The 233,304-nt window shown below is 36.9% G+C and overlaps 4 protein-coding genes and 1 non-coding gene across 9 annotated transcripts; 1 reads left to right on the plus strand and 4 right to left on the minus strand.

Moving 5' to 3' along the window:
• Positions 1–4,557: 4,557 nt before the first annotated feature.
• On the minus strand, positions 4,558–7,845 carry LOC128994666 (uncharacterized). The gene is made up of 2 exons (XM_054419363.1): positions 7,583–7,845; positions 4,558–5,530 (listed from the first exon to the last, which is right to left on the minus strand). Exons 1-2 carry the CDS (start codon positions 7,773–7,775, stop codon positions 4,596–4,598), a joined length of 1,128 nt encoding a protein of 375 aa, XP_054275338.1. The 5' UTR covers positions 7,776–7,845; the 3' UTR covers positions 4,558–4,595.
• Positions 7,846–11,018: 3,173 nt separating this feature from the next.
• LOC128994667 (protein phosphatase inhibitor 2-like) lies at positions 11,019–31,770 on the minus strand. Of its 2 annotated transcripts, XM_054419365.1 has the most exons (5): positions 31,305–31,770; positions 26,099–26,278; positions 24,739–24,830; positions 22,808–22,976; positions 11,019–12,389 (listed from the first exon to the last, which is right to left on the minus strand). In XM_054419365.1, exons 1-4 carry the CDS (start codon positions 31,409–31,411, stop codon positions 22,813–22,815), a joined length of 543 nt encoding a protein of 180 aa, XP_054275340.1. In that variant the 5' UTR covers positions 31,412–31,770; the 3' UTR covers positions 11,019–12,389; positions 22,808–22,812. The 2 variants fall into 2 exon arrangements, with proteins under 2 accessions (XP_054275340.1, XP_054275339.1); XM_054419364.1 differs by lacking the exon at positions 11,019–12,389 and having other exon boundaries at positions 21,532–22,976; positions 31,305–31,769.
• A 2,545-nt stretch (positions 31,771–34,315) lies between these two features.
• On the plus strand, positions 34,316–49,950 carry LOC128994861 (uncharacterized). Its single transcript, XM_054419681.1, has 8 exons — positions 34,316–34,664; positions 41,008–41,189; positions 42,284–42,335; positions 43,834–43,973; positions 44,898–45,062; positions 46,056–46,188; positions 47,147–47,265; positions 49,490–49,950. Exons 1-8 carry the CDS (start codon positions 34,586–34,588, stop codon positions 49,700–49,702), a joined length of 1,083 nt encoding a protein of 360 aa, XP_054275656.1. The 5' UTR covers positions 34,316–34,585; the 3' UTR covers positions 49,703–49,950.
• A 3,605-nt stretch (positions 49,951–53,555) lies between these two features.
• On the minus strand, positions 53,556–224,494 carry LOC128993893 (nuclear hormone receptor FTZ-F1). 4 transcript variants are annotated; one of them, XM_054417966.1, is made up of 9 exons: positions 224,131–224,494; positions 202,603–202,635; positions 158,842–158,871; positions 130,156–130,473; positions 69,267–69,967; positions 58,929–59,187; positions 58,014–58,114; positions 56,073–56,226; positions 53,556–55,546 (listed from the first exon to the last, which is right to left on the minus strand). In XM_054417966.1, exons 1-8 carry the CDS (start codon positions 224,264–224,266, stop codon positions 56,080–56,082), a joined length of 1,725 nt encoding a protein of 574 aa, XP_054273941.1. In that variant the 5' UTR covers positions 224,267–224,494; the 3' UTR covers positions 53,556–55,546; positions 56,073–56,079. The 4 variants fall into 4 exon arrangements, with proteins under 4 accessions (XP_054273941.1, XP_054273942.1, XP_054273943.1 ...); XM_054417967.1 differs by lacking the exons at positions 202,603–202,635; positions 224,131–224,494 and adding an exon at positions 177,028–177,230; XM_054417968.1 differs by lacking the exons at positions 158,842–158,871; positions 202,603–202,635; positions 224,131–224,494 and adding an exon at positions 177,033–177,230.
• Positions 224,495–232,566: 8,072 nt separating this feature from the next.
• LOC128996063 (U4 spliceosomal RNA) lies at positions 232,567–232,708 on the minus strand. Its single transcript, XR_008491014.1, has one exon. It is a non-coding gene; the product is annotated as a U4 spliceosomal RNA (small nuclear RNA).
• Between the last annotated feature and the right edge of the window lie 596 nt (positions 232,709–233,304).

The raw sequence follows: 233,304 nt of genomic DNA on the forward strand, positions 1-233,304 counted from the left end.
CCGCTCAGAGGATGATAAATTGAAAGTCATTAACAACTTTTCTGCAAACACGGCAAGTGTCACGTATCCTCTCTTAAAAGATATTAAACTTTCATGGGACCGTACAACACTTGAAATTAAAACCCTTGATAATTTGAGAAAAGAACTTGAGGATAGAACTGCATCGGGTGAGCCGAACCTGACAATTAAATACAGAAATGGTGTTCCTACAATTACTACTTTGAAAGCTCATCCAAAAAACTAGTTAACCACGGCAATGCTAAGCTATATTATCAGAATATTAATGGGATTAGATCTAAGCTACCAGACTTTATGCATAATGTAAACGCCAGTAATTATGATATTGTAATTTTAACTGAAACCAAGTTAGACCCTACGGTACACACGTCTGAGTTGGGTTTCTCTAATTTTAAAGTATTCCGTTGTGACAGATCAGCTTCTACAAGTAGTAAGGCTTCTGGAGGAGGAGTACTGGTTGCTGTCCGTGCCGATATTAAATCATGCATAGTACCTTCACCTTGTGAAAATATTGAAACGGTCTTTGTCATGGTTACTCTGAGCAAGGCTTTCTGTTTTCTGATCTGTGGGGTATATTTACCACCTAATGAACAATTGTCTAGCTACAGTACATTCTGTGATGCCCTTGAACGGGTAACCTTGGACCCGAAAACTAAGTTTGATAATATACTGATAGCTGGGGACTTTAACCTCATCAGTGCTACCAACCCAGATGCTTCCAAAAATATTATATATGATACTGCTAATACTTTTGATCTCAAACAGTCCAACGTTGTATTTAATGATAAAGGGGCTATGTTGGATCTTGTCTTCTCCAACTTGCCTTGTATGGTTGAAAAGGCTACTGACCTCCTTGCTTACGAAGATAGATTTCATCCTGCTTTGGATGTTGATATATTAACTCCTGCAGGGGCATTGAACAAATACACCTGTACATACGTTTATAATTTCAACAAATGTAACTTTGATGGTATTAAAGCAGAAATAAATCATCTTGAAAATGAACTGTGTCTGCAGGCTGACATTGGCATTAATGAGAAATTTAATTTATTCATGTACAAGCTGAGGTGTGCTGTCAGGAAACACACTCCTCTCAAAAGAGTTGGATGTTCGCCTTTTCCTCGCTGGTTTAGTGGAGACCTAAAAGCTCTTGTTGTTCATAAGAAGACTCTTCATAAGGTTTACAAGTGTACACGTCTGCACAGTGATTACATGGCTTTTTCTAGGGTGCGGTCTGCATGTAAATCCATGTCAGTGGAATGTTATAGATCGTATATTGCACATGTAGATAGTGTTATTCCTACCAATCCCAAGATATTTTGGAGTTATGTGAACGGACTGAAGAAGTCAACATCCATCCCAACTAGAATCAAACTGGGTGCTGAGGAATCATCAGATCCTAGAACTATGGCCAACATTTTCGCCCGCCACTTCGCTAGTGTCTATAACAATGTTCCATCTGTCGTTCCTGATTATCCTGATAAACCCTCTAGCATTTCTATTGCTTGTGTCCAGACATCACCGGAAGAGGTGAGGAAGAAGTTGGAAGAACTTGATGTCGCTAAGGGCTGTGGTCCAGATGGCATACCTGCTATTGTTCTTCGTGAATGCAGTGAACCTCTTTGTGGGATTATCTCTGAGCTATTCAATCACAGCCTGAGCCAGGGCATTTTTCCTTCATCCTTGAAAACATCCTACATTGTTCCAATCTTTAAAGCTGGAGATATGTCTGAGGCCAGTAACTATAGACCAATTACCATCCAGTCACCCATTGCTAAGACTTTTGAATCTTTGGTCCTAGATAGACTCAGACCTCTACTTGGAAGTCTCATAGTTAAAGAACAACACGGGTTTACTATGGGAAGGTCAACAGTAACAAATTTAATTACCTTTGAGCAATACATATATTCATCCTTTGATAATAGAGCCCAAGTTGATGCCTTGTTTCTCGACTTTAGTAAGGCTTTCGATAAAGTGAGCCACGATCATCTTATTGCTAAACTGAAGGCCTATGGCATTATTGGCAAACTTCTTTTGTGGATTGACAACTACCTGAGGAATAGACACTCGATAGTCAGATTTGCAAATGCTGAGTCTCTACCCATGAAAGTTTTATCAGGGGTTCCCCAGGGATCTCTCTTGGGGCCTTGTCTGTTTAACATCTTTGTAAATGATATAGGGGAAGTAATTGAGTCCGAATACCTGTTATTTGCCGATGATATAAAACTATTTAAAGCGATCAGAAATGTTAGTGATGGTGAATCTTTGCAGAGAACTCTCGCTGGCATCGAGTCTTGGTGCAAGCAGAATTTGATGTACCTGAATGTATCTAAGTGCAATGTAATATCCTTTACAAGACGTGAAACTATTGTACATATAGATTATCGGTTGGATGGTACTCCCCTGAGCCGGTGCCACGTAATTAAAGACCTCGGAGTCTATTGGAATTCTTCCCTTACGCCTGAGCACCACGTAGATGAAATCTGCAGGAGAGCTTGTGGAATCCTCGGTCTGATCTTCAGAGTGTCAAGAAATGGATTTTCAATAACAACTCTAACTACCCTTTACAAGACACTCCTACGCCCGATTTTGGAATATGCTTCGGTGGTTTGGAAACCTTACCATGACATCTACGTTTCTCGGTTACAGCGAATTCAGAGAAGATTTGCAAGAATGATGGGAGTTAGATGTGGCTACAACTACAGAGACGTCCCAGTTGAAGAACTTGAGTCCCTGCTGAACCTCCATACTCTGGCCAAGAGAAGAGATGTTGCGGACCTGGCTTTCTTGTTAAAACTGATCAATGGTAAAATTGACTCTCCTCAGCTGTTGGAAAAGCTGTTATTTCGAGTTCCAGGCGGTACCAGGTCTACAGATGTTTTCTTCAGGGCGCAGTACAGAACAAACTACCTGGGTAATAGTCCGATGATCCGACTCCAACGGCTAGGAAACGAATTCTCAACTCATGTGGACCTCTACAGCGACAGTCTAGCCTCCCTTAAACATAAAATCCTACACGTTTAATTATTTCACACCACATTACACTTCACATCCAAATACAGATTTACACCAGACTTCACACTACTTATACTACAGCACTACACCACTTACATTAGAACACAACAGATCTAACTCAGACATCCTACCATACCACATTTCATTATCATTGTTATTGTTATTATCATTCTTTTTGCCTTGTTTTTGTTATGTCATAGTTTATTATTGTTGATTGATTGTATTGTTGTTATTGCTGATGAAATGTTGTTTTGTTATAATTAATATTTTGTATTCATATAATCTATTATAATCTTAACTGATTGTATTTTGTAAATGGCATTGCCGTGGAAAATAAAAATGAAAAATGAAAAATGAAAAATGACGGACGGCGGATGACGATGCGAAGGCGTTGGGAAGAGGGTGAGAGAACGGAACTAGTAGCCTAAGAGTGAGGGTACAGACTATAGATTATGTGTATGACTGTATAAGGCTGGGGACACACACGGCGGTTTTGTCCGTCACGGATTATTTGCCGTCGCCGCCCATGGACAACCCGTAGTGTACACACAGAACGGTAAAATCTCCGTCGCCGTCTAAACGCAACAGCCTGTTCATTTTCACGCAACAGAGTGTTGATCGTTGAGTGTGTGATTGATGTTGAAGAGTTGTTGTTTATTTGTAAAATGAACAGAGTGCATTTACTTGCGTTATTGTTATTCCGTCGTCGAGCGAAGAGAAGGCGAAAAAACAGGCTAATTTGGGTTCATCCTATTAATCAAAGAAGAGAGGATGTTGGAGCGTTCTACACTTTATTTCCAGACTTAAGAAATGATGAGGCCAAATTTTTTAATTATTTCCGTATGTCGATTTCGTCATTTGATGAATTGCACGAACGGCTTAAGGACAAAATCCAACGACAGAATACAAAGATGAGAAATTGTATTCAACCTGTGGAAATGCTGGCTATTACTTTGAGGTAAGTCAAAATTATTATAATTAGTATTTTTTGGACTTGATGAGTTATATATACTTTTAAGAAAAAAAAAAACAAACAGCATCAAATGCAAAAAAGAATGAAATAATCACTGTACTTGAAATAAAAATATTTAAAGATTATTTTTTCCCTAAAAAGAAACAAATAAACACCTTCTTTCACAATAAAAGCTGAAAAGATACAAATACAATAATAATAGAAATATAATTTACTGAAGTGATAAATTTGTACGTGTAGGCCTATATAATAAAAAAACTATCAACCAATTTATTTAGGCTATTGAATTAGATTAATTATCAAATCATTTATTCGCCAATAAGGTATCAATGTCTTGGCCTGATAAATATATGGATTTAGTCAATATTTTACTCTAAATAACAAGCACCTGATTTTCATGAATTTGCATGCTACGGTACTGGCCAATTTCAAGAATTGTCCAGTACCGTAGCAGTTAACCTGGACCAGAATCAGATTTCCACATGGGAAAGTTAACTTTTAAAGAAAAAAGGTATTGTAACAATAAAACCACGTTGTAATTACAACACCGTATATTTAACTGGAACTGAATACAAAATGTTGTTAAAGTTCAGGGTAATTCAGTAAAATCAATCGTAGAACTTGAAGCACGAGACAGTTCACCATCATCATCGTCGAAAAATTGCGAAAAACTTTCGTAATGCAGAGTTACAGGACTTTTCGGCTTTGATACTTGTGGGAGAGACCTTTGGCTTGTGACTGCAGTACTTTTGGGCTGTGCTCCTTTAGGCACTTGTGGCACTTGAACAGGCTGGACAAGCTGAGCTCCAGGAGTAGGACTCACTTGTGAATGCATATTACTTGAGTATGCTTGATGATGCATCTGCCCATAGTAAGGTTGTTGTGGAAAGTTAAAATTTTGTGGTTGGGCAATTACTTGAAATTGTGACGCCGGTGGGTTGTGTAACTCATGATGTCGAGGAGCTGGAGGAGCTGGTGGAGGCGGAGGAGCTTGAAGGTATCTATTGTTCATTTTTGATATTACTTGTAAAATTTCCACTTGGCATTGCAGCCACTCATTATCATTAAACTTGTTTAAGTGAGGCAACAAACTTTCGAAAAATGACAATTTACTGTCTTTTTTTTCTTCTTGTTCACTTTTCTCTATGGCTTTAATAATTTTTAAATCCACTTCATCCATTTTCTTGTGTTGTCTTCGAGGAGTTTTTACTTGCATTGTTTCCTTGATTCCAGTTGCAGAAGTTGAGACAACTGGTGTCACTTTTGAAGTTACTGATTGGACACTGTCTTCTTGCTCTTCTAGGCTGATGTCATCGTCATCTTTATTTTCTCCATCTTCATTGTTGTAACTTTCATCAGTATTTCTATCTTGGTATATTTTCCTTAAAAACTGAAGTTCGTCATTGAAAATATATTTTCGTTTTTTCGAAGCTTGCGAACCACTCTTTTTTGATTCTTTATCTTTCTTTTCAGATTTTGCAAAGGCATCGCGTAGATGTTTCCACCTTTTCATGATCTCCTTACCTGCAAAAAAACAACAACAACAAAATAAACAACATGAGCTATTAAACTCATTAAAGGAGGTGAATAATAAGGGAGTCAATGGTCGACCCCCACTATTATTAACATCAACATGTTTCAGTAGCATGTTGTTAATACTGAACAACATATATTTTCTTCACACTATTATCCTGATATAATACATTGATTCTTTTTTTCAGGTACTTGGCCAGTGGATGTACATTTCATGACCTACATTATTCCTATAGAATTGGGATTTCAACAGCAAGACAAATCGTTAAACAAGTTTGTAAAGCCCTGTGGTTAGTTTTGCAAAATGAGTGCATACCACCGCCCAGCAAAGAAACATGGGAGTCGGCAGCAGCACGATTTGAATCAACAGCAAATTTTCCCCATTGTATAGGTGCGGTAGATGGTAAACATATCCGTATTGTATGTCCAGAAGACAGTGGCTCTATGTTCTATAATTACAAAGATTATTATTCTATTGTGCTAATGGCTATCGCTGATAGCTCATACCGATTTCAGTTCGTGAGCATTGGAAGTTATGGGAAAGACTGTGACTCATCTATTTTCAGAGAAACTAAGCTATGGAAATCGATTCAAAATGGTTCCCAACATCTACCCGAGGAAAGGTGCCTGCCAGGTACAGAGAGCCCAAAAGTACCTTATTTTTTTGTAGCCGATGCTGCATTTGGTTTGCATAAACATTTGATGAGACCTTATGCTGGAACTCATCTGACAGTTGACAAGAGAATATTTAATTACAGACTGTGTAGAGCAAGAAGGTACGTAGAATGCACTTTCGGAATCCTCAGCAATAAATGGCGAATATTCCACCGACCTTTGAATGTTCAAACTGATTTTGCTGTTGACATTGTTAAAGCATGCGTTGTTCTCCACAATTTTGTTAGAGACCGGGATGGTTATGTGGCAGAAGACACTATGTCTATAACAGGCCTTGAAGATATCCAAGTCCCGACTAATACAAGAGGAGGTCTTCAAGCCAACAATGTGAGGAACATTTTTTGCAAGTACTTTGTCTCAAGTGTTGGAAGCGTTCCTTGGCAAATGTCAAAGATATGAGGAGTCCAACGTCTTTTTGACATCAGAAAAACGTGAAAGTATGGACAACGATCAAAATATGTACTGTAATCCACCAAGTGTAACATAAGTTCTGTCATAGCATACAATTGTAAAATTATTTTATATAGCCTATTTATTTTTGTATAAATGTCAGGTAACAAGTTTTTGTTTACTTTATTACAAATACATTGCTTAATTAATTGTCAGCCCGTGTAACATTTACTTATCCCACCTAAGAACAGAAGAAGGTTCTTTTTGCTGTAAAACCCAAAAATTACCTTTAATGTACAATATATTAATCTTTGAGATATAATTTAAAAACGATAATTCCATAATATTTATTTTTGAAAAAACTCAGCTTTTCTATTTCTCGTAATGATAATATATAACAAAATATACAATGCTGTTAAGGATAATTATAATAGGTTTAGTAATTTGAGCAAACTGATTAAATCTAGTTACAAATGTGGATGATAATAATGAGATATAGAGCTGGACACCAATCAGAAAACTTGGAAAGAGACTAGAACTTAAAAGCTTAAAAATCAAAATAAATAAAAAGTAATTTTGATATAAAACTGTTCTATAATGAATTTATTATTAATTCTCACTAAACCATAGCCCCTGGTAAATTAAAAGAGAAATTAAATGTTTCCATTTAATTTCTCGCCCCGAAAATTAGAGTATACCGGCATGCAGTCAGACAATACAACTGGAACATAGTGACCCCCCCAAATCCCTATACGTGTGGTTTAAGGGGGGTTTTAGCCCCTTAACCCTTTCTTTCACTGTATCCTATATATAGGACGATACATGCTGTATGTATCATGGACCACACAATACAGTTTTAAATTTCTCGCCTCGAAAAAAGGGGGTATAAACAAAAGATTATCATAAAAATCCCGCCGACACATTCCCACCCTCCAGAACCTTTAGCCTATCTTAATTAATTTGTATATAGGTACTTACAAACTGCATTCTTTTTGTTGTCCTCTAATTCGTCAAAATCGTTTCTGAATTGAAGACACACTTCTCGCCATGCACTCCTTGTCGCATTCCTGTCTTTAAATGTATCTATTGTCTTATCCCACAGAACCGGCCTTTCTTGAACCAAATGAATTAACAGTTCATTGTCTATCACAAGTACTTCAGCTTCAGCCATGACAATTCAATGTTGAAACTATAATCTCGAAACTAAATGAATTACTGCAATACGCACTGCACTCTCTAAACGTTGTGCAAGTCAAGCGAATCCAAGCGGACAGCGGCAGATGAACCGATGCGTGTACACGCGTGCATTAGGTCACGTACGCCACTGTTTCGGCGGAGGCGGAAACAAAAACGTCGGTGTAGTGGCAGTGGGCGGCTGCACAGCTACCGTCAGCGGTAAAAAAAACGATCGTTTCTTTTTCCGTCCAATGTGTACGTTTCTATATATTCCTTCACGCCACTGTTGGTGCGACGGCGACGGCAAATAATCCGTGGCGGACAAAACCGCCGTGTGTGTCCCCGGCCTAAGGTTTTCTCTACCCTATAGCATAGATTAAACAGTATGTTTAATCTATGCCTATAGTCTGTGGTGGTGAGGGACGAGACGGTCGAGTGTGAGGTGGAGTTTGATAGGAGGAAGAAAAGACTAGCGTGCAAGCGAAGCGAGTCAGCCAATGAACAATCGTGACGCACTCATAGTGAAGTAAAGAAATTAAATGTGTGTGAGTGGCTAGGAAGTAAGCATTAAACCATGAAGTACTTCATGTTACCATTTAATCGACTTGAAATTGATTTTGCGATTTTGCTGTTGCATGGTCGAAAGCATGATTCCCCCTTCTACGTTTTTAGGTGTGCTATTCCCGTCATATTCTGACGTCACTCAGATTGCTAACCAAAGATGATCTGATATTGTATCAGTCAAATTAGTCTTTGTTTTGAATTGGTCGTTATTGTTTTTATAATGAACTCATTCAGCTATTTTGAAAACATTATAATAACAATCAAATCAAAACAAATCTTTATAAATAAAATTAGAGTTTTGTCTGTACATTGCTCAGAATCATAAACTTTTAGGTTATTAAACTTAGGTTTTATCATAGACTAACCAACGTATGTTTTATCTATGGTTTTATACAGAAACCAAAACAAGTCTCATCTAAATTTAAAATTTTTGTCTGTCTGTCACGGCCCAAGAACCATTTTACGCGGCCTTCTCTTCTCCTGAAAAACGAGAGTACCTATCAAGTTCCAAATCATTTTAATGTATTCACTGGATTGGCGAGTTTGTCTTTAGCCATTAAAATATGGCGTCACTACTTTATGGTAAGTTATTAGCATTGACTATTGGATTAATAGTCAAAGGTATTAGGTAAACAATTTTGATCCTAAGCATTTACTTTTTGATCATATGAAGCAAACCCTGCTATTTTGTAATAGGTCCAACAGAACAGGTAATATACAAGACTAACAAACCACTAACCAGCTGGTCTTGGCCAGTAACTAAGCTATCATTGTTATAATCTACACTCATCCTTAACTCCAAACTGAGCACTATTTGTGCCCTTGCCAAAAAATCACACAAAACACAAATTGGTCAATTAAAGAAACCCCCCGCTGCAGCAAACCTGCCGACTAAGCGAATTTCCATTTGCCTGGATTGATTTTCAATTAATCTATTAAATTAACATTTATGTTTAACGAGTGCCTAGGTTAGCTGATACAGGGAAACTAATAAAGTGTGTTTTTTTTTATTAAAATATCAATAGCTTGGTATGAAATAAATAAATCCGCCAAGTTGGATCAAAAATATATCCATAAACAAGCCAACTTCAACATTTTACAATATTCTCCTTAAGAATAACATGGGAATTTTAAATTAGCATTTTTTTTTTTAATTTTCCGTAGCCATTCACCGTACAAAAACACTTTAATATACTAAATTATTTGTTTTTTTAAGCTCTTTAAAAAGGTCTGGAGAAAAATTAGTAAATTTTGTGTTTTAAGGGTAAATATTAGAAAAACCCATTTTTACCCCATAAAACTTCCCGTTAAACCCCGTTCCCATGGTCCGATCATGCTGGTTCGCGAACTCATGCAAGTTTATCCCGCCTTACACCTTCAAACCAAATTTTATCAAAATCGGACAAAAATTACTCAAGTTATCGTCCGGACAGACATATATATAGATATACAGGCTGATTGATATAAGTGTGCCAGCCGTTTTATTCGAAAACCATAAGAGATATCAAAAAAAGTTAAATGGTAAGAGCCTTGGATTTTTTATTTAAAAAATTATAGTCAAGTCAAAAAAATTATTTTAGCCGCCATTTTTCCAATATGGCCGCCAACTTTGATTTTTCTTATGGGAACACCCTGTATTTAATGATGTATTCTGGTAGAAAATGTAATTTTAAGACGATTTTATTCTTGTAATTTTTTCATAAACCTAACCGTTTCCAAGATAATGATGGTTTAAGTTGTGAAATTTTGAATGGTTTTCGAATAAAACAGCTGGCATGCTTGCTTAGGCCTTTGTGGAAACTTTCTCATGCAGAAATTTCAAAACTTTGACCATTATTATCTTTGAAACGGTTAGGTTTATGAAAAAAATTACAAGAATAAAATCGTGTTAAAATTACATTTTCTACCAGAATACATCATAAAATGCAGGGTGTTCCATAAGAAAAATCAAAGTTGGCGGCCATATTGGAAAAATGGCGGCTAAAATATTTTTTTTTACTTGACTACAACTTTTAAATAAAAAATCCAAGGCACTTACCATTTAACTTTTTTTGATATCTCTTATAGTTTTTGAATAAAACGGCTGGCACACTTATATCAATCACCTGTATATACCTACATATATATAAATTTGAGGGAATGGTGTTTTTGGCCTCTGGGGACATCAAAATGAAAAAGTAAATCGGTCCCAGGCCTAGATCTTACCATGAGAACTACGGTAATCGGTAATAGCTGCTTCCCTATAGGGAAATTCGCTAAAACTAGTTCATAGGTATGTATTTAAAATTATTACAAAGGTATCAGTCTATAAGGGACACACAAATGTTATCCTGTATTTGTTTTTAATTCTTTATCCATGTACCTACATTTAAACAAATGTTTTGAGCTACATAAGTTATTCAGGGTGATTTGATAGTGAAGCAATAAGAAATAACAACCATTTTCATGCTTCATATTTTCCTATGTGATAACTATGTTTCCTGAATTCTTTATATTTCTCAAAAGAAATTTGTTTAATTTATTTTACAAATTATAATAATGCTTAAATTATATCATTATAAACTATTATGAAATAGAAAAATTAATTTAATTAACTAAATTATAAATAAACTTACAAATTATAAATTATACTTAGATTACCAGGTGTTGAATAACAATTTAAATATTTGTGGATTTGAATAGGATTTATTAGATAAAACATACAGACCTTAGTACACATTTTTTTCATACTGACTATTCTTTCTCAATTTGAGAAAGTTTTTATATCAGGGTCAGCGGTCAGGATTTGATCTCTTTCAGTTTTGATGGCATCCATTTAAATGAAAAGTAAAGTAACTAATGTAAGTAAAGTATTTAATTATTACCTGTATTTTTTTGTAACTTTGACCTTTGTAACCAGCTACGTAAGAAAGTTTCGTGTTTAGGTTTTTGAGATTCAAGGTTAGATTTTTTAAAGTTTCGGTTTTGAGATTCAAAATTTCTGGTTTCGACCATCACTAGTTTGCTCATTTTCGAAGGAAATTGTTTTCAGTAGTTTCCTTTCCTTATACCATGAAATGTAGCTCTAGAACCAGGATTGGTCCGGTTTGTTTCCTTTCCGTGTCCCGTCCATTTCCTTTACTACGTAGAGTAGCAGAACCTTAAGCAATATTTTTTTTAACAGTATTAGTACAATGTCATAACCAGTTATGTACTGGATGCAGAGTTGCGGGAAAGTATTTAAAACAATGTTTGCAGTACTAAGGCCTTTGATACAAGTGAATGAGGCATACTTTTAAAGTACCTAATTTGTTTAAAGATGTTTTAACATACAAAAACTCAATATTTTAAATTGAAAATAAAATAAATATCATAAAATTAAAGTATTCCTATAACGGTCCTGTACTTGAATCTTGCTGTAGAGTAGAGGACATGTAAAATGCCCGAATGTCCAATAAAGATTGTCAGAAAAAAAATAAACAAACAAAACAATCAACTAACAAACTTAACTGTTAAGATTTGCAGGATCAGCTGTTAAAGCAACTGAGTTGTTGGTTAAAAACATCCAAACCTCTTTAACAACTTCTACACATTCTCATTTAATCATTCTTCTACTCACGAAGTGTAAAGAGTGTTTGATAAATTTTACTTTGCATACTTTTACTACATTACTTTGCATACTTTATTAAATACATTTTATAATCACTGTTTAGTTTTACAATCATTCAGATTTAATATTTTTATACAGTTAAATAATTTCAGACACATAAAGAGACGTACACATTCATAAAATAATTGCCCTAAAACAGCCAAGTTTTCATCCTTAAATGCATTATGTACAAATAGACAAATATTAATATGAAAATCTATCACAGGAATTATTTAAAATATAATAAACTGCCGTAACAACAGAGACATGAGAATGGCTTGGTATTGCTGAGATCTTGCATTGACATGTCTCAAAATAGACTAAGGTAAATGGAAGTCTCATCGTCTTCGGCATTTGTTGCAACAACAGCAAAATATGTGGACAAAGTGTTTGGGAGCAAACAGGCACTTCCAAATGCTGAAACAAAATGTTTGTGTTAGTAATACTGTCATACACACATATAACACAAAAGATTTTGCAGATAAATCTGTTCAAAGTTTGGCTCATGTTTTTCCTAGTAGTAAAATATAGGCTAAAATATTTAAAGAATGTGACTAATTTTTCCCAGAACTGGCCAGTATCAGAGGGAACCCCCATGAAATAAAAATATCCACATACTGTAATAAGAGATTAAACTAGAAACGTTGAAAAATGTAAGTGTATGAAACTAAAACATGAGCTTTAAATTTTAATCTTGAAATTGAAACAAGTAAAATAATTTCAGTCATACATATTTGATAAATCTGGATCCAGATGACATTTGACTACAATTGATGATGGACTAGATGTTTCATCTTCATGCTTTACCTTCCCAGAATCACCTTGGAATTGGGAAAGAAAACATTCGCGTATTGGGTCTGATGATGATTGGAGTGTCCAATCGAAATCGATCACCACTTACCATCTTTATATTTACCGTCTTGTGAGTAACAGTATAAGCGTAAATATATGTTTTAAGTGTTATAAGACGTTTCTTTTATTTACTTTCCGTAAGAAAAGTTTCTCTTATTTTGGATCCACATTGGATAAACCACCTATCCAGCAAATGGGGTTTAAAAGAGATTAGTGTTTGGTTGTAGATAGTACTAGTTTAACTGACAATTCTTGTTCTGTAAAACTGACAGGTATCAGAGAAACGCTGGCCAATAGACATGTTTTAGCAAAACCATCGTTTGGACCATTTCTTTAATATATAAAAATACCCCCGCCGCAGCTAACCTGCCGACTAAGCGATTCTCCATTTGCCTGAATTGATTTTCAATTAAATGTATTTAATTAACATTATGTTTTATGAGTACCTAGGCTTGCTGCAACAGGGAGGGTAAAAAAATTGTGTTTTTTAGTAAAATATTAATAAGTTAGTATAAAATAAATAAATTTACCAAGTTTGATCAAAATATATCCATAAACAAGCAAACTACAACATTTTACAATATTTTCCATAAGAATAACATGGGAGTTAAAAAAATTTTTTTTTTGAATTTTCTCCGTAACCAATAATTGTACAAAAACATTTTGATATATTACATTATTTGTTTTTTTTAAGCTCTTTAAAAAGGTCTGGTGAGAAGAAGGTAAAAAATTGGAAAAACTAATTTTTACCCCATAAAACCCCATTCCCATGGTCCGATCATGCTGGTTCGCGAACTCATTCAGATTTAACCCGCCTTACACCTTCAAACCAAATTTCATCAAAATCGGACAAAAATTACTCAAGTTATCGTGTTCACGGACATATATATAGGCCTATCTAAATCTCTCTCTATATATATACATATATAAAATTTGAACGGATGGTGTTTTTGGCCTCTGGGGACATCAAAATGAAAAAGTAAATCGGTCCCGGGCCTGGGTCTTACCATGCCACCTACGGTAATAGCTACTCCCCTAAAGGGAAATTCGCTAAAACAAAAACAAGAGAAACATACAATTGCTAGAAGTAAACTTTAGGTAGGCCTCTCCCACCAAGATCTGCCGCAACTGGTGAATCACTCATGTCACAAAACCAGACATTGAGACGTAACCAAGACGGGAATCAAATCCTCAGTCTACAAAGGTGTCTCCCAGCCGAGGGAACCATCTTTTTGACAGTTCAACCATTGATCAAACCTACTATCCCAAACCTAATAATCAACAACAGCCCAAGCGGTTTTTTTTTTAATTTTTTTTTTTTAGGGAGAGGAGGGAAAATGCTTTTACGCACACAGGTAGCCAGCCTGTAGTGCGAGACTCCTGAAAATTATCAGACTACTCACTAAAAAAACCCCCTCTACTCTGTTGGACACAGACCTGGAATTGTTTGTCACATTACTTCAAGTCAGGCCAACATGTGACCTAAGCCCTCAGGGCTCGCACCGTTTCTGGCATTTAGATTCTTAATGACCTACACCGCATCCCGGTCAAGGTCGATCTTCTTGGCGCGGAGAATACCCTGGATATAATGTGACACACAGGTCCAATTGTCCTCACCCTCCGTCATAATCGGTATGACCGTGTCCACCGACAGCAGTCCTATTAATTGTTGAGCCTCCAGGCGGGGCCTTTCCCAGCGCTGGCAGTTGAAAAATGTATGTTCCACGTCATCGAGAATGCCTGTGCAGTATATGCAGTCGGGTGACACGGCTTTGCCCATCCTGAACAGGTAAGCCCAAGCGTAGTAAGTTGGTACCAGTTTAAATTAGATTACTAGACTAGCTTTCAGCCCATTTTGTGTCTGATATCACTCTTTGAGCTTGGATTTTGATTTCGCTACTACAGCTGAGTATATTTAATTTAATATCTTTGACCAAGTAATTTTGATCGTTTTCCACACTGCTCTACTTCTTTAACCCCTTTTTATAGAATTCTGCAACTAACAAGCTGTACAAAGATCAAGTTTAAGAATGTTTAAAGCCAAGCACTTTTTATCTAAGACAAGTAGACATCTCATTCCCTTAGTAATTCCCTTAACTCATTTTTAAAATCACTGGTAGTCGAATTAAGCTACTAACACAGTGGGCTGATGAACACTAAATGTCTGGTCATACGGCTGTATAACTATTTAGACGACTTCTTCATCAGCCTCGTATGTGTTAACTACATGAAAGTACTTTCGGCAATTAGATTGTATAATTAAATATTTAGAAAGCTTAATTCTCTTCTAGGAAGTGCAGTTGAACCTTTCAGACCATACTGTGTTTAAACTGGAATGTATTTTTTATACTGTAAATAATGACATGCATTAATATAAACTAAACTTTACATACCTCGTCTTGCAATTCAAGTATAATGTTTGAAGTCCACTACATGTTATATATGTTTCACCATATATGGCATTCTCAAGTGGTTACAGAAACATTTTATCCTATTTGGACTCGTCAACATGTTACTTCAAATACGATAAAATTGGATAAAATGTTTCTGTAACCACTTGAGAATGATAACACAACTTACTGAAATATATGGCGAAACATATGTAGTGGACTTCAAACACTATATTTGAACTGCAAGGCGAGGTTGGTATGTTAAGTTTAGTCTATACTACGCAGTTCAGGGGCTACAAAATGGAATTTAATTAGTGTAAAGTATAACGAACATTTTAGAGAAACTGCTAGACAAAAAGCAAAACATGCATTATGTGTAGAATTTTTTTTTTCAAAAAATAAAAAAAACAAAGTCTATTCAGAAGCTATGGTACGTTTAAAATATTAACGATAGTATTCCCGACAGTATTAAATGATTCCCAAGTTAAAAAAAATAGCAATAAGAATAATTTTGAAATTAGAACACAACGAAACAACCAAAAACAAATTCAAAGAACTGAAAATTTTAACGGTATTGGCCAATTTATTTACGACACAATTATTCTAGCAAAAAACTGCTTGAGCACCTCTGAGACAAGTTATCACCCATACATCACTCGGCATAAAATAGCTATTTACCTTGCAAGTGTAGTAAGAGCGTTTTTACATCACGCAGGTGAATGTTGTGCAACGAGCGGAAGCGAGTTGCATAATTTACCGAAGTGATGTAAACACGCTCTTGCGTAACGTGTAACGTACAAGATTTTACCTGACCCGACAATATACAGGAGGTTACGAACAATATTTTTCATTATCCATTTCACTCATCTTCTAACAGTAACGTTCATTTACAAACAAAAGCTAGGTTAGGAAAATTCTTCAAAACATAACAATAAAATTCAAGCGCACAGCTGATTTCTAGCGTTGAACGTCATTGGCTCCATAGAGGTATATTTTTTAAAGTTAAGCACTCAATGTTATTTAAATGGGTTTCATTACATCACCGAGTGAGTTTTTTTCAACTTTACATCACTCGAGAAGTAACGAAGTTATATACATCACACTTGGGATAGGGAAGTTTAACATGGCGGGTTAGGTAAAATTCCTTATTTCAAGTAAACATAAATTAAAATTCTATGAAAAAAAACATCCTATTATAGGATTAAAATTGTTTAAGCATCTTCCTAATGAAATCAGAAATGAACAAAGCAGGAAAAATTTCATGAGAAAACTAAAACTTTATTTAGTAGAGAAAGCGTTCTATTCCCTGGAAGTGTATTTTTCCACCTCCCCTCTTAGCGTTAGTAATTAATTCAGTTTTGATTATTTTCATTTCCTGGTTCTTGGTTTTTAATGTAGATAATGATCCAAGATATGCAAATTTTTAAATTATTAATTTAAGATAGATTTAGCTGACGCCATTCAATGTACAAAGCTGTACTTTATGAATAAAGCATATTTGATTTGATTTGTTTCCATTTGACACAATCAAGCGCGATTGTCAAGTGCTAATACACACGTTTCAGTGTTTTCTCATCAGTAACTGTCCAGCCATCACAGTGAAAATGTCATTGAGCAGTTCATGCATGTTATTCAAGTAAAAATGTGATCTACACTTTTACACGATAGTCAAACATATTTATTTGTAATTTTTTTAAGAAATACATTTGCGTCAAAATACATAGAAAAGAAAGTTGTATTGGGTTTCTTTGGTTTTCCAATATCTTCTTCAGTAAATCACTGGCATGATGTACGTACGAGTTCCGAAGCTAATTTTTTAATGATCAATTTATGCAATGGAGACGCCACCTAGGGGCGTATTGTAACCCAAGTAGAGTGTAGAATGAAGTTAGGTGATCTGTGTAGCATTGTTACTGACTAAGACCAGCTGTTTCACTAGTCAGGACCCTTTATTAAAAGCTCATGATCAAGGACAGCTGGGTCCAGTATCGAACCATCAACAAGTCACACATTTTATTCCAGATAGTTTTATCATGTGCAATGGGAGGGAATTTAGAATTTTTTTTTAATAGTGTTGTTTGATACTGTCACACAAAAGTTACGATACCACAAATTTTGTGAGTAATGCGAGCTGAAAATGCTCACTAACAAAAAATTAGACCAGTAACTTTAACATTTTAGGACATATGCTATCAAGAATGCGATTTGTTATTGGGTCAGATCATAAATAATGACAAATCGTGGGTGAAACTAGTCAACTGTGAGGCAACAATCTCTTTCAGTCTCTGTAGAGGGGGCACACAAAATGTCCCAAGAAATTGCTTGTGCACCCTTATCCAACAAGAAGTTTAAGGCTTTATTTTTGAGTCATCGTGTGGTTCTGATTGACATGTGCCATCTAAAATGTGGTGCAAAAATACTCTGAGCAAAACTGTCACAACTTGACTTTAAACTTTGCACAACCTTAGGAGAAGTATTCAAAACAAACCAATAGGAAGTTGACATCCTAATGTTTTTTGCATGGAAGTGCCCCACATCACATGGACAATCTCCTTCATGCTCAAAATGAAAGATATTCCCTCATTCTCCCAACAGTCCAGCCCTTCCTCCTAGCGACATTCACTTGTTTACGAAAATGAAGACATGGTTTGTAGCACAGTGCTTTGATAACAACTACAAGCTGCAGTTCGGTGAGAGATCAAGGTGGTAGAAATCTACGATGAAGGAAATTCAAAGCTTATCCAATGTTTTTTTTTCAATTTGATTGGCGACCATGTAGGAAAGTAGTAGGCTATTTTATTTGCGCTTTTAAAATAATAGTACAATTTTGTTATTTATTGTACAGCACTTCTTATTTTCTAAACAGCTCTATATTTTTTGGAATAAAAATTGCATTCAACATTTACAAAAAGTTACATGTTTGTTGACTGGCTGAAATCAATTTTGACAAAGATAGGCCTATAATTGTAAAATGTATAATATCAGTTATCAGTTAACTTATTGGGCATATCTATCTTTCTAAAGTACATCTAAACCACTCTGTTCTGTTCCCATGTTCTCATCCCCATTTCCCACCAAGACTTCAAATTCTTCTGGTTCATCACATTTCAATATTTTCAATGCCAAGTATGAAATCCCCCTCAGACACTTTTTTAGCATCTCAATAACATCCTCTTCAAATTTCAGATCGTTTGGATTGGTAATTTTAAATTGATAACATAAAAATAACACAAAACACAAAATGTAATCACTCACTAACAACCACGAGAATACTAGAAAACACCCGGTATAGATCTTTAACATTAACAAATTACGTTTTCCTACAGTCACCCGACAAAGTTGGCTTCCTTGTACTGTTTATAGTACAGAAAGCTGTTAATTGCTGCATATTTATACTTTGCCGTACGGTTTATACTTTGTCGTACGGTTTATACTTTGCCGCACATCAGGATTCCAACGAAACAACACAAAACAGCGTGGTTCTATTATGCATGTAATCCGTGTACGCTTGGAAATAGGTTGGCAACACTTAAAGATAATAATACTATGAGCAGCTGATTGACTATTATAACTACGATTTAACCTGTCATTTCGTGTTTATAGTTTCGGTATTTCTGAACTTTCTTGACTTTTAAACGTTTTTAAAACATTCCTACAATCTTAATAAACAAGAAAATACCTTTAAAGCATTTTTTTTTAGGCGCGGAAACCACTTCAAATTACAAAAACATACGGAACTATATTCCCAAAACGCGGAGCACATTTCTTGCCGAGGAAAAATAGCGGAGTGATACGGACCGGGTACTACTTTCTCTAGGGCACCTATTTGTGTTGCCAGCTGAACCTAAAAACGTGTTGTATAGTGTTTGAAAGACTAATTATTTATATGCTTTATAGTGACTGTAGGAAAAATATAATGTGTAACACGAGTGCAAAAGGCCTTTGCTGCACTCGAGATCATTCCACACTCGCCTGTGGCTCGTGCGTAAACTTTGCTCTTGTGTGCAGCAAAGTGCCACTTTACCCACTAGTTACACAAATAACTATTTCGGCCCGAAAGTAAACAAGACCATATGTTAATTAATGTTATTAATATAGGGGTTTTGTTTACTTTCGGGCCAAAAATGTCATTTGTTTATGTTTATGATCCATACCGTTATTTTTCTAGTATTCTTGCTAACAACCTTGTGCAAACTGACAGTTTCACAATATTCACACACTCTATGGTGCAAAATAATAGCTGAAACAGCAGTGGAAATTATTATTGCCAACCCCAAATACAAAATAACCCATTTATAATGCTGTATAATGTAATGTTTATTTTCATATTAGCCCTATAAACAATGTAGCCTACATCAATTTGTTCTTTGGACGGATACATCCGTCTTAAGCCCAGAAAAGAAATTTCTCGAGACGAATATATTCATTTCCCGCCCGCAAGGTAAACGGGGGTTGACTCCATAGCCCAGGAAGAGTTAATATTTTGATGGATAAAAGTAAGACAAGGGAAGGAATAAGGTTGATGGAATAAGCTGTCCAAAAGAATACTCTATATTGGCAGTGTTCATATTTTGTGATTACCGCTATGGGCGGCAGACGGAAATATCCGTCGTAGACCTTACGTTTTTCTTGGGCCTAAGACGGATATGTTCATCAAATCAAAATTTACTTTTTTCATAACTTTTGTATAAAAATCAGTTCAGCGCTACGGAAAATATTGTTAAGATCCATAAATGATTTCAAGCAACATAAATACAAAACATAACCACTTTAGTTTTTTTTTAATTTTGGCAAAAAATTAAGCTCCAGCTTGCCACTTAATTTAGTTATGTAAGGATTAAATGTTTTGATCAAGAATGAACGATGTAATGTGATGTTTTTTACTAGAGGTAAACTTTTGTCATAAGGGTGACGTAGATTTTGCAGAATGATGTGACATTGGCAGCTAAGTGTGAAAAACAAGGCAGGTGCTCATCAAGAATTAGCAGTGATTGGCAGAACAGTGATACATCTGAATATACTGAACAAAGTTGATGCAAAAACTGAAATCTTAAATTCAAATTTAAGGTTTTGATTGCCAACCATAGATTACTATTATAGTACATTAAGCCACTAAAATAGCATAATAGCCATTATTATTATTATAGACATTAAAATAAACAAGTGTCCATTTATCTGTGCAACGGATGTAAACAGAAAAGAAATGTATCGCTTTTTAACTAGTATTTTTTTCTAGTTAAAGTACTTTCTTCATGGTTTCATTCGAAACTCTATCAAGCCTTTGTTGTTTCATTAAAAAAATTACGATTAAGAAAATCATTGTCCACTAAGTCATAGAAAACTCATACGTTCTGGCTTCATCGCATGGCGAAGTCCAGTTTGGTCATAAGCCAATTTTATTTGTAGTTCTCAAAATTTCAATAGCTCAATATTTCTCAAGGAATCCAGATTGAGTGCCCCTCTTAGCATGAGCATTACAAAGATGGGTGTTCCGTAGCTATGCAAGATATTAATAGTAAAAATAATATATATGTTTGTTGGTACATATATTTTGTTTAAAAGTGTCAGGTAGTCTTAATCTGTTTTCTTTCACACAATACCAGTTGAGCTTAATAAGACAGAAAATAGTTATTTGTGTAAATAGTGGGCGAAATGAAAAGTTTCTCGAGTGCAGCAAAGGCAGTTTGCACTTGTGTTACACATTATATTTTTCCTACAGTTACTATAAATCATATAAATAATCAGTCTTTCAAACACGTTTTTACGTTAGGTTAAATCCAAACATTGAACGAAATGGGAAACGCTGCATCAGCTGATCGTAGTTGTAATATCTTTAAGTGTTGCCAACTTATTTTCAATCGTACACAGATTACGTGCATAATAAAAGCACGCTGTTTCGTGTTGTTTGGTTGGAATACTGGTGTGCGCCAAAGTAAGGTTTGCTGTACTATAATCTGTGCAAGGAAGCCCACTTTGTCGGGTGACTGTAGGAAAAAGAAGTTCTATCATACTTCATAACCTCTCAAAAAGTAAAAAGGAAGTAAGAAAAAGCCCACCAAGTGCATGGAATAGGTCAAATGCTCAATCTCAATCTCATACCATGATTCTATTTTGAACCAAACAGAGTGATTTCAAGCAAAATTTCACTTCATAAATAAAATAAGTTAATGTAATTTCTTTTTAAATAACAAGCACGTTTAAATCTAACTTTTTTCAAAGTTGGAGTAGGTAAGCCTTTTTATTCAGAATACCATTTAAAAAATATATAAAGGACCAGTATATGATGTTACAGTAAGTGAAATAAAAATAACAAATCATAATGTTTATTGTTTATTTTATATATTTACACCCTATTATTAGTTACAAAAACTTAGATTGCATTACAGTGCTAATGCAGAAAATGACATGGGGTGAAGAAAAGCAAAATAAATAAAAGGAAATTGAAGTTGTGCTGTTGCATAACTAGTGCATTGTGAAATCATAAAATTTAAAACTCTATGATACAGCTATGTACAACCTTTGACTATTGACAAACCTAGACATTCCATCCCCATGTAAAAGTTGTTGCCAGTTTTAAAATCAAGTGGACATAGTTGCAGTGAGACAGATTGGGCTGATGTTAACTACTGATTTCAGTCAAATTTGATATTTAATATGCAATATTTATAACCAAGTCTAACTGATAAGACGACTTTTCGTAAGCTATAGCATCTTTCTTGTCACATCAACTATTTCTGTACAAAAAATACCCCCGCTGCAGCAAACCTGCAGACAAAGCGAATTTTAACTTGTCTGATTGGACTTTTGCTCAAATATTTCTATAAAACAAGACATATTCATTCCCTATTTAAATAACATAAAAATTAAAGAACGCTTAGGTTTGCTGCCACAGGGTGAGTAAAAAATGTGTTTTTTGACAAAATGTTAAATGGTATCGGATTAAATAAATAAATTTGCCAAATTTGATTAACATAATATCAATAAACCAGTATATACAACAGGTTTTTTTCTCTACATAAGAATATCATGGAAATTAGAAAATAATATTTTTTTTTAATTCTACACGTTTAGTAAAAATTTGAAATTTTAATTTTTTATGAGAAGTTTGGAAAAACTAATTTTCAAAATTTAAAAACTTCCTGGTTTGCGAACTCATTCGAGTTTTTCCTGCCCTACACCTTCAAGCCCAATTTCATCAAAATCGGACCAAAATTACTCAAGTTATCGTTTCACGATCGTATATAAATAAAAATCGAAAACAAATTATTTTTCTAGCCTCTGAATGACATCAAAATGAAAAAGGTTGTTGGTCCCTGGACTAGGTCTTACTGTGCCACCAATGGTAATAGCTACATCCCTATAGGAAAATTCGCTAAAATAAGGTAGGAAATAGTAGCACAATCTACGACTGGCTCACAGAACTATGTTCTTTTTTAATATAAAATTGACAACACTGATCCATATAGATGGGATGTCTACTTCAGTCTCAAACAGTCAATGATACAACACCAATAAATAGATTCTTTTTTACAGCATAAATCAGAAGCTGTAAAATACACAGAGACAAATATTTTGACAAGGCCTTCTCCCAACCTCTCCTACTTGGTTGTTCTCGAATCGATGTTTGTGTTTTCGCTTTCCTTTCCTTTGTCATCATCTTCTTCCTCCTCCTCCTCATCATTGATGTACTTTCGGGCCATTTTAGCTGCCAAGAATTCGTTGTAATGTGCTTTTCGTTTGGTTTCAAAGGCTTTCCGGAGTGCTACAACACAAAAATAGTTTCATGGCTACAAGTTGTTACTCAAGTAAAAATTATACTGTGGTAGAGGTTAAAATATCAAATTGAAAGAGTGTAGCATTATAACAACAACTGAGGTAGGTAGTTGATATTTCTATTTACAGAGTGGTCCAAAAAGAGTGGTCGGATTTGACTTGCGTAAGGTATAGTGTGAGGGTGGGGTGGTGGCCATCAATACATCGGCTATTGCACCCAGTTTGTTGGCTATCACACAAACGTAGCGAATGTCTTAAAAGGGTTGTATTAAACAAATTTCAAATATTGAATATGCATTTGATTTATTTGTAATTATTTATTTTTCCTAATATAAATTTATTCCCATATTTGGTTTTTCTGTATTTACATTACGAGAAAGTTATTGGTTTTGCCATTACTATTCTACCGGCCATACAGTTTATATCAAAAGCATAAAAATAAGCAATATTTAAGTACGATAGAACATTGCCTCTTTGATCTATGGTAATGGTAAGTGAGCAACTTTTTTACAGTAGGTTTAGAGACCCACATTATTATCTTCTCATTATTATTCTCACCCAATTGCAAAGCACGGACATAGCAACTAGTAATTTAAATATCCAAAGAACTTGTCTCGAACATTGTAATTCCGATCAGCCATGAAAAATAAAGCACTATCACTTAAGTAGCCTATACTAGATTTGTCTCTCCTGATTTAGGGTAAATTTTAAAATGAGCCCTTTATACTTTGGTTATATTACCAGAGAATGAACAGTTAAGCCCGGGCTGCTTGATAAAATATTATTAAATATATAATTCTGTATATTGTTTGCACAAATGTGTCTGCACACTAGCCAAGAGATGTGCCCAACCCGAGACTACACACACACACTACTTGTAAATCACACATCTATCAATTCTCAGTTTGTCTAACCCATTGTGAAGGAAATTTTGCTTTGGTAGGCCTAAATGTTTTTTCACCATCCTGAATTAAAAAGGGAATGAAAATATTTCCTTTAAACCGTGCCTCTCAAAGCCACTTCATAAACTTTTTGTACTTGTTTAAAAACACCTCATAAGCCAAAATTGTCTCATCCCAGCCATTACGTTATTTATATTTCACCTGCCACATACACAGAAAACTTCTATGTAGTTTAATTCTGTGAAAATTTCTCATTGTAGAATATCCAGCTCCATTAGCCAAAACACGGTCTGAAGTAACCCCAGTAAGACTTCCGAGTCTAATAGCCTAAAATGTGTACATAGCTGTGCACACAGGTCGAAAGAGTCTCCACATGCTCAAATTATGCACGGTCGCAGACATTTGACGTCTTTTGCTTTTGTTTAAATCTGCGGTCCATACGCTCACATGTAATATGCACAAACAAATTATAAGAGATGGACTGGGATTTAATTTATCATTAGTTTTTTTATAAAGATGATAAATTTATTAAGGAGTTTATACATGGAGTTATTCAATTGCAACTAACAATATTAAATCAGGACAGCATTGTTCATGACAAAATTTAAAATAATCCTGGCCAGTGATCTGTAAATCATCCAATCAATAGGGCCAATTTTATAGTTCATTTAAATGTATTACTTGGTTTCTTTCCAATTCAACTTGTCTAGTCATAACAAAAATGGACAGCCTACAATTGTAGGAAGGTCCTCCAAGTTTTTAGTACGTTAATTGTTTTTTAACCATAATTATTGCAAAACCAACTCATTTGAAACTACATAGTAATGAAAGAGAGAAATTTGTGTTTACCTCTCTGTTCTTCTGTTTCCTCTTCCTCCCCTTCACTCTCTGATTCTACAGGAATGGAGCATTTCCTCGGCTGCGCACTACCCAATCGGATCCTGGTTGAGCATAAAAGAGCATTACAAAAATGTAATTTTACTCTAGACATACTGATTTTATTTGTAGATCATTTTAAAACTCAAACAGTTAATATTGAATTTGAATAAAATAATAGTACATTGAATCCCCAACTAATCGAAATAAAAGAGGCAATGTTGTTTAGCTCAACAAAATCCACAACTGTAAGCGTAAGCACAAAATCTGAATCTTGGGTTTGTGTCTTGGTTTAACAGGGTGTGGTTAAAGGGGGGGGGGGGTTTAATGTAGCAGTCTTTTTTAGAAATACAGTAGAACCCCTCATATCCGACCATGACAGGACCGGGCCATGGTCAGAACGGCCAAAAGGTTGGATATCGGGAGGAGCATAACCTGCAGTCTCCGCAACATGGGTAATCGTCTCCCTTGGACCTCGGCAACACCCGTGAGGTGAGCTAACTTGCAGCGTCTGCGACCTCGGTGGCAACACCCGTGAGCATAAATTGCATTCTCAGCTACTTCAGTAATCTGCTACGGCAACACCCAGGAGCTTAACTTGGAGTCTCCGCGACTTTAGTAATCTGCTCCCGCGACCGCAGCAACACCCGTTATTGGCGACAGTGGTGATTGTCTGTCACGATTATGGCAATTTCTGCGATCGGTTTACCGATCCAATAGGCGTTATCGCCTTAGACAAGAAAAAAAGTTTCTCAATAGACAAGTTTATATTTTTACCAAATTGATTAGTGGAGTGTAACAGTTTTAAAAGATATGTTGTTTTTGTTAAAATTTCATTACTGGGGAACAAGTAGTTTAACAGTAACAAAGAGTGTTTCACACTTAACAGTTAATTATTGAGAAACAGCAGTACTTTGCAATTTCGTATTTCCATATCAATGTTTGATGGTACCATTTGTTTTTTTTTTGTTTTTTTGACAAACAAGCTACAGGGAACGACTAGATGTAAAAAACATTTAAGCTTTGCAGATTTTCTAGTGAAGAAGTGCTTGTTCAGTCTGCCCTCAACTACTCTGCTTCAAAGTTGAAATACCAAAATGAATCATACATTCAGAATGAATTGAAAATCTTTGGCTTACAAAAAGGCATTCCAGTAGATTGAGTTTTTTGAATTATTGAAAGTGTTGAAGTACTAAAAGGTTTTTCCCCAAGAGAAGATTGTAGGGGGGCCTACCTCAGTAATTTTTATCTCCAAGGTAAATTGTACAATTTGGTTGAATTACTACCTATCAGACAATTAACAACCAAAAGAACCAACAAGATAAGGACGTACTTGTCAGCTAACAGCTGGGCATCAAGTTCATCAACATCATCATCCTCTGGCATTCTTTCAAAAGGAGTTTTTGGCTCATCCACCTTCATGTGGCCGTAGTCTTTATCTGCCGGATGAAGTGTAGCAATAATGTTCATTTCGTCCCACTTTGTAGCTTTGTTTTTGCACATTTTCCCCTTCCTGAAACACAGGATACAAATTTTTTTATAGACAAATACAATGATTATCAAGGTCCAAACAGTTGACCAGAAAAGTACTGAAAACAACGCACACAAAGGGTTAGGTAGTAACCACAGAAAAGTATGGCCCATCATGTAAACTATCTTATGTAATATATTGTTTCATATTTACTCAGCAGACTTATATCCCAAACAATTCATTGATGGAATTCCTAAGTCCAGGAAACTTCTGTCTTCAACTAATCTGTTTTGTCTATGAATGAAGTTGCCTTCAGGCTGTAGGACAATCAATGTAACGGGTTGTTTTTATTTCTACTTCATTTATGGTATCTACTTAATTTAAATGGCCAAATAAAACTTTTATTTTGCTGATTGATGTCTTCCCAACCTGAATAAATAAATATAAAACATCTACTGTACTTAGCCCTCTGCTTGTTTACGTACACAGTTGTACCGTCGATAAAATGAACAACACAACTTGCTACAAGTTAGTAGCGCAACTCCGGGTGGTAGCAAGACTCCCTGCCTGGCGCAGCCCTACTATAAAGTGTGAAAAATGTGATGTTAGCTTTTGATGAGAAGTTTTCACACCAGCAGAACTTTGTATTTACCATTGATCCTATACAATAGAAATCCTCATAACCTGCCACAGCTGGACCATAGACTAACCAACACAAGTAGACTTCTCATCCCATTGTAAATTTTGAAGCACGTTTTTCGTGTCTAGTTTATGTACGTGACACATGGGCACTAGTGTCGACGAAACTTTGTTTCTATTATTTTGGGGTTAATTTCTTGATTTGTGCTTTACTGTTGGGTTATATAACTAGGGTACTAGTTATTGTTTATGATAAGATCGTATTATTTGGTTAAACAAGGTTTTAAATGGCTGTAATAACGGGAAACAAATTGTAAACAAAACACGAACTCTACATAAACCCTACAGAACTAACAATAAAATTGTCTTCAGCTGTTCCATAAGGATGAGAAATCTACTAAGGGAGTATGTTTTATCTATGGCGGGACTAAGCCTCTGGCCAAAAAACCCGACCTCAGCGATAGTTTGTAGGCCTAAGTTATCCCAAATAAAAATGTGTAAGTTAATTATAAATTTAGTCAGAAGAAAAGTTTGGTCTCTTATAGAAATATATATTTAAAACCAATAGAAAATGTAACTTAACTAATAAGTTAAACTGTTTCAAGTTGCCTTAAGCTTTATATATTTTAGGCCAGTCAACATCTCTTTAAATACGCAAAATCATCTACTACTCTTAAGTTATGTTGAATGTCTCCTTGCATGTGGAATTTGGTACTTTGGTATTATCCGGAGGCCACCCTTCAGCGCACTGCGGCGGTTATGTTAGGTTGGGTTATTATGTTTGCAGGAATTTCCTCCTTTCGTTGTGAATCGAACGATACCAGATGAGTCATACTTTCGCACTCCAAATCTCCTCCAAGTAGACCAAGGTCAGGTTGGTGACCGGAGCGGGTGCATCACCTGTCACCGCCTGTATCTGGGGGTAGCCTATTAGGCGGGCGAAAGTATGACTCATCAAAAGTATCGGTTAATTCATAACGATATGAGGAATGTCCTACAAACATATTTATGATAACCCAACCTAACATTAACCGCCGCATCGCACTGTATACCTACTTGGCGGAGTGTAGTGCGGCGACGCATTCAACTCAATCCTCACCAACATCGCTGCCTTCTGGGAGGCAGAACTCAAACACCGCTAATCGTAATCATGTCAAATTTGGACAGTAATTCAATTAATGTATGTTCTTTCCAATTATGTTAATTTTAGTCTCAGGTAAAAAATCCACGATTTTGGGACACAAATTTAAAACAAAAACCGAATAAATTTTTTCGGAAAGGAAATGTAGTAAAGGTACGGTACACATTTTTGTAAAGGCAACAACATTATAGGCCTAAATTAAATGAATTATTAATTGTTCATGGAAAATGATTATTAGCCTACTATAAATCTTTAGCCTATATTTTTTAGAAAAAAATATTTTGTTATTCAAAGCAGTATTTTATAGCCTATTATTTTTCAAACACATAAAACCCAGATACTAACTATAGAAAATGAAAGTAAATTTATTCTCATAGGCCTACATGAATATAAATAAATATGAAGGCAAATATAAATAAATAAATATTTTTTGTGTTTTATATAAAATGCTGCTGCGCCTTTTTCATGTGGCGATCAAATTGTTTCTTCCCTATGGTGCAAAATGTTTCAAAAACGGGCTAAATGTAAACCTCAAATTCAGTGGAAGTCTATACTCAGGAGGGGTAGCAGATTTTTATTACCCTGGAATTTTACCCCCTGGGCGTACGTGACTTCACAAACCAGGGGGTAAAATTCCGACCGCAAACTTTTGAGTTTGAATTTCGATATCAGTTCAATGGATTAAACGCGGAATCAAACGTAACTTTTCATGGTTGTGAATTTAATCAGAACACATCAAATTATAAATCCTAGAGTGTACGGGCCGGATTTTTACCCCCGGGATTTTTAGCCCCCTGGATTTTTACCCCCTGGCCAGATATGTAAATTAGTGAGAAGGCTATCTTCATTCAGTTTTAATTTAATAGTACCCTAAACATTTTATTATTAAGTAGCCTAGTCCTACCTTAATTTATTTATAATAGGTATCAACTAATCAAACAGGTTTTTAATTTTAATTTTGAGATTCGAGTATCAGGATTCGATCTTTGAAGCTAACTGTTGTAAATATGACGTATAAACAAACATCAGAATGGTAATTGATTCAAAGAGTTCTTTAACGATTTATTATACAACCGTAGTAAATAATGTTTCTCGTTTGTATTGTAACAATAATAAAATATGCCTTATTGTTTCCTTGCGTAGAAATTTTCACCCAATAATCATTTAAATAAGCAACTCAGTTTATTTTACATAACTTATTAACCAACAGGGGGTGAAATTCCAGAGGGATAAAATTCCGGCGACCCGCTCAGGAAACAGTTTACTAACTGAATATGTACAAATTTACAACTAGGGTAATAATAATATCATTCAATCAAAGTGATAAAGTCACACGTCACACCCGCGATATTCGTTGTTGGTAAACAGTCAATAAAGTTCTCAAAAACCGGCTAAAAATAATGTCTCAAGTTTTTAAAAGTAATGTCACATTTCAGTCAAGGCACAAATAATAATTAATATCCAGTTGACTAAACATTTACAAATTTACAACTCATAATCACGATATAAACTAATTCACGAAAAGTAACAGTTGATAACTTGAGAGTGGTTAGTTTATAAACAAAAACATAACCTCTCTTAGAGGTTATGACGATTGTTGTCATTTAGTCATGGTAATATTAATATTTATTTAGGCCTATTAATTTTATTTATTAATTTATTTTATTTATTTATTTATTCACACAATATTTTATATAAGGATTTGTACGGATTGAGTAGAATGGCGGTAAAATATTGTACCTCACTCGTCCAAAATGTGTTTAACGGACTCGTATGGTAATCCTATTTTCAGGACTAGGCCTAGTAACGTAACATACTAGTGTAGTGCACCATAAAATAATATAAGTTAGGAGATTTCTTCCTTGATGCAGTGGTACCACCTGTTTCTTTGAAGACTAAAATAGGCCTATCCCTTGCTATAATTTTTTGAAACATACCGTTTTTGGCGTGGTTTTTTTTAATTTGTCATTAACTTAAATAATTTATTGTTTTTGGAAATAGGCCTAGGCCAATACTTATCATTGTGGGTAGACTTCCGTATCTGTTGGCACAAACAACCGAATGAAAATATCAATCAATAAGTTGTAGGCTAACAATTATTCCATTATCGTTTGGTTAGTTAGGTAGGGTTAACCTAACCTAACTAATTAAATCATAACTTATATCGAATGAAACAATCAAATAAACAATATTTTTCAATTCGGTTGTCTGTGCCAACAGATAGGCTACGGAAGTCAACCCATTAAGTTATTGTTTTCGCAGAGGATACGCGACCGGTAACCGGACGTGGATTAGGCGTCCGGCAGTTACTGTCATAACCTAACCTAACCAACCAAACTTGCTGATAGTGAAAAAAAACAAATGAAGGTTAAATTCTCTTCATAACATAAAATTATAAATGCCAAAAATTCTAACAAAAGATGTAAGTTACAGTTAAGAAGAAATTACATTCAAAGCAAAATCTGTGACAAAAAGTTAAAGTTACCGATGGGTTTCGAACCGGGGACCTCTCGCACATCAGTCAAGCACTCTATCCACTACACCACGAACACTGATGGCTGAAGTGGCTGAACATCGTATCATTGTGGTAATGGCGTTCCGGGACCCCCTACCGGACGCCTAATCCACGTCTGGTTACCGAACGCGTATCCTCTGTGTATTGTTTTTATTGATTTAACATCAAACAAATCTTAAACAAATCATAGGCCTAGGGTACAGTCTCTTAACTGGCCTACGCTAATAAGTTATTGATTGAAACTATCAAATTGAAAACATTGATTAATATTCGATAGCCTATTTTAAAATATACTTAGGCTATCTATTATAAAATTAAACTATCATAACCTAACCAACCAAATTTGCTGATGGTGAAAAAATCGCATGAAGGTTTAAGTTACAAATCGAATCGATAGGTAGTTTCAATCAATATTAACATAGCACAGTTAAGAAACTGTAGGCCTGCCCAGCCTTGGCCTAACTTAACTCAATTTGATGTTTATAGGCCTTTAATAGTGAAAAATATTAATATAACCTACAGGCCTAGCCTGTAATCGTAACCGTACCCTGTAAATCAAGCACTGGGTGGGCCTATCACTAATGAAATGAGTAGGCCTAGCTAGGCCTAAGGTATGTTACCGTATGTAAGTTAGAGGCAACTGCCTTCCTTGAGAGTTTGTGCAGCCCTGTGGCCCAAATATTAAAAATAAAAGCCTAAAGAATCATTGAAGAACTTGGAATGGTTGGGACAATTTTAAATTCGTCTAAGTTAATAGAAAAGTTTGAACTTACTTTTGAGGAGCATCTGGAGCTTCAAAACTTGAAGAAGTTTTTAATATTCCTTTGGAAGGTCTCTTTTGCAAATTTTCCATTGGATCAACACTGCTTTTTCCAGCCATAGGAAGTACTTCAGTACTTAGGCCTATCACTATTCAATGTTGCCTAACTTAGGCCTAGGCTAACTTGTAGAACAACGTAGACTTAACTTAAGCTACTAGGTACTGCAAACCCATAACTTGACAATATTTTTAATTGGCCTGAAACCCAAAGCAAGAATAGTAACTTATGTTTATTGCTCACTGTGAAACCTAGAAGTCACTAATTTGCAGTTCTCAAAATTTAGTAATGGCATTATTTTGAAGAAAAAAAACTTAAAATGTTCAGTGTTTACTGAAGTTCCCTCATGTTAAAATCCTTTGACGCCTGACGGACAGTGTCAGTAACTTACTTCTTGCTTCTCACTCAAGATTCAAGCAAGAAAGTAAGGGTATCGGTATCAATCAACATCAATCAAAGCGAAAGGCAAGTAAGTTGAAACTGGTCGCTGTCGCTGTCGTCAAGGCGCCACCGCCACCACGTCAAACCACCTTCTAGGTGTTTGGTGTTTTGGCCAGAGGCGTCAACCTTCAACCGGCAACCACAAAAAAACCGTGGTGGCACTGGTGGCAGGTTGACGACGTTGACGGGTACATACACGTCTACTCGCCACCACGGCAACGTGCCATCACGAGAACTCGCCACCGCACATTTATCTGAGCCACTCACGTCAGTGAGCCACCACGACAACGTGTCGACACGGCAACCCACCATGGTGGCGGGTTGACGTATTTTAAACCTCCATGTTGTCTTGGAGTGCACGTATGCGACAACGTGCAACCCCGTCAACCCGCCACTTCTCTTTTACGAGGTGGTGGGTTGACGTGTGCGTGTACACTCAATATTTTGGTGCCGTCAATCCACCACCTCGTTATTATATACGTTATTAAATTATTAAATTACATTATTAAATATATAGATTGTTTTACCACTAGATAATAACTGAACAGCACTGCTATTCCTACATCTATGAATGCATACATAATTTAGGCATAGGTCACTTGAAGTCACTTGAGGTATGGCATCATATAGCCTGGGGCTCAGCAGCAGACTACCTTCTACAAAAGCTACTAATACTTCAAAAAAGAGCTGTGAGATCAATTGAACAACTGCAATATAGGGAACACTGCAAACCTTTTTTCACAACCAACCAAATCCTAACTTTACCCTCCTTGTACATCCTAGAAATAATGAAATTCCTAAAAAATGACCCCCCCCAAACCAGAAACAACTGCCATAACTACAACCTCAGAAATTTACAGACAAAAACTACAATCTACAACCACACAGACTCACTAAAACTAGCAGAAATCCAAAAATAATAGGAACTAAAATATTTAACACACTGCCAAACAACCTGAAATCAATAGATTAAAACACCCTTTTCTTAAAAAAACTGAAACAATACTTAATCAACAAACCCTACTATAGTCTAAATGAATATTTCGAAGACCACACACCCTACAACAATACATAACAATATCCAAAGAAGAAAGAAAAAGAAAAAACAAGAATTTTTGACGGTAGGTCTCAACGACTATGGAGAAGAGGACCTAGGTAAAAGGTAAAAGGTAAAAGGTAAAAGGTTCCCGAAGTTTATTTAAAATGCCCAGAATGTCACCATAAACGATTTCATATTTTGTTTAAGAGGTTGGTGGCCTCTTTAACCTTGCATTTGCCCGTCCACATAGACTAAAGATCTGTGCGTGGAACGTATCCAGCAAAGAAAAGGGTGAGCTAATACAGTACAAAGGTGAACTGTACAGATAAAAGTTTGTGGCAGTGACCAGGATCCGAACCCACGACACTGCTACCTTGGGCCCGAAGTCCGCGACGCTACCAACTGAGCACTGACTCACCTAATATAATGTTTAATGGTTTAAAAGCATGTGAAAAATAACAAGTATGAAAACAATAACTAATTTTTTCACATCCACCAGTACTTTGTAAGCTAGATAACAAATTGTCATGTCAATTGCAAAGGTTATGCATTTTATAATGCACGGGCAACGGCCGTTTTTGCCAACGAAGGCATGTGGGTTGTCGTCTACGCCCCATGTTTGTTGCCGTCAACCCACCACTCCGCACGTAAGCGACAATGTGCCACCACGTCAACCCGCCACCACTCTTTTACGAGGTGGTGGGTTGTCGTTTACGCTCAATGTTCGGTGCCGTCAACCCACCTCCTCGCACGCAGACGTCAACCAGCCACCACGTCAACCCGCCACCACACTAAAGAGGTGGCTGGTTGACGTGGATGAACACGTCTATGCACCACCATGACAACTTGCCACCACTACAACCCACCATCGCACATTTATCCGAGCCTCGGATTCCGAGGTGGCTGGTTGTCGTGTACGCACGCATAAGTCAACGAGCCACTACGTCAACCCGCCACCTCAAACTACCCCTAGAAGCAGGAGAGTAGGAGGACCCAGAAACACTTGGAAAAGGACGTTGGTCGAGGAGTTGAGGGAGAAAGGAAAACCCTGGGAAGGGATCAAGAGGGAAGCAACCAACAGGGTCCGGCGGTCCGGGGTCCAGTGGAGAGGAACATTCGAGGCCCTATGCTCTAGGAGGGGAGGAGTCAACGGGATCAAGTAAGTCATTTGTCAACAATTTCCAGTAATTAAGTATGAGGATTATTAATTCACATATATTCACTCAAACACTACCCGGGCATGAACATAAAAAGAACATATGATTTAAACATTGCATTATAATATTACATATAGTGTGATCTAATAAGACCCACTGTGATGTATAATCAATACCAACTTTCTTCGAGCAAACTTTGGGCTTTGCGCAATGTGAAAAATAAACAATAGGCGGGAATATCAAAATGTTCAGAAAAAATGGAATATTTTTATTTTGATTTGTTTAAACCTTGGAAGTGGTAAGGTTAACATCTACTCTAAACAAAACAAACCTGTTTGTTTCTGTTGCTAGTTGATTGATATCGCTGTTCTTGTTCTTGATGGTTATAAAGTTTAATCCTCAAAGTAAAAGTGCTAGTTTCAACATTTTTTAGGTGTATTTCTGACCAGTTTAACTTATAGCCTAGGCTACTTTGTAACTTATACTGTAAGCAGTCAGTTTAAATAGCCTACGGACCTAGGCCTACAAGGTGTTTTCTTTCCTATGCCTGTAGGGCCTATCGATATCTTCTTAGATTCTGTACTAAGGCTGCTGTCAAGATGAGTTCAACTCCACTAAGACCAATCGATGACGGCAATAACTCCACTCCTGTTCAAACAAATTATGCACGGCTGCAAAGTAAGTTTACGTAGGCTATACATAAGTTAGTTAACTTATTAAACAAAATATTTATAATTAAGTTAGGTATGTTGTTTCTATATAAAATCCGATTTAATATTGTACAGTAGAACCCCGGTTAACAAAATTAAAGCATTTCCAGATTATTGGTGTGAATCTGCCAATAACTCACCAATAACTTAAGTACAGTATAGCCTAGTGTGCGTGCTTGTTACAATCTATTGATGGCACTATTACAGGAAAATAGAGCCGTACAGCATAATATCTTTATCTTTATATGATAAAGGACATGTTCACACACAGTACAGTATCAACCACAATACAAACTAAGTTAGGCCTACCTGATTTCCTGGTTTTTTGTTGATCATATCCCAGGAACAAATTTAGGTCATAGGCTACAATATTAGGCCTATAGGTAAAATGACAATGAACCGCTTAAGCTATTAAAATCTATTGTTGGCCGTATTGCAGGAAAAATAGGCCCGTGCAGTAGGTACCATGGTCACGTGATAAAGGACATGTTCAGGCACAGACAGTATGAATATCATATCCCAGGAAAAAATCTAAATGTATAGTATTTTTTTAATTCAATTTATTTACCTAATAATAAGTTGTCTACTTGATTACGTAAAAAAAAAACGGTACTTTCGTTTTATACGGAGGCCACCCTTATACATCCCGCTGCAGCAGTTATCTTAGGTTGGGTTATCATAAATATGTTTGTAGGACTTTCCTCGTTTTGTTATGAATCGAACGATGAGTCATACTTTTGCCCACCAAATCCCCTCCAAGTAGGCTAGGGTCAGGTCGTTGACCGGAGCGCGCACATCACCTGTCACCGTCCTGAGTGATGACTCATCTGGTATCGTTTATACGAAACGAGAAAATTCCTACAAACATATTTATGATAACCCAACCTAAAGCCTCGGTCACACTAGGCAGTTAAGCAGCTGCTGGTAATATTGCCAGCAAGCAGCCTTGTCTGACCCAGCACTAGCGGCTGGTAAATGCCAGCGGGCTGGTGTTTACTAGCCGAAATCAAAAGTCGAACATGTTTAACTTTTTAAAACTGCCTATCCTCCGCTGGCAGTCGTCACGTTCGACCTCTTTGCTGGTGACAGCCTGCCACTGTGAACTCCTAGTAGCTCATACTCGACTAGTGAATTAACATGAGTCTAGATTTTTGGTTTGTTTATGCAATGTTAGTTTTGTTGTAGGCCTACTGTATTTTATACTTATTTTGTAAATATTGAACGTGGTTGACACCAACAAGTGGTTGGGAAAACATATCGTAACAATTATAGATTTATTTCAAAATTATGCTTGCCTGAGGGATGCTTCGTCTGCCAACTTCATTGACAGGAATACCAAAGACGCAGCTTATAATGAGTCATCAAAGTCAAAGATTTGAAGAACGAAGACTAAAATCAGCCTTGGTCTTATGAAAGAGAAAAAAGTCTATGTGATTCATCTAGAAATGAAGTTTACAATACAAAGAAGAGTGGTGGGAGCAGGTGACATTTACAAACTACCGGCTATTTACTGGTGGCTAGTGGTTATAATGTGAACCTTACATATCCGCTGGCTGCTGTCGATATTTTAGCAGTGGCTGGTTAGTAGCGGAAACAGCCTAGTGTGACCGAGGCTTAACATAACCGCCACAGCGCTCTGTATTCCTACTTGGCGGAGTGCATGTGGCAGCTAGTGGCGGCGACAACTCAATCCCCGCCGACATCCCTGCCTTCTGGGAGGCAGAACTCAAAGGCCGCTAATCGTAATCTCAAATTTGGACAGAAAGTCGAAAGTATTTTCTTTTCAATTATGTAGTTATTTTTTGTCTCCGATAAAAAAATCCTTAGAAAATAAGTGGCCTCCACATGATAAGAAAGTACAAAAAAAACTAATGATTTGTTTGGAGATTCAAAGCTTAAATTTATTATTAAGCCTACAAAACTCTCTCTATAAAACTTAGGCCTACCTAAGCAATAAGTTCCAAGTCAATCGTAAGAAGAAAATGGGAAAATCCTTTAGCATTTTAACGCATAATTTTTGTTCATTCAATTGTTCTAGCGTTAGAATAAGTGACTAATGTCGTGTGCGATCAAGACTCGGTGGCCCAAGATACGCTTCTTATTCCTAATACTAGAGTTAGCTGTTATTATTAGTTTAATTGAGCGGAGCGAGCGAAGCTCTTTGGGATCAACTTCAATGCAAACAATATAACACCATCACTCAATAACGGCTGAACACATTTCAGCCAAACTTAACAAGACTACTTAGACTAATAATGAGATGGTTTGTAAACAAACAAATTTCAATTAGATAATGCTAATGCAATTTAAAACGAACTTAAATTTTTAAATTTTTAACATTAGGCTTATGGGACTAAAGTAGCTATGACAGTTTTTTTGTTTACAAGAAAAATGTAAACAAGAGAATCATAAGGTATTTCTGAACTTTCTATACTTTTCTTTTAAACGTTTTTAAACCATTCCTATGATTTTAATAAACAAGAAAATGCCATTACAACATTTTTTTAAGGCGCGGAATTCACTGAAAATCGAGAAAATATACGGAGCTACTTTCTCAATGCGCGGAGCATAAACAAGGAGCGGAGGGATACGGACCAGTGACTACTTTCTTGGGAACCTATTTGTGTTGCCAGCTGATTAGAAACAGCCAATGTTAGAAATCAGGATTTAATAAGCGATATATCGAACCACATCGAAATCGATATTTAATCCGATAATACATCACAGATTAGTATATTATGTTGAATTACATCGACGGTGCAGTAAGTTATTACACTTATTAATAAAACGCAGATTGAACACTGATCTAATTTAGGCATGTGGGGAAGGTAGGTCGGGGTTTATGAGTACTCGTGACTACATTAAATGTTTTGAAGTAAGGTTAGATTAGGAAGGTAAAGTGTAGGTTATAGGTAGGTGATCGAGTTGTTTATTTGTGATGCACCATATAATTTTTATCTTTTGGAATAGTTGGTTAAATGGGGAAACGATTCCAAAAATGTTTGCATATGGTCTTAACAAACCATCTACTGTATTCTAGCATTGACTTTATATAAAGTCAATGATTGTAGCAAATTACTACATAAAAACCAAAAGAAAAGAACATTTGGATTTGGACCTTTGCCCATAGCAAAACTAACATATAATTTATGAAATGTGAAAAGTTGTACATCATGAAATACTATTCTGTAATATTAATAATTGTTCGGCAAATCCTCATTTTAATGGCTCGGCTGAAATGGAATCTGCATTTTGTGAAACAGTAATTTGGTAACAATTCAGTAATTTCAAATGTTGATAACAGTAGCCTATCCTATATGAACACTGTTATTTGATTGCCAAGCCACGGACTATACATACGTCCAGTTATAACCGTAATAAGTAAATAATTAATTACCTGGACTTATAGAAGTACACTTTTAACCACGGTTATCTTTGACTATCAATACAACTAGACATTTCATCCCCATGTTAAATTTATAGCCAGCTTTTTCATCAAAATCTTCTGTATCCAATGGTCAATGGTTTTATTAAGGCCAGTATTAAAATGCCGTCTCTAAATCGTCCCAATAATGGTGGAAGACCTACATTCCAGTTACATTACAATCATTTCAAGAATACTTGGTATTAACAATCATAAATTATTTTCAGCAAAGAAAGCTGATTTTAACCGATTGCAAGGGTTGAAATGAAGACCAATGTTTATGTTGCACAGTTGAATTTAAATGTAAAATTTTCCCTCCTGATGTTATACTTTAATACTCATGTGTTTTTAAATAGTTACTGTTTTTTATACTTAAATACTTTAAACCGATTGTAAGGGTGAAAAATGAACACCAATGTTTTTGTTGTAGGCTAAAGTTGAATTTGAATGTTAAATTTCCTTTCTCTTTTTTATACTTTAATGCCCTTTTTGGATGTTAATATCAGATTCCAACTACTGTAATATTTTCCTGGTCAAAACTACCAATGCACTTCTGGAAGAGGTGTCTGAATAACAAGATGTAGTAAAAACAAATTTGAATTATTACAATTATAATCAATAAAACAAGCATTAATACATCTATTGACTTTTTTACATTTAGTTACTTATACAAATATCAAATCACGTTTGTTCCGCTCAACTGGCTTTCACCTCTCTGAAAGCAACCCTAGTTTTTATAAAAGGCCTAATTCAATTTTATTGTAGCTTTCCAGCAAGCATATTAAATGTCTTATGGCACTGATTCAATGAATATTATTGTACGAGAGAGCACGGGAAATTTGCATGCGGAAACAAACTTTAAATAGGACAAATTAAAGCTCACTTTTGTGTGACAGTGGCTCAGTTAATTTTGCAACAATATTATTTTTTTGTTCTCTAAGTATTGTGGAGGGAAGCAGTTGCCCCAGTTGAGCCCCCTTGGATCCGCTATTGAAACTTATAGGCTAGGCTATTGTGTTCATTAGCACATGAGTAAAAATCAACAGATTTTTATTAAATTCAGTAAGTAGCCTACAAATTTATTGGAACAAGTTTGTGAACCAGCATGACCGGGCTATGAGAAAGGGTTTTATGATGCAAAAATTAGGTAAATTTTAAATTCTAGTTTAATGTCATTTAAAAATAGAAAGTTAAAATGACAACAGTTTTAAGGAAATACCTATTTTTGGGGGTTCAGAATCAATGAATGAGACCAACGCAAGTCAAGAGAGGTGGGATATGTAGAGTAACTTGAATAAATAGAAGTACCTTAGGTAGTCAGTTTAAGCTAAAATTAGTTGAATCTGTTGATGTTTTATTGCTGTGTGACACAATGTCCTGAGTCAAATAAATTGATGAATAAATACTATACCTAAATCGGTTGCTGATAGAGAGAATCCAAAAATGTGCAACACTGAAGTATTGAGCTGGTTCAATGAAAACACTTAGCCATCAAAATGATATTAAATTGTTGAATGACTACAACACACCAAAGGAACGACCTTTTACTTACTTCAACAAAGGTGCTTTAACACATTAGCTACCAACTATACTCATCCCTCAGTTACAGAGGAGTGTGACGGTCGGTAGGGAACGTGTTAACACATGAGCTACCAACTATACTCATCCCTCAGTTACAGAGGAGTGTGACGGTCGGTAGGGAACGTGTTAACACATGAGCTACCAACTATACTCATCCCTCAGTTACAGAGGAGTGTGACGGTCGGTAGGGAACGTGTTAACACATGAGCTACCAACTATACTCATCCCTCAGTTACAGAGGAGTGTGACGGTCGGTAGGGAACGTGTTAACACATGAGCTACCAACTATACTCATCCCTCAGTTACAGAGGAGTGTGACGGTCGGTAGGGAACGTGTTAACACATGAGCTACCAACTATACTCATCCCTCAGTTACAGAGGAGTGTGATGGTCGGTAGGGAACGTGTTAACACATTAGCTACCAACTATACTCATCCCTCAGTTACAGAGGAGTGTGATGGTCGGTAGGGAACGTGTTAACACATTAGCTACCAACTATACTCATCCCTCAGTTACAGAGGAGTGTGATGGTCGGTAGGGAACGTGTTAACACATTAGCTACCAACTATACTCATCCCTCAGTTACAGAGGAGTGTGATGGTCGGTAGGGAACGTGTTAACACATTAGCTACCAACTATACTCATCCCTCAGTTACAGAGGAGTGTGATGGTCGGTAGGGAACGTGTTAACACATTAGCTACCAACTATACTCATCCCTCAGTTACAGAGGAGTGTGATGGTCGGTAGGGAACGTGTTAACACATTAGCTACCAACTATACTCATCCCTCAGTTACAGAGGAGTGTGATGGTCGGTAGGGAACGTGTTAACACATTAGCTACCAACTATACTCATCCCTCAGTTACAGAGGAGTGTGACGGTCGGTAGGGAACGTGTTAACACATTAGCTACCAACTATACTCATCCCTCAGTTACAGAGGAGTGTGATGGTCGGTAGGGAACGTGTTAACACATTAGCTACCAACTATACTCATCCCTCAGTTACAGAGGAGTGTGACGGTCGGTAGGGAACGTGTTAACACATTAGCTACCAACTATACTCATCCCTCAGTTACAGAGGAGTGTGACGGTCGGTAGGGAATGTATTAACACATTAGCTACCAACTATATTCATCCTTCAGTTACAGAGGAGTGTGATGGTCGGTAGGGAACGTGTTAAAATAAGAAATTAGTAGACCTACAACCTACAAACTGTTTGGTTAGTTACTGCTGACTAAAATAGGTGGTAACTGTGTAAACCGTGGTAATGATTTTCAGTTTTACGTTGGTTTATATTTTGTTCCAGAAAAGAATTTAAGGTCGAACATCAAGGATCTACTTCAACGTTTTAAATTCAAAGAGTTAATAAGTGATGTAGTCCTTGGAATTTTCGATCTTGAACCTGAAGAAGTGAAAGAAAAAATGAGTGAACTCAGATTACCTTCTGATAAGGATTCTGTGGCGACATTGCTGTCCAGCAGAACACAGGTAGGTTTTGATTTATCTTTTTTGCCATCAAATAGAGATTTGACAACAAATAGTACAGAAACCACTCCTTATTCAGAGGAATAAGGAGTGGTTTCTGTCTGCATGTTTGCTATGGGCGAACTCACAGCCCACTGAACCAACTGTGCTGAAACGTTTTTCAAAAATACATTATGAACCCACCCATCATAATAAGCCTGTGCATGTCCTTACAGTAACCCCTTTCAGACCAAACCCCAAAAACATCTAAAGTTTTTGGAAGTAAATAGTTAAAAAGTCTCCATATCAACAAAAAAAAAAAGTACCTATTAAGCTACGTGACACAGTTAGCCTAAGGTTTATCTGCAATCAACGGCGAGTGTGTAACTGTTTTTTACTAGGAACAAACTGTGTTGCTGTTTAACTATTCTGGGCTTAAAGGTGTTGGAAGATACTAACAATTATTTTTAACAAAGGTTACTTGTACAATTATGCATTGTGTTTCATAACTATGTTTAATTGTGCAGAGTCTGGACGCCATATTCACCCGGTCGTGATTCATCATCCTTTAAAAAGTTACCATCAATTTGTCTTATTCTCTTTGTAAATGTAACTATGTCCGTGTTTGTGTGTGAATGTACCATATGTGCATCGACGACCTTCTGATGAAGTGATTATTTAGACATCTTCATGAAGTCGAAACTAGTTGCGTGACATTAATTGCAACTATTGGATTACATTGAAGCAGGTATTTAAACCAATTTATATAGTTCCATATCGTTTACCAATCTGGAACAGTGCTATGTCGACCAAGGATGGAATATTTCATGTAGTTCAAACAATCTCTGGGTGTTTGCACAAGAATCGCCATTTTAAACGTAGGTTTCCACCGCAAAATTACAGTGTTAACCCCACAGTACAATGTTTACTAAAACTACAGGTAGTTTGAGTGATGTTATATGCACAGCTATTCATTCATTGTTGCATTACTTACCGTGACAGTGAACGAAACTCGGAGTGCTCTCGTTGTCCCACTCAGTAGTTTGCCAGATTTTCAAATAAATATAAATCTATGCAATATTGATATTTTGTTTTAATTTTAGATTATTTTGTTACAGGCATTCAGTGTTCAAGATTTGGAAGAAATGTATCACTTATTATTGCTCTACAGTATGTATTTTACTTTATAATAATTTTTTATGGTGTAGATAGAATGCTACTAGCGTACCGTATTTGTTTAGTTCATAATTTAATTTGTTAATGTCCAACAAAACATCAAAATTAAGTAACAATACCAGGGTTTGGGTCGTACCCCCCTACAAAAGAAAAAAAGACGCTGAACATAAGCCACAGCTATTCAGATATAAATCAAAATGTCAATCACAGTATTGTATGACTAGAAACACATTAGAAGAGTTTAAAATATACAAAGCAGTTATTAATACAGTAGACTCCCTCTTATCCATACACCTTTTAACTGGACATCGGTTTAACCGGACTACACTCGGCGGAAATGACATCTCTTTTACCGGACAATTTTTATCAGCACATTGTTTGAACCGGACTAGATCGGCAGGAAATGGGCGATACTGAAACAACTGTTCTCGTGGGAAAGATTTGAGACCAGTGATCACGTGTCTAAATACAATGCTCTCTTAAATTTAAGTCGAATACCACAGTAAACGGTCTGTTTCAACAAGTTTTTGGGGACGTCGTTTTAACCAGAAAAACCGTTATCCGGACTAGCCTCGGTCCCGAGGAGTACGGATAGGAGAGAGTCTACTGTAGCTATAAAACTGTATGAAAAATATGTTTTATGAACTATTGCTTGAATTGTATATCAAATAGAAAATGTTATAATAAAAAATAATAAAATACGTAAGTGTTGTGGATAAAAAACATTTACTTTTTGTACTAATGCAGTACTATCGTATATTAGAACACAATTTGAATATTGTATGACACAAACACACGTACATGGTCTAATAAAATAATAATTTTGTACAAGGACAACTCATTCAATCAAAGCTCTTAGACAAAAATTGCATCAGTGTATGTCATAAAAACACCTATGTTATAATGAAAAAAGATAATTATTTCATAAGGACAACTTACTTTGTCAAGGCTCTTTAGAAAAAAAATGCAATGGTGTTTGAAATAAAACACCCATTGTATTATGCAAAAAATCATTTGTTAGAAGGACTACACATTTTGTCAAAGCTCTTTTTCTTGAAAAAAAAAAGGTTTCCGAACTCATGCACCATTAGTTCTTTTGTACTAAATGTTTTTCCTTGTCTTCCCTTTCAACACTTGCCAACAATCTCGCAATTAGTTCTTCTTCATCCATTTTATAATATCGCTAAATAAGGTCAAACACAAGGGCACACACGGAACTAGGCTCCGGGAAACCCGTCGCATCACAGGGCGCTCACGGAAATTATTTCCAGTGCAAACCACTCCCCAAGGTCGGCTGACAACTGGGAAAGGGGTAAGAGTATACAAAACCGATTCCGCAAAAGAGGTTCGTGAGGTAAATCAGACCACAGCCCTGCCAGACACATACTATGGGTTTTATAACGAAGAAAGTAGTGACCCGGAGGTAACCTCCGTGATGCGCCCGTTGGAAGGATAACATATTTAACTATGACAATATTTAATCTTTTCCAAGGGACAGCTTTTGACAGTAAAAAGAAAAAGTGGACACCTGTCAACCTTCTAGAGCCAGCTGATGACTTGTCTTTTGCGACAGATGAAAATTTGATCAGGCTCAATATACTACAAGGTCTCCGCATCAAGGGCCTTAATGCAGTAAGTGATCCAAGTATTCTTATTTATTACAGCTTGTAACATGTAAGCTGGCACTTGACCGATCGCTACTAGCCTAGGTAACTACGAAGCCTACTAACTCTACTCATGAAGGTGCTTAAGTACACGAAACAAGGCACACACCCCATGAGTCTGCGGAATGTTTGCAGTCTGGTCTTTTCCTTACCTTTACCCTCCCCACGTCTGCACTGCCCGGGCCAGGCCCAAGTGCCAGCTTTCGTGTCACGAACCCCACAAACATGTTCAAAGTATTTTAACTTAAGTAAAAGGCACTCATTCATAAGTGTTGATCATGTTGCCACAGGTATATTGAAGAGCAACAGATTAATATTTAGGCTACCTAACCATTGAATTAAACATTTTCTGTCAAAATTTCATCCTTCACCACTTTTACTATTTTTTTTATATTTTTTTGTGATAGAGAGCTCAAGTTCAAGAAACCATTGTGGTCATTTTCCATTGCCATTACTTATAAACTTGTATTGTACTCATAGTTATGGCAAATGTGTAAGATAGTTGTTGATTCACAAATTCAAGTAACAAGATACAATAATTATTGCAAGTATGTAATATTGACATTTGCTGTTTGGAAAATACATGGTTCAGAGGCCTCACATATTTTACTTCCTTCCAGTTTTGTAAGACTGGTCTTTCTAACCAACATTATCTTCTTTAGATTCCAATATCGTCAATCATTTAATGTTCAGCCTAGAATAAGGCTTGAACTTATCTTAATATCTTGATTAATGAAAATGGCAACAAGTAGAATAATTTTGAAAAAGTATAATAATGACTGATCTTTTACAATTCGATAAAATTTTAATAGTTGAACACATTAACTAAAACGATATTTAAATTAAAGGATTTCAAAGATTGGATTTTATTTCTGCAATTTCATTTCTCTAGGTTGTCAAAGTTATTACCCACGAAGATTTAATATGGGTGATGATAATTGAGAAGAAGCTGACAAGAAGAAGAGGAATAAAACTGATGACTCCTTTATTTATTTGCTATGAAATTGGGACTCCATACATTTTCACTGCTTCAAAAATAAATGAAACCACAATGGAGGTGTGTATTCATTTTTAGAATAAACATAGTCAACATAAGTACTAAGTAGTAACGTAAAAAAGCTTGTACCACTATTGTCTCAATGACTCCCAAACTGCACCTTATTCTGAAAAACTGCTATTTTCTATATTTGTATTTTATTTGTTTTTTAATTCTGCATTTTATTTAGCCAAAATAATATCAAAACACAAAATGAGTTTGACATTACGGTAGACTTTCAGTAATCCGGCAGATATAGGACCGTGATACTGGGATACCATAAATAAAACACTTAAAAATCACAAAATACATCTGCAAAGATCGCGTGATCGGAAACCGCTATTGCCGCTATCGCGCATGGCGATGATGGTGTTTCTGTGACCTCAGGAGGTGATGATGATGTCTCGGCTGCGGGAGATGATCAGAATTTCGCCGCGATTGTGGAAGACAACGATAATGTTTACACGGCCGCGGGAGATGTTCATGATTTTGCCGCGATCACACAAGACGACGATCACGTTTCCGTGACCACGGGAGTGATGATGACGACTACACGGCCGCAAGAGATAATCAGAACTTTGCCACAATTGCGGGACCACACTTGTCAAAAGACGCTGGAATACTAGAGTGCCGGAGTGGCGCAGTGCTGAATTATAGAGGGTCTACTGTACTGACTTTCATAGACTTAAAAAAGTCTAATAAGCTACTAGACTTTTTAATATCATCTTCATCTACTTTTCTTTATCACACATGTATTATTAATTAGGAAAATAAGATACCCACAAACTATGTAATTGTTCCCTACTGTGTCTTCATTCCAGTTCAAAGCATGGGTTAAACTATCTCAAATACGATGCAGAAATACTCTTAACAAGGGTGATGGAAGTTCATTGAAATTTTTGTTCAATTGTTGTCCAAATAGCTCTCACCCGAAAATGGTTTATGAGATACGGTGTATCATCGCCTCAAGATAGGACTGTCCACTCTAACCTTCAACATACTCAATTTTTTCAGTGCTTGCTGCGGGCAATGAAGTACAAAAAACACAAATTGCAGCACCTCGAAGGCCGTGATGTCAAATCACTTTTGTCACTACTCAAACACAAAACCAGTAACAGGAGCAACCAAATTGTTCCGTGCACTCAAGGTGAGACAAGTTGTGTTTGGATTTACTGCTATTTGTTATTCTTCTAACTTCAACTCGGTCAACATTGAATATTTAGTGTTAAAGAAGTAAAAGTAAGATTCTAGCCTAAAAGTAAAATAGAATCTTGACTATCCAATCTTGAGTTATTTGACCAGTTTTATTTTACCCTCTCTTTCAGACGACCCCTTTTGCCACCCTCGCCTTCTCTGAAGATGTGATGAAAGCGTCAGGTGCCTGTACATACTCTTTGAGTTTTACACTCAAGCATGTGTAAAACACCCCTCTTGTCTTAGACTCGATACAAACAAATAACTCTTTATGCATCTAAATGAATACAGATTTGGCAGGCAGAAAACCCCAAACAGCTAGAATCCATAAGGCAATGGCAAAATATAGTGTTTGAATATAATGTAATTTTACTAATTAAGTACACTTAATATTTTTTAAGAGGCCGGCAGCCTCATCTATCCTTCTATCTGCTCGTCGACAATAGGCCACAAGCCATAAAAAGCAAAGCAAGGGGTGAGCCGTGAAGTACAAGAGTTGACCGGCACTGATAACGTGTAGTGCCATGTACCAAGATTTGAACCAATGACATTGCTGCCATAAATACAAAGTCTATGGTGCCACTATCTCACCAACAAGTTTAACTATCAAACCTGTATGTAAAAAATTGCAATATCTAAACAACATTTACAATGTTAGTTATTACTCTCTGTGTCATTAGACATTTCTGCTTATTCAGCCTTTGCCGCGGATTGTTAAGCTGGAATAACCAAGACCCTACTGAAGTGTTTGAATTTGTTTGCTACTAAACCACTATTACCACTTTCCGTTATATTACCAGTACCTCAGATTAGAAGATATTTTCAACGCTCTTGAGTAGAGTATACTCATAAAGCCTATTATTACAGGAAAACTATTTTACTATGACTTAAAATCAATTAATTTTTTGTAGGAGCTGTCAGAGTTGGACACAGATACTTTGATGTTTCTAAAAAGCAATCACGTGAGACTTATGTCAACAGAGTTTTTGACACAAAAGATCCGATAATTTTGGAAACTTTCAATGTTAGGGTAAGTAACATTAAAAATGTTAAATCTATATTGTATTTAGAACTGTGTGCATGAGTCAACTGTCCAGTCCTGATTCAAGTTTTTTTATTATTTTTTTATTAGATTTATCTAACTAAGTGGCCACTTGGCCATAGATATTCAGGGTAGTGGAATTTTACCCCCTGAGAAAAACTGACGTCACAAACTAGGGGGTAAAATTTTGGCTGCGAACTTTTGAGTTGTACAACATCAGTTCAATAAATTAATTATTGTTGAATTAAACAAATATTTTCATCGATAAAATAGAATAATTACCTTATCCAACCACAGTTGCTGGTATGACAACTAGTTTAGTTCCTTAGAACATCGTCAGGTCATTGTATGCAACCACATCATCAATGTATTAATACATTGTGGTATGTCAAAAGATTCTTTAAAACACTGTCAGAATCACAATAGTAAAAACTAGTCATGTTGATCAAATTATTAAAATTGAATAAAAGGTGATAAAACTGTAAAGGCTGGCCAGCTATGTCTTATCACTGTCACTGACTAAATAAAACTGACTGAATCATGAGGTGTCTTTATCTTTATCTCTTCAGTGCCACCTGTATTTCAGTTTGTTTTCTTCTTATTTGATACTTCTTTGATTTGTAGCTTGTCAATATATGTATCAAATATAATATTTGACTGGAAGGAAGTCTGATCATTTAAAATGTTGAATGGGTCGAGTTTTTTAGCTTTGTAGATGGTGAATTCTTCTTTAACATCAAGCTTAAAACTTTTTGGTAATACTTCAACTATTTCCATGTTCTTATCAATAGATGTGTAGTTGTGTGATTCTGATATTAATAGAACATTTTCACGCTTATGAATTTAATCAGACCACATAAAATTATAAAACCTGGAGTGTACTGGAATTTTACCCTCTTCAAGAGGTCGGCTCAAAATGTCCGGCCCAGATTTTTACCCCCAGAATTTTACCCCCTCGGGCCAGATATAGAAATTAGTGAGAATAATTAATTTTCTTCTTTCAGTTTTAATTTAATAGTAAAAATTTTATTATTAAGTAGCCTATCTTAATTTATTTGTAACCTCAACTAATTAAACATGTTTTGCGTTTTAATTTTGAGATTCGAGTTTCGAAATTAGGTTTTTTGGGCCAACTGTTGGTTAATATGTATGTTAACAAACTGAGTAGCCCATAATAATAATAATTCATTGTTTATTAGTTCATTGTTCATTGTTCTGATAATTCATTGTTTGTTATATTACTTAACGATTTATCATACTCAAAATTAAAAAGCGAAACCTGTTTACTTAGTTGATGTTACAAATTCATTGAGATAGACTAATGAAAAAAAATTATTCCCACTAATTTCTATATCTGCACAGGGGGTAAAAATCCGGCCCGTACATCTACAGTTGACTAAATGCTAGTTATATGAACAGGGGGTAAAATTCCGGTTTTCATTGCTAATCTAATTTATCACGCTCTGTCTATTTTCATTAGACTCCCAAATCCGCAGGAATAAAATTCCGCCCGCGAACAAACCTGAGAGCACTCAGGTTACTACGTCATAGTGAAGTCAGCTTTGCCCAGGGGGTAAAATTCCATAGGGATAAAATTTGCGGCGACCCAGATATTCAAAATTACACATGATAACTACTACCACACTAAGTAAATGGCAAAATCAACAAAGAAAAATAACAGTTGATGCCCAAATTGGACCTCTCCCTCTCGCAAAGACTGAGGCACTAACCATTAGACTAGCAACACTCCTAATCTTTGGCTTGTCCTTGGTTAAAACCTGACTTGTAAACTGAAAAAAATGAAAGGGCAATGTGTTAACGGACTCGACTCTATGTAGAACAAGATTCAATGATTTTAGCAAATGTGCAATAGGCAAATCCTAGGACAAAATGAGCCCAACTTTTACTAAATCCTGGCATTAAAACTCTTGATTTTCTCCAAGTGGAGGTGTTAAGGAAAAATCTTACGATGAAAAATAAATTTAAACTATAAACCAACCGACTGAATATCCGATCAATATTTACAAGACATGGAACAAAAATTGGACTAACAAAACAGACACCTGATAATAAACATTTCTTATCATCTTTAGTATGACTATTAAAAATTACAAAAGGCAGGCATTTTCAACAAAAACAGCTCATGATCAGTAACAAAGCTTATGTAGCTCATCCCACTCCATTCCACACTTGAATCATGGTTTGTCAACAGGCAAACACTGTATGGAGAGGAGATGTGATACCTGGGATGCAAGGTGAACCTTTCACAATGGCTCTAAGTCTCCAGTCCAAGAACCTGGTGGGAATGATCAAGCACATGTCTAGCATCGACATGATCAACACCCCACTGCCTGACTATCTACAGGAGATCACACGGTCAGGCAAGAACCAAGTCTGCATGAAGTCAAGGGGAACCTCCAAATGACTTGGTCTGTACTGTATTGTGTGTAAAGACCACAGAAAGTGTGTGTTAAAAGATTTGTTAATCTGTGAATGTATTTTTTTATATCACTAGTGTATGTACAGTTATATTTAGTTTTTACTTTATTATTTCTATGGAAAATGTAAATTATTTCCTTAAAGTGGTGAAATCTGTGTTTATTCCATGTGAACCCTGTTCAAATAAGGGAATAAATTAATTTAAAAAATAAAGATTTAATTCTTAATTTTCAATTTGCTGTTTAAACATTTATTTGTGACTAGCTGTTTGGCTCACTCGTTCTTCGCTTGGTTTTGTAAAATAAATTAATTACATTTGATATTATAGCTTTAAAAATTTAGATTCATCATAGGACGGTGGAAATTATTTATTAACGAATTACATGGTATGCTTGACCTAGCATTTTGAAAGATGTAATAAAATCATATGCAGAGTAACGGGAAGAAAATTAGTTCTTCCCGATCCAGAAAATAACTGTTTACGCTAGCTTAATCAAATGGGGTTTCATTACTTACTACTTTACTGTAATGAGTTTTTACCGGATGCCAACCTGCTGATTCTACTGTATTTGACACTAGGGGTGACGAGCACCAAACAGGAGAAAGTCAAACTAATATAGTATATAACTAAAGTAGTAGGAAAATAGTGACTTCATTTGCTACATACACTATTTTAGTATTCTAACTTCAGGAGTGTTTTACGCCAGGAGTATTGTAGATTACTCTTCAGAGAAAATTTAAGGTTGGTGTGCACCAGTGTATAGTTGTGTACTAAACTAGTAAGTTAATGATAAATTTGTGCTAAAATAAACTCCTACCCCCTAGTAGGTGTAAGTTATGGAGTATTTCGTTTTAAATAGGGTTAACCATGTATATTGTTTTCAGTAGATTATGTTTTTATGTTAACCATGGATTATGCTGAATAGGCCTACATAGACTATTTATTGAATGCACCAAATGCAGTACGGTTCGTGATAAGAGAGACCCTATTGAAATATTAATTACCTATTACTGTAATTTTTAATTAGTAAAACAAAAATAAACAAAAAAGTAGAAACTAATTTATACATGAAATACTTTTTTAAAATACCACGTTTTTAAACGCCCTAAAAAGTAGAAAATAATTTTAAATATATGGAGAGAATAAATAATACTTGTAAGATTTAAAACAAAAAACGTGGGGCGCATGTAATAGATAATACATGTAGCACATAATAGATAATACATGGGGTAGCTGTCGATTTGAAACAAATAAATTAACACAGTACATCGTGTATGTATGATTTACATCTATATTTCCTAATTGAGGTTAAAAATAGCTAATAATAATTCAATCTGTGAAGATAATCGTAAATTAGATATTGCATGTGCCCTACGTTTATCGTTTTAGACCTTACAAGGATTTATTCTCTCCGCATATTTATAAATTAATATTTAAATATTAATTTTATAATCAAATTTATAAAAATAAATATAAAAAAGATAAAATTAAATGAAAATGAAATAATTAAACAAATTAACTATTTGAACACGGAGGTTTTAACAATAAAAACCAATTTTCAACACAAAACTCTTGAAGCTTAATACTAATTTGCACTAAACACAAATAAATATTGCAGTATTTCTATATTTTGAGGTAATGTACTGCGTGGGACTGCACAACTAACAGAGTATTCACAGAAACTACAGAAGTTTTAACTAAAGAAGCATCCTGTACTTGAGCTCTCCAAACAAATCTCCAGTAGTAAAATACTTCTGTAGTTGAATACTTCTTGTGTTTTAACTACAGAAGTTTCACTTACTAATGTAGTATATTTTACTGATTTGGTGCTCGTCACCCTAAGTGGTTATAAACAAAAACATAACCTCTCTTCAAAGTTTTGAGTAGCGATTGTTAGTCCTTTAATCATTGTTATAAGGATTTATACAATTTTTTATTGTCAAGTTAGCTTAGAGTAGTATGGCGTAAAATATTGTATGTAACTCGTCCAAAATGTGTTTACCGGACTTGTATGGTAATCCCCCATTCGACTTTGTCTCGCACGGAAACGACCACACTCAAGTAAACACCAATTTTCAGGAATAGTAACGTAATATACCCAATAAAAAAAAATATTTTTTAATAATCCCAAATAAAAATCTGTGAGGGAATATTAAGGTTAGTTTAATTGTATTTATAAAGTGTTTAAGTGTTGAAAATACATTAAATTTTGTATTCTGGTTAAGAGAGTAGAATGACTTGTAATATAGGAGTAGTAAAGGACTTGTAACTTTGCGTCCTTGAAATCCCAGTCGTTGTAGGAAGCGTCAGGCCGATCTTAATGCACATTATGCTTGCTACAGTACGAAGTTTTCCGACCGCCTGTCCCATCACTGTGTCTCTTACTTTGTCTGTCTTCATTGCTTCATTGCCTGTCATGTGTTTTATATTGGAGCATAGACTAAGGATACTCTGTTCGTTTAATCAATATTGGTTTTCTTGGTGCTGTGAATGAAATGGATATTTGTAAATTGCATTTTCCTACAGTTACCTAACAATGTACATGTTCTCTCACTGATTTGAGAAAGCAAAGTGGCCAATTCGCTCATCAGTGAGACAATGTTAACATTGTCTCACTCCAGATTTGCAACGTGAAGGCATGAAATACTGAGCGCGTAACATGCAGGCAACGTCGTATGCGCGCGAAATACGTTGGCAGCACTGGCTGTAAATCAGCTGGTCAGCTGTTGTACTGTTGTATTTGTCACTTCACGTTAAATGTTATATTAAAAGTTCACTTCTGTGTAAACATAGGTTATGTTTCTTCACCAATTTATTTGTTTTATGGTAACCGTAGGAAAAGTATAATGTGCAACTCGAGTTCAAAGTACAATTGCCTCACTCGAGAAACCATTCCTCACTCGCCTACGGCTCGTGAGTAAGGATTTCTCTCGAGTGAGTCAATTGCTCACTTTTCTCACTAGTTGCACAAATAACTATTTCCCACTACCGCAACACAACCCCTTGGCTTTACCTTTCTATTTTTAAGCATTGACTTGACTACAGTAATTGACTATGGTGCCATCATGGTCACTTTGATCCAACAGCCAAATAGTTCAGACACGTGTAATGATCGGCTTAAGAAACTCTTGCTTGTAATGATTAGTAACGGCATTGTTTTATCCTGAGTCACTGTGAGTCCATGATCCCAGTCTTTAAAAGTTATTCAATACATGGTCTACACCTTTTTGACTGACTTACTTGATACTATCGTTGAGATCCTTCCAAAGATCAAATTTCCGATTACATAAGTAGGCACAAACTTCTTCCAATATGAGGAGGCGTCCTAGTGCCATCATAATCAATAGCAACTTGACTTAGAACCAACTGATATTGGACTGAACCAGCTACTTGATACAGTATGTAAAATACAGGGTTGTAACTGTAAAATAACAAAAGCGATCGTTTTGATGAATGCCACTTCAGTTTATGCCATCTGTTCGATCCTGAGAAAATTGCGTAGCTTTTTGATGGTTTGAAACTAGACCCAGCTGTCTTTGATTGAGCTTACAATAATGATCCTGATTCCTGACTAATGAATCATCTGGTCTTGTCAGTGACAAAGCTACACAAGGCATCACACTCCATTCTACACTCATGTTATGGGTTAACATAGGTACTCACAGAGGTGGGGGCGTCTCTATCTCAAATGAATATGAATACAATATAATTGGATGATTGATAGCCATGCCATGAAATAATTAGGGAAAGTGTGACAAAACAAAACCTCAATAAAAAGGGAAATTAACACATGTTCTGCAGTAGTATTATTCAAGGTAAAATAAAAGGTACAACTATAAACAATTTAAAATATGTGTTTTGGTTTTTATTCATTTCTACAATTCATTCACAAATACTTTTGTCTGCTGGAACTGGACAGTATCACCTGATTTTTAACTAAAAAAATTAATAAATATTTTTGAAAATACAAACTATTTTTACAACATTTGATCATGCTGAAAACACGAAATTGTTGAGAGTTGTTGTGAAACTACCAGAATCCAGGAACAAAATGAACTCGCTTATCCTTACAACGGATACGCGCACTAGGCTATATACAGTGTAAAACTTGGTAATGCGACTTGTAAATGGTAAATACAAGTACAACAAACTGAGGTAACAAAATTTGTTTCTTAATATAACACAGTGGTCTAAATAAAAACAATAAGAAGCAGCAGATAAATAAAACAAGTGCCACAATATGGAACTTTCAACAGCTGAGCCTGTAAATACTATAAAACATTCTCTAATTATCATCCGATACTTTCAACAAACTTGATACAGTTTTATATGAAAATTTACAAAATTCGTGTTGATCTATTATAGTATAAAGTCAAAACAATAATTATATAATAAAAATGTAAAACTGTGATGTTATCTAATACAAAATTTACAATTTACAGAAAAAAACACTATAAAACTACAAATTTTATCTTTAACAACAATAAACATCTAAAAACCGGATTACAAGTCAACTGTAGATATTTTTAAAAATAAATTCTCTTTGCATCACAATGTTTAAATCACGGCCAGCATCATTTTAAAATCTCAACCATAAAAATATACTCTACATACCAAAATAGCACATTTCATTAGACGATTTATAAAAACAAATGTACAAACGGATAAGTTGCCAGATCGTGGATTTGTGGCAGTGAACAGTGGAGGAAGCCTCTACGCACACAGACCTACCTCTCACATACACAGGCATACATATAATATATACACGATACGTACAAATTCACACTAGTTACGACAATCGGTCAAGTATTAATAAAATAAAAAAGATAGAGAAATCGGAGGCACAAGTCCTGGAGGAGCTGTGTGCGGTGAGGCGATTAAGGTAACTGTGACAACACTTCGCGATTAACAATATACAATACAAATTTAAATACATTATTCATTCACTCGTTAAACCTATTCAAGTACAATAACATTTCTTTACATTAAACTTAATGAACATGAACACGCCGCCCTAGAGGCTGTATTCCTATAACTTAAACGAACTAAAGGAAACTTTTTTTGTCCCATCACCGAGACCCCAGAGTTAGAGAAGAGCAGTGCCAAGTTTAGAAATGACCGTAACCGAATTCAAATTTAGCGGAGAAGAAATGAGCTGTCGGAAGAAGAGAGGAAGAAAGCTTGGAATGTTAACGTGAAGAGCCGAAAATGTTTTTTTGAAATGCGAGAGACCTTAAAACATTAGGAAGCAAAAAAACAAACGAAAAGACGAGAGTTAAACAGATTTGATGCCCAAACAATCCCTTCCAGAGCGACAAACTGGAATGTAACGTAAATAATTGTACAATTACAATTTAAAATAAAATGAGCAACAACAGTTTGCTGCAGGGAGGCCCAGAACCAATGTTACGGTCACTTACACTCGCCAAAGTGTAAGTTCATCACATTTAGTTATCTGCTTTTATGAAAAGCATTACAAAACACCCTCCGTCATATTGTACGTTATATACAATAATCCGATAAAAACATATAAATTACATTAATTTTCAAATGTATCTTACAAACACGAATCGGTTCTGAACCTCCATAGCCTGTACACAATACTACACGAATAATGCCTTTAGTTTCTTGCGGTATTTCCTTAACAGTGTTTATGACTTTTGTACTTTTTTAGAAGGCATGTTTGTGCACGGTGGCCTTTGGAATGTCCGTCACCGCACTATCACGACACGTGTTGGTAATGTTGGTAATACTGTAGCACTGTTATTGCACTGGTCCGAGCAGCCTGCGTCGCCTGCTTGGCTTGCGACACAATCATCTTCATACCCGCTGCAACAAAAGTTTAAACTAAGTAAAAGGTAAACAATGCTGAGAATCTAAAACACTATAACTAAGGAAATAACCCAAGAAGAAGGCACAGAATATTTTGTACTTTTTAGAATTTAACCCCATTGGAAAAAGTTGTAGTCCCATGTTTTAGTTTATAAGGTTTGAATGATGAGTAAGTTAAGGGGGTAACTGTGCAACAAAGATATTATGAAACTATGCTATTTCCTGCCAATCCCTTGACAGTGACCTAAACTAGTTCCAGACCAACGTAGAGAGTTAGGCTGATCAAGCACTTTTAAATATATACTATAAAAAATTGACAACCACATTAGAGAGGCTACTTAAATACTTTTTACTGAAATGGCGACCATACGAAGGTAGGAATTTAAAGCCAAGTATGAATGGAGATGAGTTTAGGATGCTTTAACAGTCCTTAAATCCCTGGTCATGGAAATCTCCATGTCATTTAAACACCCAATATTGAAAATTTTCTTCCAGTTTACAATTATATGAACTGAACACTTACGTGACGGTTATTTCCGCTTGGCATGCAGCATTTCCATGAGGAGAGTTTGTGTGGGTGCGCTGCCGTTGCAATGTTTGTGGTATAGAAACTCTTCTCCTCGGCTAGCCAATGAATGTATCTCAGGCAACAACGCAAGTAGTTTATGAAACTTGTCCTAAACAAAATAATAAATAAGGTTAATGTATTAAATATAATGTAACAGTGTACATTAAGAGAGTGAACAATAATAACCTTTTAACAGAGAGTGTGGTTTTTAAAGATTCACAAAATATCATTGCTATCCATAATTCACACATTCAATGACTCATAGGGCTATTAAATAAACAAGTGTAACACTTAATAAATGACAAAACAATTCTATTCCAAGTGTTATTAAGCGGAAAGTAAAAGTTTTGATAGGCTACATTAAAACAATTGAAAAGGTTTGACATTGACAAAACTAATCTGAAAATTCTACTATGCAGTATATTATTTTCTTGTAAAAGCCAGGAATCAAAAATGGTGTACATAATTGTAATTACTGCTATTGTTATTGTAGGTAGTGTCTAAATTAGAGAAACTATAAAGCCAATTGAGCTTAAATAATCATACATCCTTGGCAAGTGGAGCTACCACAAAGTTTATTGAATGAAGTGAGATTATCGGTTAATTCCACTTTTTTTATATAAAAAATTATATGTAAAAGTGGCAGGCCTAAATTAAATTAAAATGAAGCATATTGTCTAACAAAAAAAGCGTCAGGTAAAGACAGTTGAAGACTGGTGACCAACAAACAAAACCTTACAGACGACGAAAACCTGAAAACAATGCCAAACAAGTTTAATTTCCTTGTTTTGTCTAAACAAATTATGTATTCAGCCATTCACAGAAGAGTCTTGGTTATTAAATTATTAATATTGTCAAAGCCAAATAAAGGGGATAACAATTTGTTTCATAGTCAAGAATGGAAATCCAAGATCACGTCTTCTAAACTAAAGGCAATGAGCTCAATTTTGTTTTCAAAATGTTTTAGGATTTTAATAGCTTCGGATGGCTACTGAAGATCTGAAAGCGTTCTAATTAAAAAAATTCTAAAGTCAAAATTGTTCCCATGGACTTATTCTTGTACTGATAAACAGTTTTCAAAAGAAGTCATTATTAGAACCAATTTGTGAAATAACCAATACTCTCCTGCCAGAACAATGTGCTTACATGTAAATTAGTTAAAGTAGGACTAATGTCTATGAAGCTATCAATAGAAAAAGTATCCTATAGTCAAGTAAAACAGCTATAAATTGTAAATCCAAAACACTTAATTTTGAGCTTATCAAACAGAATTATCAAAACTTGCATGAATTATGGATCACAAAGATCAGAATGATACACTATATCAAGTTTTCAATTGGAACCCCTAAAAATTTGGTTCCACGGATCTTCCACTTGTGTCTTAGCATTTTAAACTATGGATGATTGAGCTGCTGTTTGTAAAACAATGTATACAATAGAAACCAAATAAAACATGAAGTAAGGTTAACCTTTATTACATACAACTAGAAAATCTAGGTCTTCATGTGATGACCTATGTTGAATTAGAAATACTAGACGCTGACGTTTCGGATACCTAGAAGCAATCCATCTGCAGGGCAAACTACTATTCAACTGAAATGGTCGGCCATGTTGTCTTAGGTTATATCAATTATAAAACCTACAAACCTCTTCAGTTTAATATTAGTTTGCTTCGAAGATGGATAGCTGCCACGCATCCCAAACGTCGGCCTCTAGTCTTACAACAACTCGGTCATCACACGAAGACCTAGATTTGTACAAAATAGTTGTCTTCAGCAATAAGGCTGAAACCTCATGTAATCAGCAATATGACAGAGTTTTACCCCAGAGTAAGATTTTGAAATTAAGATAAAGCTTTACAAAATCAAAATTGCAACAGGAAGAGAGTATAGTTACCGAGATCTGAGGATAGCACTGGACGCAGTACTCCAGCAACGCTTGTTGTACTTGCTCGTGTCCCTCTTGTACATGTTTGCGGTTCATCAGCCCTCTCACATCTGTGAAATACAATCAAGTTAAGTGATGAAAACTTACCCTCAATATAAAACATATTAAGATAAATTTGACATTCTTAGTGGAGTACTTTGGGGCTCAAGACTGTAGTATTTACACACACACCCTACAATTTAAATCACTTTATCTAGCCCCTTGTTTATTATAAGAACCTGTTTTATTCAAACTACTTGATAGTACGGTAATTAGTGTAGATTCTTTAGATTTGAGGAAACAAACATCAATTATGGAGATTTAGATTTGAGTATTTTTTTAGCCGGAGTTATGGACAAAGACGTATCTTGTGCACTTTAATGCTATTGGCATTATTTTTAAGTTTTTATAAGGAGACATCAAATCAGCAAAACCGTTTGTTACTACAGTGTACATATTGTTGCCTTACAGACATTGGGATTTTAAAAAGGGTTAAGATATGAAAACGGGACCAAAAGAATCTAGTCATACATACACTAGAGGCTTGCACCCTCTTAGTAAATGCCCTAAGAAACGGTTTCTTGACAAATGTGCGACAAATATCTGAGTGTTAGGAGGATCACACTGAGTAATCCCAGCAACCTTGAGGTACAAAGTTGTTTGCGAAGAAAGAATTTTAGTTGGGGACTTTTATCAAAGAAAACCTTAGACAACCTACCATGGTTTAGAAGCAGAAGGAAATTGGCACAAATGTATCTAGACAGGTTGAGCTTGAGGGGGAACCTTATGATGAGCACTTTAGGAAACTTCCAGGATTAGGAGAGAAAATAACTTAACACAAATATTGTCAGAGAATTTGAACTAGAGAGAAATTAGAAGGCTTACCTGGGTTTAGAAGGAGAAGGAACTTGACGCAAATGTAGTCGGAGAGGTCGAACTTGAGTTCCTGAAGGTGGCGAGTGATCTCCTCGAAGTGGTTTGCTAGCGAGGGAACTCCCAGTAGGCCGAGGGAGAGGAGGTCAAACTTCTGTCCGTTGGGCAGCGTCGTCTCGTCCGGTAGACTGTTGTGCATCCTCTGGTGCATGTGATCCAGCACCAACATGTCTGACCACGAATGCTGCAGCAGCTTCATCTGGTCGTCCACCTGCATCCAAACAGACAAATACTGGTAGAACTCTTTCATCACATACAGGACAAATACTGGCAGAACTACTTGAATGGTAATTTGCAGGCAAATACTTAAAACAACTCAACAGTCTGTCAACAAATATAATTGGTATGTACATTGGAGTATCATCCCAGATGAGCAAACCTGTGGTAATAGTTCTCAAACCAACAATAAATGGCTTCTCAGCCCAGGAACACTTTTAGAGCCAGAGGTAACTTGCAGACAAATACAGGAAAACATTGTCAAAGGTGCCATTGTCTACATAGTCAAGGTGCAAAGAAGTACATTGTCATAGCCGACGGTACTGAATAAGAGTTCTTTTAGGCATAAAGAACAAGAGGCCTACAATTCTCTTAAAATTGAATCATGTGGAACTGGGAACTATTGAACATAATTATTTCATGTTTTCATGAGCAAGCCATCTCTCCTCCCCAGTTTAAATAAACAATCTGACCAAACAATATTACTTTTAATCCTTTTCTCGCCCACTTTTCATTAATATATTTTCTAGTAAACGAAACATTTCAGAGTCTAGTAAAATCAATAAAGTGATGCTATTAGGTTAGGTAATGAAGTGTACAAGTGGGAGGATTTTATAAGTTTGCAACCTCTAGTTAGGCAATGCACTATAATGCAGGTTAAGTGTTAGAAAGGGCCATGTAGCGCTAACTTAGCCTGTTGAAATCAAGGATTTTCATTTCCATTTTTATAATTTTTTTGTGGTATGTTTGCACCAAAATATACTTGTCATACCTATTCAAATAAAATAATTTCCAATTAATGAATACAGTATATAAACAATTTTCATTGCTAGCCTATTGGATCTGGATATGGTCTCTGCGGAGGGACAAGTTTGATCCTTATGTCAACAAATTTGAGAAGTTTGAAACACATTTCTTAAAAATTACCGTATTCGATTATGTTCCGGCTGATGTCACTGACATTCAAACAAACAATCAAACCGAAACAGAATTCAACCTTGCATGTGTGGCAATAACTATCAAAAACTCCAAGTAAACACTCAACAATAGTCTGAAGGAAGCTATTTGTTACGACTTTGTTTGTATTGGCTGATATTCAGAGTGCGAGCGGTCCAAGAGCCGAGGTCGCGGTCGAGGAAGAGCCTTGGAGGTGCCGAGGTCACTTCCTACCCCTACCGTAGCGGCATGAGGAAGGCAAGAGCAATGGTGCGAAATGCGACGCAATACACCTCCCGGGGTACTGGCTAGGCGGTGGAAAGTTTCAAGTGATTCATCGCAAAAAGTTATCTAGGGCTTTAGAGAACCTAAAATAAGTCGATTTCAGAGAACTTTGTTCACGTCACAGAAAACTCCTGCCTTAGTGTGGAGTAGGTATATTTCTTTAATCTATGGTACAAACTTAAAATATAAACTTTTCTTTAGATCTATGTTTAGAAATCAACATCGATGCCCGTCCAGAGAAAATTATATCCAAAGCCAATTTAATAGTCTGTGGTCTATAATGGAACCATAAAAATAAAAAAAGAATTTAAATTGGAAATTGATTCACCACTGATCCTTCCATTGCTTGTTGTTTTTTTATGGTAGCTACAACACTGATGAATTTGAAAGAAAATCACCAAATTTGCACATCCGTTCAAAGTTAGGAGTGTAGAAAATTAACACCGTCGCTTGGAACTTGGAAAGGACAAACAACGACATCTAGTTGTAATCCATCTGACGTGTTTTGGCTTTGGCCAATGGAACGTCAAATGGTATCTCACTTATAAATCACCTTTGCACAAAGAATAAAAAATCTCTTAGCAAAAGCAACAGAAGGAATGTTTAGGTAAACGTGTAGGTTAAAATTAACCTAAACGGTTTCCACAATGTTTAGGGTTTGTGATCGTGATGTTGCAAGGAATGATGAGCCCTCTGGGGCTGGATTGGTCCTCAGTCTGGTTACACGGTCAAAACCAAAACTGTTCTTTACTCCCCTAGCCATAGAACGGTACCCCGTCCAGGACCAGGACGTAGGCTGTAGAGACGCGACGGACACATTCCTGATTGCCCCCTCCACCTCCCACGCCACACAGGTATTGGACCATTATTTGAATCCTGGCCGAGTCTGGAGTGTGGGGTTCCGGTTGGTCGGTGGAGCGGCACGTCGGAGTGTTTCGACACGGCGTTGCCCGCACGCACACTCACCGCCATCGGTACAGGTGCCGCGGTACCGGCTCACTGACTGGCTACATAGTATGGCTTCTAGCTAGCGTACAAACATAAATATCCACTTCAGAAAGCTAAATCCAAGACGCTAGATTCGATTTCACTTATAACGATGGATAGAACTGGGTATCCCATTTACATTGTAAAGTTGTCACAAATTGTACAATAAAATCTGCCAAAAGCTGGGTTTCTTTCGAATACACCGATTTTTTAACCAAGCAAAACTATAGAATTTTTGTACCAAATCAATTTTAGAAGTATGTAAATCTTAAGGATGAATTAGGTGTTTGACAGTGGCTTAACACTGTTGTTGAGTCAAAACCTAAAAAATTTGACATTTTTAGTTTATTCTATACAATTGATTATTGAGTGCTTGTTGAGTTTGTTTGAAAACGTTTTCTCTTTTTGGGCTCGGCATGTAAATTTAAGTCACGACCTCGAACATGTACTGGGCAGTTATTTAGGTCTGGCAAATCAAAAAGATTCAGAGAACAATATAATAAATTTTGCTTGAAAAGTAATACAGTTTCCTAACCTAACGCGAAATTACGCACCCACGTTTCAGAAAGTGAAAAATACAGGTGACAATGTTTTGCTTAGCCCATTGACCTATATTGCAAATAAGCCCGAAAATCTCGGAAATTTGTACAAAAATATGCAAAAACTGCAAAATTTCTGCCTTACAACCACACTATACTATGTTATTACATACTAAAAACCAATAATATCCTCGCAGTGCCATTCTCGGACATTTCCCAAAGGAGGCCACCTCCCACCTGTTAGCTACCGTGACTGATCCAAGATCCAATTTCCAGCCCTGTTGTGAGTTTTCCTCCATTATCGACCCTGCTGACCTACTGACACGCTGCCCCGGACTCTCAATATACTTACAATCAATTCACCCCCACCCCAACCACCCAGTAAACTAAACACTGGTGTACACTATCGCCCTATTGCACTGACTTTAAAGCGTTATAGCAAACTTAATTTAACTTAAATTTCTGTTGCATTAGCGTTAGTTAGTAAATTTTATATTTTTAGACCGAACTAGGGGACTCAAGTCTGAGAGAGTTCTCCTTTCAGTGGTGTAGTGCATTGGGATAGCTGTGCTTATGTGGTAGTTTTCCGGAACACCTTATGCTCTGGTGTGCAGCCAGAAAATAATTGGGCTTTTATCATCTATAATAATTGTGCTTAAGCCCCGTCTACACGCTACGAAACATCGCAGCGATCTGATTGCACCAAAAAATCGTTGCGATGTTCTGTCCATACGCGACGGTTTTTGCCCCAACTTCCTTCGCAATTTGTTGGTCTTTTCTCAGTTATGATCAACATGTAAGAGATACTGTTGTGGTCCCTCTATGTAATTTGTTTGACAAGAATAGGGAGAAAGAGACGACACAAACCAATAAGTAAGTGGCGTCTTTCTTGGCTTCTCAAGAGATCCAAGTTTTCTCATGTGAGACTACTGATAGAGTTGAGAGATGAACCGAACGACTCGCGCAACTAGTTGAGAATAGAGGTGAGTCGGGACTGCAGTATCTGATACTTTGTATCCGATACTCGCCAGTCCCGTGTGTAACTGTTACTCAAAACCAAAAGTATCTGATACTGGAGTACTCGTTTCTACTATTGAGTACTGGTACTGTTAAGCCTTCAATCCAGTACCAGGACTCGTCTCGGGTATCAGTTTAGTAGTAGTAGTAGCCTACTCGTTAAAACTTAACTGAGTATTATAGCTGAAAATACCATAATCATTTGTTAGTAATAGCAAATTCCACAAATATGAAAACTGCTTTCACTGATCACTATAAATGAATAAACTGCTTAAGAAAACATAGTTATCATTTTGTAAAGGAACCGAGTACTACCAGTGGTATCCACTAATATACTGGTATTTGGTATTATACTGATACAGGAACACTCTACGGGTACAAAATCCCGTCGGCCATGATGAGTACTCATGAGTACAAAGTAATCATCAAAAGTAACTGATACTCGAGAGTACCAGTACCGGTAGTAATCAGTATTTCGATGTACTCATTTAGCCCATCTCTAGTTGAGAATGACAGAAGACTGTCATATGTCACGAGCTAAGTTCGCCTACTGACCGAGAAACCTACGAAGAGGAAGAGGGCACAATTGAACTGGGTTTCGAGCAGACACGTTCCAACCACGATATCGTTGCCAATCATCGCCAGAAAAATCCAAAATTTCATTGACCGCCCAAACCCGATACATCGCAGCGATCTTCCGTCCACACGCTCAGATTATCGTAACGATATGGTTGGTATCGATTAGATCGCTGCGATATACCGTAGCTTGATAGCTGTGGCGTGTGTGGTAGCTTTGGTGTATAGCTGTGCTGTTTAGTTGTGTAGTATTAGTAGTTTGTAGTGCCAGAGCTGCGGCGTGGCGGCGGCTCCGTGAAAGGGTGACGGTGTCGCAACTGTGAAGTAACCGACGTAAACAGGTCAAGGTCAACGCTGCGCTCGCAATATCGGCTCAGCCCCGACCCCTTCCCCGCTCCATGCCGCACAACAGCAACAGCGTACAACCGGGGGATCTCTAGTGGTATATTGGTATATCGCAAGTGTACAGAAACATTCGTTCTGCTAGAGACTCGCGCTTCAACTCCTTGATAGGCCCTATGACCGCTGGTGACTAGAGACTTTGTGTCAAAGGTAATCTAACCACTACACCGAACCCCCTTCCCATACCTCCCGTGATTACTAGTGCTGTTTGTGAACCAGTTTGTGAGTGAGTGAACCTGCTCAACCTCAGTATCGAAAACAGAAGCCTACATTTACGTAAACAGGACAATTAGTAAATAAGTGTATGTTTAGAGTGAATTTTTCGGAGAGGGTATTTACTACTTCAACACCAGGCACGTATAATCCGCAGTTCGCACAATTACTGCGTGTAGAGGGACGTGTAATAGAAATTGTCTCAAATACGGGTATACCAATAATAATTTTTTATATTGTATTGACAAATAAACCAGTATAACGCGGTGAATAAATCACAATCAACGATTTACCACACTCAACTACGACGTGTGGGAAACAATAATCAACAACTTCAGAGAATCCAACAAAACCGACGCTAAAGTTATTCAGTGAAACCTTGTTTGAAAACAAGAGTGGAGAAAGTAAAGGTTCTCACAGATTGAAAGGGAATCGCTAAAAGTGAAATTAGTTGCGGCCCGTGACGACGTCTTCGGCGAACATTGGAACAGTGAAACACTGACCCAGTGTCGGACCGGGGGGTGGTTTTGTTTGACAACATGACTACCCCAGACATCTTGTTTGGCAGACCTTGGCCACGGTGTTTGATCGTATCGAATTGTGTCCTGACAACGTTTTAGGCACGGTGGCCACAAAGGAGGTGGGAATTGGTGTTGTGATGCCAAAGACGTTTGGTCTGATTTCTTGGTTGTCTTTGAAAATGTAACGCGGCAGTTACACCTGCATTGATAAAGGAAGACAATTTGTTGAGTTTGAGAGACGCGTTAATAGGACTTTGTAAGAGGAAAGGAACAATCGTAGTACATAACTCTTGACTTGATCATACATTAACAGGGTGTCCACAAAAGATTTTTCATTAATTTCCTTTACTATCGATGACCATTTACCATTAATTTCCATGATTTTCGAACTTTACTAGAAAATTATAATACAACATACAAACACGAATAATACTGCCTAAACATGTTATTTTGTAGACAATACTGAAATATGTATTAACAGATAATAATGGAGTACAATAGGCGCAACAATGAACTAAAGCAAACTCAAAACTCATAAAATAGAAGAACTGTAATAAATTGAATTGTCGAACATTTGTGAAAAATCCTGAAAAATGCTACAACAGTCGGGGTTACGGCTGACTAGAACATTGAATGGTCCCCTCAAATCCATCCATCATTGGGGATTTCCATGACTTTCCACGACTTCTTGCCTATTTCCATGACTTTCTCCCTTTTACTCCCTCTCAATTTTTGACACTGGAGAAAATTTTGCACTTTAATGTTTTGTGGGATTTTGCTTTTCGACTCAGGTTGACTCGGTGTCAGCTATCGAAAAAAGGAGAATACATTGTTTATAGTTTATTACGATTGCGATTGAGTGAACACTTATTGCTCAAGATATAGAGACGTGGAGAGTAAAATGAAAGATGTCCACGTTGAATCAATAGGATGTTCAACTCCTGGTCCTATCTGTGGATTTGTTCCGTGCATTCGGACATCCTAAATTTTACGTGGGTCGAAAATGTCAACATTACAATAATTAGTGCACCGTGTATATGACGTTATCATATTTCAAAATACCATTTCAAAAGACTTTTTTTAGATACTTCAAGTGTTCAAGTACAATATCCACAGTAAATGCGAAACATTAAAGACTGTTGACAATTTTTAATTGAAAGTTCTGCTTCCAGATGTAAGCAGCGACAGCAGCCATCATATACCTCCACTACACACAGTAACTGGTGGCTGTGGTGGCTGATGGCTGATGGCCACTTGACAAGACAATACACATCCTGCGCTGACTGACGTAACGCGAACTTGGCCCCGATACAGCTGACACCGTTTTCACTTTTCGCGCCACAAGGACACACGCATGCGCAGCTACCCGCGCAAACCAGCGCGCTCTACAGCTGTGGCTGTGGGAGCCGAGTTTGACATTTGGAATTTTTTGTGTCAATACGAATAACGAATTCTCGGTAAGCATTGATGTGTCAGAGTCTGGTGGTTAACTATGTGTGTTTTTTGCATTCTGCGTGAAAATCCAAAAGAATTTGGCGAATAAATTAACGAAAATGATTTTTCGTGTGGTTACAGTGTACGAGCAATTAAAATATTTATTTGTACCGGTATCTACTTCACATTAGTATGCCCTTAGTGCCCTACTGTGTATGACTAAACTAAATTATAAACCACCATATTCTTTAACATCGATCTTGAGTAGTTTTCGTCATAAAACATACATACATCAAACTAAATGACGGGAAAATTCAATTATTGAGCACACGGGACGCAGCATTGATTTAAATCGTAATATTTTCTTCTAAAATAGTTTATAATGTTTAAAAAATATAAAATGTACTACAGGTTACGCAGGACTACAATTTAATTTTTTTTGTCCTTGGACGCTAGGCACGAGTTCGAGATTGTTTTTCACATTACTTCAGGCTAGACCTATATCACAGCCACCTCTGGTGGCTATGCCTATATTTATAGGGGTTGTGGCATTATCACTTAGATAAAATCCATTGGTGATTTGGCGGGATTTGAGCCCGAGACCTCGGGCAACGAAGTCCGAGACCCCAACCACTAAGCCAGTAAGTATATTGATATTTCTGCCAATGATAAATGTTTAAATTTATAAAAGATTCAGAACAAAATACCCCTCAAATAAACATTGTGACGGAAAGTTAAACGAAAACGCTAAAGCATTTAGCCAACTTATCTTCCTAGCTCAAACTAATTGGAAAGATACCTTCAATTCATTCGCGATGAGTAATTCAAGCGAGGCGCAAGACTCATATCGTCCATAAAAAAGTCGAAACGACGTCTTAAAATCCCCTAAAATCAAGGCGTATAAAAGACCAGACCCTTGCCCCAAAATAACCGCAGAGTACACAAGAACATTACGTAAACCTTTAATTAAACACCATGTAACACATCGTACACTTTCATACATATTGTAAGGGAGGTATAAAAGAGAATTGGCAACACTGGCGCTTGAGCCGGGCGCGGGCTAAGTTGCGTAACTAGCTAAGTGTTGCGGCAGGCGTACCACGTGTACAGTGTTGCCAAACTGTGCACCATTCATCATGGCACAGCCACCGCCACATCGATAACATTGTTTACACCACCCCCGCTACTGTCACTACCACTGCCACTATGATACCAGTACCAGCACGTGGTGGTCTGGACGTGCCTATAGACTCTAGACTGGGCAATAAGTTAACTCCTGAACTGGTAGAAGGAACAAAGAGTAGGCCTAGTCGAGTCCACACTCCACAGTAGACGACTGTCGACTGTTAACGTTAGGCTACTCTATAGTCTGTGGCCGAACTGTACAGGGAAATTATTTTTATTCTGAGATTGTCACGTCAAGACGCTTCTAGAATTAGTACACCCTTTTCGTGGCACATTTTTTTTTTTTTTTTTAACTATCTAGATAAAGAAACGCTTTTAGAATTAGTATACCTCTTTCGTGGCACAATGTTTTTCTTTGAAAATTATCTAGATAAAGTAACGCTTTTAGAATTAGTACTGTATACCTCTTTCGTGGCACGATGTCTTTTCTAAAAAAAAATATCTATATAAAGTAATGCTTTAAGAATTAGTATACCCCTTTCGTGGCACAATGTTTTTTTTCTTTAATAAATTATTTAGATAAAGTAACGCTTTTAGAATTAGTATACCCCTTTCGTGGCACAATGTGTTTTCTTTGAAAAATTATCTAGATAAAGTAACGCTTTTAGAATTAGTATACCCCTTCGTGGCACAATGTTTTTTCTTTAAAAAAATATCTAGATAAATTAACGCTTTAAGAATTAGTATAGGCCTACCCCTTCCTGGCACAATGCGTTTTCTTAAAAAATTATAAAGATAAAGTAAACACAAGGATACTTTCATTTGGTTTGGCTATTTGAACTGATTGAGAATCAAAAGGGAGGCCACTTCATCATAAGCATTAAACGCTTTGATGTTATTAGCTAAATGAATAATGAAAGACTTCCAACGCTCCTTTTAATTTTACAGGAATAACGTCTGAATGTGACTAATTTGGTGAGTGCAGATGTGGCTGTCGAAACCCATAGCCTTTGGAACATCTTATGTATGTATTGTATCTACCGTCTTTTAACACTTAAAGTGTGCATGTAAATACATCGGAGTATTGTCGGAAGAAGCAGTTTTTTTTTCAAGCCAGACATAGAGGGATTCAAAAGAATGGCCAACTCAGCGGCCATGAAAATGCTCCCAATGTAACCAGAATAACTAAGATTTTCAAAGGAGCCAAAAAATACCAGTTCGAGATTGGCCTTTAGGAACTGCTCTAGAAAACGTCGTAAATTTTATCTTTGGGATAGCAAGAGGCAAAATTTGTGAAATTCGTACCCGCCACCCCTGTTTATAAGGGAGGTCTACGATATGAAGGCATGGTGGAAATGAGTGGGGGGGGGGGGGTGAAGCAAGTGCCTCGCCGTGAAGAATCGCCGTTGCAGACAGTTGCGAAAAGTCGCTTTCACTTTCAACTGATAAGCAATACTTAAGGCTACACATCTACACACTGTGTGGCCGCGCAAGCAAACACACACTTGTCAAAGGATGGTCCGGGTATGAGTTGGCATTAAACACTAATGTGTCAAAGACATTTTACTGCCGGTTTTAAATTATAAATGGTAGTTAAGGAATAATGTCCTACTTAAATGGAAAACCTCACGTATATGATAAAGGTATTAAATCAAGGTATATTATCTTTGCTGATGATGTTCAACATGATTTCAATCTGTGATAGCACTTTTTTCCCTTCTTCCCTATTGTTTACGAATTTTCGTTCAATCGTCTATACTCCTTTTATCTATGGTTCAATCAAGAACACAATACACCCGAGAAGAAACCAGTGTACGTAGTTCTACCTCAGTACTGAGGAAACCTTATATGTACAGTCGAACCTCGCCAACAAGACTTTCAGGGTATTATTAAAAGAGACTTGTTATCAAAGTTGACTTGTTCTCGAGGTTTGCCATTCATTAGGGGTAAAATTAATTCTATGGGATTTGAAAATAGCTTTCGTTATCTTACTTAAAGACTTAATTAAACATATTAAAAGAAATCATCACTGAGCTTACCTTTAGGTCCTTGAAAAACACAGAATTTCTCGCCCAATCCACTTGCGAGAACAGATTTTGGTCCAACACTTTACACATGAGTTCGAAAAGGTCCACTTCGCACTGGTTGTACGTTTGGTTTTGCAACAGCCCGTACAATGAGTTCTGCCACTCGCGGTCATCCACGGATTGCACAAAGTCCCTGATCATGGGTGAGATCTTGGATTGACTGGGGGCGGTGTTGGCGGGGGCGGGGTTGGAGGCGGCGGGGGCGGCGTCGAAGGGCGAGTGAGGCGAGTGCGAGGGGGTCGTGCTGTTGGGTTGTCCCCACAGCTTGGCGTGCTCCTGGGGTTGTTGGCCCGAGGTGCCCGCGCTGGGCGGTTGTTGTTGAGGGTTGTTGTTGTTGTTGACCACCATACTACCCAGACCCGCCTGACCCAGCGCCACTGCTATAGGTGACGGCGAACTGTCCGGCGATGACGTCAGCGACGACACCTGTGGTATCTGGATCTCCTGTTTGATGTGCAGGCTGGCGAAGGGTGAGCTGCTGCCGGGGTAGCTGAGCGTCACTCCCTCCCCTAGCGCGTACTGCGCCGCCGACCCTCGGATGGTCTGGATGGCGATCTGTCTTTGTCTCATCATCTGCAGCTTCCGCGCTCTGTCTCTCTTGTACATAGGTCCGAATTTGTTCCTCCCTCCTCGCATCCTGTCCGCTCGTACCGCTGCAACAACACCACACATGCGTTAAGATTGTGAAACAATTTATTTTCAAAATGGATCATTTTTGAGCAAGTCTTAAAACAAGTTAAACTAAAATTATATTTTCGATGGCAAACATGTAGTTTACAATCAAAAAACCAACCCGATCCGCCTCAAGAACACCTTGCAAAACTGGCTGCAAGACATACATACCCTCACACTGATATAATGTTATACAAACATGACTTAAGATTTATTTGGTCTTTTAGTAAAATATTGCGAAAACATAACTAGTAGCCTAAAAATTATATCATCACGCTTGTCCGACTCTCCATTAATTTGTTTAAGAAAGAATGTCTGAAATACGCAACCACAGTACAACAAGGAGATTAAAAAACTATAAATACTTGTCACTATCCTAATGACATTTTACTTCAGCTAATATAAAGTTTGCACATTTACCTCACTTCTATTAGGAATATTACGTGTATTATATACAAAAAATACTTAGCATTTTAGATAAGTGTAAATAAATGTTATGTAAAGTAATGATTTAATTCCTCACAACTATGTTGACCAACCAATGGAAGCAATAAAATCCCGATAGCGTGTGGCTAATATCACAGCATAAAGAACGAGAGATAAAAACCATTAAACTTTATTGTGTACTACTACTGAGCTAATAGACAAGTGTGTAAACTGAATAATCACAATAAATCAACATATATTTTACTTGAAATATTTTTAATGCTCGAAAATCTTATCAACGCAAAAACCCAATTACTAATAAATGCACGTCACGGCGTAATCGTTATCAATTGCAGTTTAATTAATGATACAAGACGTAACAGATAACGTAACTCAGATAACAAGGAAGGTATCGGTAAAGTGAGCTAATGTATGATAAAATGTATGATTCGTCTACAGTCTACAGGCACAATGCCAACCAGACGATGTTATTGTAATCGTAAGGTTATCTAATGAATTTCCTACTCATTACAGTGGAAAATAAAATTTACACATTTTAACAATTCATTCGAGATAAATAAGAGTGCTGTGATTATGAGTAATTAACTAACTGCAACTAGTTGCATAGTTGCATTATGATAGACAAGAGAAAAATATATGTAGCTATGACAAATTAATATTAACTAATAAAGATTAAGAACGTGGAATCGGTGGCACAATCTGATATTGATGATAAATAACCAAAACGTCAATTCCTCCACAGCCTACCCAAAATATAATCCACTTTTTGCTTCGTATTTTAAAATGTGTCACCAAATTATTATATCAACTGGCACCCCCTTCCCAGTAAACTATCGGATGTATTCACTGCATTGAAAAAATCGTAACAAAAATTAATTTCAATGACAAAATTGTTTTACTAATTTCTTCTATTAATTTGAGAGGCGTACAAAATTTGATGTAGCAGTTGAGTTTCGGTGTTGTTATCATACAGTGACGTCACACCTGAATGATAACATACATAGAAGCTACTATCTTATCTCAGGTAACCCGTCTTTTCTGTAAAATAATGTACAGTAAAACTAGTAAAATATATTATTTACGTGATGATAAACATCCATGTTTGCCGAAGGAAAGATTTGATTAAAACACGATCAAATTCGTGATTATTAACGCCTGCTAAGTATTGTGAAATTCAAATTAGTGAAAAAATTTAATAGATAAAATAGCTCAACCTTGACGCATTAACAACCCCATAAACAATATCGTGACACAGTTGAAAAAATAAAGAACAAAAAAGATGAACAAGCTAAATAAAACACATGTTTGTACAGTATTTGCTTGGATCCAAAATTTTAAGTTATGTTGGTAAAACAGCTCGAATGTTCATTTGGCACAGCAGCTTGCAAAGTCTTCTGGTATAATAGTTCAAGGAGTGGTTCCAAAATCTTCATACAGGTAAACCATCTAATGAATAGTTGGAGTATTATTTTAGTTGAGTGGTTTTTAAATTATAGAAAGAAGATTCTTTTGCTTTTTGGTAATCAGATCTAAACAAATGCTCTTTACGAGTTCATATTAGTGGACCAGCATTACCCCTGAAGAGACCCTGAATTACACGGGACGTGATCGTGTGAAGTTCCAGAGAGCTAAAACCTACTACAGTATTGCTGTTTCACAATTTGTCCACTTCTAATTTTTTCTTCGGTCCCAATATGGAGTTTCCTACAAACGACTTGATCCATCAACAAGATCTTGTATGAGCTCACTACCAACGCCTGGATCAAGATGAGTGGAGTATCCTCCTCCGTGGGTTGAAGAGACCATAGAAGAAATCCAATGGGTTCATCACTGCCAAAAGTCAAACACATCTTGTCTTCTTCATAGGCCATCATAAAAATCTTGTGTACCGTCCGACCCCGGCAGCACTGATCACTCACTGGTTGGTCGGTGGTCAAGGTCCACTATTCTCGCCGGGGTGGCGCATGGCGCGGCGACGAGCGACGACGCACAAGGCACAAGTCTGCTATTATTACGCCAGGCAGCGTCGTCGAGCCGTGATTCGCGGTTTCAAGGTCGAACAACGCGCCGTTTCCGCCGGGCCAAACCCAACAACCGCCTACCACACTACCCTGGTATTCTAATCATATCTGGCCCGCCGCCGCCGCCACACCCTAGTCTCTCGCGCTTCCAGCGAACCGGCTGCACGAGGTAGAGGACCTTGAACAAGGGTAAAGGATACTGTGATAGGTCGCGTGATGATCAGGAACATTTCAAGTATGGCCAGCCACTAAGCCACGGCTGCACGAAGTAAAAGACTTTTGGAAAAGGGAAAAGGACCAGATGTTGCTGCCAAATGGTTAGGGCGTTCGCATGACAATACGAAAATTGCCAATTCGATAGGAAGAACAATTAAAGCACAAAAAGGAACCAAGTGATATTCCGCACTAAACCAGCTGAGGTACAGAACCAAAGAATATAAGCAATTGAAGCTAGTAGTTAGAGGGTTTACCTAGTAATCCTAAAGGTGTTGTCTATTCGTTACCGTACAGAGTTTCGTAACGAAGAAACTGAAGCACTTTTAGCACTATCAGTCAGTGCTTTTAGGTTGGAAGCATGTCAAGCTGGGCTAAATAAGTGATCCCGGCTAAGTATAGTAATTCTGTAATGTTACTGGACACGTGTAGTGCAAACCTGTTCTGCGTAGATGAATATACCTGTTGGTTGACTAAGTCATTAACCAAGAATCCTGTTTAAGAGTCGACAGTTTACAATATCCCCAGTTTTCATAAAGTTATGGAATTCGTTATTTTCAATCTTAAACTCTAGTTGAGTGTAGCAGTCAAAACTTCACCGAACTAAGAATAAGTGCAAAGTCAATTGAAAGGCCAAAACTGTTCCAATCAAAACGAAAAGTAACAATGGTTGCATGATGAAATGGCATTACCCAAACAAAGATAAAAACCCTTCGTGTACATGAAAATTCTCGAAACACAAAATAAACTCCTGCAGACACGAAAAATCTCCAAAATGTTATCACTGTGTCTACTTTAGTGGTGCATAGTAGGGTGGAACAGATTAAACTCAGTTGGGTGTGATTAAATATAAAACAAAAGCAACTAGACTGGTAATGCAAAGCGCAATTTATCACCGCAAATCCATTGCAAAGGTGCAGTTTAATGATGCGACTCACGCCACGGCCAGATAAGTGACCCTGGTTGGCGTGTTGCAAGGCCAAAGTCACGACCCCTGGTGACCTGACCTACCCCTACCTGGCTTGTATCGACCCTCTTACCAACGCCACGTGGCCGTCACCCCTCGCAAACACCTCCTTACAATCACTACCCACTATCAGCCGCCTGCAGTTGTACCTTGTCTATAATGCATTTTGATAAAATGACAAATTTGTATAAAAAAACTATATATCTTTGGTTAAGGCTTGCCACATCGGAGTTAGTGAGCACTGATAAGCTCTTCAGCAATATGAAATTAAATTGTAAATATTGTGTTACAGTGATATATTCTGACGTACTGTACTATGATTTAAGGGAATAATACTTGGGAGAATATTTCTTTAAAATTACTTTAAAAAAAACTTAAGAATACGATAGGCATGCATGAAATGAAAAATTAAAATGTGAGTATTACGACAATGGACTACTTTTCAGACCTAGGTCTGTTCAAACGAACAGAGGATTGGGGTTCGAAGACTTAAGGAGGACTTGGACAGGTCTAGAGAAAAAAAAAAAAAAAAAAAAAACATGTGACATTAGAAAACTAACTGTAAACAGTTGTAGATTAAATTTTCGAATGACGTTCCTAAAGAAAGAATTTGTATTTGACTTGGAAGAAATGCACTCAATGAGGACTTTGGACAAAACTAGAAAACAAGAAATATCATAAGGAAATCAAAATGTGTTGCTAATAAGGAATGCACTTTGGAATAAGTCTAGTACGTGTATGACTACTAAAAGGAGAATTTAGTCAGACCTGGAGGATACACGATCCATGTATCAGGGGACTAAATTGTGAATATTACAATTGACTACAATTTAGGACTGATGAGTTAGCAAAAGGATTTGGAGTAGGTTAGGAGGAATTGTTCGCAAGGAAGACTTGGGCAGATCTAGAGAACTGAGGCATTCGAAATAATTTTTGAATGTTACGATGATGTATTTAAATCCGGAACGATGTTCGCTTGAGTATTTTGTTTTGTAATATACTTAGGAAAATGCGTGTATTTGGGGAGATGTTTAGGCGTATATGGACCCCAAGGTTCAGTCAGCTCCAGGGGTAAGACTCATTGTGACTATGGATTAAATTCCGGACCAAAATTAAGAAGATTCGAGGACTTCAGATAGATCTATAGAACACATGGAAAGCAGCTTTTACCAATGTTCGAGCGAAGGAAGGATTTGTATTTGACTTAGAAGACATGTACTCAAGGAGGACTTTGGGCACTCCTACGTCGATGATACACTATGGAAAGCTGTTTGAACCAATGTTCGAGCGAAGGAAGGATTTGTATTTGACTTAGAAGACATGTACTCAAGGAGGACTTTGGGCACTCCTACACACTATGGAAAGCAGTTTGGACTAATGTTCGAGCGAAGGAAGGATTTGTATTTGACTTAGAAGACATGTACTCAAGGAGGACTTTAGGCACTCCTACACACTATGGAAAGCTGTTTGAACCAATGTTCGAGCGAAGGAAGGATTTGTATTTGACTTAGAAGACATGTACTCAAGGAGGACTTTAGGCACTCCTACACACTATGGAAAGCTGTTTGAACCAATGTTCGAGCGAAGGAAGGATTTGTATTTGACTTAGAAGACATGTACTCAAGGAGGACTTTGGGCACTCCTACACACTATGGAAAGCTGTTTGAACCAATGTTCGAGCGAAGGAAGGATTTGTATTTGACTTAGAAGACATGTACTCAAGGAGGACTTTGGGCACTCCTACACACTATGGAAAGCAGTTTGGACTAATGTTCGAGCGAAGGAAGGATTTGTATTTGACTTAGAAGACATGTACTCAAGGAGGACTTTGGGCACTCCTACGTCGATGATACACTATGGAAAGCTGTTTGAACCAATGTTCGAGCGAAGGAAGGATTTGTATTTGACTTAGAAGACATGTACTCAACGAGGACTTTAGGCACTCCTACACACTATGGAAAGCTGTTTGAACCAATGTTCGAGCGAAGGAAGGATTTGTATTTGACTTAGAAGACATGTACTCAAGGAGGACTTTGGGCACTCCTACACACTATGGAAAGCAGTTTGGACTAATGTTCGAGCGAAGGAAGGATTTGTATTTGACTTAGAAGACATGTACTCAAGGAGGACTTTAGGCACTCCTACACACTATGGAAAGCTGTTTGAACCAATGTTCGAGCGAAGGAAGGATTTGTATTTGACTTAGAAGACATGTACTCAAGGAGGACTTTAGGCACTCCTACACACTATGGAAAGCTGTTTGAACCAATGTTCGAGCGAAGGAAGGATTTGTATTTGACTTAGAAGACATGCACTCAAGGAGGACTTTGGGCACTCCTACACACTATGGAAAGCTGTTTGAACCAATGTTCGAGCGAAGGAAGGATTTGTATTTGACTTAGAAGACATGTACTCAAGGAGGACTTTGGGCACTCCTACACACTATGGAAAGCAGTTTGGACTAATGTTCGAGCGAAGGAAGGATTTGTATTTGACTTAGAAGACATGTACTCAAGGAGGACTTTGGGCACTCCTACGTCGATGATACACTATGGAAAGCTGTTTGAACCAATGTTCGAGCGAAGGAAGGATTTGTATTTGACTTAGAAGACATGTACTCAACGAGGACTTTAGGCACTCCTACACACTATGGAAAGCTGTTTGAACCAATGTTCGAGCGAAGGAAGGATTTGTATTTGACTTAGAAGACATGTACTCAAGGAGGACTTTGGGCACTCCTACACACTATGGAAAGCTGTTTGGACCAATGTTCGAGCGAAGGAAGGATTTGTATTTGACTTAGAAGACATGTACTCAAGGAGGACTTTGGGCACTCCTACGTCGATGACCGCAGACGGAGGCGCGTGGCGCGTCTTGTGTAGAAACGTCCGATAATTGATTATGCAACACGTACGTAGAAGGACGACCTCTGTTGACAGAAACCGAAAGTTTAAACATTAGATTTCACCGGTCAGCTGTCCCCTGCTCAGCTCAACTCCGAAATGGAATTTTAACACTCACTTCCGTCTATTGTATCGAGCAGCGGGTGTCGCGTCACACGCCTACTACATACACACGGTGAATACACTGGTCTAGTTTGCAGCATTTACACTGTTAATTGTCTAACAATTGTTCTACAAACGAAAGAAATGATATTATGCTTTAATATATTTTGTAGTTGTTACACGAAATTAATACAAGGCCTAGAAAAAATAAAAAGGCGAAAACAAAAAGCTATAAAGGTATACGCTTAAAGGCGTATAAGAAAATTTTCTTCGCGAATCGTTGTTGAATATTTTTGACTGTCGAATATTTATACTGTTATAGTCTCCTGGCTCGCCTGTGTTACGGTGAGCTCCATGAGTTTGCGCACGATTTTCCGCAATAATAGTGATGGAAATAATCAATATATCAACTTAGCCAACATGGTTATGATACAATAGTTAAATTTCAACGCCTAACAAAACGAACAGTGGAGTTTACATTTACATCTTCTTGATAATCAAGAAATCAAGTGTCTCGTAGTTGACAGTAGGCTTAATAGTACTGTATGATAACTACAGGTAGTATGTTTTAACATCCGATCTACGGCATCGCATAATGCGCAAATTTATGATTTTTTTTCGCTACGGCCCATAAATTATGTTGTTACAGTGACTACAAAGGTTAAAGGATCGATTGACTTTGAGAAGAGGTTCCATAGATATTCAGTGAAAAGAGTCTATTGAGTCGAATATTGTGGATTTTCATTCAGGGATTTGTGTCTGATGATTTGGACATCCTAAAATACAAGGAACCTCGTTTAATATTTTGACAGCCAACTCACGAGACTGTGCATGGCGCACGTCAAGGTCACAATTACCTGTGGGAAAAGCTTAAATCTCCATTGTGCAATCCCGTCAGATTGGCCTGGGAACTCGACAACACACAACAAGATTTCTTGAAGTTGAGTGTTTTATTCAATCTTGATTGGTGGCTTTCGTAAAAGTAATGTTCACAACTTTTTAAAAGCTGGATTAATGAAATGTGTTCTATAGCATTCAATAAAGTACTCAAACGTTGAAGCCCATGAGTGGATATTTCACTTAATTTGCAGAAAAACATTTTGACACCATCTACAAAAAATCCTAACCTTGAGACATTTTGCCAACACAGAATAGACGAAAAGATGCAACATTCAACATGAACAAAAACAAAATCTCGATTGTTTTGGCAAAGACCCGAGGTTGTAGATGGTCAAGGGCGTCAGCACGTCAGTGGTCAACCTTGCCGCATCAGCACACTACACATAGGCCTGCTGAAATGCTGAGGCAGCAAGACCTTCTAGCGTGGTGATTGTTGACAAACATTACATTCATACTGACCAGTCACCTTGAGAATGACCTAGGCAATTTGATACACTCATCATGGCGGCGTGGCGTGGAAAACTGCTTCTGGTGCAAGAACACGGGTCAGGAAAATACATGGCCGTGACAACAATAGACTAGAATGCCAGAGAGACATAAATATAAAGCGAAAGCTATTGGCATTAGTCTTATATACTTGTAAGCTCGTTAAGTACAGGCCAATAAACTGTGAAAATGGATTGTAAAGTAAATACGTCCAGGATAACGGAGAACGTCATAAATTGCAATTTTTTGCATACACCTTTTCTAGCTACGGAGATTGCTCTACTGGCCATCTCATTAACATTGGCAATCATTCTCAAGATAGCATGTTGCGTTGCAACGTATAATTAACTATAACAAAATCACACGCATTTGTTTTCATGGAAAGATCAATCGCATTTTTTCAATTTAAGGTGAGAACAGTTATGTCACGAGATAAATAAGTATTACTCTGATTACGATATTGAGGAAACAATCAACATTTTGTGCCTTTCCCTGAAGAAGCACAAGATGCCTGTGACAAATAATGTATTCAATTTAAAAATTAAACGTGTCAGTGACCCAATTACGTTTGACGAAGATCTACTATATCATAACACTTGCCAACTCTACAAGTTGACGTGATCATGAGCCATCACAGTGCTTTTCCAAAAAATATATTTGGCATGTGGCATCCTAGTGTTTAGTGAGGCTAAAGAAAGATGGTCATCTCAGTACTTTTCAAAGAGTACATAGGGCATGTTGAAGTGACGAGGATCCATCCACAGACCTTTCTGGCATGAGACAAGTTGGATCAAAATTAGGTGTTTTTTTTAAAGCTACAAATCAAGATGAGTAGTAACGTAATTTTGAAGCATTTATGAGGCGAGGTGGACTGAAGAGCCATTTCAGTGATTTCTGAAGAATGGATGAGGCAAGTTCGCAAGTTGAAGACCTTATGAGCAATCCAAACGTATTTTAAAGATAAAAGACAACAAGAACTATTACCAGCGTAAGATTAATCAACGTGGCAAGATACAAAGAAGTGGTAACTGACCACCAGCCATTGCTGATACTGCTTCTGCCCCTCGCCCATCGTAGTTGTCCTAGTCAACTGAGCCGGGTGTCGCAGTTGATAGGCCAATTTATGAATTAGCCCGCTCATCTACTAACCTCTCCTTGCCCTTCGACCCAACACATACACCATGTAGAGCCAGTGTTGCCAACGACAATATCAAACTGAGAAAATGTCATAGATACGCCGTCAAATACACGAATTAGTAAACACAGTTAATTTTTTGCAACGAGGTGTGTACTCAGAAGTGGTTCACCTTCCTATGGAGTATATGAATATTTACAAGAATCACAAAATCTGACGACATATTCTTGATTATTTAACTAGACCTTAAATGGTCAAGTCACTTGAGATAAAGACAGCACCTTAATTTGATCAAGAATCTAAAAACAAAATGTCACTAAAAAAGTATACCGGTAATTGATTTATTAGAGGCCTACAATCGTTGAACCCTTTTTCTTACTATTGTTCATTGATCGCGTTTTCTAGGAACTATTTCAACATGTTATAACATCAAACGCCGGCCAGCGTATCATTACCAATTTACAACCGAAGTGATCTTAAACACTTATGTTACACACCTAAGGACCTAAGGAATTATAATTTAGTTTTGCCCAGCGCAACATAAACCCGGGAGAATATATGGGAAATCTAAAATACTGTTTTACTAAGAAGTGCAACAGTAAAATATGAAAGAATGAGTGAGGTGGTAGTTAAATTACGTAGCGCGGGTGAGCGCATCCAGCGGCGGTAATTGCAGGAAGCGGCCTCCACTGGGCTACTGCGCATGCGTTCACACTACTCATGCGCACAGCCGCAGTCAACTACTGGGCAGTACGCACGTGTTCTCATTGCGCACCGAAAAACAACGCGCGTAAACAGAACTAATAAGTTAATAGTAGTTGTTTTAAAGAAAATCTGAACAACTTATACAAGCTTACATGTTTGCCTCACTCTCAGATGACTTCCGGATTAATTGAACGTTGAGAGGAATAGCTTAACAACTGAGAACTAGACCAATGATGTTATTGATTAAAGTAAATGCGTTATTCTTGTTTGCATACAAAAAAACTATTAAAACTACCCGACATATTACTTAAAACATGCCAAAAACTGTAGTGTACCTACATTTAATTGTTGTTACTGTACTAAAAACCTAATATGTATTTTGTTTTTACGAACAGTGTTTTAATGAACTGTATGTTAGCTTTAAAAAAAAAAATGCATTTTAAAGAATAAAGATCAATCACATACGTCGAAAACATTTGATTTGAACAACAGGAACATAAATTCAGTAAGATTAAAAATTTATAAGACAAAATAACACACACTTGCTAAAATGTTTTGGGAAAAACTTAGCAGTCCCACACTCGTGATACTGAATAAATTAACTGGTAAATATTTGATTATGACAAAAAGTGCACACTGGCATTTTCACAACAAGACATAACCTAGACAATAAAGATAACAGAAGATATACAACAGCAACCAGGCATCGCACACGACCGGGGAAAATTGGCGATGATTTTCCTGTGTTTATACATCATATGTTGAACACTTCCTTGATCGGTAGAAAACAGAGGCCTCAGAAAACGGTATAACTAGATAAACCCACGTTAAACAGTCAAAATAAGCCACAAGGTAATGATACCAACAATTAAAAACATATTTATATAATTTTGTAAGTTGTATCAGATTTGTATAATCCCAGCCACTTTTTGCAAATTTAATTTAGATCTTTACCCACCAAAAGAATAATTATTTTATATAATATATATTTAGAATTAACCCCCTACAGTACCCAAAAATACACAGTTTTAAATAAAATTGTCTCTTGCAGTTCAACGACATGCTCTAAATAATCTAAATAAACAAATTAGTGGTGCACATATTAAACCAAAGTTTTGTTTATCCTACGTATACTTGCCCAAATACTGTATCAGAACTGTATCCAATAGACCAACTAGCACTCACCTGCAAAAAACATGAAACATTAGTTACGATTTTTATTTACAACATTAAAAGTTTAAATTTTTAGTAATTTATATTGTTTGCAGTTAATATAAACTAATTTTATCATAATCGATGCATTAAAAATACACATACAAAAGACACAAGTTATATATAAATCAAACATACACATACAAGCAACAGAATAAAACTGCAAACCCCCACAGTAGTTTTTATAACATGTACTGTATTAGGATAGATTTGAAATATGAATCAAATCCGTCATTGTTGGAATAGTTTCAACGTTAAAATATTTTTTCTATTCGATGACTACAAGGTCATAACGTTCAATTGAATTATTTGTACAATTACAAGTTTCATAATTTAACACTACCGTACCATACTAGATTACTTATTTTTGCCAATACAACATCTTCATCTTAATAGTTGCATAAACGGCACAAAGGTACTTATTACTGTATTGATAAAGAAGAGTGTGGCTTATTCCAAGCATTTTAACTATGTATATTGTCTTTTTTTTTTAAATAAGGCAAGTTAAAACTATCTTAAATGTTTCACTCCACAGTTAAGAAAATGTTGAATATTTTGAAGCCGATCTGTTTGGTACCTAAGAAAACAACCCGCTAAAAACTGCAATGTTCCAATTTCATTTTTCTATTGCTGGGTTTCCCTGATTTTCTATAAAAAAAAAGATTAACCACGACGCGCAAAGCCACATAGCTTGACGAACCCAACGCATCAACTCCACATGTTTACCAAGACACAAATATATTCAGTTAAAACAGTGATAAAATGCAAGCACGACCATATACAGCAGTATACAGCATATAGTGAGTGGCTGGGCAATCTATGCAAGCCTTGACATGGATACAGAAGGCCGCGTCGGCCCGGATATATTCTACCTTGGTGTCTTGCCAGTCAAACCTAGAGCTAAATATCACAAATACTTCCTAGATAATCCAGGAAACCAACACTACTGTTCCGCATGCCTCAAAAACTATATATAGATATAGGTGGGTCAACACAGCAGTATGAACCCATTAGGTTTAATCTCCAATACTCTATACATGATCTAAGAGTCCAAAAACACCATGCCAGTTGACAACCAAAACGTTCCGCATGTATCGAAAAACTATAATGTGGATATAGTATGAAGTCCTTTAGAAATTCAAATATCACCAAAACGTCCTACATAGTCCAGGAAACTAGCTAATGCTAGTTGACATCCCGGCAATGAATTTCGCCCCAAAGCAGAACAACGAGCGACGCTGCGACATTGTCGCGGACACGAAACGCCGAGAAACGCGGGCCTGCGGACACATTTACGGAGTCATAACGACGATCGCACCGTGGCCGCGATTATTGGACCGACGATCGTACCGTGACCGCGAGTCATAACGACGATCGGGCTGTGACCGCGAGTCATACCGACGATCACGCCGTGACCGCAGAGTCCTACCGACGATCGCGCCGTGACCGCGGAGTCATACTGACGATCATGCCGTGATGGCGGAGTCATGCTGACGATCGAGCCGTGACCGCGAGTCATACCGACGATCGCGCCGTGACCGCGAGTCATGACGACGATCGCACCGTGACCGTGGAGTCATACCGACGATAACCCCGTGACCGCGGAGTCATACCGACGATCGCGCCGTGACCGTGGAGTCATACCGACGATCGCGCCGTGACCGTGGAGTCATACCGACGATAACCCCGTGACCGCGGAGTCCTACCGACGATCGCGCAGTAACCGCAGAGTCCTACCGACGATCGCGCAGTAACCGCAGAGTCCTACCGACGATCGCGCCGTGACCGCGGAGTCATACTGACGATCATGCCGTGATGGCGGAGTCATGCTGACGATCGAGCCGTGACCGCGAGTCATACCGACGATCGCGCCGTGACCGCGAGTCATGACGACGATCGCACCGTGACCGTGGAGTCATACCGACGATAACCCCGTGACCGCGGAGTCATACCGACGATCGCGCCGTGACCGTGGAGTCATACCGACGATAACCCCGTGACCGCGGAGTCATACCGACGATCGCGCCGTGACTGCGAGTCATGACGACGATCGCGCCGTGACCGTGAGTTCTACAGACGATCACCCCGTGACCCGCGAGTCACAAGTTTCTATAGGTACCTGTAAATTGTTACCCATTTTTTGGTTTTTATAGATCAGTGCCACAAATGGTAAAAATTGATTTCGTATGTCTTTTTTGGTAACTGCAATACAGTACTTTTTTATGCACAGAAAAAAATCCTGTCCCATCCCGTCCCAAAAATCGGGAAGGAAATAAAAATCCCGTCCCGTCCAGTCCCGAACTAAAATTTCAATCCCGTCTATCCCTAGTGTGTTTATATAAAGAAACTATAGTACATTTAAAGTTTTACTTCTGAAGACCTTGTTAACACTTATTAAGGTATGTGTATATATATACGTATTTAAAAAAAAGTAAATTTAAATAACCTGATTATGCCTACCCCTTAATAGTTTTTAGTTTTTTGTTTTAAAAGTAGGCTATACAAGTTATTGAAATTTACTTATTTTTTTTAACTATATTACTAGTAGCCCTAAAGAGTGAATATATATATATATATATATATACCGGTATATAAGTCATTATTTAGCTTTTTAGTTTTAGCGCTTGCGGACACATTTTGAGGTTTTCACAGGCCGTTGCAGACACGTAGGAACCATTCTGCTTTGGGGGAATTTCGCATGCATCCTACAACTATATGCCGTCATGTAAGTCAGTCAACACAACAATGCGAAACGGGGAAACGAGGTATTCACGTTATTATTACCACCAATCCTTCCTAAGTGACCCAGGGGGTATTTTCTATTAGATGGCCATCATTCTTTCACAGTGAGTGTCTTTTACTCTTGTAATAATGTATAGGTATCAACATGTTTTTAAATATCTTTAAAGATGCGAAGGTTAGGTTAGGTTTTGTTCGGTTTAGTTTAGTTAAGGACAATGTCAAATAAGGTAACATTTAACTTTTTATAAACGTATGGACGAAAAGGGTACAAACACAAATCGACGTCTTTGTAAAATAGTTTCTTGGAAACGCAGCAAAAAATCACAGCTTAAATGTTGTAACCACGAGACTATCTACACTAACCTAACATCGCATCTCACTGTGTAAGAAGTGGCGATCCTCTTGAAAGTACTCAATCCAGAACACCATACCAGATCGCATCCAAACTGTTCCGCACACCTCCAAAAACTATATATAAATATAGGTCGGCCAACGACAATGTGAGGACACTGGAATGTATGTGATTTATGTTGCTATGTATTACTTTGATGCGACACAAGTAATTCGCAATACCGGGATGCGCTGTCGGTTCGGAATTAAATTTAGAACGCAATTTGCATGCGAGTCAACAGCGGCAGACGCGCCCAAATCCTTCAGATCGCAAATCACCTGACCTTGAGTCTGTTCTTTGTGGTGTAACCGCTTTGCACTGATTATAGCTTTCTGGTGATGAATAGCTGGTAAGCACGGGGCTGCCACAATGTGCGACTAGAATACAACGGTTTGCCGGGATGCCATTGGGGATTCAATGGTTTTAGCAAGAGTGAGAAAATCAATAGTAAATACATCCATCGGTATTTTGGGACAACAAGTTAAATCTGCGTTTTTGTACTGTGACAAAAAATGGCGACTGCTAGGAGCGTTATTTAAGCGAAGATTTAATTTGAAAATATAGTAGGACGAAAGAGATGCTTTGTAAAGATTAATTCATTTGTCAGGAGTATAAAATTTTTATCACTACGAGTTAATTAATCAAGGTTTCCCAAGATTAACTCACGTTTTTCTACAAATAGCCTTCGGATTACATAGCTGGTACAATACATATAGTTATTCCACATACAATGTAATTATATAGGTAGTTAAAATAACATTTACAATTCTACCGCTTAGAGGGTTTTGAATATAGTTTGACAGATAATACCATACCGTATTTAATACTAACATTATTATGTTCTCAAAATTCCCCCAAAAGAATCTACACATAAGAGCGTCTGCAAAGAATATTATTTTATACCCACGATTACTTTTTCATTGATAGTTTATCAATATTACACTATTTACGGAAACCGGGAATCCTAATTCTGTTGTTAAAAATAACAATTTTATCAACAAAAGCACAATATCTGAAGCGACCCATTCAGGCGCGATAAAATGGCTTAATCGAAGATATTCTATACACAATAGTATTTTTACGCACGAGCGGTTTTTCAGATGATTTCCCTGAGTATCAACTATTTATTTAGTAAAAATTCAATCCATAATTAATAATGAATTTAAATTTAATTATGTTTCAAACGTGTTAAACAAACTTGCAAGAGCAATAAACCATCGCCAATGTTTTTGTTGTTGTTTTTGTGTTTTTCCCCCTTTGAGAAATGATGGAACCTAATTTAATGGTTTTTAAGGGAGGGGAAATTAAATAAAACAAAAACATAAACCAGCTTAGAGAATGTGCTTGTTAAACTAACCATTTGCCTAATATTTTCCTAATACGATACATGGTTTTGAGATGAAAAGAGCTATGTTGACAAAACCAGTTATTTCTATAGAAAAAATATTTATATGATTGAAAATGTCTCCAGGTTAGGAGACATGTTGCATCATTCTGACCATAATTAGATTTTTATAACTGATATAAACACAAACTGGTACACTGGTACAATTTGTTTAGGAAAAAATAATTTAGTACTCACGTTATCCTACAATAACTCTACAAAGAACATACTCCAGATTACAATGAGTCATAAAATCAAATTTGACCCTGCTTGCATCATGCGAGTTAGCTGGAAATCCTTATTAAGTTGATCATAAGCACTAACTTAGATTATAGAGATTTTACAGTGTGACTGGACCCTTAGTTTCAGAAAATCATTGTCTACCTTTAAAAATTATACTTCAACGAACAGTGGTAACAACTTCACCAAAACAACTAACTAACTTGTTGGGTGAGGTTAACAATTCCACCCAAATCCCTCCACAGTCTAGGACCTAGGAGTTGCTAGATCCGATGACCTATAGCGTTCCATTGAGCAATGAAATAATTGACGGTTCCACGTGGTCGGCTGCTGCGCAACGCCAAACGCGTAAAAAATAGTCCAGTCGAGTCAGCCTTTGCACGTACTGATGCCTCTGGACACCTGTTGCGATAAATCACGGACTAATTGTCATCTTGTTTTTGTTTTGCTGCATGCGACGCAGCGTCAGTTATTGCGTTAATAGTGACTCGATTAAGTGTGGTATTGCGTTTGTAGTTATTAGAAATACTGTCGGGGTTTTCGTAATTTCTTCCTTGCTACCCTAACTGAAATCTAATTTAAAAGTGTGTGGCCTCTGCCATTTGATCTATTTCTAGTGGTTATTTGTTCAATTTTTCATATGGGTACTTCAAGAATTGTGGCTGAAAGCTACACACCATTCAAATTGTTATTTTTGCTGCATGCGACGCTTATACTAAATGTAATAATGTGTCCGAAATAAATTAGAATCTTCGGTTTATTTGCGATGTATTTATAACTGCTATGATTACTGAAATTAAATTCTAACTTAAGTATGCGTTTTGTTTAATTCAAGCGATAATTCGGCCAACTTTAAATGACAAGTTTTAAAAGTTAAGTCCTCAATAATTGAAAAAGTCTTATTCAAAATAACAATGGTAAATACCATAAAAAGAATTAATTTTGTAATTATGTGTGTCATCATCTTTTGCTCGAATCAGTAAAAAATCGAATACCCTGTTGTCACACCTATCAAAAATAAAACACACAAGAGAAAGCTTTACGCAGATCATTTTAGAATATTGCACTTTTAGACTAAATATGTAAACAAAAATCAAGTAAAATTTCACAGAAATCGTTTTACGAATTCAAGAGGAAGCCACTTGTCTTATCCTACTGTATCAATTCTGTGAACTTTTTATCAGTTTTATTCCTTATCTACAACCTTATCGGTTTCAAAATGTATTATCACCATTACTAAAACATGCGGGGCACGTGCTGTCTCACTCTGTTTTATTATAAATTTATAATTATTAATCTGTAAAAATAGCAATGCATTTAAGTAAATAATTAAAAATAGCATGCCTACACAGGGTGACTTCAAACCATAATTATTTTTAATTCCACGGCATTTAAGACTACATAAAATAACACATTGCAACAATGCAGAAAATATTAGCTTAGATTACTTTTGTTTACTTTTGATTCTTTATCAACCACCACAATCTTTACTGTTATTCTCTTCTTTATCTTTCCCGGTTGATCTACGTCACAATGGTCACAACAACAGCGCAGCTTGACGTACAACAATGCTGTCACAGTTGTATCACAAGATCCAACAGCGCAGCTTGACGTACAACAATGCTGTCACAGTTTTATCACAAGATCCAACAGCGCAGCTTGACGTACAACAATGCTGTCACAGTTTTATCACAAGATCCAACAGCGCAGCTTGACGTACAACAATGCTATCACAGTTTTATCACAAGATCCAACAACAGCGCGCCACAGCCCGACCGTCGTCGTTTACACAAGTTTATTGTCATAACCATTTGACATTTGATATCTCCCTTATGCAAAACACTTTATTTTGTCAATGTGTAAAAGTAATTCAATTGACTGCATTCTGCTTTAACGATGAGTATAAAATACATCATGTGTCTGGATTTTCATAAGGTAAAATCTATTGGACCAAATAAGTTAAAAATTAACTAGGGCCTAATTAAAATTGTCAGTTTTTATTGTAAGGGGTTTTCCAATGTTAAAATATCCTACACGAAGTCAATGTTTATTATAGGTTGAAATGGAAACAAAAATATATTTTTTTGTTTTATTGTAGTTTTTTAAAGTTGAATGGAGATGATTCTAAAAAGTAAGGATATAATGTTAAAACTAAAGTAAGTACATATTATCTGGTGATACTTTAATTAATAATCATAGCCTAGTCCAATACAAGGCCGCGGCGAAACAAACGTAACGCTGCAGCCCAGGCCTACCAAAACACCTGATGCACTAATTCACCATGTAACTTCTCCGCAATATTAATGTTTACACATTTAATATTACTGTTACTATGGCAACAGGCTGACCGGAGCGACGTTGACCAACTCCGCGGCCTTGTATTAATCAGAAGAGGTTATGATAATGATCGATGATAATGCTAATTCTCTACAGGAACAATAACACATTCATTGACCAAACTACCCTATTGAAAAATCAACGGCAAGACAACTGTTTATTTACTACAGTATTCGAAGAGTAAATTTGGACCTGTTAGTCTAATGGCTTTGTTTAAAAAATATTTCTTTGATAATAATAATAATGATAAAATTGATTGAGCGACAAGTTATGAGGTCCCAAGTCCCAATTGTCTATTGGTATTCGGTGAGAGTTACTCTGTGTATGCATGTGACTTTCTCTATGGTGTAATGTCGACATTACTATTCGTACCGTCAATACACTGCCACCCCACCCTCCACAGTACTACAAATATCATCACTACTAGTAGTTTAATCAGCTTTCCTTTGTGGCTTACAAACGACTGACTAATAGGTGGAAAGTAATATTGCTTACACGATTATCAAATGCAAATGAGGTATATTAAAATAAAAATCAAATCCAGACAGATTGTAAATAAGAGACGAAACAGTTTATGTAGACGGATGTTAATTAAGTAACTTAAAAAACAAATCTGCTTGCAAATAAGTAGTTTTATTTATCTAATAATGGTCTTAAACAAACATGATCTCTGAAAATTTGTAAAGAGTATTGCAATGATTTGTGCACGGGTCCTCCTTTGAATTAAATAATTAGTTGTCTTCACATAATTTTAGAACGATCCATGAAACGAAAACCACCATTGTTATTTTGGCAATTGGTTAACATATAAGCTTGAAATACACTATTTTAGAAGTAGGTTTTAAGTCGTTAGGTTAAGCAATTTATTACATAGTTGGTATATTCTTGACAAAGAATATTATTAGAGAAACGTATTCAAAACATTTCTTTCAAACAAAAATAATTGAATACTTTAAATCCTGCAGCTACCCAGTATACAGACAATCTACCTACAGCGCATGCAAATACATTAAATATAAACAGAATACAAAAGTATAAAACCCAAAATGATTCACAACAGAATAAGAATTTTTGACTCACAAAAAATACGTTTTTGTCCCTAGTATGTAAATTTATGTGGAATTCCATTTGACAGAGAGGTGTTTGTCACATAAGGGGATGGGGCGGAGGGGTAGCGGGTAGGTCCCGTTACGGATTATAAAAACCCTCACAATACCCGTCTAGCGGCTGCGGCGGTGGCGGTGGTGGTGGTGGTGGTGCAGGTAGGAGATGTGGCAACGTCGCGATGAGACAGATATCGTGCGGTCTACCTGTGTAGTGTGGTCACTGCGCCGCCGTCCGCCGCACCTGTCTTATCATTGATATAACTGATAACAGGGATAACACGTCACGATTTGCATCTAATGATGAACGCGCAAATCGTAGATTGAGATAATTCATCCAAATAATCCAAAAGACAATCCTTTACTGCAGCACTCACTGTTCAACCACATTCTTATAAACATCACCCATAGATGCTATTAACCCACACTCGTCTCTAATGGGTGCTTTTTCAGGTTTAATGCACCTTACTTATTACTGATCAAAAGGCTAGGCCATACATCCCTGGCAACGTGAAATACGTATGTGTCAAACAATTAGTGAAAAGGTCCCCAAATTAATAGAATTGTGGGACCAAGTTAATGGATAGGAAAAAGCGCATACAGGAATAGTCCATGACAGACCATCGATGCATTAAGAAACGAAAAGTTCTTCCTCAGGGAAAAAATTGACAGTGTCTCAGTTTTCAAAGAAAAGTCAAATTGTTATAATAAGGAAACTGAAATCTGAAATTTCTGAAAGTACGAGTACTCTAACAGATGAACACCATTTGAGTTTAACTTGATTTTGTTTTTAGGCTTGTTTGTTCACTATTAAATTCGACTGCAAAATTAAACCAAATTTAAGGTAAAAAAATCGAGAATCAGTAATCATGGGAGTGCACGGCCTTCATGAGGCTAAAAGAATGTCATGCAGACGTCCAAATCTAACTTAGGTTAAAAGATCTGAGTAATCTAAGTCAATAAATTGCTAGGTGTTAGGTATTCTCTTTCTGAACTAATATCCTACAGATTGCACGGATGTTTTATATAGTAATATTTCTAGTAAAATATGTTGATGGGATATACAATTTATTTTGAAAACATCATTAAAGCTTTTTTTCGTCACAAGTTTACTGAAGAAAAAATATGCGAAGAATTGCTTAGTATTGTACCTTGCATCGAGTTTTTTTTTTCTTCAAAACATTCTTCATGTCAATTAGGAGAGTTTAATTTACATAAAAGCATGTAGACATTTTTTTCTAATTTATACTTTACAACTAGGAGCAAACTGCTTTTACATGACTGTCTGAGGCTGTGGTCCTTTAATTACATTACATATTTCAAACATAAGATTGCACTAGAATATCTCCTTTTTCCTCCCAGGGATTGTTACAATCAGCGCTACAATATATTCAAACAAACCGACAAATAATCACACCAATAATCACAACTTTTCAGAAAATTATTTTTGTTCCAATAATACCGTAGTAATGTTTATATAGATAATATTTTCTGTAACATAACACCATGTACTTTTTCATGTTTGACCACTTACATTCCATCGTTATTATCTAAGTGAAACTAACACTAATGCATGAATAAATAAACATTGCATTCCGCTTTAATGGCGCCACGGCCACCTAAATGTCGAGATTCCCACGTAAACATGCATCGGTTGATTACTTTTTGTTGCTAGAGATGATTTGATCGTGAGTGGTGGGAGGGGGAGGGAGCGGGAGGTAGTGGGGAATCGTGAGTAGATCTGGCAACACCGCACAACGCCGCCTGACACAGATCTATTATACTGTATACTGGCCGCATGTCACACACAACAGTGTATACGTACACACAACAGTTGGTTTACATATACTTGGTGTATAATATGAGACAAAGGTGAACGTTGGTAAAATAGTGCAAACCCTAAAAAGAATTATTTGGAAGGGTGATTTGGTAGCTAAAAATAGCTGAAGAGGTTAAGGTTAGAGTTTAGAGATTTTCACCACGATGTAAGGTAATTCAAAATATTTTAAATTTAAATTAATCTGTTATAGGCTACTTAACTATTTTGAACTATATCGATGAAAAACTAACTTAACCCAGAACAAAAACAGCATACACATTTTTGATATTTTTTGAAAGATATTTCAAGTTAAAACTCGAACTTAGGAGCATTTGACAGATTCATTCGGTTGATGAGGTTGGGCTACGTTTATAAATTAATTAGTTTAAGGAAAAAACTATTTTAAGCATTCGAAATTAAAACAACTAAATCATAAACTATAATGAGTGGACGAAATATGTTTGCTTTGTTTAACATAATTCTACAGTACTTGTAAAAATAACAAACAGGATCTCCTAATGGAAATAAGTATAATTGGTAAACAAACGAAACAATAGACAACACAAAATATTAAAACATTAGATTATCTATTCATTGTGAATCATTATGTTATCAGCCATTGTAAACTATTCTAATTAATTTTCCGACAACGTTGAATAGCGAGTATTCAGCATTACTAACATGATATGATAACGATCTAATGCAAAATAACTCTTAGTCATCAAGGAACAAAATTAAAATAATCACATTACAAATTTTATTATTATTACACCTAGTTAAGTATAGGAATAAATGTAGCGCAATACTACTACCCTACACATTATTGGTAGTTCATTGTTATAATGCGTAAGAGTTTGTCCCAATAGCATAGTTGGAAACTGTAATGACCATTAATTCACTCGCTTGGCCACAGATAATTAATAGTTACATCGTAGAAACGTCGCGACCGAGCAACTTGGAGTAGCAAGGTTGTGTAAATATAGAACTGCACTTGTCGTCCAAACGTGCAGAGAACATCTCAAACACAGTTGAGCTGCGTTCAGAAAATCTCAAACACAGCTAAGCTGCGTTCAGAACATCTCAAACCCAGCTGAGCTGCGTTCAGAACATCTCAAACACAGCTGAGCTACGTCCAGAACATCTCAAACACAGCTGAGCTGCGTTCAGAACATCTCAAAACACAGCTGAGCTGCGTTCAGAAATCTCAAACACAGCTGAGCTGCGTTCAGAACATTATCAAACACAGCTGAGCTGCGTTCAGAACATCTCAAACACAGCTGAGATGCGTTCAGAACATCTCAAACACAGCTGAGATGCGTTCAGAACATCTCACACACAGCTGAGATGCGTTCAGAACATCTCAAACACAGCTGAGATGCGTTCAGAACATCTCACACACAGCTGAGATGCGTTCAGAACATCTCAAACACAGCTGAGATGCGTTCAGAACATCTCACACACAGCTGAGCTGCATTTAGAAAATCTCAAATACAGCTGAGCTGCGTTCGGAACATAAATATGTTTATTGCTTAAAATTTGAGCAATAAATGTATCCCTACATTTACGTACAACTACCAACAGAAGATTTTCTGTTACAACAAAAAATGAAATTACAGTACAGTGTCCAAAGGTGGAGCAATGGGTGGCAACAAGTTAGGATATCTCAAAAATCGATACTCAAAACAGTAATTTTAAGATTTATTTTAGAAAATCTTTGTTCAAAGCGATGGATAGAAAAAGTAACTCTAGATAACCGTGAGTTTCAGGGGTATAAACAAAATGATACATTGGTGGATATAACGGATAAAATACAGGCGTTCAAGCCAGGCTATTTAGCTGTAATTGTCCTAGTTTGTTGCTGATAAAACCTAGTTTGTTCACGAATGCATCTTTCTCATGCAACCTACAAACTGTCCAAGAAAATTAATTCTCACTATCAGATAATCCAATTAGCAATATATGCACGTTGAGTATTGCAATAACCCCAATAGTTCAATTTTAAAATCTAAGATGATGCTGTCAAATAAATTCTTTATCCTAAATTTTGTTGACAGATAACAATAGGCACAATCAACGGCTAAATAGCTAAGATTGAAAATTATTAGCTTATGGATGGACGGACAACGAACGTGGACAGCTCTAAAGATTCGGAATAGATCTCCACTGAGCCACCAAGTGTCAACAATTCCACTTTAGTCAAAAAGAGGAGCATAAACACACGCAGACCGGGGATTCCGTCAGTGGCGGTCGGCGGTCGGTAACGATTGCAACTTTCCCGTGGCCTTGAAAGGTTGCGCAAGAAGGCGGTGTTGCCGCGCGTCACGGTGGTTCGCACAGCAGCGCAGAGCTTGCTAAACACATCCTTCCATCCTGCAGGACGATATTGTCCATTCAACAGGTCTGGGATGTGATCAGCTTCAGAGCACAGCTTGCTAAACACATCCTTCCATCCTGCAGGACGATATTGTCCATTCAACAGGTCTGGGATGTGATCAGCTTCAGAGCACAGCTTGCTAAACACATCCTTCCATCCTGCAGGACGATATTGTCCATTCAACAGGTCTGGGATGTGATCAGCTTCAGAGCACAGCTTGCTAAACACATCCTTCCATCCTTCAGGACGATATTGTCCATTCAACAGGTCTGGGATGTGATCAGCTTCAGAGCACAGCTTGCTAAACACATCCTTCCATCCTTCAGGACGATATTGTCCATTCAACAGGTCTGGGATTTGATCAGCTTCAGAGCACAGCTTGCTAAACACATCCTTCCATCCTGCAGGACGATATTGTCCATTCAACAGGTCTGGGATGTGATCAGCTTCAGAGCACAGCTTGCTAAACACATCCTTCCATCCTGCAGGACGATATTGTCCATTCAACAGGTCTGGGATGTGATCAGCTTCAGAGCACAGCTTGCTAAACACATCCTTCCATCCTGCAGGACGATATTGTCCATTCAACAGGTCTGGGATGTGATCAGCTTCAGAGCACAGCTTGCTAAACACATCCTTCCATCCTGCAGGACGATATTGTCCATTCAACAGGTATGGGATGAGATCAGCTTCAGAACAGAGCTTGCTAATCACATCCTTCCATCCTGCAGGACGATATTGTCCATTCAACAGGTCTGGGATGTGATCAGCTTCAGAGCACAGCTTGCTAAACACATCCTTCCATCCTGCAGGACGATATTGTCCATTCAACAGGTCTGGGATGTGATCAGCTTCAGAGCACAGCTTGCTAAACACATCCTTCCATCCTGCAGGACGATATTGTCCATTCAACAGGTCTGGGATGTGATCAGCTTCAGAGCACAGCTTGCTAAACACATCCTTCCATCCTGCAGGACGATATTGTCCATTCAACAGGTCTGGGATGTGATCAGCTTCAGAGCACAGCTTGCTAAACACATCCTTCCATCCTGCAGGACGATATTGTCCATTCAACAGGTCTGGGATGTGATCAGCTTCAGAGCACAGCTTGCTAAACACATCCTTCCATCCTGCAGGACGATATTGTCCATTCAACAGGTCTGGGATGTGATCAGCTTCAGAGCACAGCTTGCTAAACACATCCTTCCATCCTGCAGGACGATATTGTCCATTCAACAGGTCTGGGATGTGATCAGCTTCAGAGCACAGCTTGCTAAACACATCCTTCCATCCTGCAGGACGATATTGTCCATTCAACAGGTATGGGATGAGATCAGCTTCAGAACAGAGCTTGCTAATCACATCCTTCCATCCTGCAGGACGATATTGTCCATTCAACAGGTCTGGGATGTGATCAGCTTCAGAGCACAGCTTGCTAAACACATCCTTCCATCCTGCAGGACGATATTGTCCATTCAACAGGTCTGGGATGTGATCAGCTTCAGAGCACAGCTTGCTAAACACATCCTTCCATCCTGCAGGACGATATTGTCCATTCAACAGGTATGGGATGAGATCAGCTTCAGAACAGAGCTTGCTAATCACATCCTTCCATCCTGCAGGACGATATTGTCCATTCAACAGGTCTGGGATGTGATCAGCTTCAGAGCACAGCTTGCTAAACACATCCTTCCATCCTGCAGGACGACACTGTATATTCAACAGGCCTGGTTTGTGATAGGCTTCAGAACAGAGCTTGTTAAACACATCTTTCCATTTTGCAGGACGACATTGTCCATTCCACAGGTCTGGCATGTGATATGCTTTAGAGCAGAGCTAAACACATCCTTCCATCCTACAGGATGACACTGTCCATTAAACAGGTCTGGCATGAGATCAGCTTCAGGGCAGAGCTTGCTAACACATCCTTCCACCCTGCAGAGGCCTGGTAAGTGAAGCTTCAGAGCAGAGCTTGCTAGCACGTCCTTCCATCCTGCAGGACGACATTGTCCATTCAACAGGTCTGGGATGAGATAAGCTTCAAAGCAGAGTTTGCTAGCACATCCTTAAATCCTGCAGGATGTTGTCCATTCAACCAGCCTTTTCCCCAGCTCCATCAGATTCAATGAGAATCAACTAAAACACCATTGTATGAATACAACTTTGCATTCACCGATTTGAAGAAAACTGCATTAAATCATGCACATAAACCTTTTCACAAGAACCAATTATGTATTCAAACGTCGGGTATTCACAAACACTACGACGTTAGTAACTTTGAACATCCTCCTTCCACGATCTGTTGTGATCAGATGCGTCAGTCTACTTTCAATTTAGACTTTAGAAGGAACGTTAATTGGAGGAACAGTATAAGTATACGTATCCGACGCACTTGCATTCAAAGGTATTTCAATTTGAAACTATTAACATACGATAATCAGCAGCAAGAAAAAATGTGTTAGGGTGCATTACAACTTAAATAGTATGAAATGTGATTACTTATATGGAAATTCTTCGTAGTTATAAGTTAGTCAGTATATGGTCCATCATAATAACTCTAATACTGTATTGTAAGGAGGACTACGTAGCTTCAGATATTGTCCCCTCCAATACTATTCGTGATCTAAAATTGCATTCTCCAATGATAAACAATTTCGTGATGCTACTCTGAATGACTGTGACTGTACTGAAAACTACAGTACCAGAAATACATTTTCCACAAGTAATGGGGGAAACATGGCTTAACTTGAAATCAGATTAAAACGGTTTAGTAAGAATTTGCTTGAAAACAAACAAAACGGTACCACAAAAATCCATCTACTAAAAAAGAACTAGTCAACTAGTTGTAGAAGAAGGAACGCTACAACAACTGGTTTAGAACGCTTGATGACCACTTGGGCATCAGCCTAGAGAAAAATCTAATCTAGAAACGACTCAATCTTTCGAATTCGGGCGAACAAATCACAGACCAGTAATCTAACCACGCGTTCACGTCGACACGTCGAAATAGGAATGCGGGACATCGCCCGGAGCCCCTCGCAGCCCCTGTAATTTCGAGCAAAACCAATTTTGTCTCCGGTGGTAGTTGTGGGTGGTTGACGCAAGCAGCGTTGCGACAGTGGCAACCTCTGGGCGGACACACACTAAATAATAACATTATACAATGGCGAGGTCAGAGGGCAGGGGCTCGGCGGTCGAATTCGGCAATGAGGGCAGCAGCGGCGGCATCAGCGACCCTTGACCGCCCGGCCCTCAAAGTTCTTGGCTGCGTTCGGAAAACTGTATTTAAAAGTTTATTTGGAAAAAATGTAGTTAATGTTCCACAGCAAGACAATGCTACAGAAACGCCACCCGAATGAACAATTTGGAGCTGGCATTAGTCTTGAACATGACTGAATCATGAGTTTAGAATATAATAACGAGTGTCATGTGCATCTTTGTTTGACGAGTGGTTCATTTAAAATCCCAACGAAAGACAGACGAGCCAGATTTCAACCATCAAATATCTACTGTACTGACTTTTCCAGGATTGAACCAGCAAGCTTTCCGTTTCTAGGCGAGCATGGACGCTTCTTTAAGTGGGGATTCACGGAATATTATACTGAACGTGTGTTGCAGGAGTGAAAAAGATTACTTTGAATAAATTCCACTGTTCAAAACACGTACATGACAAAGAAGCTACATTTTTGCGTTGTAGTGTAGCGAGTAGTGTGTAGTGTTGTACTGAACACTTCATGTACAGTATCTGCACGATACATCGCATGCTGAGCCGGTCATGCACATCACTGTGCCAGACTATATCACCTCTGTGGAGTTGAAATGTCTGCTGTCATTTGTACACTAAATCAAATGTAGCAGATGATTAGAAAACCGAAAGACATGAATCTTTCCTTGAATCATTCCAATGTGCTCCAAAGAGATAATATATTTTGCATCTGTCTTCTCGATCCGAGAAAAGTACTTTTTAGTAGAACTTTTTGACAAATTACTATTATGTCTTCTTTCCACACATGGACCTGAAACTAATTGCCTTTTCTATGAACCATCAGTTTACTCGATTAAAATGATTCGGAAGGTTATCAAATTTACAAACAATTGCACTTTAATCTCATGAAAAACTGTTTCGTTAAGTCATACTGTCCAGAGTCGATGCTAATCGTCGTAAACGATCACAATCGATTGTCTGATTCTGTTTTCTGTTGAGTAAAATCGTAATGCGTTTTTTGTTTTGTAATGGCTTACTGTGACCAATACCTTAAATATTAAGGTCCATACAGCTTAAACACTAGCAATTGTATTAAATAACTTAAGACTCACGCATCCACCTTTATGGCTGAATTCAAATGCATACCTGGAACAGAAAAGTTCAGTTAGTTATTTCAATAGAAAATATTGGTGAACATACATTATTAAATACAAACCAACACTACAATATTTACTATTAAAAACCAAAATATGATCGGAATAAAAATTTAAAGAACCAATACACGAACATGGGTACTTCAAATAATTTCCACACACCGGACTTAACCTGTCCATAAAATCTGTCTAAATCTATTAATCAACTTCCATTGATCAAGTCGTTATCCGATTAATCTAAAACAATACATCGAGATACCTTTGTCCGAACTCGTTACTATACCGACGTCCAGCCATCACGAGCTTTCTATTTTTTAAGCCACAAGACCGTCAGGTAATTTAGTGGAACTATCAGAAGAAAGCGTCCCCCTCCAGACAATACCACGTCCGATGGGCTTCTTGCGCAAGCCCCTATAATAAAGGTGAGACTTCAATTGGGTTTGTTATATAAAGACCAAAATAATGGTACGGACAGTGGGACGGGGGGAGGTGGTTTGAAAAGTGCATCCAAGGTCAAAGATTTCCCTTTCCCCGGAGAAAGTGTGTTTTGTAAGCGACGCTGCACGTGTAACCTGGTTTAGAGCCGGCCACGAGGCACTGAGGCAGACGATAGGACATTACTGGTCATCAGCACTACTGTGGAGTGGCGCTTAGTTGGCGGCGACCGTCAGCAGTGGGTGTGGCGTTTAGGTGGCAGAAATTATGTTTTGTCAGAGCTCTCTGAAGCTGATCTGTTCTCGTACTCTAAAAGCGTGTGTCTCTGCAAGACGTTTAGACGCTGGCCGAAGAGAAACCAAAGATTCCAAACTCTTCACTTCCAACTGAGATATATTCCGATTGAGTTTTCCTGGAGCTATAGACATATCTTAACCTTACGAGACGACTTCGAGCTGTCTGTGCGTTACGCAGATATCTACACAGGCTCAATCTCAATCATAGGTTCAAAAGGAGGAGGTGTTTGACAGTTTGTCCGAATGACTTACAATAACATGTAATTCATACAACGTGCAAGATATCCATTCTATTCAAGTTCCAAAGTCTGAAGGCGTAATTCTTACACATGTATTACATGTCCTCTACAGTAGTCATAGCCAAAATAATTCTTGCAATCTATCTAAGAGGTTAGAGGTAAGTCAGCACAAGATTTCAAGTCAACAGTGTGAATCAAACCACTCATGATTGTTTTACAGTCTTGAAAAGTATTCGTGTAAGTCCATGGCGCTAAGAATTCTTTCTAGCTGTTTAGACTTTTCTTTTGTGATGACAACACGTTACCAAGGAGATTGGTCTTGCTGTGTGTCTAGTCGTGTACAGAAGGTAAGAGGTTATTTCCTTCAGGATGTCAGGTATAAACTATGAGAATTGTCGCTACAACTTGTCTAGATAGTTCACTAGGGTTTTAGATGCTTTCCTGTGGGATGCCATGACTTAAAAAGAAGATAGTCCCTGCCAAGTCTATACGTGAACTCTGGACAGAGAATATGATGTGGTTCACTACAGAATGTTTATAATGATTCAAGAGGATACACTCTGCCAGGCGTCCAGAGGCTAAAAGATGGATACATAAATTATGTCTAGACTTAACGAAGGGGATTTTCAGTGCCACATATCGAGACATAACCAAGAAGATGGTTCCTGGTATGTGTCCAGAGGCTAGGAGGTGGAGTTATAGAGGATGTCTAGACTTAGAAAAGAAGATTGTCTCTGCTACATGTCCAGACATAGCCATGAAAATCGTTCCTGGATCATGTCAACTCTTCCAAAAGTCACTGCTAGTTGTCAATAATTGCCCATCTCCTAGACATTCTGTAAGAATCCACCTTGGGGTACATCTAAGGTGGATCCCTACAGAATGTCTAGACTTGAGGAAGAACACTGTCCAGTGCTAGGTGTCTAGACGTGTCCGGAGGTGTAGGCCCAGTGACAGGCCGGCCGACGGTGACACAACAGTTTCATCACAGAGGTGATGCAAAGCCTCCACGGCCAGCATACTAACCTCTATTGCGGCGGATTCGGTGAAAGCTGATACCACCTAGCTTCGATAAACTGACACTTGAGAGTGTCGGAAAAGTATTTGAAGTTTACTGAACCTGTTTTATTTAAAGAAATTTGAAACTCTATAACTTTGTACAAACTGATTAACTGGTTAGATAAGATAGATAAGAAAAAAATCAAATTGTTCTGAAGAAATTCCTCCTCTGGTGCCTAAAAGAAATTGAACATTTAGAATCAATCTTTAATCGTTTACCATGACTAAGCGAAAGAACTAAGCTTAGACAATGTCCCTTTTGCTTTGTCAGTGAACCATACAATCTGTTCTAAACCTTTACATCTAGAACACTTAAAAAGCTATATCAAGAATCTACGAGAGCAAGACTTTTTTTTATTTTCATCTTCCCATCGCCATCGTCAGCTAAACGACTACCAGCAACGATCTCCAGCTTTGGACAATAAGGTAAGGGGAACAGCAGCATCGAGGAAAGGAGATCCAGCCGGTTAGAAAACAGGTATTGCTGTAAAGGAACGTCTGATATTTAGAACAGAGACATCGAGCGTGCAGTGGACTGTGTAGGCAATACACAGGTTATGATAGCAATGTCGTTGGGGATCTATAGGGAAAACCAATGAAAAATGTATTAGGGATGGATCGACTTTGTTTTCTCATGAGGGGATTAAAACTCAAGTGTATGCAAACTAAAAAGTTTTAATTGACGAATTTTGAGACGGAGTACAATATCTTTTAAAGCTGCGTGGCTTTTACCAAAGGCACAACAGAAGCCAGGATTATGTAAAATGAATTAATTAGAAGAAGGATTCCTAAAGGCACGAATGCAAAACTGTATTTGATTTAGTGAAGGGAGATTAACTGTTAAATAATTCTCTATTTCATGTTGAGACAGCTAGTAGCTTATAGTCTTCTGAACTAGGGGAAAACTTTGACGCAAGCTATTGTTCAAGAGAATAGAACATCTATCAAGACATTTTTAAATTCCATTCAAAAGCTCCGACCAGCCAAAGCGTAAACGTTGACACGATAGGTGACAATCCCGAAAGGGGAAGTCCACCTTGAATCGCACAGCAAGTGAGATGTGGAGCGGTGGAAGTGGAAGTGGCGGTGGTCAACGAGGTTATGATCGGAAGCGAAAGTGTATTTTGCATAGCAGTAGAGCCAGTGGGGCGGCCTTGGCCTCGATGGTTACGACATCGGCGAATCCTCCGCTAGCAAGGTCCTGGCTGATTACATGCTCTGCCGACCATCACTGGCTCACTTGCACTTCCACGACCTACTTACCGTCCTGACAACCTGGCTGGACCCATCTCTGGGTCTTCCTCTGCGATTTGTAGCTTGGGCGTCTAGTATTATGGGTGTCAAATCGCATTTGGGAAATGAACCTTCTGTCGAAGGATTCAAAACTGGCTCACTTGCACTTCCACGACCTATTTACCGTCCTGACTGGACCGATCTCTGGGTCCTCTGAGATTTGCAGCTTGGGCGTTTAGGATTTAGGGTGTGAAGTCGCATTTGGAAAATGAACCTTGTTTCAAAGGTTTGAAAACTAGCCCAATTGCACTTCCACCACCTATTTACTTTCCTGAAAACCTGGCCGGCCACCTGACTGAGCCCATCTCTGAGTATTCCTCTGGTATTTGCAGCTTGGGCGTTCAGGATTTAGGGTGTGAAGTCGCATTTGGAAAATTAACCTTCTTTCAAATGTTTAAAACTTGCACTTCCACGAACTATTTTCTTCCTGACAACTTGACTGGACCCATCTCTGGGTCTTCCTTTAGGATCTTCAGCTTGGGAATTTAGAATTTAGGGTGTCAAATCACATTTTGGGAAATGGACCTTCTTTCAAAGGTTTGAAAACTGGCCTACTTATACTTCTACGACCAATTTACGTTCCTGACAATCTGAATTCTGTGTTTCCTTTGGTGGGATTTGCAGATTTAGTGAATAGCTTTTAAGGATTTATAGTGTCAGATCGTTGGTCCATTTTGGAATTGAATTTCCCCCTTATGTCTGGGAACTGGTTTACTTGCAATTCCACAACCTATTGACCTATCTAGTATGAAGTTCATAAAGCTGATTACAAATTGTGTTTAAATCGAGAGGTTTGGCTTGTGCCTGATACTCGCCACATCTGGCTGAGATGAATGTGACACATCGACCCAGATCTGCATAGTGATTGACGTTCTACTGAGAACTGAAACTGATCAACGTCAAACGAACAGAGCGAGAACAGCACAGCTAATTGGCCGATTAAAACATTATTGATTACAACGGTTTAGCAACAGTTCTCAATGTTTGATAAGGTACAACATGAAAAATCTGACACTATTAGAACCTATACATCTAAATTAATATGTACCGTATCATGTCCACAAATATTAAAAAAATTATATGGTTTTGTAGTTTTGTAAGCGAAAGATACAAGTAAAATCAGAATACAAAATATAAAAAATAAAATACAAAACGTGGAATTTAGCTAATTTAAAAGAAGTTTTTCCAAACTTACTGTAGTTTTAATGTAAAAATCTGAGTGATTAAACCTCAGCTTAAGGAATAAATGTTGGATATTGGATCTATTTTGGGACAGTGTGTAGTATTTATTTATTTATGTATTGTAGTATTTATATTGTGTCGTATTAGTAAAAAAAACCTCGTTACAACCCATCTTAAGTTAAGACAGGCTAATCATCAATACTCGAACCTCTTGGATGTACTCTATGTACGTGTCAACTACAGTACTATAGTCTAGTTAAAAAAAAAACATTGCATTACATGAAAAATAGGCATTAATAAAATGCATTGTTCAAGGATCAAACAAGAAACAAGATCGCTTCGGCAAATTTAAAAGTTCATCCAGTTTCACCTTTTAGGAACACAGAACAGAGGTTTGAGAATAAAAAATGAAATAGATCAAGTCAAACAGAAGAATTATAAATTAATTATAATGTTCTTCAGCGTTTTACTGACAATCGAAAGAGAACTCGACTTTAAGCCAACCGAGCGTTAAAGTCGCCAGGATCTGGGCGCAATAAATAAGTTAATGTGGACGTGGAAACCGGTCGTGCAGCTTTTTGTCCGCCCGCCAATCCTCATCAGGTCTACAACGAGACATCTGGTGGAATGTATTCAGCAAACTTTGATTATACGTATACTGAAGGAGTGTTGCAAGTGATCTGCCAATCCTCATCAGGTCTACAACGAGACATCTGGTGGAATGTATTCAGCAAACTTTGATTATACGTATACTGAAGGAGTGTTGCAAGTGATCTGCCAATCCTCATCAGGTCTACAACGAGACATCTGGTGGAATGTATTCAGCAAACTTTGATTATACGTATACTGAAGGAGTGTTGCAAGTGATCTGCCAATCCTCATGAGGTCTACAACGAGACATCTGGTGGAATGTATTCAGCAAACTTTGATTATACGTATACTGAAGGAGTGTTGCAAGTGATCTGACAATCCTCATCAGGTCTACAACGAGACATCTGGTGGAATGTATTCAGCAAACTTTGATTATACGTATACTGAAGGAGTGTTGCAAGTGATCTGCCAATCCTCATGAGGTCCACAACGAGACATCTGGTGGAATGTATTCAGCAAACTTTGATTATACGTATACTGATGGAGTGTTGCAAGTGATCTGCCAATCCTCATCAGGTCTACAACGAGACATCTGGTGGAATGTATTCAGCAAACTTTGATTATACGTATACTGAAGGAGTGTTGCAAGTGATCTGCCAATCCTCATCAGGTCTACAACGAGACATCTGGTGGAATGTATTCAGCAAACTTTGATTATACGTATACTGAAGGAGTGTTGCAAGTGATCTGCCAGATCCTCGTCAGGTCTACAACGAGACATCTGGTGGAATGTATTCAGCAAACTTTGATTATACGTATACTGAAGGAGTGTTGCAAGTGATCTGCCAGATCCTCGTCAGGTCTACAACGAGACATCTGGTGGAATGTATTCAGCAAACTTTGATTATACGTATACTGATGGAGTGTTGCAAGTGATCTGCCAATCCTCATCAGGTCTACAACGAGACATCTGGTGGAATGTATTCAGCAAACTTTGATTATACGTATACTGAAGGAGTGTTGCAAGTGATCTGCCAATCCTCATCAGGTCTACAACGAGACATCTGGTGGAATGAATTCAGCAAACTTAGGTTATACGTATACTGAAGGAGTGTTGCAAGTGATCTGCCAATCCTCATCAGGTCTACAACGAGACATCTGGTGGAATGTATTCAGCAAACTTTGATTATACGTATACTGAAGGAGTGTTGCAAGTGATCTGCCAATCCTCATCAGGTCTACAACGAGACATCTGGTGGAATGTATTCAGCAAACTTTGATTATACGTATACTGAAGGTGTGTTGCAAGTGATCTGCCAATCCTCATCAGGTCTACAACGAGACATCTGGTGGAATGTATTCAGCAAACTTTGATTATACGTATACTCAACTTAAGGAGTGTTGCAAGTAATTTGGCTGATCCTCAGAAGGGCATTTTGAATACATAAAATACAGAACAAACGAGTGTAGCTAGTACTCTGCATTTCTATCATGACGGTAGAACATACAATTGTAGAAGAAAACTAATTAAACTCCCACAGCCAGACAATGCCACCACGTGGGTCTGAAGAGGAGCCCCAGGACAAGTACATGAAAGTACCGAAGATCAATAAACAAGTCCATTACTTTCTCTACGACATAATGTTTTACCTTGTGAGATTACAGACCGGCCACCTCGGTGCTTTCTAGCCTCCACCTCCTCCGCTACCCATCCATACTAATGATGATCCGACCGGACGTCGAAACAAAGAAATACGGCGGCTTTATCAGGTGGGTGAAAGTAGACCTTTGTCGGGTAGTCTAGCCACCCCCCTCACCCCCCCCCCCTTCCTCATGGGGGTCCGAGGCAGCGTCTATTAGACAGTAATTACCCAAACAAGAGGCCGCCGGTTCTCACGCACTGGGGATTGTAACAGTTTGGAATGCAGGTGCTTTCTTTGGGGAGTCATGACTTTGGCCATTAAAATAATCTATATGGATCATATATGTGTGTTTTTTTGGATATACAATTTTATATGGAGTCAAACTGGAATTATTATGGTGATATTATTTCAAAAGCAGAACTCAAGCAAGTACGCCCAAGGGGTCTGAGGAAATATCAACTAAAGTGATTTTGGGCAGTTGTGGAATATTAATATGACATCGTAAATCTAGCAACTTCTTGACTAAATGTCACAACAACAATTAGTGTGGACAACGTTTCTAGGTTTCGAAACCGCTACGAGAAAATCCAAAACAAACAAACATAATTACGTTTCAAATAATAACGAATACAATGAATGCTTCCTTATAACGCGTATACGACTTAGTTGACTCTATAAGTAAAACTGGACCAACACAACAAAACCTAGTAAACGAAAAACAGTCAAATCCCACGACCGTATTATATATTGACTTTTAAAAACACAAAGATTAATAGATGTCATACTTAGTGAATTTAGAAATATTTAGGTTAAATTAAGACTAGAGGCGTAAAGAGGCATTATTTTCCTGGTTACAATATAAGTAGAAAAACAGTAAGTGAAAGCGACTAGTTTTCATAAACAAGAGCTTGGGTAACCGCTTAGTCAACCCCTTGTCAACTACCTTCTATTTCCGTAGGTAGAATATTGTAGTGATAGAGAGAATTTCCTTGCCTTGTGTAACAGCCAATTAAATATATAAAATAATTGCTTATCTACACGTCTTAATAATGTAGGCTAGTATGGCTCTTTTTACAAATTTCCACAGCCATCATGTTGTTTACCAGCACCAGCAGGGAGGCTACAGTGTCGTAACCAGCAGGTATATGGTATATACCACGTCCGCCCTAGAGAGGCTCGTATAAAGTGTAGCCAGTCTCAGATGAAGTCTTGGATCGTTTATTCATGAGACGCTGGGAAGGTATGCGGCGCAACCTTTAACCTTTCCGCGCTCTACACGATTCCAGTGACCAACTGGCAACTGATCTTTGGAAAGACTCGGTCACCTGCTGAATCGAGAGTGGAAATGTGATTAGGTAGACCCACGTCGTGCTAAACCCTAGTTTGGTGAAACTAGCTTTGACTATCCCTACGATAAAATCGTTGGAACAATTTTTTATTTACCAAAGAGATAAATCCTTAAAACATAATCGTCGAGGTGTCTTTTCAAAGTCGCAGAATTAATTCTTTATTCATCTAAACGCCTAGCTTTTAAAACTATCGAAAAAGAAATTTGTAATAAAACGTTAAATTTCAAGTAGGCCTAATGGTAATTGTGAAAATAATGATGTATACAAGATCACTTTGAATAATAAAATAAACCAAGAGCCTAATATATAAGGAACATTTCTAAACCGAGGCAATCACGAAGTTCTGATTAGAAAGGGTGAATCTTTGAAGGGCTAATATACGAGTAATTAAGAACATGCTTGCTGACGAAACCCGGAAAATCCATTCTGTCCTTGACTTCTCCAAGGACTTCTCCAGACGGATAGTTGTTGTTTACAGAATGATGCAGGGCAATGATTCGATGACAACAAAATACTGCTGAAGCAGCGTAATTGTCCGTAACCCTTGCAGTGCTGCTAGACAAGCTTCTGCTGAGGTAGCGGACCAGCCACAGCCCGTGACCCTGACTGCTACACCCGGAACACTACTGTCGTTGACTTGTCTGTTGTGTTGTGACTACACGCGTGCTACCAAGGCTAACGTCTTCTCAAGGTTCTCGTCTCCCGAGTGAGGAGGAATTCCGCGATCATCTCATTAGTCACTAGCGGGATCTCGGGGTTACAACTAACCTTGAACGATTCGGGTTGTGCTTCACAGTTCCTTGTTCTTACTCAGCTCCAAACAGTTGATGAGCTTGTAGCTTAAACCTTTTTATACCTATTAATTGTCCAACTAAAAACCTTTCATGGTCGACGTATTTCTAGGAACATTCACATACTGTGTAACTGACTTTATGACTGGCGTGTAGGCTATTATTACCTTGTGAATCATACCCTATCCCAGACCAGTCTTCCTTGAAGGTGCAGATAACATTCTTAATTGAAAGTCCTTGTTCTAGGTTACTCACGCCGAAGATTTTTGCATAAACATGTTCTTCGTGTTTTTTGGGTTTATTTTCCAAGGCAACACACAAATTTATAAACATTTAAACTTTTCAAACATATGCACAGAATACTACAACGGCAATACGTGTAGATTATAAACTAATGCAGTAGTATGGATGGTGTTCAAGTCGACGGTATGATAATGTTGTTATTTACTGTCTAGATTCCTTCACGCTCAAGAAGTGATGTTCGAAGAAGTCCCCAAGAGCGACTTCCTTGGAAACATTTTAGTCAGCACCGTCACAGGAATGACGCAGCCTACCTATTCGGAAAATCTCTTGATTAGGTGTAATTTAGCATTTTCCCACCTCTACACTCATCGCGGTGTCAAGCTATCCTTATCAATGCAAAAACCCATACCTCGTACCATCCTTCATTCGCGATGAGCAGTGGGTGGAATAAGAGAGGATAACACTCCAATCGTACTTGATGCCTGGATTCAAATCATCCATGGAAAGTTAGGTATGTGATAAGGCTGTGATCTTGTGGCTCTATATTTGTCTAGAAAACCAATAATTAGGCATCTCAAGAGCGTAGACTTTGCTACAAGAGAAGTCCCTCCACCAAAAGTAATTCTATATTAAGATTTCCCCCTTCTTCCTCATCAATATATTGTGGTCCAGTCATTTGCATTGCGTTTTGGAAAATTTATAGCCTACTAAGACAGAGAATTTTTTTAACCATCTAATATTGATTTAATTCAACATTGGATGATGAAAAATATAATCAAGCAGATAAATCAAGCAGATTTGTTACAAAATCAGAGCTTCCTTTGCTGGGCAGCTGAGTCGTTGCAGGGCTCGCCTGGTAATCAGAAGGTCACTAGTTCGACCCCGAAAGATCAGTAGCTTTTTATGGTTCGAAATTGGACTTAAAAGTACTTATTGAGATTAAAAATGAATTTACCCACAGAAACAGTTGGTCTCAGCCAGTAACACTGCTACCCAAGCCATACATCTCTTTGTAATTTATTAGTTAAGATACTAATGGGCTCTATCTTAACTGCTGCAATTTGTAATTTGAAAGAGTTACATTTTAAAATCCGTACAATAGAAAATGTCCCTAGAATGATATAAACGCGTGTTTAGTCGGCAAGTCTGGGTCAATGTTAAGGTAAGGAGAGGTTATATAAGTGGCAGTACAGGTAGTCAAGGTTGGTACCACTGGTCGGAGAGTGGTGTCGGCGTGGTGGTACCACTGCATTACCACGACCAAGTGACCACGACCGGTCCAGCCTAGCTCCGACTCTTTCCGCCCAACTACATATTTATTGTATCAAATTTGGTGAAAGTAGAGAAACTTCCTCCTGAGATTTATCAATATTGATTACCTCTGAGGATGGGTCGGCGTTGAGAAATGGCCGCGTCGAACACATGAAAAATACCGTCGTAAGTCACCGGTACTCAAACTGTCAAACGCAAACAAAGAGATTTCACTAGAAAATCTATGTTGATGGATATCTATTTAAACTTTAACGGATTGAATTTGCTCAGGCAAGATTTTTAGTAGTCGTAGCGAGTGGTCTACTTGTATAGGGTAATCTCAAAAATTAAATTTTCTACATTACAGCGTGAAACCATTGTTTTCGATAACTACACGTTTAGTCCAAGGCTCTCACAGAAGAATACTTGAGCTACAAGGAGATACAATGTAAAAATTGCAGTGAATCTTATGCACATTATTCTATCCGATAAATGTCTGGCAAAGTTTTTGTAAAATAATGACTGACATCATCTTATTCACGATCTAAGTCCTTGTGCAATTTGCTGTGGACTTGTAAAGTGAAAATTAGTTAACTTATTGGTCTCTATTAAAACAAAATCAAATCTACAATGTACCTATTATTTGTTTCGTTGCGGTTAAAGATTGTGCAGTATATCTCTCCGCAACGTGATACGACTCAACCTGCTCCCTAGCTCCCTGTTCCCTGTTCGAGGCTTGTAGTCTTGTACCACCTCCATAGTGTATGGATGTGACAATTGCCCAATACCTAGGCAGGTGTTAGCTGCTGGTACCCGTCGGTGGCTATACACGTGGCTATACTGCTCCACTCTATAGAGCATACTGTATGTGTGACACGTGACAAAAATAAACAACCCGATAGGAGACGGATAACTCAAAGGCATGACAAATTTCATAACGAAGCAAGGAGACTAAATTATATGTATGAAAACTACTGTAGCTAAAAACATGGTATACAGGGTGATTGATATAAGTGTGCCAGCTGTTTTATTCGAAAACCATAAGAGATATCAAAAAAGTTAAATGGTAAGTGCCTTGTACTTTTTATTTAAAAAATTGTAGTTAAGTCGAAAAAAAAATTTTAGCCGCCATTTTTCCAATATGGCCGCCAACTTTGATTTTTCTTATACACCCTATATTTTATGATGTATTCTGGTAAAAATGTAATTTTAAGACGATTTAATTCTTGTGATTTTTTCATAAACCTAACCGTTTTAAAGATAATAATGGTTTAAGTTGTGAAATTTTGAATGGTTTTCGAATAAAACAGCTGGCATGCTTGCTTCGGTCTTTATCGAAACTCTTTCTCATGCAGAAATTTCAAAACTTTAACCATTATTATCTTTGAAACGGTTAGGTTTATGAAAAAAAATCACAAGAATAAAATCGTCTTAAAATTTACATTTTCTACCAGAATACATCATAATATACATTCCATAAGAAAAATCAAAGCTGGCGGCCATATTGGAAAAATGGCGGCTAAAATATTTTTTTGGACTTGACTACAATTTTTTAAATAAAAAATCCAAGGCACTTACCATTTAACTTTTTTTGATATCTCTTAAGGCGGTGACACACTATCGATCTTTTCCCCGATCAAGACCCCGAACCGAGCAGGGAGAAGGGAGAAGGGAGATAAATATCAGCAAAATTTTACTCCGAACATTTCCCCGAACATGACCAAGACCAGACGAATTCTACCGAGCGCGGCAAAAGGAAGTTTGGAGAGAGATGGAGAGTGTGTGCGAGTGAGAGCGCAAAAATAAAATATTCTAGAAAGGATGCTTAGTTATATCTATTGATTTCTATTGGTTTTATTCATTGAAATAACGTTACAGAATGATCATTTTAATTGCCTTTAATAATATTAGGTAATGTTTATATTATTTTTGAAAGAATTTAAGTCAACATCAATTACTTAATTCAACCTTAATATTATTGATATAATTGATTTAACGGTTTCTACACTTTCAACCTTGACCAAACAAACCACAAACATTACATCTTAAATGATTATAATATATAACGGCAACATATTACCCAACATTTATTTATTTTACCAATTAAAGAGTTTAATTGCCATATTAAATCAGAACTATCAATGCTAGCGCAGGCGGCCGCTCGGTGCGGCGCTCGCGACGATGTACGGGGCAAAAATGTACCGTGACACACTATCGTACATCGGACCGTACATCGGACCGATCTTTTCTTTGATCTTTCGCCAAAAAACCGCCTCCAGAGCGCTCGTCTCCCTGCTCGGCCTGATGTCTTGTTCGGCGTCTTGATCGGTGTACGGACCCGTGACACACTATCGAACATCCTCCCTTCGACCTCCCTTCTCCCTTCTCCCTGCTCGGTTCGGGGTCTTGTTCGGGGAAAAGATCGATAGTGTGTCACCGTCTTTATAGTTTTCGAATAAAACGGCTGGCACACTTATATCAATCACCCTGTATAGTCTCAGTTTGTCTAGAGTATAAGTCAAGGGTAAGGTTTTATGTTTACACGCCTAAATAAGGGGAGTTTTTTAAACACAATTTTATGATAAAATAATTTGCACACTGAAAAACAGTTCATGCATGCAAATAAATTGATGAACAAAAAACAATAATTGAATGTAGCAATGGTTCCGTGTATCTTCGGGATTGAAAAAGTATTTTCATGTGCTAAATGTGGGTAAGAAATTAAAATAATTAACCTCTGGTTCGATATTTTGACAACATTAGACAAAATAACACCAACCATTACACTTAGAAGCAAATCAATTAGACAAATTAAGGACTAGAATTTAGTAGCAATGATTCGCATATACAGTAATTGCCACAGGACAATGGTATTTGTATTACATTGCTTGGGAAATGTCATAAAAAGATACGGTAGACTTCGAATTATTGAGCCATGTGAACGAGTAATTTAAACTAGTATGGCGTACAGATCACAAAATGTCAAAACTCGACTTATCAAGGTTAAATTTGTTAATTACTGTGGTTTCAAGGGGGCAATGAAAAATCGAGATATCAAGGTTCGAGCTATCGCGGTTTTCATCCTTGGGACTGAAAAATTCTTTTGAAAATCCTCTCAAGCTGCGGATTAAATATTTCCTGATTCCTGACTACGTATTTTTGACACCACCTACTGTCTGTAGGTGTTGGTAGGTGGCAGGTGCAGTTTTCCACCGACCTGCGGCTGCAGCAGACGGAGCCCCCAGCACGGGCCCCTCGCCGGCCACGATAAACGCATATTACACGGCGAAATAAAACAACCACACGACACGGACATGCCGCGAGACCGGCTATATACAGCCACAACACCGGCGTGGGTGTGAAATACTCATTTTGACAATGTTTACCATAGTACGTTGAAACCGACAGAAAAAAAGTATATGTTTTTGTACTGACTATTTAAAAACTTCAAAAAAGCACAGAAAGCATGTTAAAGACACTTCAAAGTTCACACAAGTGAATTCCTCAATCAAATTTCAATAATAACCATCGAGGAATTAAAAAAATTCATACCACTTTACTCAGTTTATTTTCAGATTTTAATATCTTGAAGAAATTTCTTGATTAGGGTAATCAATCATACAGTTGTACATGATCAGGATTTGACAGCTTCCCAAATCACACCTCAAATCAGGGATTTCCTAGTTTTTACTCATCCTTAATCCATCTGTGAGTCTTTTGTAACTGTGGAAATTTTCTACATCAGAAGAACTTTTAGAATTTTCAGATTAGGTACACACACCCCACATCTGTCCGACCCCAATAAATTTGTGTTCATAAGCCTGGGATCGAACCCAAACACGCCCTAAACAACTTGACCACGGAAACATAACCACAAGACTTTTTACGGTATCCACAAGACGACACGACAACATAATAAAATATGCACAAATAAATCAAATCAAAATTCAATCTGCTCATAGGATTAATAATCAAGACTACCCAGAATCCTCCAGTGACGTGCCAAAGTCACGTGACCAAGCGTCACAAACGAGAGTGAATCTGCTGCCGGCGGCGCGCCGCGAGACGCTCTACGCTCTACGCTCTATGCTGTATTTTGTTGTGTACCGGTTCTGTTTAGTTTCGTCACCGCCGCGCCGCTGTTGCCATTCGACGACTGCGCAATACGGCTCACACTACACTAGCGCCACCGCGCCAGAATCTCCCGCCAAACAGACGCTGATAGTCTTATCTCCCTTGTTTACTATAGACTCACTTTCCTCTACGAAATCCGCCAGTCGTACCGGCCGAAACACGTTCTGGCCTCACTGGGTTTTTATTTAAATTTGGCGACTGTGTGGAAACAAGCCACTAGAGAACAAGTTCTTCAACGACTTGCTGTAATTGGTAATAGTGCGCTCCGAGTAATCCAGAAATCACCGGTTAGATGCTGAGAGAAGTCTCTTGATTCAGGATGGTTTGAAACTGTACTTTGGCAATTGGCTTTTAATAGGGCCTGGCTAGAGAACCAGTTTATCTTTAGCAATAAAGTTTTTGTCTCTTATTCAACACCCATACTTAGCTCATCTTCGGTCTTGAAATACTTCTGGTGTGTTCACTATACAAAATAGTATTACTATGATGGTTACGTGTACCACAATCATTCTTACAAACTAAATATCAAAAGAGGCTAGTTTTTGTAACAGTTCGAGTTGAATTTATACATTCTAAAAACGTGAATTTCGCCCAGAGTACCATTGTAAACACTACAGCAGTGATTTCACATAGAAAATGTCCGCACGTGTGTTATCACAACAGAATTTCTTTTCAGTTTCAACTGCGCGGAAAACAATGCGTCAAACAAAGAACGCTAATCGCATAATGAAAGTGAAATCAAATTAGCAATGCTAAACCTCGCTTGGTACAGTCGTCGCATAAACAGACGACAATCACGGGATGCGCAGAACAGCTGATCAGCAGAACAGCTTATCTGTCCTGGGCCAATGAGATAAACAATACGACGGTGACAATGCGTTATCAACAGATAAGGGATAAGTAGGTCAGATAAGACGCGCTCCACATTGCAACACCACAAATAGGTCACATACCGCTCTTCGGCGCTTCGCTACAAGCCAATTCTATTATCGCTCTTTCCGTTCCAATCAGTTTGGTCTCGATTAACATGATTGTGTAATTGTGAAACTATTCTGTTTAGGGATTCAGATATTTTTGTACCATCGCAAAATGATTCGAGATATTAGTTGTTTGCTGTTTAATCTCTTGTCAAATACGCAAGATGTGTGAATTAATTGTGAACTGCAATTCACAAAACATGTTGTAAAAACACTAATAGATAAATAGTGTATTATTGTGAGGTTTTATAGTGGAGAGAATTCTCCAGTACAAAGAAGGTTCTCCTTGCCAAACAGACCTATTATGTATTTAAGTTTAGAGGACCTACAGCTTACTGTGAACCACTTGGTGACGTCATTATTAAATTTAAATATAAACTAAATTTTGGTTGGCGGAGTTAGAACACAGGCTTTAGGACAGAATCCCCACCCTCTATCTACCTATCCCCACCTACACTTCACAATAAATCAATCCAACATATACTGTAAGAACCTGCATTATTTCGTAATCCATCACAAAACACTTTAAAATGCAACAAAACCCCAATCTTTCAACACATAGTATACAAGTTGACGATCTTACAATCTCCGTCGTATCGGCCCCGGAGAATCGAGAATCCTATCAAATTTAACTACAGCTGTTAACAGTTAATGGTCTTAAGGCATTTTAAATTCAAATCAGGACTGGATGCTGGATAAGGGGAGTGCGTGGTTGATCTATAAATTTGAGACTCGGCAATTATACGTGTGGGTGAGCGGTGTTGCCATATTCACTCACTCGCATGAGACGGCGTCATCGCGCAAAAACTTTTCGCACTGTTTTTACTTATGTTTTTGCTGCTCTGTAGCTCACGATTCTATGTTGGTGAAGATGTGTATACCAGTCAGGTCATAGCTGAAATCGCTATAAGGTCGATTCAACATAATTAGGCCTACGGCAAAGTTCCGTCACAGACCAGTCACAGTTCAATCTCAGTTGAATCCGCAATCTCTCAGTCAAACTGTCAGTCATTTGGTTTAATTTGGCTTCCGTCATTTTATTTACATTGCCGTTACAGTCAGAAATGTTTAATTAAAAACACAAAATTCAATTAAATTGTCATTGTCTGTCTTGTTGATTGTTACAAACATGACTTAAATATTTTCTAACCTCAAAAACACGTCCGTCAGGCGTCCGAACAATCCAAAAAATCGAAGAAAAGAAATCTGAAATTGACTGACGGACGGAACTTCGACGGATGAGTGTAGATAGTGTAATATAAAATCCATTAATGAATATTTTTGTTAACTGTGACGTGCCTGAAGTGACTGAACTGTGACGTTCCGTAACTGATGTGTGAGAATCGACCTAGAGGTTCGGCGAAGCTTGAGATAACGACGTTGTATTCGGCTTTATTTTCTACAGAGTATCGAGTGGGGTTTATTGCATAGTGTACATTGTCCAAAACAATCAACTAGTCTCACAATTCTCAAAACCAATAGCACAACAAGTGGCATAGTATCCAAAACGAACGGGAGCCTTGCAATCCCAAAGAAGTATTATGACAATCCCTCTTTGTATAACAGCACCAAGACCGATTACTACTGTACTGAAAGCATGGACTTTGTTCACAACAATACCAGCTGGTTTAATATCCTGGACCATTTATCAAAAACCCATCAAGGACAGCTGGGCCCAGTTTCACAACATCAAACAACTAGTTTTCTCAAGATCGGACCGGCAAGTCAAAACTAGTTGTCAAAACTACTAGCCGAACACCATACATGGTACTTAACAGGTAGCAGATACATATCACGAGCTGGGAGCTTGTATATACAGACTACACAGTGTATGGTGTATAGTAGCAGCACATCGGCCGCCGGACGTCCGGCCTGGTTGGTCGTGTTATTACGCTGTGGGAAACGTGTGTTCACCATCCGTGGCGACACCTCCGAATATCTGAATATTCACGCAACTCTCCACCGAGGCTACACTGGTTCTAGCCTCGCCACCTGCCTCTAGCCTCCATACCCTCCGTCTTATCACTGTATATCTAACAGGCTGCATGGCTGCATCGTGCGGTAATTAGTACTCCTGTCACGGACTCGGTCTTTCAACTGGGAGGAAACTCGAATGGACTGGGAAGATAAGCCTTAGGGGAAGATATCCTATAATGTGCATTGATCTTTGTATTGGGTTGGTGTAGGAGATTGGTAATTAGACGTAAAATCGTAACTTTGTTGTGGTTTGAAGAGGATCACCTTCAATATTGAGATGTGTTTGGACTGGATCTTTCAAGAGGCACAAAACTCATCAATGTTGATAAAGATTATCAGTCCAAAGTACGTAGTCTGAAAATTTGTTGTGTTAGGACTTTCAAACTGGAGAATCCGAAAACGAAAGATCTCCAAACAGACGATCGACTCCTCCAAGACACCCAAAAAAGCCCAAACAAAAGTGAGAACGACGACGTGAGAAGTTGTGTGTGAAGTTCTGGAGTCCCTTTCACTGGCGACCTTTACAAGCCAACTGAGAACTCACGACTGAGGATTGCAGAGCTACATACCTCGGAGTCTGCGAGCCTGCGACTGCCCACTACCACCTCTACATTCTGCTGTGGGAACAAAGGCACCCTCCACCTCCATACATTAACATTTACACTGAGGCAACCTTATTGTGTTTGTGTACACAATGAGCGCTTGCCCAATTATTTGAAGACCGTTTAATGATATTGTCAAGATATGTCAGGAGTTGAGTTTGGGAATGAAGTTCATTGAGCTGATTGAAAATTGAATGATGGGATCTGCCGAAATCAGAAGGGTGTGGATTCAGTACCAGTCGGGGATTGGTTCTTAGTTAAATCTTATTTGCCACTGGACTATAAATTAATTCGGATTTTTCAGCCAAGGTTTACAATGCTCATTTAGACAGACTACATCAAGGTCTAGATGGGCAACAAGATGAAGATTAGGACAGTTGTCTTATGAGAACGAAGAAAATTTGTTGGTAGAAAAAACGCGAACAATATAATCGTGAAGCAATGTGTGGCTCAACGAGTTACTTAAATTGGGTTCCAGAATTACAAGCAACATTGGTTAATTAAGGTAATAAAATACAATGGGACCTCAATAAGAAGACTCTTAATAACAGATGATTCTTGATAAAAAGTAGCTTTGAAATAGGCCTACTCTAGATCACATAGACCATTAATTACATGTTGTTTTCCCCATGACACACTTGCTATCGAGGTTCTACTATACCACCATTGACCATAATGTGAATTGCTTAAACAACAACTTACATATGGCCCAAATTGTACTGAAATTAACCAAAAATATATTACGATTACTTCAGCATCATCCCTTCTTCACCAGAGATGTACAGTATTTAAGTCAAAGTTGAACACAAATGTGTAAAATATATTGCCTCGAGAAAGCAATAAATAACCAATGTTAAACTGACTTGGGGAGAGCGTTAATAAGTAATAAAACATCAACAAACAGTAATAAAATACCCATTGAGCCAACAAAAAAATTAACTTAACTGTATTTTGACGACTCAACTAACACTTCGAATGGGCAAAATGGAAACATGTCTAGAAATAATAGAGAGCATTGTCGTCGTTGGCTAAATAGGTCACTAATTAACGAGATCGGATCCCGGCAAATGGAAATAGAGACGTAACCATATCAACGGCAACACAACGCAGCTGATCCAATTCTGAGTAATCTCTTCAAGAGGCCATTATATTGCGTTGTATGTTAGCATACATTAGTACTATGGGTTAAAAATTATGCGTGGATTAAGAGCATAATATGAATGTGGTATGTTTAAGTTTTTGTGACCACACTTATTTGTCCCTTTCAACTTGGATGCATAAGCTTAGGAAATGTGAAAAGTCATATAGACTTTGGATAGTTAAAACCGACTTATCTACTGTAAAAATCTGTTGCATTTATGAGCAATAAAATCGAGTTTTTTCATCGGGGTGGATTTTACAGTATACACTTTATTCGTTACAGTAGATCACAGTACTAACAAACAGTAGTTAATGAATAAACATTTTAATTGGTTAAAATAAACAAACTAGTCAAACGTTCATACGAAATATTCTGTACACCGCAAACACACTCTAGAATTTGTAAACAGAAATATACCATACAATTTTCTTCAGATGATCCTGGATGAAAATTCTATGAGGGATTACGATTAATTTATGATGGGACATGTTTCCAATTGAAAGATGCGTTTGGAGAAAATGATCATGAACTAATTTAATTATTTTTACGTGAGTGACTACGCAAGAATGTCTTGATCTTGTTCCTGTATTACGGCGCAGCAGCCCAGTCTAGACACCTGACGAGGAGCGACCGTGACGTCAGGATCAAGGGCGTCTATGACGTCATCAGGATCTGCACAACTGACTTATTTCGGTGTGCGCGATGCATTCTAAATAGCACCGCACCTGTATCTCGCGGGGAGTCACAGAAAAACCAGTGGATTCGATCCTGGGATTGTATACTTTTTATAACGGACATGAGAGTTTTAAAGACTTCCAACTACGAAAGAACCAAGAGGTAAAAAGATTTAGGTTGTATTGTGGGGTAAAACAGGTTTACACACTTTCCTGTGGGATTCGGTGGGATTCTGACGGATGTGGGATGGCGTATTTCTTGAGTCATATAAGATCTTATGACACAAACTAGGTATTCCGTGGTTGATTGAAAGCAGCACCGAAGATTCACTACTAAAGAACCAATGGATGACCGATAAAATGTTCTTTTTTTTTGTCCTAGGGGTTACGGCATTATCACTTAGATAAAATCCATTGGTGATTTGGCAGGATTTGAGCCCGGGATCCCTGGAACCGGAGTCCCGCACTCTAACCACTATACCAGCTCGCTCCCCCAATAAAGTTATCTTAAGAAGTTTATGTTGTAGTTGTGGACATAGAGAACTATTTTATCATATATCAATAATGATGTCAAAAACCGCTTTGGATAATCATGGTGTACGTTTTTGGGTCTTTTAGGTTTATAGTCTTCACCCAAGAAAAAATCCATCCGAAATGAAGGAAATACTGACTTGAGGTTTCGAATGACTTGTTGCAATCTGTCACCGGGCATCAACGGCCGCCAATTTTTTAACCGTGAGACAATATAAAACGTATGTTGTTCTTTCTGGTTCATATTACTCGTTTTTGATCGTAGTAAACGTTGCAATACGTGAGACATGGTATGAATCTGTTATGTGTAAACGTAATTGAAATTACAGCACATAGCATCATAGCATGGTGCATGACGCTGGTAGCGAGCAGCGAGAGTGAAGCATATAGCGACAGTTAATGTTTCACAATGGTTGGCCTCAATAGATGGTTCGCGTCGCTACAGCCACACTGCCATACTGCCATAGCGCGCTGGCACACAATCGTGCATGAAATGTTATTAAGATTTATAATAGATAGATATAGATTAAACCATCATACCAGCCATTTTCCCTTAGTTGCTTCTCTGAAATTTTCTGAAAATATTAAGCACGAGAAAATCCTTCAGTTATAACATCACCCTTTGGATACTGAAGTTGACATAACGTGTAGCTATTTTTAACGAATAGTTGAAAGAATTACTCACATTGTACAAATTTAATATTTTCATCCTTGTTTTTCGATACTTTGCTAATTTATGTGATAATATAGTTGCTGTTCACAGTAAGTGGTTCTTTCGGTTCAGCTATGTTAAAAAGGTGATATTGTAATTGAAATAAGTCAGTAATTTGCAGCAACGCTCTTGTTCAATCGCTCTGTCCAAAAACATTCTTTCCCCCCTAAAACTGACTACATCTTTACCACAGGAATGGAATGAATACACCCCTGCATAGTCAAAGGTTACACGTAATCTCAGACTATTCCGCCTGCATGTCGGACGTATTGAGGATTTATAATTAGATAGTGGACAGGTTATGTAAGTGTATGGCGCGAGACATAAATATCAAATCTGATTCACTTGGGGCCTTGAAATCAAGTAACGGACCTAAGCGTATCCTGGTTGGACAACCCGCAAGGTCTGGGAAGACAGCGAGAGCGACGACGCTACCACGCCCGTGTATGCGACAATGTTCCGAAAACAGGACGGCTTCAAAATTTTATAAAACAGACATTTTTTTGTCTAGTACGAGCTTAACATATTCGTGATTCTTCAACCGATTTCTTACCAATGTTTATAGTTTGTAACACGTCAGTGGGTTGAAAATCTTATTACTGTCTTAGTTTTGTCATTGATAGAATGTTTATCCTAATTGGGTTAAGAACCTAGTGTTCGTTGTAAGTTTACGTACATGGTTTCTAGAGGCTACAGCGTATTATATTTGCATAAGTTTCTAGAGAATAGAGTAAGTATATGCACATCGTTTCTAGAATATAGCGTTAGTATATATGTACATCGTTTCTAGAGTACATCGTTTTAATTAAACATACATAGATTCTAGGGAACAGCGTAAGTATATGTACACCATTTTTAGAGTACAGGGTAATTATATGAACACCATTTCTAGAATACAGCGTAAGTATATGTGCATCGTTTCTAGAGTACATCAAGTAAACATACATAAATTCTAGGGAACAGCGTAAGTAAATGTAACAAAATAATAATTACATGTAGATTATTAATGTAATTTTTACATCGTAGGTACATAACCGGTTCGACCCTGAGGAAATGCAGTAGTTTAGTGATTGATTCAAGATGGACCGAACTATCCCTAATCGCCATCAATAAACGGCCCTGGCTAAAGAAAGAACTGCTCTCGGCCAGTTACAAAGATGCACGGATCAACTCACAAAATGTAAACTCACCTTGAATTATATTCAACGAATAATCGGCCAAACATTTCATTACTGCGAAATAATTTCAATGTAGGTGTGAAAACTAGTGTTGGAAAGTGTAGGCCTATTTCATTCTGCCCGTTTTAATATGCATCACTGCAGCTCTGCACGCCCTCGCCCTGTAGTATCAGACACATACGTCTCCCAGACTCTGATACACCCCCGCACACTCAGATACGTATCTTCAACATATGGAGCTGTTGGTGTACATCTTACACGAGATAATACGAGACGACCTGTAGCGAGGAAACTGCTTCATTTAGCTAGGAAAGTACCATTTAAAACCAGTAACCGAGAAACTAAATATGTTTCTAAATTAGTTATTACGTACGAATTATCTTTTTGGCAGATTCTACTCTGTATAGGTATACACTTAAACCAATAAATTTGTACAACATGTGTAGAAAAGCGACATACATGTTTAATTTAGGATAATTCCTATACTGTTGTAAAATACGAGTAAAGAGACAGAAAAAGGTCGTCAAATTGTACTGTTGAACTATTTTATAAAGATTATTTGTGAGCTTCACTCACCTTTATTTAGATGCCATGGACGATTGCATGGCTTGTAGATGTGTGTGTGTTTGTGTGTGTTTTGACGAGTCCTGGACAACATAGACAATAATAAAGGCGAGTGCCACAAAAATCTTCATAAATGAAAAAAGCCTCGCCTAAAAGCATGTCATAAGAAACAATTGTCTAACTCTGCCAAGACATTTTAATCGTTTTAAATCAACTTAACAAGTACACCAGATTTACATGTATGATGTAGAGACAAAATGTTCCATTTCAAAGTACATTAGAATTTATATTTGCGTGTCCATTGTAAATGGTCAGAGTCTATACCTTATCTATAAGTGCGATTAATTATGTTAATCATTGTTTAAATAATTTATACAGTGGCCAATAGAATAGTGCCCAAGGTCATTTTGAGTCAAAAACAAAAACTAAAAGCAAAGAAATAATACAAAATGTACAAATTGACGAGTTCAAAGTGTTCAAAAACTCCACAGCTCTTATAAACCTGCATTGTACCTTTAGACATTCCAACCCCTATGTTAAAGTTGTCGCCAGGTTTTTAATCAAATTTGTATTAGTTGTTGTGAGCCACCTACAGATTGCGCTGATCTAAATTATAGATTTCTACCAATTACACGATGGTTTTTACCAAGTAACACTGATGAAATGACTTATTATGACTTATTATGAGCTATAGCAACTGTTATGACCCAGCACCTATGCCAGTAACCAAAAATAAGGTACTATATAGAGTTTTAGACACTAGCGCAATCTGTTACTGGCTCACACAACTACATCCATTTTTAGCAAAAAATTGGCGACAGCTGATCCATATAGATGGGATGTCTTCTTCTGTATCCAATAGTCAATTTGTATAACATGTTAACATGTAGGCCTACCTATGTTAACACATAGTTACTATACATTTTCAGTCGATTTTGAACGTTTCTGGGCGAGTTTTTCCCGCCTTTTTCAGCGGCTCGCAGGTGGTTGTGGCGCCAGTTTCAACATCGACGCGAAAATAAGCGAAACAATGTCGGAGTGGGCCTAGGTTGCATAATTGGGGCCATTTCGTAAATAGGAGTGACAGAGGGGGGGCTCCATTCATGAGCTAGTGGACGCCGCCGCCAATACTTCTACACTACGAGATTACAACTGGGTTTGTAAATATGTCAAACATTGCTTCAAAATATTGTTAAATATAACATATAATGTATTAAATAGTAAATAAAAAAAAATGTACAGATACTATTTAAAACCAGTTTATCTCCAATTGTCTAATAAATGCTGCTACAGGGGACTTTTTCAAATAGTTAATAGTAATTCAAATTAATAGTTAGTTGTAATGGTTGAACAGTAAGTAGTTGTAAGGGAGAAAGCTGTATATAGATTATAGCTCTTAATTAAGTATTGCTGTAAATATGCCTAATGTATAATTATGTTTAATTATTGACTTGACACAGTTCTTGTATAGAAATGTAGGCATACTGTTTCAATAAAGGATTTTTTTCATTTAAATGTAAAAGTAAGATTAGCAATGTTGTATGTTGGAAACTTTACAGCTTACTTAACAAAGCATCAGTATAACCGTATAAGAGGTAAAAAAAGTAACATTAAACGTTAAACAGTTTGATAAGAGTATTCTAATTCCCAAATATACATAAACGTTTGATTAAATAGAAAAATCCAAATTGTAATATGAAATTTATAATATGGCATGGATTAAGTCCTCAGTAACAAGGCAAAAAGTTTTTTATAAGGTGTAAATTCGAGTAACATTTTTCTGAGATATGCTAGAAAATATAAATTTATTTATCTAAATAAACACTTAACTTTTATAGGTTGATCGTCCATTAAAATCCACAAACCAAAACATTATAATAATCGTCATCACTGAAAAAATGTGAGTAAAATGTTCCTAAAATCTTGTTGTAATACCGAAAGACGTGTATTAATAAGAAAAACGCAATAATAATCAGATAAATAAATCTCCTATAAATACAACTCATCTAAGTATAGACAAGACACAAACATCCCCCAATGGAAACCCCTGAATGAATCGTACAAAATTATAGGACCATGACGTCATTCGGTACTGATCTATCGTTACGATACTTAAAATGATGTCCTCTTCTTTTGGTCCTGCATTTAAGTTTTAAAACAGCTGTGGAATTTATAACGTAACGGTGGCGTAACTGACCACGAATATTGGAACAGAAACGGTATAGATTATAAACATAAACAAATGACGTCATGGCCCAGAAGTAAAAAAGTTAGTGTTATTATTTAAACTGAACTGTCAAAAAACGTCCAAACCAATGTAAATAAAAGATTAGGGTCAGTGACGTCATTTGATTATGTTCACGATCCATACCGTTACCGTTCTAAGATCCGTGGTACTGACCAAAAGTTATGCTACACTACCGATATCAAACCCAACCCTAAAGTACACTAGCCTAGTTAATAGTTTCTCAACAAAAAATTACGTCATGAGGCACTGACCTAGTGTTCAGATACAAAATGGTTTACCCTACTAATAATTGTAAACATTAGAGGCATTGCACTTCTGAAAAATGTATACTAAACATTGATGTGGCACCATATGACCCAACGTTTATGAAATCCATGTTTTCAAACTCAGTCATTGATCCAGTGACTTCACATTGACCTAGTGATGAAATAGTTCCAGTATTGACCGCATATTTACCAATGAATCGTCCAAAGTCGTTGCACCCTGTATATTGACCTAGTGCATTCAGCGTATACAATTGTTTCCAAACAAAAGTCATTGCTCTAACTACGTAACTGATGTTGATAAATGTAAGTACTCTGACCGCTTATTTTATAAACCTCCCAAGTGGTCTTCCTGTTTGTCATGTTGCGATTTCGTCAACGTTTCGTGGCCGTATTTGCCTCGTCTTCACAACAGGCTGTTCGTTGCCCAACTTGACTCTTTACTTGTCTTCCGGTCGCCTTGGGAACCGTTGCAAAATGTGATATTCTGAGAAACTTATGTTGTTCTGGAGCATCTGGTGGTTACGGAAACATTTTATTTGTTACGTAAAGGATTTGACAGTTGAAGACGTAAAACGACTATAGTTTTCTGCTTGAGTAGATTTGCCGCGTTTTAGTGTAGAGAAATGAAAAATGTATGGACTGATATTTTGAATTTGAACCGTAAAGCTACTAAATAAATATAGATTTTTTTTTAACTCCAAAAAGAAAAACTATCTTGACATTTGAGATGGGCATGCTGATCTGAATCGTTACACCATTCTCCTATTCTCTATTAAATAATTAACCATGAAACTAATTTCAACCCGGTTTGGAACGATACCGGTATTGTAATAGTTTTTTTGTGGAAATATCCTTAAAATATATTATTGTTTATAATTACAAACTTAATGCTTTAAATGTTAATATGTGTGATTTTATCACTAAGGGAAATGTCTTTTAGTCTTAAAAATTAATTAGCCTTTTTTAATATACTCTTACGTGTATTTCTACTTCTTGGACTAAAATTTAATACCTAATTTGGATTTAATAAATTCAGCTGATTGGTGTGTAAAACAGTTGACTTTTTGCTACTTAAGGTTACACTGAGAAATTATGGTTGGAAATAACACAGTGACAAATAATTCACTAGTTCCATTTAACACATTGTTCATAAAACAGTTTTGAACATAGCAAATGAAAACAATTTAATCTTTAATGCTGAAAGTAGTTGTAAATTTTGCTCATTCCTACAACACCTTATCACAGAAGTGAAGCAAGCAAACAACAATATTTAGCGCTACACCGAGCTCATTATATAAGTTGTTATCTTACATGATAAGTACAATACGTTTACACATTCTTTGTCACGAGGAATAACCTAACTAACCTGCTTAGCCACGACTAACCTGTCTAGCTTACGAATAACCTAAGAAACCTCCCTAGCTCACGACTAACCTAAGAAACCTCCCTAGCTCACGACTAACCTAAAAAACCTCCCTAAGTAACGAATAACCTAAGAAACCTCCCTAGCTCACGGCTAACCTAAGAAACCTGCCTAGCTCACGACTAACCTAAGAAACCTCCCTAGCTAACAAATAACCTAAGAAACCTCCCTAGCTCACGACTAACCTAAGAAACCTCCCTAGCTAACGACTAACCTAAGAAACCTCCCTAGCTAACGACTAACCTAAGAAACCTCCCTAGCTCACGACTAACCTAAGAAACCTCCCTAGCTCACGACTAACCTAAGAAACCTCCCTAGCTAACAAATAACCTAAGAAACCTCCCTAGCTCACGACTAACCTAAGAAACCTCCCTAGCTAACGACTAACCTAAGAAACCTCCCTAGCTAACGACTAACCTAAGAAACCTCCCTAGCTAACAAATAACCAAAGAAACCTCCCTAGCTCACGACTAACCTAAGAAACCTCCCTAACTAACGACTAACCTAAGAAACCTCCCTAGCTAACGAATAACTTAAGAAACCTCTTTAGCTCACGACTAACCTAAGAAACCTTTTTAGCTCACGACTAACCTAAGAAACCTCCCTAGCTCACGACTAACCTAAGAAACCTCCCTAGCTAACAAATAACCTAAGAAACCTCCCTAGCTAACAAATTACCTAAGAAACCTCCCTAGCTCACGACTAACCTAAATATAACCTGCCTAGTTTGACTAACCACAACTAACCTTAACTGCCTAGCTTACCTAAGAAACTTCCCTAGCTCACGACTAACCTAAATATAACCTTCTTAGTTTGCCTAACCACAACTAGCCTTAACTGTTCATGCCAAGTTTGCCTAGCCTCAACTAACATTTAACTGACTAGCTAACGACTAACCTAAATATAACCTGCCTAGTTTGCCTAGTCACGACTAACCCTACCTCCTTAGCGTACGACTAACCAAACTTATTTATCAATCCACCTATACTGAAATAAATCCTGTTACAGCAACCAGGTAGTAGTTTTACAGATTATCAAGAAATCGTTAGACATTAACAAATATTCCATAACGACATATAAACTGCCGAACCGTTCTCATCTGATTTCCGGAATAATCAATTAACAAGTGCTAGACTGGTGAAATAACAATCAAGGACTTCGTTTTGCTTGTCATCCTAAATAATGTACCTAACCTGAAACTCTGCTTCGAAAGCCAGTAGGATATTTAATATCACTCACTGATAATATCAATAGGCCTACTAATACAAGATTTCAATCCATTCGTGCTAGTACTGTATATTTTGGTTCTTTCATCAAGACAGAATGAAATTTATTCAGTTCTATCAAACTGTTTAGTCATTTCAATCCTTAATATTTTAAGATAAAAATTGCTTCGTCGCAAAGTTCCTTCAACCTTCTTTAACAATATTACCTATTAAATAACTAGGTAAAGTAGCACTAGAACTGGTTCGGGAAATAAATGTATCCTAAAGCACTAGTATTATGTTATTAGTCACAATTGTGTACCGTTAAGCTCTTGTACTCTCTTAAAATGTATGATTATCTACAGTACTAGGATTATATTTTGCACTAGTATTGTCTTTAGCACTATTGTCCTATTTGCATACATATGTGCTTCTCAACGAGAAGAAAACTATTTACTATATATAAAAATAATTTACCAATGGATGTTTAAAAAATCAGAGGTAAAAGTTCAATAATGGATTTAAGCGTACTGCATTCATATAAAGTTTTATAGCTTCCAAATTATAAATCTATGTCTACAAAATACTCTTAAAAAGCTTTTAAGAAGGGATTTTTAAATTTTCAACAATCTATCATTCTTACCGTTTTAATTGCACTAAACTGCGAATTATCAGAGTAGCAGCCACAAAATAAAAAGAATTCAAACATAACCAAGCCGTGCGCCATGTTAGCTAAACCAACACCACTTTCACTGTCCAAGAAATTGGGAAATCGGGTCTCTATTTGTGCCACTGTCGTACGGTGGGCGACACTACTCCGTCCGACTGTAAATCGTATTATATTAAATCGGCTTTCTCAGGCTTACCATACTAAACAATATTTACCGCCGGGTTATAAATGAGGGATTTTGTTGACAATCATAAAATACGTAATATGTCCTGAGTTTTGTTAGACATTATATTGGATATGACAATTATTGTATTTTCTCCACGCGATATAATTATTTTTTTTTATGGAGAGACAATGCTTTTTTTAAACTTAAGTATGTTACATTTGACATTTTACATTAGGTACAAAATGTTCTTTAAACGAGCACTCTAGTTTGAACTAAGCATGTACTATATAGCGCATGGCTATATAGCGTTAGGGGTATGTAATAAAAGTTCTAAATAACTTAGAAAATTATTAGGTACTCTATTTTCAATCAAGATAAAGTAATTTTTAACACATAATGACTGTGAGTTTAATCTAAATAAGAAACTGCACCCCCTAAATGTTGAAACACTGTGGTAATAATTTATTAGTCTATGTGTAGTCAGCAATTATACATTTTTTCAAATTCAATACCTAATATTAATCTATTTCTCACATTTACGTGCAAATAAAAATATTTACACCACGAAAATAGTTGCTCACCAAATAGTGCGAACAATCACTTTACACGTTTAAACAAATTTTTATAAGATGGAATTTTTGATATGGCAATTGAAGGCAAGGTGTTGTATATTAAAACGTGTTTGTGTTTATGTATCATACTGCAAACAGTAAAGTACAGATGTGGGTCATATTGTAGCGGGTGTTATAGTCAATCGATGCCATGCAAACACTATACAACATGCAGGTCTGGGTAATACAGCTGGGGCTAACCAAAGTACATTGTAAAGTCACGAATTAAAAAATATTATATTGTTGAACTATTATCTTAGATCATTTTGAAATAAAAAAGAGTATGTTTTATCATAGACAAATATAATTCTATTTGTCTATGGTTTTATCTATGATTGGCAGTTAAGATATTTGTAGATTTTAGTCACCGGTATGAGAGAATATGAAATCGTCATCAACGAACCCCTGCGTTAGTCCAAATAACAGACCAAACCCCGCTTTATATTTTAAATTAGATCGATAAGTCTACTTTAGTATTAAACAACTAATGTTACATGTTTAATTTATAAAACAACGATATGTCGATACATTAATAGAAAAGCATGTTTTTTAACCTTTTTTCTCAGCTCGTGTGCATTGCAGGGAAAATCTACACATATTGTTAGAAATATATTTTTTCCTGTAGATAAGCAGAATCCTTTTATAAATTAAAATAAGCACAAAAAATGAACTTTAAATTAGAAAAAAATTTACATGGGCCTTATGGGTTGCCACGCTGGTGACGAAATAACAACTAAATATAATCAGAAAATCAAAACAAATGAAAGAAATTCCAATCTCAATTTTTTTTACAGCGTGGGGTGAAAATACTAAGTCTGTTTAACTTTACATATTTTTGGTCGAGTTTTCGATCACTGGACGACCTCTAGCATTTATTATTTAACAAAGTCACAACGCCATTATGTTATGGAAATTTTTGGTCCTATTCTAACACTAACACGAAAATTGTCTCAAACAAGATTCTACCTACTGAATAATGTTGATCTTTATTGCATTCTATTAGCTAATGAATATTTTTGAACCTTAATCCAATACTATAGTTTCAATACAATCAATTTAGCTAGTCAGGTTAGCTAAACGTTTAGTAGAGTTTAAAATATACGTTACGACTAAAATACGTTTCAGTAATAAATATTACAAGTATAATTGACAAATAATTCAGTCACGAAACAGTTTAACTAATTATATAATTGAGTAAAAAGTGTAGACTTGTCAAATTGAATATTTGTGTTTTACAACACATATAATGTGTAACTGTAGCACATGTTTATTCATTTAACCTTTTACAGAACTATTTATGGTAACTGTTGAGATATAATATTAAAATGAAGCATTTTCTTAAAATGATTAAAAAGTATAAAAGTCTGATTTCAATAATCATATTTGAGTAATCCATATAATTTTACGTAGTGCCAAAAGAAAATGTGTAACTATTGTTAAACAAATGTAATATGGAACTTAACTTTAATATTATTTTTTTTATATTTAATTAAGAAACTCTGTGATTATAAACACTTTTATGTAAGGTACCCATGGAATATTAAAGTTTCTGTTAACGAAACTAGATTGGAATCGAACACAAGGACTTTTAGTAAAATCTGTTACAGGGACGCGAAACGAATTTATCCATTGAAAATTTAATACAACAATAAATATCCACTTTTATTAGAACCAATTTTTACTTAAAATACAAACAATCAAACACGTCCAATCTTTTACGAAAGGATTAAATTTCGGAGTAGCCTATTGAAAATATAAATTCAAAAATTGTTATTAGTATTCGCTACCTTCCTAGCCGCAGTACAATATTTAATAAAAATTTGTTTAAGAAACAATCAAGTAATAAAATTCAAAGAAAAAAGTAATAAAATATTTGAGAGGACTATAGAATTTTATCCCATTGTCAAATTTACCCTTTGCTCTAAAACAATAGAATACATCTGCTACTAATAATTCAATTGCCACTTGTATATTTTAGACGCGGACATTTTCAGATTAGCAACTCGATTGTTCGAGTAAAGTTTATTTCAAGTGCTCCCCCTCCCCTGTTGCGTTTGGCCTTTAGAATCGGTGTTTTCATGTCAGGGTCACGACAGTAAATGTTTACGTATTACTACAATTGGCTACAAATTAGTCACTAAACCGCATTTTTTACTATTTAATTTCCAATAACTGAATTCGTCGATTGAATATAGAGTTAAATTAAAACTTTAATTCTGAATTAGAATTTTGGCTACGAAAACCTTTGAAGATGAAATTAAAATAAAAGCATAGAAAGGGGTGATAATATAAGATAATCGTTGACATATATTTTAAACCGAGAGTTTTGTTTTTACTACTCCTACTAGGGGCTTAAGAACTGATTTAGGCCCTACTGAAGGCTGAGATGAATTCAAAGAATGGGTTACCGCACACTAATTGATATGTCTTAGAGCACCTTCTGCAAATGTATGCGCATGATAAGAATTTTTCAAAGGAAAACTTTGACTTTGCAAACAACAGAGCCTAACAACGCTTTAATCTTTCACGTGATATGAGTTAAGATCGATTATACGGATGCTTGGGGAAGCTTACTGTTGGTGTAAGCCTTGGCATTTTTAAGAGCTTTTTAAACAAAAAAATAGTTTTGAGTCATCTAGGTATGTGATTACTGTATTTTAAATTTCTAAGGGCGCCAAAGTTATTTTAAGTGGGTTTATCTACTCGAACAGTTTTTTTTTTTTTTTACATTCTTGTAGAACTAATTTTTCAGTAAATGCGTAGAACGTTTGCTAAATTTGTATGAGCAAAAATGAAAACACTTATCATAACCCTGCAGTAGGCTACATCCAACAAACTACTATAATTCTAACATTAGCATAGATAAACACTGACGTACCTTCCAATTTCATCCCAACTTCGAGGCACTTCTGGAAGCGGCAATAAGGACACCTTTTCCTCTGAGTCTTGTCTATATGACAGGACCGATCAGCCACACAAGTATACACCTTCTTGTTTTGCACGGTCCGCTTGAAGAATCCCTTACACGATTCGCAGGTAAGGAGGCCGTAGTGATAGCCGGACACTTTGTCCCCGCACACGGGACACAACTCCTCGAACCCCTCCTTGGTGTCGGGCAGGTCGGGGTTGGCGACGGACGCCGTGGGCAGCTGGGAGGCGGCCGGAGGATAGGAGACACAGTCCATGTTCCCGATACCTGGGAACGAGAAGAAACACGCTGTATCTATGTTGTACAAGGAGGAGGGTGGTTTGTTGGCATTAGTGTTGGTGGTGTCTATACAGTACATGGAGGAAGGGGTTTTGTTCACTTGGGTGTAGAGCGGACCGGACGGACTCGCGGGGTGGAGGGAAGACGGTTTGTTGGCCGTGGAGGATTCGATGCAGTACATGGGCGAGGGAGGTTTGTTGGCTTGAGAGTACAGAGGTGCCGACGGGCTGGTAGGATGCAGGGAAGACTTGTTAGCGGTGGAGGACTCTATACAATACATGGGCGAAGGAGGTTTGTTAGCCTGGGTGTACAGAGGTGCCGACGGGCTGGTAGGATGGAACAGGGAGTATTCGTGTTGGGGATGCTGAGAGGCTGCGGAGGCGGGGGTGTACAGAGGCGGCGAGCCGTAGACCGGAGGTGGCACCCCCGAAGAGCCACCCCTGGGGCTAGCTGTGCCGCCCGCGGAACTGTTGGGGCTGCCACCGCCTCCGCTGCTCAGGTACGAGGCGTGGGACATGTTGAGGGAGGCCAGGGTCGAATGTTGCTCCATGTCCAATAACATAATCAAGAGGGCACGACACTCGAACACATATCACAAGTCACACACTGACACGGCGCGAGCGACGGCACGATGCGCGCACTAGGATAGTCACACGACGAGTGGGGCTCGCGCGCCGGCTAACAGTGAAAGTGACGGTTCTGACCCAGATAGCGGCGGCAGGGGAGGGGACGGCCTACTGACCTAGTTGTAACCCCCCCCCACTATACACACCACCTTCCACCTTCCACCCCGCCAGAGACACAGACAAGCCGACTGCTATTGACTCATCCCACCACCCGAATCTTATCTGCTCCAAATGAATTCAAACCACCGTATTGCGGTATCGTACTTACGCGACCAAGTAACGACCGTTTGAGCAAACATATAAATGAATACAGTACAACATGAATTAAATAAGGGATGGTTATGAATTTACGTAATTTAATTTAAATACAAGATAATAAACACGAGTGTAAATATTATAATTAAATTGTCCTGCTAATTAAATTAAAACAATTTTACTTTCAAAAATATACATCTCAACCGCTATCTATCAAGGGCATATGCATTTTTATACATGTTTGTTAACATGATAACAAAACAACCTTTACAAACACTATTAGATAGCATATATTGATTACCGGTACGATTAATTCTAAAAATTTTCGATCTGATTAAAGTCGTAAGGAATAAATATAAAACAAAATATTAAAACCCAACCGATCCAAAAAATAGTTTATTAATCGTCAAACTCGTAATTTTTGTAAACTCCAAAAACTGAACTAAATGATTTACAAATAATATTACATTTGGGTTAAAAATTATTTAAATAAATTTTATATACAGCGACTAAACGTGGTAAATATTATGTCGTGTGCAAAACATTTATTAACCTAAATCTTCGTTAAATATACTATTTACAACAAAGCCAACGACAAATATATATAAAATATTAAAATCATTACTTATCAGAGACGCGACAACAAATACGATTGCGAAGCGAGGCTCCTCGTTTCCATTAATTACAAGTTACCAATTATACCACATGATTGGCAACAAGCGCAGACACTTACAGCATAGGGCTAATGATGAGTCAGCATTGATTTCGCAAAATCCACGCCGAGCCATATACAGGGTGACCGAAAGCGAAATTGAAAGGTCAACCTATAGACGTTGACTGTCGTTGAACTGTCGACGACTATAACTTTGGTTTTGAGTAGAAAATTGACGACGGGAATTTATTTCATGTGTTTGGAGAATGAAAATACACTATGCTTACAATGATTGCCTGTTAGTAGGTAGATCGTTCTTAACTTACCTCAAAGATACAACGTAAGTAATATGAAGGGTGTGTTTTATTTGTCTTGTTTTAAGTGTTTACGCTAGTGAATTTATTATATGAGAAACACGAACGCTTTTTGGGCGAAAATTTATAAACCTTTAAGATTTTGGCGGGGTTTATCAGGGATCAAACCCGTGACTTTTGTACTTTAATCCGAGAAGCTAACTTCAGAGCTAGAGTCACACCCAACAACTGAAACAATTAAAAAAAATCATTTTTTTTTTTTGGCAGCATATAGGTAATAGTTACGACTTTAGAGTGTCTTATGATATGCCAAAATTATATGAGTACAAAATTTTGTAACCAATGTTTCTATTTGAATTAAGCATTTTATAGATTCTATAGTTACAGTATATAATTCGATTGTATAGCATGTTGTGAACAAACATGCCAAGAGAGCTGTATTTTACAATGTGTGAATTTAAACGACTTGTATTAGAACATTACACTTAAACCTAAATTATTTGGATGTAATATTTTTGGAATCTAACAATTCTAGTGAACTAATTATCCAATTTTACTAATTTTCTAGTAATTTTAATTTTTAATTAAGTCAATTTTAGAAGAATCCTAAAAGTTAACCACAACTAGAAAGTTAAATGCCCTGTAGAATATTTTTTCTCATCAATAGTAGTAGTACATTGCACGATGTTGAAAATATATTTATTTTAAACCCAATCACAATCAACAACCTTTTCTCTTTCTCCGCACTCTTTCTCGGTGTTTTCTCTTACAGTTCGTAGTCACTGCTAAAAGCTGTTGCAGACATATTTCACAACCGGGCAAATCTAGGACCAGGAAATGGACAGGTTTCACGTTTGTCTGAAGGTATTTATAGACTTGTAAAAGAGAAAGCATCCCTTGTAAATCAGTGTCCCGCCCCTTGTCATCGCTTCTGGGGTCCTTTTGATCCCACCGCGCCCCTGTCCCTTATTGGGCCTGCCCCGATTGTCAAAACAATTCTTGGGACGTCGGGGTTTTATGACCCTAAATGTGCCAATTTTCTATTTGGTGGAGAGAAAGGAGTTTTAGTAAGATTCGTAACTGGTACAGTGACGGTAGCTTTAAATATCTGTAAGTTGAATTTAGCTATTGACAACACATTTACGAGTATAAGTGGAAAAAATCATGGAAATTACGTAGGTATTGAAACAATTAGTAATCCTATCTTAAACTATTAAACAACTTCTTGATCAGCATTGTACGTGTACAATACGCCCAATGACATTCGCCTATTGGGTCTGATGATTGGAGTGTCCAATCGAAATCACCCACTTACCATCTGTTATGTATATTTACCGTCTTATGAGTTAGCAGTATAAGCGTATGTTTTAAGTGTTATTAGGCGTATATTTTATTTACTTTCTAATCTATTTAATTTAAAAAATACATACACTACAAACTCTCTGTTATCTATTAAACTGGTTGTCAAACTCGACCCATTTTTGTAAAAAACTTCAATCCGTAGGGCTTTTAATCTACATTTTTTCCGTTTTTGATTAAAGCACCCGGTATCATTTTTACCAACCTTACACCGTAAAACAATTTCGATTTGTCTGTAAGGGAGGATAATTGAAAAATAGTGATATCTCTAAAATACCTCCTGATAGGAAAATATTCCAACCCAAGTCTAGATGTTAAAAAATATCTAGAATTCCAGTAGTTAGAGGGGAGTGTGGGAGAGGCTAAAACCAGCTGTTTTGTGGATATAATCACACGAGAAGATGGTCATTATGTGGTCATCATCAGAGGCTGGGCGGTCTAGCTATCAGACGAATAAAACATCACATGATCTCTGGCCACCTTATTCGTGCTCTAAAACCCTGTATTTGTAAGTTTATACAGATCATGATGATCTGTATAAACTTACAAATACAGGGTTTTAGAGAACGAATAAGGTGGCCAGGGTTATTTTTAAATGTCACGAGGACTACGGTAAAATCAGGAAGACTAATAACAATTGACGTACCAGAACTTTGGATTTGTTGTCACAATCGATGCCAGTGAAAATTTTAATGTCAAAAATGTCTCACTAGAAAGCGGTCCAAACGTCCTAAATGGATACGCAGTGGTTTGGACCTATTCCTCTCGCACGACATACTTACTTAGCTATTGTACATTACTGATGTGCGGGATTTGAACCAGAAACTCCAAAAAATACCGAGGTATAAATACTTAAACAGCCTCATCCCTTCCAATTATAAAATATCACAATAGCTCGAGTTCTCTGACTGCGTTTGTGATTGTCCGTTTATTAAACCTTTTGGGTAGTAGACGCTCACTAAGAAAGGATTTTACCCTCCGACCTCTGGGCTCCGCCCCAGTGGCTCTGGAGTTTCCCATGTTAACCTTATGAGAAATGGAATTAATGAATCGTAACAGCTGTTTCAATTAAATAAGTTGGTTCTGTTCTATGATGTTCAATAGCAATAAAGTTACAAGGATTACCAACAGGGTGCAGCACTATTATTTCTTTTACATTTTATGACAACAGCTAATTTGCAACCAAAAGGTGAGTGAGCGTAGCGAACGAACTTCAACTTGGAGGCGAGTTAGCGTAGCGAACGAGCTAACCTGAAGGCAAGTGAGCGCAGCGAATTTTTTTATATAATTGCTAATACATTTTTACATATCTATTTCGTTCTCGGTACTAAAACATGTGTGATAAAGAAATATTCAAGATCCTAAATCTTTGTGAAATTCCGTTTTGCCCAAAGCAATAGAAAATGTCTACAATAATCCTTTGAAAACAAACACTACTTTTATAATTTATATTTCAATCGTATCAATGTCGTCGCAAAAACGTCGCAAAAAACAGTCCTTGACCACATATCGTGAAAACACGTGTGAATAAATACTTGCAAATTGAACTACGCAGCACGGGAACGTGATTACGCGTCAGGGGACGATTTTATTGAAGTAGGTCAAGAGGCAGTGGGGGCGGCCGGGGGCGGATGGGGGTGGCCTACATAGAACCACCCCCGGAGTATCTGGGCCAAGGGAAAGTGGCCAATAAATTGTTATTACCACGCTCATCCGTTTATTTCTATTGTTACCAGTCCCGGCGGTAATAAGGTCGCTGTAAGGGTTGATATCTGAGACTAATTTAAAGACAGTGGAGTGGTTTATGTTAATTATAACTTTTGAAGTTCAAGTGAAGTATCTATATATTAATTTGAAACTGGTTTTTTTGTGACAGCTAATTTGAGAGAACGGCTGGGCATAGAAACTCGGTAGAGGTGTCTAAAGAAAGGTCTTGGTCTGTAGATGAGCCATCAAAAGAGAAATGTGGTATATCCCCTTGGGGCTCTGCCCCAGTGGCCTTTAAATTCCCATCCCATGTTATTCTTATGGAGAAAAAAAGGGGTTTATCATAGCTAATTTGAGAGAACGGCTGGGCGTAGAAACTTGGTAGGGGTGTCTAAAGAAAGGATTTGGTCTGTAGATGAGCTATCAAAAGAGAAACGACGTAAATTTCCTTGGGACTCTGCCCCAGTGGCCTTTAAAGTTCCCTCAGCAGATTTGTTTACAATATGATCATATGGTAATTTTACACTACTTTTAATGAACCAGATGTTAATATTAAAATTGTATTACAAAGGTTAAGTGTTATGAGCATTTACTGAATCTGTCAAAGCACTATTAAATAGCGTGAGCATTTCAATTAGTTACATAAGCCTTTAGTCGGGTCTTTTAAACTAATAGAAAATGAATTATGACTGTTATTACTGTAGTTTTATGATAATAACTTCTGTATAATACCGGTACTTGACAATTGCTCGAATTCGAGCAACAGGTGCACTAGTAGTATAGTAATGAAATAGAAAATGATAAATTATTCCTCTCGTCGTAGGTTGTCGTCGTATTGAGATACACGTGTTCTATAAAATCATTGACAAGACCAATTAGTCTATGATATATTGGAACATATTAAAAGTGTTCTGTTTAGATTGTCACTCATTATTCTATGTGTAGCAAGAACGAGAGACTTCCCACTGGATCTCTACAGCGAAAAGATTAATTCGTACAAGAAGACTCCGAACACTACATTTCATACAATTATTAAATTTTAAGCTACTAGTATGATGGTTTTACTATCCAAATAGAATATTTTATAACAAATGAAAAAAATACACTGCTAGAAGAAACTTCTAGAACTAGAAGAAACGCAATTTAATTCATTAATTAAGTAGTAGTAATTAATTAATTCATCTTGCACGTATATTTCCAATGTGTACTTTTTTCACTCTAAACATTACAAAAACGAAACTGTAGCAATTTCCAATAATTGTTTCTAACATTTCATTATTATTAAACTTCATTTATTCAATGGATATTAAAAGGCCAAAAGTTAAAGGATTAAGCCGAGGTTTGCCCAACCAATATTGTGATAATCCATTACAAAAATTTTTTGTTTATTATATAATATTTTATTGATTACATTTTTTTTAACTAATTATAATAGTATAACTAATATACGCGCCTAAACAACAAATCATACGTATACTTAAATTTAAAAATAAAATATGTTATACTAATACAAATCATACTGAACCATTGGACTTGTTTACAAGTTTGAAATAAAATATTTTTCAATCCCATTTCAAAAACTTAGTCTAACAATTCATCAATATAAAAAAATTGTTTAAAATATTTTTTATGATTTTTCAAAATATTTAAATATTGTAATTTTTTAAATAATTTAACCGTTTTCAATTTACTACGAGGAGCAGAGTTGTAGAAGTATACGCGCGTCGCGCCGACGGCAATGTAGGCCAAGGGGATATGTGATTGCTTCATACTCACATGTTTAAATAATTAAAATTGTTGAAAATAAAACGCGCCATGAAAACAAATTGCCTCCAATAATTACAGGACTAAGAAGAGGAATATTTTCATTATAGTAATTTGTTACTTCAGTAAATCAAAACCAAAACATAAACCTGGGTCTGTTTCAAATTGCAAAATTGCAATACTTGTAGTTAAAATAGGAATAGAACAGAATACATGTTAGGTTCTAAAAGTGTGTAAACGAACTAAAAAAATATTTCGGTGAAATTAAATAAATGATAAATGGGTAATGTTCTGAAATTTCTACAACATAAAGTTTTGGCGGGGATGGCTTTTGAATTAGGGCAATAGCTTGAATATGTGTTATAGAATTTGTTAGAGAATAACGTTGCTCTAAAAAACTGCAGTTCACGACAGTCTCAAAGTCAAATTTTGAGGAATCTGAGACTATTAATATTATCCGTTTGTGAGGATAATAATGCATTCAATATTACTCAGAGAACGGAGTCTGATAATATCGGGACTTTTCTCGTTTTAATGCAGATATTTGTACTTACACTACTTGATATGTGGATTTACAGTTTAAGTTGGATTACTAAACTTGTGTTCACAATGGTTAAGATGAACTTTATCACAAAGTTTAGCCATTATGAATTGTGTCTTCATAGAAGTTTCGCTTTACACGAAAAAATGCTAAAATCGAATGTGTTCATAGTACAATTAACTTTAAACATCGTCTAGAGAATGGTAGGTTTAGAGATTAAATTATAGAATAAACAATAAAGTAATAATTACAATGTATATTTCCAATACTATTCTACTTAATAATATCTTCCCTGTGTTACCCTTAGCAATATTGGAGTGTCCCTGAACAGGTCGTGCATTAATTGCGCCAAAGAGTTACCTAATTGCGCCAAGCCCTCAAGGGTCCCAAAATATGTTAATTAGTTGCGCCAAGGTCAAGGGTCAGGTAGGGGTGAGTTGCCGGCAGAAGGAATAGCCGTGTTTATGTTTTCGTGCCATCCTAACCTATCCTAACCTAACCTAACCTAACTTAACTTAACCTAGCCTAACCTAACTTAACTTAACCTAACCTAACCTACTCAATTATATAATCAAAGAGGGCTGCCACTTTCTGCCCAGTTAATATACTTATCGGGTGGCTCCCTGGAGTAGTTGGCGCAATTCAGGAATAACAGACTATCTGACTCAAGTCAGTTGGCGCAATTAATGCCCCTCCCCCTGAACATATGTATTTTACCCGGCGTTTATTACACATTTTCCGTTTCTATACCAAGCTTCACCAAAAACTCCGCCGGAATCAATTTACCGTATCCAGTTAGGAGGGTGGAGTTTCCCTAGGGTTTTCCTATTTCCGTTCTATTAGATCTACACTATATCAGCGACAAAAGCTTGTATCCAGTGCAAAAGCCACATCCTTTAACTATTTGCTTCATTTTAGATCAAATTCGTACAGTTGAAATGTATTACAGAGTAGTTGACTATTGTTGCGAAGAACCAGCGTGGTAGGAAATAAGAAAAACAATAGTCTAAATGTTTTACTTTTTTCGAAACCCGCTAAACCAAAGTGAACTAACTTAAGTCAAAAACAGCACTCAAGTTACTTCTATGTTAAATGAACACATCTACCGTTCATGATAAATAAACTTTAAACATTCGTACATATTGTAGCATATATCCGCAATCTTAATGCATCGACCTTTTAAAAACGCCTACTACATGTTGTGTAAAACATAGCCGACCTGAGTATTGTAAGGTCAATGTACACTTAGTTAATTTTTTAGAAGTCATTCCTTTAATTACAACACCGTAGCTAATAAACAGTATTACTAAGTTTATAAGCAGCACTCAAGTTACTTAACGAATAGGTACGCTAATAACTTATGCAATTTCAGCAAACATTCTTCATAATATAGCATTCTCAATAAATCCAATGACCTGCAAAACCGCCTCCTATAGCACTTGTTGTCTAAACACATGAATCACCCGCTGTGGGAATATTGTTTCAAATGGTCTAAGGGTCGCAAGGTAGACGACCGCGGTCACCTACCCCATTGTTGTGGTGATACCAGCACATTCTTGGGAAAAGCAGACGACGCGAACTTTCAGTCAGCTGATCCGGGTGTGGCGTAATGTAAACAGCTGATCGGGAGTCGATGACCAAAAAGTGACAATTGTTTACATTCGATTGTTTTGCATACTATACTGTGTGCGAGCAATGCCCGATGTTGTGTGTAATATCACAGAAAACATACTGTAATATTGTATTGTGTAAGAACAAAGAAAGGTTAACACTTTAATACTTTTAATACTTTCAATGAAATGGCGACCATACAAAGTAGGTATTTTAAGGTTAGGTTATGACATGTTTATTTTAGTAGGTTTGTAGGTACACAGTGTAAATATCTGTAACTGTATAAAATTTCATGCATGATGATGATGCATAAAAAATCCCTTACGATTGTAAGCTTTGCACCGCTTTAAATTAACTGTTAAGGTAGAAAAGACGTTTAAAAAATAACTTGGTCCAATTCAAAATTTTAAAGTGGGGGCAGTTTTAATTTTATTTAATAAAACTAAACATGACTGATTTGATAAATCAGCTCGTCGTCGAGCTGGTCGTCGTTCGATATTTTTACACTTAACATCAGTCGAATAGAAATTAGAAAGACAATTTTTCTAAATTAAAGTGTTATTGGAATTTTTTATGTAATTTACAAAAACGTCCCACATTTTGACTTTAAATTGGACAAATAATTTTTTTGATTACTATGTCTTTTCTACCTTAACATACATACCAAGTTTAATAAATATCAGATGGAAAAATCTAGGGATACAAATTTTAATGTAAAAAATACAAAATGGCAGATCTGGTTAACAAAGCGATCTTAGAAAGATTTTCATTCATGATTTTCTCTGTAATTTGTACCATAGAACAATTTTCCCGAGTATGGCTCTTTACTTACGGAACACCCTGTCCTGTAGAGTGAACGACCGCCAGTGGGATAGGTGGAATCGACCACTCACATGAAGCAGTGTTAACTTAAATGAGAAAGCTCACATATTTTACTTGTATATAGTTTCTACCGATTTCAGTTCATGTTTATATTACTGTATAAAATGTATATAGTTTCGGTCGCAGATTTTTCATTGGTTAGTAGTAGCTGACCTCGTACGGCTACGCTGAAAAAAATAATTTTACGACGCTCGAATAAAATTGAGTAATAAATTTCGAATAATATCAATTGAAAGACAGTTTAGTCGAGTGGACGTGAGAATAGCCTGGCATATTGATGGGCAGCTGTGAAGCAACCACAGGGTTTGTATGCTACTGTCCCACATACGTACCTGTCACATGCGTACTTCAAACGCTAAACATCGTATCTGTATAACCAATAGTGCTTCTACTGATTAATAAAGCTTAAAATAGTATTTTAGACGAAAGGCAGCATTATCTTTCATGCAGAAGATTCCCACAAAAAAAAATCGTTATACATTTTTTTATCAGATGGTAAAATAAATGTTTATCAAATCCGTTCATATTATCACCAAAGTTGATATTTGAATCCTGAAGTTAAACTATGGAGAACTTATTCATTTACAGTATTTACAAAATTTCCTTCCACCAGGAGCTTTGGGCTACTTAATCTGTAATAACCCATACAATGTTTTGAACATAATTCTATTCACGATGCAGTTCTTTTAACTTAAGATTCAAATGCTTAAATCCAATAGCCACCTCAAGCTTTATGCTTAAACCTAATATGCCACTACAGGCTTTATGCTTAAACCTAATATGCCACTACAGGCTTGCTTAAACCTAATAGCACGGACAGAACTTACTCGTACAGTATTTTTATTGAAAAATATTACGTAGATTTCTGTAACATGAAAACCTTTACTGTATTTGTGTGACATAGTATTCTCTGATGCATTTTAAAAACATTTGTTAAATATAACATCTTTTTAATGTTGCAGCCAGTAAACATAGCCTATACGCTCAGAACTGTTGTAAAACGATGTTAGCCCAAGTGAATACTATGTAAGAAGAAATAAAAATTACATTAGCATAGGTACATAATTATTGGAGTATTACGGTGAAACTTTCTCAAGATATGAAATATAAAATTATTTTTTTAATGATAAAACATAATGACCCCGAAAGAAAAAAACTCATTAATTTATGTATTAAAACCCTAAGAAAGAAGGTGCGAAATCTTTTGTAAAACATGTAATTATTGTATTACACAATGTAGGCATTCTGTATTTTAGCTTAACATACTAGAAGTCCTTGGAACTGACCCATTTTACAGTGATAATCCGTATTTAAGTTTTTCGCCGCTAAAATAACTCGAATAATTTACAAAACTAAAAGGTGAAATATTAAAGTCAAAGGTTCAATTAAAATATTTTTGACGAATAAAAAATAACTGTAGTCTCGCATCATATATTTTCACCATGTGAAAAGCACGTGTAAAGGAATAAAAATGTGAGTCATTCATGTTTACTCGACAGCATGTTGTACAATATACAAGGCCAGACAGAAGCGACGGCGCTCAACAAGCAATTCAGATATAGCCAAGTGCGGCGGGTTGCGTCGTGCCCCTGCATGCAGTCATAGAAGGGGCCACCCCTAGTGGTACTTACTACCGTACCGTTAGGATATACACAAGTTTATAATAGTATTTATTGTGTTTTTGTCGGATTAACAAAAGCTAAAAACTATCAGGACAAAAAAGTCGGAATAATATAAAAGCTACAAATTAATTCTACTTGGAAAGTTCATATCATTTAGGTTTAGAAATTTATATTTATGGATAAATTTAGTTCAGTGACAACGAATGGAAATAACCATTGTATTTGATGGCAGCTTACTTCATTTGCGATTTAATCAAAGTGGGTCTATAGTACTAAATTATACGACCTCTACAAAAACAATTTATATTTATTCCTACAACTAAAACAAAATAGTAGTTTATGCAAGGCGAGTGCCTTTAAAACTTTTACGAAGGTCGTTAACACTTTTTACCCGGGTTGCGTATACTACTTTACCTACGACAGTGTTTTAATTACTAAAAGTCACTACTCATATAGTGTTGAAAATTTAATGATCTTTTGTTTGGTATATAGTCACTTTTAACTCCGACATACGGTTCTCGAGATTTTAGCAAAAAAACAAAAAATGTGCCCTGTTTTGTACTAATTGCCACTAGAGCTCACCTCATATTTATGGGAACTTTTGGTATAATTGGTTCTACGTACCTAGTATTATGTGTGCAAAGTTTCAAAACTTTCGGATGTTTTCGGAGGTTGGAAATTAATTTGTATACTTTGACTGGACTAAAGCTGAACCCACATTGGGCTGAAACAACTGCCCTTATTCAGTTAACACATCTATGAGAGACATCTCAATCCATTCACTCATAAGGTTAGAATACAACCAGTAGCGTCCAAAAATTAATTGTAAATTTAATGATGAAAAATGATGTGTTCCGTACGATCCATGTTCGACACCCAGATTTTACAATAGAAGACTCAGATATTATAGAAAATATTACTACCCAATGCTCCAAACTTGCCCCCTCAAAAAACCAATCGATCATAACCGGCGTCGTCGTCGCGGCGCGCCGGTCACATCCAAGAGAAACTGATTTCCAACAAAATGAAGGCGTTGTGAAGTAACAACAATGAAATGGAAAGTGGAGTCGGTGTTTTTGTATCGTAGTCGGTTACGGCGTGTCCTTGACATGGATGTGCTGTGGAAAGCGACGGTGGCCTTCGCCCCCCTCCTCGCCCCCCAGGAGCGTCGCGGCGCTGTAGGGGGGGAACTACCCCCCGTACACCTGTCTACATGGGGCGGCGTCGCGAGGACGTCAGATATAGGTTAGGCGACATGAATCGTTTATTGGTACATTGAGTCGATATCTGTGGTTTAAATTAACCAAATTTGCAGTATTACTTTATACACTTTTTATTATTTTTTCTTCTTTAGTTTTCGTCATATGTATACACATTTGATTAAGCTTTCTTGTGTGGAAACACTACACTGAGTCAATGTAACATAACTCTTAGATGATAAATTATCAAACATGTTACAATATACAGTATGTATTTGATAAATAGTCTACAAAATCATTGTTTTAATCCTTTCAAGTAAGTAATTTCTTTTATTTACTTTATCTTATCGAATAGTAGGCTTAACTAACTAGTAGGTAAAATAATAACTACACGAATCATTTATTGGGTTTACCTATTGGGTTGGGTTTATTGGGTCAAAGTAAAATTTCTCTTGCTAATTTATTAATTTATAGGTGTTTCACATATATTCTGATAATTTGTCTTCGACATCTTTGTTTTCGTTTAAAAATTCAGCATGAGACGGTGACGCGATCTAACATCAATTATACAAGATAGGAAACATGAATAATGTATTGTGTAAAACGAGACAATACAGTATCACATTACTTTGAAATATAGGTTTAACAATTCTGCAATACTATACTTTAAAATTCTGGTTTAGATATTTTTGTCATATAAAATGGAACTTGTTCCGGCGCGACTTTGCAGCGAAAATGTTGAGACAATATAACAATACGTTGTGATGCGGCGAAGTGACCTTTTATCAAATAAATATACGCTAGGAAACATTATTAATTTGTTGAATTTTACTGAGTCGACATAGCATTACTCTGGATTTATAATTTGATATATGCAATTTATCAATTTTGCTATGCTACAAATGTTCGTAAAACTTTACAAGAGATGTTAGTTTTTGTAACATAATATTGTGCATTTTCTTTTATTTATTTTATCTTATTTGATACTAGCTGTACCCGCGGGCTTCGCCCCGTTTAACTTCATAAGTATTCGCATGGCTCATTCAGGTCCTGGTTGAAGTTCGTTCGCTACGCTCACTCACCTTTAGGTTGGAGCTCGTTCGCTGCGCTCACTTGCCTTCAGGTTAGCTCGTTCGCTACGCTAACTCGCCTCAAGGTTGAAGTTCGTTCGCTACGCTCACTCACCTTTTGGTTGGAAATTAGCTGTTGTCATAAATTGAAAAAAAAAAAATTAATAGTGCTGCACCCTGTTGGTAATCCTTGTAACTTTTATGCTGTTGAACATCATAGAACAGAACCAACTTGTTTAATTGAGACAGCTGTTAAGATTCATTAATTCCTTTTAAATATGAAAAATCATAAGATTAACATGGGGAACTACAGAGCCACTGGGGCGGAGCCCGAAAGGGTTTTTGAGATGAGAATATGCTTTAATGTTAATCAGGAATGTGAGCTATCAGCATGCCAAATGTCAGCCCAATCCGTCCAGTAGTTTATGCGTGATTGAGCAACACACACACAAACATACACACAACCTCACAAACTTTCAGATTTATAATATTAGTAAGATTAATCTTATAATTTTTTTATGCTCATTTGTTGTAATCTTTTAGTCTGCAGACATATTGACAACTTTTGCTTTGGATTATTTGCAAAATAAATTATAAATAACGTAACACTTAAACAGATTCATCCACAGTTACAGGCAAATAGTTAGTATTGGGACGAGATTATTAAATAGAATTTTATAATTTGTCAAAACCTATATATTTAGGTACTTTTGGAAATATTCCCATTATCTTCTTCTCTAATATTTGACCAGTGATTCTTATTGTTTTGTGAGTATGTGTTCCTTTTACAAAGTTAACTGTGAATTTTCAATAGTTTAATTTTATTTCAAACTAAATTCAAAACAAGGCGATTCTTTCACTAATTGGAGAAACGGAACACATTTGGGATTGTTCAACACATATAGTAGTTAAAAGCTTTATTATAATTTTTTAATGTGATGTTAATAATGAATGCATCTTCAATCTTAAATATTTATTTTACATGCCCATAAATTAATTTAGCACAAACCCAGCATTTAAATAACTGTTATTAGTTATAGACACATCTTTTGAATAATTGACTAGTATTCTTGTAATTAAATATTAATTAAAAATAGAGTACTATTATTTTCTAGCTCTTTGAATATTATAAGCAATAGTTTTTTTTTATTATTATTATATTCATTTCCATACACCACTACCCTCTACAACGGCGGTCGCAGATAGTTTCCGATAGATGATGTACCACGATTTTCAGTAGACAGAGGAATTGTGTAACACCCTGTAATCGCTGGATGTATGACTGATCGAAGGACGACTCGACACTATCCGTTCACTACAACTAGAATCTGGTTTTGGTTTTGTTGTTGGAAGTCGGTGGAATTAAACATAACTAGGATAGGCTTGACGAATTTCATGTAATAGTCAGTGGCAGTACTCGTATAATCCGTGAAAGAAAATGTGTATCTTCGAAACTGTTAACTGATTTCACTAAATCAAACGTTTAGATTTAAAATTAATTTTTCAACAGTACTATAATAAACAAAAAAGGTGGGTTTGGTATTAACAACCTGGCCCGACGATCAATCGTGGTGAATTCGACGTCGAAGAGAACCTTCTGTCCCTACCACTCAGATTATGGGATGGCCCGACGTGACGTCTTGGATTGGAACCGAATGTCAACGGAGTACCTTGTCGTCGGAGAAACTTGACATAGCCCCACTACGATACTATAGTTACAGTGAACGTATTATATCCATGCAGGAATGTCCATGTCTTATATAAGAGTAATCACCGGTTAGTTCTATGGTGCTGCAGTGGCGCGGTGCTGAGGCAGTAGGGTACCTAGTCCCACGTTCAAGGCCACAGTCAGGAATGTCAGTGTCTTATATAAGAGTAATCACCGGTTAGTTATGTGCTGCTGTAGTGGCGCGGTGCTGAGGCAGTAGGGTACCTAGTCCCACGTTCAAGGCCACAGTCAGGAATGTCCATGTCTTATATAAGAGTAATCACCGGTTAGTTCTGTGCTGCTGTAGTGGCGCGGTGCTGAGGCAGTAGGGTACCTAGTCCCACGTTCAAGGCCACGGTCAGGAATGTCCATGTCTTATATAAGAGTAATCACCGGTTAGTTCTGTGCTGCTGTAGTGGCGCGGTGCTGAGGCAGTAGGGTACCTAGTCCCACGTTCAAGGCCACGGTCAGGAATGTCCATGTCTTATATAAGAGTAATCACCGGTTAGTTCTGTGCTGCTGCAGTGGCGCGGTGCTGAGGCAGTAGGGTACCTAGTCCCACGTTCAAGGCCACAGTCAGGAATGTCCATGTCTTATATAAGAGTAATCACCGGTTAGTTCTGTGCTGCTGCAGTGGCGCGGTGCTGAGGCAGTAGGGTACCTAGTCCCACGTTCAAGGCCACAGCCAGGAATGTCCATGTCTTATGTAAGAGTAATCACCGGTTAGTTCTATGGTGCTGCAGTGGCGCGGTGCTTAGGCAGTAGGGTACCTAGTCCCACGTTCAAGGCCACAGTCAGGAATGTCCATGTCTTATATAAGAGTAATCACCGGTTAGTTCTATGGTGCTGCAGTGGCGCACGCTGAGGCAGTAGAGTACCTAGTCCCACGTTCAAGGCCACAGGCAGGAATGTCCATGTCTTATATAAGAGTAATCACCGGTTAGTTGTGTGCTGCTGCAGTGGCGCGGTGCTGAGGCAGTAGGGTACCTAGTCCCACGTTCAAGGCCACAGCCAGGAATATCCATGTCTTATATAAGAGTAATCACCGGTTAGTTCTATGCTGCTGCAGTGGCGCGGTGCTGAGGCAGTAGGGTACCTAGTCCCACGTTCAAGGCCACAGCCAGGAATGTCCATGTCTTATGTAAGAGTAATCACCGGTTAGTTGTGTGCTGCTGCAGTGGCGCGGTGCTGAGGCAGTAGGGTACCTAGTCCCACGTTCAAGGCCACAGTCAGGAATGTCCATGTCTTATATAAGAGTAATCACCGGTTAGTTCTGTGCTGCTGCAGTGGCGCGGTGCTGAGGCAGTAGGGTACCTAGTCCCACGTTCAAGGCCACAGCCAGGAATGTCCATGTCTTATATAAGAGTAATCACCGGTTAGTTCTATGCTGCTGCAGTGGCGCGGTGCTGAGGCAGTAGGGTACCTAGTCCCACGTTCAAGGCCACAGTCAGGAATGTCCATGTCTTATATAAGAGTAATCACCGGTTAGTTCTGTGCTGCTGCAGTGGCGCGGTGCTGAGGCAGTAGGGTACCTAGTCCCACGTTCAAGGCCACAGTCAGGAATGTCCATGTCTTATATAAGAGTAATCACCGGTTAGTTCTGAGCTGCTGCAGTGGCGTGGTGCTGAGGCAGTAGGGTACCTAGTCCCACCTTCAAGGCCACAGTCAGGAATGTCCATGTCTTATATAAGAGTAATCACCGGTTAGTTATGTGCTGCTGTAGTGGCGCGGTGCTGAGGCAGTAGGGTACCTAGTCCCACGTTCAAGGCCACAGTCAGGAATGTCCATGTCTTATATAAGAGTAATCACCGGTTAGTTCTGTGCTGCTGTAGTGGCGCGGTGCTGAGGCAGTAGGGTACCTAGTCCCACGTTCAAGGCCACGGTCAGGAATGTCCATGTCTTATATAAGAGTAATCACCGGTTAGTTCTGTGCTGCTGTAGTGGCGCGGTGCTGAGGCAGTAGGGTACCTAGTCCCACGTTCAAGGCCACGGTCAGGAATGTCCATGTCTTATATAAGAGTAATCACCGGTTAGTTCTGTGCTGCTGCAGTGGCGCGGTGCTGAGGCAGTAGGGTACCTAGTCCCACGTTCAAGGCCACAGTCAGGAATGTCCATGTCTTATATAAGAGTAATCACCGGTTAGTTCTGTGCTGCTGCAGTGGCGCGGTGCTGAGGCAGTAGGGTACCTAGTCCCACGTTCAAGGCCACAGCCAGGAATGGCCATGTCTTATGTAAGAGTAATCACCGGTTAGTTCTATGGTGCTGCAGTGGCGCGGTGCTTAGGCAGTAGGGTACCTAGTCCCACGTTCAAGGCCACAGTCAGGAATGTCCATGTCTTATATAAGAGTAATCACCGGTTAGTTCTATGGTGCTGCAGTGGCGCACGCTGAGGCAGTAGAGTACCTAGTCCCACGTTCAAGGCCACAGGCAGGAATGTCCATGTCTTATATAAGAGTAATCACCGGTTAGTTGTGTGCTGCTGCAGTGGCGCGGTGCTGAGGCAGTAGGGTACCTAGTCCCACGTTCAAGGCCACAGCCAGGAATATCCATGTCTTATATAAGAGTAATCACCGGTTAGTTCTATGCTGCTGCAGTGGCGCGGTGCTGAGGCAGTAGGGTACCTAGTCCCACGTTCAAGGCCACAGCCAGGAATGTCCATGTCTTATGTAAGAGTAATCACCGGTTAGTTGTGTGCTGCTGCAGTGGCGCGGTGCTGAGGCAGTAGGGTACCTAGTCCCACGTTCAAGGCCACAGTCAGGAATGTCCATGTCTTATATAAGAGTAATCACCGGTTAGTTCTGTGCTGCTGCAGTGGCGCGGTGCTGAGGCAGTAGGGTACCTAGTCCCACGTTCAAGGCCACAGCCAGGAATGTCCATGTCTTATATAAGAGTAATCACCGGTTAGTTCTATGCTGCTGCAGTGGCGCGGTGCTGAGGCAGTAGGGTACCTAGTCCCACGTTCAAGGCCACAGTCAGGAATGTCCATGTCTTATATAAGAGTAATCACCGGTTAGTTCTGTGCTGCTGCAGTGGCGCGGTGCTGAGGCAGTAGGGTACCTAGTCCCACGTTCAAGGCCACAGTCAGGAATGTCCATGTCTTATATAAGAGTAATCACCGGTTAGTTCTATGCTGCTGCAGTGGCGCGGTGCTGAGGCAGTAGGGTACCTAGTCCCACGTTCAAGGCCACAGTCAGGAATGTCCATGTCTTATATAAGAGTAATCACCGGTTAGTTCTATGCTGCTGCAGTGGCGCGGTGCTGAGGCAGTAGGGTACCTAGTCCCACGTTCAAGGCCACAGTCAGGAATGTCCATGTCTTATATAAGAGTAATCACCGGTTAGTTCTGTGCTGCTGCAGTGGCGCGGTGCTGAGGCAGTAGGGTACCTAGTCCCACGTTCAAGGCCACAGTCGGGAATGTCCATGTCTTATATAAGAGTAATCACCGGTTAGTTCTGAGCTGCTGCAGTGGCGTGGTGCTGAGGCAGTAGGGGTACCTAGTCCCACCTTCAAGGCCACAGTCAGGAATGTCCATGTCTTATATAAGAGTAATCACCGGTTAGTTCTGAGCTGCTGCAGTGGCGTGGTGCTGAGGCAGTAGGGTACCTAGTCCCACCTTCAAGGCCACAGTCAGGAATGTCCATGTCTTATATAAGAGTAATCACCGGTTAGTTCTGAGCTGCTGCAGTGGCGTGTGCTGAGGCAGTAGGGTACCTAGTCCCACCTTCAAGGCCACAGTCAGGAATGTCCATGTCTTATATAAGAGTAATCACCGGTTAGTTCTGAGCTGCTGCAGTGGCGCGGTGCTGAGGCAGTAGGGTACCTAGTCCCACGTTCAAGGCCACAGTCAGGAATGTCCATGTCTTATATAAGAGTAATCACCGGTTAGTTCTCACGTCTCCACAACACGCACACAAAGCCGACGCTGCATCATCATGCCCCCCCCCCGCTCTCCCACCCCCCGAGATTATCTCTGGAGACTTTCTCTCTGTACATCTTCTGTCCATCCCCCTCCATAGCTCCAGGACGTCCTGACGGGACGGAGAATAGTACAAGGTGGAAATAAAACTTGAGCTACGGACTACACGTGTTTTAAATTTTAAATCGTCAACTTTACCGTTATGTAGTGATGCATGTGATCTGCAAGGCATAATTGGGAGTGAAAAAAACTTAACATAATGGATACAAACCATCTACCATTGAACATTAATGTTCAATATTAGGCATGACGTTCTAATCAAGTGGAAACTATAGTCTTTTTAGAAGTGTCTTCTATGTTTGCTGGCGGACTGTAGTTCCTCTCTTATTTCAGGGTTGATTTTCCAACGAGTACTCTCCTCTTTGGTTATAATACATCAACACACCACTAACTTAAAACACACATACAAACCAAGTTCAGATTTTAAGTCCACTTTTAGTATTCACAGTCATTTGTCTAACTTCTTCTACAGGTATAAACCATGTTCATCTTAAGTTTACGATGGAACTTTAAATCATCTCTAAGAGATGATAAAGCCAGGGTTTCTGATCCATAGTTTTAGGATCTTTTTTGATTGGTTCCAGTTTGAGCAGCCACATTACCAGGCTAAAGTCAATTGACTATGGGACTATGGGCCACTTAGTGTAATAGTAAATTCCTTCGTTTGAAAAAATGTACGTCCTAACTACCTCATGTTTCATGAAAACAGTAAACCTCAAAGTCATTCAACTTAAAAAAAACCAAAAATGTCCAATTCTTCCACAAAAAAAACCAAATCACTTCTTAACAACCATTTTGATCGAAACGTCTCGGAATGCTTACGGTTCTTCCCAAAGAAGGGGAGGGCGGAGGATAATTGTCGAGGAACGGACGGCCGGATGTGAAAATAGAGGAGGTACGTAACAAAGACTCAGGCCGAGGGAAAGCGTGGCTGATGTATAGATGAGCAGCGCTGGCCGAGGGCCGTTATGGTCTGTGGCCAGCGATAACCGTCGAACCGTCCTGGCTCATCGGTCCAGCTCCAGCAGACCAACACTCCGGAGTCTTCAATAACTCCTCGTCTCCCTCGAGTGGTTGCGACTAGGGGTTTCGTTATTGATTGAGGAATGGATGGAACTTTGAACTACGGTGGGTGGCTGAGTGGACATGGTCCTCAACTATAAAGGGGAAACGTCCTCAAAAAGGTTTGTAGTTTTTTATGGTTATAAACTAAGCCCAGCTGTCTTTGCCTGCCATGAACACAGATCTGATCTTCAGTAACAAAGCTGACAGATCGAATAAAATCTAAATCAATCTTCCATTCGCATTCAGAAAGAGAAAGGCACCTATAGTCTGTATGATGGAACATGTCTCCTGTCCCCCCCCCCCCAGCTACTTGGGGACCTTAAACCATAGCCAGTCCCTAGGTAGACAGGTCAGCAGACGGGTTCCTACATAAAGAGGGGAACCTACTTCCCCTCCATCACCAGCGTCATAAGACGTAGTTGGCAACGTATCAAAAGTGATCATAAGAATGATCGGATTGGAATCTGCATGAGGATTTGTCCTAAAGCGTTGGAAGTTGACATCTAATGCTAATCTACTCAAAAGTTTACAGGGATTTCGATGTTATGACTTGAGGAAAGTATGTAACTTTAGAGGACCAGAGATTATAGAGTACACAATCTTTGAACTACTCGTGCTTTGTCTACTTTAAACTTCCGTGCGTAGGGCTTTCTTTTGGGTTGATTTTTCTAACGCGTTGCTGGTGGCATTTTAGAAAATTATAATGTCAGAGTATACTTAACTGTTTACAGGGATATTATTTTTACTTTAGGAATGAGGAGAACTTAAGAGAACTAAGTTGATGGGCTCTTCTAAACGTTTTTTAAGTAAATTTTTGGGAACATCCACAATGATATCGTAACCTTTTCTAAATATATTAACATGTCTACCAGAAATCAAAGCCCTAGAGCAAGAATTTTATCACAGCTCAATGCGTAGTCAATGGTAATAATAAGAATTTAACAATCCACCGCATGTGTCTAAACAGGTTGAAAACTCAAGAAAAGATTACTTAAAGAAACGTACTTTTAAATGGCTTGAATATCATAAGTATTGGTTTGTGAACTTCATTTTTCAAACCATCCATTTTTAAACGCTGGTTTATGAGGACCACTAAAAATAATTATAGGATTACAATAGTTGAAACGCCTCATTTAGCGTAATTCAAAATCAGGAGTTATTTACATTCATTCGGATAAATATTACTGGTGCAGGAATATACATTTCAAAACCACAAAAGCTGGTGACGATGACAAGTAAGCTGGGTTGTTTCAACAATAATTATGAGATATAGTTTTGAGCAATTTTATACAGCGGACAATGTAATTGTGTGGGTAGGATTTTTGCTCATGGAGGATATTACCAGGGATATTACGCCTCAAATAAAAGTAAACACAGTGAGTTGCATAACACAAATTATTCGTCCATTGGCAAGTATGTTGCGGCGTATAACCACTAAATTTCACTGGCTTGTGCTACCATCAAACATTCTTCATGGGCTATCTGAACATTCTGAACGCGAAATGGGTCGAACGAACTGGTCTTGAAGTCGTAAAGTGGCAAATGCCAACCACTGAACACTGAACCGCTTGAAGGCAGACAATGGTTAACCTACATGCGAACGAAGCTACTGGCCGATCGTTATGGAATATCAGGATATTGGAATTTGTTAGACAGAGAAACTTTTGACACTTAAGGAATAGAGGGAATGGGACTGGATGAAAAGATGTGTGGAAAATGGAACTTTGGTTATACGAATAAATAACTGTATACGGATACTTTGGAGAGTTTAGGAATAGAGGAGATGGGACTGTATGAAAACAAGTGTGGAAAAAGGAACTTTGGAATTGGTTCCAAAGAGAAAGGTTAGTCACTTCGAGCAAAGGAACTTGGCAATTGGTTGGGAAAACAACAATACTTGCAAGATTTTACTTGAAGCGGAATCAAGGTAGTTGGAATCTAACTAGATCTAATGTTAAAATCTGGTTAATAGGTTGGTATATGTACCCGTACCCTCCCTTCCCAAAGAAGACATCTCTATATACAGTTCGACCATAGGCTTTTGGTTGTGAAGCAGCATCTCCTCTTTCTCCGTCTACCGTGGTAGTTGATGAAGAATTAAAAGATATATAATTTACAATAAGTTTCTCTTTCAGTTTTGCATGGTTTATCGTTTGTGTACAAGCAAAAAAGACATTTTGCAGCATACTCTATCATAGTGGCTCAACCGATGGAACTTAGGTAACGTAATGTCTACTTCACGGTATTGTAATGTAAGTATATTTTAAGGTTTAATTTCTATCAATTTGTCATCACAAGTGTAGCATGATTCATGAACTTAAGAAAATTTTGTTCTTGAAGCTCCCAAATCAAAGTTTAACAATAGATTTTTCGTTGCAAAAACTCATTACCAAAATAACCAAACCCACAAAAGAGTCCTCCAAAAGAAGCCAACCGTCTAAGCCTGTCAGCCATTTGGAACAGCAATTCCGAACCAGTGATTGACAAAGTATTCATTGGCAAAAAACTATAAACTGTTAATCACATAGCCCACTCAACTATTAATGACCAGGGCGGGCGTTGGGCTACTGCTGACTACCGGTCAGCTTCCCAGAGAGTTCACCAACTGCCAATCAGGCCGATAAACCATTGGCGACAGAGGTAGCTTTTCAAGGACCGTCTCGATGGCTAGTTTCGCGAAGGTCGTTTATACACAACACTTTCTCCACATTAATCGGCTTTCCATTTTCAATTCAAGGTTATGTTCCTACGATGCATTTTATAGCATACAGTGGTAAACGAGGGGGTTGCGAAATCAGTGCATCAAGGACCAAGGCTCCCCTGTAGTAGACAACGAAGAGTAAGAGAAGCGTTATACAGGTCTACGAGGTGATAAATTGTACTACAAATATAAATTAATCTATGACTGCAGTCACTTAGACAAAGGGACAAACATAATTCCCTTTTCCCCCTGACCCTCAGTGGCTTTATAGCTTATAGCACTCTGGCAATTTCTTCTTTTCTGGTCAAACGCAGCAATTCTTTCCTAATCCTGATCCTCTTGCATAACAGAACGAATTTCATCGTTTCAAAATGTCGGGACAGTTTCAATACAGCCCCAAAAATACGCTTTCAATATAGGCTGTGAAGAGACTGAAAATGTATTTAGTCTAGTGCGCTAAATACAAGAAACACCAGTAACAATAATCTGTTAGATTATGTATGTGACTTTCCTGCTAACATATTTGTAACTAATGTCATATTGCCGTATATGTAAGACAAGAAAAGCTTGAAAATTATATCCGTACGTACAAAAAATCATCCGATACACACAAACTATGTATAAACCATCATACCCCCACAATCTTACACCACTCGTATTTCGCGACTGCGCAAAATCACAAGGTTGTTCACCTATAAACACACGACTCGAGTAAAATTGTTTTCAAACTGAACGCGCCACAAAGGGGCAAAAGTTTCAAAACAAGCTGAAGCTACAATTGTGTCGATAACTGCGGGGCGAGGCTGCCGTGTTAACATGACAAGAACAATAGAGGGGCCAAAACATTGCCTTGCGACACGCCGTGGCGCAACGCCGCGCAACCGACACGTCCGAAAAACAACGGCGATATAGAAATTGTCCACGTGTGCAATGACGTAAATCAATCAATGTGGAACCTCGATAACAAGTCGTCCTTGATAACAAGTGTTTTTTTTAATCCCCAAGAATTTATTTCACCCCTAATCACATGTTATTACAAACCTCGATAAGAAGTCAACCTTGATAACAAGTCTTATTTATATATCCCCATGAGAGTCTTGTTATCATGGTTCTACATAACTGTTCTGTAAGACAGTGACGCATATTTTAAGTTGAATTAAATGGAGTGTGACTATAATGGAGTGAGATGAAGCATTGTTACTGGATATCATCGTTGGATCAGTTGTTTTTAAATTCAGACAGGTAGTTTACACTTTATCAAGGACAGATGGGTTTAGTTTCGAACCATCAAAAAGCGATTGGCTATTTCTATAATAGAATCCGAACTTTAGATTACCAGACGAGCGGCGAGCACTTAACGCAGCTACCTACTAGCTTCATCGTGATATGATTGGTAGCGGAGAAGCTAAGCAAATCTTGACCTTCTAATAGATTAAATATGTTTATGAATTTGCGTAGATCTAGTGGCTAGGATTCGAGACATTTTTGATCCTGAAGACCACAAATGGTTTTATAAGCTATGTTTAAACCCGCGACAAACAGATTCATAGTCGAGGATTTCTCAGTTCGTCGCGCTACCGAATTACTTCCGTTTATGAGACACTAGACACACAGGCACCAGTTATAGACAAGTCAATAGAATCATTTTTAAGGTTTTAAAATCGATTTTTTTTTTCTTTAAAAGAGGTTGGCGGCCTCTTTTAACCTTGCATTTGCCCGCCCACATAGACTAAGCGCCCGTGCGTGGATCGTTTGCAGCAAAGCAAGGAGTGAGCCGGTACAGTACAAAGGTGAACTGTACTTTTTTTTTTTTTTTTTTTTTTTTTTTTTCTTCCTTGACACCGTACCCACCTCTCGGTATACCGGTGTAGCAGTACCTTTTCCATTTGTTTCGTGCAGACTCCGTTTATTTATTGATTTATTGATTGATTGATTGTTGAGGTTGAGGTGAACTGTACTGATAAAATGTTATCGGCAGTGACCAGGATCCGAACCCACGACATCGCTGCCTTGGGCCCGAAGTCTGCGACGCTACCTACTGAGCCACCGACTCACTACGATAAATATGTTAACGTCTACACCGGTTTTCACTGGGGTTCTCAAAAGCAATTTTATCATATTGTCAAGTAAACTGCGATTCACTCCGTGGGAGGTTTGAGCAATTGCTAGTATTTCTACTAGATGAACATGTGGTAAAGAGGTTATATCCAGGTACACGCCCCTCGCTTAATGATAGATATTTTGCGAGGTGAGAGTGACGCCTCCTGAGCCAGCGCCGTGTGCCGTACTTGGCATTACGTAGGTGTGAGGTGGAAATGCCATCCGCAGTCAGACACATGTCCTCGTTTACATGTCGGACATAACGTCGACATATCGCACTGCTTTCATGGCAGAAACACGATAAACACAGATTGCGACAGTAGATGCTGGATAAACTTGGCGGAGGCGGACTTTGAGTCGGTTCGGAACGCGTTTTGAATTGTAGGGACTTCTCAAAACCGATCACTTTCAATTTTGACATCATTTCAGGAAACAAACGATGTTATATTAATTTCAACTGGGGGTGACATAATGTATATAAAACAATGTAAGGGATTAACTCTGGGAGGACTAAAGAGTAAACCCTTCTCGGTCTGTTCTCACGAATTTTGGACCGAAAGGTTGACAGCAGTAGTTATCTCTTGTCTGATAATTTCCCTATATGGACGTATGCCATGAGTTATGATAATTGTTCACCAGAGGAGGTTTATCGTCTTACATTATCGTTAAATAACAGCGGTTCATATCATTTCCATTGTTCTACTACTAGGAGATGGAAACCACCAACAGCTCAAATCTCAATGTAGATTATAAGTATTTTCGTAGCCTACTGCACATTGTGTTCCTGAGGACCCGGTCCCGAAGTCCCGACCGCTTCCTCCGGTCCTCCGGACGGCAGTGGCGCGCCTGGCGGCAGGCGAGGTCGTTAAGTGACGCAACAATCCCGTCATGCCATGCGCGCTCTGACGTCATGACCCACATAGACGCGCCCATTAGCAGGTGAATTCATAGCCGCGGCCACATTTATTGTACAGAATTCCAGTATTGTCCGATCGTGCACCACTTTCGATATCTTCGCGCTTGCGACACGGACACGACACAGTCCGCGGATGTCGTGGCGCGACAGCGACAAGCAGGACGGCAGCGGCAGGACAGAACAAGCCCGCGCTCTGCTCATTGCGGAGACCTTGTCCCATATTGGGATATTTTGGATTACATGGGTTGGCGCGTTGATGTGAAAGATAGGAAAAACGTGATAGTGTTTAATTTCAGTTATTGTTTTTATTTTTTTACTTCTGCTCGGATCAAAATTAACCACCATACAAAAACTTGCCACAAAGTCTTGGCAATCTAAAAAGTAGCAATTGTTGCGGAAAAGTAAGGAACAAAAATATGATTAAAGAACGAATTAGCATTCTAAAAAGCGCAACAGGAATGAAATTCGATTTTTCGAAACATTTAGCTTGGGTTGAAGCCCTTCTTGACACATTTTAAGCACAAAACTAAAACTTTTTTCAGTACATGCAACGCGAGTTTCCCCAAGATAGTCTTAGACCGTAAATATTTTCTCGCATAGAGGGCTCTGAGGGTTTTGACTCTTGGGGCAATGTGCACTGACGCAGGCACACGGATAATATACATAACATGTGGCCAGCTACATACCAAACAAACACACGATCCATATACTTCCTACTGCCAGGTACATCTTATAACAGGGCACATTACTCATTTGGGCAGATTCTCTGGAATTATGTCAGTAGAACGTAACATAACTTACAAATAGCTTCCATGATTTTCTTTCGAACATATTCTACAAGCAGGTTCCATGATTTTCTTTTGAACATATTCTACAAGCAGGTTCTTCGGCAATCTGAATTGAAGCAACCGTCAGCAACATATTTGAGTTATCCAGTTCAATCTCGTAAAGTTCCCAATCGTAGTTTCACTTATTAACCAAAACCCTCCTCACCCGCGTCTGTTACGTTTATGTTAACGGTTTCTGTTAATTGATGATACGGGACCTCCCACCTCGTCCCTAGGCCCATTAAAGATAACCAGTCTTTTCCCACAGACGCACTGCTCAGGTAGCGGTGGGTTTGATGGTCCAGGCTGCAATGGATCATTGCCCATTTCTAACCAGTATCTCCAGACATCAGATGCGCTTTGGTAACTTGTTTCAACTCGGACCATATATAGTTGCTTACGAAAACGAACTGACATAACACGGCGTATTGGGTAAACAGATTTGACATATCTTATTTTTGAGCTTTTGGTTTTAGTTTTTAGGATGAGCAGTAATCATATTGACAGGCCACAGCAAATGGGAATTCCAAATCCACTGCCAGAGAATGAAAAGCGAGACCAAGAAGTACCAGCACAGCTAAAAAAACAACTTTTGCTAGGAACCGCGATCACTTTATATAATACGCAAATAAACCAAATAAGCATATTTAAGAATATCTTGTACAAAGTGAATGTGAATCTTAATGTACAAACGTAAATAATAGTTAAGCGCAATTGGATACAAAACATAGTCCCAAATGCATATAATTTCGAGAACGCGGCGATTTAAAAACCTTGATGGCGTGTTGATATACTTTGCAGTTATACTACTAGTAGACATACTATACGCAGGGAAATATTTTATTTACCCAATTCTCAAACATAGGGAAACGCCACGACGAAGCCGGTTGGAAAGAATATGGAGCTTCATATGTTTTACTTCGGGTTAAAGGTCTTTTGAGGAAGGTAGGAAGCACAAATGAGCCAAAATAACAATATAGAATGACAACTGTTATTCTATCATAAAGTGTGTAAAACTGTAACTGAATGAAATATATTAGTTGTATCATACTCTATATGAATTACTCTTATTACAAAAAAATATTCAATTCTTTGTGTGTTAATAAATATTTTTTAGTAATCTGTTTTAAAAATAGTTAAATATTTTTGTAATAATATTCTTAGGAATTTATTACCTCCTTAAAACCTCCTAAAAAGCCTTATTTAGGCAGAGGAGGTTTAAATTAGAAAATAATATTCTGTTTCAAGCTATAGTAATCCACATTAAAGATTTGAAAGATCCACTTTTAAAAACTTTGCTTTGCCTAAAAGACGTTTTTTAGTTACTTTTAATTTCATAAATATTGTTTGTAATGACACCGAACTCATGTTAGACAAATTATGGATGTTTATATTTTACCTAGAATATTGTTTTAAAATATGTTCATGGTTACATACGTCAAGAGTTACAGTATAAGTTACCTGAAAACTCGTATGCATCTTCTTCGGTTCCTGAAACAGAAAAACACAGTTAAAAAAATTATTTTTTATAAGTACTGTACTGTAAAATAAATGTATTTTGAGGCATCTTTCGACCTTGGACTGAAACGGGTCAGTATTATTTGAGGAGGTTAAACTCTTCTAATTGCTATTTTAAAAACTGTCAATCACAAAATGTCTTTCTTTCTAACAATAAACTCCACAGGGCCAAATCAAAATTTATCACAATGATAACTTATGTTCTTTGGATTATTATAGGCCACTTCTTATTTCTACATGTATCGAACAAAGGGTTTTATCCCTAGGCATTTAATGTGTTTGGTTAAAAAACTAATTTTGAAAGTTCGATTTTCATTGGATTACGTATTAAGTTAGAAATGAAAATGTATGGTTGCTTAAGGATTTTGAGAAATAAACGTTAGACTTCGTTAATTTGTGCAGCTAAAAGAAATCCTTTAAGAATGTTTACATTAATTTATTTCCCATTTACTATATTTACACATAAAAATGTATTAAATCAATTATGACAAACAGCTGATTATTAAATTACGCCAAAGAGAATACGAGATTAAGCTAAACGGCACCGTTGGGGTTATATCAATAATCGAATATTTACGTAATCGCAACGATTACACGTATATAAAAATATTTACAGCAGCTTAAATCTGCTTATCTTTTGTTTCCAACCAGTTGTAAAGCGCGGGTAAAGTTAATAGTACAGGGGTCGCCGGATTTCTACCCCCGGATATTTACCCCCATGAAAAAACGCCTACGTCACGTTGACGTCACATGTATGGGGGTAAATTTCCGGCCGCGAACTTTTAGGATGGATAAATTATTATTTATTCAATCAACTCGCATTTCACGGTTTACTTAACAGTTGAAATTAATCAAAATGCTAATAAACCTGACACCGGAACTTTACCCCCGGAAATCTACCCCCAGACATTTACCCCCAGACATCTACCCCCGGACATCTACCCCCAGACATTTACCCCCAGATATCTACCCCCGGACATCTATCCCCGGATATCTACCCCCGGAAATCTACCCCCAGACATTTACCCCCAGACATCTACCCCCGGACATCTACCCCCAGAAATCTACCCCCAGTGGTCAAATCATAAATGTCCGACCCCGGAATTCTACCCCCGGAAATCTACCCCCCGTGCTACACTACGTATCGGCCATATTCATTGTTGTAGTTGATTTTAGTAATTGGTTTATAAAAATAATCAATGGCTCTTCGTTTAATAATTACCCTCTATTAAGCATGTGATATATCGTTGTCTTGTTTAATGTCATCTATCTTCCCAATTCATGCTGTAACTGATTTAGGTGTCATTTTTAACCACTGGGGGTAGATGTCCGGGGGTATATGTCCGGGGGTAGATATCCGGGGGTATATATCTGGGGGTAGATGTCCGGGGGTAGATTTCCGGCGGTAGATATCCGGGGGTAGATGTCCGGGGGTAGATATCTGGGGGTAAATGTCTGGGGGTAGATATCCGGGGGTAAATGTCCGGGGGTAAATGTCCGGGGGTGGATTTCTGGGGGTAGATGTCCGGGGGTAGATTTCCGTGCTATGGCAAATCGCTTGATAATCAAACAATTACATGTTGATTATTTAATAATATATTGGGGGTAAATTTCCAGTCGCGGGCTGTTTCTCGACCGTGTATAGGCCCCGCCCCTCGTGACGTCAAAATGACGTAGGCGTTTTTTCATGGGGGTAAATATCCGGGGGTAGAAATCCGCTACCCCGTACATTGATGCTAGAGATACGGGTCCGATCCTACCCTGGTGTTTACTATAATATTCACCTTTAGGTCGTTTACCTCCGTGTGTACTGTGAAATATAAGGTGTGAAGGACAATGCGTCATGCTAAACCTAAACCGAAGGCTGCCAACACTAGCCATATTCTGCAGTTGCAGCCTGCAGCGTAAAGTTGGTTTTGGGCAGTCTTTATCGCAGGTTTGCTGCAACGTGCAATAGCTCATTCCCCGTTGCTGAAAACCTATAGACTCATCGTATTTCTTATGACCAGTTCACCATATTTAATTAAAACAGCCATAAACATCTCATAGAGCATTGAAAATAAGTTTTACAATATAGTAGATCCTCTTGGGCCTTTTGACTTCACGTAAGTTCAATTTTTAAGTAAGGGTATCTTTTTAACCCAAATCATATAGTTTTAGTATTTCTATAGATGCATCAGCACCATATACACCGTATTTGCTAGCCTCGGAAATTTAAACCCCATAGCTGTAATAAAAAAAATTAACTAATAACATGAAAATTCTAAAAGTTCTTAACAAAGGAAACCGAATGGATTCCACAGAAGGATACCAGATAAAGAAAACCAGAAGAATTCCAAAAAGATTTTAAATTACTAAATTCTTTCAAGAAACCCATTTTTGACAAAGTTTTGCATTTTTAGATAATTAATACCTTAATTAACAAATTTCCTAATAATGTCGCTTTGAAAACCATCTGTAAATTCAAATTAAATCTACACAAAACCAATATTCCAAACAAAGTCCGAAACATGTTACTACATGAATAAAACTATTAATTTCAGGGTGCTTAGTTGTTTTAAGCTTCTACCTTAGCATATTAGCAGCCCTATTTCGAGGAAAACCGAAACATAAGTGGTAACAATAAGTTTGGATTCTAAATTCATTTATATTTCATGCAGCAGATCTATAGAACCACTACTCTCTGTCACGACCTCTCCCGTTGCGAACATAGGTAGGTATGGAATATATAAACATGTTTCGGTTTTTTAATATATTTTTACAAATATTCCATTTACCTGCGTAGATTTGCTGCATCAAGGAATACAGGATTGACCAACAGCTTGTCATTTAGTGAATCAATTTTCTAAATAGCAATAATTGAAGGGACTATATACCTAAAAAACAAAATAAGAGCGATGAATTCTGTAGTCATAAAAACCGCGAACATTATAAAGTAAATATACCGTGTTTAGCATTTCGAATGCACGTTACATGGAGGTACAATTTGGAACGAAGTTTGGCATTACCAATACGAGAGACACAAAACAAAAAATAATAATCTGCACCTTAAATTACAATGCACAATTGATTCAGTGATAACTTTAACCATTTGTAAAAATCGCTAATGAGATGGCAAGTTAATAATGTCCCTTTAATATATGGAATCCATACTTTGTAAAAGATGTATAGTTTCGCCTCATTTTGAAACCAAGTAGAGTAACACACAAAGGGAATTGTACCAATTAAACATGGCGGAAATCCCCAGGTTTTTACAGGCGGTAAGCGTAATAACTGACTCGTCAAAGAAGTGAGCAGCGGAAGCATTAGGCGGAAATTGGAGATACAATAACCAGCTAATTAACACGTTGAAGGCACAGGCTTATCATTAAGCCTTAACCACTTTGGTCTTCTACAAGCGTAATTGTTAATTTTACAAGTTTCTTGATCTATCTTTGGAAAAAATTGCGCGGTCAAAATGAGCGGATTTTTTTCTTTTGTTGTTGAACTGGTGAAAATAATGACCACATGGACTAAAATAATAACGACTATCCTCAGTACTATCCTGATAATTAGACCAATTCGTAAATACCAAGGCAATAAATGTGGTTCGGATCCCCCCAAATAGAGATGAGGTCCCTTGGTTGCCTTTAGCTGTATGGGCTATTAATTAACATCTGTGTCTAAGGAATGTCGGCCTTAGTCACTAACAAGACTACAAGATCGCGCCACTCATCCTACCCTCATCTCCATTCATACTTTGCTTAAAATGCCTACTTTGTGTGGTCGCCATTCAATAAGAAAGTTTTAACAGTATTAAGTATTAAGTATGGAATACAGGCCAGATGCGTCGCACTACAGAATAAAGGCAGACACAATGTTTGTTCTGTCTATATATTTATTATGTTTGCTCCAACCCATCTTCGGAACATGTTACAATAATTCAAATGAAAGTCCGAAACATCGGCCAGTATTTTGTTCAGTCTGACGCCGTCATCTCACACGTATATATATAGGTTGATTTAAAAGTTTATGCACTACTGTAAATTACTAAATACTGTCGAATACACTAGCTTTTTTAGCAAGTAAAACTTAGGGAATGATTTAAGGTGATCTATAGCAACTGTTTGACCCATCAACCTGGTTAGCAACAAAAATGAGGTAAAACATATAATTTTGGACACTAGCGCATTCTGTGACTGGCTCACACAACTACGTTTTTTAAAATAAAAAAAATTGGCTACAGTTGGTCCATATAGATGATATGTCTACTTCAGTATCCAATAGTCAATAAAGACATCAATAAGTGATATTCCAGTTTGTCTCATCAATTTGCATTATCTCCTGGTTTAAATAATTGCTGATGAACATACTACATGTCTAGTAAACATATAGATTTTGATCCCCAAGTTCCACCGGGGTCTGGTATACTCAACATAGTTCCAGTGATGTAGTAAACAGTTGACGAGTACCAATGACACAGCATGCGTTGTATTGTGGTGGTATTGAGTGTGCGAACTTATCCCACAGCGCGTGGGTAAACATTATGAAAATGACATTGCTCAACACAAACGCGCACCCCCGCGGCGAAAACGATCTCCGACCTCTGAAACAGTGAGGTTCTCTGTTGAAAACACCATAAATTACGGTCTTTATATATTACCGGTAAAGTATATACAGTAATGCAGCCAATCAATAAAATGACAAGGCATTCTATACATTGCCTGAAGCATTTAGGGAATAGGCAAATCTCAAATACTGACGGTCGGGTTCGTTTAACTAACTTTAGGCGGGCCCACCTTCAAAAATTGGTTTGTCCAATTTTCACAATTTTTGCCTACCCTCGCTATTATCCGATTTTGTACTGAAAAACTTTTTCAGAGATCAAAGTGGCGTGATCGTAACGTTTCTGTAGGTGTAAGCTACTAGACGACGATATTTATGTTCTTTTAAAACATCAGTGCCTAATTGGGTAAGGTTGCTATAGGAGACGAATTCTCTACAAGGCTGCCTCAGATTGTAATCCTTCCTGATAGTCCCTCAACCTGGCTGAAGAGGACGACAGCCTCAGTCCAGTAGGGTTTCGGCTCACTGGATTGGAACGTCACGAAGAAGAAAGTTAAAAATATTTTCCAGTATATGCAAGTAGGAAAAGTTCTAACAGTTCTTTGAATTTAGAAATGTAGACCAGTTCGTGCCCAGTCAATGATTGTATCACATGACTACTGAAATATAATTCGATTTCTTCAGCGTTTACACTTATTTAATCTGACGTGTTTAAGCATTGTAGGTACTGTATTTGCTGAGTGCATATCCAACTGTAAGGTTGATTACATTAATGTGCCCTATCGTCTTGCCATAAAATATCTTCATCTTTCATTTGTTTTCTTTCGAATTACTTTACAATTACTCTATACAAGAGGTTAAATACCTGGTTGCCAAAGTAGTTGGTCGTTTGAGTGGTGACCGGCTAAGATACAGTTAGAGTGTAACTGGTAAGCTTTATGACGTGAATCCGTCACGTATTCAAAGCATATAAACGAAGAACGAACCTCTTAAAAGACGAATACAAAAAAATACTGGATGGGCATACAACTAATAACTACAGTCAGTTAGTATAGACACGTGCACTTTTGTTTAGAGAAACACTGTTGTTGGACTATTACGGAAAAATAATTTACCGAAAGCATGCACCTACTCAAATTAAACACAGAGAGAAGACATGTCTCTGACTTTCGTCTTCCAGGAAACATGTCCATGCGTTATGGAATCTTCCAATCACTCGAGATCTTGGCTCCAGAGAGAGGAGGTGAAAACAGGACAGACATGTTTAGGGAATAGAGTAATGTGACCACTTTGTAGATTTCAAAAACAAATATGTGGACTCCTACACACGCCACATCTCATTATCAAGAGAGGACATGCTTATGTGTCAAAACTTCAAAAGATGGAAGTACTTGGTTTTTAAGTTATTTAGACACACCAAGTTTTAGGTAGACATCAAGAAAAAATGTATATATGTACGAGCAAGTCTTCGTGTTCAGGATTTTGTATGTTTGTTTCATCTTTTACTTCTGATGTGACTTTTTTTAGAGAACAATATTCATCAAAACGAAAGGTCTAAAGTCAAAACAGGTCAATCTTTTTGACTAAGGATGTGAAGCACAAGTGTGCTCAGTGTACATTTCTTTGCGTCAATGAATCAGAAGTGAAGAATTCACTAATCCTTTTTGCAACTTAGATCCACCAAATTGGTTATAGCCCAAAGTGAGTATGAACACCACCCGCTTATGAGTTGTGATACAATATGGAACACACACAGTGCATTCTCAATATCCAGCTTGAGATTATGCTTTCTTTACAACTCCCTGATTCTCTCAAGAACCTTGTTTTACATCCTGGAAAACCCTTTGAAAGAGTTGATAAGGTAAAGAAAATGCAGCTGGCAGTCATCATCTGCATATGCACGCATATTACAGTGGCATGTGTGCACAAGTGACATGGTCAGCCGTGTGAGAGTAAACAAGATGGGCCCTAGACAACTCCCCTGCGGAAGTCCTAATTGTTTTAAAGGGAGGAGAGCTTTCAAGGCTCCTCCTGATTATCAGGAATTTGTTTCCCAAGAACGACATAAGCCAAATAATTGCAATATGAAATAGAAACCAAGCAGTTTTGTTGTCTTATCCGTCATTAATGTTCGTAGCTAAAGTTCTTGCACAGCGTTTGATGTATCGACAACCAGAGGTTCTGAAACAGAAGTAAACTTTACCAAACCTCTTTCCATCTTAGACCCATCATTGGTCGTAGCGAAGGGTCGGTGTTGGTCCAGCCTCGTTACCGTCAGGCACGACCGTGTGTAATGACTTGACTGGGAGAGAGGGGGGGGGGGTGGTCCTAACAAGAGGTTCTGAAGCAGAAGTAAACTTTACCAAACCTCTTTCCATCTTAGACCCATCGTTGGTCGTAGCGAAGGGTCGGTGTTGGTCCAGTCTCGTTACCGTCAGGCACGACCGTGTGTAATGACTTGACTGGTGGAGAGGGGAGGAGGATGGTGGTCCTAACAAGAGGTTCTGAAGCAGAAGTAAACTTTACCAAACCTCTTTCCATCTTAACCCCATCGTTGGTCGTAGCGAAGGGTTGCTGTTGGTCCAGCCTCGTTACCGTCAGGCACGACCGTGTGTAATGACTTGACTGGGAGAGAGGGGGGGGGATGGTGGTCCTAACAAGAGGTTCTGAAGCAGAAGTAAACTTAACCAAACCTCTTTCCATCTTAACCCATCGTTGGTCGTAGCGAAGGGTTGCTGTTGGTCCAGCCTCGTTACCGTCAAGCACTACCGTGAGTAATGACTTGACTGGGGGAGAGGGGAGGAGGATGGTGGTCCTAACAAGAGGTTCTGAAGCAGAAGTAACCTTAACCAAACCTTTTTCCATCTTAAACCCATCGTTGGTCGTAGCGAAGGGTCGCTGTTGGTCCAGCCTCGTTACCGTCAGGCACGACCGTGTGTAATGACTTGACTGGGGGAGAAGGGGGGGGAGGATGGTGGTCCTAACAAGAGGTTCTGAAGCAGAAGTAACCTTAACCAAACCTTTTTCCATCTTAAACCCATCGTTGGTCTAGCGAAGGGTCGCTGTTGGTCCAGCCTCGTTACCGTCAGGCACGACCGTGTGTAATGACTTGACTGTGAGAGAGAGGGGGGGAGGATGGTGGTCCTAACAAGAGGTTCTGAAGCAGAAGTAAACTTTACCAAACCATTTCCCATCTTAACCCCATCGTTGGTCGTAGCGAAGGGTCGGTGTTGGTCCAGCCTCGTTACCGTCAGGCACGACCGTGTGTAATGACTTGACTGGGGGAGAAGGGGGGGGGAGGATGGTGGTCCTAACAAGAGGTTCTGAAGCAGAAGTAACCTTAACCAAACCTTTTTCCATCTTAAACCCATCGTTGGTCTAGCGAAGGGTCGCTGTTGGTCCAGCCTCGTTACCGTCAGGCACGACCGTGTGTAATGACTTGACTGTGAGAGAGAGGGGGGGAGGATGGTGGTCCTAACAAGAGGTTCTGAAGCAGAAGTAAACTTTACCAAACCATTTCCCATCTTAACCCCATCGTTGGTCGTAGCGAAGGGTCGGTGTTGGTCCAGCCTCGTTACCGTCAGGCACGACCGTGTGTAATGACTTGACTGGGGGAGAGGGGGGGAGGATGGTGGTCATAACAAGAGGTTCTGAAGCAGAAGTAAACTTTACCAAACCTCTTTCCATCTTGGACCCATCGTTGGTCGTAGCGAAGGGTCGGTGTTGGTCCAGCCTCGTTACCGTCAGGCACGACCGTGTGTAATGACTTGACTGGTGGAGAGGGGGGGGAGGATGGTGGTCATAACAAGAGGTTCTGAAGCAGAAGTAAACTTAACCAAACCTCTTTCCATCTTAACCCATCGTTGGTCGTAGCGAAGGGTTGCTGTTGGTCCAGCCTCGTTACCGTCAAGCACTACCGTGAGTAATGACTTGACTGGGGGAGAGGGGAGGAGGATGGTGGTCCTAACAAGAGGTTCTGAAGCAGAAGTAACCTTAACCAAACCTTTTTCCATCTTAAACCCATCGTTGGTCGTAGCGAAGGGTCGCTGTTGGTCCAGCCTCGTTACCGTCAGGCACGACCGTGTGTAATGACTTGACTGGGGGAGAAGGGGGGGGGAGGATGGTGGTCCTAACAAGAGGTTCTGAAGCAGAAGTAACCTTAACCAAACCTTTTTCCATCTTAAACCCATCGTTGGTCTAGCGAAGGGTCGCTGTTGGTCCAGCCTCGTTACCGTCAGGCACGACCGTGTGTAATGACTTGACTGTGAGAGAGAGGGGGGGAGGATGGTGGTCCTAACAAGAGGTTCTGAAGCAGAAGTAAACTTTACCAAACCATTTCCCATCTTAACCCCATCGTTGGTCGTAGCGAAGGGTCGGTGTTGGTCCAGCCTCGTTACCGTCAGGCACGACCGTGTGTAATGACTTGACTGGGGGAGAAGGGGGGGGAGGATGGTGGTCCTAACAAGAGGTTCTGAAGCAGAAGTAACCTTAACCAAACCTTTTTCCATCTTAAACCCATCGTTGGTCTAGCGAAGGGTCGCTGTTGGTCCAGCCTCGTTACCGTCAGGCACGACCGTGTGTAATGACTTGACTGTGAGAGAGAGGGGGGGAGGATGGTGGTCCTAACAAGAGGTTCTGAAGCAGAAGTAAACTTTACCAAACCATTTCCCATCTTAACCCCATCGTTGGTCGTAGCGAAGGGTCGGTGTTGGTCCAGCCTCGTTACCGTCAGGCACGACCGTGTGTAATGACTTGACTGGGGGAGAGGGGGGGAGGATGGTGGTCATAACAAGAGGTTCTGAAGCAGAAGTAAACTTTACCAAACCTCTTTCCATCTTGGACCCATCGTTGGTCGTAGCGAAGGGTCGGTGTTGGTCCAGCCTCGTTACCGTCAGGCACGACCGTGTGTAATGACTTGACTGGTGGAGAGGGGGGGGGGAGGATGGTGGTCATAACAAGAGGTTCTGAAGCAGAAGTAAACTTAACCAAACCTCTTTCCATCTTAACCCATCGTTGGTCGTAGCGAAGGGTTGCTGTTGGTCCAGCCTCGTTACCGTCAAGCACTACCGTGAGTAATGACTTGACTGGGGGAGAGGGGAGGAGGATGGTGGTCCTAACAAGAGGTTCTGAAGCAGAAGTAACCTTAACCAAACCTTTTTCCATCTTAAACCCATCGTTGGTCGTAGCGAAGGTTCGCTGTTGGTCCAGCCTCGTTACCGTCAGGCACGACCGTGTGTAATGACTTGACTGGGGGAGAAGGGGGGGGGGTGGTCCTAACAAGAGGTTCTGAAGCAGAAGTAACCTTAACCAAACCTTTTTCCATCTTAAACCCATCGTTGGTCTAGCGAAGGGTCGCTGTTGGTCCAGCCTCGTTACCGTCAGGCACGACCGTGTGTAATGACTTGACTGTGAGAGAGAGGGGGGGAGGATGGTGGTCCTAACAAGAGGTTCTGAAGCAGAAGTAAACTTTACCAAACCATTTCCCATCTTAACCCCATCGTTGGTCGTAGCGAAGGGTCGGTGTTGGTCCAGCCTCGTTACCGTCAGGCACGACCGTGTGTAATGACTTGACTGGGGGAGAGGGGGGGAGGATGGTGGTCATAACAAGAGGTTCTGAAGCAGAAGTAAACTTTACCAAACCTCTTTCCATCTTGGACCCATCGTTGGTCGTAGCGAAGGGTCGGTGTTGGTCCAGCCTCGTTACCGTCAGGCACGACCGTGTGTAATGACTTGACTGGTGGAGGGGGGGGGGAGGATGGTGGTCATAACAAGAGGTTCTGAAGCAGAAGTAAACTTAACCAAACCTCTTTCCATCTTAACCCATCGTTGGTCGTAGCGAAGGGTTGCTGTTGGTCCAGCCTCGTTACCGTCAAGCACTACCGTGAGTAATGACTTGACTGGGGGAGAGGGGAGGAGGATGGTGGTCCTAACAAGAGGTTCTGAAGCAGAAGTAACCTTAACCAAACCTTTTTCCATCTTAAACCCATCGTTGGTCGTAGCGAAGGGTCGCTGTTGGTCCAGCCTCGTTACCGTCAGGCACGACCGTGTGTAATGACTTGACTGGGGGAGAAGGGGGGGGAGGATGGTGGTCCTAACAAGAGGTTCTGAAGCAGAAGTAACCTTAACCAAACCTTTTTCCATCTTAAACCCATCGTTGGTCTAGCGAAGGGTCGCTGTTGGTCCAGCCTCGTTACCGTCAGGCACGACCGTGTGTAATGACTTGACTGTGAGAGAGAGGGGGGGAGGATGGTGGTCCTAACAAGAGGTTCTGAAGGCCAACCACTGGTGATGCTCGCGCCAGACACCAGATCGCAGCACCGCACTGTGAGACTACCTGACCTCAATACATTATTCCGTCGTCTACTCTACTTTGGTCTAATGCTAAATTATCGAACATGATGCGAGTTTGGCGGTCAACCTGCTTTAGATGTAAATGGGAAAATTGAATCGGGACATAGTAGTATAAGTTATCAGGTTTATGCTGGTCCTATTCATGTCGGACCAGCCAGTATTATTACATTGCTGGATCTAGTGCGATGTAATGTTGAAAGACTGCAATGGGTATGCACAAGTTTACTTTGCAGTATTTCAAATAGAAAATAGAATTATATATATTTGTATGATGATGAAAGTAATTTACAAACACGCGGTAGGTCTGATCGCATGACAAGAACACTGTAAGGTTTGATATATAACAATAATAACCATCTTAGTATGACTTAATAGTTTTGTAGTACACAAATGACACTTTGTTAACCAGCCAATGAATATCGTCGCGCTGGAAAACGTCACTTGAGTCACTTCATTATCAGTAGAATTTGTGTTATTTACATAATCCGGCTCGAAGGACCATAGTTCACACAAAACCAATGTTCTGTTAATCACATTTTTTAAATGTTTAAATTGAAGTTAACGTATGAGGGGTAATAATTCTCCAACATATGTCTATTCTACTCTTATGAAAAAAAATCATAAATTTTAAACATTGGCCATTACAGTTTCTGTTGTATGTTCGGTTAGGTTGTTTCCTGAAATGATGACACTATTATATGATGCTAACTGCGATTACTAGCTGCTATACCCGTGCTTCGCAACGGGAAGAAAAATCAGTAGCTTAATCATTGAAATAGATTTAAAATAAACAATACATCATTAGGTGTAGATTAAATAATCCTATCACATAGTTGTGTAAAAATTAAATTTCTTTGGATTTGCTGTCTGAAATTGTCCAATAAGCATTTGGCAGTTCTGATTGTTTACATTTAAATGTCAACGCAATGGTAAACATAGTGAATTTTTTCATGCTTCCATGTAGACCAATTATTAATATTTACTTTTGAATTCCTGACCTCAAAACTTTGTACATCTAACGGGCGTAGCCCGAGAGGAACTCAGGGAAGTAAATAGGCCTTCCATTCAGAGATATGTGGGCCATCTTTGTGCTTAATTTTGGCTGTATCGATTTATTATTTTAGTCGTGACAGCTGCCCAGACAGACAGACACCACCTCAATCTTTAATAGTATACATTTCTCGTATGGAATACAACGGTTAACAGATTTGGTTCACTTTTGTGAATTATTTGAAAACCAAAAACATTATAAATGCAAATAACACAGTAATTTCGATATTGAAATTTATTGAAAAGAATGAGAGAATTACCTTGTACTGCAACAACTAGCACGATAACATTGTCAAATGTAATGTTCAAGTATAGAAACACCCTTGTAGGATTATGATGCCTTAGCGATGACGTCAGATCGGTATGGAGGTATTTACTGACACCAAAGGTTGTAAGCCGGTTCTTGCACTATAGCACCGTGATCTCACACAGAGTGTTCAACTATGTATTAAATCATCTACGTATTCATACGAGTTATTTAGAGTCGTACTGTCGGATTTCATAGAACTGCAATGACTTTACCACCATAAAATTCGAATTAAAACACTACGTAGGCCTATATAGTAGGATTGTGTTACAACTCCAGTTTATTACGTTGTAGGTATTTTGTTTAAGCTATTTCGAAATTCAATACTACAATTAAAATTAATTATGTAAGTGTAAAGAAGAGAAATAAATTGTGCATAGAAGGTTAAGCGACATCTGAGTTTTGTTATGTCTCATCAACACAGTTGGAAACCTCATGAAAATGCAAGCAGACAATGACTCTGACAAAGTCAGTGACAGTTCTTGTCTTTGGCAACGACATATCACATGCGGAACTAAATAATTAATTGCAGTAGGAAATCTTCATAAATGATAAATTTACTTTCGACAGTAGCTAACATTAATACTTTCTCAATTAGACTAAAATAAATTTCTAGTTCTAGACGTTTGAATACAGTAAGTATACAATTTGCAAGAACAGGTTTGGCAATCTTTAGGATTCGTATTAATAAATTATGATATTTAGGGATGGAGTTTTCTTACTAATGTCGGGACCACGTTAGTTTGCAGTTGGTGGCAGCCAATCACAAGACGAGGCTAGTGCAACGTTGCCTCATCACCCATTGACAACCCTAATTAAAATATAGAAAAATATATCTTCAAATCAGCTGGTATTGTTAGATTTGGCAACACCACACCGTTCTCATTGGTTCATTGAAAACCATATGGTAAATAGGCTCCTCCCTCAACTGCAAACTTATGTGGTCCCGACAATAGTCCACCTATCAAGACTACCTGTATAGCTATGTATGTACATTATATAAAATGGTCGGATTAAAATACAAATAGACTAACAGTGCAGTAGCAATTGCTTTAGTAAACTTCTTATACAATTGTATGCATACTTAACCAAATTACAATGTCAGTCTAACTGCGTATTTTGGACCCTGGTTATGTAATTGAGTACACTAGTTCTTAACGTTTCTTTACCTTTAGGGAATATCTCATGGTAAGACCTGGGTCCGGGGTCGATTTACTTTTTCGTTTTGAGGTCCCCAGAGGCCAAAAACATAATTCGTTCAAATTCATTATATTGTGTCCGTTAGCACGATAACTCCAGCAAAAACGATCCAATTTTGACGAAATTTTGTACAAACGTGTAAATCTACGTTTATTAGAACGAGTTCGCGAATCATCATGATTGGACTGTGGGAACGAGTGTTTATGGGGTATGGATAGGGTTTTCCCATTTCCCCTCTAGAAGAGAACATTTTGCAATTTATATTTAACCCATTTTGTATAGCTTAAAACATAAATATTTTGCGTCTGCCATTAACAGCAATTTTATATTAAGTAAATGTTTGTCCACCACCCATCTTCCAATATGGAAGGGGTGTTTATAAAGATTATTGGGTACAGTGTTGTATTTAGATACATAATAGCGAATATCTTTGTTAAACCCCCCCCCCCCCCAGTGATGAGCAACAAGTTACGTACCACAGAGGGATGTTTGCCAAAACGACGGCGCCTTTGTCAGATATCTATATCCGACTTCGCTCCTCACTTCCTCGTCTGCTGACAACACCAAACGAACTCTTCACATACAAATTCAAATAGAATCTTCTTTAAAATAAATAGCTTGGATATTTTTTTGGTCAAAATGATTACCATTTCAAATCTAGTTTTTTTTAGGTGGATTAAATTATTTCCGAAACGTATTTAGACCAGACAACTTTGGAAAAAGTAACCTTTTACGAATGCAACTGTATAACCTGGCTTCATGATGAAACATTATAACTTAGGGAGTCAGCAGGAACATCGCAGACCACTGTTTAAACAGTTATGTCCCCTGCCTATATACAGGGTGGGGCAGGGAAGTATCCCTAATTTTAAAGGTAAATTAAAAGACAACCAAAAATGTTAGAGCCAAACTTTTTATTGAGATTAAAAGGTTACATCTGGGAGTTTATTTTAATATAACTTTACTTGGTTTTAAACAGCATATCCTGCAAGTTGTGTCCCTAATCTTAAATGCATTACTGTATTCTGGTTCTGGAGTTCATTATAACTTTGTGAAGCATTTGTTGTGGAAAGAGGCAACATTCAAGGTGAATTGCATCCTTCAAGGCATCTAGGGTCTTCCCTTGAACTACCCTAGGCTTAGCATCACTCCAATAGAGCACATTCTGCTTACTTACCCGCTCCAGGAATATGGAAGTGTGCCTCGTCACTAAACAAAACCCGAGCAGCATGAGGTAGTCCCGCAATTAAGATTTCACATGCCTGCATTCGTTGTTGCCAGTCCCTTTGTGTGAGTTCATGAGCAACTACCCTCTTGTATAGATGGAGGTGTAAGTCCTCATGAAGAATACGAGGCACAGTACGATTAGACAACGCCAGCGCGGATGCATGCTTACAAGGAGAACTTTGAGGATACTTCAAAATCGATCTTCTGACAAGGTCAATGTTTTCAGGACTCCGGACCGTTCTTTGAGCTCCAAATATCCTTCGCAATACACCACCACATACACGAAAGTAATTCACCCACACCAAATTGTAACAGCTTTGCGACAGGCCACCCGATAACCCGACAGCCAATGGTAGCTGCACAGCAACAATAAACAGATTTTTGAAAAAAAAAATACATCTCGAGTGAAAAAGCACATTGGTCACTTGAACAAGCCATATCTACTACCGATGGTGATATTTTTAGAAATTCCCAAAACAAAAGCTTCATTTGAGCCTAACCCCATTCCTCCAGCACACCCCCACTACTCACAGTACCATCTTAAAAGTAGGGATATTTCCCTGCCCCACCCTGTATTTCAGCTTGTCCGTTGTGGTACAAAGAAAGAGAACATGAGCTGGAGGTGAGGAGTGATATACACGAGCACAACACAAGAAAAAATACCACCGCCGCAGCAAACCTGCAGACTGAGCGAATTCCTATTTTCCTGATTGGACTCACACTAAAATGTCTCATTAAAAATATCATATTCATCCCCTATTTCAATAGCACTAGTTTAACGAGTACTTAGGTTTGCTGCAACAGACAGGGTAAACAAGTTTTTTAGTAAAATGTTAAATAGTTTAGTATGAAATAAATGCATTTTCCAAATTTGACGAAAATATGTCCATAAACAAGCAAACTACAACAAGTTTTCTTATTCGCCATAACATGAGAACTTTAAATTTAAAATTTTTTTGGAATTTTCTCCGTAACCATTAGGCGCATGAAAATCCTTCAATATACTAATTTTTTTGCCCTACAAAATGGTTTGGAAAGAAAGTGAAAAGTTTATGTTTTTAATGTAAAAAATGGGAAACCCCATTTTTACCCCATAAAACCCCACATAAACTCCTGTTCCCATTGTCCGATTTTGCTGGTTCGCGAACTCGTTCGATTAAATGTAGGTTTACACGTTAATACCAAATTCCATTAAAATTCATCAGATCATATTTGCTTGAGTTATCGTGCTAACGGACACATATAAATCGGTCTAGGGTTCTGGTATTACCATGAGACGGTAATAGCATATTCCCTTATATGGAAAATTAACTAAAACCTCAAAATTTAAAAACACCTGTTATACTAAATAGGTGGCTAAATTGACATTAACCGTATATTGTCAGAGGATAGAAATACAAGTTCTAGTAAATATACTGATTTTACGCTATATACAATTGAGCTAAACTTATCCAAAGTCCCTAAAATGGCACATTTCAACCTTGACTAACATTCGTCGTAGATTCCCGTGAAAAATGTCCAACGCACAGCTGTGGTCGATAAGTCTACGCAATAAGAAATACCATTACTGACGACCGAAAATCATCAGATGATGAACGGGTTATGCTACATTTCCCTCAATTCACTTGCCGAAGGTTGTGGAGAGCAGAAGAATAAGTGTTATATCACGGCGGTGGGAACTACAACCTTGACACCCTTCTATAAAGGGGGGTAGAGGGGGGGCAGGACCACACTACACAAAATGTCCATTCCACTTTTTGTTACGCACACAAAAAGCGTAATTAAGTTGTTAATTGTGCAATTAATTAATGTGAAAGGCATTCCAACTGTTTAAAATGCAACGCGTTGCTTATTAATGGAATAGTAATACACCTTTACAGTGTGAATTTACCATTCTATAAGCTTCGACAGTTAAATATAATTTATTGTAACAAATACAGCTCTGTGCGAAGCTGAGTTAAGTGGTTTACTAGCCTGGTGATCAGAGGGCTACCGGTTCAATCCTGAAAAGTCAGTAATTTGTTCCTTTGTTAAAATTATAACCAAATTAGGAATAAAGACGAAAGTTGCATTAAGTCTTCGACAAGGGGCGATGAAATAAATAACTTATTTATGCTAAACTTGAAAAGTGACGTTAAAATTACAGATCAATTCAATTAGCATAGTTACTAATTAGACAGCACCTTATCGCTAATTTTTGAATGAATAAAATTTAGATTTAAAATTCACAAACACCATACACATTTGGATGAATAGCCTCATCAAATGATAAAATTATTAAAGAATTTTGTTTGAATGTATTTTCTATTTTAACATTTTACTATGCAAGGTTTTTCAATGTATCAGTATTAGAAACATTTTACTAGTGATAGTCTAGACATGGGATTGTTTATATGTTTTTAAGTAGCTTTATGGGACTAAGCCAACTTTCGGTTTTGCTAAAATTTAAATCATATTGGTACAGTATTTATGCGTGCATTGGCGTCTCATTTAATTTGTACAATATAGCCTACAATTAGCAAAGATTTTTTTTTTATTGAAAAGTCCAATTATTATATTTTTTTACCTGAAAGGCGGATGTGTAACTATTTTATACAGCAGTTTTTTAAACGTAATTTTTTCTATTTTGCTTTCTCTCCGTTCCGAAGACGGTTACAGCAGCTGTTTAAAATGTTTTTATAAAATAAAAAAGCTTTTTTATAAAAGCTGTTTTTTTTATAAAATTTTTTAAAAGCCTGCAGTTAGTGAATTTCTAAAAAATAACAGAGAAATATTTGGGAACCCGCTTGTACACAAATTACTTAAATTTTCAAAATCTCGCTTGTATTGAGAGAAAAGCACGGTATGGTATATTTTACATGCAGAAGTCTGGTATTGTAGCAATTATAGAGGTTGTTGATCTCCTAGTTCGCAACTACAGGTGTGTCGAACGTTTTGTGCGACTGTTTGTCATGTACTTATTGTTTTGCTCTGCTATAAAAATTATACGTTTAATACATTGGCAAATTTAGAAAAAAATACAAGGTTTTCAATGATTAAACATTTTGGAAATATCCACTTCTATGTTTTTTACTGCAGTTAATAATTGTGATTAATATTACTTAAAAGTTTACGAAGAGTATTATTAGTGTGTGTTTTTTTTTATTAAACTTTGGCCGGTTACGCAATCAGGGTTTTACAAATTTAGGGGGAGGATTCGATTAGGGTGTATCCTATTTAATAAATTTTCTATTTCTTAGTTTGTACACCTTTCGAAAATGGCTGGGATCCTTTACCCCCCACTATAGCTTATTTTTTTGATTGCGTGTAAATGTTTGGAATTGTTAGACCCCATTATAATGCTTCTTCTTTTTGATAAAAAAATTAACGTTTTAAATTTTCGAGCCTTGAAAAACATTTTATGAAGTATCTAATCTTTGAATTTCAAACAAACTTCTCCTCTCACTTACCTTACATTACAAATATTAGAGATAGTTTTTTATCAACTTCAGCGTGATTCTAACGGATATTCACAGTCAAGGTCATTCTGTATTTTTAAATAAATTCACCCAAAAATTGGCAATACATCCAGTAAATATACAAAATTAAAAGGCACTAAATAAATGATCAATATACAGTATTCACCAACAACACCAAAAAAGGTAAAACTAAAACACCGTAGAGTACAATAGCACATAAGCGTTAAGGTACAACGCGGACCTAAAAAGCTCTCCTTGACACGAAGTATTACAGCTGACGGCATTACAGCTGGGTAATTAAAATTAAACGCTTAACAGCTGATCGAGCCGGCTGCGCTATCTACCGGCGGTCCAATCAACTACTACGACTCACAGTCGACACAGTACAGTTTGATAAATCTTTGTGTATAGATCGTATTGATGCCGAAGCACCACGGGTGTGGAGGGATTTGTGGGGGTCAAGGGGGGTGGGGGGGGGGGGGTAAATGTCACTCAGAAGCCGAGCTTGGACCGATCCGCGCCGACAATAACGTATACTTGACCCAGATAGACTCGGCTCCCAGGCCTATCTCAACGCGCTAAAAATACCGCCGCAACACCCGCCAAAACTGCATGTAAACAAAGCTCCGCTTCCGAAATACCCGTCTATGCGTGCCGTACCTCCGTGGTGCGTGGACGCTCGGTAAACATTGTTACAAGTTTCAGGATAAAAATACCAAATTTATGAACCAATTAATTTAGTTTTTAAAGAAACGTCAACGCATTAAAAACAAATTCTGGATGGAGATACAATTCTAATGTAAATACTGGTTGTCGAAGTAATAATTAAATAGTTCTAAGGTTTTTAACCAAAAGATTTCTCCGATTCTACCTTAGAGAGAACATGTTTAGTTTTCAAGATTGGTGGATGGAAACATAGACAAAATGAATTAAATATAGACCGTCAGCCGTGCTAATGTTACCATGGGTTCTGGCGCACACCGCTGGGAGCGCCGTGTAGTTACGTAGCGTGTACGCTGTAACTACATGGCGCTCCCAGCGGTGTGCGCCAGAACCTATGGTATCCGCAGCACAGCTGACGGTCTATGGGGTAATAGTACCCATGTAAATAATGTATTGTTAATTCAAAAGAAGGCTGTGAGAATCATAACTAGATCTCGCCGAAGAGCACATTGTAAACCGTTATTTGTGGGCACTGGCATATTAACTGTCATTAATGTTTTTATCCTGCATTGTCTGATTAATGTTAAGAAAAAGGAAAAAGAGTATGATTTGCGCCAAGACATTCATGGTTATAACACAAGGAATAGGGGTCTAGTTGATGTACCTCACTGTAGGCTACAGAAAACTGCAAACAGTCATTTTGTTTTAGGTATTAAATTATTTAATAAGCTTCATCCCCAAGTCAAGTCCTTGCCGTTAAGTGTCTTTAAAAGAAAATTAACTATGTGGCTTTCATCTCACCCATTTTACAAAATTGAGGAATTTTTTGAAGGTGATCTCATTTTTTGCTAATGTTAAATGCTTTTAAGTTAGGCTAGGATTTTTATTACTGTATTTAATTTTCATATTTTTCATGTTCACTATTTTGATATGTTTTTTACCATATTCCATCTGTGATAATGTTAGAAATGTTGTTTTAAGTTAGGCTAGGATTTTTATTACTGTAATTAATTTTCATATATTTCATGTTCACTATTTTGATATGTTTTTTTTACCATATTCCATCTGTGATAATGTTAGTAATTTTGTCCCTCTATGTTCATTGTACACCTGTGATAACCATTAGCCTTTTTAAGAAAGACCCACTATTATTCATAATTTAAGTTTGTTAAGTTTGCCTATTTTTAAAAAATTATTTTAAACCTGTTAAATGTTCAATAAGGGCAGCCTATATTTTGGAATTTTCATGTCAAATTTTAATAATTATAAGTATTGCATCTTATATCTTTTACAATAATAATGACGATGTCAACTACAATAATGTATTGTTTAAAGACTGAATAAATGACTATTCTATTGACTATTCTATTGACTATTCTATATTTAATTCTTATTGTCTATGGTGGAAACCACGCGGTCAAGGAATAGTAATTACATAAGTAATGGCGATGGGTGGAATGGAATCACTGAGCAAAGAATTGTCATCCATATACATCGATGAGAATTACCCGTGGCTCTATGACGACCCTGGTTTAATGATGAATACAAATTTATTAATTTTAAAATTTGAATGACCGTTAGTATTCTAACAGATCGGTACAAAACAAAATATTTATATGACTTCTTAATTATTTAGAATCGTGTGGAATTTTACACTGTATGGGAGCACAATAAAATACGTTTTAAATGTAGAACAAATCAAATATTAAACCTGTTGATAGTATAGTAGAGTAACCCAAGAGGTTGGACGTTTCTAACACTTACGTGACGTCACAGACACAACTTGTCCAAGAGAAACAGCATTAGCAGAAGGCAATATCTGTAGCTATCGTGGACACGCATTTTGGCAAGTGTTAAAGACAATAAAACCTAATCCACCAAAATGAATGCAATAATTTACGATTTGATGGAAGTTGTTAGTCAAAATAACGTCATAATAACTCTTTATTTTTTAACAAAATTAACGGAGACAGCGAGTTAAAGGTAATGAAAGACTAATTGCTTTATAATAATTGACTTGTTAATTAGCTGTGTTATTTTTTATTACAGTACTGTGCTATATTTTATGTCATAGTTCAATTCCATTAAATGGTTCTTGTATTTCTTTGCCATATTTTACAACTAATAAAGATAAGTTGAAGATCATAAGGGTTTTACATAAATTATAATTTATATGGCACATAAAAAGTAGTAGTCCAGTAAAAATTATTTCATAAAGTATATTTTACTGTAGGCGATTTCTTTTTCTTTTTTACAGGCTATAGAGTGAGCTGTCCTCATTTTAGGTACAACTTCAGTGGAAAACACACAAAATATTTACAACTCCTTCAAATCTTTAAAACATTTAGTATTAAAAAACTGCAACCACTTTAGTGTAAAATACAAGTTGGCAAATTTCTCAACACCTTTCCAATGAGGAAACTTGAACCTTCCTTTTGTCAAGTCGATTTCAAACCAAATAATTTCCAAAACCCACTTAAATAATCAAGGTCAGGCACCTCTCTATTTTCAGGTCCACTGCTTTCTGGTAAAGGCGTGAGTTCAGAAATGCTCAATCTCAAAAAACGACGTTGACGACTTGAGAATTAGGTCAAAACCGAGAATAAAGGGTGCCCACAATAGCTTTTGTCGTCTGCGGCCCGACTCGACCGCCTTGGCCCGCGAGGGGACAAAATACTCGGGAACTCACTTGACCTTAAACATTACGAGGTACAAAGATTGACAAACAATGTGTAATGAACCTACTGTTGACACGAGTGACCTTGAAACGAGCTGCGATTGATCGATTCAATTACTCATAAGTGCAAGAATTTACTTTAAGTAGTCAAACGTACTACTGTAGCTACGATGGTAAATAAAATACCCCCACCACAGAAAACCTGCAGACTAAATGAATTTCATATAGCCGGCTTGGATTATATACTTTAAGATGTCAGATTTATTCCCTATAACAAAACATTAAGTTAAAAGAGTGCAGGGAAGGTAATAACATAGACAAAAAGAATTAAATATAGACCGACAGCAGTGCAGTGGTTCTGGCGTCCAACGCTAGGAACACCGTGCAGTTAGGTGCACGCGACGTAACTACATGGTGCTCCTAGCCGTGGACGCCAGAACATATGCTAACTCTGCTGTCGGTCTATATTTAATTATATTTGTCTACGGTAATAAGATGTGTTTTGTAAAATGTCCATTGCAAAGGTTGAAATAAGTACGTTAGCCAAAATTGATCAGAATACATCCATAAACAAGTAAACTAAAGCAGTTTACTTATCCTCCGGGGATTTTAAATTTACATATATTTTTTTTAATTTTCTGTGTGACCATTAGAGGCGTACATCAACGTTTCAATACAGTACCTATTATTTGTTTCTTAAGCTCTGCAAACAGGTTTATAAAGAAACTAGCTGTGTACCCGTTCTACGCACGGGGATCTTATAATATTCAGTTGAAACCTTCTTATATAACGAACAGCAGTTGGTTTGCATATTTTAAGATATGCTGGCCAAACTATTATACATAGCTTCATTTTATGTTGTTTTTTGTTGTTCCGGATCGGTATGACAATCAATAAAAGGTTAAATTACCTCTGTGTCTGCCGGTCGATCCTATAACGGTAGGCTTACTTTTATTTTTACTATCTGATCTCGTTTGCATGGCTCAATCACGTCCTGGTTGAAGTTCGTTCGCTACGCTCACTCACCTGTATGTTGGAGCTCGTTCGCTGCGCTCACTTTCCTTCAGGTTAGCTCGTTCGCTACGCTCACTTGCCTTCAGGTTAGCTCGTTCGCTACGCTCACTCGCCTCCAGGTTGCAAATTAGCTGTTGTCATAAATGTAAAAGAAATAATAGTGCTAGTGCTGCACCCTGTTGGTAATCCTTGTAACTTTAATGCTATTGAACATCACAGAACAGAACCAACTTGTTTAATTGAAACAGCTGTTAAGATTCAATAATTTCATTTCTCATAAGGTTAACATGGGCTTCCAGAAATTCCACGTCAAAAATCGACAAAAACTTGATTTTCAAGGGTTTACTGTTAAATATCTAACTGTCTCATATTCGATGAAATACGTCTAAAACCATCTCATATATGTATAGTATTTGGAAAATAAGTTTCAGGCGGGACAGTGCTATAGTTATTGAGGAGTAGTTGTAATAAAGTGCGTATTTTAGCGTTACCAAGAGAATGACAGATAGACAGAGAGACAGACAGACAGACAGACAGACAGAAATTGAGATAAGGTTTGATTCGGTTTCTCTGACCTATGAAATGTAAAAATAACCAAAAAGTTCATTATTCTAAGCAATGTACAGACAAAACTCTAATTTTATTTATATAGATTTCAAAAATTTTGATTTTGGGTTACTGATGATATTAATTATTTTAGATAAGTTTATATAAAAAATAACGTAAAGTTTTCGTTTTTATCTATCTTATACACGCAAACAGGATATATGCGATTTAAAGATAAAAAATTTAAAACCTCATCCTAAATATTAATTTATCTACTGAACATTTATGGAAATTTGCTATAAAAAAGATTGGGTTGATTGGCGTGTTATAAGTTACATTCTATTCGGCGAATTAATAAAAGGGCCCAAGGTGAGGAGCGCGTGCGATGGTGCGCGCTGGCCTGGATACAGCGGCCACTACAATGTACATAATGTATACTATATGTACACTTAGGTGTTAAATGGGCAAGTGTCATTGTAAAGTCTTTGATTTAAATATTTTAAATATTGGCCAATTCAAGATTAAGAAAATAATTGAATTTATATGACCTTGCTGCATAAAACTTGACAATACAGTGCCAGAAAAAAATATCCGACAATTTTGATGTGAATCGAAAATAATAAGGTACATTAAAATTAGAAGATTATAATGGTTTGTTCGTGTAAAACATGGATAAGAAAGAATGAGGAAATAGTAAAATCTGGCCCGAAAGGGAAGTTGATAAAATGTGAAAAGTTGGAAGACCACGAAAGAAAATAGTAAAAGAGGACCCAATGCTGGACACTTATTCAGTAATGGAGCTGAAAATAAACTGTTCAAAAGTTGGTGTATTTTAAAATTCAAATAATAAAAAAGTCCAAACTATTTGAGGGTAGTCTTAAGTGCAGATAATTTTACAACATTAAAGATGTGTCCCATACGCTGAAAATTGTAGTAAATTTTATAACTGCCTTTTATTAGTTTTATTTCCACCCCTTCCACAGCCCTAGTATTTCACAAGTCAAAAATTGCACAATAATAAAAAAATCTATAAAAAATAGAAATCAAAAGGCAAACACCAAATGCTACCCCCAGGTGTTTCCATCCAATTTTCACACTTAGTATCGCATAACATTGCACAACAACCAACATTACCACAAACAAAATGTGGAATAGAGAACTATTTTGTCCCAGGAAAATTTTTCCCACAACCTACACATCATCAACTTTTCGATTGATTTTCTCTTTCCATTTAAGATCCTATGTGACATCTATAGTGGAACCTCAATAGGAAGAACCTCAATAACAAATTACCCATAACAAGACTCATTTTCAAATACAATTTTCATACAACCCTTAATTCCGTTGCAAAACCTCGCTAAGTCACTCTTTTAAGTCTGGTTTGATCACCATGAGCGACTCATTATCGAGGTTCCGTAGTGATTTACGTAGTAAGCAGATGACGCAACGTCTAGTGCAGTGGTACGCGGACTGACCCTGGCACACTAACAACTGGGTCAGCAGTGGCAATGTTAGTGTGTACAAGGCCGATAACTCGAGGTCACGCCTACCACAACAAATTATCAATCATACAGGGGTGGGAGGTGGTAGGATTTGTGATAATTACCACTCACAAGATAACTTTTCAACAATGGTGTTAAAGGATTTGGCGACCGTGACCTAATTATTATATAAAGTTTTATTTGGTTCGGTAAATGCCCACATACATTTTGGAAGTGCCCAAGATTGTCGACATGTAAAAAAATGAATGTTTAAAAATATGTACTACGTTTTCAATAATGGTGTTAAGGGAATTTGGCGACCATGACCTAATTTTTTAACATATGATTGATATAATTTTTAATTTGTTTCGTACCCACTGACATATATTTTGGACTTAATTAGTGTCCACAGAGTTCAAACATTTTATAACTTAAAGGCAGTGAACGTTGAAAAAAGATGTACCAGGTTTCCATTAATGGCGATAAGGAATTTATTCGACATGACTTTATTATTTTGACATATGTTGAGATCTATTTTTATTTGGTTTGTAAATACTTATTGTCAAAGATTTTGGACAAGTGTCCAAGAGTGAACGTAGTGGACATTTAAAAAATATGTACCACAATTCAACAATTATGTTAGGGAATTTTACGGCCATTACCCAATTTCAAGATTTTGGTTTTATATTGTTGGTAAAAATCACTGACGTATATTTTATAGAAATATTTTACGTTGGGTAAAATCAAACATACAGTTTTCAAGATAGGTTTTCAATAATGGCACAAGAGATATATTTAACAGTTAAATATTGCCTAATTTTAAACACTTGCGATTGATTGGATTTTATTTCATTGATGAGTAACATGCAATATGGACAATATGGAAATAAACGCACTGAAGTATAAAAATAGTTGTAGGCTACCAGGGTTAACGTTTTCAACAATGATGTTAGACATTTAACAGTTATGATCCAATAGTCTAAACATATTGAGATGGATTGTGTTTGATTGGGCTAGTGGAAACCATACTGATATACGTTTACGTTTTATACTTTTACATAGCTCATAGCACAGAAAACGTACTACTATAGTAGTACGTTTTCTGTGCTCATAGCTAATTTAGAAGGAAAATGTGAGTAGTGGCGAACTACCGGTTTAAAGTCACTTGGGGCACGTTTTCCCATAAGAAATAACATGGGATCATTTTTTGGCCACTAAAACCAAAAATCCTGATCTTTTGCCTAAATATCCCTATAAAATTGTCAAACCTTATTTCTTACTTATTCCCCATAAATATATTCGATATTAAGCTAAAAAAGCTATTTCTTATATTTATTGACCCTTACAAGTGTAAATGTAGAGTAGAGGCAATATGATGGTTTAACGCCACTTTAGGCACGTTTTCCCCATAAGAATAACATGGTGAGTTTTTTTTGACCACTTTTTTAAAAATCCAGCTCTCGGCCTATACAAGCCTATATAAATGTTCAATACCATTGTACAACACTATTACTATTTCAAATCCATATCCATTCACATGTATATTCTCAAAATCATCAACTTGACAGTGCGAGGTTTGTACGCGAACTCGGGCGCGCTCCCGGCTCATGGCGCGCTCCTGACCTATGGTCAGGCTTCTTGCTCCTGACTCATGGTCAGTCTTCTCGTCTCTAGTGGCAAATACTGATTAAGTCTTGAGTGGGTGACCTCCCGTTGAAGTAATTTCTAATTAAAAATTTTGAAATTTATGTAAAAACTTCTTAATTTTTAGTTAAAAAATTTGAAAATTTCACAATTCCTGGTTAAAAATTTTTGAAAATTTCACAATTTCTGGTTAAAATTTTTGAAATTTTCGGAAAATCTATAAATAGAGGTGACATCAGCCCAAGTCCTCATTCCTAAACATGAAGCCGTCATGTCAACACTGCTCCGTGTCGCTCTCCACCAAAAGTAACCTGATTCGCCACTACAAGGTAATTCATCAAATGAATGTGAAACTGTGCAAGGTTTGTGATTTAATCTGTGATAATAATGTGGCTTTAAAATCACATATATTACAAAGTCACAAGACTTGTAATTTTTGTAAGAAAAATGTTGTTGGCCATTTTAGAAGACATATCAATTCTTGCAACAATTGTCCATACACAATGATAAAATTTGTTGGTGAATCAATTAGAGCTGAACTTGAAAATACTCTCAAGTCTTTTCCTCTGCCAATAAAATGGACTTTAGTTAGGAGAATTAAATTTATAAAATATTCAATGGATAAAAATGGAAAATTAGTTAATGAAAAAGAATGTATAGCGGATTTTAGAAGTCTTACTACCTTAATTATTGAGAAAAGAGATTTAAAGCCTCAAATTAAAAATGCACTTTTAAAGATTGATGCATCCATTCACAAATATCAAGCCCAAGGCAGTGGTTGGATATATGACCATACTAAGTATTGGCAGCTGCATGTTTACAAGTATAAACCCCTAACTCCAAAGTCATATATCCCCACACCAGAGAGTATTCAATCAAAACATGCAGTTCTAAATATAAGAAATTTTGACAATAAATGTTTCCTTTGGTCGATATTAGCAGCTTTATATCCAAGGAATTGTATCAATGAAAATGCTAATAGAGTCTCTAATTATGTACCCTATGAAAGTCAGTTAAATATGACAAATATAAAATATCCCGTAAAAATATCTGATATTGATAAATTTGAAACACAAAATAATATAAGTGTTAATGTATTTGGAGTTGAAGACCAGAAATGTGTATATCCATTAAGAACAACCAAACTGAATAGTAATACCCATGTAGATTTATTATTATTACAAGAAGGTCGTAAATCACATTATTGTTTAATTCGTGATTTTGATAAGTTAATGTTCCATTGTACAAAAGATAACAATAAGAAGCATTTTTGCAAGCTGTGTTTGCAACATTTTTACACCAATGATAAATTAGAACGTCATATAACATATTGTAAGAATTTTGATGCGCAAAGAGTGGAAATGTCTAAACAAGATATATTACAATTTAAAAATTATAAATATCAAATTAAAGCTCCATATGTAATTTATGTTGATTTTGAATGCTTTATAAACTCCAATATACATATTCCATCGGGTTTTGCATTTGTCGTAGTAAAAGATTCAAAAATTATTTCTGAAGAGTTGTACAGTGGTATAAATGTTATGGATGTGTTTTTCGAAAGGCTATTTGAGACTTATGATTATATTAAAAATCAAATGGCAATATACATTCCCCTAGTAATGACTCCTGAGCAAGAGGTATCTTTCCAAAACTCAACACACTGTCACATTTGTGAAAAGCCCCTATATTTTGATAGGGTGAGAGATCATTGCCATTCCTCTGGGCAATACCGTGGAGCTGCCCACAATGATTGTAATTTAAACTATAAAGTAACAAAGAAAATCCCAATATTCTTCCATAACTTGAAAAATTACGATGGACATTTAATAATGCAACACTTGGGAAAGTTTAATAAACATAAATTAAATTGTATAGCTAAAGATATGGAAAAATATATATCATTCTCTGTTGATGATTTGATATTTTTAGATTCCTATAACTTTCTGTCCCTTCCATTATACAAATTAGCTTCCAATTTAAATACATTTATATTCATAGACAATCCACTACTACAACGTAAAGGCGTATTTCCATATGAATATATGACGGGACCAGATAAGTTCGCAGAGTCTCTACCTCCAATTGAAAAATTTTACAGTACTTTAACTAAAGAACATATCTCTTCCAACGAATACGAACATGCTAAAAATGTCTGGACCCATTTTAATATAAATAATTTACAAGAATATCATGATTTATATCTTAAAACAGATGTATTGCTACTGGCTGATGTGTTTGAGACATTTAGAGACCTGTGTTTAAAGGATTACAAACTGGACCCCGTACATATGTATTCACTTCCTGGATTAACATGGGAGGCCTGTCTTAGAATGACTGGTATAAAATTACAACTATTTCAAGATATTGACATGCATTTGTTCATAGAAAGTGCGATTAGAGGAGGAGTCAGTATGATTTCCACACGTTACGCTAAAGCCAATAATAGATATATGGGTGAACACTATGACCCCAATCAAGAGAGTGTGTATTTAATATATTTAGACTGTAACTCGCTATACTCTACAGCAATGTGTGAGCCACTGCCCGTGGATGGATTTCGTTGGACAAATGAGATAGACTACAAATATAATCAAAATGATGAGTTTGGATACATTTTAGAAGTTGATTTAAAATATGATAAAAGCTTACATGATTTACATAATGACTATCCATTAGCACCAGAGAAAATGAATGGCAAATTAATACCTAATTTAAATGACAAAACTAAATATATTTTACATTACAAAGCATTACAAAAATATGAGGAATTGGGTTTGATTGTTACAAAATACCACAGAATTTTAAAATTTAGACAGTCTAAATGGCTTGCGCCCTATATTAATTTTAATATTGAAAAACGAAAATGGGCTAAAAATGATTTCGAAAAAGACTTTTACAAATTGTTAAATAATAGTCTCTTTGGTCGAACAATTATGAATCAACGAAAGTTTCGTGACATTTATCTCAAGGATGAGTCACTATTAACAAAATATGTCACTAATCCAAGGTTTGACTGTAGCAAAAAGTTCGATAACAATTTACATGCTATACATTTAAATAAATTAGTTGTAAAGTTTAATAAACCTATATATTTAGGAATGACAATTTTGGATATAAGTAAAGTAATAATGTATGATTTCCACTATAATTATATGTCAAAATTTAAGAACAAAAGATTTCTTATGACAGATACAGATTCTTTAATGTATTCTATAGTTACTCAGGACTTTTACAAGGAAATAGAATGTGACTTGCACTTTTTTGATACCTCTGGATATAGTAAAGACCATTTCTTATACTCTGATAAAAATAAAAAAGTCACTGGCAAGTTTAAAGACGAATTAGATGGTCATATTATGTATGAATATTGTGGTTTAAGACCAAAGTTATATTCTTATATTCCTCTTAAATGGTTATATGAAGAAGACAAGCAAGCTTTAGAGGTGAAGAAAGCTAAAGGAGCTGATGGTGCCACTGTTAAACATCTCCTCAGACATCAACATTATTTGAACTGTCTTGCAACTGGGCAAGATTACTATGAGAATGTGACAAGAATTAAATCTACAAATCATCATCTTCAAACCTTGACCATGAATAAGAAAGTACTATCCTTTGACGATGACAAGAGGTTTATTCTTGAAGATGGTATCAATACTCTTGCGCTTGGTCATTATAAAATTGATCAAACATGAATTGTATGTGTAGATATAAAATAAATGCAAATGTTAAAAAACTCCAGTCTTTTATTTATTTACCCTTACCATCCTCTTGATAGAATTGGTCAAACATAAATCTATATTTACCATTATTCTTTGACCTTTCTTTGTCTATTACGAAAAAGCCATATTTAGTTTTATCCCAACATTGATGACAGAGATTTTTAAATTGGTCAAATGAAAAGTCATTACCAACATGATTGTGATATACATGTTTTAAATTTAAATCATCTTGTTTGAATAATATTAGGAAATTTACATTATCACGTAAATGTTTGTGTACTTTGCTGTAAGATTGACACAAGTAAAAACAGTTAATATTTTTATGTCGACCCATTGAGAAAAATTGTGTAATATTTGGACTATTTATGTCATCAAATACAACAACTGACTGTGATTTTACATCATTTGGTGTGATTTCACAGTCAGTAAACGTGTGTAATTTCACTTCATCACACAAACTAAATATGTCAATTATTTTTTTATATTTTTCTTGTTCTAAAGATTTAGATATTAAATATAAGTTTGTAAATTTTAATCCTTCCTTTCTTACAATTAAGTTATAAATTACAACCGTCTTCCCACTTCCACTTGGACCACAAATAACACATCGAATATTGGTAGGAAATAGACCCAACTTCTTTGGTATATTTTCCTTAGTATGTACTATTTTAAATTTGTGTTTTTGTTGAATAAAAGACATTTTTTATATAATAAAAATGGTGAAATTACACAAGTGAAATTACACAAGTGAAATTACACACGTTTACTGACTGTGAAATCACACCAAATGATGTAAAATCACAGTCAGTTGTTGTATTTGATGACATAAATAGTCCAAATATTACACAATTTTTCTCAATGGGTCGACATAAAAATATTAACTGTTTTTACTTGTGTCAATCTTACAGCAAAGTACACAAACATTTACGTGATAATGTAAATTTCCTAATATTATTCAAACAAGATGATTTAAATTTAAAACATGTATATCACAATCATGTTGGTAATGACTTTTCATTTGACCAATTTAAAAATCTCTGTCATCAATGTTGGGATAAAACTAAATATGGCTTTTTCGTAATAGACAAAGAAAGGTCAAAGAATAATGGTAAATATAGATTTATGTTTGACCAATTCTATCAAGAGGATGGTAAGGGTAAATAAATAAAAGACTGGAGTTTTTTAACATTTGCATTTATTTTATATCTACACATACAATTCATGTTTGATCAATTTTATAATGACCAAGCGCAAGAGTATTAATGCCATCTTCAAGAATAAACCTCTTGTCATCGTCAAAGGATAGTACTTTCTTATTCATGGTCAAGGTTTGAAGATGATGATTTGTAGATTTAATTCTTGTCACATTCTCATAGTAATCTTGCCCAGTTGCAAGACAGTTCAAATAATGTTGATGTCTGAGGAGATGTTTAACAGTGGCACCATCAGCTCCTTTAGCTTTCTTCACCTCTAAAGCTTGCTTGTCTTCTTCATATAACCATTTAAGAGGAATATAAGAATATAACTTTGGTCTTAAACCACAATATTCATACATAATATGACCATCTAATTCGTCTTTAAACTTGCCAGTGACTTTTTTATTTTTATCAGAGTATAAGAAATGGTCTTTACTATATCCAGAGGTATCAAAAAAGTGCAAGTCACATTCTATTTCCTTGTAAAAGTCCTGAGTAACTATAGAATACATTAAAGAATCTGTATCTGTCATAAGAAATCTTTTGTTCTTAAATTTTGACATATAATTATAGTGGAAATCATACATTATTACTTTACTTATATCCAAAATTGTCATTCCTAAATATATAGGTTTATTAAACTTTACAACTAATTTATTTAAATGTATAGCATGTAAATTGTTATCGAACTTTTTGCTACAGTCAAACCTTGGATTAGTGACATATTTTGTTAATAGTGACTCATCCTTGAGATAAATGTCACGAAACTTTCGTTGATTCATAATTGTTCGACCAAAGAGACTATTATTTAACAATTTGTAAAAGTCTTTTTCGAAATCATTTTTAGCCCATTTTCGTTTTTCAATATTAAAATTAATATAGGGCGCAAGCCATTTAGACTGTCTAAATTTTAAAATTCTGTGGTATTTTGTAACAATCAAACCCAATTCCTCATATTTTTGTAATGCTTTGTAATGTAAAATATATTTAGTTTTGTCATTTAAATTAGGTATTAATTTGCCATTCATTTTCTCTGGTGCTAATGGATAGTCATTATGTAAATCATGTAAGCTTTTATCATATTTTAAATCAACTTCTAAAATGTATCCAAACTCATCATTTTGATTATATTTGTAGTCTATCTCATTTGTCCAACGAAATCCATCCACGGGCAGTGGCTCACACATTGCTGTAGAGTATAGCGAGTTACAGTCTAAATATATTAAATACACACTCTCTTGATTGGGGTCATAGTGTTCACCCATATATCTATTATTGGCTTTAGCGTAACGTGTGGAAATCATACTGACTCCTCCTCTAATCGCACTTTCTATGAACAAATGCATGTCAATATCTTGAAATAGTTGTAATTTTATACCAGTCATTCTAAGACAGGCCTCCCATGTTAATCCAGGAAGTGAATACATATGTACGGGGTCCAGTTTGTAATCCTTTAAACACAGGTCTCTAAATGTCTCAAACACATCAGCCAGTAGCAATACATCTGTTTTAAGATATAAATCATGATATTCTTGTAAATTATTTATATTAAAATGGGTCCAGACATTTTTAGCATGTTCGTATTCGTTGGAAGAGATATGTTCTTTAGTTAAAGTACTGTAAAATTTTTCAATTGGAGGTAGAGACTCTGCGAACTTATCTGGTCCCGTCATATATTCATATGGAAATACGCCTTTACGTTGTAGTAGTGGATTGTCTATGAATCTAAATGTATTTAAATTGGAAGCTAATTTGTATAATGGAAGGGACAGAAAGTTATAGGAATCTAAAAATATCAAATCATCAACAGAGAATGATATATATTTTTCCATATCTTTAGCTATACAATTTAATTTATGTTTATTAAACTTTCCCAAGTGTTGCATTATTAAATGTCCATCGTAATTTTTCAAGTTATGGAAGAATATTGGGATTTTCTTTGTTACTTTATAGTTTAAATTACAATCATTGTGGGCAGCTCCACGGTATTGCCCAGAGGAATGGCAATGATCTCTCACCCTATCAAAATATAGGGGCTTTTCACAAATGTGACAGTGTGTTGAGTTTTGGAAAGATACCTCTTGCTCAGGAGTCATTACTAGGGGAATGTATATTGCCATTTGATTTTTAATATAATCATAAGTCTCAAATAGCCTTTCGAAAAACACATCCATAACATTTATACCACTGTACAACTCTTCAGAAATAATTTTTGAATCTTTTACTACGACAAATGCAAAACCCGATGGAATATGTATATTGGAGTTTATAAAGCATTCAAAATCAACATAAATTACATATGGAGCTTTAATTTGATATTTATAATTTTTAAATTGTAATATATCTTGTTTAGACATTTCCACTCTTTGCGCATCAAAATTCTTACAATATGTTATATGACGTTCTAATTTATCATTGGTGTAAAAATGTTGCAAACACAGCTTGCAAAAATGCTTCTTATTGTTATCTTTTGTACAATGGAACATTAACTTATCAAAATCACGAATTAAACAATAATGTGATTTACGACCTTCTTGTAATAATAATAAATCTACATGGGTATTACTATTCAGTTTGGTTGTTCTTAATGGATATACACATTTCTGGTCTTCAACTCCAAATACATTAACACTTATATTATTTTGTGTTTCAAATTTATCAATATCAGATATTTTTACGGGATATTTTATATTTGTCATATTTAACTGACTTTCATAGGGTACATAATTAGAGACTCTATTAGCATTTTCATTGATACAATTCCTTGGATATAAAGCTGCTAATATCGACCAAAGGAAACATTTATTGTCAAAATTTCTTATATTTAGAACTGCATGTTTTGATTGAATACTCTCTGGTGTGGGGATATATGACTTTGGAGTTAGGGGTTTATACTTGTAAACATGCAGCTGCCAATACTTAGTATGGTCATATATCCAACCACTGCCTTGGGCTTGATATTTGTGAATGGATGCATCAATCTTTAAAAGTGCATTTTTAATTTGAGGCTTTAAATCTCTTTTCTCAATAATTAAGGTAGTAAGACTTCTAAAATCCGCTATACATTCTTTTTCATTAACTAATTTTCCATTTTTATCCATTGAATATTTTATAAATTTAATTCTCCTAACTAAAGTCCATTTTATTGGCAGAGGAAAAGACTTGAGAGTATTTTCAAGTTCAGCTCTAATTGATTCACCAACAAATTTTATCATTGTGTATGGACAATTGTTGCAAGAATTGATATGTCTTCTAAAATGGCCAACAACATTTTTCTTACAAAAATTACAAGTCTTGTGACTTTGTAATATATGTGATTTTAAAGCCACATTATTATCACAGATTAAATCACAAACCTTGCACAGTTTCACATTCATTTGATGAATTACCTTGTAGTGGCGAATCAGGTTACTTTTGGTGGAGAGCGACACGGAGCAGTGTTGACATGACGGCTTCATGTTTAGGAATGAGGACTTGGGCTGATGTCACCTCTATTTATAGATTTTCCGAAAATTTCAAAAATTTTAACCAGAAATTGTGAAATTTTCAAAAATTTTTAACCAGGAATTGTGAAATTTTCAAATTTTTTAACTAAAAATTAAGAAGTTTTTACATAAATTTCAAAAGTTTTAATTAGAAATTACTTCAACGGGAGGTCACCCACTCAAGACTTAATCAGTATTTGCCACTAGAGACGAGAAGACTGACCATGAGTCAGGAGCAAGAAGCCTGACCATAGGTCAGGAGCGCGCCATGAGCCGGGAGCGCGCCCGAGTTCGCGTACAAACCTCGCACTGTCAAGTTGATGATTTTGAGAATATACATGTGAATGGATATGGATTTGAAATAGTAATAGTGTTGTACAATGGTATTGAACATTTATATAGGCTTGTATAGGCCGAGAGCTGGATTTTTAAAAAAGTGGTCAAAAAAAGCTCACCATGTTATTCTTATGGGGAAAACGTGCCTAAAGTGGCGTTAAACCATCATATTGCCTCTACTCTACATTTACACTTGTAAGGGTCAATAAATATAAGAAATAGCTTTTTTAGCTTAATATCGAATATATTTATGGGGAATAAGTAAGAAATAAGGTTTGACAATTTTATAGGGATATTTAGGCAAAAGATCAGGATTTTTGGTTTTAGTGGCCAAAAAATGATCCCATGTTATTTCTTATGGGAAAACGTGCCCCAAGTGACTTTAAACCGGTAGTTCGCCACTACTAATATGTTAGTCGAATGGCGTTTGGTGTAGGGTCCGGGGATCGGTAAGAATCATCTAGACATTCGAGACAGTTCGCCGAAAACAGGCAATAACAGCTGGTAAGCACTGGTGATTACGTAATGCTTTTTTATAGAAGTAAAAGCCACATCGAATACCAAAATATTACAAAGTGGTAAAAAAATCATTTAAAAACCCCGTATTTAACATGTATTATGTATTAAATCCATTATTTATGAAAACTATTATAACATGAGATCTTGCAAAATAAATTGCGTATGAAACAAGAAAAAAATAAGGCCAAAATCAGCCTATGATGGCACTTTAACAAGGGATGTTTAAAATTACGTCGAAAATAGGTACATAAATAGTCTACATTAAAAAAAGTTACTTTAAACCCAGTAAAAAATTTGCCTTGTATTGACTTTATATCGTCTGATTGATAAATCCTTCATTTATCAGCAACGCGAACACTTGAAAATGTCAAAGAAAATAAGATATAAGAATAAGATATGTAACTATTATATTAAAAACAATATAATATCACACATATCATGTGAAGCTGGGAAATCTAGGTTCGGTAACGGGGTTTGCAATTACTTTCTCACTGTAGAGAACGACTGAGATAGTTATTCAAAAAAATATTCTATATTCTACGGTATGTAATCGATCTTGATTATGTGATATTATTTTAGGTGATAATTTTTTGGAGGAATAATGTTCAATTTCCACAACGTTCATAACAATTTGTAAACAAACACAAATACTAACCATTCTTGCTATGCAACATGACATTTTATCAATAAGTAGTTAAAACAGGTGCTCTAAATTATTTACACCTGTGACAAATTACTAAAATAAATTAATAACGAAAAATTAAAATATTTTACACGAATCATTTAATCGAACGCCAAATTTCAATTATTGCAATTTATTAATATTCTGTATAACAGTTTAACTGGAAATGTTTGCTGAATAAATTGAGTCTAAATTAACTTACAATTGTCTAAATTAATCCTGGAATTATTTTAGTTAAATGAGTCGTCTACACAAATAATTACGTTTGCTACGCGGCTACCACTTACAAACGCTTGTCATACGGCCTTGACACACTTGCGGCAATTTGTGCCTCACACAACTTTACCTATCTAACCCCCTCCAAAGTTACAACTCTGAAGATGTTTATGTGTGAAAATTAGGGAATAGTACATTGATATAGATAATATATTCACTAACAAATGGTTTTACCCTTGATTTGCAATCCAGTTTGGCAATACGTAGTCCTTTAAGTCCTTTAGTCCTTTAAAGCTACATTTATAAGAAAACAAACAGTGGATTCTAAATTACTTCTTGAGTTGCATTTTACTTGTGCTATCTAATAAAAATCGTTAAAAAGGTCTTTCAATACGTTACCCACATTTGTATAAATATATACTGTAAATATTTCACGTACGCATAATTTATTTGTGATTTCAGTGAAGAATACAACGTCGAATTTGCCTGCAGATTTACTTCCCAAAAGCATCGAAAGGCTTGGGACAGGTATCAAGAGCGATATTGAAAGGTATAAATGGGCCTAAAATTTGGGGGTACGTAGAGTATGTTTCTAAAATAAATTATCTTCTTTATTTGGTCCAGTGGGCTTTTCGTGATAGAAAGATAGACAGACAGTCAGCAGGTCCTTAAATTAAAGTAAAAGCCCTATTATTCTCTTCTAACTAGTTTTCATTTTAACATTCATACACGAATCATGCACAAAATGTACAACCATAAGTCTTTAACTTCCCCATAATACAACCTTAACCGACCTAAAACGTTTAATGTTTTTGTTTATTACTATATTTTATTTTATTTACTATCACAAATACTTGATAACCTAACATCATGGTCTTGTTGACACTGAAAAAAACGGATATTTAGCAAATTAGTTCAAATTGAAAATTGTTCAATGACCCATTCATTGTTCAATGAGCGTGGTGACGTCAAAACTTAGTTACTCCCTTAAGTTTCTGCTACGTTTAACAGTTTATGTGTAATATAACTAAATTTTACAACTAAGTGTCGTTTCAGGTATAAAAAATATTTACGTATTACACAGACATAATAAGTAATTGACATTAACGCACGCATTGGTTAAATTTTCAACTGAATTATCTTCAAATACTGACAACATGGGAAGGGCATGTCTACTCTTATGCCAAAGATATTATTCGTACAATAGATATTTTGTAATCTCAGACTCAGTGTTGTATGGATCTAAAATAAAAACCAAGCTGGTCAAAAACGTACCTACGCAGCGCAGCGTCTGCTAGTTCAAGGCTTGCTTGTCGCCCCGGATATCAAGTGAGGCAGAACTGTCTCCACCTCCCCCTTGCACCTTGGACCTTGCGACACTCTCGTCTTACAAAATATTACCAGAAAACAGAAAGTCGGTAATGGTCCGAAATATGTAATTGAGTCACATTAAAAAAATATATTTTGTAATCGATTGCTTTATTTATATTCCTATGTTTCATCAACTGTAAGTAAATATATGGATGGTTAAAAAGGATTTTAAACTTAGATCGTGAAAAATAATTTAAATAAATAATTGTAATATTGGTCCCTCTATTGGGACCAAAAGGGAAAAAAATTGGCGATGGGATACATCTTGGGAATGGATCATAGATGTTGCCAAAGAATACTTTGAAGACCTAGGAATAATTTATTTAAGATGTACTGATCTAAACGTTAAGGATGAAAATTCAAAACCTGGATTAAGAGTCAAGAGGGCGGCATCCAACATAGTAATGTAAGGCAGAATGTAAGGAGGGACAGAGGCAGATTTAGGAGGAGTAATGTACATAATTTTCTTGGAGTCCGAAGCATTTTATGTTTTTAATAGGGCAAAGATTTATTTTCAATGTATTGAAGATTGTTTTGTCAAGCTTGTTTATTTAAAACCCAAAATTAAAATTCAAAGAGGAAGTAGCATAAGAGACTAAATTCAACAACAAAATCCAACCAAATGTTGACAACTCAAGTTTATTTGTACTTGCAACCGACGGAAACCAAACGAAACCCCAAAACTGAAACGTAGAAACCAGACTTTTAATTAGGTCATACAAAAATGTTGTCAAGGCTCTAACATGGTACGATGCACGTTTGTTTTCAAATGCAGAACAATGACGTAACTCTATGAGAGGCTGACCAGCTGATGAGTGGTACATTAGTGAGGGGGGGTATGGGGGGGGGCAGGGGGGTAGCGTCTTATCTGAGATAGCGTAGTGTGTCAATGTCACTCACAACTAGGTTACAAGCACACTCACAAATCTGCAGGTAGACTGTTTAACCAGGACAAATTAGCATTTAAACACTGATATAGACCACCGAGAATCGTTTGCAGAAGGATAATTGCTATGTACAAAATCCCATGAGACGATTTTGGGGTTTTAGGAAAGATACTGTTTGGAAAAGAAACCGACTCGTATGTCAGGGAATATCGTAGGGTTTTTGGGCATTAAGTTGACAAAATGGTGGGGATTGAAAAATATCAACACAAACGAACCAATTAATGAGAGTACCGTATTACCATTAACTTAATATACTGAAGTGGGCATTCAATCTTTAAGGACCAGCTGTAGCCATTTCTTTCCCAAAAGAGAACGATGTTGAATAAGCTATGGGATCGGGATGTGCTAGAAGCTAAAAATCCATTTCTTTTGATGCCATATCAAAGATGCTGGGTAATAGTGTACAATGAATTATTGTCCTATAAGTTAAGCTTCATTTCAAAGTTGGCGTATTTGATGAAAAAACTAATTTGATTCATATGTTGGTGGCTCATTCTATGACTGGCTAACACAGCTACATTATTTTTCCCATATGCATGGGATGTCTACATAAGTATCCAAAATTCAATATTAATATACATATTTAAACAGACATATTTATATTTCAAGAATCTACACTACAGGAACAAACTTGAACCCTGTGAGTATGTTTGACAAATGGTTGAACTCAATACAATATTATGTTTCAAGTTTCAACAATGAAGGTAGGCACTGAACCTGATGAAATCAACAATGAGTTCACATAGCCGAGTTCATGCGAGTTCAATTGGACCCGGTCAGCAACTATTGGTGATCGAGACATTTTACAAACAAATTATGCACACGCTACAGTTGCATCATACTGCATGCCGCAGCGCATTGTAGGAGTGAATCAATGTCACTGCAGTTCAAGTTCGGACGGTCGATACTTCCCGAATAAATACCATCTATATGGATAGAGCTATATATTATAATCTCATGACTAAGACGAGGTTGCAGCAATTTTTGAACTAAAAATGATAGTAGCTGGATTGAACCATCGACAATTAATTTAAATTGTCGATTTCTTTCAAATACGCAAGATTTCACATGTCACCCAGCCAAACTGAAAAATACCCCCGCCACAGCAAACCAGCAGACTAAGCGGATTTCCATTTGCCTAAATTGATTTTAAATCAAATCTATTTAAATATTAGGTTTAACGAGTACCTAGGTATGCAGCTACAAGGAAACTAATATAGTGTGGTTTTTAGTAAAATATTAGTACTGTAGCTTATAAAATAAATAAATTTGCTAAGTTTGATCAAAATATATCCACAAACAAGCGAGCTATAACAGTTGACTTATTCCCCATAAGAATAACATGGGAATTTTCAATTTATTGAATTTTCTCCGTAACCAATAACCGTACAAAAACAAGTTGGTATACTAAATTATTTGTTTTTTAAGCTATTTAAAATGGTCTAGAGAGAAATTGGTAAATTATGTGTTCTGCGGGTCAAACCCCTTATATGCCCCATAAAATCCCCCGTAAACCCCTGTTCTCACAGTCAGATCATGCACGTTCGAGAACTCATTCAATTTACCCCGCCTTACACCTTCAAACCAAATTTCATAAAAACCGGACAAAATTACTCAAGTTATCGCATTTACGGACGTATATAATTTGAACGAAATAAACCATAAAAATATGAACGAATGGTGTTTTTAGGCTCTGGTGACTTCAAAATAAAAAAAGTAATCGGTCAAGGGCCTAGGTTTTACCGTGCCACCTACTGTAATATGTAGCTACTTCCCTATAGGGAAATTCGCTAAATAACAACTTGCTTCAAACCATATCAACAAGAGTATCACTGTAAAAAAAAAAATAATAAATAAAGGAGAAAATAGACTTTGTACACCGGGTGGTCATTTAACCAAGATTTTATACAAAACAAAATAGTAACAACTGGGCCATAAACGGCTGTCTACTTCAGAATCAAAAATCCAATTGGAAAATGTAGATACCAATGGTGATACGAAAAAATAAACTTAAGACAGTAACCAAAAACTTCAAAGAAGAACCCGTACCTTTCTTATACTCAGTGACATGCGTACATATTATCCAGATAATATCCATCTAGCGATTACAGCATGACAACGATAACGCATGAATGATTATGGAACAAGCATGCTACTGAAGCACTGGTGCTACCATCAAACCCATCTGGACAACCGTACAATTTAAAAGTCATCAGGTGTAAAAAGTAGCGTTTAATCGCGACCTTGACGCTGAGGAATATTGAGATCATGATGGACCGCGGGAAGTAGGGAGAGGAAGAAGAAGATGGGAAGGCAACGAGATAACGAGGAACACAAAGGAACAACGGAAAAACATAAATAATAGGATTAGATGAGCGCGGCCATGACATGGTTGGAGGGAAAGTGGGCTTTCCTGGGGGCGGCCTTGGACCTACGAGCTGTATGAGTCATAGTAGGGGGGTACTAGGGGGGGGGGTTACAAGGGGGTAGACTGGTGGTTAGAAGTAGGGGGTAATGCTTCCCTAGCTGGAACTCTAGTCGATTAAATAGAATTGAATTGAATACAGTTGAAGTTTGTCCACTGTCGGCGTTTTTCAATTTTTTACAATTGAAAAATAACTTTTAAATACCAATTTTGGGTATTGTCTATTGCAATACACTATGGGTGTGGAAATTTAAAACATGGTTAGTAATGTAGAACATGATTTTGGGAAGGGGTGCTGTAGGATTGTATTCCTGATTATTAAGTAAATAAGTTCTAGTAAATGCAATAGAATATGATACTTTAATACTTTTTACACTATTGTTTTCAATTAATTTAATTTAAAAAAAAACTAACAAATCTTAATTGATTTCCAATGGGGTGAGAAATAAGTAGGACGTTAGACTAGGGGGGGGGGGGTTAACATAAGAGAAAGTAGGGATATCGCATATCCCTTATACATTTACCCCCAAAAATAAAATAAAAACATTTGAAAATCAGTTACAATGAAAGTGAAAATTCGCCCTTTTTGAAAATATTTATGGAAAATTCCATAATTTTTTTACGAATTTTTTTGAGAAAATTGTGGTGGAAATGACAAAATGCAGAAGAAGTAAACGTAAAGCGCAACATAATTTATACATAGGGTGAAATTAATAAACTTAGCAATTTATAATACTGTAGACACAATAGAATTAATATAAATAGAAATTGTTTTACATTGTTAATGTATTATTTAATTTTATAAGAATTAAAAATTAGAAAATGTTTGTAGATTTTTAACTACAAGTTTTTAACTAAGAGTAACAAATTTACTTCATTTAACTTTGGGGCATTTTAGGGAAAATATAGGCTATCATTATTTGCTCAAGGAATTTTGAAATCATGGGGGTGAAAAGGTACAAATAGGGGTGGTTAGCGTAAATGCAGTATACTTTGGAGAGAGGAAGTAGTATATCTAATAAAAAAGTTTTAAACACTACTTATTTGTAGGAAGATTTGTTTGTATTAAAAATGTTTTAAATCTCCCTCATTTAAGAAAATATTAGGGGAAATTCTTATTATTAGCGAATTTCCCTATAGGGAAGTAGCTATTACCGTAGGTCTCATGGTAAGACTTAGGCCCGGGACCGATTTACTTTTTCATTTTAATGTCCCCAGAGGCCAAAAACACCATTCGTTCAAATTTTTATATATGTATATATATATATATATATAGGTATATATATATATATATAGATTTATATATATATATATGTGTCCGTGAACACGATAACTTGAGTAATTTTTATCCGATTTTGATGAAATTTGGTTTGAAGGTGTAAGGCGGGATAAACTTGAATGAGTTCGCGATCCAGCATGATCGGACCATGGGAACAGGGTTTTATGGGGGGTTTTATGGGGTAAAAATTGGTTTTTCTCACTTTTTACCCTCAAAACACAAAATTTTCCAATTTTTCTCTAAACCTTCTTAAAGAGCTTAAAAAAACAAACAATTCAGTATATCAAAGTGTTTTTGTACGGTTATTGGTTACGGATAAAACTAAAAAAATTGTAAATTTAAAATTCCCATGTTATTCTTATGGAGAATATTGTAAAATGTTGTAGTTTGCTTGTTTATGGATATATTTTGATCAAACTTGGCAAATTTATTTATTTTATAGTAAGCTATCAATATTTTACTAAAAACACACTACTTTATTAGTTCCCTTGTAGCAGCAAACCTAGGTACTCGTTAAACCTAATGTTATTTAAATAGATCAATTGAAAATCAATTCGGCCAAATGGAAATTCGCTTAGACGGCAGGTTTGCTGCGGCGGGGGTATTTTAATAAAAGATTTAGCTAACCGTGTTATGTAAAGGGAAAAATGGAAATGGTAGATGACAAGAGCTGTTTACAAAGAAGTACTAAGATATAATATAATTTTTATCAAAAAATAATAATATATTTAGGAGTCTTGTTAAAAGTATAAATAAATATCACACTCGTTTTTAATAATATGAATGTGAAAAAATTACAAAATGGAAATAAAGGGGTAGAGGGTACACAAAAAAGCGTTGCTCTATTTCAACCAAAAGCAACTACTTGGTCTATTGTTTTCAAGTATTGTGAGCATTTGTAAAAAGTTCATATCCAATGGTGATAGTAGTAAAAGCCATATGTCAAATCGCCTGGCCATAAATTAACTTGACATGACCCAGTAAACAAATGCTCACATAACTACTCAAAAGATTACTTATACAATACAATGCAATACAATACAGACATTGCAAACTTTACTGGCATAACAGTGCAATATATTAACACAATTGGAAAATTAATCGCACCAACGAGTACTAAATCGGAATAAAAACTACCAGTAAGTAATAGTGTTTATGAATCAATAATCTATAGAAACTAATTTATAAATAAGATTCTTATTTTAATTAATTCAGAAAATTAGGGGGTTAGATTAAAATAATTATTTATCTACACAGCGTAAATCTCGTATCCAATATTGATTTCAAACAAACCGTTGCTCTTACTAAATCCGTTGGTTAAATAAAAATCTTTGCAAGTTGCAGTGACAGGAAATTGACTCACCATTAAATTCTGAAGGAACAGACTCAGCGCCTTCTGAAAAAAATGATAAAATTATACATTTTCACAAACTAAAGAAAATACAATGCATTAGTAAATTTAACGACAAAGGCCAAACATTTGTTTTCACCCAAGGTATTTTACCGCACTATTAAATAAACCCAATTTAATAAATCTAAAGGGTTGGAAAATTCAATCTTCTGAGAATAAAAACATCGTGCTCCAGTAAACAAGAACATCCATAATACGATGTTTACATTGTTGAGGTTATGGTTGCCAAGCAACGTCAACAATGCAAATTAATCAAGTTTCTACTAATATGTGGTCACCACTTATTCAATATTATGAATGTCTATTATTTGATACAGTGAATGTTTAATCAATTAACTAAGGGGTTATATAATTACCATTGTCCTTCCAGAACAGTATCCATCATAATATGATAGATAGCATATTCGTCACATTTCTGCACAATTTTTGTTTTCGATACATGTTTTGCAGAGCAAACGTAGATCTTTTTGTTTACAGGACAAAAAATCTGCTAGTTTACGGCTATTACACATGTTTTAGTTCAAACAGATTTGTTAGAGCTGCTTATTTACTACTGAAAAAAGTCTATAGAGCATCCGATTATGGCGAGAGTAATAACCAATCGATTGTTAATACAATTGTTATTTATTGTTTTATTTGAGTCTGACAATTATTGTTTGAGCGAAAAGGAACTTAAAAACATTTATTCATTTCTCAATTAACAGTGACTCTTATCGAGTGTAATTGTCTAGACCTTTCTTTTGACTATGTACAAATAGTACGCCGCAGTGTTAGGAATATCACCTTTAATGTGACCGGTATAGATGTGCCCCAGGAGTGGACAAATCTGTATATGGGTGAAACACCTACTAATGATGGGTTTATGTTGAGTTCCTAAAAAAATTGTTGTGATCAAATCATGCAGCTAATTAAATTCCTGTGTTGAGCCAGGGATGAACTAAACCAATTTTACGACTACAGAAAGCAATTATAGTTCATCACCAAATTAATTGACAGTGGTTCCCACCAGACTTATGTCCAGTTGGCAAAGACATGTCAACTCCCCAAAAGGAGAATCAGAATCAGAGTTGCGCCAGCAGTCAGAAGAGTGCGCGTGCGCCGCTAGCAGCCCTGACACAATTCCCCCACCACCACACCACCACACTGGCTAGCTACCCCAAGGTTGCCGGCTGGGCAGGTGTGCTCTATGTAAAAAAACTATATACAAACAATCACGCTGTTTTGGGGGCACTAAACGGGTTCAGGGTAGTTAGTGAGCTCATACGGAGGATGCTGGTACAAGTAAAAAAAAGGTTGGGACAGTTTTGCAATTGGAACTGGACTGTGTCCTTGACCATTTGGAAGTAGGTTCTGACTGAGACTGAGGAATCAGTTGGTCTTAGTCAATGAAAGAGACACTCTCTTTTTTGGGGACGCACAATGGGTACAGGGTATATTTGGGTGTTCACTAAGAAATGGACGTTGGTTTAATTAGAAAAAAAAAATTGGTACAGTTTTGTAATTAGAACTAGACTGTGTCCTTGGCCATTTGGTATTTAGTGCTCCTGGCTAAGGAATCAGTTAGTCTTCGTAAAGATCTAAGGTAATCTCTTCTGGGGACTCTTCTGTAATGGGCGCACGGTATATTTAGGTGTTTACTGAAATTTGAAGAACGCTGGTTCAATTAATTATAGAACAAGTTGGGACGGTTTTGTGAATTGAAACTGGCCTATGTCCTTGACCATTTGGTATTTGGTGCTCCTGACTAAGGAATCAGCTGGTCTTATTCAATAAAGATACACGCAGTCTTTTGGGGGCTTGTATAATGGGTACAGGGCAGTTATTGTCATTACAAAGAAACTTGAATGGTGATGGAGCAAGCAAACAGATTGGTTCAACGTTTAAACTGGACCATGTCTCCCTTGACTTTTAGGAATAATAGATCCTTCTGACTTAACAAAATAGCTATCTTAGGCATTACAAATGACAGAATAAAGGTAAATTATCATACATACTTCCAAGCAAGTGTTCAGTAATAGTGAAAAACTAAAGCCTATAAATTTTCACACTCTTTTGGATAAACTTGTACAATCTGTATGGAATAGTTACTAAGCTGACTCAATCGTACGTTTGGAACGAATTTTAATGCTCGAAACTGTCCTAAGCTGTTTTTTTTTATTATTATTATTGTGCTAGATAGTACGTGTCATTCTACGAAAACGCGAAAGTTTAAGTTAAATTTACAAAAAACTAGATTACAATCATCAAAGTACAAAAGTTAGTAATCTCCCCAAATTATAAATGTACGAGTTGCAAACTAGTACCAACATAAAATTCCGAAACAAATGAGATACAAAAACTTAGATCAACATTGGCAATTGGGAACTTTTTTGCCAATTATTGGTCATTACCAATAAAGGCGGTTTCCAGCTGGGATGAATGGTCTGGCTCGGGGGGCAGTGGGGGGACAAGGGGGGTTGGCCGGTTTGGCGGACCAGACACATGTGTCATGTACAAGGCCGGACCGATGCGACAATTACACTTATTACACTTGAGTACAAAGGAATGTTTTAGAATTTGGGACACTTGAGTACAAAGGAATGTTTTAGAATTTGGGATGAAACATAGAATTTGTAAGAAGAATAAAAATCAGCAAACAAAAAAGGATTCAATTTTTTTTAGGAATTGGTCGTTTAAGGAGTAAAGGCATTTCATGGGTGATTTGTATTAAGAAAATATTCGTTGAACTTATTAATGAGCTAGGATTTTTGGAAAACCTAAGCACTATGTAGAATTAAAATTCATTTCCATTCTAGCTCCTGAGCTGTTGTATTCAATATAATAAATAGGTTACATACCTTATAAATCCGACAAACAGCTCATTTAAATTGAAGGTCGTTTACATGTACACTATGTAGATCCATGAAAAGATACCCTTAGGATACCCCCTCACAAGAACGTATAGTGTACCAGGGCAAAATAAAAACTGCCCCCGCCTCCTCCAAAATTAAAAATATACAAAATTATATCCGGAGATAAATTCTTAATCAATCTGAAATGTGCATAATGCCTTTTCAAAACCAAAACATTTTATTCGCCAACGTTGGCAATATTGAATGATGCGACTAGGTTTAACAACATTAAAATGTTCTAGGTACTTAAAATAATGAAAAATTTGATTTATCTAAAAAAATTCCATAGAACCAATCACAATTGGTACTTTATCAACCAGACATTTCACACACAAATCATATTATTTACCCAAACAAAATTTGACAAACTCTGAAACCCCACAAGTTGTGACAGAAAAGTCTAGAAGTCGCCGATAAGTTGAAGCGCGTATTGATCCTCTCGCTTTCCAAACCCCTTTCTCCAGCCAGCGGGGTAGTGGTTACACTGTCTGGTGGTAAGTAGGCCGTTGTCATAGCAACGGACCTGACCCGGGCTACGGCCTTGCGATGCGCCCCAGCCACGCACATTGATTGGCCTAAATACGCACACACCCCCTCCCCCTCCCGCACCCAAGGGATCAATGCGTGATTGGGCAGTCCTCGGTGGCTCCAGTCGGGGCCTCGGGGCTTTATTTCCACCGCTTTCCATTTCGGCAACACAAACAATTGGTCGAAACGGTGAAATTGGGGTTTATATATTTAAGGGGTGTTTGTAGACAACTTAGTCGGCGTCGACATAAACGATAACATTGATTCTTCACTTATATTTTCCCAAAGGGCTTTAGAGTTTCTCCTTGTATTTTTAATTTATCCCGGTAATAATGCTCTTTAGCGATCCCGATTGAAACATTCAAGGTATTCCTGTAGGCAACTGTTACTTTTGAAATTAATAAGGGAGAAAATAACTTATGACTAAAGTAAATACCCCCGTCACAGCAAACCTGCCGACTGAGCGAAATTTTCATTTGTCTGAATTGGTATTCAATTAAATATATTGAAATAACATTAGGTTTAACGAGTACCTACCTAGGTTTGCTGCTACAAGGAAACTATTAAAGTGGGTTTTTAGTAGAATATTAATAGCTTAGTATACAATAAATCAATTTGCCAAGTTTGATCAAAATATATCCATTAACAAGCAACCTACAACATTTTACAATATTCTCCAAAAGAATAGCATAAGAATTTTAAATAAACAATCTTTTTAATTTTTCCGTTTAATAACCGTACAAAAAACACTTAAATATACAGTACTAAATTGTTTGTTTTTTAGTCTTTTTTAAAAGGTCTAGAGAGAAATTGGGAAATTTTGTTTTCTGGGGGTCAAAAATTAGAAAAAACAATTTTTATCCCATAAAACCCCCCGTAAAACCCCGATCCAATCAACATTCCCATGGTCCGATCATGCTGGTTCGTGAACTCATTCAAGGATTCAAGTTTATCCCGCCTTACAACTTTAAACAAACTTTCATCAAAATCGGACGAAAATTACTCAAGTTATCGCGTTCACGGACGTATATATACATACATAAAATTGTAATAAATGTTGTTTTTGGCCTCTGGGGATATCAAAATGAAAAAGTAAATCGGTCCCGGGCCTAGGTCTTACCGTGCCACCTACGGTTATAGCTACTTCTCTATAGGGAAATTCGTTTGACAATCATTTTCATAACACATTTTACAACAATAACGAACTACAGAACAGCAATTGCACTGCTTCGACTATAGTTCGGCCATCAATTCGATTTTATATAGCACCTAACACTACAAATTAATATCAATCATACACATACATTAAGTAACTTTATAATATTTTCAAAGTAATTAATCTATAAGTTGACAGTCAAAGACAAACAAAATGATGGCAGTTATGAATTGTTGTCATGAGCTGTGTAATGTAGCCTAGAGAAGTTATCGGTACTAGTTTTCAAAGGTTATCCTGATAAAAACACTCAAAATGAGTCAAAATTCACTGATACAAATTCGACAAGAGGAAATAATGATTTAAACTCAAATTATACGAGTATATTTTAACTGGTGGGTGAACTAGAATTTAGTACTATAATGCCATATAATGACAGTTTCATAAAAACAATCACACTGCTACAACTGTAGGCCTACTCACTTAATATGTAATTTACGCAATCTTAAATAATTTGCAATTATATAACTAACTATTTTATGCCAAAGAAATATTGAAAAAAGTCTGATAACATACAATGGATTTGGAGAATTTAGTGAAAAAAGTTTTTAATCAAAACACTAAAAGTTTTGGATTGTATTTTCACGATTACCTGATGTCATTTCAAACCAAATAGGATAGTTTAATTTTAATAATTATTAATACTGACTTGTTATATTAATTTTTTACTAATTTTTCCAGCCCAACGATTATTCCGGAAAACAATTAATTGGCCAGTAACGGCCAGTAAAATATGTAAGCATACGTTTTCCCCCAAATAATAGGCAACCCTTAAAGATAAATATGAGCTATTATCTCATTAAAATAAATTATGTAAAAAAATTAAGACCCAAACGTCAAATCAATTTACCTATCGTAACATTTTATCCTAGACTTCTCAACGAAGTTACCAACATGATTCACCAAATTATTATCATTTTAGCAAATTGATGACCTATATTATTTATGAATTCGAACGGATGGTGTTTTGGGCATCTGGGGACATGCTTGTACAGAATTCTAATTTCATTAAAATTACTTTTTTAAACATTTCACCATCCAACTACTGTATTTCATTCATTGTATTGTTTTTTTATTGGAAACTACTCAACGCTGTTACCAACCAAAATACAAAATACAAGTATCATTGTATCATAGCCACTTGTCAAAAGTTATTAATTTTAATAAAGGCAAATCTGTATATGCCCAGCCAATACCATCAAACCATTCCAGTTATTGTTTACATTTATAACAAATACTCAACGATGTTACCAAATATTTTTTTTACATACAATAATTTATTCCCAGAAACTCGTCACACACATAAAACAACTAATTAAACATCGTCCTCTTAAATAGTTAAACACCGAAACAGGTGACCGTCAAACCCAGCCTTTTTCTCAGTGTTACAAACAATATTTTTAATAGAAAATAATTTCATCCCAGCAACTCTTATGACAATACTCATTAATTATATGCATATAAATCGATTCCCCAATACCCAAACATTTCACAACCAATAAACTGTAAACCTCTTAACCGCCAGTGTCGCCAACATAATTCACACAATAGCAAGGTAAGTGAGGAGCATGACGAGTAGCACTTAGCAGCACTTACTGGCCTAGTTGAGCCTTATCTCGGCCTTACGTAACCTGACATTGGCACTACTGGCCGGCTGACCCCTTTCCAAAATAACCGCGACGCGACCTCACTCAACACACTTCAACTGGCTTTACACTGGGATTACGACTTCTAATTAAACGCACTCGACCTACTCGCTTGAATTATGGAACAGTTCGATGAAAGGTTTTTTTGTAAATTCTAGAATTTTGATATAGTATGATAAATTTAATGTAATTGTATATAAATTTTCTGTGGAAATAATACGGAGTTTCGCAATTTATTCAACTTACCAATAGAAAAAAAAAACACTACAGCATTGTATAATTTTTTTTGCATAACAAGCTTACTGTAAAATGTGACTCTAGTCTAGTGACTCTACTTTAGTAAAATAAATTACGTATTTTATTTTAATAACAATGATTTTTAAATCTTTCTGTGAAAACCCCTTATTGTTTGCGAAATTAATTTTACTTAACCCTACACCAAAACACAACAATATCTTAAATGTCTCAAACACTGCACAAATGCATACAACTGTTCGGTCTCATCCACTGACTCTTAATTTAAAACATTTCCGTGTATAAAAGCCAACACAATTAAACGCAATATTGTAAATGCAATTTATTTTGGCGTTGAGGACTAAAATCGTCGGCCTACAGTATTTGTAAAGTAGTAATTAATAGAAGGTTATTAAATTTTAAAAAGTTGATTTAAAAACGATTAAATTCTACCGCAAAAGTTGTACTGAAGAGTCAAAACTGGACAAAAAACGAAGTGATTGAATATTAAATTTGACATCTATTCATTTGCTTGTATACAAATTTTATAACCATCTTCACAAATCTTGTATAGCCAGGGCTTAAAACGGCTCAAATTGTGTTCTTATTAACTAGTGAAAGTTTCTTAATATACGTAATTTTCAATCCAAGTGCAACCTAGGTTTCTTAATATACGTAATTTTCAATCCAAGTGCAACCTAGTTTTTGAAGGCAATAAAAGTTAAAAAACTATTTACAATTCCAATATTTTATAGTTTTTTTTACTATAAAAATTTGAAGTAAAAAAATGATATAGATTCAAACTAATTCCTATTAGTAAACACTGGAGTTCATTACGTTAATTTCTTTAGCACTATTTTAAATTTAATTATGTTTGCAGCGAAAATTTGCTAGGGACAATTTTAACTAGTGTATTTAAATGTGGTAACGGCAAATTTAAGGGAGAAATGCCTCCAGACTAATGAGTTATGATTCATTATAGTATTTAAAAATATAACACGCCAGAGTTAATGATAACACAATCGGAAAAAATCCATAGACAACAAATTCCGGCGATCACGTATTAGTTACCATAACAAGCAGATACTCATCGTGTTAGAACTGTTTCTAGCATAATTTTATCAATATATAAATCCTCATTGTTTCATTAAACAAAGCCTACCTATTCAAAGCTATGTTTCATTTAATCTATTCAGAGCTAAGACACGGCCACCTCTAAAGTACCGTGACGTCATTGTTTCTTCCAAATTCCCAAGTGACGGAAACAATTAGGTCTAACCGACCATACTATATTTCACAACACATCTGTATTTTTAGTAGAAAGGGAAATCCTCAAAGCTCATCTGAATGACCAGTCCTTCTATGTAAGTTACGAAAAGCACTTTTCATCTTTGTTCAAACGTCTCTACATTTTTTTTTTTTAATTTCAACTCTCCAATCCGCCCAAATTCATTTTACTCAAATATTTCTCATTTTTCCATACAAGCGAGGTGTATAATCTTTGTTAAAGTAAATCAAAAGAGAAGCTGTTTTATTCGAATCACCAAATTTTGCGAAATGACTATTTAAATATAGTCGAATAATTTTGATTATTTATTTTATTGAATAAAATTGTCCACAAATTTAAAATATACAAGACAATTTTCTCCATACAACGTGAAAAATATCGATTATCGAATATCCGTAAGACTCATTACAGTTCCCCATTGACACTACTAGTGGCAGTTTCGATACATCAAACCGTATCACTCGACTACCGCATCACTGGAGTAGGCCAACATTATCACTTGCACTTTCGCACTTTCCTTTGTTACCCCATCACTTTCACTGACGTTACCTCATGTCCCCGAAGCGACGGACAACAGTGAAATTGCAACTGGGATCCCCGGCTAGCTAATGGCTAGTGAAATTAATCTTTCCGAATTGACTCATGACTACCAAAAATATATGATTGATAGGTTATGCAATTACTGCCATGCAGTAGAGCAAGCGTAGATTAAACATTGGGGAGATTGGCAATTTATTGTAGGCTACATGATCGTTCAAATTAATTGTTGTTCTAAACATCTTATGTTAACTTATACATAATCATAGACAAATTCAGGCGAAATATAAATATCCCCGCCGCAGCAAACCTGCAGACTAAGCGAATTTCCATTTGACTGATTGGATTTACACTGAAATGTCTACTTAAAAATATAACATTTATTCCCTATTTAAATAGAATTAGTTAAACAAGTACTTAGGTTTGCTGCATCAGGGAGGGTAAAACTGTTTTTTGTTTTTTTTTGTAAAATGTTAATAGATAGTAAGAAATAAAACATTTTCCAAATTTGATCAAAATATGTTCATAAACAAGCAAAGTACAACAGTTTACTTATTCTCCATAAAAATGACATGGGAATTTTAAATTTACAATTTTTTGGAATTTTCTCCGTAACCATTAGGCACATAATAACGCTTCAATATACTAAATTATTTGTTTTTTAAGCTCTAAAAAAAGGTTTGAAAAGAAATTGCTAAATTTTATGTTTTTTGGGTCAAAAATGGGAAAAACCTATTTTTACCCCATAAAACCCCCCGTGAACCCCCGTTCCCATGGTCCGATCATGCTGGATTGCGAACTCGTTCGAATAAACATAGGTTTACACGTTTGTACCAAATTTCATCAAAATCGGATCATTTTTGCTTGAGTTATCGTGCTAACGGACACACACATATATATATATATATATATATATATATATATGAATTTGAACGGATGGTGTTTTTGGCCTCTAGGGACCTCAAAACGAAAAAAAATCGGTCCCGCGTCCAGGTCTTACCATGAGTACTACGGTAATAGCTTATTCCCTATATGGGAAATTCGCTAAAAGGTGTACATTATTGCAAGCCCCAATGTACCCCCAATGTTATTGTAGCCCCAATATGTGGTCCCAATCAAAAATTGGTAATAAGAATAAATAATTTTAAAAACTTCTTATAAATAGATCGCATCATAGAATATTATTTATTTAAATTACACTGGTAATTCCAATGATGATCGTTTCCAAACTTAGCACAGACCAGTAGCTGTGTGACGTTTGACCATGAGATCGGTGCATTGGTGCATTGCCAAATTGACTCGCGTTTCAAGTAGGGTATTTCCTTGATTATTACGATTGCTGTCTCAAATTGTCTAGAGGTTGATATACAGTAAGCGTGGTGTCCCGTTATAAACGTTTTGGCAGATCGACAAGGATACAAAAATGTATATCCTTGCTATATTCTCCACATAAACCCGAGTTAGAGGTTATAGTCACAAAGTCACAGTTGATTCAAGTTATTGGTTTAGAATTAATCTATTTCTACTTTGGGTCGGATGTTGGATCAAACGTAATACACGTAAAAGATTTTCTAGCCTTTATTTTCTGCAGGCTGAAGAGAATTTTAAGGTGCCTACGTTTCTGCCTGGTTTATTGCATATAAGTGATTTCTGATGCAAACTAATTATGTTACCGTAAAAAATATTAATATCAATTAAATATTATTGTTTAAACTGTTCTAGTGTTATTAGCAAAGGATATGGCATACACAGTAAATTTTTATTTTATAAAAAAGGAAAGGAACACCAAGATCAAAATAGGATGAAAATTCTACTAACACTATTTAAAATCCATAAAGTTTGCAAAGCAAATCTGTGTTACCTACTCTTTCTACCGGGCTAGTTTGAAAATTAAAACTACAGTAAAATAACAAAATTGCTAACTAAATTTTGAAAACACCACTTTCCCTACACAGTAAGTGTAATCATGGCATGCTCAGGGTATTGTGTGGCCGCGTTTATTTATCGACTAAGTCTTTGTATCAAAGATATTTAGTTTCAGCAATTTTAATACAAGTTTTAAAATTTTTAACATTTAAGTTTTAACTACACAGCCACAAGTAAATATAAAGAAAAGTAAGTGATGATGATGATATTTAAGGCAAAGCTTCACTAGCTTGTTGGATTGCACTGATTTATTCTTTTATAGATTAGGTTGAAGAAAATATTTAGTTTTTTATGCATTGGTTTTCCATTTTAATATTTATTGATTGTAGGTACATAATAGTAAAGTTGTGCATGGTATCAATTACAAACCAATTTGAACAAAATCAAAAATATCCCTGGCCAACTGGCTTAGCTCCCAGCTCTACTTTATTAGCGTTTTGAGGACAAGCTACCCACTCGCTAGAGCTGGTAAAGAACAGTAATTTACCACAAGATTCTTTGTCCTACCAAGTTCACGTCCTTACTGACTTCCAGAAATTTAACCCCTCTTTGATGTAACTAGTTGCTCAGCCCGTGCTTTGCTACGGGATGAGAATACAGGACAGAATAATTCGGTTTTAAAAAATCAACAGAAAAAATTATTTAATTCTGATAATTATTTTGAATCCAACCCAATACTTGCTTTATATTAAACCATTTGTTGTTTGTTAATATTCAACTAACAACATGTACACATGACGCTAAATATCTTGGCACTTGACAAATTCCACTACTGAAGTAAGATTTATTAAACAACTGGGTTGGTAAATTTTCTTCATAAGAAATAGCCTACATTGGGATTTTGATGGCCTGTGGGGAAAAGCCCGTGGACTTTTATTACAGGAATTGGTGAAAGGGGGCGTCTACCCAAAAAATACTTAATTTTGACAAATCGTTTGTAAAAATCCGTCCATTATTAACGGAGGATGTAATGTTTCGTAGAAATCGCCTTCACTTATTATATTATGTAAGGATTAGATCAGAAACCAAAAACTTATTTGAAACTACTAACATTTCCCAAGACAATATTGAGGTTATATTGGACAATAATTTCTTCCCCATTGGTTAGCGAGGTGGCGTGCACAGCTGTGGTTGCCATACTCTATATGATGGAACCAGTCTTGAGGCAGGTTCCATCATATAGACTATAGTACTTGGGACGATGCTTTCAATGGGAGGTCCAGCCAGATAGGCAAGTTTAGTGTCTGTAGAGACAGTAATTTCCTATGCATCCTTGATAATGATACTCTTTACAACGGATTTCATAAAAATATATCTAACTCAGTTAAGAGCCAAGGAAAACGGCAGGGAATTCCCACTTATTCTCGTTATAATGTTAAGCTGTACATTGACACTGTAAGTTTGCACACCGTTCAGCAGAGAAGATGACCTAAGACGAAACTTAAACCCTTAGCAATGTGCCCCTGAACACCAGGTAAAATAAATTTGTTGAGGGGCAGTCCCATATTGCTAAGGGTAGAAGTGGGCAGAACTTGAGGGCTAGCTTCCTAAGAAAAAACACTTAAATGCTGACTACATTGGACCTGTTTTTTACCCTCCCTGTTCTAGGCTTTGAAAAGTCAACAAGGGATATAGAGTGATATCAAGAATGTTTATTCCATTCAATAGTACACATTTTAGCAAATTTCCCATACAGGGAATAAGCTATTCCCGTAGATCTCATGGTAGGACCTAGCCCCGAGACTGATTTACTTTATCGTTTTGAGGTCCCAGATCCCAAAAACACCCTCCATTCAATTTCATATACTTGTATATATATATATATATATATATATATTCATATATATGTATCCGTTAACGCGATAACTCTAGCAAAAAAGATCCGATTTTGATGAAATTTGATTCAAACGTGTAAACCAATGTTTATTCAAACAAGTTCGCGAACCAGCATAGTCTAATTTCCCATAAAATTTTTCCCATGGGGGATTTTATGGGGTAATAATAGATTTTTCCATTTTTTACCCTAAAAACAAAAAATTTCATAGCTTCATTCCAAACCATTTTTTTGTTAGCTAAAAAAAATAAATAATTTGTATATTGAAGCATTGTTGTATGCCCAACGGTTACGGAGATAATAAAAAAAAAAAATTAAAAATACCATGTTATTCATAAGGATAATTGATAAACTATTGTAGTTTGCTTGTTTATATGCTAAAATTAATGTATATATTTAATACGGTAGGCATATTTTTGTCATAATTGTTTTGGAGTGGTGGTGCTACCCATCACCATGTCCAAGGTGTCGTTAGAAAGGTCTTAGCATGTAGTTTGCCATCAAACAAAAATACTTTGGAATTCCATCAGGGCTCTGCCCCAGTGGCCTCCAAAGTTCCCATGTTATTCTTAGGGAAAAAAATGTTTGTTTACATTTGAACAGATGAATACTTTGAAATTGACACTAATATTTGAAACAGTTGGTTATACCAATACTAAAATTGCAGACATGTGCTATAAGGATTTATTAGATTAATTGAAAAGATTGATGTTTCACTGTTTTAAACCAGTTTTTATTTGCACAAAATCAAAACATAACCAAAAAAACGTTCGACATAATGGAGACCATAAGACGTCAACCAGGACGGCCAATAGGAGGAGGCCGATGAACTTTAACTGGTAGACACGAACAAAATACAAATAACACTATTGTCGTTTATAGCCAAATACTATGTTAACGTTTTAAAGGTTTAACGTTCAGATGTATACCTAACATCAGAAAGAGACTGGAACTAGATTGAGAGATGGGCCATTATGAAACGCAGTTTGTCACAGGACATGGAAAATTTCAAGGCGAATTTGTGGAGATTTCACCTGGTGGAAGAATAAGTATGTATATGTGAAGAAAAAAAACCACGTGTCATGTATTTATAAATTGTTCACTTCAGGAGACAAATCGGAGAGAACAGGAAGAAGTCTTGGATAAGAGAGGTCTACAGATGAGAACATAACACATGATGAGTGACAAGGAAACAATTGAGACGTTTAGAAAAGTAGCTAGGGAAATAGGAAAAACCAGGGGATACATACAGGCTTTTAAATTTAAAAAAGAAACAAACAAAAACCAAGAAAAAAAGGAACAAAAACTTGCCCATGAAGGGGAGAGGAAAGGTTAGAGCGAATCTCAATGATCCCTATCGCTCAGGGCAGTATGGGGAAGGGCAGGGCCGATTTACCAAATAGGCACGGTAGGCACGTGCCTAGGGCGCGAGGCAATTGGCTTTTTTTGGGGGCGCCAAAAATTTGGAAATTAAAAAAAGTTCGTGGTAGTATTTGCATGCTATCGCGGTAAACTTCTGATAACCCCTCGCGGCCGTGTAGGCATTGTATTCGTCCCGCGTTTGCGGCAAGATTCTTACTATTTTCTGCAGTCAGGTCGTTTGGACATAAAATTGTCTTCCATGATCGAGGCAATATATGAACATATCCCGCGGTCGTGAGGAGATTATCATCATCTACCGCAAATGAGGCAAAATTCTGATATTTTCCCGCGGTCGTGAGGACATTATCCTCGTCTTGCGCGATCGCGGTCAAATTCTGACTACCCCTCGCGGCCGTGGAGACATCTTATCGTCCCCCGCGGTCGTGTGGACATAGTAATCACCTCCCGCGATTGTGGCAAAATAGTAATAATCTCCTGCGGACATATGGAGATGATCGTCTTCGGCGAATGAGGCAAAATTCTTATCTTTTCCTGCGGTCATTTGGACATTATCATCGTCTTGAGCAATCGTAGCATTATTGTATCCCGCAGTTGTGAAGACATCGTTATCGTCTCCCGCGATTGCGGTAAAATGTTAATAATGTCCTCCAGTCGTGTGGAGATCATCATCGTCTTCTAAGATCGCGGCAAAATTCTTGCTGTTTCCCGCAGTCGTGTGGACATTATCATCGTCTTCCGTGAACGCGGCAATATTCTGATCATCCCTCGTGGCCGTGTAGAAATAGTCATTGTATCACCCGAGGTCATGTAGATATCGTACGTATCCCGCAGTCATGAATCCATGGTAATCGTCTCCCGCGATTGCGGCAAAATTTTAATCATGTCCTGCAGTTTTGTGGAGATCATCATCGTCTTCCGCGATCACGGCAAAGTTCTTGCGGTTTCCCGCGGTCGTGTGGACATTATCATCATCTTCCGTGATTGTGGCAATATTCTGATCATCCGTTGCGGCTCTGTAGATACCATTATCGTCTTCTGCGATCGCGGAAAATTCTGATCATCCCTCGCGGCCGTGTGTAGACATATTATCGTCTCCCGCGGTCACGGAAACGTCACTGTTGTCATGCGCGATCACGGAAAATTGAAAACTCCATGTAGAAATACAAAATTCACGGTTCAAAAATCTCCCACATGATTCCCGGATTTCCCGGTCGGTGTACACCCTGTTATATATATATATATATATATTGCAAAGGGGCGCTACTATTAGACGTGCCTAGGGCGCTGACAGGGTCAAAAACGGGCCTGGGGAAGGGAGTCGTACTGTTACGCTTTTGGACACATTTAATGGACGAGGATTGAAAGTGGCTGAAGCCTGAAAAGAAAGAAGATTTTTAAGGGGAATTGGCCTGGCAAATAATTCCCAGACTTAAGCCAGGGGTGGTGGTGGGAACGAGGAGTTTGCTACCAACAATTACTGACTTGGTTGAAATGAAATATTTACTATTTGAATTTGGGTTGGCGTAAATATTACAATGGAAAAATAGAGATAGAGAGCCTGTATAATTTGGTATACTAAAAAGAAAACTGAATTAACACTGTGCTGCATTTCTTAGTAATCATTGAACGAGCCGATTTGCAAACCATGGAAACATAGGAAAGTCATATAGAGAGGAAATAGAAAAAATGTTTTTTTTAGAATTTATAATAGTTATTTTGGACAACCTACTGCGGCTATGAGTAAGGCTATTTGTAGAAAACACTATTTACAAGAAATGTTGATTATATAGATCTGTTATGCACATCTTGAGTATTTCCATAATCTTTTAATCGAATCCTTTAGTCATCAGAAATTATGACTGTTATTCGTTTTAAAATAACGCCTGTAAAACTTAGCAATTACTTGAATTCGAGCAACAGGTACACTAGTGTTATTTAAATACGATTTAAAGGGGATATTTTAATAAAAATTCAGTCCTAAGGTAAATGGAAATTCGCTCAGTCTGCAGGTTTGCCGTGGCGGGGGTATTAGCCTATAATACCGTATACATGTACCTAACGTAAAGTAGAGGTGGTGTCTGTGTGAATATGTTTTTGTATTAGCCTACGCGCTAAACACAAAAATACTGAGCCGACTGGGCAAATAAATTATACACAAATAAAGCTATAGCTCCAAGGATTTGTGTAGTAGGCCTATCATTAAATACACTTTTAAATTATAATTCCGAGGTGTTTCTAAGGCAATTTTCGCAAAGATTTTTACGGAACTGGATTGTTGGCCCTCTAATTTTTTTATATTTTTTTAGTTATTACTCCAACTAGTCGTAGCCTATATGTTCCAGTTCGGGGACACGTACCATTGTTGTGGGAAAAATATGAGTTGCCTATCGATATTTAGGCTCTTAGGGGGGGGGGGGGGGGGGAGAGCAGAGTGAGAACGCCCTTTCTGTTTCACTACACCACTATCTTTAAGCTTTCTAAAAGGATTTTGGATACCGTACATTATCACAGATCTGTTAACATTTGGCCACTCATTAACATTGAGTAGCCTAGAATAAGTTAATTGCAAAATTAAAGACACAGAACTAGGTTACATCTTAATATAAAACCTTTCCCGAAAAAGTGTCATAGACCGCTGTGGGATCAAGAAAGGCAACTGACGTCTTGATATTTCTATCAAACTAATCCTCAATGAATTAAGTTAACTTAATAGTACAATACCACAACAATCACACCAAGGCCTGAATCCAGCTCACCCAGTCGGGAGGTAAAGATTGAGGATGGAGGACATCTAGTGTAACTTTACAGTTTCTTCAGTAACTTTCAAGACACACAAAATGTGTGTAGGTCAATGACTTTCTGCAAGCTCTAGTCCTTTCCAGGCCGTAAGACGTCTAATACTTTTAATGTTTTAAAATTTCTGACAATTGACCAATTAATTGATAGGTACTACTGTATAAACTGTTTAAAGCCACGCTTTTTTGGCAGACAAATAATATTTTGGTTAAAAAGTCCTCAGCATTCTGCTATATATTCCGGCCGCTTTGACTACTGTACTTCCTGAGCCTCAATTCCACTTTCCATGGTAAACATATGAATACTCTGGTGAGGAGTACAGTCTCTTTCTAATATCACGCAGCTCACAGTTCAGTGACACATCCTCGGAAGGTTGATATTTACTATCAAAATATGTACCTATGCTGTCTTTGAGCTTTGGCTGATAAACACACTGACTTATTTCAACAGAAAAATCTGACTGGCCAAAAAAAAATCTCTCTCCTGGCTAAGTTGAGGTTTTCAAACAAGTTCAGCAGTCAAGATCGCCAGTGGCCTGGTGTATACAGGGTGGTAAAAAAGTCCCTGGACAGTTAAATATTTTAAAAAATAATGAAGATAGAGCTACAATACTTGGTACAAAGTTACAGGGCATAAAACTCTATTTTAACACATATTCAGTGATCCAATAACTCTTCAGGGGGACGGCCCACAAGGAGTCGGAAGAAAATCTTAAATGGAAGCATAGGTCAATATGCACATCAAATTAAAGGTCTTTTTTAGTAGAATACAATGCCGCAAACCGCACTTCAAAAGGTTGATCCTGCGCAAAATGACAGCTGTTCAAAGATACATTTAGTTTACATTGCTATTATACGCTTTCTCCTCAGGGGGCACAGCCCTAGGAATCGGAACAAAATTGTTAACGTAAAAATAGGTCGATATGCACATCAAATTAAAGGTCTTCACTTGTAGATTACGATGCCGTAAATTCAAGCTCAAAAAAATGCCTGAGTAAAAAATGGCAGTCGTTCAAAGATTCAAAATGGCGGATTCAAGAAATCTTTGAACATCTGCCATTTTGCGCAGGATCAACCTTTTGAAGTGCGGTTTGCGGCATTGTATTTTACTAAAAAAGACCTTTAATTTGATGTGCATATTGCCCTATGCTTCCATTTAAGATTTTCTTCCGACTCCTTGTGGGCCGTCCCCCTGAAGAGTTATTGGATCACTGAATATGTGTTAAAATAGAGTTTTATGCCCTGTAACTTTGTACCAAGTATTGTAGCTCTATCTGCATTATTTTTTAAAATATTTAACTGTCCAGGGACTTTTTTACCACCCTGTATAGTGTAAATAGGCTACCGATTTAGCGTAGCTCTCACCGCAAGCACGAGAACCTTTGGATCTTGTTGAGCGATGCAATTTTGACAAAGTAACAAGTGTACCTTCGTTATTGTATGTTATGCAGCTCCAATAGCTGTTATTACTTTTAAAATCAACAATGTAAAAATTTCACTAGCGTGGAAACACACAAGATGGTGAAAGGATGATTATTATACATTGGACTGTAGGACACAAGAATACCTTTAACCTTGGGCCCCAAAAGGTGTACATTTTGCCACTGATTTGGCTCTCCTATAATCATTGGATTAAACAATGAAATGCCTTAATTGCACTTTACAAACAGCATACAGGTTAAGTTTGATACACAAGATCGCTACGGTACTTAAATGTCATTTAGAAATGATAGAAGAGACCGCTTTAGAATAACGTGTGGAGCGATAGGCTATAGGAACGACTTTTTACAACTAGTCAGATGAATACTTTTTAACATGAAAAAATCCTACTCCTCATCCAGGTAAATAGTAATACATAGAAATGAAATACTGTAGGCCTACATTTGAAAAAAATATGCAAATATGCCTAACAAGATTCTGGTTTCCTGCGCTTGCAGGTTTTGGGTTTTCTCTGGAAGTAATTGTATAAGTTACTCGTCTTACACTAATTGCCATAAAAAAACGCAAAAGCATTCAAATAAGGTTTTTGCGTTCTGGTTCTCCCTGTTTTGTGTCTGTACGTGTTACCAGTCTATCAAGTGTGAACACCTTGTGTAGCCATCAGTGCAGATTGTAAAAAAAGAGGGAACTTAGGCTATACGATTACTGATTTAAAGACACTGCTGTTTGGGTTAGCCTATCTTTTTGGCAAGTACTAGAGCGTAGGGCAAGTCAAGTACCAACTTTAAATGCTACGTAAAGCTGTATGCAGGCCTATTTTATACATTAACTTAATATCAACTTTAATCCGCAATATTTCTACAACTCAAGAACACTTAGAACAAACCATGGTGAGTTAGTGGCTCAGTCGGTAGTGCCACGGACTTTGGGCTCAAAGCAAAGATGTCGTGGACTTGGATCCTAGTACCTGCCACTATTTTTTAACAGTACAGTTCACCCTTGTACTGTACCAGCTCACCCCTTGCTTTGATGGATACTTTCCACGCATAGGTCCGGAGCATATGTGGACGGGCAAATGAAAGCTTTACAGAGGCCACCAACCTCTTAAAAACATTTTGTCCGCAACTGGAAACGTTACAAAATCACAGAACATTACTGATGTTAAAGATCGGGTGACTTGGAATCAGACAGAGCTCTTGACAGCCATGTCCAGAAGTGAGGGTGCATGAATAGCCATAGCTCAATTTGTTCAGGCTTGTCACATATGAGGAAAAGCCATCATGATCAATTATGGTATTCTGACTAGAGACTGAAGTTCAACCACTGAATATGTGTTTAATGGTTTAAGGGCCGGGTACACACACACCGACTTTTGTCGTGCCCCTGTACGACTCAAAAAACTGTATATCTGCACGACAAATAGAGAAACAAAGTAGGCAATGGAAGTCGCATGGGGGTGTACACACTAGTTCGACAGCAGTCGTGGATGTGTCAAAGTTGTGGACGACAAATTTTGAGTCGCGCCCTACACTGACTGGGGGTCCGACAGGCAAGTCGTGTCGCATGGGCTCACGACTGTTTTGAGTCGTAGCGGGACATGGCGTTATACGGCTGCCACGTCGGTGTATACACACTAATGTGTCTCGGGACAAAACTGCGGGGCTCTACGCTGGGAAACTCAGACCCTGCCCCACCAGTCTGCATTGCAATTTGGCAGAGGAAGGTCGGTGCAATGGATAGTGTCGTAGAGGAACAAGCAGCAAATGAATCTGAGGTACAGCAGACTGTTGATGGAATGCAGATTTCACACTAAACAGTCCTTTTGTCCTTCTCTCAAGTAAAAAAAGAATCTGTTTGGATACGTTGGTCGACATTTTCTCCTTAACAAGAGAAGGAGAAGGAGAAGAAGAACCTCTTCCTCTGGTGACATCCTCACAAATGAGTAGTCCTAAAGCCAGTAGAGTTCGCTGTTGTGTTTGCTGAGTCGTATACCGATACAACAACTGTCGTGAGGTAAAACGACTTTGTCATAAGCCAGCACGACACGATGAGTCGTACTCACATGCGTCCAAGTCGGTGTGTGTGTACTGGCCCTGAGGATAGTGTCCTCGTCCTCTGAATTGAGCGGGTTCTTCTGTTAGGAGCAGGTTCCACAGTAGTTTGCTCATTCAAAGGTAAAAGTAAAATTCATTAGCCTCCCAAATTAAATATTAAGTTAATATTAAATAGCTTAGAAGGATGAAGGTTCTGTAGATTGTTAACTGGTTCGACATAGGCTATAGCTTACTAGGACTTAAATAAGTGCAATTCCAAAAGTTTTGAATCAGTTAATCAATGAGGACTGGTAGGCCTAACAGATTTTTGATATTTTGAAATTGAAAGTTTGGGGGGGTGACAGGAAGCACATAAGTTAGTAAGCGACTGTTGTTGTTACCACACCGGACCACCAGTTCTTTCAAACATTCTTAGATTTATGTGACAGGTGTAGAACTGGGATACAAATTTTATTAGGGCATTACGATCCTTCTGGACATATATTCAGTTGCAAGGTGGAAACCTACAATTTAAGGTATTAGAAATCCTATGACCTACAACTGTAAAAATAGCGTCTAATTTACCTCAACAAAGCTGTTATTTTGTTCGAGTAGGTACAGAATGTATCTACGTAAGATTTAAAAAATGTGTTTCCTTCTTACAGGATGGCATATGGTAAATTAATATTAAGGTAGCGGTAGGCCTATGGATTGGACAACTATTCTAGAAACAAATTTAAAATGGGCTACAACTCGAATAGGTACTGGTAGCTTAGAGCCGAGGTGCAAGAATAGCCTATTAGTAGGCTACACTAGCCTTATTTAGGCTAGGCCTATCTGCTTTATAAGTGGACTTAATCATTACCGTATTTGCTTTCTGTCTTTTAAAACAGACCTAGAATTAAAAGTAGGGTTACAGGGCACTAGAGTTATTTACGTTTCGGGATAAGATTAGCAAGTTAAATAGGGTTTTAACTTAAATCACATGGTGGATTGATACAAAACTTAGGGTAATCGAGTTTGACTTGAAGATTTCCTCAGTAAATTAATTCAAAATAGCCTAACTTAACTTATGTTAGTTAGCTTTAGGGCCTATTGTAGGCCCTAAATATGCATATAGTTAAAGTCCTAGCCTGTTTAATGTTTTGGTTACAGAAGCTGTAATTAAACACACAAGCAGATTACTTAATTAGACACTTGTGAAAATAGGTCATCAAGTGAACTGATTATCACAGCATTCTCAGTTAAGCTTGGTCCAAGGAGCATGATTGTTTTAAGACTAACTATTTTATCAGAAAATACTCAGATTAATATGGTTGTATGGGGAAAGTGGAGTAAAAAGTAGTAATATATGACAATACACACAACATGTGTTAGGCTTTCAACATAGGATAGGAAGGCTTCGAATACGTGTGTGGTTGATATGGCAGACAATAAAATTAGGTTAACTGAGCATTGAAAGTAATAAGCCTTTTTAGCATAGGTTTCCAACAGGTTGCAGAGAAAAAACTCTGGAGTAATGGGGTGATAACTAACTAAGTATTTAACGAAACAAATGAAGTGAAACTGGGGACGTATTATATCTCGACCAACATAACCTTTCATGACAAGGCACCTTGTTTTCTCTCGGTATGCACAAGCACAGGTTCAGGCGGCTGTTTATTCAAGTTGACCAAGTGAATAATGGCGTTTTCTTGAGATAAACACTATTAATTTTTGTACACGTTTGTACCTGTAGAATTGGACGAAAATGACACTTGTAGCTCCGTAGAATTGTTTTGATCCACCACAGCTGAAGGTGGGTCAAGTCGGGTGGATGGAGCCGCTGCAGCGCCCGCTTGGATGAGCATTTCCGCCTCCTCGTTCATCCTTCCGAACAGATTGCGGTCAAAGATGTGTAAATTAACAAGAAAATTTCATACACCCCGCCAAAATAATAAAACGACACATAAAAAGACTGAATAACGAAAAATTGTATCATTCAAAATGTAGGTCGGTAGGCCACTTCACTTGCACTTCGCATCAGACAAACATGACTTAAAGGTCAATAGAGAGTTAAGATGTTACTTTCTATGACATTTTTTCAAATTTTAATTGGAATTATGCAAAACTGTCATGTTTCAAATGTCCTTGGTCGCGTGTATCCCTGAAAATTGGATTATTGGTTCGAATAGAAATCTCTTCAAGGACGTCAATTTTCAAGGATAAAGCAACAGTTTCTTTGTAACAATGGAAAGTAGGTCATCGTATAATTAATTATTTTACAGCAAAACTCATGTCGCTATGCTTTCTAAAAACGTATTCCGACATTTTATTTCTTTCAAGGATACATTTTGGTGATAAACTGCTTACCAGACAGCTTTTCAGTAGTTGTGTTGATAACTTTTCCTTTCTGCTACTATCACTTTCACGCTACCTTGTGAGTGTTAGCGGAACTAACAGAACACTTATTACGTTGCAGAACATTCACTTACACCATAGTCCAGGCGCTAAACGGGTTGAGTATGCACTGAAAGTCTGACAAAATTTGACTTTTGATTATTGTTGGGGACATCTAGTAGATGAAAAAAATCGATGATGTCGCATTTCTAGGGTGGTCACAACTCGGGGGGGAGGGGGGGAAGTTGCGCGGGTCATCGGTTTACGTTTCCGCGTATAACTCACAAACGGTTAATGATAGAAAGGTGAATTAAGCGTCTATCTACGCCTAAATATATTGTCTTTTAAAAAGGTTATTACAACCTTTCTTCTATCTCTTATACTTTAGGCGCTAATCAACATTTATTGCAAAAAATGAAATTTAAAAATACTTAAAAATGAAATATCGGAAATATTGCGCTTGTTTAGGGCATGTTACAAACTATTTATGGTTAGAAAAACTAACAAGTAGTACAACAACACCAAGTTTAAAGAAATCCGTGCAAAAACAACAGAGCTACGTTGATTTCAGTAAAAGTAAACGTGGAAAATTCGTAGTAGTATCGAGGCGCGCATGGATGGTACACGTAGCCCACAGTCAATATAGGTTTGATGTTGTAAGTAACTATGGGAAAGCTGAATTTTTCTATGCTGTTAGACCATGTTGCGATTATCATTTTCCCGAAAGTCAACACTCCTCCCCCCTTGTGCTTTCCTCTAACCCCCCTTTTTAGATAAATTTACAGCCTCTTAGCAATTAAGCTATAACTTTAAAACGGGTAAGGATAATAATGCAATATTTTATTAATCATTTTGCGTTACGATAATCTACAAAAAGAATTATTAGATGAATAAATGATAAAGAAGATAGATGATGAAGAAGAAGAAAATGTGTTCATTGTAATAAAATATCAATACAGTGTTTTTATTTAAATGCAAAGAACAATGGTCAAAGACCGTCTGTTTTGTGTTAGACACTCTGATTTTAAAATATTTTAAAACCGTTAAAAAAAATGCCATGAATCACGTAATTATTCATAAAATAAACTGATTTCCACTACAGAACATACACAAATAGCACTACATACTAATAAAGATCAGATAACAATTGAATGAATAATAAAATTTAAATGTAGCCTACTGAGAATCTGAATGTTTCCTACAAACAGTTAATAATTCAAATTCATAAAACAAACCTGTTACTTTTATAATTTACTTTGATAGATACTTAACAAACAATATTTTATACATTTTTTAAATTACATAGATTTTTCCAATTTTTGTATCGATATCTCAATTCTTAAATTTAATAATTATACTCCATTATCAATTCCCACCCTTTACTCCACGCCTCTTTAAGATAATTTCCAAGTGCCCGCCAATCTTTGCCATTTAAAAATTCAAAAAAACTCATATTCATTTAAATATAACTTGTTAGACCAAAATTGACGTATCTTTTTTAAATTGGAGATTCTGCTATAAAAGGGTACACGTCCCGGTTGAGATTACATAGTGAACATACACAAATTTTATTTTCCATATAGAGTTAACTTTTTTTTAGACGACCCCTTTTAATTGTAAAAAATGTTTTTAGGGATGGTCACGAATAAAAAATATATATCCACAATTTTCCAATATGGCCAACAACTTTGTTATTTCTTATGGAATACGCTGTATTTTAGTATTCTTTTACAATTTAAAAGCTATTTTCTTATTCGTGACATTTTTTCTCTAAACCTACCCCATTTAGGAGTTACAGCGTGTTATATCTAAAAGAAAGGCTTGTGGTGTACATTCGGCATCCTGTAGCTCATAAATGAGTAAGTTGAGAGAGAAAGTGCAAAGAATAAATAAGTCACCTATAAGTCCTCGTTCAAAAAAATATATAAAATACGTTAAAAAATACTGATTTTGTTGTTTTAAAAATGGCCACCATGTTTTTTTTTTAATGTAGATGTGATTTGAAAACTTGTTTATTCTTTGTATTTCCGCTCTTAAACTTACGTTTATGAGCTGTGAGGATGCAGGATGTACTCACAAACCATTTCTTTTTCGATGTAACTCCTAAACAAGTAGCTTTAGAGAAAAATTTCAAGAATAAAAAGCTTTAAAAGTTGTGCGTTTACATTCTAAAACAATCATAAAATACAGGGTATTCCATAGGACTAACAAAGTTGTCAGCCATATTGGAAAATGGCGAACATATTTTTAAAATTCGAAACCACTAAAAAAAATCTTAAAATAAAGGGTATTGTCCCATAAGAAGTTAACTCTATATCTCATAATAAAAAAGTTATCTATTGGTTCACTTTAGGTGAGACACCCTGTATAATAAAATGAGGCTCTGGCGTACAGCAGCAAATGCACGATATTCATTCATATGTATCCACTACAGTCTGTATATGTACTGAACGAGCTACATAACGTTAATATAATCTATATAAAGCGGCAAATTCAAATACAAAAACCATAATATACGTAATTTTTTTCATTGTTGCGGTGCACAAAAAAGCCAGAGTCCTGTAAAATCAATATACTGTACTATCTATAACCACTATATGCAAACAAACTGTTAATAACTATGTATCATTTTAAAATGTAAACTATGCACCCCAAATTTGGTATCAAACATTTTGTTGTGCGACCTCGTATAAAAAATCTACAAAGAAAAGTTTCATAAATTAATCGGTAAAAAATATTTTTTTATGTTTATGATATTTTTTAACTATGAATATTTAGGATACCATGGTAAACACTTTTTGTAGAATATCGTACCGCAAAATGATTGCGTTATTATCCTTACCCGCTTTAAAGTTATAGCTTAATTTCTAAGAGACTGTAAATTTATCTAAAAGGGGGGGGGGTAGAGGAAAGCACAAAGGGGGAGGAGTGGGGACTTTTGGGAAAATGCTCATCTCAACATGGTCTAACAGCATAGAAAAATTCAGCTTTCCCATAGTTACTTACAACATCAAACCTATATCGACTGTGGGCTACGTACCGTCCATGCGCGCCTCGGTACTACTACGAATTTTCCACGTTTACTCTTACTGAAATCCACGTAGCTCTGTTGTTTTTGCACGGATTTCTTTAAACTTGGTGTTGTTGTACTACTTGTTAGTTTTTCTAACCATAAATAGTTTGTAACATGCCCTAAACAAGCGCAATATTTCCGATATTTCATTTTTAAGTATTTTTAAATTTTATTTTTTGCAATAAATGTTGATTAGCGCCTAAAGTATAAGAGATAAAAGAAAGGTTGTAATAACCTTTTTAAAAGACAATATATTTAGGCGTAGATAGACGCTTAATTCACCTTTCTATCATTAACCGTTTGTGAGTTAGACGCGGAAACGTAAACCGATGACCCGCGCAACTTCCCCCCCTCCCCCCCGAGTTGTGACCACCCTAGAAATGCGACATCATCGATTTTTTTCATCTACTAGATGTCCCCAACAATAATCAAAAGTCAAATTTTGTCAGACTTTCAGTGCATACTCAACCCGTTTAGCGCCTGGACTACCAGACACGTTGAACATTTAAATATTGTTAAATTTTTATTAGTAAAATACCCCCGCCACAACAAAACCTGCAGACTAAGCGAATTCCCATTTGTCTGAATTGATTTTAAATTAAAACTATTTAAACAACATTATGTTTAACGAGTACCTAGGTTTAGGTTTGCTGCTACAGGGAGGCTAAAGCGTTGTTATTAGTAAAATATTAATAGCTTACTATAAAATAAATAAATTTGCCAAGTTTTATCAAAATATTTCGATAAACTAGCAAACTACAACATCTAACAATATTCTCCATAAGAGTAACATGGGAATTTTGAATTTTACTTTTTTTTAGAATTTTCTCCGTAACCAATAATTGTACAAAAGAACTTTGGTATACTAAAAATTATTTTTTTAAGCCCTTTAAAATGGTCTAAATATAAAATGGGAAATTTTGTGTTTTGAGGGTTAAAAATGAGAAAAACCATGTTTTACCCCATAAAAAATTCCTAAACATGATATCAGGTGTTCAAATGACTAAGAAAATATGACTATTATTTAAATATTGAAAGTTTCAAAATTTACTTTCATAGGTTACCATTGAATTACAAATTCTGTTTTTACAAATTCCTAACGTTTAGCACAATTTGGACAGCAATTGTGATCAAGGAAATACTTTGTTTCATTTTACTTCACCTTGGTTACAACAAAACAACAAAACATAGCAGAAATAGATAAACTTTTGAACAAAGAATCATAAATTAAGTTACCTAGCTAGCAACAAAATTCATATTTGAAATGAACTTCAAACAAGTCACAAGTTCTCTGTATGTATCGTGAGTAGTATAATATGAAATTGAAGAGTAAAGCTGTAAATTAGAAACATGTAGATGAGTTGAATCATATCCTTAGCTTTTCATGAATTAATTATGAGAACGTGTAGATTATTTTGGACATGATTATAAAAGTATCTTAATCGAATTTCTAGCTTTATAGTTTTCTAGCTTGTGATTGAGATAGGAAATCCTAATTTATTTAAGTTGAAGTGTAATTTAAAACATGTACAAATCGTCAAATTGATTCATAAAGAAAAAAAAAACATTTACCTTCTGGTCCACTTTAGGTTTATTATTGAACACTATTGGTTGTTTCATGACTTCATAGTTCCAAGCTCTAAAAATCACCAAACTTGCAAACATATACTTAACATGTTTCAAATATTACACGAAGGAATGTAGTACTGCATTTCATCAACACTTCAATCAAGAAATTTTTTAAACTTCTATATATAAGTAAGGTCGGAAGATGTCTCATATTATATTGAATCAAAAACATTGAGTTTAAAATAGCTAAATAACTTTTATTTATTTTGGAAAACCATATGTTTTATTTGCTGTTTGTTTACATAAAATAAAAATATAAGCCTAATTTGCAGATTTTATTTTGAGTGGATAGCTATATCCCTTCAGTATCCAATTTAAATGATTTAACTGAGATCCAATGAGAAATGCAAATTTTAAACTTCTTTAATACTGATATAAATTTCTTTATATTTCCAAAATGAAAAAAATTATGTTGAATTAAATTAACACAATGTTACAAGTTTTTAATACTCTAGTTTTTAAGTAGCTCAGTGTCTCTGATGAAAGAAAACAGCAATAAGATCAAGGTAAGTCCTATAAAATTATTTATAGACCTATTTTACGATGCAAAAATTATTAGAAGGTACCTAGTATTACTTAATTGTTTTAAAGCTAAATGTGTCTAACATAAAATGACAATTTTAAGAATCATTTATTAGCTGGAAGTGTAAATGTTATTTTTATATCGATTAGGATGGTCCTCATGTTTAGTATATGCTTAAATACTTTTTTTCACGAGCAATAAAAAATTTATAAGAGACAAGCTTTGGAAATTATTGAGTAATAACAAAATATTGCCAGCAAATGTTGGTTATGAGGTTTAACCTTACAATATAATGGTCGTCAGAATTTAAATAACTGTAACTACAGGATCAATAACTTTAAATTATTTGGGTTAAAATATGCACATAGGTGGCATCCCCATCTCAATAATTGATAATACAAGATTACACACATCAAGATGTATTCAAATTGCACAGAGATATATTTGATAGAGCGTTGTCAAGTTGGAACCTAAGATCTCTATTTTAAGAAAAAATGTTTAAATCTCATATTTGATTGAAGTTAAAACAAAATAATGAAGTATACAATATTACTGCTTTTGGTTGTTCAATGACACGAAATCCTATGAAGGAGCAGTAAAAATAGGAATTTTGTAAATAACAATATTTCTCACACATGTTTCAGTTCCCGTATGTCAAATATTACAAATCAACCTATTAAAAATGCATTTATCAATTTAACTTGTGTTTTCATTGAAACTATATCCTTTTCACAACAACATTACCGCACCAAGTATTTAGCTTATGCTGGTGGCAGAAATTATGTTACAAAATTCCTTTTTTCTAAGGAAAATACTTAAAAATATTTGTAACTCCTTAAACATACTTGTTAGGTACTTTTATTGACATAATACTTTGAAATAAAATAAGTACCCAGTGTTATCTTATTGAAAACAATATGTTTCTTTTGATCTTGTGTTTCAGATTGTTTGGGAGGAAACGTACACATTACAAGCCATGTTAGCTACTTTTTTAGCAACCTACTTTTTGTTCAGAAATCTTCGAAGACTCTCGACACACACACAAACTACACCAGGGTGGTCCAAAGGACATTTGCCGGTTTCCTCTTAGAGTCTTTTATAGGACTCATTGGAGACTTGTAACTTGTCGGCCCTGTCCCATGCGGTTACTTCTCTGACAAAGCCTAAACGTTTTATGTGCAATCATCTCATATCCCTGAAAACTTATGAACTAGTCACTCTATAAATATTCTCTGATTTTCTTCACATGTTATTTTGCAACTCGCTTGTCTTGACCCGTAGTATTCAGACCACCTTGCAACCTTCCTGTTACATCTGTCACCGCGACACATAGTTGGGTGAAGGAGTTACCCGCTTACGAGCCTGGTAGACATACTTCAAGACCCATTACACCTCAGAATAGTAGTTTGTTCACTCCTCGTGTGTGGACCAGAAATGTTCTAGGTGTCAGACGAGGCGACTCACACAGTTCACACTCCGCTTAAACAAAGATTTATTTCTACATGGCTGCAGATTTATATATCACTCTGAATTGAGTCAGAAGAATGAAAAGATAACTTTGGGCCCAATCCTACAACAGGTAGCTTTCGATGTTTATTTTGGTAGTGTTTGGGTTTAAGGAATGTTACATTTCTAGGCAGAAATAAAAATGTTAAAAAGTGAAAACTTTACAGATAATCAATCAGTAAAAATCTATAAAATGTCTTTCTACGTCTCACAGTAGTGTAATTAAAAATACATCCCAATAGTAATGGTTGAAACCAAAAGCAATGAATGTTCTTTCTTAAGAAATAATTAATTACTCATTTATTGTGTTCCTAAAGACAAGTAAAATTGAAGTTGGCAATAAGAATGATATCAAGAGGAAGATATTCCTAATGACTAGTCCCTGCAATAACAGCTCTAATACTAATTAATAAAACATTATCCTCACTTAAACGTGATTTTTTCCTTCTAGACAAGCAACAAGAATCATCTTTTAACTACCTTGCAATTTCTGAGCAAACTGTCAGAGAACAACCATGGAGTATACTCATCCAGTTCATCTCTCTAGGATTCCAAATTAAATCAGGTAAATACTCTACACAAAAATACCTGTATCACTCTCCATTTCTTTATGTGGCAATGGGTAAGTAGCAACATTTATATAGTAACCACTAACCAGCATAAAAACTTGTAACATTGTGATTAATCTTTAAGAATATATTTCTATAATCTAAATAATTCTATTAGTCAAAGGCGCTGAGTTAAAACTGAACAAGATTTTAGTTTGTTAATTGTGCTGGAGAAGGGAAGTTTGATTGGCAAGAACGCAACCTGAGGTGATAAGATAACGCAACGGACGTACCTACTGTACTAACCACCTGGACTTAAACTCCGTCGGGTTAGCGGCGTCTGTTACTGATCAACTCCACAAGTCTCAATAATGCAAAAACTTCACATTATTCAAGATTATTTAACCTAGGTCAATTTAATTTTGTATGTCTCAAAATAGCTTAAAAATCGCTCATTTAAGCACATCATTTTAAAAATTTTCTGGGGGGAACCCCCAGGAAACCCCTCAGGCCCCCCCCCGAATATAGGTCTAGGACTGTCCTTGTATTCAAACACATGATTCATGAATCATGATGGAAAAAAGTTTTCAATCAGCAATATTTGCACCTCAGTTGAACTTCATTGGTTACGATATTGCCACTGTGCAATGTTAAAACTCAAACACTGAATGTCAAAAAAGATATTTTGAAGCAGGTTAATTATAACGTTGTACAGTAATTAATTACACATCTTATTGATTTTAAATGGAGTAGAAACCTATCAGTTGTAGCTTATTAGTATTTCTAAAAATAGTAGCCTACAAGTAGCTACTAGTTACAATGTATCTTGGTGCGTATATTTTCCCAATCTCACAGTATCATGCTAACGATTCTTCAATAAATTATACAGTAAAATCTTGGATCATAGTGGACTTGGAGGTTGGTGAGTTATCCAGAGCATTGACATTTTTAAATTATAAAATTAATAACAGACTAATTTTTACAGATAAATGTACATGAGTATTTTCACATATTGAGTAAACAATCGTCAAAGAAATTTTGAATATTAAATGTTGAATTTCAATGAAAACTAAATGTTCTGGAAAATTGCTTATTTTTGTGTGCACCCTGTCCTTTCAGCTGTTGTCTGTCAAGTTAAACGTGTGTCGTGTTAGTGAGGCTCTACTGTATTGAATATTTTAACACTTTATTTGTTTTAAATCTTTAATCAATATTTTATGCTAAAGATTTATTTAGTATATATTTATA

This window comes from Macrosteles quadrilineatus, unplaced genomic scaffold (genome assembly GCF_028750875.1).
Source record: "Macrosteles quadrilineatus isolate MER2022 unplaced genomic scaffold, UCM_ALF_1.0 Scaffold_5__1_contigs__length_97177068, whole genome shotgun sequence".
Lineage (NCBI taxonomy): Eukaryota > Metazoa > Arthropoda > Insecta > Hemiptera > Cicadellidae > Macrosteles > Macrosteles quadrilineatus.

Excerpts from the sequence above, each read along its gene's own strand:
- LOC128994666 (XM_054419363.1), bottom strand. The coding sequence starts at position 7,775 with ATGGCTGAAGCTGAAGTACTTGTGATAGACAATGAACTGTTAATTCAT. Across the intron at positions 5,531-7,582 it reads CAACAAAAAGAATGCAGTTT|GTAAGGAGATCATGAAAAGG; the intron begins GTAAGTACCTAT and ends GTTTTTTTGCAG.
- LOC128994667 (XM_054419365.1), bottom strand. The coding sequence starts at position 31,411 with ATGGCTGGAAAAAGCAGTGTTGATCCAATGGAAAATTTGCAAAAGAGA. Across the intron at positions 24,831-26,098 it reads GCCCAGCTGTTAGCTGACAA|GATCCGATTGGGTAGTGCGC; the intron begins GTACGTCCTTAT and ends ATGCTCAACCAG. Across the intron at positions 22,977-24,738 it reads GGAAACAGAAGAACAGAGAG|CACTCCGGAAAGCCTTTGAA; the intron begins GTAAACACAAAT and ends TTTGTGTTGTAG.
- LOC128994861 (XM_054419681.1), top strand. The coding sequence starts at position 34,586 with ATGAGTTCAACTCCACTAAGACCAATCGATGACGGCAATAACTCCACT. Across the intron at positions 45,063-46,055 it reads TAAATGAAACCACAATGGAG|TGCTTGCTGCGGGCAATGAA; the intron begins GTGTGTATTCAT and ends CAATTTTTTCAG. Across the intron at positions 46,189-47,146 it reads AATTGTTCCGTGCACTCAAG|GAGCTGTCAGAGTTGGACAC; the intron begins GTGAGACAAGTT and ends AATTTTTTGTAG.
- LOC128993893 (XM_054417965.1), bottom strand. The coding sequence starts at position 131,047 with ATGTTATTGGACATGGAGCAACATTCGACCCTGGCCTCCCTCAACATG. Across the intron at positions 69,968-130,155 it reads AGTTGGGATGAAATTGGAAG|CGGTACGAGCGGACAGGATG; the intron begins GTACGTCAGTGT and ends GTGTTGTTGCAG. Across the intron at positions 59,188-69,266 it reads TGTTTTTCAAGGACCTAAAG|GTGGACGACCAGATGAAGCT; the intron begins GTAAGCTCAGTG and ends GTTTGGATGCAG.